Here is a 288,358-nt window from a genome sequence, read left to right on the forward strand (position 1 = left end):
CGAATGTTTGAGCCATCATGGGAAGGGTGCCGCTGGCTGCTCAGGAACAAAGGATATAGCCTAGCCACCTGGCTGATGACTCCCCTCCGCAACCCCACCATCTAAGTGGAGCATCGCTACAATGACTGCCATGTGGCTACCCACAACATAATCGAGCAGACAATAGGGGAGCTGAAGCAACATTTCCAATGCTCTGGAGGCAGCCTTCAAGACTGCCCCCAATAGGTGTTGCTATTTATTGTACTGTGCTTCTTGCTGCACAACGTAGCCATAATGAGGGCCCAGGCACTGCCTGTGGGGATTGTAGCCCCACCTCAGGAGGAGGAGGAGGACGAGGAAGAGGAGCCTGCCAAGGCCCCGAATGGCTAGCCACATGAGGAGGAGGAGCAGCAGCCATGGAAGAGGCACCGTGGCAATGCTGCCGGTGCAAGGGCCACACGTCAGCGGCTCATAATACATCACTTCTCTTGAATGGAAGAAGCTGACAGATGCAGCTGATATTGCCCGGACTATGTGCTATGATAATGTGCTCATAACATCTCGGTGAAATTCCACATTAATACACAACACGGGAACGCAAATGGTCAAATGAATATTTTATTAACTGCATCAAAAGTCTCACCTCAAACAGCACACCAAAAACACCTCACCAGCAATGAATAAAAAATTTAACTAATGCCCCTTGAAACAGCATAACATATAATCAACTTCAGCAATATGTGTACAAATGCCCCTGCCATTTGTAATTTACATCAGCTTCCAGGTGCCATATTTAGCCCAGACCCATACACCAATAGCACGCGTCAAACAACAGCAATGAGATATTTACAATGATATTTAAAGGATGAGGACATCTATCCATGGTGGCCAAAGCCGTTATTGAGACTTACTCAGTGATTTTCCACCCCTTTCCTTAACCCCTTCCCACGACTACTGCTCCTCCTTAATGTGGCCGCAGTGCCTGCAGTAAGGCTGCTTGAAGGCTGCTGTGTCTGTGGGAGCACAGATTGCTGACCTGCTTCAGCACTGTCACTTCCCCGTTGGACTGTGGGGAACACAGAGAGGATGGCAACAGTCAATGTTTGCATGGCATCAATCTAAGACGGACTCACAGCACACTGAATCTGAAACGCAGCAGTTTGAGAGTTGATGACACAACCAGTGACTGCATCACATCACACAGTCCTTGCGTGGCTTCAGCCTGTGATGTGATAGCTGCTGCCACGTCAATCATGGCATGCGCCATCACCTCTGGGACTTTACTGTCACTCATTGAGCCCATCTCCCTCTGGAGCCAATGGGCTGCTGAGAGACGCAGGCAACGCTTGAAGTGGCCTCCCCCAACCTCAGAGCAAGTGCAGCCATGCTCTGCGGGACCCTTTCCAATGCACCCATAAACTCGCAGTTCATTACCATGGACTCTCTTGACATAGCCTCCAAGTCCAGGTCCACATCTGAGTGTCTCTGCCCTTGCGCTGGGCATTGCTTTGGGCCACTGGGACCAGGAGCCTCAGGCTCTTCAAAGCCTAGGAATGGCGTGTCTTCCACCGAGGTGGTGACCCCAATCGGTGCAGCTGATGTAGGGTCCCTCTCTGTCACAAGACCTCCTCTCCGCCGACGTTTGACGTGGATGGCTCACAGGCAGGCTGCTGCGCTTCTGGCTCATCATCTGTAAGCACAAAGCAACAGAACTGTGGTCAGCAGTGGGGAGGGGGCAGGAAGGGAAGAAGGCGGTGGCATTGGATATTTATATGTAAAGTTGGTAAGGGTAAAGGGTCTCACATAAAACGCAAAGGGCATTAACACACCGTCACTGGTCCCAGGGGGCTCGGCTTCGCCGACCGGTACTGCACCAACTGGTGTGCCAATGAGGGCGGACACTCACTCCTCCACCTCCGTGAGGTCCGGGATGTCAGGCTCCCATCCTCCGGTGCGCCTCTGTTCGTGTCAGTTGTGTGCTAGTTTCGACTGCAATCACAAACACAAGAAAGTGTTAGTGAGTGTGCAGCTCATCATGTGCCACATGTGCCTTTCATCGTTGAATAGATGCTACTGTATGGAAGTGTGCAGATCTCCATTTGAATCTGCATGGCTACGTAGAGTGGCTGTGTGAAAGGTGGAATTGGGTGACAACCACCCAAGCTGAAAGATGAGGCTGAAGTGTTGGGAATGCATATCAATTGTGAAACGGTAGTGCGAGGAGGGGTCAAGCTGAGTAGGGAAGAAAAAGGTAAGCGTTGTTGATTGGCCAGGACATGACTGCTGAACTGCACCTGAACTTTTATGGTATCTTCACCAATAAAGACCATGCCTGGTACAGTAGTGAAGGAGCAAGTACCACTGCCCTAAGAGAATTGTGCAACGACTGATTTAGTGCTCCCTTTCCCTCTTGGGACACAGAAACCTAATTTTGCGGCAGGCAGCGCAAACTTTCAAGGGACGCTACAGTTACCGCCTGACAGAATTAATGCCTCAAAATGGACGATACCTTTTGTGTATGGAGAAAGAGTCAGACTAAACACAGTTGCAGTTTTCCAAAATCATTAGCTTGTTGCAATACACACCAGGCGCCATATGACGACGCATCACATGCTAGTACCAAACGCTTACATGGATCATACAACCCAAGCAATTTGTTTGAGCATAACAATTTTCTCGCTTTTACAAAGGCATTTTCTTGGCTTTTGCCGCAAACCCATTAGTCCCCTTTTCGTAGTCAAACATGCAGTTGTTCTAACAGTGTGCTGAGACCCGGTAAGAAGTTACCAAAGTAGTTCAAGAGTCCCAGAAACGACCGCAGCTCCGTCACGTTCTGTGGCCTCGTGGTGTTCTCGATTGCCTATGTCTTCACGTTGGTGGGCCTGATGCCGTCCGCTGCAATCTTCCTTCCCAGGAACTCAACTTCAGGCGCCAGGAAAATGCACTTCGAGCATTTTAACCTGAGCCCCACGCGGTTGAGCTGACTGAGAACCTCCTCCAGGTGCTGCAGATGCTCGACTGTGTTCCGACCTGTGACCAAGATGTCGTCCTAGAAGACCATGTTGTACGGGACTGACTTAAGTAAGCTTTCCATGTTTCTCTGAATTATCGCTGCCGCCGATTGGATTCCAAACGGGCATCTATTATAAACAAAAAGACCTTTGTGCGTGCTGATGCAGGTGAGGGCCTTCGATGATTCCTCTAGTTCCTGCGCATGTAGGCTGAAGTCAGATCCAGCTTCGTGAACATCTTTCCTCCCGCCAGCGTTGCAAAGAGGTCGTCGGTCTTTGGTAGTGGGTATTGGTCCTGCAGGGAGAAACGATTGATAGTTACTTTGTAATCGCCACAGATTCTGACGGTGCCGTCTCCCTTGAAGAATGGGACGATAGGACTGGCCCACTCATTGAACTTGATCGGGGAAATGATGCCCTCTCTTTGCAGCCAGTCTAGCTTGATCTCTACCCTTTCTCTCATCATGTACGGTACTGCTCTCGCCTTGTGATGGATGGGTCACACCCCTGGAATTAGGTGGATCTGCACTTTTGCTCCTTGGAATTTCCCGATGCCTGGTTCAAACAGCGAAGGAAAGTTGTTTAAGACCTGGGCACACGAAGTGTCGTCAGTGGGCGATAGTGCTCGGACGTCGTCCCAGTTCCAGCATATCTTTCCCAGCCAGCTCCTGCCGAGCAGCGTGGGACCATCGCCCAGTACCACCCAGAGTGGTAGCTTGTGCACCGCTCCATCGTAGGAGACCTTTACAGTAGCACTGCCGATTACAGGAATCAGTTCTTTAGTGTAAGTTCTTAGTCGCATGCGAACTGGAGTTAAGACTGGCCTTAAGGCCTTGTTGCACCACAACCTTTCAAAAGTCTTTTTGCCCAGGATGGACTGGCTCGCGCCCGTGTCCAGCTCCATTGACACCGGGAGTCCATTTAGTTCAACATTCAGCATTATTGGGGGACAATTCATGATGAATGTGTGCACCCCATGTACCTCTGCCTCCTCTATCTGAGGCTCTGGTTCGTCGTGATCCTCCGTGGATCTGTCCTCCTCTGCAACGTGATGGTTTGCAGGTTTAACAGGCTTTGCAGCCGGTCTGCACACTGGTTGGAGGTGTCCCATTGTTCCACAGCCCTTGCAAACATACTCTTTGAATCGGCATGAATGGAAACGATGATCACCCCCACCACGCCAACAAGGTGTTAATGGCCCTGCATTCATCACCCTTGCTGGTGGACTCTGAGACATCTGCGGACGTGTAGCTGCAGATATGTGTAACCTGCCATTTGCGTTACGATTCAAAAACAACATCACTTTGTTCACAGTACTTGTAGCAGCACTTGAGTGCTGAGAGATTTGCTTAGTATTGTCACTGGTGGCAATGAACGCCTGGGCTATCACTATGGGCGCACTCAAGGTTGGGGTCTCTACAGTCAAAAGTTTGCAAAGTATGGTTTCGTGGCTAATGCCAAGTACGAAAAAGTCTTTGAGCATGTGCTCCAAATGTCCTTCAAATTCGCAATGTCCTGCAAGGCGTCTTAGCTCGGCAACATAACTCGTCATTTCCTGGCCTTCAGACCGTTTGTAGATGTAGAACCGGTATCTCGCCATCAGAATGCTTTCCTTCTGGTTCAAATGCTCTTGGACCAGTGTGTACAAATCGTTGTACGATTTCTCTGTGGGTTTCGCTGGAGTGAGCAGATTCTTCCTGAGGCCATACGTTGGTGCCCCACAGACGGTGAGGAGGATCGCCCTTCATTTGCCAGTGCTCTCTTCCCCATCTAGCTCGTTGGCCACAAAGTATTGGTCGAGTCACTCCACAAAAGTTTCCCAATTATCTCCCTCCAAGAATTTCTCCAGTCTGCCCACTGTTCTTTACATCTTTGTGTTCGCTATCTGTATCACATCGCCAGGTGTTGTGTATGGAGAAAGAGTCAGACTGAACACTGTGAGCCTAAAGTGAAGTGTGACCATAGTCTTTTATTGCAGGTCTCCAGAGTGCCTCTCCAACCTGTGAAGCCTCCTTAATTACCTGTGCTCCCAAGGGATTATGGGATCTCTTGGCACTCCAGGGGATGAGCCCTCTGGTGGCTGTACAGAGTAAATACAAGTATACATATATAACAATACCGAATTACTAGCCCTTTGTAAGTTATTGCCCTGCCAAATATGCACATTGTTGTTACTTGCAAGATGTTGAGTTTACCTGGTGTTTCTGCTTAGCAGAGCTAATTCCCTTACATCAATTTGTAAAGTAATCAAACACCGAAGTACCATATCCTGCAACTGATATTCTTACGTTACTCTTCACAACAATTATTTACTGCTTTCTACAATAGAGTGCACTCAAGATATCTAACCATGAGATGCGTAAGAGGCAATAATTTAATCACAGGATCCAAATGGCATTTTAGCCTGTTAAGACATACCTCGAGTACTTTATAGACTGTGTCTAGACTGAGAGATTCAATTACCATTTTTATCTTACTCTCAAGCACAGTCATTTGCTGTTATATCTAATAGGTTTGATTGAAAAATGCCACTCTTTGTTACCATTCAATCTAGTCTTGGAAAGCTGTGATATGGAGTGCAGCAGGGGGGAGATTAGTTTCTCACCTGTAGAATTTATATTTGGCACTGTGTAGTTATGACGATAGTAACTGCAGAAGGATACAGCATTAACAGGAGGGCACAACACACCACTTTACAAATGTCGCTTGGAAGCACTGACTCGTGCTGAGGTACACCTCCGTGCAGGAAAGGTGACTTCTGATTCCTCACCTGCTCTGGTCCTTCTTCTTGTCTGAGCCGAGACGGTAAGGTGCAGGAAGGTAATGGGTGGCATCAGAGCTGGGCCTGTCTATAATTTCCTGCTTTTTGTCTGCCTCCTTTTTTAAGTAGGGGCATTACATTTGCATTTTTCCAATCTGCTGGGACCTCCCCAGAATCCAGGGAATTTTGGTAAATTACAACCAATGCAACCATTATCCCAGCCGCTACTTCTCTTAAGACCCTCGGATGCAAGCCATCAGGTCCAGGGGATTTATCTGCCTTTAGTCCCATTATCTTACTGAGTCCCACCTCTTTAGTGATTGTGATTGTGTTAAGTTCCTCCCCCCCTATAGCCCCTTGACTATCTGCTGTTGGGATATTGTTTGTGTCCTCTACCATAAGACTGATACAAAATATTCTGCTATCTCCATGTTCCCCATTACTAATTCCCCGGTCTCATCCTCAAAGGGACCAACATTTACTTTAGCCACTTTTTCCTTTTTATATACCTATAGAATCTCTTGCCATCTGTTTTTATATTTTGTGCTAGTTTACTTTCATAGTCTATCTTCCCTTTCTTACTCATTTAACTTCCACTTGACCAGGCAGTATCAGTTTAATATCTCATCCAAAAGACAGCACCTCCGATAGTGTAGTGTTCCCTCAGTACTGCACTGGGTGTGTCAGCATGGATTATGTATTTAAGTCTTAGAACGGAGCTCGAACATGCTACCTTCCCAACAATAGCATTGTTGTACTCGTACTGCCACACTGACTGAGGTTTGCTAACTTGGCACGGGCTGAGAACTAAAGCTGGAACCTTCTGATCTATATGATTCAATTACACACTACCTTTCCAAATGAGACATTGAAGCAAAAAAAACTAAGGTAACTAGGGCTTGGTGTAAATTATGACTGTATTAAAAGAGATGAAATGTTTCAATCCAAATAGTTTTATGAAAAAGACGTTCTAGGCGAGTTAGATCCTCTCATGGAACAAAAAGGCTATTTGTAGCCGATTGGCTTATAAAATTATTTGCCAGCTTGAGTTCAAATAATGGCCACTTCCTAGAGTGTTAATGAGGTCCCCACAGATTTTATTCATTGCTATGCAAACCTTTCCAACCCTATACATTTTTAATTGCTTTTAGGAATGGTGTAATTTAGATTTTTAAAGGTGGTTTTGACTCCCCCACTGACGAGAGAGACTCTGTTGGCCAAATGCTTTATATAACAAAAAGCTTGTATGAAATCTCATTCCATTTATGGCTTCCAAACAGTTTTAGACAGATTCTATGCATTCTAAAAGGTTACTTATTTAAAGACCTATTGGGTTTTAAGCTAAGTCTTTTAATATTGCAAGGGATGGGGATCTCCTCTTCCCCTTCCCCCTCCGTGCTCCCTGACTTCCTCTCAGACTTGCATCCTGTCAGACAAACAGACAAGGACATGGGAAGTAGAGTTTGCTGTGGACCCTTTCGGTGCCAGGACCATTGCAAGAATAATAGATATCTCAGCGATCTGCAAAGCTTCTTCATTGCACGAAGCCCTTGAATTCCCTCCTGAAATCTCTCTGCCTCTCTACCTCTCCTTTAAGATTCTCCTTAAGCCTACCTCTTTGACCAAGCTTTTGGTCGCTAGTCCTAATATCTCCTTATTTGGCTCGGTGTCAGATTTTGTTTGATAACACTCCTGTTGGGGTGGTTTACTACACTAAAGGCCTGATACTTCCTCCACCCCTTCACCCTTCAAGCTCCTCTAATTCTGGCCCTTTGTGCATCTGCAGAATAACAGGATAGGTGGCAATGGGTGTTGAGGCAGCAGCGGGCAAATGGTGCAGTGGAGGGTTCCTCGTTGTCATGGCAGTGTCAGGATACTGGGCAGGTGACCCACACCCACTGCGATACCACCACAATGAGGAGAATCCAGACCCTAGCCCAAACTGTGAGAGTTCAGTTTTAGGTCCCTCTTTTCCCTCTATTAAGAGCACTAAAGATGGTAGGGCTGAAACAGAGCATGGAGCATTGTTGGCTTTGGTATATATGATAGGACGGTACCTGGCCAGAAAGAAGAAAGTAAGTTTAGTTATGAGAACAGCCTCTATAAAGCAATAACAGAAAATCAGTGTCAGCCATGGCTTAGTGGGTAGCACTCTTGCCTCTAAGTCAGTAGGTTGTGGGTTCATAGTCCCACCCCAGATCCTTAAACCCATAATCCAGGCTGACAATTCCAGAGCAGTACTGAGGGAATGTTACACTGTCAGAGGTGCTGTCTTTCGGATCAGAGAATAAGCCAAGCCTCTATTTGCCCTTATAGATGGATGTAAAACATCTCAGGGCACAAAAGAAAAGCAGGAGACTTCTTCTGGGTGTCCTCGCCAATATTTATCCCTCAACCAACATCATTAAAACAGGTGGTCTGATCATTATTGCATTACTGTTTGTGGGATTTTGCTGCACGCAAATTGGCTATCGTGTTTTATACATTACAACAGTGACTACACTGCAAAAATTCTTTGAGATGGCGTGAGGTTGTGAGAGGTGCTGTATAAATGCAAGTCTATTCTTCCTGATCAAACTGCTCCGCTCCCTCCTGACATCACCGTTACGGTTTTGATTTACACGCAGGAAGCTACGGTAAGTTAATCGAGATCTGGCCTAATGACGCAAGAATTTATTAATACAACCACTTAGGGCTAGATCCTCCACTTTTGTGCTTAGCGCCCAAAAATGGGCGTTATTTCCGGCACGGGCGTAAAAAAGGGTTTTCAGATCGCCGGCTTCTTGCCCATTCTCAAAATACCTAGTTTCCATTTTTGAAAATGGCCGTTACTGCGAGCGACATCAAATGAGCGGTAGGGTTAAATTTTTTTGACCTTCTGTCGTAAATTGTGGCCGTCCTTAGCAACGGCATGGCAACGCTCAATTCCCGCGATTCAGGAGGTCAAGGGTCATCATGACATGGGCAGAAGAGGAGACAGAGAGTGAGCTTAGAGACACGGAAAGCCTGTGTGACTGTGGTGTGTGCTTGTCTGGCTGTTGTGGGAGGCATGACAGAGATTCACCAGTAGCAAAAAGTCTACTCAGCACCAAGAATATAGTTGGCACCGAGGTTTTGTCCAATAAATAAGATATAGCATGGAAGGGATGGAGGAGGCCCTGGAGCTGTTAGCCAGGAACACTGATGGCAGAGGGCTCCCAGTGGTCCCGGAGACCTGGAGAGCCGCACTGCACCCCAAGGTGCCGCACCCCCATTGCCAACCACATGAGAGCCAGCAGCAACATCTTGCTTCTGGCTCGGAGCACAATCCCACCTCAGGACAGTCCTCTCCCGTATCTGTCCAAGCAGCACTTCGACCGTCACCCCCCCCCCCTCCCACCGCCAATGAAGCATCACCTGAGGAGCTCCTCGGCCAGGCGACTTGAAGTCAGGAGGGGAAGCGGAAGGGGTAGAGATGGGGAGGAGAAGCGGGTGTGGGGTCGGGGGGGGGGGGAGGGTTGGTTTGTAAAGAAATACTGATGATTTCAGACTAATGTTCGCTTTAAATGTTTTTTATTTAACAAAACCTTGTCGCACAATGGCTGCACCATTACACTTCGGTAACTCCTTAACATCAAAGGGTATAATCACACTTAACTTCAATCAACTTAAACTTTAACTATCACCAAGATGATGCCCACCATTGATGTATGACCTGCACACCCAGCACTGAGTCAGCTTTGTAAATAACACCAACGTTCTTTCAGGCAAAGCGATCATTGATGAGCTCATGACGTAAGGCTCTTGCAGCTATCATGCCATCATGGGCCCTTTCATGCAGTCTACAGGGGGGCGGGGGCATGGCTTCAGCATCAGCCTGATTGTCTGGGAAGGCCACAGCTGGAATACTGTGTGCAGTTCTGGTCGCCGTATTATAGAAAATACGTGATTGTACTGGAGAAGGTGCAAAAAATTAGGGATGCGTGCAATAAAGGTACAGTGCTAGTTTGGGTAAATATGCTCTTTATGACAAAAAACAGTGGCCGGGCGTTAATATTGAATCTCGGTGCTAATTCCGTGCGGAAAGTAACGCTGGCCGATATTATGACCGTTGAATTCGCCCATTCTGCTGATTCCGCCCCCAAAAAGTGGGCGGGTGGTAATATTTTTTCTCGGCGTTATCACATCGAGAAAGTAACGCTCGGCGATAAGTTTCCGAAAAATGCCTGTCAGTTTCCATTTTGTGCCAAAATGGGCGATATATGAGCGTTATGCATCATTTCAGCTGTAAAATGGGCGTTAAGTGGGCGTTAAGCATGGAAAAAAAGTGGAGGTTCTAGCCCTTAGCTTTTTACTGGAACGCCACAGAGCAGACAAGAAGATTTAGACAGAGTCGGTAGAAAATTACTCAGGTATGCCATCTCTGGTTGGGGATGTTTTGAAGCTGGCATATTGTTGTATATAAGGACCCACAGGGGCTATTCTGCATCCTCGCTTCAGGAAAGTCTAACTGAATGTCGGAATTCCAAATGAAATTTCCTGCATCCTGCACAAACCCCGCTCCCTCTCACCCACCGAGCAGGTACCGGTCGCACTGTAATAAAAAGTGTATGAGCATTACCATCTCCCGAGTGAGCAGGTGAAAGAATGGGGTTCGTCATCATAGCAGAAAATGGAGCACAATCATTTAAGCAGGGATATGATGCTCACTTTGATTTTGGCCCTGTTAGCAAATCAGTTTTGTTTTTCTTTGTTCTATTCGCTCCTCGTTCTTTATTATGTCTTTATTACCTCTAGACTCGACTCGACTATCCCAATGCTCTCCTGGGCAGCCTCATCCAAAATTCTGCTGCCCATATCCCAACTCACACCAAGCCCCGTTCACCCATCAGCACTGTGCTCGCTGAACTACATTGGCTCCCAGTCCAGCAACGTTTTGATTTTAAAATTCTAATCTTTGTTTCCAAATTGCTCCATGACTTTTCCCTTCCCTATCTCTGTAACCTCCTCTGGCTATACCACCCTCAGAGATCTCTGCACTCCTCCAATTCTGGCCTTTTGTGCATCCCCGATTTTAATTGCCCCACCATTGGTGGCTGTGCCTTCAGCTGCCTAGGCCATAAGCTCTGAATTTCCCTCACTAAACCACAGCGCCGGTCTACTTTTCTCTCCTCCTTTAAGACGCTTCTTAAAACCTACTTCTTCGACCAAACTTTTGGCCACCTGTCCTAATATTTCCTTATGTGGTTTGTGTCAATTTTTGCCTTATAACACTGCTGCGACGTGCCTTGGGACGTTTTACTATATTTAAGGTGCTATATAAATGCAAGCTGTTACTGCTATCACTCCAATACCAAGTAAAGTCGAGGCAGGTCTTCTTTAAGTGAGTTGATCATACCGCGGGTAAAGGTTACACAGACAGATAGGGGATGGGTGACCAACAGGAAGAGCAGTGGAAGGAAGGTAGTGCAGGGGTCACCTGCGGCCATCCCCCTCCAAAACAGATACACCATTTTTGGGTACTGTTGGGGGGGCTGACTGATCAGGGGAGTGCAGCAGCAGCCAAATTTATGGCACCATGGGTGGCTCTGCTGCACAGGAGGGCAAGAAAAAGAGTGGGAGAACTATAGTGGTAGGGGATTCTATTGTAAGGAGAATAGATAGACGTTTCTGCGGCCGCAACCGAGACTCCAGGGTGGTATGTTGCCTCCCTGGTGCACGGGTCAAGGATGTCTTGGAGCAGCTGCAGGACATTTTGGAGGGGGAGGGTGAACAGCCAGTTGTCATGGTGCATATAGGAGCAACGATATATGTAAAAAACGGGATGAGGTCCTACGAGACGAATTTAGGGAGCTAGGAGTTAAATTAAAAAGTAGGACCTCAAAGTTAGTAATCTCAGGATTGCTACCAGTGCCACGTGCTAGTCAGAGCAGGAATCGCAGGATAGCTCAGATGAATACGTGTCTTGACGAGTGGTGCAGAAGGGAGGGATTCAAATTCCTGGGACATTGGAACCGATTCTGGGGGAGGTGGAACCAGTACAAACCGGACGGTCTGCACTTGGGCAGGACCGGAACCAATGTCCTAGGGGGAGTGTTTGTGAGTACTGTTGGGGGGGGTGTTAAACTAATATGGCAGGGGGATGGGAACCTATGCCGGGAGACAGAGGGAAGTAGAATGGGGGCAGAAGCAAAAGATAGAAAGAAGAAAAGTAAAAGTGGAGGGCAGAGAAACCCAAGGCAAAAATCAAAAAGGGCCACATTACAGCAAAATTCTAAAGGGGCAAAGTTTGTTAAAAAGACAAGCCTGAAGGCTCTGTGCCTCAATGTGAGGAGTATTCATAATAAGGTGGGAGAATTAACTGTGGAGGCAGCTATTAACGAATATGATACAATTGGGTTTACGGAGACATGGCTCCAGGGTGACCAAGGCTGGGAACTCAACATCCAGGGGTATTCAACATTCAGGAAGGATAGACAGAAAGGAAAAGGAGGTGGGGTAGCATTGTTGGTTAAAGAGGAAATTAATGCAACAGTAAGGAAGGACATTAACTTGGATGATGTGGAATCTGTATGGGTGGAGCTGCGGAATACCAAAGGGCAGGAAATGCTAGTGGGAGTTGTGTACAGACCACCAAACAGTAGTAGTGAGGTTGGGAACAGCATCAAACAAGAAATTAGAGATGCGTGCAATAAAGGTATATGCGACTTTAATCTATATATAGATTGGACTAACCAAACTGGTAGCAATACAGTGGAGGAGGATTTGCTGGCGTATATTAGGGATGGTTTTCTAGATCACTGTGTCGAGAAACTAATTGGAGGGTTTCCATCATAGACTGGTGATGTGTAATGAGAAAGGACTAATTAGCAATCTTGTTGTGCGAGACCCCTTGGGTAAGAGTGACCATAACATGGTAGAATTCTTATTAAGTTGGCGAGTGACACAGTTAATTCAGAGACTAAGGTCCTGAACTTAAGGAAAGGTAACTTCGATGGTATGAGACGTGATTGGCTAGAATAGACTGGCGAATGATACTTAAAGGGTTGACGGTGGATACGCAATGGCAAACATTTAAAAATCACACGGATGAACTTCAACAATTGTACATCCCTGTCTGGGATAAAAATAAAACGGGGAATGTGGCTCAAACGTGGCTAAAAAAGGAAATTAAGGATAGTGTTAAATCCAAGGAAGAGGCAAATAAATTGGCCAGAAAAAGCAGCAAACCTGAGGACTGGGAGAAATTTAGAATTCAGCAGAGGAGAACAAAGGGCTTAATTAGGAGGGGGAAAATAGAGTATGAGAGGAAGCTTGCTGGGAACATAAAAACTCACTGCAAAAGCTTCTATAGAGATGTGAAGAGAAAACGATTAGTGAAGACAAACATAGGTCCCTCGCAGTCAGATTCATATGAATTTATAATGGGGAACAAAGAAATGGCAGACCAGTTGAACAAATACTTTGGTTCTGTCTTCACGAAGGAAGACACAAATAACCTTCCAGAAATACTAGGGGACCGAGGGTCTAGTGAGAAGGAGGAACTGATGGAAATCCTTATTAGTTGTGAAATTGTGTTAGGGATATTGATGGGATTGAAGGCCGATAAATCCCCGGGGCCTGATAGTCTACATCCCAGAGTACTTAAGGAAGTGGCCATAGAAATAGTGGATGCATTGGTGATCATTTTCCAACAGTCTATTGACTCTGGATCAGTTCCTAAGGACTGGAGGGTAGCTAATGTAACACCTCTTTTTAAAAAAGGAAGGAGAGAGAAAATGGAGAATTATGGACTGGTTAGCCTGACATCAGTAGTGGGGAAAATGTTGGAATCAATTATTAAAGATGAAATAGCAGCGCATTTGGAAAACAGTGACAGGATCAGTCCAAGTCAGCATGGATTTATGAAAGAGACATCATGCTTGACAAATCTTCTGGAATTTTTTGAGGATATAACTAGTAGAGTGGACAGGGGAGAACAAGTGGATGTGGTGTATTTGGACTTTCAAAAGGCTTTTGACAAGGTCCCATACAAGAGATTGGTATGCAAAATTAAAGCATATGATATTGGGGGTAATGTACTGATGTGGATAGAGAACTGGTTGGCAGACGGGAAGCAGAGAGTCGGGATAAACGGGTCCTTTTCAGAATGTCCGACAGTGACTAGTGGGATGCCACAGGGCTTAGTGCTGGGACACCACCTCTTTACAATATACATTAATGATTTAGATGAAGGAATTGTGTGTAATATCTTCAAGTTTGTAGATGACACTAAGCTGGGTAGCGGTGTGAGCTGTGAGGAGGATGCTAAGAGGCTGCAGGGTGACTTGGACAGGTTAGGTGAGTGGGCAAACACATGGCAGATGCAGTATAATGTGGATAACTGTGAGAGTATCCACTTTGGTGGCAAAAACATGGAGGCAGAATATTATTTGAATGGCGGCAGATTAGGAAAAGGAGAGGTGCAATGAGACCTGTGTGTCATGGTACATCAGTCATTGAACTTTGGCATGCAGGTACAGCAGGCGGTGAAAAAGGCAAATGGTATGTTGGCCTTCATAGATTGAGGATTTGAGTATAGGAGCAGGGAGGTCTTACTGCAGTTGTACAGGGCCTTGGTGAGGCCTCACCTGGAATATTGTGTTCAGTTTTGTTCTCTTAATCTGAGGAAGGACGTTCTTGCTATTGAGGGAGTGCAGCGAAGGTTCACCAGACTGATTCCAGGGATGGCTGGACTGACATATGAGGAGAGACTGGATCGACTGGGCCTGTATTCACTGGAGTTTAGCAGGATAAGAGGGGATCTCATAGGAACATATAAAATTCTGACGGGACTGGACAGGTTAGATGCAGGAAGAATGTTCTCGATGTTGGGGAAGTCCAGAACCAGAGGACACAGTCTAAGGATAAGGGGTAAGCCATTTAGGACTGAGATGAGGAGAAACTTCTTTACTCAGAGAGTTGTTAACCTGTGGAATTCCCTACCGCAGAGAGATGTTGATGCCAGGTCATTGGATATATTCAAGAGGGAGTTAGACATGGCCCTTATGGCTAAAGGGATCAAGGGATATGGAGCTGGAAAGGGGTACTGAGGTGAATGATCAGCCATGATCTTATTGAATGGTGGTGCAGGCTTGAAGGGCCGAATGGCCTAATCCTGCACCTATTTTCTATGTTTCTATGTTTCTATGTTTCTATGTTTCTATGTTAAGAAGAAAGCCAATCTAGCTTTAGATAGCTAGCCAGGTTCCAGACAACAATTCTGTCCAAGGAAACAGAATGGGCCAGAAATTGCAGCCTTGTTGGGTCCATACGAAGGGCGTATGCACCCGGCGAGACCTCGCAAAAGCCGACTCTTGGTGCGCGATGTGCATGGGCCGAGAACTGGCTTTTCCAATCAGTCGAGATTTCTCCGTACAGATCCTACACATCACCTGGAGAAGGACATCTGCACAGAAGAGATTGGGCTATTTGCCCAACTCTTGCCCAGCGAATGTCCTTCAAACTTTTACGCCTGGCAAAGGCAGATATAGTCTACTTTTACCAGCGTAATACTTTTAAAACATATAAAAATTAAATTTAAACACTAATTTTTATATTAAAAACCCTGTCTATTAAAGTTTATTTTTAACCCTATTGAAACAATTCCAAAATCGATATTTTTTTTCTAAAATATCTAATTGCATTTAATTTCAATTAATTTTAAATACGTGAAGTGTTTTATTTGTTTGTTATGCTGTGTTTTGTTGTTTTTGGAGGTTTTTTCACTGATAGTAATGAGAACTCGTACAAACAGAGTTGTTATCAATGAGAATACTGCATAGTGATTGGTGGCCCAGGCCCACGTGACTCCAGCTTGTACGTACATATGTAAAAGACATCTCCCCGTGCGCTGCACTGCACAGCGAATGAAGCCCATGACCGGAATCTCATGTTCCTTCGGGACCACCAGGTACTTTCGTAGATTTTTGGAGGGTCAGAGGCATTCGTACAAAGGAAGCCGCCGACCGCAATTTCCACCCCAATATTTTATAGCCCAGTTAGAGGGTCAGTGTGGAGTGTTTCTGTTATTTTTCTTGTTGGGGAGCTGAAGTTAATTGAATTAAGGTGAAATGTACTTATAACTGTCATTCTCTTTACCTACTGTCTGTAAAATGAAGCAATATAACAACTAAAATCGAATTCAAAATAACAATTCATTAAAATTGTCATGTATCTTACATTATTATATATAACTGTATCCTAACATGCTATACAGGACTGTAATAAGATATGACCTGTAACCACCAGCATACCTTACCACCAGGGGTGCACTTGCAAGAGACAGGTATATAAGGACAGGTCTCAGACAAGTGCAGTATTCCAGAGCTGTGAAATAAAGGTGCAGGTCCAGAGTGACCTTGACTTCACTACATGCCTCGTGTGAATCTGTACTGAGGGGACAGGACTTTACAGTGGCGACGAGTTACGGGATTACAGAATCCACAGAATGGCGAACAACGGATCAGATGAAAAGTACAATGCGGGAGACAATTGGGAGGACTTTATAGAAAGGCTCCAGCAAAGCTTTGTAACCAAAGATTGGTTAGGCGATGATAAGGTAGACAAGAGAAGAGCCCATCTCTTGACCAGCTGTGACTCGAAAACATACGCTTTAATGAAGGATCTGTTGGCACCCGAGAAACCAGCAAGCAAGTCGTTTGAAGAATTGAGCAAACTGGTAAGAGACCACCTGAAGCCAGCAAGCAGCATACACATGTCCAGACACAGGTTCTACAACTACAGACGCTGTGTGGGCCAGAGCATACCCGACTTTGTGGCGGAACTTCGGAGGTTGGCTAATTTATGTGAGTTCTCCGATGAACTGAGGAGAGAAATGCTGAGAGACTTTTTCATTGAAGGAATAGGCCACGCAGGCATATTCCGAAAGCTCATAGAGACCAAGAACCTGACCTTAGAGGCAGCAGCACTGGTTGCACAGACATTCTTGATAGGGGAAGAAGAAACGAGGTTGATTTACAATGCAGGTATTAAAGAAATATCGGAACAAGAAGTTCACAGCACTAAACAAGCTGCTACCCCCACACATAGACAAAACCGGGAGAACAGGCTCTCGACAGCAGGCAGAAGCCATCAAGGGCCACAGGAACGGCCGTTCACACCTCATCAACCCACAATGTGAGCAATCAAATACAAACTGAGAGAAGCTCAAGAGAGATCAGCCAGACGCAGCTCATTCTTTGGGAACACTTTGAACAATGGAACAGGTCTGTGCTGGAGATGTGGGGGAGGGCACTCGTCAAGAGGATGTCGATTTCAGCAGGCTGTTTGCAGAAATTGTGAATATACAGGGCATTTGGCAGCTCGGCTGGTATACGAATCGGATGGGTCGGAAAGCGGACCAGAAGATGGTGGGGACAGTACCCGGGACACCGATGTACAGCGGGTCAACACGATCAATGGCCACTGCTCCTACAACAGGACGCCTTCTATAATGATGAGGGTCCTTCTCAACGGGATATCTGTCAACATGGAGCTGGATACGGGAGCGAGTCGATCTCTCATGGGCGCTCAACAATTTGAATAACTGTGGCCGCATAAAAGAGACAGACCAAAATTCACAAGGGTCGACACCAAACTAAGGACCTATACCAAAGAAATCGTACCAGTCCTCGGCAGCGCCATGCTCTCTGTCACGCACCAAGGGACAGTGAACTGACTTCCCCTGTGAATTGTCCCCGGAGACTCCCCAGCACTGCTGGGGAGAAGCTGGCTGGCAAAACTAAACTGGAAATGGGATAATGTCCATGCCATGTCATTAGAGGAACGGACCTCCTGCTCAACAGTTATAAAGCGATTTGAACATCTCTTTCAGCCAGGTGTGGGCACTTTCAAAGGGGCCAATGTCAAAATCTACATCACACAGGATGCTAGACCGGTCCATCACAAGGCCAGAGCTGTACCCTATGTGATGGGGGAAAAGATTGAACACGAACTAGACAGGCTTCTGCGGGAAGGCATTATATCACCTGTGGAATTTAGCGACTGGGCAAGTCCCATCGTCCCAGTCATGAAGCCTGATGGATCCGTACGAATCTGTGGGGACTACAAATCTACCATAAACAGAATCTCCCTACAGGACCAGTACCCGCTGCCCAGAGCGGAGGACTTATTTGCCACATTGGCTGGAGGTAAACTTTTCTCAAAATTAGACCTCACATCTGCGTATATGACGCAAGAATCGACCGAGGAATCCAAGCTACTCACCACCATCAACACACATCGAGGACTTTTCATGTACAATCGATGCCCATTCGGCATCAGGTCAGCAGCTACCATATTCCAGCTCAACATGGAGAGTCTGCTCAAGTCCATCCCGGGGATGGTTGTATTTCAAGACGACATACTTATCACGGGCAGGGACATCGACTCCCATCTCCGTAATTTGGAGGAAGTACTAAAGCGGTTGGATCGGGTAGGCCTACGAGTCAAGAAATCCAAGTGCCTGTTTCTCGCACCCGAGATTGAATTTTTGGGCAGAAGGATTGTCACTGATGGAATCCGCCCAACAGAGTCCAAAACAGAAGCAATTTGCCTGGCACCCAGGCCCCAGAATGTCTCAGAACTACGCGCCTTTCTCGGGCTACTCAATTACTTTGGGAACTTTATGCAGAACTTAAGCACGCTGCTGGAGCCTCTCCACATGCTACTCAGGAAGGGGTGTGATTGGTTTTGGGGGGACGCCCAAGAATGCGCCTTCAATAAGGCACGCAACCTTCTGTGTTCCAACAGTGTTTTGACTTTCTTTGACCCAGGTAAAAAGCTAGTTCTCACATGCGATGCGTCAGCGTATGGGGTCGGGTGTGTTTTGCAACATGTCAATAGTGCGGGCAAATTACAACCCATAGCTTATGCCTCCAGGTCACTTTCGCTGGCGGAGCGCGGGTACGGAATGGTCGAGATAGAAGCGCTCGCGTGCGTGTACGGTGTCAAAAAGATGCACCAATACCTTTTCGGGGCCAAGTTCGCGTTAGAAACTGACCACAAGCCCCTCACATCCCTCCTATCCGAGAGCAAGGCAATAAACACCAACGCCTCGGCGCGAATTCAACGGTGGGCACTCATGCTGGCGTCCTACGACTATACCATAAGGCACAGACCAGGCACAGACAACTGTGCCGACGCACTCAGCAGGCTACCCCTGGCGACCACGGAAGGGTGTGACGAACAGGACTGTGAGATAGTCATGGCAATCAATGCCTTTGAGTCCACAGGTTCGCCCATGACGGCTCGCCAAATCAGAGCCTGGACGGCCAGCGACCCCACGTTATCCTTAGTAAAAAGATGTGTCCTAACCGGTGACTGGGCAGAGGCTCGCGATGCCTGCCCCGAGGAATTAAAACCCTTTCACAGGCGCATGTATGAGCTATCACTACAAGCAGACTGCCTGATGTAGGGCAGCCGAGTAGTCATGCCTCTGCGAGGCAGAGAGGCATTTGTCCGGGAGCTCCACCGCGAGCACCCGGGGATCGTTCTCATGAAGGCCATAGCCAGATCCCATGTCTGGTGGCCTGGTATTGAAGCGGACTTGGAGCTCTGCGTCCGAAGGTGCACCATTTGTGCCCAACTCAGCAATGCCCCCAGGGAGGCTCCACTGAGCCCCTGGCCCTGGCCTACCAAACCGTGGTCGCGGGTGCACGTAGACTATGCGGGCCCATTCATGGGCAAAATGTTCCTCGTAGTTGTAGATGCATTTTCAAAGTGGATCGAATGCACCATTTTAAACTCGAGCACAACCTCCACCACTGTGGAGAGCCTCGCAACCATGTTTGCAACGCACGGAATCCCTGACATATTGGTCAGCGACAATGGTCCGTGCTTCACCAGCGCAGAATTCCAAGACTTTATAATTGACCACGGCATAATTCACGTCAAGACGGCACCGTTCAAGCCGGCCTCCAACGGCCAGATGGAGAGAGTAGTGCAAATCATTAAACAAAGCATGCTTAAAATCCAAGGTCCCACGCTGCAGGGTCGCCTGTCGCGACTGCTGTTGGCATAGAGATCTCGTCCGCACTCACTGAGTGGGATCCCCCCCGCGCAACTGTTGATGAAAAGGACTTTAAAAACCAGGCTCTCATTAATCCTCCCAGACATGCACGAAATCGTTGCGGCAAAGCGCCTTAAGCTGACTGGGTACCATGACAGAAATTCGAGGGGGAGATGGAATGAGATCGGGGACAAAGTGTTTGTACTAAACTATGGCAGGGGTCCCAAATGGCTTGCAGGGACAGTAACGGGCAAGGAAGGAAACAGGCTACTGGTAGTACAAATGGACAATGGCAAAACCTGCCGGAGGCATGTAGACCAAGTCAAAAGCAAATTTACCAACAACACTGCGGAACCAGAGGCAGACTACAATGTGGAACTCGCACCACACCTAGTGGACAGACAGAGGGAACAACCTGAGGAAAGGGCAATCCCAATAGACAGCCCAGGCGAGTCAACAACAATCACACCAATCGAAACAGACAGCCCAGGCAAGATACCAGCAACCACACCCAAAGAGAAACAGACACGAAGGCAAACAACTGAACCACAACTCAGACGCTCCACGCGAGAGCGTAGACCACCTGAGAGACTGAACCTATAAAGACAATAAGACCTTGGGGGAAGGTGATGTCATGTATCTTACATTATTATATATAACTGTATCCTAACATGCTATACATGACTGTAATAAGATATGACCTGTAACCACCAGCATACCTTACCACCAGGGGTGCACTTGCAAGAGACAGGTATATAAGGACAGGTCTCAGGCAAGTGCAGCATTCCAGAGCTGTAAAATAAAGGTGCAGGTCCAGAGTGACCTTGACTTCACTACATGCCTCGTGTGAATCTGTACTGAGGGGACAGGACTTTACAAAAATGCTTTCAGTCTGCCTACCAAACGACTAATGAATCGCCTGTGAGAAAACCTGCAGGAGACCCAATATACAGTTCAAATCACAAAGTGGGGCCTACGGTTACACCTCTGGGTTACTCTATCGTATAGCTAGATATTAAGCAGTATGGGCACACTCCTGAACATAAAGGCACAGGGGGCGCTTACGGGAGTGACCAACGATCCTGAACCTAAAATAATATCAAAGGAATGACCCGAAATTTGTAACCGTAGCCCAATAAGGATTGAGGCCCATGTTTGGCATTGTCTGTGATGACAGCTCTCAACACTATGAAAATTTTGAAAGAATAAAGTTCACCTCCTTAGTATTGCCAGGAACTATTGGATGTTTGAGGGCAGTGAATAAAGCCTTAGTTAGTTTTGGACCCCCAGGTTTCAGTGAGAGTTGTTTTGTTTTCCTGATTTTCTCTCCTCCTGCACTTATAGGAACATAAGAACATAAGAAATAGGAGCAGGAGTAGGCCATACGGCCCCTCGAGCCTGCTCCGCCATTTAGTACGATCGTGGCTGATCCGATCATGGACTCAGGGCCACTTCCCTGTCCGCTCCCCATAACCCCTTATTCCCTTATCATTTAAGAAACTGTCTATTTCTGTCTTAAATTTATTCAATTTTCCAGCTTCCACAGCTCTCTGTGGCAGTGAATTCCACAGATTTACAACCCTCTGGGAGAAGAAATTTCTCCTCATCTCAGTTTTAAATGGGCGGCTCCTTATCCGAAGATCATGCCCTCTCGTTCTAGTCTCCCCTATCAGTGGAAACATCCTCTCTGCTTCCACCTTGTCAAGCCCCCTCATAATCTTATATGTTTTGATAAGATTACCTCTCATTCCTCTGAATTCCAATAAACAGAGGCCCAACCTACACAACCTTTCCTCATAAGTTAACCCCTTCATCTTCGGAATCAACCTAGTGAACCTTCTGTGAACTGCCTCCAAAGCAAGTGTATCCTTTTGTAAATATGGAAACCAAAACTGCATGCAGTATTCCAGATGTGGCCTCACCAGTACCCTGTATAACTGTAGCAAGATTTCCCTGCTTTTATACTCCATCCTCTTTGCAATAAAGGCCAAGATTCCATTGGCCTTCCTGATAACTTGCTGTACCTGCATACTATCCTTTTGTCTTTCATGCACAAGTACCCCCAGGTCCCACTGTACTGCAGCACTTTGCAATATTTCTCCATTTAAATAATAGCTTGCTCTTTGATTTTTTTTCTGCCAAAGTGCATGACCTCACACTTTCCAACATTATACTCCATCTGCCAAATTTTTGCCCACTCACTTAGCCTGTCTATGTCCTTTTGCAGATTTTTTGTGTCCTCCTCACACATTGCTTTTCCTCCCATCTTTGTATCATCAGCAAACTTGGCCACGTTACACTCGGTCCCTTCTTCCAAGTCGTTAATATAGATTGTAAATATTTGGGGTCCCAGCACTGATCTCTGCGGCACCCCACTAGTTACTGATTGCCAATCCGAGAATGAACATTTATCGCGATTCTCTGTTTTCTATTAGTTAGCCAATCTTCTATCCATGCTATTTTATTACCTCCAACCCCGAGAACTTTTATCTTGTGCAGTAAACTTTTATGTGGCAACTTGTCAAATGCCTTCTGGAAGTCCAAATACGCCACATCCACTGGTTCCCCTTTATCCATCCTGTTCGTTACATCCTCAAAGAATTCCAACAAATTTGTCAAACATGACTTCCCCTTCATAAATCCATGCTGACTCTGCCTGACCGAATTTTGATTTTCCAAATGTCCTGCTACTGCTTCTTTAATAATGGACTCCAACATTTTCCCAACCACAGATGTTAGGCCAACTGGTCTATAGCTTCCTACTTTTTGTCCGCCTCCTTTTTGAAATAGGGGTGTTACTTTTGCATTTTTCCAATCTGCTGGGACCTCCCAAGAATCCAGGGAATTTTGGTAAATTACAACCAATGCATCCACAATCCCTGCCGCTGCTTCTCTTAAGACCCTAGGATGCAAGCCATCAGGTCCAGGGGATTTATCTGCCTTTAGTCCCATTATCTTACTGAGTACCACCTCTTTAGTGATTGTGATTGTGTTAAGTTCCTCCTCCCCTATAGCCTCTTGACTATCCACTGTTGGGATATTGTTTGTGTCCTCTACCTTAAAGATTGATACAAAATATTTGTTCACAATTTCTGTCATCTCCATGTTCCCCATTACTAATTCCCCGGTATCGTCCTCTAAGAGACCAACATTTACTCTTGTCACTCTTTTCCTTTTATAAACCAAAAGAAACTCTTGCTATCTGTTTTTATATTTGGTGCTGGTTTACTTTCATAGTCTATCTTCTCTTTCTTAATCATATTTTTAGTCATTCTTTGCTGGCTTTTAAAAGCTTTCCAGTCTTCTGTCCTCCCACTAGTTTTGGCTACTTTGTATGCCCTTATTTTTAATTGGATACCATCCTTTATTTCTTTGGTCAGCCACGGATGGCTATCTTTTCTCTTACACTCTTTCATCTTCACTGGAATGTATTTTTCTTGAGAGTTGTGAAATATCTGCTTAAATGTACACCACTGTTCATCAACCATCCTACACTTTAATCTATTTTCCCATATCTAAGGCTATTGGCTCACGCTGAGGTACACTTCAGTAGACTCTGGCAGAGATCATATTCGGTGATTTTGGCAGGGTGTTCAACTATGGGGTATGAGTGCGAGGATCCCCAGCTGAGTTCTGTCCTGCCCTTATCCGCAATCCACAGGAGTTCATCAACAGTGACCAGAAACCCTGGCTTGTTTTAGTCCGTGCGCTGGATCAGGGACACAAGATCATACAACCATCTCTTCAGATCAGGAATGCCCTTCAGTCCATTTGATACTGTTCTGAGAACCACACTTTCGGAAAGATGTCAAGGTCTTAGAGAGTGTGCAAAAGAGATTTACTAGAATGGTACCAGGGATGAGGGACTTCAGTTATGTGGAGATACAGGAGAAGCTGGAATTGTTCTCCTTGGAGTGGAGAAGGCGAAGGTTAAGTTTGGTTCAATTGGCCCAAAGCAGCAACTGATTGAAAATGAAGCAAGATTTTTTACTCCTTCAGACATTCATTCTGGGGTGAAATGGGTTTGAACAATCAGACAGGACATTAAACTGGGACTAAACTGGCTGTGCCACTCATAAAGCTGTGTGAATGGGTGGGAAGCAGAAAGGTCACACTGGCGAGTGCTGTTCTCCTGTGTAGTTGGCATTAAGGCATGTTGGCAGCATAACACCTGACCCAGTTCTAGATGCACTGGCTGGACATGAACAGTACCAGTTCCATTCAGCATTGAACCGCTCCCCTTAATGAGCCCCTCAAATAAAAACACTTCTTGTTCAACTGTTCAACTGTAAATGTTTGAAATGTAGTTTGGTGACCCTCAGACTGGTTCAAATCAAGACAACTTAGTAAGGAGGTGGCATAGGTAATGATCAAGGAGGGGAGGGGCCACCTCCAATCCATCCATTTCCTGATTACCTTTGTCACCAAAGAGTTAATATGTCCTCTGTTAAATTAGCAATGAAGATTTAGCAAGGTTATGAATGAATCATCATCGGCTGCACCATCGACCCGAAGTCAGCAATAAGTAACTGTGTGCTGAAACACTCGTTCATTGTTTGAACTGATCTTTGCTTTTTTTTAAACGCACGCATTGTCTACTTAGATAATAACTAATAAAAGGCCAGATATGTCCTCAGCCGGGGCTTTGTGCCCAGATGTTTGTTTTGGTATGAGGCAGAGCTGATGGGGGTGGGGAGCTGAGCATCGTAAGAACACATATCTTTTGCATTTAGTCGATTGTTGCACTCAAAAGGTGAATGAGGAGCGGAGACTTTTCCATTCCAGTCATCCAATGCCAGTATCAAGACCAGTTGATGCAGCACAGGTTAGATGCAGAGCAAAGCCTCCTCTACTCTACTCCAACAATGTACTTTTGAGCCTATGCCCCAGAATAACACATGTTCCCACACCTGTGTTTTCCCATACCGACCATTCTAATGTGAGATTGCCACCAGGGACATTGTTTTCTTCCATGGGCCCACACTTATTATCCCTTGGTGCTGATTGGTGCCAAAACCATTTTGCATAGACAGTACCTATGCCCACTGGGAATAGGGTTGAGACTCATTTTATTGGCGGTGTCAACCGTAGCTCAGTTGGTAGCACGCTCGTCTTTAAGTAAGAAATCATGGGTTTAAGTCCCACTTCAGGGACTTGAGTATATAATCTAGGCTGATGCTCTCAGTGTCACTGAGGGACTGCTGCATTGTTGGAGATGCCATCTTTAAGAAGAGACCTTAAATCGAGGCCCTGCCTATCCCATGAATCTATTTCAAAAAAGGAAGGGGCGTTCTCTCTGATGTGTACTGGCCAATATATATCACTGAAACAGATTATCTGGTCATTATCACATTGCTCTTTGTGGGATCTTGCTGTGTGCAACTTTAGCTGCTGTGTTTCCTGCATTACAACAGTGACTACACTTCAATAATACTTCTGTATGGTGCTTGTTTTGTTCATTCTACTCTGATTCTTAGACGTCGGAACTTATAGTGGGAAAGGACAACATGTGGCACAAAATTTTATGCTTAAAAGTACTCAACAAAAACAAATAAAACTACAGGACTAGACTGTTGAGAGAAATTTGACTTTAGACATACGATCACCTTTCCTGGCTGTAGCTATTGTAGGATCGTGGTCATTGTTTCCGTGACCGGTTGGTTCTTCTTTTGTCCTCTGCAGTCCTCCACAGTACCTGTTCCTTTCGTATCCTTCTGTCTCTTCCTCTTGCTTCTGTGTCGTTCCTCTGTTGTCTGCTTGCTGTTTCTTCCTGTGTTCTTCCTCCTGCTTCTACTTAACCTGCTTGTGGGCCTGTGTCCGTATATTTATATCCAGGTTTTGAATAAGTCTCCCACTGGGATGAAATTCGATGATCAATCTGATGATTTGTTTAACTGGCTATGGTGATGGGTTTGAATGCCTACTAATTTGCACAAGGAGTCGACAATGCAAAAGATATTTCCTTATTTGCATTCCGTGGGGTCCTTTGTTGTCCGGCCCTTTTACAGACTTGGGGCTAGATTTTCCAATTTTTTTGCATGCATAACGCCCACTTAACGTCCATTTTAACACTGAAATGACGTAAAACGCCCATATATCGCCCATTTAGCCACAAAATGGACACTGACGCCCATTTTTCGGACACTTATCGCTGAGTGTTACTTTCCCCATGTGTGTAACGCGGGAAAAAATAATACCGCCCGCCCACTTTTTTTGGGTGGAATCATCAGAATGGGCAAAACCAACACCCATAATATCGCCCAGCGTTACTTTTGGCATGTAATTAACGCCGAGATTCAATAATATCGACCGCCCACTTTATTTTGTCGTAAAGATCACATTTGCCAAAACTAACACCCAGGAGATCACCCAGCATCACTTTCACCACATCATACACATCTGACCCACAATATCGCTCGCCCAAAAAAACGCCGGGAAAAAGTGGAACTGTTCTGAACGAATCACAGCGGTATGGATGCCATGTTCTAAATCACATGTCGAATCATTTAATAGGCTGCTCTGCTTCAAACTCGGGGGAGTTCCGGTGTACTCTGGAGGTCTTTGGAGTGATGTGAACATCTGAACAAACATCTTTATCATACTGTGAATGATTGGAATTTAATAGTTGTCTTCATCGGGACATTCATTCTTTGTGACCAATCGGTGGAAAATAGATATCTATTGGAATGGGGCCTGTCCTTTCTCACCCTCTCTTGATGACCAATTACATGCTGCAGACTCGAGATGGCAGAAGGTACGCTCCACTGCATTATGTGCCCAATGTAAAACGTGCCAGACTGATGAGGAGGACCAGACGTTACACCCCCCGCAAGCACAGGGAGAAGCAGTCTTACCTCAACTTGGCAGGACTGACATATGAAGAAAGATTGGATTGACTAGGTTTATATTCACTGGAATTTAGAAGAATGAGAGGGGATCTAATAGAAACATATAAAATTCTATCGGGATTGGACAAGTTAGATGCAGGAAGAATGTTGGGGAAGTCCAGAACCAGGGGTCACGGTCTAAGGATAAGGGGTAAGCCATTTAGGACCGAGATGAGGAGAAACTTCTTCACTCAGAGAATTGTGAACCTGTGGAATTCTCTACCACAGAAAGTTGTTGAGGCCAGTTCGTTAGATATATTCAAAAGGGAGTTTGATGTGGCCCTTACGGCTAAAGGGATCAAGAGGTATGGAGAGAAAGCAGGAATGGGGTACTAAAGTTGCATGATCAGCCATGATCTTATTGAATGGTGGTGCAGGCTCGAAAGGCCGAATGGCCTACTCCTGCACCTATTTTCTATGTTTCTATGTTTCTATGTAACTTGCCCGACACCACTTGCCTTCGGAGTCTGCGCTTCCACAAAGAGGTTATCACTGAGGTATGCCAGCTCATAAGGGGAGATCTGCAGCCTGCCAGCGCCATCAGTACTGCATTGTCCATCGAGGTCAAAGTCACCGCACTGTCGTTCTACACGTCAGATTCTTTTCAGGTCTCAGCTGGTGACATTAGCAGTCTGTCTCAGCATGCCACACATTGCTGCATTAGACAGGTCACTGAAGCCCTGTACGCACGCAGAATGGACTTGATCAGCTTCCCTATGACCAGGGAGGCTCAGACTGAGAGGGCTTTAGGATTCTACCGAATTGTTAACTTCCCCAAGGTGCAGGGAGCAATAGACTGTACACACATCGTGATGCGGGCACCTTTTCAGGATGCTGAGGTTTTCAGGAACCTCAAGAGATTTCACTCCCTGAATGTATAACTCGTTGACAACCACCAGCAAATTATTATGGCAGTGAATTCTAAATTTCCAGGCAGCATCCATGATGCTCACATCCTGCGTGAGAGCGCTGTATCTGACTTGTTGAACAATCAGCCACAAGGTCAATGCTGGATGCTTAGTGACAAAGGATATGGCCTCGCCACCTGGCTGATGACCTCCCTGCGTGACACCCACACCGAAGCCGAGAAGCGATACAATGAGAGCCACAGAGCCATTCGCAGTATCGTGGAGAAAACCATTGGAGTACTTAAGCAGCTCTTTAGATGCCTGGACCACTCAGGAGGCGAGCTCCAATACCACCCTGAGCAGGTAGCTCAATTCGTGGTGGTGTGCTCCATGCTACACAACTTGGCTATCAGGAGGGGACAAGAATTGCCAGAGGGGACTGCCGGTCTACCTCAGGAGAAAGAGGAAGAGGAGGACGAGGAGACGGACGCTGACATCGGCCCAGACAATCAGGCTGACGCTGAAATCATTCCACCATCCCCCTGCAGACTGCATGAGAGGACCCCTGGTGGCATGATAGCTGCAAGACTCTTACGTCAGGAGCTCATAAATAAGCGCTTTTCATGAAAGAACGTTGGTGGTATTTACTAGGCTGACACACTGCTGGGTGTGCAGGTCATACATCAATGGTGGGCATTACCTTGTTGACAGTTAAAGTTTAAGTTAATTGAAGTTAAATTAAGGAATTACCAGCGTGTAATGGTGCAGCTATCTGAGCCAATGCGCAACAAGGTTTTGTTAAATAAAAAACATTTAAACCGAACATTTGTCTGAAATCATCAGGATTTATGTAAAAACCAACACTTCCCCCCCCCCCCGCTTGTCCTCCCCAACTCTACCCCTTCTCTTTCCCCTCCTGACTCCAAGTCGCCTGGCCAAGGAGCTCCTCAGGCGATGCTTCATTGGGAAGGGGGGAAGACAGCCGAACCGCTGCTTAGACGGATACGGGAGAGGACGGTCCAAGGTGGGAACGTGCTCTGAGCCAGAAGCAAGATGTTGCTCCTGGCTCTCATGTGTGGTTGGCAATTTGGGTGTGGCACCTTGGGGTGCAGTGCCGTGCTCCGGGACCACTGGCAGCCCTCTGCCACCAGTGTTCCTGGTTACCAGCACCAGGGCCTCCTCCATCCCTTCCATGTCATATATTATTTTTTGGACAAAAACTCGGTGGCAACTATGTTCTTGGTCCTTTGTAGGCTTTTTGCTGCTGGTGAATCTCCCTTGTGCCTCCCAGAACAGCCAAACAAGCACACACCACAGCCACTTTCAGTCCCTCTCAGCTCGCTCTCTCTCTCTGTCTCCTCTTCTGCGCATGTCATGATGACCCTTGACTTCCTGAATCGCGGAAATCGAGTGTTACCATGCCGTTGCTAAGGACGGCGACACTTTACGGCAGAAAGTCAGAGAGATTTAACGCTAACGCCTATTTCATATCGCTCGCGGCAACGCCCAATTTCAAAAATTGAGACTAGGGGCTTTGAGACTGGGTGACAAGCTGGCGATCTAAAAACCCATTTTTACTGCCCACGCTGGAAATAACACCCATTTTTGGGCGATCTGCACAAAAGTGTAAAATCTAGCCCTTGGTGTCTCCAGTAGGTTTGTTTTCCCCACCCTGGTCAATCAAGCTCAGGGCCTCATGTAACAACTCCATTGTTGTTATGCAAGAAGTCAGTTTTGGTTCCTGACCACAGATTGTCCTTAATTGTCAGTTTAATTCCAAAACTTGTATCAATCAATTTTTAGTTCATGGTCTGCGTTTTTCTGAAGATTAGTAACCTTACAATCCCTACTTTTAATGTCTCTTATAATAAATTTAGAGACATTATTCTCGGTGGCATCTTCTTTTTCCATGAATGTTTTTGGTGATTGCAGCCTTCAGTCAAATCTCCCCATTACATTTCTTTTTACACACAAAACCCAATGTTTTACAATACAACAGCGTTTCTTACAACAAAACTGTTATGTCGCAAATAAAGCAATTTGACTGAGTACTGTAGACTTGAGTAAGTGTGACCTTAGTCTCTTTATTCTGACTCCTGACAGCACAGCATGGGAGGCCTGCTTATATGCAGTGCTCCCAAGGGATGCTGGGATCCCTTGGGACTCCAACAGATGCGCCCTCTGGTGGCGGTAGAATGCTGGTTACAAGGAGTTGCATACATAACATCACTCCCTCCAAAGTCAATAGTACACTTATTTACAGGGTGAGACAATCTGGGGCTTTCCGCTCCTTAGTCGATCGTCTCGGTACAAACACAGGTGCAGGTGAGTTGGTTGGGCATTCGCTGGTCTGCTGCGCAGCTGCCCTTTCTGGGCTGCTGGGGATGATGAGTTCAGCTTCGTGATCAACCATAATGTCGGTTGCCACTTGTGTGTGTATCAGACGGTTGAAATTGGTGGTGTCCTCTTCAGGTTGCTCATGGCCGTCTGTGAATCGCAATTTGGTTTGGTCCAAATGCTTTCTGCAAGTTAGTCCATTTGCAAGTTTGACCTCAAACACCCTACTCCCTTCTTTGGCTATGACAGTGCCAGCAAGCCACTTGGGACCATGTCCATAGTTGAGTACAAATACAGGGTCATTGACTTCAATATCGCGTGACAAATTTACGCGATCATGTTACATGCTTTGTGATGCTGCCTGCCCTCAACATGATCATGGATATCAGGGTGGACTAGAGAGAGACTTGTTTTGAGTGCCCATTTCATAAGGAGTTCGGCAGGGGGAACCTCGGTGAGCGAGTGGGGTCTTGTGCGGTAGCTGAGTAGAACTCGGAACATGCGGGTCTGCAGGGAGCCTTCTGACACACATTTCAAGCTTTGCTTGATGGTCTGGACTGCCTGTTCTGCCTGGCCGTTAGATGCGGGCTTGAACGGGGTAGTTGTGACGTGCTTGATCCCATTGCGGGTCATAATTCCTTGAATTCAGCGCTGGTGAAGCACGGTCCATTGTCACTGACAAGGACATCAGGCAGGCCATGAGTGGCAAACATGGCTTGTAGGCATTCGATGGTGGCAGTGGAAGTGCTTACAGACATTATTACACACTCAATTCATTTTGAATAAGCATCCATAACAACCAAAAACATTTTGCCTAGAAACGGGCCAGCGAAGTCAACGTGGATCCTAGACCACAGTTTGGAGGGTCATGACCACAAACTTAGCGGGGCCTCCCTGGGTGCATTGCTCAGTTGAGAGCAAGTGTTGCATTGGCACACTTAAGATTCCAAATCTGTATCGATGCTGGGCCACCAGACATGGGATATGGCTATAGCTTTCATCATTACTATGCCTGGGCGGGTACTGTGTTGGTCGCGTATGAACGTTTCCCTGCCTTTCTTACCCCACAAAAGACAGTCCGCCTGTATGGACTGCTAGAACGGCTTGATCTTTTCATGCACCTCCACAGTTTTTTACAAGGTTCGGCAAAGGATCCTGACTGGTCCAGGTCCTGATCTGACGGGCCGTAACGGGTGACTTTTCGTTTGCAAATGCATCCATCACCGAGAGCAAATCTGCAGGCTTTGCCATTTTCACCCCAGTGATGGGCAATGGTAGCCGACTGAGAGCATCAGCGCAGTTCTCTGTGCCTGGCCTGTGATGAATTATATAGTTATATGCAGACAGCGCGAGCGCCCATCTTTGGATGCGAGCAGAGGCACAGGTATTAATATCTTTGCTCTCTGAGAATAGCGATATGAGTGGCTTATGGTCAGTTTCTAACTCGAACTTAAGCCCAAACAGATATTAGTGCATTTTTTTCACCTCGTAAACGCATGCCAATCATGCTGTAGGCCTTTTCGGCCTTGGACAAACTCCTGGACGCATAAGCGACCGGTTGCAATGTTCCCAATTCGTTTGCTTGTTGTAACATACACCCGACTCTGTATCAAGACGCATCGCAAGCTAGCACTAAACATTTACATGGATCATACAGAACAAGCAGTTTGTTGGAACATAACAGATTTCTGGCTTTCTCAAAAGCTGTTTCTTGTGATTTCCCCCATACCCAGTCATTTCCTTTGCGTAGCAACACATGTAGAGGTTCTAGCAAGGTGCTTAACCCAGATAGGAAATTACCAAAATAATCGAGGAGTCACAGGAACGACCGCAGCTCCATAACATTCTGTAGTCTCGGCGCGTTCTTGATGGCCTCCGTCTTGGCGTCGGTGGGTCTAATGCCGTCTGCCACAATTCTTCTCGCTAAGAACTCGACCTCTGGTGCCAGGAAATCAAACTTTGAATGTTTCAACCTGAGTCCCACACGATCTAGCCGACTTAGAACCTCTTCCAGGTTCCGCTAGTGTTCGATGGTCTCCCGACCTGTGATCAATATGTCGTCCTGGAAAACCACGGTGCGCGGAACAGATTTTAGCAGACTTTCAATGTTCCTTTGCAAAATAGCCGCGGCCGATCGAATCCCAAACGGGCATCTATTGTAGATGAACAGACCTTTGTGCGCGTTGATGCAGGTGAGGCCTTTCGAAGATTCCGCCAGCTCCTGCGTCATGTAGGCCGAGGTCAGGTCCAACTTGGTCAACGTCTTCCCTCCTGCCAGCGTCGCAAATAGGTCGTCTGCCTTGGGTAGCGGGTACTGGTCCTGCAGCGAAAAACGGTTAATCCTTACTTTATAGTCCCACAAATTCTGACCGTGCCATCTCCCTTGAGAACCGGAACAATCGGACTGGCCCACTCGTTGAACTCAACCGGCGCGATGATGCCCTCTCATTGCAGCCTGTCCAGCTCAATCTCCACTTTCTCTCACATCATATATGGCACTGCACGTGCCTTGTGGTGGATGGGTCGCATACCGGGAACCAAGTGGATATGCACCTTCGCCCCAGAGAAATTTCCGATGCCTGGCTCAAACAACGACGGGAACTTGCTCAAAACCTGGGCACATGAGACGTCGTCGACGGAAATTGACGCTTGGATGTCGTCCCAGTTCCAGCGGATTTTTCTCAGCTAGCTTTTGCCAAACAGTGTGGGGCCATCTCTTGGTACAATCCATCGTGGTAGTTCGTGCACCACTCCATCATCAGAGACTTTTACTGCTGCACTGCCAACTACAGGGATCAGCTCTTTAGTGTAAGTTCTCAGCTTGATATGAATAGGGCTGAGCTTGGAACTTTGTGCCTTGTTGCAGCACAGCCTCTCAAAGGCCTTTTTGCTCATGATAGACTGACTCACACCCGTGTCCAATTCCATGGATACTGGAATTCCATTCAGTTCAACTTTTAACATGATTGGTAGACATTTCGTGGTGAAGGTGTGTACCCCGTACACTTCTGCCTCCTCGGTTCAAGTCTCTTGTTCAATTTGATCCACCATGGATCGGTCTTCCTCTGCCGTGATGGTTTGCAGGGTTTGCATCTCATCTGCACATTTGCTGGAGGTGTCCCATTGTTCCACAGCCTTTGCACACATAGTGTTTGAAGCAGCATTGATGGGCTCGATGATCACCTCCGCAGCGCCAACAAGGTGTTAATTGCCTCGCATTCACACTTGATGGTGGACTCTGAGTCATCTGAGGTCATGCAACTGCAGGCGTGTACATTCTACCTGAAAACTATGTTACTTTGTGTACAGTCGTTGCCAATGCATCTTTATGCTGTGAAATCTGTTTGGTGTTATCGCTGGTGGACATAAATGCCTGGGCTATCGTTATGGCTTTGCTCAGGTTCGGTGTTTCAACAGTCAATAGTTTGCGAAGGATAACCTCAATGCCAAGCACAAAAAAGGCTCTTAATATTTGCTCCAGGAATCCATCGAATTCGCAATGTCCTGCAAGGCGCCTTAGTTCGGCAACGTAGCTCGCCACTTCCTGGTCTTCAGACCGTTGACATGTATAAAATCAATACCTTGCCATCAGAATGATCTCCTTCGGATTCAGGTGCTCCCGGACCAGCGTACACAGTTCTTCATACGATTTGGTTGTTGGTTTCACCGCAGCAAGAAGATTCTTCATGAGGCCATAGTTTTTGTCCCGCAGTCGGTGAGGAGAATCGCCCTTCGTTTGGCAGCATTCTCATTCCCTTCCAGCTCGTTGTCCACGAAGTATTGGTCGAGTCGCTCCACAAAGGCTTCCCAATCATCACCTTCTGAGAATTTCTCCAGGATACCAACAGTTCTATGCATTTTCGCATGATGATTTGTTATCATCTCCAGTTGTTATGTCTCAAATAAAGCAATGTGACTAAATATTGTAGACTTGAGTAAGTGTGACCTTAGTCTCATTATTCTGACTCCAGAATGCCGGCACAGCATGGAAGGCCTGCTTATATGCAGTGCTCCCAAGGGATGCTGGGATCTCTTGGGACTCCAACAGATGCACCCTCTGGTGGTGGTAGAATACTGGTTACAAGGTGTTGCATCCATAACAAAAACCATGTTTGGCCTTATTCTGACTTCAGTTTATACCGTTTTTATAAACACTTCGGCCAGGGTTTACTTTAATAAACCTTCCAGATTCCCTTTCCTCGTCGTTTTCTTTAATTTACAGGACAGGACAAGTAGTGGAATTCTACATTAGGATGGAGAATGAAACAGTTAATTCAGAGACCATGGTCCAGAACTTAAAGAAGGGTAACTTTGAAGTATGAGGCGTGAATTGGCTAGGATAGATTGGCGAATGATATTTAAGGGGTTGACAGTGGATGGGCAATGACAGACATTTAGAGGCCGCATGGGTGAACTACAACAATTGTACATCCCTGTCTGGCGTAAAAATAAAAAAGGGAAGATGGCTCAACCGTGGCTATCAAGGGAAATCAGGGACAGTATTAAAGCCAAGGAAGTGGCATACAAATTGGCCAGAAATAGCAGCGAACCCGGGGACTGGGAGAAATTTAGAACTCAGCAGAGGAGGACAAAGGGTTTGATTAGGGCAGGGAAAATAGAGTACGAGAGGAAACTTGCAAGGAACATTAAAATGGACTGCAAAAGCTTCTATAGATATGTAAAGAGAAAAAGGTTAGTAAAGACAAACGTAGGACCCCTGCAGTCAGAATCAGGAGAAGTCATAACTGGGAACAAAGAAATGGCTGACCAATTGAACAAGTACTTTGGTTCGGTATTCACTAAGGAGGACACAAACAACCTTCCGGATATAAAAGGGGTAAGAAGGAGGAACTGAGGGAAATCCTTATTAGTCGGGAAATTGTGTTGGGGAAATTGATGGGATTGAAGGCCGATAAATCCCCAGGGCCTGATGGTCTGCATCCCAGAGTACTTAAGGAGGTGACCTTGGAAATAGCAGATGCATTGACAGTCATTTTCCAACATTCCATAGACTGTGGATCAGTTCTTATGGAGTGGAGGGTAGCCAATGTAACCCCACTTTTTAAAAAAGGAGGGAGAGAGAAAACAGGGAATTATAGACCGGTCAGCCTGACATCGGTAGTGGGTAAAATGATAGAATCAATTATTAAGGATGTCATAGCAGCGCATTTGGAAAGAGGTGACATGATAGATCCAAGTCAGCATGGATTTGTGAAAGGGAAATCATGCTTGACAAATCTTCTGGAATTTTTTGAGGATGTGTCCAGTAGAGTGGACAAGGGAGAACCAGTTGATGTGGTGTATTTGGATTTTAAAAGGCTTTCGACAACGTCCCAAACAAGAGATTATTGTGCAAAGTTAAGGCACATGGGATTGGGGGGTAGTGTACTGATGTGGATTGAGAACTGGTTGGCAGACAGGAAGCAAAGAGTAGGAGTAAATGGGTACTTTTCAGAATGGCAGGCAGTGATTAATGGGGTACCGCAAGGTTTTGTGCTGGGGCCCCAGCTATTTACATTGTACAATAATGATTTAGACGAGGGGATTAAATGTAGTATCTCCAAATTTGCGGATGACACTAAGTGTGAGCTGCGAGGAGGATGCTATGAGGCTGCAGAGTAAGTTGGATAGGTTAGGTGAGTGGTCAAATGCATGCAGATGAAGTATAATGTGGATAAATGTGAGGTTATCCACTTTGGTGGTAAAAACAGAGAGACATACTATTATCTGAATGGTGACAGATTATGAAAAGAGGAGGTGCAACGAGACCTGGGTGTCATGGTACATCAGTCATTGAAGGTTGGCATGCAGGTACAGCAGGCGGTTAAGAAAGCAAATGGCATGTTGGCCTTCAGAGCGAGGGGAATTGAGTACAGGGGCAAGGAGGTGTTACTATAGTTGTACAGAGCCTTGGTGAGGCCACATCTGAGTGTGATATGATTCGAACCCAGGGGGGGATTTCAATATTGAGTCCCAGATCGCATAGTGGAGGAGTCATCATTTCCTCAATGTCTCCCTTTACTTTATCATTCACCTGGTGTAACGTGTAATAAAGTTTGTGGGACAGCTCGATGTTCTTTAATAGTTCAGTCAGATGTTCGGGTAATGGCGGGATATCGTATCCAAAATGAGATATATATTCCTGGAGGTTTGGTAAAGTACCATTGACTGTGATACTTATGTGTTTGTTGTCTGAAATAGGAATTATCCTTTCTTATGCTACTTGTGTCTCTACCTGGAGTTTGAAACATGTGTCCTGGTGTATTCGATACGACTCCCGCTGGTGGTGACACAGTATGTCCCGTTTCCCTTTACACAACCTGTGGCGGGACATGGTCGTGAGCCGTCACTTCCATGTTACAGCTTTTGGCTGCCCGTCCTCGTACGTAAACCCACATACTGGCCGGTCGAAAGGGTTCAGATGATCGGGGCACAATACCAAGTGTATACCCCGTCTCTGGCATCCCTCCAGACTAGCACCGGTTATTGAGTCTCCCAATTTTACCACATACTGCGGGGTTTTATGATGCTTCACATGTACCCCGTTCCAAATTACCCCAATGTTTTCCCCCCCGGTATACCAGTTTGGGTCGTTGTGACTGATGCAACACTGGTATTCGAAGCACTATCCCTATTATGGATTGTTTACTTTGACCACAGTTGACCGGGACTGGATATGCTTCGGAGGCTGACCGTAGCTGGCACGGATTCAGGAGGTTGTTATAGACTCTCAATGTTTTTAGATGCTTGTTGCTGACCCACGACGGTACATGGCCTTGTTTTAAATCCTCTAACTTAATGCGTCCTTTATTTAACAACCAAGCTCCATACATGACATACGTCATTCTGAGCAGCTTGATCTGACGCGTTTCTACCCTCATTGATTAAAGCATTGGTGGTCTGAGCATGTTTTTCCACCTTAGCTACCATCTCTTTCAAATGAATTGTCATTGCCTGGTCCTCCTGTAATTTGTCACTACCCTCCTCCAGTATTTTCTTTACCTGGTCCCTTAAGGTATTCACTTGGACTTGCAACTGCGTGTTGTCCACACTATTTACCAATGATGTCCCAGTATTAAATGCTGTAGCTACATCACTCATTAGCCCCCTTTTCCATCTCGGTTTGTAAGTTTCTCCCTGACTCTCGTCCCTGTAATTCTTTTGATGGAATTGTTTGAACATTTCCTTTAATAATTTTTCATATAACTTTTCCATTTCTGGCGGGCACCACCAGGATAATTGTAACTCTGTTAAATTTAGATTAACCGACGCTACATCATAATATACAGAATGATACAACATTTTCCCTGTTGGGATCAACACCAGTACGTTCTTAGGTCTGGGTTTGAGGACAGGACATGGAATTTCTTGGTTTGGAATCTCCAGCATTTTAGGGAGAGGTTTTAATTTGCTCGCGATCAGCTCGGTTGCATCGACTGTGTTTGGAGGATATGGGACCACACAGACATTGGGACTCAAACCTACTGATGCTGGAACTCGAACCCATGCAGATATTGGGCCTCAAACCCACACAGAGGAGACATTGGGCCTCAAACCCACACAGATGAGACATTGGGCCTTAAACCCACACAGTCGAGACATTGGGCCTCAAACCCACACAGATGAGACATTGGGCCTTAAACCCACACAGACGCTGGGCCTCGAACCCATGTAGACAAACAATGTAAGTGGGGCCTCAAACCCACACAGACAAGACATTGGGCCTCAAACCCACGCAGACAAGACATGGTGGAACTCGAACCCACACACACATGAATCCCTTGTTCCTCCTTCCACCACTTTTCCCAACACAATCTCGTATCTTTGGCTCGATTCGCTCCAATTAAGACAAAAAATTAAAGAAAATTATTTTGCTTTGTCGGGGCCGCCCCCTCAGAGGTCCTTCTTCAGTTATTCACATATGTACATAACACCTTTTTAAGATCATTGCTTTTCTTTTGCTTTGTCTCCTTAAATCAATTTAGTTAAGTCCATTTTAATTTCACAAAACCTTATGTCCAGCCTTTGTGATTTAACCTTACTGGAGTTCACACAGCACTGTCCCATCAAAGTTCAAGTTCGGTAACACCTTGAGGTTATTTCCATATTAAAGGACCTCACTTGGTAATCAGCACTCCTGCTTAAAAGAACATAAAAAGAACATCCATTGTGGCTATTCCTGCCAGCCCAATGGGTGAATTCATCAATAACTGATCCCCTTTTTGTTACTGAGGGAAACATTCACTCCATTTCCAAACTTAAAATTTTCTTTAAAATTTTACAAATGCTCAGAATATTTATTCGATTCTTCACAAGGTGTTGCTTTCTGAAGTATTGTACAGAGTGTTACCTTTTTTCGCATTTTAAAAATTCGACAAACACGCATACCAATGCATTGTACCACGCATACCAATATCTTACCTATTACAATGATTCTCTACTCCACGCAAAACACACCCTTTTCTCCACTGGTCACGCATTCTTGAATTGGTCAGAACATTTTTATTTTTAAAATGCCAAATATATGCGATTGCCTCATGTCCGGAACTAGAGGTTTTTCACACAATTTAAACCAACCAGAATTCCATCTATGGCCGTAATAAAAGTCTGGTTTTCACAGGTTAATTAACCTCAATAACTCCAAATTAATCAAACCAATTTCAAACTAACGAGTGCCAGTTGAAAAAAACTATACAGGCACACACACACACACTTAAAGACAAGTTAAGAACCATCCACATGCTTTTAACTTACATTCACACTGAAACATCAGAGGTTTTAGTCCAGCTTTCCTCCACCTGTGCCCATAACCTGCTGTAATGTGGCCACTAAAATCTGTACTGGGTCATCGGCTGCCTTCCTGTGGCTCTCTTTTGCCTCAGTACCCTCGTAGCCTGGCTTCCCTCCTTTCGGGAGCCTACAATCCCTGTTCCAGTGTCCCAAATTCCCACAGTTATAACATTCTTGGGATTGACCTGCATTACCTTCCTCTTGTCTCCATTCTTTCTTTTGCCTAACCTCTCCTTTAATTTCGTGCACTTTCCTTTTTAGTTTCTCCTCCTTCCCTTGCCTGGACTTAAAAGCTAGAGTTAATCTTCACAACACCCTGCCTCGGTATTCTGGAGATCATCTGGGTCAAACCATGCTTCAACCTTTGCTCTGAGCCGTGGCAAACTGTTAGCCATTACGGTTCTCAGCCAATGGTTTCTGGGTTCCCCTATTCAGTCTGCCCGTACCAGATTTCCTCCAGTGGCCCTTAACTAAGTCGGCTGTAGTCTATCTGCAAACGTATAGAGTGATTCGTTTACTTGCTGCCTAGTTCGTTCTACCTGCCAGAATGGACTACCCTGACTGTACCCTAGCGCTGCCATGATTTCCTCCTTTAAGCCCTGTGGGGTTCCTCCACCTAACTTGGTAGCTGTCGACAAGCTCTGATAAAGCTTCCCCTCCAGTGAGAGCAGTGTTAGCTTCACTTTCTTCTCCTCGCTGCAGTTATTTATACCCCCTATCTGCTCTATATTAGTATCTCCTCCTTGTTTTAACTTTTTTTTTGTGAAATTCGTAGCCAATCGTTCCAATTCTTTGTCAAATCACAAACGCCAGAGGTCACCTTGCACACGCCAAGGATCACTCTGCGCCAATGCTCTTAGCCAAAAGGCCTAGAGCCACTGCACCGTTCCTGGAAGTACTGCAATACCAGGTTCGTGCCATGGAGGTGGATGGGTCAGGTCCCCCACACACCTCCGTGGAGGTGGATGGGTCAAGCCACCCCACCCACCTCCAACTTTACTACACCCGTCAGCATCTCCTGCAGCTGAAGCGGCGTGTATGGGATCATGTAATCGCTCTGTAATTGAGCTGGACCACCATTTGGTGGAGGTGGGCCGAATTTCTGTTGACTCAAAGGACACATTGGTTTCGGGGGTTCCGGTGTCTCGGGAGCCGGCTGATGCTCGCTATACTCGGGCCCATCGTCTGACTCTTTCCCTTCTGGATCCCAACCTTCCCCGCCTGTTCCGGGTGCCATGAGACAAACCATCCCTTTGGCCCCGTCTAACGCTGCCGTTAACTTGCGGATCTTTTCCTTACAAGGTCCGTGATCCGCTCTCTCGTAACCCTGTTTCTGTGCTACCTGGTAGGCTATCTTGATTCTCCTGAGTTGTTCCTCTGCCTCTTTGGCTTTTTCTAAGTGCCTTTCACTTTGCTCAATGTAGGTTTGCTGCTGGATTTTGCACTCGGTCACCTGGCACTCTAAATACCCTAAGTGATTCCGCGCCGTTTCTTCCTTCCTACCCTGGTCCTACCTTTCTTTCTCGAAACTGGCTACCTCGTCTTTTAATCTTTTAGTCGCCTCCTCCAGCTTTTCTACCTTTTGTCTTAACAGACACATGAGCCAAACCACCTTCTCTTTTGACCCTTTGTGGTTACTACTGACTGTCCACTCTGCCGCTTTTTCCTGCGGATCCCCAGAGTGCAGCATTTCCCGTGCCCATGGCTCTAAAATGTCCAATTTGTTGCATATATATATGAAGCTACCTTAGCCTCCATGGACTTCCTGTGACTGCTCTTAGCCACGGGCTCTACCACGTTTTGCTGCGGTGGGTCCATTTCCAGTGCCTCTGACTGAGAAATTCCTCCTGACTACCTTGGTCTCCCCTGAGACCACCTCGCAGTGACCTGCGGTTCCTGTTACTCAGGCTTCTCTCTTTGGCTACCCTAGTCAACCCGAGATGTCTCCAGTCTGTCAGAGACTTTTCTCTCCTGGTCCCCTGGTCGCCTTTGATATCACCCTTGATATCACCTTGAGACACCTGTTCGCAGACTAACCGCGACTACCTTTTGGCTTCTCTCGGTGACTACTCCAGTCAACCGAGATTACTCCAGCCTACCCAAGACTGTTTCCTTCCTCTTTTGGCTGCACTAGCTGCCCCTGATAAGCTAACTTTTCAACTACCTAAGCCGACTTTAGATGTAACCAAGCCTCCCTCGGGGTTCTTGCCCTGGTTTTGAGTCTGTGATCCTTTTCCCAATGCCGAGGTCCTGCCATGGTGGCCAATTTCTGTAGGGTGTTTGTTTTGTTCACTCTACTCTGATTCTAGACCTCGGAACTTATAGTGGGAAAGGACAACATGTGGCACAAAATTTTAGGCTTAACCCTGGGTTCATTTTATTACATAAAAAAAAACGACTAAAACTACAGGACTAGACTGTTGAGAGAAATTTGACTTTAGACATACGATCACCTTTCCTGGCTGTAGCTATTGTAGGATCATGGTCATTGTTTCCATGGTCATTGGTTCTTCTTCTGTCCTCTGCAGTTCTTTGCAGTACCTGTTCCTTTCGTGTCCTTCTGTCTCTTCCTCCTGCTTCTGTGTTGTTCCTCTGTTGCCTGCTTGCTGTTTCTTCCTGTGTTCTTCCTCCTTCTTCTGCTTAACCTGATGTGTGTCTGTGTCCGTATATTTATATCCAGGTTTTGAATAAGTTTGCCGCTGGGATGAAATTTGATGATCAATCTGATGATCTGTTTAACTGGCTGTGGTGATGGGTTTGAATGCCTACTAATTTACACAAGGAGTCGACAGTGCAAAAGATATTTCCTTATTTGCATTCCGTGGGGTACTTTGTTGTCCGGTCCTTTTACAGACTTAGGGCTAGAACCTCGACTTTTTTTTGCATGCTTAACACCCACTTAATGCCCATTTTATCACTGAAATGATGTATAATGCCCATATACGCCCATTTTGGCACAAAATGGAAACTGACTGGCATTTTTAGGAAACTTATCGCTGAGCGTTACTTTCCCCATGTGTGTAACACTGGGAAAAAATATTACCGCCCGGCCTCTTTTTCGGGGCGGCATCAGCAGAATGGGCGAAATTAATGCCCATAATATCGTCCAGCGTTACTTACCGCACGGAATTAATGCCTAGATTCAATATTTACGCCCGCCCACTGTTTTTTGTCGTAAAGAGCATATTTACCCAAACTAGCAGCCATGAGATCTGCCAGCATCAATTTCACCACCTCGCACACATATCGCCCACAATATCGCTCGCCCAAAAAAACGCCCACAAAAAGTGGAACTAACCGGAATGAACGTCAGTGGTGTGGCTGACATTTGTTAAATCCCACTCTTACGCGAGGAGCTGATATCTGAAAGATTTGACTGAGAACGCTGATGTGTGTGTGCAGCTCAGACATCAATGGTGCCCATCATCCTGGTGCCAGTTAAAGTTTACATTGATTGATGTTAAGTTTTATTTAACCCTTTCATGGTAAGGAATCACCAGTGTGTAACAGTCCAGCTATCTGAGACAATGCGCAACAAAGTTATGTTCAATAAAAAAAATGTAATACCAACATTGGTCTGAATTCATAAGTAACACAGCCAATAACACCCAACCCCCGCCCACACCCCACTTTTTCCACCATTGACATAAATCACATGTTCAACATGTCCAACAACACAGAATACAAAGGCAAAGCAGGAGCATGGTCCCCAGCCCCCATACACTGCAACAAATTGCATACACCCAGATGGAGATATAACACAGCCATCATCTGCGGACATGCACCTCACTTTCCTTCCTCCCTCCCCTTATTCTCCCCAACTCTATCCCTTCCCCTCCTCGCTCCACGGTGCCTCATTAGGGGGGATGAAGGCAGATGCAGTCTTTGGATGGGTACGGGAGCGGGGGGTGCCGAGGGGGAAACATTCTCTGATACAGAAGTAGGATCTTGGTCCTTGCTCTCATCTGTCGTTTGCAGTGGTGGTGCGGAACCTCGGGGTGGAGTGCCGCACTTGGGGAGCACTGGGAGGCCTGTGGCAGCAGTGTTCCTGGCTATCGCATCCAGGGATTCCACCATGCGCGGAATGAACTCGGTTATGGTGGCCAGCTTACGGGATATGCCCCCAATGCTTCGATGAGCTGGTCACCAATGTCTACAGTCCTCCTGGACAACTGTACCATCTCTCCGCTCTTATGTCACGGTTGTGCAACAGACCTGTCGCATCCAGGAGGTCTCCGCTGGGTCGGCACCATCCTGGGGACAAATGGGGTGTCTTGTGGCGAGGTGCTTGGGGCCGGTACCTCCAGAGTGGAGGTAGGAATGACCAGAGGACCACTAGATGGCCTTGGGATGGAATGGGTTCTGGAGCGTGGCGATGCAGGTTCTTCGAAGTCCGCGCTCTCATCCGTTGAGAACAGACCCAGCGGATTGACGGGCAACAATTGGAGCTCCTCAGCACCAGATGTAGTAGGATCGTCCACTGACTCCTGCCCCGCGCCCCCACCTTCTGGCCTCTGTGGTCTTGCCTAGGGCCGCTCTGCTGGCTGAGCTGCAAGACACAACTGAGGTTATTGGAGGAGAAGGGGGTGCTAGGGTCACAAGGTGAGTCTAGCACTACACACAGCATATGCACGACAAAAGCACCACCGCTCTCAAAATCATCACAGACACCACATTTCATGATCATCAACATATTGTGCATTGAAATGATTTTTATTAGGCCAGCATTATTTCTATGACAATTTTAGAAATCATCAATCATATATGATTGTTTGGATATGATTGGGTGTGGCATCTGTAGACTTTACATGACGCAATGGTGTAAACTTTACTCACGTGGCATCACTTCGGGGTCTGCAAATGCATCTGTGGCTGTCTGGCGGTGCTTCCCATGAGTGCGAGCACATGCTCCTCATGTCAGTGATGTCGCTGGGGACTGGTGGCCTCCCACCTGTTCGCCTTTGCACGGACTTCATCGTCGATAGCTTCTTCTGTAAAAGGTGACAGGACGACATGGCATGAGATCATTGCGTGATATCATTGCTAGGTACTGTCACAGAGACTGATACAACACATAACCGACAGATGTAATCATGATTATTATGATCATTATCATTCTTTACCTAAAGATATACACCGTGACCGCAGGCTTTGAGTAAAACATTCCCAGTAAAAGTGAAAGACCTCACATCTGCTGATGACTGTTACAAATCAAATTATATAAATACATAAGTACATGTAAATCAATGTAATACTTACTCTTGCGGATTCCACAAGGTCACTCCATCATTTGCAGCATTGGTTGCCCTCGTGCACCTTGTTGGTCGCCGACGAGACCACCTCTGCTATCTCGGTCCATATTTCTGGTAGGCCTTTGGGGTGGGCTTCCCACGCCCTCCCTGTGTCAAATCACCCTAGCGTAACTCGACCTCCTGCAGGAGGGAGGCATTTGCCTCGTCCGAGAACCTCCTGGCTCTTTTGCGCTCTCCAATGTGCTCCTCTCCCAGCTCACTGCTCTCTCCAGCGTCAGTCTCCACAGCGTGCTGTGATGCCTCCACCTCTCTCTCCAAATTTGAGCAAATATGTGGCTGGTAACACCTACTTCTTGCTGTGAAGCTCTAAAGTCTCCCTCCTTCCTCCTTGCTAAGGAAATCCACACTTTATGGCAGAAGGTCAGAAAAACTTAACGCTAACATCCATTTTATATCGCTTGCAGTAACGGCCATTTTCAAAAGTGGAGACTAGGTGGTTTGAGAATGGGTGAGAAGCCAGTGATCTGAAAACCCTTTTTTACCGCCCACGCCGGAAATATCACCCATTTTTGGGCGATAACAACAAAAGTGGAGGTTCTAGCCCTTGATGTCTCCAGTAGGTTTGTTTTCCCCACCCTGGTCAATCAAGTTCAGGGCCTCATGTAACAATTCCATTGTTGTTATGCATGAAGTCAGTTTTGGTTCCTGACCACACGATGTCCTTAATTGTCCAAAGCTTGTATCAATCAATATTTAGTTCATGGTCTGTGTTTTTCTGAAGATTAGTAACCTTACATTTCCTTGGCTGTAAAACACTTTGGGACATCCTGAGATAGTAAAAGGCTTTATATAAATACAAGACTCTTAGGACCCCGCAAAGTGAGCAAGATTTTAGAGCTTTAGTCTCAGCTAGATTTGAATCCAGGTGAGTGTGTTAGTCCACTGCAATACACAGTCCTCTACATGAGTGCCAGCGTGGCTCAGTTGGTAACATTCTCACCTCTGCATCAAATAATTTGTGGGCTCAAGCCCCACTCCAGAACTGACCGTGTCGCCTAGGCTGACACTCAAATGCAGTGTTGAGATGTTAAATCGAGGCCCCGTTTGCCTGCTTCAGTAGCCCACGTAGATAATAAAGGGTCTGTGGCAACATTCAAAGTAGTTGGACTTCTCTTCGATGGCCTTCAGTCCTCCCTCAACCAACATCACCAAAAGCAGATTAACCAATCACTTATTGTGGGATGTTGCAGTGCACAAAATGGCAGCCACAGCATCTACATGACAACACTTTAAAGCAAATCCTTGTAGGAGAAGCCTTTTATGATGTTTCTGAAAAACATGATCAGGCGATATATAAATTCAGGTTTGTTCTTTATTTCCCTGTCCAATGGCCTTGTTTGATATATTTGAGAAGTTTAAGGGGTTTTGATAGAGCGGAAAGGGAGATACTGTTTCCACAGGAGGGTCGGTAATCAGAAGACACAGATTTAAGGTGATGGACAAGAGAACCAGAGGGGCGATGAGGCGAATTAGTTACACGGTGAGTGATGACGATCTGAAATGCACGGCCTGAAAAGGTGATGGCAGCAGATTCCATAGTAATTCCAAAAGGGAATTGGACAAAATGTGCAGGGCTGTGGGGAAAACACAGGCATGTTGGACCAGTTGGTAGACCTTTCAAAGAGCTGGCACAGGCACGATGGGCCGAATAGCCTCCGACTGTGCAGTACAATTCTACAATTACATTTAAGCAAGAGCAGAATGCCTGCAGGCCCTCTCTCAAATCAGGGTCAAACTCTAGAATATCCATCGAACTATCCAATCAAACACTGCCGAAACAAGTGCAGCTTCTGAGCTTCAGTCATTGACCAGCCCCACTCCTACTCCCCACGCTGACCCATACACTCAGCCCCACACCCACACCCCATACCCACCCCCCACAGTCACCCCCCATACTCCACACCCCACCTCACCCCCACACCCATACTCACCCCCCACACTCCACACCCATTCCCCACACTGACTCCCCACACTCAGCTCCACACCCACCCCACCCCCCAACCCCAACCCCACCCCCACACCTCACTCCACACCCCACCGCCACCCCCAACCCCACACCCATCCCCCATACCACCCCCCCACCCCCACCCCCACACCGACCCTACACCCACCCCCACCACTCCCACAACCATCCCCCACACCCAGCCCCCACCCACCCCCACACCCACACCCTAGCCACACACCCACCCCTAACCCACACCCCACCCCCCCCCCACCCCCACACTCACCCCCCCCACACCCAGCCTTCACACCCACCCCCACCCCCACACCGACCCTATACCCATCCCCACACACATCTCCACCCCACACCCACCCCACCCCCACTCCACTCCCAACCCCTACTCCCACACTCACACCCACCCCACACCCCCACACGCACCCCCACCCCTAATCCCACCCCCACAAACACCTCCCACACCCCCAACCATCCTCCCCATTTAGAAGCAACCTTTCTGGTATTGCCAAGGTCAGATGATTGAGGTTTTCTTTTTATATATATGAAAAAGGAACACTGACCTAGATTGAAAACCCTGTGAAATGAATAGGGCCTGCATCCCCCAGTGAGACATGTACAACAAGATTAGATTGAACAAAGGTGCACTTTCCCTCTCATATGTGGCAGCCACTGGAGCTGATATAAATTCAACTACCGCAATGTGATTTTATGCCAAATTTTAATTCATTTCAACTGGTGAGTTGAGACAATGTTAGCCACAGGCTAATTCATCAGCATTAAAAACAAAGGCTGATTAATGTCTGATTTAGAGTGGGATTGCAAGGATTAAAAAATGAATGCAGATGATCAAATACTTCATGGAACATGGTGCTCCCCGTGTTTCTGGGGCTATGGATATGTCATCAGCGATGGCCACGGTTGAATAATGTACATTGCGAGGATATAATCACAGAAAGTATGACACACAAGGATGTTCTTTGCTCCATCGCCAGAGACTTGAGCAGAAAATCTGAAGGAATGCTGCACTGTTGGAGGTGACGTTGAACTGAAGCCCCGTCTTCCCTCTTAGATGACTGTAAAAGATCCCATAGCATAATTTCAAAGTTGAATATGGCAGTTCTCCTTGATGTCCAGGCCAATATTTATCCCTCAACCAACATCACTGAATAACAGATTATCTGGTAATTATCACATGACTTTTTGTGAGAACTTGCTGTGTGCAAAATGGCTGCCGCGTTTCCTATATTACAACAGTGACTATACTTCAAAAAGCACTTAATTGGCTGTAAAGTGTTTTGGGATGTGCTGAGGTCATGAAAGGCATTATAGAAATGCAGGGCTAGATTTTATAATTTTGTGCAGATCGCCCAAAAATGGGCGGTATTTCCGGCGTGGGCAATAAATATGAGTTTTCAGATCGCCGGCTTGTCGCCCACTTTCAAACCCACTAGTTTCCATTTTATAAAATGGGCATTACCACGAGCAATCTGAAATGGGCGTTAGCGTTAAATTTCTCTGACCTGCCTCGCCGTCCTTAGCAACGACATGGCAATGCTCGATTCTCGTGATTCAGGAAGTCAAGGATCATCATGACATGCGCATAAGAGGAGACAGAGAGAGAGGGAGCTGAGAGGGAGTGAAGGCATGTGTGGGTATGGTGTGGCTGCTATGGGAGGTAGGAGGGAGAGTTTCGAGCTTTATAACAAATTGTGCCAAAAAACGTAGCTGTTACCAGCCAGATATTTTTCCGAATTTGGTGTCTATAATGGAGGGAGTGGAGAAGGCGACACAACATGCTGTGGAGACTGACGCTGGAGAGAGCAGTGAGGTGGGAGAGGAGCACATTGGAGGACACAAAAGAGCGAGGAAGTTCTCGGATGAGGCTAATGCCTCCCTCGTGCAGGAGATCGCGTCACGTTGGGGTGTTTTGACACCAGAGGATATGGGCTGAGATAGCAGAGGTGGTCTCATCGGCGACCAATGAGGTGCGTGAGGGTAACCAATGCCACAGGTGATGGAATGACCTTGTCAGATCTGCAAGAGTAAGTATTACATTTATTTACATGTACTTATGTATTTATATAATTGGTTTGTAGGAGTCATGAGTGACTATCATCAGATGTGAAGTCTTTTACTTTTGCCGGGAATGTTTTACTCAAAGCCTGCAGTCAAGGTGCACGTCTTTAGGTAAAGAATGATAATTATCATAATAATTGTTATGTATGTATGTAAACCTCACCAATATGTAAGACTTGCCACTAGGGGGCACACCTGTGGGAGACCTAAGGGTCACCTGTACACCCTGGGGCAAGCAGGTATAAAAGGTGATTCACCATGTTGCTTTCCCACTCTGGAGTCTGAATAAAGAGACCAAGGTTACAACAGTTTTAGCTTACAATACAGTCCTGTGGATTTATTCTGAACACAACAAATTGGCGACGAGTAACGGATCACAAACTTTCACACGGTAATGGCTGCCATTGGTATTCTTGAGAGATTGGTTGATGGTGATGAGTGGGAAGGCTTCATTGAGTGCCTCGACTAGTACTTCGTGGCCAACGAATTGGACAAGGCTGAGACGGCAATCAAGCGCAGAGCGATTCTCCTCACCATATGTGGGTCTTCGATACCTGGCCTCCTCAAAAATCTGCTGGCACCGGTCAAGCCAATGGACAAGACTTACACAGAGCTGTGTACGCTGGTTCGAGAACACCTCAAGCTGAAGGAGAGCATCTTAATGGCCAGATATCGCTTTTACACGCACCATCGCTCCAAGGGCCAGAATGTGTTGAGTTTTGTCGCCGACCTAAGACACCTTGTGGGACAGTGCGAATTTGCAGGATCCTTGGGGGAAATGTTGCAGGACCTTTTTATGCTTAGAATCGGCCACAAGGTCATTCTTCACAAACTGCTGTCTGCCGAATCCCTAGAACTAAGCAAGGCTATCATGATAGCCCAAGCTTTCATATCCACCAGCGATAACATGAAACAGATACCTTCACAGAATCGAAGGTCATCGGCAAATACTGTGCATAAAATAATGTTTTCAGCAGGCAGAACAGTACAGGGCAGGGCCCACACGACTGCAGAGGCCAGACCTAGGCCTAGAGTGACTCAGAGTCCGCCGTGGGGTGTGAATGCATATTCATTAGCACCATGCTGGTGCTGCGGGGGCAGTCATAGAGCTCATCAATGTCGATTCAAGGCCTATGTCTGCAAGGGCTGTGGAACAATGGGGCATCTCCAGCAAACGTGCAAATGTACTGCGACTCATCACGTGACAGAGTCAGGAGAGGACAACCGATCCAGCGAGGATCACGCTGAACGAGCAGGAGAGGCAACTGAACCTGAGGATGAAGAGAAAGTATATAGGATACACACCTTCATCACCAAAAGCCCTCCGATAATGTGAAAAGTTGAACTCAACGGCACTCCAGTCTCCATGGAATTAGACACGGAGGCGAGTCAATCAGTTATGAGCCAGAAGGCATTCGAGAGGCTGTGGAGCGACAAAGCACAGCGACCCAAGCTGATCCCGATTCAGGCAAAGCTGCGCATCTACACCAAGGAACTTGTACCAGTTATTGGTAGTGCGGACATAAGAGTATTCCATGAGGGAGCAGTGCACGATTTACCACTATGGATTGATTCAGGTGATGGGCCAACACTGCTTGGTAGAAGGTGGAATGGGAAGATTCGATGGAACTGGGAAGACCTCTGCATACCTTCTCCGGTGAACGACGTCTCCCCTTCTCAAAGGTTGAGCAAAGCCCCGCCTTCAGCTGAACCAGGCATCAAAGTGCAGATATATTTGCAGATCCCCGAGGCACAGGCTGCTCAACACGACCACGAGGAGGTAAAGTTCAACCGAGCAGCGGTACAGGCGCGGTACCCACCACCCAAAGCCGATGACCTCTTCGGCACGATGGAAGAGGCTCCAGGTCGACCATGCAGAGTGGGACTCCGGCCGAAATGATCTGAATGCGTCTTCCCAACACCAGAGGCAAATCCCTGGGGAGGAAGATCGCGGCAGTCGGCATCACGGAAATGGACGAGAGTGCGTCCAGACCACGGGATGTCGCCGAAATGGAACAGAGGCATGTGTTACCCAACAAGGAAGACGATTGGGTTTGGGACAAAGGTAAAGGGGCAGCCGCTGAGAAGGCCACGAACCCACTACTTTCTAATAATTTGTTTGCACTATGTAACCCATGTAAGCGTTCTTTCGCGGCCAATGATATACATCATATGGGCTCGGGGGTACCTTACAACAAGCCAAAGTAGTGGGCGAACACCAACCGGTCGTATATGTATCTGACAAAGTACTTGTAACAAGTGATGTGTTATCACACGAGGTCAGGTGTGTTGTAAGCAAGCCAAAGTAGCGGGTGAACCCCAACCAGTTGTATATGTATCTAACAAAGTATTCGTAGCAAGTGATGCGTTACCACACGGGGTCGGGCGTGTTGTGCAGCAAGCCAAAGTAGCGGGCGAGCCCCAACCGGTTGTACATGTATCCAATAAGTTACCCAAGCCCGTAGCTTGGGTTCACGGGACAAAAGGGACGTACCAAGCTGCCCTTCCCACAGTTTTGGGAGAGTAGAGGCACCATTATCGATGCGTTGTTTCGAGAATGTCCAACACTGTCTGTGCGCTGTAACATGATCCGCCACGGGCCATGCACTGAGAACGGCGCGAATACCCTCAGTTGGCTACCATTGCCCACCACCGGGGTGGAAACGGCACAGCCTGCAGACATACTCGTTGTCGGGGAAGTGCTAGAGAGCGAGGGGTCAACCGTAACGGCCTCCCAGTTTAGGACCTGGACCAGCCAGAATCCCACGTTACTGCCTGCCAAAGGTGAATTGCTAGATGGGATGTTTCAGCTTATCCATCGCAAAGACGAAAGGCTCATCCCTTCAGATTGTGCCCTATGGGGAAACCCTGCAACGTTGCAAAGAAAAGCAGGGAGGCTACACACAGTCAGTGGTCCGGGACCTCCATACCATGGCCCAGGATCCACGGGGACCACGCGGCCTCCCGCCACTACTGAAAGTCTCAAAGCCATATCGGCCATCCTGGACTTGCCAGACCTTAGAGTCAGCTACAATAGTCCGAAGCAGGCAGCCGAAATCACAAAGCCAAGCACCACACATGTCACGATAGACTCTCTACAGACCCGACTATCCCGGGTGCTTCGCAGTCACCAGATAGAATCACTCAGAACCGAGCCATCCGTATGCTATCAGCAGAGAATGTACCATGATTGCATGGCTCCTCCACGCGACATCAGGATAAATGATGTAGACAATGTTCAGGGCCCCAGATGGGCCGCTAGCACTGTATTAGCCAAAGGGGGGGGAATGGAGTGTGGGTGATGAAAATGGAGTGTTTTGATTATGAAACCATGTACTGGGCAAACGAGTAAAGCATTTGGACCAGACCAAACTGCGAACTACAGATAACCAGGAACCACTGTGAAAGGACCTTGCCCCCAGTGACCCACTAACACAATCGACCTCACTGTCGACCACGAGGATGAACCCACCGCGATCGACCCAGGGGCGCAGGGCGCCAAATTGCCTCAACTTGCAAATAACTTGTACATAAGACTTTTAAGGGGGAGTGATGTTATATATGTATGTAAACCTCACCAATATGTAAGACTTGCCACTAGGGGGCACACCTGTGGGAGACCTAAGGGTCACCTTTGCACCCTGGGGCAAGCAGGTATAAAAGGTGATTCACCATGCTGCTTCCCCACTCTGAAGTCTGAATAAAGAGGGCAAGTTTTAGCTTACAATACAGTTCTGTGTATTTATTCTGAACATAACAATAATCATGATTACATGATTATGTCAGTTATGTGTTGTATCAGTCTCTGTGACAGTACCTAGCAATGATATCATGTAATTATCTCATGCCATGTCGTCCTGTTACCTATTATAGAAGAAGCTATCGAGGAATAGTTCCGGGCAGAGGCAAACGGGTGGTGGGGGGGGTGGGGGGCCACCAGTCATCAGCGGCATCACTGAAATTGAGGAGCGGGTGCTCACATTAGTGGGGAGCAACCCCCGGATGGCCACGCAGGCAGCTGCAGACCCTGAAGTGATGCACATTAGTAAAGTATAAACCATTGCGTGCTGTAAAGTCAGTAGATGAATGGATGCCACATCCACTCATAACCGAACAATGATATACGATGGATGATTTCTAAAAGTGTCCTATAAATAATGCTAGCCTCATGAGAATCATTGCAATGCAGAATGTGTTGATAGTCATGAAATGTGATATCTGTGATGATGTTGATAGCGGTGATGCTTTTGTTGTGCATATGCTGTGTGTAGCGCTGGAATCACCTTGTGACCCTAGCACCCGCTTCTCCTCTAATAACCTAACTTGTGTTTTGCAGCTCAGCCAGCAGCGTGTCCCAAGGCAAGACCACCGGGGCCAGAAGGTGGGGGTGCAGGGCCGGACTCGCTGGACGATCCAACATCTAGTGCTGAGGAGCTCCGATTCTCACCCGTCAATCAGCTGGATCTGTTCTCCATGAGAGCACCGACTTTGAGGTTTCGTGGACACAGCAGGTTTGGTCCACGAACGCCAGATGAGAGTGGAGAGATGGTAAAGTTGTCCAGGAGAACAGTAGACACAGGTGACTGGATCCTCAATATCCTGGCAGCTGGCCAGCATCTCCGACACCATGACTGAGTATGTTCCGCGGATGGCGGAGGCCCTGGAGGCGATAGCCAGGAATACTGCTGGCACAGGCCTCCCAGTGGTCCCGGAGCGTGACACTCCACCCCTAGGTTCACCACCACTACCAATGACAGATGAGAGGCAGGATCAAGATCCTGCTTCTGGATCTGAAAATGTTCCCACCTCGGCACCCCCCGGCTCTCGTACCCGTGCAACCATCAGCTCTGCCTGCATCCCCCGCAATGAGGCACTGCCTCAGAAGCTCCTTGGCCAGGCGGCGTAGAGTGAGAAGGCGAAGGGGTAGAGGTGAGGAGAAGGGGAGGGGGGAAGGAAAGTGAGGTGCATATCCACAGATGATGGCTGTGTTATATCTCCATCTCGGTGTATGCAATTTGTTGTAATGTTTGGGGGGTTTGCATTTGTATTCTGTGTTGCTTGACATGTTGACCATTTGATTGATGTCAATGTTTGACAATGTGGGGTTGGGCGGGGGGGGGTAGTGTGTTTTTGCCTGTGACACTTATGATTTCAGACCAATGGTCGTATTAAATGTTTTTTATTCAACATAACCTTGTTGCGCATTGTCTCAGATAGCTGGACCATTACACACTGGTGATTCCTTATGAAAGGGTATAATTACATTTAACTTGAATCAAATTAAACTTTAACTGACACCAAGGTGTTGCCCACCATTGATGTCTGAGCTGCACACACGGCATAACAGCAACGTTCATTCAGGAAAATCGCTCATTTATGAGCTACTGACCTAAGAGTCTTGCAGCTATGTAGCCACCATGGGCCCTTTCCTGCGGTCTGGAGGCGGGCGAGGGCATGGTTGCATAGTCAGCCTGATTGTCTGGCCCTAGGTCAGCATCCAGCCCCTCATCATCCTCTTCTTCTCTCTCCAGAGGTGGACCATCAGTCCCTTCTGGCAATTCTTGTCCCCTCCTGATAGCCGGGTTGTGCAGCATGGAGCACACTGTTGTGTATTTGTACAGCATGCACACCCATGTTCCGCCACCAGGGAGCGCATCCCCTGAAGTCCCAATGGAACCCAGCATCCCTTGGAGCACTGTATATAAGCCGGCCCCAAGGCCTGTTCCTCACTCTGGAGTGTCTTAATAAAGACTGAGGTCACTGTTACTTTAACCTCCCTGTGTGCAGTCTCATCTGTGTTAGGAACACAATAACTGGCATCGAGTATACGAATGCAATGCAAAGATACAGCAAACTGTGGGCATCCTGGAGAAGTTCTCAGAGGGTGAGGACTGGGAAGCCTATGTCGAATGGCTAGACAAGTACTTTGTAGCCAACGAGCTGGACGGAGAAGGAAAAAGGAGAGCGGTCCTCCTCACGGTCCTCCTCACGGTCTGCGGGGCACCGACCTACAGCCTCATGAAGAATCTTCTGGCTCCGGTGAAACTCACAGATAAGTCATATGAGGAGCTGTGTACACTGGTTTGGGAGCATCTTAACCCGAGCATGCTGGTGGCGAGGTGTCGGTTCTACACGTGCCAGCGATCTGAATGTCAGGAAGTGGAGAGCTACGTCACCGAGCTAAGGCGACTTGCAGGACAATGTGAGTTTGATGGCTACCTGGAGCAGATGCTCAGATACTTTTTTGTACTGGGCATTGGCCACAAGACCATCCTACGAAAACTTTTGACTGTAGAGACACTGACCCTCAGTAAGGCCATTGCAATAACACAAGCATTTATGTCCACCAGTGATAATACCAAACAAATCTCTCAGCACACAAGTGCTAGCAATGTTCATAAAATAACTGGAACTGTGTTGGCGAGCAGAAATGTACAGGGCAGAAACCACGAGTCTGAAACTGCCAGCAGACCTCAGGTGACCCAGATGACTCATAGTCCGTAACAAAGGTTGAATGCAAGGCAATTCACACCTTGTTGGCATTGTGGAGGCTTCCATTCAGCCTATTCATGCCGCTTCAAAGGGTATGTTTGCAAAAGCTGTGGAACAATGGGGCACCTCCAACGAGCTTGCAGATGAACTGCAAGCTCTGCAAAACCTGCTAACCACCACGTGGCAGAGGAAGATTGGTCCATGGTGGATCAAAGCAATTTCGAGCCTCAGAGAGAGGAGGCAGATGCTGAAGTATACGGGGTGCACACATTTTCAATGAAATGTCCACCTATAATGCTAAATATAGAATTGAATGGCTTACCCGTAGCCATGGAACTGGACACTGGCGCTAGCCAATCCATCATGAGTAAAAAGATGTTTGAGAGACTGTGGTGCAACAAGGCACTCAGATCAGCCCTGAGCCCCATCCACACGAAAATGCGTATGTACACCAAAGAGTTTATCACTGTCCTGGGCAGCGCCATGGTCAAGGTCACCTACGAGGGCACGGTGCATGAACTGCCACTCTGGATTGTCCTGGGCGATGGCCCCACACAGCTTGGAAGGAGCTGGCTGGGCAAAATCCGCTGGAACTGGGATGACATTCGAGCGCAATCACATGTCGATGAGGCCTCATGTACCCAGGTTCTTAACAAATTTCCTTCCCTTTTTGAGCCAGATATTGAAAACATTTCCAGGGCGAAGGTACGGATCCACTTGGGTCCCAGAGGCACGACCCATTCACCACAAGGCGCGAGCGGTACCTCACATGATGAGGGAGAGAGTGGAAATCGAGCTGGACAGGCTGCAACGCCAGGGCATCATCTCCCCAGTGGAATTCAGCGAGTGGGCCAGCCCAATTGTTCCAGTACTCAAAAGTGATGGCACGGTCAGGATTTGCGGCGATTATAAAGTACTATTAATCGTTTCTCGCTACAGGACCAATACCCGCTACCTAAGGCAGACGACCTATTTGCGACGCTGGCAGGAGGCAAGACGTTCACCAAGCTCGACCTGACTTTGGCCTACATGATGCAGGAGCTTGAGGAGTCTTCGAAGGGCCTCACCTGCATCAACACGCACAAGGAATTGTTCATCTACAACCGATGCCTATTTGGAATTCAGTTGGCTGCAGCGATCTTCCAGAGAAACATGGAGAGCCTACTCAAGTCGGTACCACGCACGGTGGTTTTTCAGGATGACATATTGGTCACGGGTCAGGACACTGTCGAGCACCTACAAAACCTGGAGGAGGTCCTCCAGCGAATGGATCGCGTAGGGCTGTGGCTGAAGAGGTCGAAATACGTCTTCATGGCAACACAAGTGGAGTTTTTGGGGAGAAAGATCGCGGCGGATGGCATTCAGTCCACAGACGCCAAGACAGAGGCTATCAGGAACGCGCCCAGGCCACAGAATGTCACGGAGCTGCGGTTGTTCCTGGGACTCCTCAACTATTTTGGTAACTTCCTACCGGGGTTAAGCACCCTCTTAGAGCCCCTACATGTGTTATTGCATAAAGGTGAGAACTGGGTATGGGGAAAAAAAACCAAGTAATTGCTTTTGAGAAAACCAGAAACATTTTATGCTCCAACAAGCTGCTTTTATTGTATAACCCGTGTAAAAGACTTGTGCGAGTATGTGATGCGTCGCCGTACGGAGTCGGTTGTGTATTACAACAAGCTAACGTTGCGGGGAAGTTGCAATCTGTCGCCAATGCCTCCAGGAGCTTGTCTAAGGCCGAGAGGGCCTACAGCATGATTGAGAAAGAGGCATTAGCGTGTGTGTCGGGGTAAAGAAAATGCATCAGTACCTGTTCGGCCTCAAATTTGAGCTGGAAACCGATCACAAGCCCCTCATATCAAGGGGATATGAAAACAAGGGGATAAATACTAATGCCTCAGCCCACATACAAAGGTGGGCACTCGCGCTATCAGTGTATAACTATACCATCCGCCACAGACCAGGCACCAGGCACTGTGCAGATGCTCTCAGTCGGCTACCATTGCCCACCACGGGAGTGGAAATGGTGCAGCCTGCAAACTTGTTGATGGTGGCGCAGCCCGCAGACTTGTTGATGGTCATGGAAGTGTTTGAAAATGATAAATCACCTGTCACGGCCCGTCAGATTAGGACTTGGACCAGCCAAGATCCTCTGCTGTCCCTAGGTAAAAAACTGTGTACTGCATGGGAGCTGGGCCAGCATCCCGTTGAAATGAAAGAGCTAATCAAGCCGTTCCAGCGGCGAAAGGATGAGTTGTTCATTCAGGCAGACTGCCTGTTGTGGGGTAACAGCGTAATGCTACCCAAAAAGGGCAGGGAGACGTTCATCTCGGATCTCCACAGCACGCACCCGGGTATAGTAATGATGAAAGCAATAGCCAGATCCCACGTGTGGTGGCCTGGTATCGACTCTGACTTAGAGTCCTGTGTACGGCAATGCAGCATGTGTGCTCAGTTGAGCAATGCGCCCAGAGAGGCACCACTAAGCTTGAGGTCCTGGCCCTCCAGACCATGGTCGAGGATCCATGTCGACTATGCGGGCCCGTTTCTCAGTAAAATGTTCCTGGTGGTGGTGGATGCTTTTTCAAAATGGATTGAATGTGAAATAATGTCGGGAAGCACTGCCACTGCCACCATTGAAAGCCTGAGGGCCATGCTTGCCACCCACAACATGCCTGACACACTGGTCAGTGATAACGGGCCATGTTTCACCAGTGCCAAATTTAAAGAATTCGTGACCCGCAATGGGCTCAAACATGTCACCTCGGCCCCGTTTAAACCAGCCTCCAATGGGCAGGCAGAGCGGGCAGTACAAACAATCAAACAGAGCCTGAAACGAGTCACAGAAGGCTCACTCCAAACCCACCTGTCCCGAGTACTGCTCAGCTACCGCACGAGACCCCACTCGCTCACAGGGGTGCCCCCGGCTGAGCTACTCATGAAAAGGACAATTAAAACCAGACTTTCGCTGGTTCACCCCAACCTGCATGATCAGTTAGAGAGCAGGCGGCAGCAACAAAACGTAAACGATGGTCGCGCCACTGTGTCACGGGAAATTGATCTGAATGACCCTGTGTATGTGCTAAACTATGGACATGGTCCCAAGTGGATCGCGAGCACGGTGATAGCTAAAGAAGGGAGTAGGGTGTTTGTAGTCAAACTAGACAATGGGCAAATTTGCAGAAAGCACCTGGACCAAACGAGGCTGCGGTTCACAGACTGCCCTGAACAACCCACAGCAGACACCGCCTTTTTCGAGCCCACAACACACATCCAAAGAATCAACGACATCACCCCGGACCAGGAAATTGAACCCATCACGCCCAACAGCCCAGCAAGGCCAGGCTCACCCAGCAGCCCTGCAGGGCCAACAACACGCCAGCCCAGCAAGGGCCCAGCCAACACACCAGAACAGACATTTGTACCGAGGCGGTCCACCAGAGAAAGAAAGGCTCCCGACCGCCTCACCTTGTAAATAGTTTTCACTTTGACTTTGCGGGGGGAGTGATGTTGTGTATCTGTAAAGCATGCACTTCCATGTTCCGCTACCAGGGAGCTCATCCCCTGAAGTCCCAAAGGATCCTTGCATCCCTTGGGAACACTGTATATAAGCCGGCCCCTAAGGCCTGTTCCTCACTCTGGAGTATCTTAATAAAGACTGAGGTCACTGTTACTTTAACCTTCCTGTATGCAGTCTCATCTGTGAGGGAACACAATACAGACGACCACAAATTGAGCTACTTCAGGGTTGTATTGTAGCTTCCCTCCTGAGTGCTCCAGGCATCTAAAGCGCTGCTTAAGCACACTAATTGTTTTCTGGACCATATTGCGTGTGGCTCTGTGGCTCTTGTTGTATCGCTTCTCAGTCTCAGTGTGGGTGTCACGCTGTGGGGTCAGCAGCCAGGTTTGTCACCAAGCATCCAGCATTGACCTTGTGGCTGACTGCGCAGGATGTGAGCCTCATCGAAGCTGCCCAGATATTTGGCATTCACTGCCATAATTATCTGGTTGTAGTCAACAACTAGTTGGACCTTCAGGGTCCTGAGAAGGTGCCCGCATGGCAATGTGCGTACAGTGTATTGCGCCCTGCACCTTGGGGAACATAGCAATTCCATAGAATGCTCCAGCCCTGTCAGTCTGAGCCTCTGTGGTCATAGGGAAGCTGATAAAGTCCATCCTATGCGCATACAGGGCCTCTGTGACCTGTCTAATGTAGCATTGTGTGGCATGCTGAGGCATAGGTGAAATATCGACCTTGGAGGCCTGAAAGGAATGTGTGGAATGACAGTGCTGCGATGACATTGACCTCGATGGACAGTGATGTCCTGAAGGTGCTGGTAGGCTGCAGATCTGCCCTGATGAGCTGGCATATTTCACTGATAACCACTTAGTGGAAGCGCAGTCTCCACTTGCAGGTGTTCTTGGGTAAGTCGAGGTAAGACCGCTTCTCCCTGTAAGTGCGGGGGGTGTATGGTCTGGTCCTCCTCATCAGTCTGGCACATCTTAGATTGGGCACATAATGCTGTGGATTAGATGTTGTGCCATTTGCACTCTGCAGCATCTGTGTTGTAATTGATCAGGCTGAGAAATGGCTGGCCCCATTCCAATAAAAATATAATGCCGATTGTTCACAAGCAGTAAATTTCCACACCAGGACACCTACAGTAAAACCCAATCATCCACAGTCTAAAAAGATGTCTGTTCAGATGGTCACATCACCTGAGAAGAACTCCAGAGTCAATACAAACTCCCCCGAAGTTGAAGCAGCCTTTTCAATGAAGCGACCTGCGATTTACAAAATGGCATCCACACCACTGTGATTAGTTCAGAACAGTTCAACTTTTTCAGAGCGGTGTTTTCGGCGAGCGATATTGTGGGTGAGAGGTGTGCGAGGTGCTGAAAGTGACACTGGGCAATATACTGGGCGTTAGTTTCGGCAAAAGTGATCTTTGACAAAAAAAAGTGGGCGGTCAGTATTATTGAATCTCGCCATTAATTACATGCTGAAAGTAACGCTGGACGATATTATGGGTGTTGGGTTCGCCCATTCTGATGATTCTGCCCAAAAAAAGTGGGCGAGTGGTATTATTTTTTCCTGGCATTACGTACATGGCAAAAGTAACGCTCAGTGATAAGTGTCCGAGAAATGGGCGTCAGTTTCCATTTTGTGGCTAAATGGGCGATTATATGGGCGTTACACCTCATTTCAACGTTAAAATGGATGTTAAGTGGGTGTTATGCATGCAAAAATAATGGAAAATTTAGCCCGCAGTCTTTATTTTCTTTTACTCTAAAACACATGCACATCATGACAGCAGGGTAAACACATGTTGGGTTTCTAAAATTGAAACTGGATTATATCGTCTTGTGCTATTCTATATATATATATATACTTTGCATTCCTCCAACTCTTGGCTCTTCTGCATCCCCTACTTCCTTCGCCCCACCGTTGCTTTCAGCGGTCTTTGTCCTAAGCTCTGGAATTCCCTCCTTAAACTTCTCTGCCTCTCTACCTCTCTCTCCTCCTTTAAGATGCTCCTTAAAACCGACTTCTTTGATCAGGCATTTCCTCACCTATCCTAATATATCCCCTTATGTGGCTTGGTGTCAAATTTTATCTGATTGCGCACCTGTGAAGCGCCTTGGGACCTTCAGCAGACACTATATAAATGCAGGTTGTTATTGTTGTTATATGTGCACCTTGGAAGGATTTCCAATTGGTCACAAGCCTGATCAATTATTTTTAAGCATAATTCCCTGTTAAATATGGTTGCCAACTCTGGTCGGACATATTCCTGAAGGTTTCATCACGTGACCACCTGCTCCATCCAACCCACCCAGTCAAACAACCTTATTTCCCGTCTCCAATATCTTCATAATTAATAAAGGAAATAAAGTAAAAAAAATACAAAACATTTTTACTGCGTATAATATTTCTCCTGGGTTGCTTGCTGCAATGTTCAGGAGATTAATCTTTAATGCCTGGAGACTCCAGGCCAATCCAGGAGGGTTGGCAATCCTACTGTTAAGATGGGTTCTCTCCCTATTTACACACACTCATTCACATACTCACACTCACACACACACACACTCACTCACTCACACACACGCACACACACACACACACATTCACTCACTCATTCACACACTCACACTCACACATTCACACTCACACACATTCACTCACTCACTCACACACTCACACTCACACACATTCACTCACTCATTCACACTCTCACACACACACACTCACACACACACACGTACACTTTCTCATGTAGACAGAATAAATGCAAGACTCAGTTTGACTCCACCTGCTAATATGAAAATTGGGCTGCCATTTCCCACAAGAACAGAGGAATATGTTCCACTTGCTGTTTCCTTGGCAACCAGAGCGAGAGCTGCTAATAATTGATCAGAAAGTCCTTGGGAAACCTCTGCTATTTTGAGGCTTATTTAAACTGAAGGGAAATGCAATTATATTAAAAAGTGCAACACCAAGATAAGCAATCAATAAGAATATGATTTTTTTTAAACACAGAAAACCTGTATTAAATTCAATCCTACTCTTAATATTTGGGAAGAATAAAAACACCAGTGTGTAATTATTCAGTAGCTGAGAGACTGATGCGCTGTGACCTATAAGCACTTAGCTTTTGTCTGTGATATTTGTGTGGAGGTGAAGTACATCTGTGCAGCCAAAGGGTGCCACAAATTGTGGATTAAGTACAGCATGTCAGGCCTTGTCCCATCCACTATACGGTTCAGTCAGGTATGATTTAACTCATGAATATTAGGTTCAGAATGGAATTGAGAGGTATAAGGAGAAGTACAGGTAGAAATGGTCCAATGCTGTATGGAACATGATGGTTTCTGAGCACCAGTCAAAGATGAATAAAGATGAAGGGTTCGAAAGAAAGAAAGAAAAACTTGCATTTATTTGACACCTTTCACAACTTCAGGACGTCTCAAGGTGCTTTGCAGCCAATGAAGTGCTTCATCTTACTCTCTTTCTCTTTTGTTATCCAGGGAGCTCTGACTTTAGTGACCCTACCTTTCCCCCTGGTGGGAATGTACCTCGACTGCACCCGAACTATTTCCTCTTTAAAGGTAGCCCATTGTTCCACTACAGTTTTGCCTGCCAATCTTTGATTCCAGTTTACCCGGGCCAGATCCATTCTCATCCCACTGAAATTGGCCTTCTTACAGTTAAGTATTTTTACTTTAGATTGCTCTCTGTCCTTTTCCATAGCTAATCTAAATCTTATGATATGTGATCACTGTTCCCTAAATGTTCCCCTGCTGAAACTTGCTCGGCAGATGGCCTACTCCTGCTCCTATTTCTTATGCTCTTATGTTCTTATGTTCTCCATATCCCTGAATGTGCGACACCCTGGTCCATTCTGCAGTCACCCCCAGCACCCCCTCCCCTTCCCACGGCACCTTTCCGAGCAAGCGCAGGAGATGTAACACCTGCCCTTTTATCTCCTCCCTTCCCACTATTCAGGGCCTCAAATACTCCTTCCAGGTGAAACAGCGATTTACTTGTACTTCTTTCAACTTAGTATACTCTATAGGCTGCTCATGATGTGGTCTCCTCTAGATTGGGGAGACCAAGTGTAGATTGGATGACCCCTTTGCGGAGCACCCCGTTCAGTCCGCAAGTGTAACCCTGAGCTTCTGGTCGCCTGTCACTTTAATTCTCCACTGCATTCCCACTCTGACCTCTCTGTCCTCTGTCTCCTACACTGTTCCAACGAAGCTCAACGCAAGCTTGAGGAACAGCATCTCATCTTTAGTTTAGGCACTTTACAGTCTTCTGGATTCAACATCGAGTTAAAAAATTTCAGAGCATAACCGCTGCCAATCTTTGGCTGCTTCCCCTGCCCCACACCCCCTCAGAGCCTCTTTCTTTCTTTCTTTTTTTCTCCTTGTCTCTAATGCAGTTTGTCATTATCCCGCCATTCACACCCTATCTTGACTAATGTTTTTCTCACTCCTGGAATTACCATTTGAATTTGGGCCATCATCCCTTTTGTCTCTCTAATCTCTCTTGTCTTCCAACCTATCACAGACCTTCCCTTTTGTTCTTTCTTTCCCTTCCCCTTTCAGGGCTTGTTCTGTTCTTTTCGAACACTCTCCAGTTCTGATGAAGGTCATTGACCCGAAACGTTCACTCTGCTTCCTCTCCACAGATGCTGCCTGACCTGCTGAGATTTCCAGCATTTTCTGTTTTTATCCCTGAATATGCTACTTCAGCTCCCTTTTAACCACCTCAATTGGTTCCTCATCTTAGCTTTCTGGTTTAGTTTGCTTCACCTTCTCATAACCCTTTGTGTCAAGACCTTTTTTCCGGGATTCCCTTTTAGCCTGCATAGCTTGAACTCCTAAGATTGTGTCCCCTTGTTCAGGTTTCCCTCAACTGGAGGCAAGAGGCAGTCCCCACTTACCCTATCAACGCCCTTCATTATCTTAATCGTCCCTTAACCTCAATATTAGAGGTGTAATCATATATAATCAATCGGTTTCAATACATATCCTGACATTTGATTAGCATTGTGAGTAGCAACTTCTGATTGATCAGAATCCTTCACTGAGCCACATCCTTTTCCTTCTCCACCTATCGGTAGTGGACACCCGCCCATGGTGTGAAAGGCACACACTTCTGTTTCCCTGTCCCAAAACGGCATTATTTTGTATTTATCCACATTATAATCCAACTGCCATTTCTCGACCCATCTGATTGATTCACCTCAATCTCCTTAAATGCCATTAGTCTCCCATTTGTTACTACATAACTTGGAATCATCAGCAAATTTTGAAAGACTGAACAGGCTGGAGGCTGAGGGATAACCTGAAAGAGATCTTTAAGATAATAAAAGTGTTTGATAGGGTAATGTAGAGAAGATGTTTCTACTTGTGGGGAGAGTCCAAAACAGAGAAGAGAGTCACTAATAAATCCAAAAGGGAATTCGGGAGAAACCTCTTTACCCAGAGTGTGGTTAGAATATAGAACTCGCTACCACATGAAATAATTGAGGCAAATAACATAGAAGCATTTAAAGGTAAGCTAGATGAATACATGAAAGAGAAAGGAAGAGAAGGATATGTTGATGGGGTGAGATGAAGAAGGGTGGGAGGAGCCTCGTGAGGAGTATAAACACCAGCACGGACCTGTTGGGCCAAATGGCCTGTTTTTGTGCTATAGATTCTATGGGGCCAAAGTTCACCGTCCCCAAAGGGACAGCTACCGTGGAGTTTGGGCGGGCGACTGATAAAATCGATCGTCCGCCGAGGTCAGATGATTTTCCCTCCCCGAGCCACATTCAGCTCGGGGGGGATTGAGCGGTGTGCACTTCTGCCGAAAATGGCGCGGTGAAGCCGCTGTAAAGGAGACATTCCAGTGGAGAGCTCTGCAACGTGCAGGCCACTGGAAAACCACCAGGATCAGGATTTTCAGCTGCAAAAGAGTAAGCCTTTTCCCAGCAAGGTATTCGAGTCGGTGCTCGAACGGGACATCGCTGGAGTGTTGCCGCAATCGGGGCCCTTTGGTAGGGAAAGAGCTTTATTAATTTTAGTATTTTTATTTAAGATTACAGCATCTACTGTATTTATCTTTTAGTTGTATTAATTATTAGTGATTTTATTTAACATTACAGCATCCACTGTATTTATCTTTTAATAGTTTTATTAATTGTTTTGGCTCCATTCAGCCTGCTGAGTGCTGCTCAGAGGTTTTCACATACTTTTGTAAAACTTTCAGGTCTGACTCTTTAGTGGAGTTCTGTGGGCTGCAGAGACCTGCCTGGCAGGGTTCACCCTGAGGATAGGAGGAGTGTTGGGAGGGCAACGCCTGGTACACCTGCTCAGAAGCAGGGTGGCACACAGGAGAAGGTGTCGCCATCAGCACCATGCAGACAGGCAGCGGGCAAGGGAGTCAGCAGCCATGATTCGTTCATTTTGCACCAGACTAGTGTGCCCGCCATCTTCACTGGCCTGAATCAGGATTGCGGTTGGCTGCTTGAGGACAAGGGATATCCCCTGTCCACTTGGCTGCTCATTCCACTTGGAACCCCAGGACAGCGCCAGAGCATGCCTACAATGCTGCTCAATGTGCCACCAGGTGCATCATCGAACAGTGCATAGGCATCCTTAAGCAGAGATTCCAGTGCCTGGACCGCTCTGATAGCACCTTGCAGTACTCTTCTCAATGGGTCTCCATCACCTGCTGCATGCTGCACAACCTGGCCATCATGAGGGGACAGCCGCTGGAGGTCAAGACAGCAGTACCACCTGAGGAGGAGGAGGAGCAGGAGGAGGAGGCGCAGGAGGAGGATCCCCGTCGCCCTAGAGCTACGAGGTGTTGACCCATTGCCATCTTGGAAGGGCTGGGTGTAGACTGGCCAGCACCCTCCTGGGAGGGTACGTCCTCACATATATGGAGGTGCCTGACACCTCCCCTGCAATCTCCCACCATGTATTATGTACTGTCTGTCTGCCAGGTCTCCCCACATCAGGAAACAGTATTCTTCTTCTGTCCTCCACACCGCCCATCAGTGTCTCCAGCTCCGTATCAGTGAACCTGTCAGCTCTCCTTGCACCTTGTACACCAGTCATCCTTCCAGACTCTTTCCAAACTCCTTCCCCCATTCAGGGCCTTGTTGCAAACCCTGGCCATTAAGAAGGCCAGGGAAAAGCTGGCTCATTGGAAACCCTTAGCTTAAATTATCACCACTGAAAAATCCACTTTGGAAGGGTTCATTAGGACTGGAAACCATTTGTTCACTTTTGGAGCTGAATATGGGGTGGCCCAGCCACAAAAAAATTTTGGCACTAATGGCCACAAAAGGTGAGGGGAGCACCACCTTTCCAGCGGTACTGAATTTCGGGTCTTATGTATTTCTATGTAAAATTTTGACGAATAATACTACAGGAAGAATAGTGTGGAGTGGGCGGGGATGGGGAAGGGCATGGTTGTGAATAGCACGTTTAGTGAGTTGGTCACACCGCAGGTAAAAGTTACACAGGCAGATAGGGACTGGGTGACCATCAGGAAGAGCAGTGGAAGGAAGATAGTGCAGGAGTCCCCTGTGGGCATTTCCCTCCAAAACAGATACACCGCTTTGGGTACTGTTGGGGGAAATGACTCATCAGGGGAGGGCAGCAGCAGCCAAGTCCATGGCACCAGGGGTGGCTCTGCTGCACAGGAGGGCAGGAAAAAGAGTGGGAGAGTATAGTGATAGGGGATTCTATTGTAAGGGGAATAGGTAGGTGTTTCTGCGGCTGCAAACGAGACTCCAGGATGGTATGTTGCCTCCCTGGTACAAGGGTCAAGGATGTCTCGGAGTGGCGCAGCGCATTCTGGAGGGGGAGGGTGAACAGCCAGCTGTCGTGGTACATACAGGTACCAACGATATAGGTAAGAAACAGAATGAGGTCCTACAAGCTGAGTTTAGAGAGCTAGGAGTTAGATTAAAAAGTAGGACCTCAAAGGTAGTAATCTCAGGATTGCTACCAGTGCCATGTGCTAGTCAGAGTAGGAATGGCAGGATAGCTAAGATGAATACGTGGCTTGACGAGTGGTGCAGGAGGGAGGGATTCAAATTCCTGGGACATTGGAACCGGTTCTGGGGAGGTGGGACCAATACACACCGGATGGTCTGCACCTGGGCGGGACCGGAACCAATGTCCTAGGGGGACTTTTTGCTAGTGCTGTTGGGGAGGAGTTAAACTAATATGGCAGAGGAATGGGAACCTATGCAGGGAGACAGAGCGAAGTAAAATGGGGGCAGAAGCAAAAGATAGAAAGAAGTAAAGTAAAAATGGAGGGCAGAGAAACCCAAGGCAAAAATCAAAAAGGGCCACATTACAGCAAAATTCTAAAGGGACAAAATGTGTTAAAAAGACAAGCCTGAAGGCTCTGTGCCTCAATGCGAGGAGTATTCATAATAAGGTGGATGAATTAACTTCGCAGGCAGCTATTAATGAATATGATATAATTGGGATTACGGATACATGGCTCCAGGGTGACCATGGCTGGGAACTCAACATCCAGGGGTATTCAACATTCAGGAAGGATAGACAGAAAAGAAAAGGAGGTGGGGTAGCGTTTCTGGTTAAAGTGGAAATTAACGCAATAGTAAGGAAGGACATTAGCTTGGATGATGTGGAATCTGTATGGGTAGAGCTGCGGAATACCAAAGGGCACAAACACTAGTGGGAGTTGTGTACAGACCACTAAACAGTAATAATGAGGTTGGGGACAGCATCAAACAATAAATTAGGGATGCGTGCAATGAAGGTATAGCAGTTATCACGGGCAACTTTAATCTACATATAGATTGGGCTATATTGATTGGGCTAACCAAACCGTTAGCAATACGGTGGAGGAAGATTTCCTGGAGTGCATTAGGGATGGTTTTCTAGACCAATATGTCGAGGAGCCAACTAGAGGACTGGCCATCCTAGACTGGGTGATGTGCAATGAGAAAGGACTAATTAGCAATCTTGTTGTGCGAGGCCCCTTGGGGAAGAGTGACCATAATATAGTAGAATTCATTATTATGATGGAGAGTGACACAGTTAATTCAGAGACTAGGGTCCTGAACTTAAGGAAAGATAACTTCGATGGTATGAGATTTGAATTGGCTAGAATAGACTGGCAAATGATACTTAAAGGGTTGATGGTGCATAGGCAATGGCAAACATTTAAAGATCACATGGATGAACTTCAACAATTGTATATCCCTGTCTGGAATAAAAATAAAACAGGGAAGGTGGCTCAACTGTGGCTAACAAGGAAAATTAGCGATAGTGTTAAATCCAAGGAAGAGGCATATAAATTGGCGAGAAAAAGCAGCAAACCTGAGGACTGGAAGAAATTTAGAATCAGCAGAGGAGCACAAAGGGTTTAATTAGGAGGGGGAAAATAAAGTATGAGAGGAAGCTTGCTGGGAACATAAAAACTGACTGCAAAAGCTTCAATAAATATGTGAAGAGAAAAAAATTAATGAAGGCAAACATAGATCCCTTGCAGTCAGACTCAGGTGAATTTATAATAGGGAACAAAGAAATGGCAGACCAATTGAACAAATACTTTGGTTCTGTCTTCACGAAGGAAGACACAAATAATCTTCCAGAAATACTAGGGGACCGAGGGTCGAGCGAGAAGGAGGAACTGAAGGAAATCCCAATTAGTCAGGAAATTGTGTTGGGGAAATTGATGGGATTGAAGGCCGATAAATCCCCAGGGCCTGATAGTCTTCATCCCAGAGTACTTAAGGAAGTGACCCTAAAAATGGTGGATGCATTGGTGATCATTTGCCCACATTTTATAGACTCTGGATCAGTTCCTATGGACTGGACGGTAGCTAATGTAATAGCACTTTTTTAAAAAGGAGGGAGAGAGAAAACGGAGAATTATAGACTGGTTAGCCTGACATCAGTAGTGGGAAAAATGTTGGAATCAATTATTAAAGATGAAATAGCAGCGCATTTGGAAAGCAGTGACAGGATCGGTCCAAATCAGCATGAATTTATGAAAGGGAAATCATGCTTGACAAATCTTCTGGAATTTTTTGATGATGTAACTAGTAGAGTGGACAAGGGAGAACTAGTGGATGTGGTGTATTTGGACTTTCAAAAGGCTTTTGACAAGGTCCTACACAAGAGATTGTTGTGCAAAATTAAAGCACATGGTATTGGGGGTAATGTATTGATGTGGATAGAGAACTGGTTGGCAGACAGGCAGCAGAGAATCAGGATAAACGGGTCCTTCTCAGAATGGCAGGCGGTGACTAGTGGGGTGCTGCAGGGCTCAGTGCTGGGACCCCAGCTATTTACAATATACATCAATGAGTTAGATGAAGGAATTGAGTGTAATATCTCCAAGTTTGCAGATGACATGAAGCTGGGTGGCGGTGTGAGCTGTGAGGAGGATGCTACAAGGCTGCAGGGTGACTTGGACAGGTTTGGTGAGTGGGCAAATGCATGGCAGATGCAGTATAATGTGGATAAATGTGAGGTTATCCACTTTGGTGGCAAAATCATGAAGGCAAAATATTATCTGAATGGTGGCAGATTAGGAAAAGGGGAGGTACAACGAGATCTGGGTGTCATGGTATATCAGTCATTGAAAGTTGGCATGCAGGTATAGCAGGCGGTGAAGAAGGTAAATGGCATGTTGGCCTTCATAGCTAGGGGATTTGAGTATAGGAGCAGGGAGTTCTTACTGCAGTTATTCAGGGCCTTGGTGAGGCCTCACCTGGAATATTGTGTTCAGTTTTGGTCTCCTAACCTGAGGAAGGGCGTTCTTGCTATTGAGCGAGTGCAGCGAAGGTTCACCAGACTGATTCCCGGGATGGCAGGACTGACATATGAGGAGAGACTGGATCGACTGGGCCTGTATTTACTGGAGTTTAGAAGAATGAGAGAGGATCTCATAGAAATGGATAAAATTCTGACGGGACTGGACAGGTTAGATGGAGGAAGAATATTCCCGATGTTGGGGAAGTCCAGAACCAGGGGTCACAGTCTAAGGATAAGGGTTAAGCCATTTTTGACCGAGATGAGGTGAAACTTCTTCACTCAGAGAGTTGTTAACCTGTGGAATTCTCTACCGCAGAGAGTTGTTGATGCCAGTTCATTAAATATATTCAAGAGGGAGTTAGATATAGCCCTTATGGCTAAAGGGATCAAGGGGTATGGAGAGAAAGCCGGAAAGGGGTACTGAGGTGAATGATCAACCATGATTTTATTGAATTGTGGTGCAGGCTCGAAGGGCTGAATGGCCTACTCCTGCACCTATTTTTTATGTTTCTATGTTTCTATGTCCTACAACAGACTTTGCTGAATTCTACTAGCCAATGCTCCCAGAAAGAACTCTTCCCACTTATCTTTGCATCCTAAAGCAATAGCTCAGATGGTTTCTAAAGGTCACGGGAGCACAAGATCAAATGGTACTCTTATACTCATGCCCTCTCAGACACACACTATAGTCTCAGATAATGAAAGCAGTTCTAAAGGTAGTTACATTTCACTGAGATTGTAGTGTCGCTTATAAAAAAAACTATAGATTGAGAGAATGGGTATGGAGCTGTAATTTAATCTTTAAGGTCACACAACCTCAATAAACCACCTGAGCTTCATTCTCAAGGCTTATGATGTCATCTCAAGCCCTAGGGTAATTACAACCTTATTATTCATTCCTACCTTCTTTAATTCTGCAGATAATTTATACACTGGAGTATTGTATTCCAGTAAAACAGAATGTATCATTTGCCAATAAAATCCCTTTCTTCCTGTCAGCTGATGCCATGACAACCCCTGGTCCAAGGTCGCCATCTTGCAATCTTCCTTTTCCTGTTACATGAACACTTCAACTGTGGCTGCGAATGGGTTTCTAATCTATGACTGTATTTACTCACTCAATACTCCTCACTCTGTCCACACGAGCATCAGCCTAGATGCTGTTTCTGTGGATCTCCACTGGGATCCGAGAAGAAGATAAAATGAAAGGAGAGTTCCAGGTTAAAGCATGTTGGCTTTTTTTTTTAAAAGCCGTAAAAGTGTTACTCAGGTTCCAAGCCCGGCTCATTTTTATCATTTAAACTATAAATTTTGTTCAAGCGCTTTACAGGCTTTTTAAGTATATGATTTATTCGGCAACAGTGTAATAGAGTAGAACCTCCATTAGCTACACTCCAATTATTCACTTTCTCAATTGTTCACCAGCATTATCACAGGACAGCAACAATAACTTGCAATTTATATAGCGCCTTTAACTTACAAAAACATCCCAAGGTGCTTCACAGGAGCATTAACAAACAAAATCTGACGCCGAGCCGCATAAGGAGATATTTGGGCAGCTCGGTGAAAGAGGTATGTTTTAAGGAGCATCTTACAGGAGGAGAGAGAGGTGAAGAGGTGGAGAGGTTTAAGGAGGGAATTCCAGAGCTGAGGGCCAAGGCAGTTGCAGGCACGGTTGCCAATGGTGGACGATGAAAATCGAGGACGCGCAAGAGGCCAGATTTGGAAGAGAGTATAGATCTCGGAAGGTTATAGACTGGAGAAGGTTACAGAGATAGCCAGGGGTGGTGCCATAGAGGAACTGGTAAACAAGAATGAGAATTTTAAAATCAAGGCCATGCTAGACTGGAAGGCAATGAAGATCAACGAGGACAGGGGTGATGGGTGAATGGGATTGGTGCGAATTAGGATATGGGCAGCAGAGTTTTGAGTGAGCCATTGAGTGAGACACAAACTCCTCCTGTCTAACATAACACAATTTCACATCCAAATAAAGATTAAATTCCACCTAGTTTGGAACGCATTATATTGCTTTTGCATTCATTCCTGTGGCAGGAGTGTTACCATACTTTAGACGTAACAGCAACATTTTCAGACACTTGACCATCCATTTCCATTGTCCATTTTGGGAAGGGGTGGTCCACTCCAATGTGGTATGTAATGGAGGTTCCTTTGTAGTTTAAAACATAAGAGCAGGAGGCCATTCAGCCCCTTGAGCCTGTTCCACAATTCAATTAGATTATGGCTGATCTGTATCTTAACTCCATCTACCTGTCTTGGTTCCGTATCCCTTAATACCTAACAAAAATGTATTATTCTCAGTTTTGAAATTTTGAACTGACCCCCAGCCTCAGCAGCTTTTTGGGGGAGAGAATTCCAGATTTCCACTACGCTTAGTGTGAAGAAGTGCTTCGTGACATCATCCCTGAATGGCCCCTTGTTCTAGATTCCCCATCAGAGGAAATAGTTTCTCTCCATCTTCCCTATCATCCTTTAATCATCTTAAACACCTCAATTAGGTCAATCCTATCTTCTAGACGCGAGGAAATACAAGCATTTCATTGTATTTTGGGTTTGACCCAAGGAGAGAAACAAATATGGCAACTAATATTTTGTCTGGTTTGCTGAAGTAATAATTTTACACCAGTCACTACCCTGCTGAGACACCAAGGCCTAGAATTTGGGTCACTTACCGCCACGGGTTACTGCCGCTGCTGTGTATGGAGAAAGAGTCGGACTGAACACTGTGAGCTGAAAGTAAAGTGTGACCTTAGTCTTTTATTGCAGGCCTCCAGAGTGCCTCTCCAACTTGTGAAGCCTCCTTAAATACCTGTGCTCCCAAGGGATTATGGGATCCCTTGGTACTCCGGGGAAGAGCTCTCTGGTGGCTGTACAGAGTAAATACAAGTCCACATATATAACAACACTCCCCCGCAAAGTCAATAGTGTAACTATTTACAATGTGAGGGCCCTTCTTGCCCTGGTTGATCGTCTCAGTGTGAAAGCTGGTGGTGTTGAATCATTTGTTGGGCCCTCGCTGGACTGCTGTGCAGCTGGCCTTGCTGGGCTGCCTGGTGTGTTGGGCCCTGCTGGGCTGCTGTGGACGATGGGTTCTGCTTCGTGGTCAACTTGTGTGCTGAGAGATTTGCTTCGTATTGTAACTGGTGGCAATGAACGCCTGGGCTATCGCTATGGCCTTACTCAAGGTTGGGGTCTCTGTAGTCAAAAGTTTACGAAGTGTGGTTTCGTGGCCAATGCCAAGTACGAAAAAGTCTCTGAGCATGTGCTCCAAATATCCTTCAAATTTGCAATGTCCTGCAAGGCATCTTAGCTTGGCAACATAACTCGTCATTTCCTGGACTTCAGACCTTTTGTAGGTGTAGAACTGGTACCTCGCCATCAGAATGCTTTCCTTCTGGTTCAAATGTTCCCAGACCAGTGTGCACAAATCGTCGTACGATTTCTCCGTGGGTTTCGCTGGAGTGAGCAGATTCTTCATGAGGCCATACGTGGTGCCCCACAGACGGTGAGGAGGATCGCCCTTCATTTGGCAGCGTTCTCTTCCCCATCTAGCTCGTTGGCCATGAAGTATTGGTCGAGTCGCTCCACAAAAGTTTTCCAATCATCTCCCTCTGAAAATTTCTCCAGGATGCCCACTGTTCTCTGCATCTTTGGGTTTGCTATCCGTATCTTGTTGCCAGTTGTTGTGTATGGAGAAAGAGTCAGACTGAACACTGTGAGCTGAAAGTAAAATGTGACCTTAAGTCTTTCATTGCAGGTCTCCAGAGTGCCTCTCCAACCTGTGAAGCCTCCTTAAATACCTGTGCTCTGAAGGGATTATGGGATCCCTTGAGACTCTAGGGGAAGAGCCCTCTGGTACACATATATAACAGCCGCGATCTGGTTGGTAAATGACGGCCGCCACTCTAGCGCCCTTCTCTGGCACGGACTCGGCTGCCACCATTTTGGTGAGGGCTTTAGATGTAAATTAAGAGAGGGTGATGCCAGTCGATGTGCAGCACAGACTTAATGCCACATAAATGAGCTTCAACCTTAGCACTGGGTCCTAAGCTCACTCTGCAAATCGAGCGTTAAGCAGACTGTCAGAGACGCTGTCAGCACCTCTTAAATGGACACACACATCTTTCAGGTAAGTCTGCATTTAAGCTTTTGGATTGGACTTTTAAAATTTTAATGAAGCAGTGGCTTGGCTCATTACATGTTAAAAGTTTTTTAAGCATACAGGGAGTGCAGCTGGATGCTTGCAAGTCCTCAGTGGTAAAGGAAGGCCTCTAAGAAGACAAACAATGCTGGAAATACTCAGCAGGTCAGGCAGCACTCGTGGAGAGAGAAACAGAGTTCATGTCTCTGGTCGAAACATCGCTGAGTATTTCCAGCATTTTATGCTTTTATTTGGCAGAAAAAAAATCAAAGAGCAAGTTATTATTTATATGGAGAAAAATTGCAAAGTGCTGCAGTACAATGGGACCTGCGGATACTTGTGCATGAAACACAAAAGATTAGTATGGAGGTACAGCAAGTGATCAGGAAGGCCAATGGAATCTTGGCCTTTATTACAAAGGGGATGGAGTATAAATGCAGGGAAATCTTGCGACAGCTATATAAGGTATTGGTGAGGCCACACCTGGAATACTGCGTGCAGTTTTGGTTTCCATATTTAAGAAAGGATATACTTGCTTTGGAAGCAGTTCAGAGAAGGTTCACTAGGTTGATTCCGGAGATGAGGGGGGTTGACTTAAGAAGAAAGGTTGAGTAGATTGGGCCTCTACTCATTGGAATTCAGAAGAATGAGAGGTAATTTTATCGAAATGTATAAGATTATGAGGGGGCTTGACAAAGTGGATGCAGAGAGGATGTTTCCACTGATAGGGGAGACTAGAACTAGAGGGCATGATCTTAGAATAAGGGGCTGCCCATTTAAAACTGAGATGAGGAGCAATTTCTTCTCTCAGAGGGTTGTAAATCTGTGGAATTCGCTGCCTCAGAGAGCTGTGGAAGCTGGGTCACTGAATAAATTTAAGACAGAGGTAGACAGTTTCTTAACCGATAAGGGGATAAGGGGTTATGGGGAACAGGCAGGAAAGTGGACCTGAGTCCATGATTGGATCAGCCATGATCGTATTAAATGGCGGAGCAGGCTCGAGGGGCCGTATAATCTACTCCTGCTCCTATTTCTTATGTTCTTATGTTCTTATTTCAGATTTACAACATCTGCTCGCAGAGAGAAGAGGAAGACGCAGAAAAGGAAAATGCAAAAGAGGAGGAATCAGAAGATGAGAAATCAGACAGTAGGATGTAACCCAGAAAGCCCCTTTCTCGCCGGGACATCCTGGTTGGAATCATCCACCTGTGGTTCCAGTGACCACAACCTAATTCCCCTTTCAACATTTGTCCTACGCTTTCCCTTTGTTACTAACCATCACTGACCATCACAGTGTTCTTGGCCACAATGCTGAAATAAAAATCACCATAAAGCAAACTTTCCAATCCAACTTTATGTATCTATCCATCCAATGTGACATCAAGAATTTAACTTATTAACTGTATGCATTCCGTTAGTGACAGTCTTGTGTGTGCCTTTGCCTATCCTACTGATGTCACGCAGTGCTACTCCAGTGGCTGCATCATGGCTGCTGGAAGGCTGCTGAGGTTCAGTGGGGTCTCTGCACTTGGTCTTGCAGAAAGATCTCAAGGAGCTGATGTCTGGGAATGTGAAATTGAGTGATGATGTTGTTATTTCTTCTCCTTCTCCTCCTCCTTCTCCATCTTCACCTCTCCCTCTTCTTGGTCACCTACTGGCTGGGCAGGCTGCATTTTTTTGGGTGTGTGACATGAGGAGGACACAAGGGTGGAGTTGTGGTGAGGGGAGAGTGGGAAAGCAAGAGGTGCATGTGAGAAGGAGGATAACGTATGAGGATACCAGCATCTTGTGTCCTTGCAGCCCCGCCGCTGGTCAAGGGCTCAGCCATGGCCCTGCAATGAATGGCCAGCACCGTCTCCTCAAAGGGGCAGAGGTGAAGTTAGGAATGGGAAATATGCCTCGTGTTTGGTACAGATTGTTGGTAGATGAGTGATTGGTGGGAGGGCAGGGAGAATGTCGTGCATTGAGAAGAGTGTGAGGCTAGTGGTCCTGTTGGTAGGAGATGGCTTTTGCAGATGCATTCACTGACCTTGACCAGTGGTCTGGGGTCATGCAGCTTCTTTGGGCACTGGAGCCAGGTCAGGCGGGTGACACTGCTGGCAGTGATGGCCTCAGTGATCTGGTCCCAGATCTTTCTTTCTAGAGGTCCTCCTGGCCTTTGTGGACAGAGGACACTCTCTGGTAGTGTTGACCCCCTGCACAAAGCTGGGGTACTGCATGCGAGACCCTGAGTGCCCCCTCCCTGGCTTGCTGAGCCATTTGTGTTAGTGCTGAACATTTATCACATTTTTTAGTTGTGGAAGGGAATTCAGCTTTAAGAGCTAAAGACTTCCATTTGGGAATTCTTTGTCATCATCATTTTTTTTTCAGAAAGCAATTGAGCTGTAATAAACTGAGAAGGTTTCCTGAAATGACAGCCTCGCTTTCAGAGCAGCTGTTCTTACTGCAATGAGGCTGTGGCCACATTAGATTGGAGCCTCCTGCCGGGACAAACGCCACCAGGACGGGCTTGCACAGTGAGTTTAGCGCTGGGCTAATGCTAATTATTCTCCAGTGCCAATCTTTCGGTCCTGCCAGTGCCAACATTTTTGGTAGCCGTTACTATCGGCCCGTGGTGCCACCAGCAGCTTTTGTAGCGGCTATGAATTTCTAGGCTAAAGCTCCCAATATATTGGGCTCAATTTTCCCCAAGCCCATTTTCTGGCATATTGCCAGAGTTACGCCGGTTTTTCTAGGCTAGAAATGCACCAGAAAAATTTTGCCAAAGTTTCCCCGATGTATAATTCAAATTTGGCACCGCATAGCGTGTCCAGTCGCCTTGGGGGGGTGGGGGTTGGGGGTGGAGGGTTACAGCCTGCTGTCTGAGCCAAAAATACGATGTCTCACCTTCTGTGCGGGAAAAAAAGTTACATTTTTGACGTCGTTCCAATGGACGTGCATGCTCAGTACAGCTTGGATTTAGCAATCGGCCATTTTTAAAGAGCCAGTTGTGTGTGTGAGAAGGAGTGCTGTGTGAGAGCATTGGAAAAATTGCAGTTGGAGCAATACAAGATGCAACACAGTGCAAGGACCAAGTATTTCTTACAGGAAGAAGTGGAGACAGTAGTTACTGTGATTGAGAACAGATGGCAGGAGCTGGACACCAGCAGAGGTCACATAAAAGGTTCCACCTAAAGAAATGAAAAAATGCTGGAGCCAAGTTGCAGAAGATGACATGTTTGACAAATTTGCTGGAATTCTTTGAGGATGTAACAAACAGGGTGGATAAAGGGGAACCAGTGGATGTGGTGTATTTGGACTTCCAGAAGGCATTTGACAAGGTGCCACATAAAAGGTTACTGCACAAGATAAAATATCACAGGGTTGGAGGTAATATATTAGCATGGATAGAGGATTGGCTGACTAACAGAAAAAGGAGAGTCGGGATAAATGGTTCATTCTCGGGGTGGCAATCAGTAAATAGTGAGGTGCCACAGGGATCAGTGCTGGGACCCCAAATATTTACAATCTATATTAACGACTTGGAAGAAGGGACTGAGTGTAACGTAGCCAAGTTTGCTGATGATACAAAGATGGGAGGAAAAGCAATGTGTGAGGAAGACACAAAAAATCTGCAAAAGGACATAGACAGGCTAAGTGAGTGGGCAAAAATTTGGCAGATGGAGTATAATGTTGGAAAATGTGAGGTCATGCACTTTGGCAGAAAAAAAATCAAAGAGCAAGTTATTATTTAAATGGAGAAAGATTGCAAAGTACAATAGGACCTGGGGGTACTTGTGCATGAAACACAAATGGTTAGTATGCAGGTACAGCAGGTGATCAGGAAGGCAAATGGAATCTTGGCCTTTATTGCAAAGGGGATGGAGTATAAAAGTCTTGCTACAGTTATACAGGCTATTGGTGAGGCCACACCTGGAATACTGCGTGCAGTTTTGGTTTCCATATTTACGAAAGGATATGCTTGCTTTGGAGGCAGTTCAGAGAAGGTTAACTAGATTGATTCCGGAGATGAGGGGGTTGACTTATGAGGAAAGGTTGAGTAGGTTGGGCCTCTACTCATTGGAATTCTGAAGAATGAGAGGTGATCTTATCGAAACGAATAAGATTATGAGTGGGCTTGACAAGGTGGATGCAGAAAGGATGTTTCCACTGGGGGGAGACTAGAACTAGAGGGCATAATCTTAGAATAAGGGGCCGTCTATTTAAAACAGAAATGAGGAGAAATTTCTCGTCTCAGAGGGTTGTAAATCTGTGGAATTCGCTGCCTCGGAGAGCTTGGGACATTGAATCAATTTAAGACAGAAATAGACAGTTCCTTAACCGATAAGGGAATAAGGGGTTATGGGGAGCGGGCAGGGAAGTGGACCTGAGTCCATGATCGGATCAGCCATGATCGTATAAAATGGCGGAGCAGGCTCGAGGGGCCGTATGGCCTACTCCTGCTCCTATTTCTTATGTTCTTATAAGATTACTGTACAATGGTGACCACCACAAGATCTGGAGTCCAGTGTAACAAGAAGTGACAGCACCTTGTTCAAGTAGTTAGTGTAAGTAATACTTTCATTTATTTAATGGAATTGTAATTGTAAATGTTACCATCTGTATGTCCCACCCAGCAGAAAGACATCCTCTGTAAAAAGTTGCATTTTCATCTTTGCAGAGGAAGGTGGCAATAATAAAAGGGAAAGAACTCGATCAGGAGGAGGCCCGACAAATCTACACCCACTGACACCCTTGGAAGAGAGGGTCGCTGCTTTGATGGGTCCTGCCTGGAAATAAGCAATCAGTACTCCACAAGCTGGGCCCACACTCGAGGGAGAGGGTAAGTCCTGCAAGTTCATCGTGGTCATTCAAATCAGCCTGCTACCCAGCCTGTGATGTGTGAGCCTACTCATGCCACCCACCCTGCTCCCTCCTCTGCTGCTAACCATTTGACTGATCTGTTATAAGAACATGAGCACATAAGAAATAGGAACAGGAGTAGGCCATACGGCCCCTCGAGCCTGCTCTGCCATTCAATAAGATCATGACTAATCTGATCATGGACTCAGCTCAGTTCCCTGCCCGCTTCCCATAACCCCTTATCCCCTTATCGATTAAGAAACCTCTTTATCCACGCTGTTCATTACATCCTCAAAGAACTCCAGCAAATTTGTCAAATATGACTTCCCCTTCATAAATCCATGCTGACTCTGCCTGACCGAATTTTGCTTTTCCAAATATCCTGCTACTGCTTCTTTAATAATGGACTCCAACATTTTCCTAACCACAGATGTTCGGCTAATTGGTCTATAGTTTCCTGCTTTTTGTCTGCCTCCTTTTTTAAATAGGGGCATTACTTTGCAGTTTTCATATCTACTGGGACTTCCCCAGAATCCAGGGAATTTTGGTAAATTACAACCAATGTATCCACACTCCCTGCCGCTACTTCTCTTAAGATCCTAGGATACAAGCCATCAGGTCCAGGGGGTTTATCTGCCTTTAGTCCCATTATCTTACTAAGTATCACCTCCTTAGTGATTGTGGTTGTGTTAAGTTCCTCCCCCCCATAGCCCCTTGACTATCCACTGTTGGAATATTGTTAGTGTCCTCTACCGTAAAGACTGATACAAAATATTTGTTCAGAGTTTCTGCCATCTCCATGTTCCCCATTACTAATTCCCCGGTCTCATCCTCTAAGGGACCAACATTTACTTTAGCCACCCTTTTCCTTTTTATATATCTATAGAAACTCTTGCTATCTGTTTTTATATTTAGTGCTAGTTTACTTTCATAGTCTATCTTCCCACCCACTTTCATAGTCTATCTTTTGCAGAACTTGAGGCTAACCCTGATGATGCAGAAGATTATTCAGATGCGGACAAGCCTGAAGAGGAGAACATCTTCCAATCCACCCCTCCAGACCAACATGGGGGTGCGAGGATGGAGCTGAATGAAGCTCCCACTGTTGTCCTGACTTTGGAGGAGGTGTCACTCATGGAGGTGGCAGCCCCTTCCGTGACTAGTGATTTGAGTGTTGGTGAAACATTCCATGGTTTCACACCTTCCGCGGTTGCGGGTCCCAGTGGTGGGGTGCAGTGAGGCACTCGCAGGGCCCCACCATCCCAGGCTGCGGGTTGCAGTGATGGGGTGTGAGGCACATCCACGGGGAGGAGGGGAAAGGGAGCTTGACCGCGCTCTCCTGCGGTGCAGGATCTAACAGATGTGATTCAGATGATGTCATTGAGTGTGGAGAGCATTGACCTTACCCGACCACTCCTGGATGCCATCAGTGGGGTGAGTGATCGGTTAGCGGGACTGTCGGGAGAGGTAACAGCAATGACACGAGAAATGGGAATGATATCCGGGACCATCAGTGAGGAAATAGTGGCCATGAGGGAGGGAATGTCAGAGGTAGTGCAAACCACGTCACTGACTATGAGGGAGGGAATGTTGCAGGACGTTGAGACACTGTCAGCGCGCATGAGGGACGGTATGTTGGAGTTAGCTGCTGCAATAAGGGAACACGCCCAGACCATTATTGTTACTGTTGTAACTGTTCTCAAATTAAAAGTTTTTTGTACGTTATGTAAATTTACAAGGTTATAAGTGATCTTAAAGTTTTTAAGTGATCTTAAAGAATGATCTTAAAGTAAGGTTTGATACAAGAATCATTTTATTAAAGTTAAGTTAAGTAGATTGTAAACCTCTGAATAAAATGTATTTTACATTAAAACTGAATCATGTTCCATTAACACAACACAACATTACGGAACAGCTCCAAACAGTAAACATGTCCATGTGGAATAGTTGTCGCTGAGCCCTCAGGTATCAGTAAAGCATTCACGGATGAGCTGCTGACGCAAGGTTCGAGCAATCGTTAAAAGGGCACGATGACCTGCCCTCCTCCGCCGTCGTGCTCCAGCCTCAGGCACTTGCATGGCTTCCTCATCCTCATCCTCATCATCATCATCCTCCTCCTCCTCCTCCTGCTCCTCTTCCTCCTGCTCGTCACCTGTACCTTCCACATCATTATCATCAGCCACTCTCACCACAGGTGGGTCTTCCACTACCAGGTGCTGCTGCCTCATGATGGCTAAGTTATGCAGCATTCAGCACACAACAGTGAACTGACCGACAATCTCAGGGGAGTACAGCAAGTAGCCTCCGTAATGGTCCAGGCATCGGAAACACTGTTTCAAGATGCCAATGGTCCTCTCTATGATGCTGCGCATTGTAATGTGCGACATGTTGTATTGACGGTCAGCTTCCGTCCGGGTTACATGTAGGGGAGTCATGAGCCAGGTGGCCAGCTCTGTCCTTCTGGCTGCTGCTGCTGAAACATGGCAGATATAATGCTGTCGCATAGGATGAATGCATCATGGGTGCTGCCAGGGTATCTTGCATCGACTAACATGATGCGATGCACGTCGTCACATACGAGCTGCACATTAATGGAGTGGCAGCCTTTTCTGTTCCTGTACATCTCGGAATCTTCCAAAGGTGCTCGCAAGGCAATGTGGGTACAATCAATGCAGCCCTGTACCTTTGGGAAGCCAGCAATCCTGGAGAAGCCCATAGCCCTGTCATGGATTGCTTGGGCGGTCATGGGGAACTTTATGAAGTCATTCCTATACGCGTACAGTGCAGCCGTGACCTGGCGAATGGAGACATGTGTTGTATGTTGAGAGATGCCGCACACATCCCCAGTTGTAGCTTGAAACGATCTGGAGGCATAGAATGAAAGTGCAGCTGTAACCTTCACTTCAACTGACAAAGCAGTCCTCCTGATGCTTCTTGGTGCAGGTCTGCTTTGACCAACTCACAGATCTCACTTACAACTTCTTTGCAGAAACTCTGCCTTCTGACACAGTCTGCTTCACTCAGGTGGAGGTATGAACGCCTGTCTCGATATATGCGACATGGGTAAGGCCTCCTGTCCAGCATCCTATGGGCTCTGATGTTCCTGATGTGATGAAGTCGAATCAATTGTCTCCTACGTAGCACCATGGTGCGAAAGGCTCGCACAAGGTATGGCATTGTCAGTATTGCCCCCATACTTAAATGTAACCTTTGAAAGAAGCTCAAAATGGCAGGAAAGCAGGCAGGCAGGACAGGTCCGCAGTTCTCTCTCTCCCCAATGTGAGTGCCTTCTCCGTTTCCCCCCCCCCTTTACTAATTGGAGTCCTGTGACTTCTCCCCCTCTCTCTCTCCTCCCCTCCCCACCCCCCCTACTCATTGTAGTATTCAGTGCAGCAGGCACCTCGCTCCCTGGGCTCGAAGCCTTCCGATCAGCACCTCACTCGCTCTCTCTCCTCCCCCCACCTCTCAGCCCCCGTGGCTTATTTTGTAGCTGTGTCCGGGCGTGGGGCCGATTCTGCTGGCCAAAGCTACGACCCTCAAGCCCTGCTTCAAGACGTTCGGTGTGAGTGAGTAAAAAAATGAGAGAACTTCTGAAATACAACAACTTTACACTTCTACGTTGACAGGTAAAAAAAGTTGAACGTTATTATTGATTTTGACAGTGTTCTGACTCCCTCCAACATCTTTGATTTAAAAACAATGCCGTCTTTCAGCACAGATTTGTGAATGTGCGCTGGTTTTCTTAACTCACCAGAAGGTTTATCGGGAGTGGTCAGATACGCCGACCCTAAGAGAAAAAATGTTGGCCAAACTGCGAACAATTGAAAAAACCGGCGCAGACATGAGTGAGTAAAAAAATTAGAGAACTTATGAAATGCAACAAATTTACACTTCTACGTTGACAGGTTAAAAAAAACTGGCCTAGAAAAATTGTAACTAAGTCAGCTACGCCGGCGCAGATCACAAGGAGAAACTTGGAAAAAAATAAATACGCCAAAAAAAAGGCGCGCGCCAAATAAACAGCGCAAATGACCGGGGAAAATTGAGCCAATAGATTCATCAACCCACATTCTGACCCCGATATTTACTAGGAGTTGGGAAAAGAGAGGGGAGGAGGCAGGTAGTGGGTGAGTCAGGGGTCACGGGGCAGGGGGTGGGGGGCAGGAACAGTAGAAGATCACGGGGTGGATTTCAGTCCTGGAGAAACACACAGGATTCCCGAGGCCTGGGAAACTCGGCTGCCATAGGTTAAAAATAATGGAATCACACAGCCATCTTAAAAGATTTTCCTGATCGACCCGCCTCCTGAGAGCGGATTGGTTGCCCGTCCCTCGACCTGCTTTCAGAGAGCGGATTGGTCGCCCACCCCTTGACCCTCCTCCGTTTAACCCGGAAGTGGATGAGTTGGGGGTCGGGTTTGTTCAATTTAAAATTTTCACCGACCAGCCAGCCCCATCCCATCTGTTCTTGGAGGTTACAATCCCCCTCTGTGTTCTTAATGATTCATTCCCTGAGCTTTTAAATTTAGAACACCGGTGTAATTAGGCTTTTCTGCATAAAATCCTCAAATTTGCCAGCAGCTTATTATGTAGGCTTTTGGGTGGAACTGTTTTGGAAAGTTGTTCCAAAGGTTGAGTCCCCAAGAAACACACAACAACCATGGGAGGTACTTGCCCTACAATCCCACCCGGCTGACAGGGGACTCCAAGGAGTTGCTACATTTTTCTTACTGCAAGAGAGGGAGAGAGACAAATGAAAGCTTGTCTTGATAGAAAGAGAGCAAAACTTAATCTAGAGAGAGAGAAAATGAAGACTAATCTACACAAAATGGATGAATATCTTTCAGGAGAGAGAGCTAAAGTGGATTGTGTTATGTTCAGAATAAATCCACAGGACTATATCGTAGGCTCAAACTGTTGTGACCTTGGTCTCTTTATTCAGACTCCAGAGTGGGGAAGCAGCATGGTGAATCACCTTTTATACCTGCTTGCCCCAGGGTGCACAGGTGACCATTAGGTCTCCCACAGGTGTGCCTCCTAGTGTCAAGTCTTACATTTTGGTGAGGTTTACATACATACATAACATCACTCCCCCTCAAAAGTCTATGTACAAGTTATTTGCAAGTTGAGGCGATCTGGCGCCCTGCGTCCCCGGGTCGATCGCCTGAGTTGAAGTCCTGACATGGTGGGTTCATCCTTGTGGTTGACGGCGAGGTCGATTGTGTTAGTGGGTCGCTGGGGGCCAGGTCCTTTCACAGTGGTTCCTCGTTATCTGTAGTTCGAAGTTTGGTCTGGCCCAAATGCTTCATGAGTTAGCCCGGTACATGGTTTCACAATCAAACGCTCCGTTTTCATCACATACACTCTAGTCCCCCCATTGGCTAATATGGTGCTAGTGGCCCGACTGGGGCCCTGAACATGGTCCACATTGCTTATTCTGATGTCGCGTGGAGGGGCCGTGCAATTATGGTGCATTCTCTCCTGATGGCATACGGAAGGCTCGGTTCTGAGTGATTCTGTCTGGTGACTGCGTAGCACCCGGGATAGCTGGGTCTGTAGGGAGTACAACGTGACTCGCGTGGTGCTAGGTTTAGTGATTTGGGCTTTCTGCTCCGGGCTATTGTCGCTGACCTGAGGTCTGGCAAGCCCAGGATGGCCGCAATGGCCTTGAGATTTTCAGTAGTGGCGGGAGGCCTCGTGGTCCCCATTTACCTTGGGCTGTAGTATGGGGGCCCCGGACCACCAACTGTGTGTAGCCGCCCTGCCTTGCTTTGCAACGTTGGGATGGGTCTTTCGTCTCTGCGACGGGATAGGTTGCCACATCCTGTCTAGCAGTTCACCTTTGGTAGGCGGTAACGTGGGATACTGGCTGGTCCAGGTCTTAAGCTGGGGGGCCGTTACAGTTGACCCCTCGCTTTCTAGCACTTCCACGGCTGCGAGTGGGTCTGCAGGTTGCGCCGTTTCCACCCTGGTGGTGGGCAATGGTAGCCAACTGAGGGCATTAGTGCTGCTCTTCTTGCCTGGCCCATGTTACAGTGCACAGACAGTGTTAGACATTCTCGAAACAATGCATCGACAATGGTGCCTCTGCTCTCCCAAGCTTGTGGGATGAGCAGCTTGTTTGACTCGAGCACATATTGGGACACTCTTTGGTACGTCTCTTTAGTCCCATGAACACAGCCTGCTGCTTTGTTTAACTTATTTGATACATGTTCAATCGTTTGGGGCTCGCCCACTACTTTGGCTTGCTGTACAACATCCCGATTCCATGTGGTAACATCTCACTTGTTACAAGTACTTTGTCAGATACATATACGACCGGTTGGTGTTCGCCCACTACTTTGGCTTGTTGTAAGGTGCCCCCAACCCCATATAATGGTACATCATTGGCCGTGAAAGACCGCGCACAAGGGTTACATAGTGCACACAATTGATTGGAGCATAGTGAGTTCCTGGCCTTCACGGCAGCCACACCTTTACCTTTGCCCCGAACCTAGTCATCTTTCTTGCTGGGCGACACATTCCTGCGTTCCATTATGGCAACCACCCATGGTCTGGACGCACTTTCGTCCCGTGGTCTGGACGCTCTCTCGTCCCGTAGTCTGGACGCTCTCTCGTCCCGTTGTCTGGACGCACCTTCGTTCCATGGTCTGGACGCACCTTCGTCCCATGGTCTGGACGCCTTCTCATCCCATGGTCTGGACACCCTCTCGTCTGTGTCCGTGATGCTGACTGCTGTGATCTTCCTTCCCAGGTATTTTGCCTCTGGCATCGGGAAGACACATTCGGATCATTTCAGCCAGAGTCCCACTATGCATGGTCGACCTGGAGCCGCTTCCATCGTCGCGAAGAGGTCGTCGACTTTGGGTGGTGGGTACCGCGCCTGTACCGCTGCTCGGTTGATCTTCACCTCTTCGTGGTCGTGATGAGCGGCCTGTGCCTCGGGGATCTGCAAATGGATCTGCACTTCGATGCCTGGTTCAGCTGAAGGTGGGGGTTTGCTCAGCCTTTGAGAAGGGGAGACCTTGTTTGCCAGAGAAGGTACATAGAGGTCTTCCCAATCCCATTGAATCTTCCCCACCCACCTCCTGCCAAGCAGTGTTGGCCCATCACCTGAAACAATCCACAGTGGTAAGTTGTGCACTGCTCCCTCATGGAATACTCTTATGTCCGCACTACCAATAACTGTGCTTCATCGCTCCACAGCCTCTCGAATGCCTTCTGGCTCATAACTGATTGACTCGCCCCCATGACTAGTTCCATGGAGACTGGAGTGCCGTTAAGTTTGACTTTTAACATTATCTGAGGGCTTTTGGTGGTGAAGGTGTATATCCCATCTACTTCCTCTTCATCCTCAGGTTCAGTTGCCTCTCCTGCTCGTTTATCGTGATCCTCGCTGGATAAGTCGTCCTCTCCTGACTCTGCCACGTGGTGAGTCAGAGATCGTTTGCACATTCTCTGGAGGTGCCCCATTGTTCAACAGCCCTTGCACACTTAGGGCTTGATTCGACATTGATGAGCTCTATGGCTGCCCCGCAGTGCCAACATGGTGCTAATGGATATGCATTCATGCCCTACGGCGGACTCTGAGTCACTCTAGGCCTAGGTCTGGCCTCTACAATCATGTGGGCCCTGCCCTGTGCCTGCTGAAAACATTATTTTATGCACGGTACTTGCCGGTGAGCTTCGATTCTGTGAAGATATCTGTTTCACGTTATCGCTGGTGGATATGAAAGCTTGCGCTACTGTGATGGCCTTGCTAAGATCTAGGGATTTGGCAGACAGCAGTTTGCGAAGAATGACCTCGTGGCCAATTCCAAGCACGAAAAAGTCCCGCAATATTTCCCCCAAGGATCCTGCAAATTCGCATTGTCCCGCAAGGCGTCTTAGGTCGCGACAAAACTTGCCATGTTCCGGCTCTTGGAGCGACGGTGCATGTAAAAGCAGTACATGGCCATCAGGATGCTCTCCTTTGGCTTGAGGTGTTCCGTAGCCAGCATACACAGCTCTGAGTAAGGTTTGTCCGTTAGTTTGACCGGTGCCAGCAAATTTTTAAGGAGGCCATATACCGATGACACACATACGGTGAGGAGAATCGCCCTGCGCTTGATCTCTGTTTCAGCCTTGTCCAATTCGTTGGCCACAAAGTACTGGTCGAGGCGCTCAATGAAGCCTTCCCAATCATCACCCTCAACAAATCTCTCAAGAATACCAACGGCAGCCATTACCGCATGAAAGTTCGTGATCTATTACTCGTTGCCAATTTGTTATGTTCAGAATAAATCCACAGGACTATATCGCAAGCTGAAACTGTTGTGACCTTGGTCTCTTTATTCAGACTCCAGAGTGAGGAGGCAGCATGGTGGATTACCTTTTATACCTGCTTGCCCAGGGTGCACAGGTGAGCCTTAGGTCTCCCACAGATGTGCCCCCTAGTGGCAAGTCTTACATTTTCGTCAGGTTTACATACATACATAACAGATTGAGGGAGAGGGAGAGATAGCATTAAGATCAAATGAGAAGGAGAGATGAGCTAAATCACAACTTGCATTTATCTAGCACCTTTAACACAATAAAATGTCCCAAGGCATTTCACAGGAGCGTTATCTGTAAACAATTTGATACCAAGCCACCTATTCGGACAGGTGACCAAAGGCTAGGCCGAAGAAGTAAGTTTTAAGGAGCGTCTTAAAGGAGGAGAGAGTGGAGGAAAGGTTTAGGGAGGAAATTCCAGAGCTTAGAGCCCAGGCAGCTAAAAGCATGGCCGCCAATAGCGGAGCTGGAGCACCGGGCCTCTGGAACATTGTGGGATACCTTGACCTGCGAGAGAACACTACCGTAGTTCGGGAGTATAAGAGTTGGAGCGCCGGGCCCCTGGAACATCGTGGAATACCCTGACCTGCGAGAGAACACTACCGCAGTTCGGGAGTATAAGAGTTGGAGCGCCGGGCCCCTGGAACATCATGGAATACCCTGACCTGCGAGAGAACACTACCACAGTTCGGGAGTATAAGAGCTGGAGCGCCGGGCCCCTGGAACATCGTGGAATACCCTGACCTGCGAGAGAACACTACCGCAGTTCGGGAGTATAAGAGCTGGAGCGCCGGGCCCCTGGAACATCATGGTGGTGCAGTTATACTCCCGACCTGCGGTGGCGTTCTCTCACAGTTCGGGTGGTTCGGCGAATGTTTAGTGCGGAGGTGCGGCGAATTTTTATGAAGCGCAGGAGCGGTAAGAGATCGTGGCAGAGGTGCAGCGAATGAGGGTACGGGGCCAAGAAGAGCTGAGGGCCCAGGGGCAGCAGGGGCCTGCCCACACTGCGATATGTGTGTGCACTAGGTCCATGCAGCAGAGCAGGTCTCCAGTCGTCCTGGTTAATCCTTGCCACTGGATAAAGGCCTAGCTCTGTCAAGCCCGTGTGGTGGATGATGTGCAACGGTTACCACACGTTGAAAAAATCCACGCACAGGCACCTTCCACCCCCTCAATTGGAGTTCAGGACTGGAACATCGGGTCCTTCATTGAAACATCTGTGAACTCATGTGGAAGCAAGTCATCCTCGTTCGAAGGACCACCTATGATGATGAATGCTGGAGCAATGAAAATCGGGGGTGCACAAGAGGCCAGAATTGGATAATGGCCTAGATCTCGGAGAGTTGTAGGGCTGGAGGAGGTCACAGAGATAGGGATAGACGCACAAGTCAGAGCAAGACCTGAAGGAGAATAGAGAACGAAAGCTTAGCTCGACAAAGCCAGATTGAGGGCGCAACAGAGCGAGAAGAGAGAGAGCACTAAGTAGATCCAAAAGACATATAGAGCTGAGGCAGATCAAGAGGCCGAGCGAAAGCTCAGAGGGAATGGAGAAAGACTGGAAGCTCAGCTGGACAAGGCAGACTGAGAGAAGTTAGAGAACTGAGCCAGACTGAAAGTGAGAGCGAGTGAGCGAGCAGACAGTTTGGAGGATTGCTAACCTTTAGTATCCCTATTCGTTTCCATGCTCTGAGCCCGAGGGTCTGACTGTTCAGTGCCACTATATCCAGTTGAATTATTTGCCATGAGGTTTCTTAATAGAAGATCAAATGAAAGCCTAATTTGTGGCGGCAAATTATCCAACTTGTCATCTCCACAAGGTACTGTGTTCAGATCTTAATATATAATGGGGAGTGGTTGGATTCAGTGAAAATATAATTTATTTTTGATGCGAATATAACTGCCACCTACAAGTTAGCATTAAAGTAAATTGCAATTTTAAAGGACAAAACAGCGAAGGTTAATCAAGTGTTGGAGAAATAAATCAGTTTAATGAAGGCACAGGGACAGTGACTGAAGTTGGCAGTAATCAATATGGGGTCATAACAGGGTCACAGTCGATCAGAAGAGAGTTGCGTTACATAGAATTCTAACGTGGTACACATATTCGGTTCTCTCAAGGTAACGACCGTATTACAGCACTTGAAATCACTGCAAATCAAATATTGGGACTTCTGGTGTGGGAGAACACATCTCATAGCAAGTCACAGTCCTGCAGTTTCAGGTATTACCTGGAGATATTCTATAAGCAATATTGTAATGTATTGCTTCATGGGTTCTTTGCTTAAGAATTCATAGCAACACATTGCTATTAAGAACTAATTGATTTATTACCAAAGGTTTAACAATCACACTACACAATAGCAGTTCATCCATGAGGCTCACAACTGCATACCTCATCATGGATGACATAGACCCAACTGACTGGGGTTTCTTTGAGCCTTGTGAACATCACGTGACTGGCTAAGCCACTCACAATGCAACAGCTTTACAATTATTTTAACGAACAGATAAAGCTGAGTGCCCCCTTATTAAAGGGACACTAGAACCCACAAATTAACAATAAATCTTTAAAGGACCCTTAACCAATCAAATTAAAATTTGGTTGCAGGAGTGATGATGCACTCCAGTCCCTCCGGTGCCCACCTCTCGAGAAAGGCCGTGAGCATATCGGTGGACACTGCATGCTCCATCTCCAGGGACACCCTGGCTCGGATGTAACCGCAGAAGAGAGGCAGGCAGTCGGGCTGAACGATTGCCTCGACCGCCCACTGCCTGGACCGGTTAATGGCCACCTTGGCCAGGCGCAGGAGTAGTCCTATGAGGAGGCCCTCCGACCTACCTGCTCCCCTCCACACAGGGTGCCCACGGTGTGGGACTGAATGCAGCCAAAAATCAAGGAGCAGCCCCTTCAAATAATGGAAGAGGGTCTGCAACCTCACACATTGAAATTATATGTGGAACACGGTGTCATGTATGTAGTTTTGGGATCACTAGCCACTAGATGGTGTTACTGTTGGAGGCCATTGGGCTGCATGCACGTGTGTGCAGCTCAAGTATAAAAGGCCAGCCATTTTGTATATTAGTCACTTTGGGCCTTAATAAAGCAGGGCCAAGGTCATACCTCTTGGAGTTAAACAGTACTCAGTCGAACAGTTATACACAGCATACACAACACACGGACTCCTCCAGACCGCAGAAAATGCAGGCAGCCTGGGAGTCCGTGAACTGACTTAAAAACTTATTGCACGGGACTGCCCCGTGCAACACCCTCCAAGCCAAATCCCCAATAAATAAAGTGAAGACTCCCGCGTAGAGAGCCCTCCATTAGGGACCCCCGCTTCCTCTGGACTTCAAGATGGTGGGCCATGGCTTGTCTGGACAGCACCAACAGCTCTACAAACCCAGATCAGCCATGATCTTATTGAATGGCGGAGCAGACTCGAGGGGCTAGATGGCCTACTCCTGTTCCTAATTCTTATGTTCTTATGTTCTTATGTGAGCGTACACACAGGTACATACATTACAAATATCTAATTGAGGGGGCTGCGTAAAGGACACAAGAGATCTACGCAATTATCTCAGTGGCTCCGGCCTCTCAAATAGCTCTCCGCTGCAGTCTGTTGAAAGGGTTGATACTTGGCCTGTGAGCGACATCTTCCTTAGCACAAGGAAGCCAACTGATTGGACCCTTTGCTGTGGCAATGATGTTTAATGTCAGAATATCATTATTAAAATATGAGTTGGGATATATATGGAGAAACAGATCTAGCTTAGGATTCCTGCTTTACAAGCATCTCATTTATAGTCTCTCCCAATGTTATCCTCTGTGAAGTCGTAGTCTGGCGGTGAAGAAGGTCTCTCAGCCCCCTTTAACTGTGCCGGCCAGAAGTTATGTCTTGGATAAGGAGTCGGATTAGATACTGCAAGCTCAAAGTAAGTGTGACCCTCGTCCTTTATTACAGACCTCAGAGTGCCTCTCCAGCCTGTGAGGCCTCCTTATTGTGGGATCCCTTGGGACTCCAGGGGACGAGCCCTCTGATGGTTAGACATGGTAATTACAGGTTTACATACATAACAACACTTCCCCCCCCCCCCCCCCAAGTCAATAGTGTAACTATTTACAATGTGAGTCGATCTGGGGCATTCCTTTCCCTGGTTGATCGTCTCGGTGCAAATGTTGGTGTTGGTGAGTCTTTTGTTGGTCCTTCGCTGGGCTGCTGGATTGCTGGGGATGGTGAGTCTTGCTGGGCTGCTGGGTGATGGGTTCTGCTTCGTGGTCAACTGCTGGGTCGGTTGCCACTTGTGTGTGTGTTGGAGGATCGAAAAAGGTAGAGTCTATTGTGTGTTGTTCTGGATAGTCCGTAAATCTGAGTTTGGTTTGGTCCAAATGTTTTCTGCAGGTGAGTCCATTTGTGAGTTTGACCACAAACACCCTACTCCCCTCTTTGGCCAAAACAGTGCCAGCAATCCACTAGGGACCTTGTCCAGAGTTCAAACACAAATACAGGATCATTTACTTCAATTTTGCGTAACACATTTGCATGATCATGATATGTATTCAGTTCAAGCTGCCTGCTCTCTACCAGTTCGTGTAGATCAGGGTGGACTAACAAGAGCCTTGTCTTAAGTGCCCTTTTCATGAGCAGTTCAGCGGGAAGAACCCGGGTGAGCGAGTGGGGTCTTGTGCGGTAACTAAGCAGGACTTGGGATAAGCGAGTCTGCAGTGAGCATTCAGTTACCCCGTTCAAGCTCTGCTTGATTGTTTGAACTGCTCATTCTGCCTGAACATTGGACACTGGCTTAAACGGGGCAGACGTAATATGTTTGACCCCATTGCGGGTCATGAACTCTTTGAATTCAGCACTGGTAAAGCACGGCCCATTGTCACTTACAAGGACATCAGGCAGGCCTTGTGTGGCAAACATGGCCTGTAGGCCTTCAATGGTGGCAGCGGACGTGCTTGCCGACATTATCACACAATTAAATCCACTTGTAGTACGCATCTACAACCACTAAAAATATTTTTGCCGAGAATGGGCCTGCATAGTCGACATGAACCCTAGACCACGGCTTGGAGGGCCAAGACCATAAACTTAGTGGCGCCTCCCTGGGTGCATTGCTTAACTGGGAACATGTATTACATTTATGCACACAGGACTCTAAGCCTGCATGGGATCTGGCTATCGCTTTCATCATTACAATGCTTGGTTGGGTGCTGTGGAGATCACTAATGAAAGTGTCCATGCCCTTTTATGGCACAACTACCTGATTACATCAGAGGAGACAGTCTGCCTGTACAGACATTTCATCTTTGTGCCACTGGTATGGCTTTATTTCTTCCTGCATCTCTAATGGGACACTAGGCAACTCCTGTGGAGTACACAGTTTTTTTTACTAAGGACAGTAAGGGGTCCTGGCTCGTCCAGGTTCTAATCTGTCAGGCGGTAACAGGTGATTGCTCACTCTCAAATGCTTCCATTACAAAAACTAAATCTGTGGGCTGTGCCAACTCCACCCCGGTGGTGGGCAATTGTAGCCTACTGAGAGCATCGGCACAGTTTTCTGTGCCTGGACTGTGGCGGATGGCGTAGTTGCATGCGGACAACGTGAGCGCCTATCTCTGGATGCGGGCCGATGCATTCATATTTATCTCCTTATTTTCAGCAAAGAGGGATATAAGTGGCTTATGGTCGGTTTCCAATTCAAATTTGAGCCCAAACAGATATTGATGCATTTTCTTTACCCCATAAACACACGCTAACGCTTCTTTTTCAATCATACTGTAGGCCCTCTTGGCCTTAGACAGACTCCTGGATGCACAAGCAATTGGTTGCAATTTCCCAAATTCATTAGTTAGTTGCAATGGGAGGTGCAACGAGACCTGGGTGTCATGGTACATCAGTCATTGAAAGTTGACGTGCAGCTACAGCAGGCGGTGAAGAAGGCAAATGGCATGTTGGCCTTCATAGCTAGAGGATTTGAGTATAGGAGCAGGGAGTTCTTAATGCAGTTGTACAGGGCCTTGGTGAGGCCTCACCTGGAATATTGTGTTCAGTTTTGGTCTGAGGAAGGACGTTCTTGCTATTGAGGGAGTGCAGCGAAGGTTCATCAGACTGATTCCAGAGATGGCTGGACTGTCATATGAGGAGAGACTGGATCAACTGGGCCTTTATTCACTGGAGTTTAGAAGGATGAGAGGGGATCTCATAGAAACGTATAAGATTCTGATGGGACTAGAGAGGTTAGATGGAGGAAGAATGTTCCCGATGTTGGGGAAGTCCAGAACCAGGGGTCACAGTCTAAGGATAAGGGGTAAGCCATTTAGGACCAAGATGAGGAGAAACTTCTTCACTCAGAGAGTTGTTAACCTGTAGAATTCTCTACCGCAGAGAGTTGTTGATGCCAGTTCCTTAGATATATTCAAGAGGGAGTTAGATATGGCCCTGACTGCTAAATGGATCAAGGGGTATGGAGAGAAAGCAGGAAAGGTAGTACTGAGGTGAATGATCAGCCTTGATCTTATTGAATGGTGGTGCAGGCTCGAAGGGCCGAATGGCCTACTCCTGCACCTATTTTCTATGTTTCTATGTTTCTATACATACCTGGCCCCGTACATGGAAACATAGAAACATAGAAAATAGGTGCGGGAATAGGCCATTCGGCCCTTCGAGCCTGCACCACCATTCAATAAGATCATGGCTGATCATTCCCTCAATACCTCTTTCCTGCTTTCTCTCCATACCCCTTGATCCCTTTAGCCATAAGGGCCATATCTAACTCCTTCTTGAATATATCCAATGAACTGGCATCAACAACTCTCTGCAGTAGGGAATTCCACAGGTTAACAACTCTCTGAATGAAGAAGTTTCTCCTCATCTCAGTCCTAAATGGCCTACCCCTTATCCTAAGACTGTGTCCCCTGGTTCTGGACTTTCCCAACATCGGGAACATTCTACCTGCATCTAACCTGTCCCGTCCTGTCAGAATCTTGTATGTTTCTATGAGATCCCCTCTCATCCTTCTAAACTCCAACGTATAAAGGCCCAGGTGATCCAGTCTCTCCTCTTATGTCAGTCCAGCCATCCCGGGAATCACTCTGGTGAACCTTTACTGCACTCCGTCAATTGCAGGAACGTCCTTCCTCAGATTAGGAGACCAAAACTGAACACAATATTCCAGGTGAGGCCTCACCAAGGCCTTGTACAACTGCAGTAAGACCTCCCTGCTCCTATACTCAAATCCTCTAGCTATGAAGGCCAACATACCATTTGCCTTCTTCACCGCCTGCTGTACCTGCATGCCAACTTTCAATAACTGATGAACCATGACATCCAGGTCTCATTGCACCTCCTCTTTTCCTAATCTGCCGCCATTCAGATAATATTCTGTCTTCACTTTTTGCCCCCAAAGTGGATAACCTCACATTTATCCACATTATACTGCATCTGCCATGCATTTGCCCACTCACCTAACCTATCGAAGTCACCCTGCAGCCTCTTAGCGTCCCCCTCACAGCTCACACCGCCAACTAGTTTAGTATCATCTGCAAACTTGGAGATATTACACTTAATTCCTTCATCTAAATCACTGATGTATATTGTAAAGAGATGGGGTCCCAGCACTGAGCACTGCGGCACCCCACTAGTCACTGCCTACCATTCTGAAAAGGACCCGTTTATCCCTACTCTCTGCTTTCTGTCTGCCAACCAGTTCTCTATCCACGTCAGTACATTCCCCCCAATACCATGTACTTTGATTTTGCACACCAATCTCTTGTGTGGGACCTTGTCAAAAGCCTTTTGAAAGAATGGAGATGGGTGTGTGGAGGGGGAGAGGTGTGTGTCGAGGGGATGGGGGTGTGGGGAGGGGGAGTGGAGTGAGCGATGTAATTTTCTGTTAATGGAAACTAGATTCTTCTATTATTCTCTGTTTCCACTGGCAGGAGGGTTGATAACCAGAGGACACAGATTTAAGATAATTGGTAAAATAACCAGAGGAGAGAGGAGAATTTCTTTGCGCAGCGAGGTGTTGTGATCTGGAATGCACTGCCTGAAAGGGTGGTGGAAGTAGGTTTAACATTAATTTTCAAAAGGGAATTGGATATTTATGTGAAAGTGAAGAATCTGCAGGACTATGAATGAAAGAATAAAAGAAAGACTTAAGTTTATAATTGGCTCTTTCATGGGCAGAATAGGCCAAAAGGCCTCCTTCTGTGTTGTATGATTCTATGATTTTCCATGTGATGACGGGCATGTGATCTGTTCGCAGACCTCCTTTTCCTGCAGGCATCAGAACTGCTCCCTAAACCTATGTGCTTACTGAAGCTCAGACAGTGAAATGGGTGCTCCCTGTAAGTTAAGCCATTACTGAAATCTTAGGCATGACTGGGAGACTGAAAGATTTATTAGGTTATATTTCGAAGGTATATCTTTGGGTGTTGTACCTGTAGGGTATGCTCTGCCTTCCTCCGATTATGGCCTCTTGTGCATCTCCTGTTTTCTTTACTCATCCATTGGCAGCTGGGCCTTTTGTTGCCTAGGCCCCAAGCTCTGGAAGTCCTTCCTTAAACCTCTCCATTTCTCTACCTCTCTCTCCTCCTTTAAGACGCTCCTCAAAACCTACCTCTTTGACCAAGCTTTTGGTCACCTGTCCTAATATCTCATGTGGCTGGTTTTCAAATTCTGTTTTATAACACACCTGCGAAGCACCTTGGGATGTTTTAATAGGTTAAAAGCTCTATACAAATACAAGTTAAGTTTTTGGTTGCCAACTCTGGTTGGACATATTCCTGAGGCGCTGGGTGGGGGGACGGTCATCACATGATCTCCCGTCACCAATAGCTCCGTCTGCAGGCTCCTGCCATTTGGTTGCTCAGCATGGCAAACCTGGCGGTGTTCCCCCTTCCCAGCCAATGGGAAAGCGAACAGGCTCTTTGTTATCCGATTGAATGACTCTTGGCTTTTAGTCAGCCATCTTTCCCCCATCTCCGATTTTCTTTTTATCGCCGCTGTGATTTTTTTGCGGCTGTATCTGGGAGATTAATTTCTGCAGAGTCCCGGACAATCAGGGAGAGTTGGAAACCTTACTTAGCTGACCTGGGAGAGGTAGATCCTGGCACGGAGCACCTAAAATGGGACCGTGTTCCATCCCCATCACTAATGTCTCTTACTTTAACCAACACATTAAAAAAATGGAGTTTAAAAAAAATGAAAAACAATTGATTGAAAACACGCCATCATCTCTCAGTGCAGTTGTCAGTCATGACTCTTGCTGCTGATCTCTCCCATACAGTGTAATAGAAGCTAAGGAGTTAATCGGGTCTACCTCAGCAGACTTCTCATTATACAAATTATAACCAGCCAACTATTAGAATACAGAAGCAATAGGAGAATGTGGGATTATACACACCCTTTCTTTCTCACTATCAATGTGCAGGTCACTGATCACAGGTGTGGAGAAACCCCTGGTCTATCTCGTGGCTCAAGTGAAAGGGTAAAAGGCCGACCAAATCAATTATTTCTGCTTCTTCCCAGAGGACGCGTCTATAGATTGCTGATCAAACCACCAAAAAGATGCTTCCCTTCCATAGTTACCATGGCGATGGGAAGTAGGAATAAGCAGCCCATCTTGTTGTCAAGAACAGTAAGTCTCTCTTTCTCCACTCGCAGCTAATTGGGCCATTAAACTCATCAGCACTCTCTCCAGGGAAGCCATTACTTCTCCTTTCCCTGAGTAAACCCGAACATTTCACTATCATTCTGAAATAAGCTGCCTCTTAAAATATTAAAATTTACCTTTGATTCCCATGTTAATACACAGATAAATCTCCCACTCCTCTGCACTAGCAGCTCGACCTAACTGAACTCGCCACTGCAGCCAATGATATTTCAGTTTCCCGTGCCACCTATTTTTGGCAATTTTACTGCCCATTACAGCCCAGCGGAACACACTGTGCTGTGCACTCTTGCCCAAACCCACCATTGCTGTTTCCCTGTTTCATCCCTGACCTATACCTTCTTCCCTGCCATACTCATATCTCACCCCCGCTGTAACCCTATCCTACCCCTGCTCTGTCCTTACCCCATCCTTCCCTCTGCTCTGTCCTTACCCCCCCACCTTACCCCATCCCTCCCTCTGCTCTGTCCTTACCCCCCCCCCACCTTACTCCATCCCTCCCTCTGCTCTGTCCTTACCCCCCCCCCACCTTACCCCATCCCTCCCTCTGCTCTATCCTTACCCCCCCCCACCTTATCCCATCCCTCCCTCTGCTCTGTCCTTACCCCCCCCACCTTACCCCATCCCTCCCTCTGCTCTATCCTTACCACCCCCACCTTATCCCATCCCTCCCTCTGCTCTGTCCTTACCCCCCCCCACCCCCGCCACCTTGCCACCATCCCTCCCTCTGCTCTACATCTCAAAACTGTACAATTCCTCACCTCTGTCAGAATTTCCTTCTTCAATGGTCTCTGTTGGGCCTTAAAATTCACTGAATCGACCTGCCTGATTCTTCATCTTCGCTCCTACTTTTATTAAGCTCGCTTGTGTCCTGCATTAACAGCCTTCATCCTTCACCCAGGCTGCTCAGTAATAAAAGAAAAGCACCTGGGATCTGAGAGTTAACCCAGCCCAGACCGATCAGATGAAAGTTCTCCCTCTCTCTCTGCCTCTCTCTCACACTGTCCCTCTCTCTGTCTCTTTCTCTCTCTCTCTCTCTCGCTGTTTCTTTTGCTCTCACTCTTTCTCTGTTTATCTTTCTCTGTCTCCCCTTTTCTGCCTCTCTCTTGGTCTCTGTATCTCTCTCTCTGTCTCCCACTCATTCTCTGACTCTTTTTCAATCCCTCTGTCTTTCTCTCTGTCTCTGTCTCGCTCTCTCTCTATCTTTGTCTCTCTCTTTCTGCTTGCCAAAAGGGTCATCATACATGAAAGTATTCTGGCCTATCTTAATCCAGTTTCTTGAGGGTAGGAGCCCACAGTTTTAATGTGTCTCTAATAATTATTGGGGGACCATTGGCGGGGTGGAGGGTGTTGGGGGGGCTGTGTATGAGGAATGCAAATGCCACACTAGTGCAATGGGGAAAGCCTTCCTGAGCTTGGGACTAAGGAACACATAGAATTACATAATATAGAAATTACAGCCCGTAAACAAGCTGTTCGGCCCACCCATTCCATGCTGGTGTTTATCTTTCACACGGACAGTAGTCCTAATCTCATGTGCCCATTCTGTTTCCCCTATCTATTTATTCCCCTTTCCTTCAGCCACCTATCTAACCTATTTTTAAATATTGACCTGGTCTCTGCTTCAATCACTAACTCCAATAATGCATTCCACAGTCTCATCATCTACTATAAAACAATGTTCCTCCTTCTCTCCGTCCTAAATCTCTTACTCATCAAGCTATATCTATGTCCCCTTGATCTGCACCCCTCAGCCTCGTGGCCTTGCTACTCCTGACTGTATTGGATGCAGACAGTGAAACATTTCTTGTTGTCATGAAAAGAAGGAAAACCGAAGGACATAAAGGATGAAAGCTTTTGGTTTGCTCGCACTCCTCTGGGGAATCAGGCAGTAGGTTGCATTCATTGGAGACTTCAGGGATTGAAACAGAAAAACACGGCAAATTGGGATTAAAATTCGCTACTTTATACCAGTGACAGGTTAGCAGTAGCAGCTCAAATGTCCATATAGTGAACAGAGTGAGTAATCCAAAAACTGGCATAGGTAGGAAATACCTTTAAGAAAAGGCGGCCAATCCCAATCTGTGCTGAATCAGTTGATCTTGGCTCAGTGAGCAATGGGTCTTTAGTCTCAGTATCACTGGGTGAGGGAGGGACAAAATCAGCCGTGATTCTTACTCTCGGTTGCTCTCCAGTGACTCCTATTGGAAAATGTGTGTATGTGTATGAGTGTATGTGTGTGCGTATGTGCGAGCGTGTGTGTGAGTGGGTAAGTGTATGTGAGTATGTGTGTCTGTGTGTGAGCGTGTATGTGTATGAGTGTATATGTGAGTATGTGTGAGCGTGTGTGAAATTGTGTGTGAAGTTGTGTGTGTGTGTATGAGCATGTGTTGTGAGTTTGTGTGTGTATCTGAGTAGGTGCGAGTGTGCGTGACTGTTTGTGTGAATGTGTGAGTGTTTGAGTGTGTGTGAGTGTGTGTGAGTGTGTGTGAGTATGTGTGTGTATGTGAATGAGTGTGAGTGTCTGTTTGAGTGTGAGCATGAGTGTCTGTGTGTGTGTGAGTGTGTATGTGTGTGAGTGTATGTGCATGTATGAGTGTGTGTATGTGTGTGAGAGTGTGTTTGTGTGTTAGTGTATGTGTATCTGTATGTGTGAGCAAATGTGAAGTTGTATGTGTGTGAATGTGTGTATGTATGTGTGAGTGTGAGAGTGTGAGTAAGTATGAGAGTGTAAGAGTGAGTGCGTGTTTGTGTTGGGCACGTGAAGATGTGTTGGGTAAGTGTGTGTGAGTGAGTATTGGGTATGTGTGTGAGTATGTGTTGAGTAAGTGTGTGTTAGTGTGCTGCATAAGTAAGGGTTGGGTAAGTGAGTGTGTGTGTGAATGTTGTGTAAGGGTGTGCTGGGTAAGTGTGCTAGGTACGTGTGTGTGTCAGGTAATTGTGTGTGTTGGGTTAGTGTGTGTGTTGAATAAGTGTGTATTGGGTAAATCTGTTTGTGTGAATGTTCGTTGGGTATGTATGTGAATGTTTGTGTGTCACGTAAGTGTGTGATGGGTAAGTGTGTGCTGAGTATGTGTGTGTGTGTTGCATAAGTGTGTGTTGGGTAAGTGTGTGTTGCACAAGTGTGTGTGCGAGTGTCTGTCATTTGGGAAAATGTGTCTGTGAGTGTGTGTTGGTTAAATGTGAGTGTGTGAGTTTGTGTTGGGTAAGTGTGTGTTGGGTATGTGTGCATTGGGTTAATATGTGTGTGCATGATTTTGTGTATTGTAGGTGTGTGAAAGTGTGTGTGTCAGGTAAGTGTGTATTGGGAGAGTGTGTGAGAGTCTTGTGTCTGTTGGGTTAGTGTATGTTGCATAAGTGTGTGTGTGAGTGTGAGTGTGTGTTGGGTAAGCGTGTGTGTGTGAGTGTGAGTGTGTGTTGGGTAAGTGTGTGTGTGAGTGTGAGTGTGTGTTGGGTAAGTGTGTGTGTGAGTGTGTGTTGGGTAAGCGTGTGCTGGGTAAATTGTGTTGGGTAAATGTGTGTTGGGTAAGTGTGTGTGTGTGAGTGTGTGTTGGGTAAGTGTGTGTGTGTGTGAATGTGTGTTGGGTAAGTGTGTGTTGGGTAAGTGTGTGATGTGTAGGTGTGTGTGTGTGTGAGTGAGTGTTGGGTAAGGGTGTGTTGGGTAAGTGTGTGTTGGATAAATGTGTGATGTGTGTGTGTGTGTGAGTGTGTGTTGGGTAAGTGTGTGATGTATAAGTGTGTGTGTGAGTGTGTGTTGTGTAAGTGTGTGTTGGTTATGTATGTGTGTGTTGGATATGTGTGTGTGTGTTTGTGTGTGTGAGCATGTGTCTGGTAAGTTTGCATTGGGTAAGTGTGTGTGTGTTGGATATGTGTGCATTGGGTTAGTGTATGTGTGTGATTGTGTGTTGGACCAGTGTGTGTTGGGTAAGTGTGTGTTGGGTAAGTGTGTGATGTATAAGTGTGTGTGTGTGAGTGTGTGTTGGGTAAGGGTGTGTTGGGTAAGTTGTGTTGGATAAATGTGTGATGTGTAAGTGTGTGTGCGAGTGTGTGTTGGGTGTGTGCGTTAGTTAGGTGTGTATGTGAGTGTGTGTTGTGTAAGTGTGTGTTGGGTATGTATGTGTGTGTTGGATATGTGTGTGAGTGTGTGTTGTGTGTGTGTGTGAGCATGTGTCCGGTAAGTTTGCATTGGGTAAGTGTGTGTGTGTTGGATATGTGTGCATTGGGTTAGTGTATGTGTGTGATTGTGTGTTGGACCAGTGTGTGTTGGGTAAGTGTGTGTTGGGTAAGTGTGTGCGTATGTTGGGTAAGTGTGTGTGTGAGAGTGTGTGCTTGTGTGTGTTGGGTTAGTGTATGTGTGTGTGAGTGTGTGTCAGGTAAGTTTGTGAAAGTGTGTGTGAGCGTGTGTCCGGTAAGTTCGCATTGGGTAAGTGTGTGTGTGTGAGTGTGATTGTATTGGCTATGTGTGCGTTGGGTTAGTGTATGTGTGTGATTGTGTGTTGGATGTGTGTGTGTTGGGGAAGTGTGTTTGAGTGTGTGTCAGGTAAGTGTGGGTTGGATAAGTGTGTGTGAGAGTTGTGTGTGTTGGGTAAGTGTGTTTTGGATATGTGTGTGTGTGTGTTTGAGTGTGTGTTAGGGAAATAAGTGTTGGGTAAGTATGTGTTTGTGAGTGTGTGTGAGTGTGTTTTGGGTACGTGTTTGTTGGGAATATGTGAGTGTGAGTGTGCTCGTAAGTGTATTTGAGTGCATGTTGGGGAATTGTGAATTTGGTATGTCTGCGTTGAGTATGTGTGTATGTAAGTCTGCTTGAGTGTGTGCGTGCGTGCGTGTGTGCCTGAGTATGAATGTGTGCGTGATTATGTGTGTGTGAGCATGTGTGTGTGAGTGAGTGTGAGAGTGTGAGTGTGGGTGTGAGTTGGGTAAGTGTCTATGTGGGTTTGTAATGGATATGTGTGAGTTGGGTAAATGTGGGTTGGCTAAGTGTGTGATTTTGTGTGTGAGTGTGTGCAGAATAAGTATGTGTTGGGTAAGTGCCTATGTGGGTGTGTATTGGGTGTATGTGAGTTGGGTAAGTGTGTCTTGGGTAAGTGTGAGTTGGGTATGTGTGAGTTGGGTAAGTATGTGCTGGGTAAGTGTGTGTGTGTGTTGCGTAAGTGTGTTGCGTAAGTGTGTGTTGCGTAAGTGTGCGTTGGGTAAATACATTTTCCCCCTTCCCCATCTCCAGCTTTATTCTGATTGATAGTTTGCCTCTTGATCCTCAATCTTCGTTTGCACAATCCCACCTTCCCAACACAATAAAGTTCTAACCCCTCAAGGTTCCTACACATGACCTCCCACCATCCAACTGTACCTCCTTCTGTGTCCGTCCCTGTAAAATACTCTCTCCTGACTCTCTTACAATTGCACTTATCAACTCCCAATTTTCCAGCCTTTGGCCTTACATTCACCATGACATTTCTGCAGTTACCGATCTGCTCAATCACACCCTCACCACCACTTTTGATGCCCTAGTCCCTGTTAAAACACCCTGGCCGTACCCCCTGGTACAGCTTTAATCTTCACTCCCTTATGTCCAAGGGGTGCAGACTTGAACAGATATGGCGGGCAGTGGTTTAGCCATTCACTGCCAGATCTAGCTGGACCACATAAAGCACTATCGGGTTCTGTTCTCGGCTGCCAAAATCACTCATTATTCCGGAATCATTCTGGAATGTAAAGATAAATCCCACTGCAAACCGTGTTTTTAAACCCCTCGACCCAGTCTCCACCCTCACCTCCAACAATAAGTGTGAAAAGCTCAGGACTTCTTTGTCTCTAAGATTGAGACCATCCGTTTGGCCACCTCTGACTCTTTCCTTCCTTTCCCTAGCCCACCGGGCCAAACTGCCTCTAAGGATCCCCGCTGCACTTGCCCTGACCTCACATCTTTCTCCAGTTTCTCTCCGATCTCCCCTCATGACCTTTCCGAGCTCATCCTGTCTATGAGACCCACTTCCTGCTCCCTTAACTCTATTCCCACCAAACTGCAGACTACCCAACTTCTTTTTCTGGCTCCCATATTAGCTGACATTGTTAACAGTTTGCTCTCCTCAGGTACTGTCCCCTCTCCCTCTCCCTCAAATCTGCTGTCATCGCCTCTCTCCTCAAAAAATCAACCCTCGACCCTTCCATCCTTGCAAACAACCTCCCTTTCCTCTCAAAAGTCCTTGAACGTGTTGTCGCCTCCCAAATCCGTGCCCATCTTTCCCACAATTCCACATTTGAATCCCTCCAATCCGGTTTCCATGCCTGCCACAGTACCGAAACGGCTCTCATCAAAATCACAAATGACATCCTTTGTGACTGTGACAAAGGCAAACTATGCCTCCTCATCTTTCTTGACATGTCTGCAGCCTTTGATATGGTTGACGACTCTATCCTTCTCCAACGCCTCTCCACCGTCGTCCAGCTGGGTGGGACTGCACTTGCCGGGTTCCATTCTTAACTATCTAATCGTAGTCAGAGAATCACCTGCAACGGCTTCTCTTCCCATCCCCGCATCATTACCTCTGGTGTCCCCCAAGAATCTATCCTTGGCCCCCTCCTATATCTAATCTACATGTTGCCCCTTGGCGATATCATCCAGAACCACAGCGTCAGTTTCCACATGTACGATTATGACACCCAGCTCTACCTCACTACCACTTCGCTCGACCCCCCCATGGTTTCTAAATTGTTAGACTTTGTCCGACATCCAGTTCTGGATGAGCAGAAATTTTCTCCAATTGAATATTGGGAAGACCGAAGCTATTGCTTTCGGTCACTGCCACAAACTGCGTTCCCTAGACACAGACTCCATCCCTCTCCCCAACTCCTGTCTGAGGCTGAACCGGACTGTTCCCAATCTTCGTATCATATTTGACCCTGAAATGAGCTTTCGAGCACATATCCGCAGCATAACTAAGACCGCCTATTTCTACCTCCGTAACATCACCCGTCTCCACCCTTGCCTCAGCTCATCTGCTGCTGAAGCCCTCATCCATGGCTTTGTTACCTCTAGACTTGACTATTCCAATGCACGCCTGGCTGGCCTCCCACATTCTACCCTACATAAACTAGTGATGATCTAAAACTCGGCTGCCCATGACCTAACTCGCACCAAGTCCCGTTCACCCATCACCCTTGTGCTCGATGACCTACATTGGCTTCCAGTTAAGCAACGCCTCGATTTCAAAATTATCATCTATATTTTCAAATCCTTCCATGGCCTCGTACCTCCCTATCTCTGTAATCACCTTCAGTCACAACCACCTAGATGTCTGCGCTCTTCTAATTCTGCCCTAAACCTCTCCGCCCCTCTACCTCTCTTTCCTCCTTCAAGATGCTCCTTAAAACATACCTCTTTGACCAAGCATTTGGACACCTGCGCTAATTCCTACTTATGCATCTCGGTGTAAAATGTTTTAAATCTCATAATACTCCTGTGAAGTGCCTTAGGACATTTCACTATGTTAAAGGCGCTATATAAATACAAGTTATTGTTGTTGTGTGAGTGTCTGTTGGGTAAGTGTGTGTGTATGTTGCATAAGTGTGTGTGTTGGGTGTGTGTGTGTGTTGCATATGTGTGTGTGTGTCTTGGGTATGTGTATGGTGGGTAAATGTGTGTGTGAGAGTGTGTGGGTGTGTTTGGTATGTGTGTGTTGGGTAAATATGTGTGTATTGGCTATGTGTGTGTGTTGAGTATGTGAGGGATGGGTAAGTGTGTGTGTGTTGGGTATGTGTGTGTTGGATATGTGTCTGTGAGAGAGTGTGTGTTGGGTATGTGTGTGTGAGAGATGGGTAAGTGTGTGTGTGTTGGGTATGTGTGTGTTAGGTAAATGTATGTGTGTGTTGGGTAAGTGTGTGTGTGTGTTGAGTATGTGTGTGTTTGATATATGTATGTGAGAGAGTGTGTGTTGGGTAAGTATGTGTGTGTGTGTGTGTGTGTGTGTTAGGAATGTGTGTGTGAGAGAGTTTGAGTTCGGTGTGTGTGTGTTTATTGTGGACAGGATCAGGCTCGGGTGTGATGCCTTCTATAGTCAAATATCCTGCTCTCACTAGCAAGGCTGACAATCTAAGGAATGCATATGTTGATGGAGGGGCCAGAAGGTGCTAAAAAAAAGGCACCCCAGGGAGGCTAAACATTCGGCTGAAGCATAGAGAAAACTGTTGAGAAAATAGAAATCCTGCGAATCACACACTGGAAATAGACAAAGAAAAGGACGGTGGTCTTTCTGTTGTAAGTATGAAGCTTGATGCCAATCTGTTTGAAGGTTGATGATGGCTGCCACCTGCTTGTCACTGGGAGCATTACAAATAGCTCTGGCCTGCCAAGTCTTCAAATTGTGGAAAAATGCAGACTGTTCCGAACTCCCAACTAAAGCTGATGATTTCCTTGTATGTTTAAAGAGGGACTGACCACATCTACATTATTTCTTACTCCTGACCTTCTCACGTTAGAAAAAAAATGAATATTAAGCTTTAGAAACATAGAAACATAGAAATTTACAGCGGAGAAGGAGGTTATTTCGGCCCTCGGTCAGCCACCCTGAAGGTTCCATATAAACCTATGAACAATAAACAATGGCAGAAAGGCAAAGAGCATCAGCCCAACCAGTTTGCCTCACACAATTGCGACACCCCTTATACTGAAACCTTCTACACTCCACCCCAACCGGAGCCATGTGATCTCCTGGGAGAGGCAAGAACCAGATAAAAACCCAGGTCAATTTAGGGAGAAAGAAAATCTGGGAACATTCCTCTCCGGCCCATCCAGGTGATCGAAACGAGTCCAGTTTTGTTCATCCTTTTGTTCAAATCCTTCTATAAATTTTAATATGTTTACTTAAACAATGATTGCCAATGCCATTAGGAGGGATAGCAATGGGGATTTAAAAAAAATTATTCTGGGGATGTGGGCATCGCTGGTAAGGCCAACATTTATTGCGCATCACTATTGGTTTGAACTGGTGCAGTCCATCTGGTGAAGGTACTCCCACAGTGCTGTTAAGGAGGGAGTTCCAGGATTAGGACCCAGCGACGATGAAGAAACGGCAATATATTTCTAAGTCAGGATGGAGCGTAACTTGGATGGGAATTTGCAGGTGATGGTGTTCCCATGTGCGTGCTACCCTTGTCCTTCTAGGTGTTAGAGTTTGTGGGTTTGGGAGGTGCTGTTAAAGAAGCCTTGGTGAGTTGCTGCAGTGCATCTTGTAGTTGTTATACACTGCAGCCACGGTGCGCCGGTGTTGGAGGGAGTGAATATTTAAGTGATGGCTGGGCTGCCAATCAAGAGGGCTGCTTTGTCCTGGATGGTGTCGAGCTTCTTGAGTGTTGTTGGAGCTGCACTCATCTAAGCAAGTGGAGATTATTCCATATGGAGAATGGGGAAGAGTTGCTGTGCCTGATACAGTGAGGGAACTGGATTGATGTACCCAGCTCATTAGTACTGACGTTCTTCCAAGTCTTTCACATTGCTGACCTCAGTAACCTCTCCCAGAATGACTGGGAGGAGTGAAGAAGTTGCCTTTTCCTTGAAAACAAAAATAAAAACTAGTTTATCGATATATAATACATTAAAAGTCTTGTGTCTGTCACTCACTCTCTGTTCAACATTAACCTTGCTTCTTGTGTCATGGTTTACAATGGAAAAGCCCTATGCCAACATTTCAGAATCTCAGGTGGGCAGCAGATAGAGTTGGTCTCAGTGTCCCCTCGGCTGATGAAAGGTGAACATCAGGCCATGGATTCCCGCTCCTGATCACTATCAAATGACCTCCTCAGGAAAATATGTGCATGGACGACAGGGTCAAGCTGGGGTGCAATGTGCCCACTGTGGTTAAATTGCCGGTCAATGACCCCTGCCCAGCATCAGGCGTGAAGAATGACCACCTAAGTGAGCAGTGAGCAGGGCTGTTAAAACCATATTCCAATGAGAGAGAGAAGGATTCGGGAGAAGTTGTTCACGTGAATTTATTCTCGCAATAGAGAAGCAGAAGAGAGGGAAACGTGAAGTTGTCATGGAGACGGGTTGAGACCATATCGTCGAGCTGGCGAATGGATTCGGACTCGGCACATGGCCGACATTTGATGGTCCGAGTCCTGAATCTCAGTTTCGGCGAGAAGCCCCTCCAAAATCTGTCCCCATCAGTCTCCTTTAGTCGGGCCAAAGGATCTCAGAATGTGTGATGTCATGGCAACCAGGCCAGCTGCCACCGTGCCTCAGAGCCGGGGCGCGAAGGCCTCCAATCAGGTCCAACTCCCACAGTCGCATTGGTTGGCACAGTGACTGTCATGTATTCAACTATCATTGTAACCCATGTATAAGCTGACCTAAGTTGTACACCTTGAGAACATTGACCACAAAGGGGTGAACTTGTGGGAGACACTCCTAACCTGGACTTTCAGGTATAAAAGGGCAGCTCCACCCACCTTCATCACTTGAGGTCTTGGTAATAAAGATAATTGATCACAGAGTGACCTTCTCTCAAGTATGGGCCTCATGTGCATTTATACTGTATAGTAAGGACATATCATTGGCGACAGGAAACTGGGATTTAAACCACGCGAGCATGGCCACTAGCAGCACAGAAGAGAGGTACTGTGTTGGTGATGATTGAGACGACTTTATTGAGAGACTACAGCAAAGTTCTGTCACTAAGGAATGATTGGGACAGGATTCGGCTGACAAACGCAGGGCTCATCTCCTGACGGTTTGTGGATCCAGAACGTACTTCCTGATGAAGGACCTCCTAGCACCAGAGAAGCCAGCAGACAAGACGTTCGAAGAGCTCAGTAAGTTGATCGGGGAACACCTTAAACCGGCGAGCAGCATGCACATGGCGAGACACCGGTTTTACACGCACCGGCGGCGAGAAGGGCAAAGTGTTCCAGACTTCGTGGCAGATCTCCGGCGACTGGTGAGCCTATGTAAGTTCCCAGATACATGCAGAGCGGAGATACTGCAAGACATTTTTATTGAGGGCATCGGGCATGCTGGGGTTTTCAGGAAACTGATTGTGACCAAAGACTTGACCTTGGAAGCGGCGGCTCTGATAGCCCAGACATTTATCTCAGGGGAGGAAGAGACTAGAAAGATGTGCGACAAAAATCTTGGCTCAAATGCGGCAAACGACCAGGGAGTCAACATTGTTAACGCGGCACACAGTTCTCTAGGCAGGCAAGGGCAATGGGACATGCCCCAGCATGTAGTCGAACCCAAAGGGAGCATTCAACAGAGACAATGGCTAGCTGAACGGCGATTCATGCCATCGCAATGGACAATGCGGCCAGTAATGGGGCCATCAACACCTATTAATGGTGCGCTTAAGGACAGTTACAGAGACAGTCAGAGACGAGCGACTGGTAATGGACCTTTTGTTTCCAACAACGGGGCCTCCAGCTCATGTTGGAGGTATGGGGGCAAACACCGAGCCAGAGCTTGCAGGTATCAGCAACATACCTGCAGAAACTGTAACGTCAGCGGTCACTTGGTGCGTATGTGCAGGAAGCCTGTAGCCAGGTTGATGTACGAGGAGGACGGGCCCGATGTAAGCCCTACGAGACCAAATGAATACTGGGGGAAAATCGCTGGAAGCTGAAGTTCAGCGAGTTCATGTGGAGCACATATACTGTTCATATACCAGGACGCCACCGATAATGTTGACAGTGCAACACAATAGCATCCCAGTATTAATGGAGCTCGACACGGGGGCCAGCCAGTCCCTGATGAGTATCAAACAGTTCGAAAGGTTGTGGGTGTCCAAGGCCAGGAGGTCAAAATTATTGCCGATTGACGCACAGCTACGGACATATACAAAGGAAATCATTCCGGTGCTAGGCAGTGCCATGGTAGTCATGACCCACAAAGACTCGGAGAACAGGTTGCCACTCTGGATTGTCCTGGAGGACAGTCCCGCACTACTGGGGAGGAGTTGGCTTGCTGTCATGAACTGGAAATGGGGCGATGTCAATGCAATTTCTTCTGTGGAGCGAGTATCATGCTCACAGGTCCTGGACAAATTTGACTCATTATTTCAACCCGGCATCAGCACTTTCATGGGGGCCAAGGTAGTGATTCACATAAACCCGGACGCCAGGCCAGTACACCACAAGGCCAGAACGGTGCCGTACATGATGCGGGAAAAGATAGAATGTGAATTGGACCGCCTGTTGAGGGAAGGCATCATCTCATCAGTCGAATTCAGTGACTGGGCGAGCCCAGTGCTCAAGGCGGATGGATCGGTCAGGATATGTGGTGATTACAAGGCCACCATCAATCGGGTGTCATTCCAAGACCAATACCCGCAACCGAGAGCAGAGGACCTCTTTGCGACGCTATCCGGTGGCAAACTTTTTTCAAAATTGGACCTGACCTCAGCTTACATGACCCAGGAGCTGGCGAGTGAATTGAAGAAGCTGACCACCATCATGACACACAAGGGGTTGTTTGAGTATAACAGATGTCCGTTCGGGATTCGTTCGGCTGCCGCGATCTTTCAGCGAAATATGGAAAGCCTCCTCAAGTCGATTCCAAGGACGGTGGTTTTTCAAGACGACATCCTCATCACGGGTCACGATACTGAAGAACACCTCCACAACTGGGTAGGGCTGTGACTGAAAAAGGCGAAGTGCGTCTTCTTAGCTCCAGAGGTAGAATTCCTGGGGAGGAGGGTAGCAGCAGACGGGATCAGACCTACTGTGTCCAAAAGGGAAGCGATCCAGAGAGCACCCAGACCCATTAACATGACGGAGTTCATTCCTGGGGCTCCTGAACTATTTTGGTAACTTTCTTCCCAAATTGAGCACACTGTTAGAGCCGCTACACGTGCTCCTATGCAAAGGTCGCGATTGGGTCTGTGGGGACAGCCAGGAAAGGTCTTTTGTTAGAGCACGCAATTTGTTATGCTCCAACAAACTGTTAACGTTATATAACCCGTGTAAGAAACTTGTTTTAACGTGCGATGCGTCGTCCTATGGGGTCGGGTGTGTGTTGCAGCATGTGAATGCCAATGGTCAGTTACAGCCGGTAGCTTATGCCTCCAGAAGTCTGTCCCAGGCAGAAAGGGGCTACGGGATAGTAGAAAAGGAAGTGTTAGCATGTGTATATGCAGTAAAAAACATGCACCAGTACCTGTTTGGCAGGAAATTTGAGCTGGAGACAGATCACAAACCCCTAACGTCCCTTTTGGCTGACAACAAGGCCATAAATGCGAATGCATCGGCCCACATACAGAGGTGGGCACTCACGTTAGCTGCCTATGACTACACAATTCGGCACAGACCGGGCACTGAAAACTGCACCGATGCACTCAGCAGGCTCCCACTAGCCACCACTGAGGGGTCAACTGAGCATGATGCTGACATGGTCATGGCTGTTGAAGCTTTCGAAAGTGGAGGCACACCTGTGACAGCCCGTCAGATTAAAGTTTGGACAAATAAAGACCCGCTACTGTCTTTAGTTAAGAAATGTCTCCTGAATTGGGACTGGGCAGCTACATACGGGGCATGCCCTGAGGAATTTAAACCGTTTCATAGGCGCAAGGATGAACTCTCCATTCAGACTGATTGCCTACTGTGGGGAAACCGAGTAGTCATGCCCCAGATGGGCAGAGAGGTGTTTATCAGAGAACTTCACAATGAGCACCCGGGCATTGTCACGATGAAGGCAATTGCCAGGTCACACGTTTGGTGACCAGGGATAGATGCAGACCTGGAATTTTGTGTTCGCAGGTGCAATATGTGTGCCCAGCTGGGCAATGCGCTCAGGGAAACCCCCCTTTAGCCCCTGGCCCGCCAAGCCATGGTCACGCATCCATGTGGACTATGCAGGTCCTTTCATGGGAAAAATGTTTTTGGTTGTAGTAGACCCCTACTCCAAATGGATTGAGTGTGCCATTTTAAATTCAAGCACATCCTCTGCCACGGTAGAAAGTCTACGGGCAATGTTCGCCGCCCATGGTCTACCGGATGTCTTGGTCAGCGACAATGGCCCGTGCTTCACAAACACCGAATTCCAGGACTTCATGGCAGGCAATGGAATCAACCATGTCAGAACAGCACCATTCAAGCCGGCCTCAAACGGCCAGGCAGAACGAGCAGTGCAGATAATCAAACAGGGGATGCTCAGAATCCAAGGGGGTTCCCTACAAAGCCGCTTATCACGCCTCCTGTTGGCCAATAGATCCCGACCACACTCACTCACAGGGGTTCCACCCGCAGAGCTGCTAATGAAAAGGACGCTCAAAACCAGGTTATCCCTTTTACACCCTACTATGAAAGAAATTGTTGAGAGCAGGCGTCAGTCACAATGTGACTACCATGACAGGAATGCGAGGGCGCGATGTATTGATGTCAATGACCCTGTTTTTGTCCTTAATTACGCTGCAGGGCCCAAATGGCTTGCAGGCACTGTGGTTGCCAATGAGGGGAATGGGGTTTTGGTAGTTAAACTTACCAATGGACAAATCTGCCGCAAAGACATGGATCAAACTAAAAGGAGGTTCAGCAACCCCATAGAAGAAGCAGAGGAAGAACACAATGTAGAGTTTACTCCACCACAGGTGACCGAATACCGGAACCAAGTGGAGGAGAGCCCAGTCACTGTGGGCAGTCCGGACAGGCCTGAGGCACCGCAAACAGCAGACACTCAGGCCAGCGCCCAACAACCGGAGCCCCAACTCAGGCGCTCTACAAGGGAGCGTAAACCACTGGAGGGAGTTAACCTGTGATCTCAATAAGACTTTGGGGCGAGGTGATGTCATGTAACTATCATTGTAATCCACATATAAGCTGACCTAAGTTGTACACCTTGAGAACATTGACCACAAGGGGGTGAACATGTGGGAGACACTCCTAACCTGGACTTTCAGGTATAAAAGGGGAAGCTCCACCCAACTTCGTCACTTGAGGTCTTGGTAATAAAGGTAACTGATCAGAGTGACTTTCTCTCTATTATGGGCCTTGTGTGCATTTATACTGTATAGTAAGGACATATCAGTGATGATGACCAAGCTGTCTTTTATTGCCGATTAACATTTGTCATCGAGCGTGTCGGGTTAATTAGCATAGCACTAAGACAACGCAAAAATATAATTAACACATTAACTCTACTCACCAGCGGTTTCAGTTATGGCAATAAACATTGTAGCTGCTACACAGGAGGCCTACAGTGCAGGCTGGAGATGATTTAATATAAACATTAATTAAGAGCTGATCTTACTAATGATCTTTTTATGTTCACCAGGCTCAAGGATGTTGGTGCTGGGGAATGGAATTCTTTCCAGTCCAAGCTCCTAGGGGTAAAAATCCTCTGGGTCGATCGATACTGGGGCTTGGGCCTCATTTTAATCAGTCCAGACAGTGGGACTTATGTAGGTCCTGTGTGAGTGTGGGGGAGCAGTCGGCAATCAAGAGGGGTCCACTGTATAACTGCAAAAACTAGGCAGAAAGGGCCTCTACCAACTCGCATTAGGTTCTTTATTGCATACTCAAGGGGCCCACACCTGTTTTCGGCTGAGCCCCCAAACCAATACGGCGCCGTCACAGATCCCTTGGCTCCAGCGCATGTGGAACTGGTTGCTTTGTGCACGGCCCAGGCTAACAAGTACTTCATTGGCAGTAAAGTGCTGGGGGAACTGAAAGGCGCTGTAGAAATGCAAGTTCTTTCTGTCCAATGGATTTCCTGCTGTGGGCTACTGCTGTTATGGTGAAAATCCTGTCTATTGTCGTCAAAAGCAACAGGTTAAAAGCTGGGATGTATTTGAATTCACTAGGTAGTCCTGGGATCAGGTCAGAGTGATTACTCCACAATGTATTGTTTACATTACAGAAATCATCATGCAATTTTAATCTACATCAAGACTGGAACGTGGATTAGAAGACAGAGAATTAGCTGTGCAGGTACTTTGTTAATAACCAAAGACAGTTTTTAGGAAGGATGACTAATCCATTATATACTTTGCTATATTATACTTAAATGTTTAATATTTGTAAGTGATCATATCTGTGCTCCTTGCGCATCTACGATTTTCATCGCCACACGACTGGCGTCTGTGCCTTCAACTGCTTAGGCCCCAAGCTCTGAAATTACTTCCTTAAAGCTCTCTGCCTCACTCCTCCTTTAAGACATTCCTTAAAACCTACCTCTTTGACCAAGCTTTTGGTCACGAGTGCTAACATCTCCTTGAGTGGCATAGTGTCAATTCTTCTCTGATAGTGCTCCTGTCAAGCACTTTAGCATGTTTTATTATGTTAAAGGGGCCAAATAAATGCAAGTTATTGATGTATTTGCTAAATTCTTTAGTGCTTCATGATTCTAATGAATATTTTAATTGCATTCACCTGTACACTCTGGCCTCTGTATAACATCTGCCAATGTAAGGGGAGCGAGTAGCGTAGAACAAGATTATGTTTCATTCAGTAAACAGATTAGCGCAAGCAGGGTAAATGTTATTCCGTGGGTCACGTGACTGATAATTTATCCTTTGGGCAATGAAAATGTAACTTCCAGATTGTGGGGGACAAGGTTCACCGTGGGGGACCTTGAGAGTAGATGATTCTATTGGAACCCCTTATTTGTAACAACCCCAACAATGCCATCAGCTCTCCCTCTAACATTCATTCAGTTATGCGTGAATTTGTAGTTAATACTTTGAACTCCCACATGGCTTGGTGAGCTTATTCAGTGAGTAGCTCTGGGAACCATGAATGTCCCACATTTGACTCTTTGACCTCGACCAGGATATCAACAGAGCTGCTACAATTGGCCTCAGTACCAGTTAGGAAAAGGTGAAAATTGGCTACGGTTCGGGTTCTCAATTACTATCCGGTGACTCCAGCTGCAAGACTTTGTGTGGATGTTGGGATGAGGACAGGATTGGGCTTGGCTCTGATTCCCCCCGCCGCCCCCCATGGGTGAGCAGCATGGCAATTCTCACTGCCAAAAGTGCTCTTGTGAAGAAGAGGCAGTTGGGTTGCTGCGGGCATGAACAGCAGCCAAGGAACTGTATCTCAGTGAGGAGCTAACGCCTTCAAACAAGAGATATTTAGTGGAGAAAATCGGGAGATAATGGTTAACATTTGGAGCTTTCTAAATAAACAATGATAGTGATGCCTCGTTTTGGCTAAACCACAATTTCACAGCGAGTGCACATTTGAGCGATCGGAACAGGCAGAATTTAATAGGATGAAGGGGGAAAATCAATTATTCACAACAGCCTCTTATTGTAGCCTTGTAATAATTCATGGTTATATTAATCAGAACCTCTCTGACTACATTAGGATTTGAATATAACTGCAAGGCAAATGAAGCTGTAATTAAGTCAAGTGTTTATTGGATGGGAGTAATTAATTTTACACATGTATGTGACATTATTATCATTTGGTAGAGGCCATGATACTATTGTCAAGGATCATTACAGGTTTACCTTAACCCATTTCAACCTACAACCAAACGTCCTTATGCTACTGCATATTGACTCACTCCCTTGTTTTTTTGATGACTGGCCCTGGACAACGTGGACCATTTCCCATACCTCGGGAGCCTTTTATCAACAAAAGAAGACATTGATGAGGAGATTCACCACCGCCTCCAGTGCGCCAGTGCAGCCTTCAGCAGTTGAGGAAAAGAGTGTTCGAAGATGAGGCCCTCAAATAACCATCAAGCTCATGGTCTACAGGGATGTAGTAATACCCACCCTCCTGTATGGCTCAGAGACATGGACCATGTACAGTAGACACCTCAAGTCGCTGGAGAAATAAAACCAACGATGCCTTCGCAAGATTCTACAAATCCCCTGGCAGAACAAATGCACTAACATTAGCGTCCTCGACCAGGCCAACATTCCCAGCATTGAAGCACTGACCAAACTTGATCAGCTCTGCTGGGCGGGCCACGTCGTCCGCATGCCAGATACGAGGCTCCCGAAACAAGCGCTCTACTTGGAACTCCTTTATGGCAAACGAGCCAAAGGAAATGTTACAAGGACACCCTCAAAGTCTCCCTGGTAAAGTGCAGCATCTCCACCAACACCTGGGAGTCCCTGGCCAAAAACCGCCCTGGGTGGAGGAGGCAGATCCGAGAGGGCGCTTGTCTTCCACATGCACTCGTCGGCGAGTGCATGCGGAAGATAAGCGCAGGCTGTGGAAGGAACATGTAGCAAACCTGTCCCACCCTCTCTTACCCTCAACGACTGTCTGTCCCACCTGTGGCTCTCGCATTGGACTGTTCAGCCACTTAGAATGAGTCCTTAAGAGTGGAAGCAAGTCTTCTTCGATTCCGAGGGACTGCCTATGATGATGTTTTTTTATATATTGCTATGTAGTGACCATTGACCATGTATGGTTCCCTGGGGCACTAGCCTTCACCACATTAAGATCTCATACAGGCACTGACATTAGAAACATTCTGGTTTGATAAAAATTTAAACAGTACGAGATATAAAAGGACAATGGTGGGTGCATTGCGTAACATCACCCGTCTCCACTCCTGCCTAAGCCCATGTGCTGCTGAAACCCTCAACCATGTTTTTGTTATCTCCAAACTCAACTATTCCAGTGCTCTCCTGGCTGGCCTCCCATCTTCCGCTCTCCGTAAACTTCAGCTCATCCAAAACTCTACTGCCCAACTCGCACCAAGTCCCCTTTAATCATCAGCCCTGTGCTCGCTGACTGGCATTGGCTCCTGGAACTCAATTTTAAAATTCTTGTCCTCATGCTCAAATTCCTCATTGGACTTACCCCTCCCTATCTCTAACCTCCTCGAGCCCTACAAACCCTTCAAAAGCTTGGTGTTCCTCCATTTCTGGCCTCTTGTGCATCCCCCAGTCCCTTGGCTTGCCATTGGCGGCTGTGCCTTCAGCTGTCTAGGCCCCAACTCTGCAATTCCCTCCCTAAACTTCTCCATCTATCTCTCCCCTCCTTAAAACCATTTAATTATCCCTCCCGATAGCTCCTTCTTTAGCTCGGTGTCAGTTTTTGTTTGATAATGCTCCTGCGAAGCACCTTGGGATATTTTATGATGTTAAAGGCGCCATATAAATAGAAGTTGTTGTATTCTTTTTGGTACCTTTCTCTCTTGGGAAGCCACATTTCCCCCATCCAAAATTAAAATGTTATCCTGTGTTGCAAGATTTGTGACACAGGACAATAATCTGGAAGCCACTCTGCTGTTTGCTACATGAGCATATCCCTCAAAGGCATGGGATGTCTTTGTAACCAATCCTCTTTTTTTGGAGGGGTGAAGGGCCAGGGAAGAAAGGGGGGATTTTAAAATGAAACCCAATAATCAAGAGGCTGACACTCATTTAATCACAAGACAGAATATAATCTATCCAGGTCACAATCCATTGTCAGTACATGATAGACAGTTTTATATGCACAGAGCCTAAAGATACACTGCAGTAGTTACACAGATTAAACGTACTGGCCGTTAATGACTTACTCTTGGTGTTAAAAAGCCACATTTACCACTTTCTTGAACCATAGTTTGAAATTTTAAATATATATATATTGGCAGGGAGATCTTTTCAAAACGTGTCTGCAGGTGCTACACAGCCAGATGTGAAGTAAAGCTCACTTACTCTAGCCTCATGCTCAATTTCAGGACGCCCTCCACTGCACCATTTTGGCACTCCCACACCAATCATCCTATGTCACATGTGCACCTTAGCTTCGTGCCCATTAGCAGCAGGATCAACTTTACCAACTAGCAAAGGACTCATTGCCTCAACCTGGGTTGAATAGACAGCGTACTAACCCGCTGTGCCACAGTCTTGATTGTATCGTCAGAGTTCATGTTGCTCCCCTTGTGACCTCACAAGGGTCTTCTTGACCAGTTCACTGGAATGGTCACATGATCAGAGAATACTGTAATAATATTTAAAGGGCACTGTCATCCTTAAATAAGTGATGGGCAAACTTTTATTCACACGGAAACAAATACATGAAGCAATGCAATAAATATTATCGGGGAGTGAGAGAAATAATTCATGGCTCTGTCCTCTGTAAGTAGATTGCCAACACTTTTTGAAGTTAGAGCTCCTTTAAGATTAGGATTTGTATTTAAAAAAAAACTCTCAATATTAAAAGAACCTCAAATAACCATATGCTATTAATTCCAGAATCAATCCTTAACCTTCCAGAGAAGGGAATCACTTAGAATTATCTAAATCCCAGGCCTTCATTGCAGTCAAGAGAAGCCAAAATGAATATTGGTTAATTTCTACGGCAAATTATCACAGAACGCACACGATATCAATGGTGTTCTCAACAGGCAGTATTTCAGGAGCTAATCTAACCATTAAAATAGAGTTAAGTGCAGCCAGAAGGGTTAGGTGATCAAAGGCGGGGTCACAGAATGCACAGCATACGGGTTACCTTTGGCGCGATGCTTCTCTGCCTTTAGACACAGGGAGGTCGCTATCTCAGTGCCACCCCTGAATTCCCTACGTGTCACTGGAGCGGTTGGTGAGGGGCCGCTACCCAGGTGCTCATGGTTTCGATTCAGGTAAAGGGTATCAAGTGCAGCGTCCGTGGACTGAGCCCCCTCGCACCTCCTCCCACCAATTCTCAGCCACGTCTTTCATGTGTTTGTGTCCAGGGTCACTGTGTGAGGTAGAAGACCCTCCAATCCCACTGAAAGAATACTGTTGGCCCTTCCTCCCCCTCTGTGCCCTCATTGTTTGAACTGCTTCGGGTCCATTTGAGCTACTGCGCCAAGTGGAAGGGTTGGGGTTTGGACTGGTTAGGAGTTACACACTTCACTGTGGTTTATACACCATAGATAAGTCAACTAAACAAAAACAAAATGGTCTGGTATGGTACCAAGGGGCTGTGACGCCCTAAATTGTGGCATCGAATAGTGCAGGATGCCAGGGTTATCCTTGTAATAAGCTCCTATAGTTTCAGTAGCACCATGGGAGGGGCGGAGACATGGAAGCTAGCTTGGAGTCACCACAAGCTGGTCTCATGCGTCAGATATTGGCCACTTGGAGTGAGTGGCACAAGGTAGAGGACTCAGAGGTTGGGGAGCATGGGTGTGTTGGAGGGGATTGAAGATATAACCGTGCTGACAGGCATGAAACCATTCTTCTAGTGGATTAGATCTGACCCATGACCCTTTTGCGCTGAGAATGTGGCCACCTGGGATGTAAAGCTCCTTCTGTCTAACTACGCTCTTGTGAAGCACCTTGGGATGTTTTCCTACATTACAAGTGTGATACAAATGCATGCTGTTGTACGCTAATTCAGGGTTGACTTATGCTAACGAGTTTAAAACGGAGACCCAAATGTTTGCGAGCGGCCACTTCCCTCAGAAGCCCGACTCGACACTCAAACTCCGCCGGTTGACGTGCTCGATCTTCCCGGTGATGTAGTTATCAAAGCGGGTCTGGTACTTGGCCAGCATCTTCAGCAAGGGCCGCAGCCTTAGCCACCACTGCTCCTTCGGCATCCGGTGCCTGTCAGACACAAGTGGAATTAAGCGGTTAATCCTCGGGACCAATATCACAAAGAGACACTCCAGCCCCAACCCTTCAAAAAAAGTATTGGAGAGATTCACATTCTGATCTCCAGCAATACCTACAATCCCCACTGACCTCCCTGCAAACTCTGTCCGTAATCCCAATCTCCACCTGCACCAATCAGCCTCTTTGTGCAATAAATAGCCCTTTATCCTCGATAGGGTAGAGAGAGGCAGAGAGAAACTATTTCCTCTGGTTGGAGTCCAGAACAAGGTGGTATAACCTTAAAATTAGAGCTAGGCCGTTCAGGGGTGATGTCAGGAAGCAATTCTTCACACAAAGGGTGGTGGAAATCTGGAAAACTCTCCCTCAAAAAGCTGTTGAGGCTCAGGATCAAATGAAAAATATCAAAACTGAGATTGATAGATTTTTGCTGGGTAAGGGTATGAAGGGGTATGGGACCAAAGCGGGTAGATGGAGTTATCATCATCATAAGTAGTCCCTCGAAATCGAGGACAACTTGCTTCCACTTGAGTTCTCAGGTGACTGTACAGTCCAATTCCGGAATGACAGTCTCTGTCACAGGTGGGGGAGATAGTGGTTGAGGGAAAGGGTGGGTGGGGAGTCTGGTTTGCCGCATGCTCCTTCCGCTGCCTGCGCTTGATTTCTGCATGCTCTCGGTGACGAGACTCGAGGTGCTCAGCATCCTCCCGGGTGCTCTTCCTCCACTTAGGGCGGTCTTTGGCCAGGGACTCCCAGGTGTTGGTGAGGATGTTGCATTTTATCAAGGAAGCTTTGAGGGTGTCCTTGAAAAGTTTCCACCTGGGGCTTGCTTGCCATGTAGGAGTTCAGAGTAGAGCCATTGCTTTGGGAGTCTTGTGTCGGGCATACAAACAATGTGGCCTGCCCAATGGAGCTGGTCGAGTGTGGTAAGTGCTGGAGATGTTGGCCTGATCGGGAACACTGACGTCGGTGCGTCTGACCTCCCAGGGGATTTGCAGAGTCTTGCGGAGGCATCGTTGGAGGTATGTCTCCAGCGATTTGAGGTGTCTACTGTAAATGGTCCACTTCTCTGAGCCGTACAGGAGGGCGTACGAAAGCATGGGCCTTACACTAAACATCCGTAAGACAAAGGTCCTCTTCCAACCTGACCCCGCCACACAGCACTGCCCCCCAATCATCAAGATCCATTTCGTGGCCCTGGACAATGTGGACCACTTCCCATACCTTGGGAGCCTATCAGCAAGGGCAGACATCGACAACAAAGTTCAACACCGCCACCAGTGCACCAGCGCAGCCTTTGGCCGCCTGAGGAAGAGAGTGTTCGAAGATCAGGCCCTCAAATCTGGCACAAAGCTTATGGTCTACAGGGCTGTAGTGATACCCGGCCTCCTGTAAGGCTCAGATGGAGTTAACATACAGATCAGCTATGATCTAATTGAATGGTGGAACAGCCTCTCGAGGAGCTGAATGGCCTCCTCCTGTTCCTATGTTCATCTTCTATTCAATGCCTTCATCAATGATGTGTTAGATGGCAATTTAAGGTTCAGACATGGAGCGTCTGGTGCAATCGTGTCTGAAAGTACTGTAAGCACTTCTCGTCACTGATGATATCGATGTTGTTGGAGAATTCACCTGTGGATCCGAGCGACGATTCCAAGCTGCAGTGCTCCCAGTGGTGGGAGCATGGGTCAGAGAGTGTGGGTAATGTTGAACAAGTGGGTGCTATTCTGGCCTGTTGCCCATGGCCGATTTTCATTGCTCTACCTTTGGCAGCCGTGTCTTCAGCGGTCTTGGCCCAGATTTCTGAAATTCCCTTTCCGCCTCCCTCTCCTCCTTTAAGGCGCACCTTAAAACCTGTTTGACCAAGCTTTTGGTCACCTGTCCTGATATCGCCTTGTGTGGCTCGGGTCAAATTTTTCCTGATTACGCTCCTGCGAAGTACCAAGGGACGTTAAAGGTGCTATATAAATGCAAGTTGCTGTATTATTAATATCCTACAAAAGATGTCGGGTTATGGATTACTCTGAAAATGGAATCATCCTCCTTTCTTCACGGACAGTTTTTGACCCCCACCGCCCACCCCCTCCATCACAAGCCGTGCTGCAGTTCCGGAGATGAAGGTCCCTTGATGTTGCTGCAGTGTGACACCCCTACTTACTCAAAGTCTGTGGCTGCCTTCAGCTCGGTCACTGGTCGGAAAACCAGAGCCTTCCTGTTCATTCCCAGGACACAGGCCGTCTCAGGAGAGTTAGCGAAGACTTGCCCTATCCAAGAAAAGTTACAGAAAGGGCGATTACAGTAGACACCCTTTCGAAAGCCCCCCAATCACACCATCCCCAACTGCTGACATAACAAATGCTGCTGATAATTCCCTCCACCCACTGCCCAAGTCTTGGTTTCTTTATTGGGGCTGGGACTTTCTCTTGGTCAGGTACCCTGAAGGGAACACTTTCCATTTTCAGTCAGCTGGAACAAACTGAAGCTACTCCCAGCTCCAAACATAACATCAGGGGATTCTCGCAACTTCAGAGGGCTTTCCTTGGTGCACCTCCCTCTCAATCCTTCTGTAATCTCTCTGGATCACCTCCCCCGCTGTTTGGGAGGAAAGGCTTCCAAGTTTCCCATGACCCCATTGCTTCATCGATTCCGACTCCACTCTTGGATGGTGCTAGGTTTTGATCCAGCGGGGCCTGGGACAGTTCTACCCTCACCCCGCTCTGCTGACAAGCTCATTGAATTACTGCCCTGCCCTCTCAGCACTGCGAGCTTCCACACCCCACCTTTCCTGTAGGTTTCCTGGATTTTCTCAGTCAGCCACTGCACGGACTTCACGCCCAGCTTCGTCCCGAAGTTCCTATCGAATGGAGTTGGTGCACCACCCTGGCGACAGAGAGAGAGAAGAAAATAAATGAAAGAGGTTCGCGTACAAATGAGGAGGTTCAAATGGGATGGACAGCCCTGATGAGAGATAATGACCCGATTTTAAACCCACCCTGCAGGAAAGGGTAAGGGGTTAAAATCCAAAAATAAAAATAACGCAATCCCGCCTCTAACCCGTGGCATTTCCAACCACCGTAATATTAATGGCGGCAATTCAGGCCCTGGAAGTCGCTCTTGCTAAAAGTAGGCTGGAGCAAAGGTCGCAGCCCGATGCAATTGGCACCGTGAAGTAATCTTATCACGTGATGCCAGGGGTGTCCCGCACTGACTGGAGCTCAGCAGGAGGAGCAGATGGGCCACAAGAGGCCCAGGTAAGTTAATCAATTTCTTCTGTCAGAACTCCTCGTGGGCCAGCAGAAGCAGGATTGCCAGAACCGCCCCCCGCCCCATCCCATCACTCCCAGGCCCCGCAAGGAGTCCATGGGCTTCCCCAGCCCACGTCACGCTGGAACAAACCCCCATCCCCTTCAGTCCCCTCCTCCCACAGGTCTCCAGTGGCTCCCTGCCATCAAATTCCCACTCCTGACGGCCAGGTGATGAATCTGGCCAGGATTCCAGAAGATTTACTGGACTCCATCAAATGCCCAAATTCTCTGGCTGCACCACTCACTTGCCAGCAGATTCACGCGCACACTCCCCACAGGTACAAATCAAAGCCAATGTGTCAACAGGCAAAACAAGGAGAGAGCAGAATCTGGGAGTCGGAATGATCAGGAGCTGAGTCTGGGAGCCGGAATTATCAGGAACGGACTTCGGGATCGGGAATGATCAGGAGTGGAGTCCGGGATCGGGAATGATCAGGAGCGGAGTCCGGGATCGGGAATGATCAGGAGCGGAGTCTGGGAGCGGGAATGAACGTGCCTTCGTGTTTCCTCACTCCCTCGTTGAACTGTTGCTGAAGCTCCATAGACTCAGGTATTCCTTACCTGCTGCATGTGGCCCAGCACATTGGTTCGACAGTCGAACACCCCCTTGCCCTCGGCAGAGTACAGGTTGTACAAGAACTCCGTGGTGTAGTATTGGTGGCATTTCTCGTTTCTTGAGGGAAATGGAAGAAAGAAATTTCACCTCAAATGTTTATAGAAACATGAGACACATCAGTTTTCCCACCTCCGATAATCCTCATACACTAGTCCGGTGGTGAGGGGACTTGGTCCGTCCTGTCCTTCCTTCCCCTCTGGGGCCAGTTATTCCTCACTTCCTCACCCCGAAGGCTGAGATTGGGAACTCAGACGATTCACAGGCCCAGGTTCAGGCTCTCTTAAATGGAGGAGGTCCAGGCTCCTCCCGCTGATGAATGGGCCAGACTCACCAGACTGCCCCACCTTGGTTAGCACCAATTATGTTGTGGAGGGTGGGGTTGGAAGTGCGTGTAATGGAAGTGAGCAGAAGGTTGGGTTTTTTATATATAGGAACAGGAGTAGACCATTCAGCCCCTCCAACCTGTTCCGCCATGCAATTAGATCATGGCTGATCTGTATGCTAACTCCATTTTTCCGCTATGGTTTTGTAACCCTCAATACCCTCGCCTAACAAAAATCTGTTAAGCTCGGTTTTAAAATTTCAACTGACCCCCAACATTCACAGCCTCTGCTTGAGGCATTCCCACCTGTGGAGAGGTCAGTAACATCTGGAACCACTGCTCAGTGTTACTTTCTCAGGGCTGAGGTGATAGTACTTTAATGGTAGGCATAGCATGTGTGGCAAGACTGGGCCTTTGCCAGCCTCACAGTGAGAATGGTGAAATGTTCAAGTCCCACTCCACACAGCCCTGGCAAGTGGGGACAAGAATACAGTCTGTAAATACTGTGGTGACATCCAGCAGGGTCCTAGAGTCAGGATGGAGACCACTGGCTATAGGGTATTGTTCCCACCTCCGAATAAGAGTTGGTATCCAACCCCACTCCAGACAGATCCCGAGACTGAATGCTGGCTCCGAATAAAAGAAAGACTTGGATTTATATAGCACCTTTCACAATCACCGGATGTCTCAAAGTGCTTTACAGCCAATGAAGTACTTCTGGAGTGTAGTCACTGTTGTAATGTAGGAATACTGGGTTGACATCCAACATGAAGGGTAGGTGGGCCTCTTTAGCCTTGGTTGCAGCCCACCTAGGAGAAGATAAAAACCTTGAGGAAGGCAATGGGAAACGACCTTAGCTACCAGTAAGTGGCTCAAGAATCCAGTGTGTGAGACTCGAGTTGGGGACTGCTCTAGGCCAGAACACGATGGTGGAATGCTGGACCAAGGAGACCAGAGGTGCCAGGTGGAATTCTTGGTCTGTGCTGAGCCAGTTGATCGCAACCAGGGGTTATAGCAGTAGAGACACGAAAATTGGCCTCAGCACTCGTGGGGGCGGGAGGGCTAACTACCTCGGGACTCCTGCTGCAAAATGCACTCGTGTAGATGTTAGGTGAGGCCAGATTTGGGCTCCGCTGTGATGCCTTTGGTGGTCAAATAGTGCGATGGCACTCACCCATAAAAAATGGAACGGCCACTCAGGCGAGGGTGGCCGTGTCCCAGTTAAGAGGAAACTCCTTCAGGAGAGAAGGAAATGTAGGAAGGGAAAGGATCCCACTTCAGTCAGCAGAGCAGGCGTTGAGGAGTGTGACTGCTTGCCAATGAAGAAAGGGGTGGAGTCGGGAGGGAGAGGCCGGTCTGGCGGTGGGAATCAGCTTCAGGACAGACCGGTGACAGTGGCAAGTCCATGCCACACATCAAAGTGCAATAGTCCCAATGTTTGTACCAGTGCCGAGAGGAGTCCTCTCTCAGTAACTCTGCTATCCTTTCACCTCAGGGCCAAGAACAGAAAGGGTATATAACGAGACAAAAGAGACAAATGTGACACAAGTCTATTGGAAGATAAAAGCACGTAGAACTCCCCAGTGGTGAGTTACTCATGAGGTGGAACAGATACAAAGGCTTCACTAACCAGAGGGGAGCTCCCCACACCTCGACAGCTCGCAGGCACCCTCTAGTGGCCAGCGGGACAATAGCACCACTGGAGCCGAGTGCAGCTATGCTGTTGCTATGAGTGCGGTATTCAGGTTGCCGCCCAGGGAGTGGGGGGTGTGGTTGGAGCTCAGCTTTCAGTTAGAAGCAGCAGTCTGGCTATTGGAGTCACAGTGGCTTGTTCTCAGTGGCCCTGTTTAACGCTGGTTAAACTGGCACGGTCGAGAAGTACGAGAATCAGGTGGCACACTGCCAATGTTCCCTGTCCTTTTTTGGGGGATGCGCAGCCCATAGGCAGATTTTTCATTTTAAAAGTGGGCTCACTGGCTGCGCGGGGCCCTTGGAGTGCTGCACGGTCATGCAGCTTAAAGGAATATTGTCACTGCCCTCCCAGCAAAGATGGGCAGAGAGGGAACTTATTTGGAATGCACAGTATTTCCTTGACTTTCATTTATATAGTACCTTTCACAACCTCAGATCATCCCAAGGTGCTTTACAGCCAATGAAGTACTGTTGAAATGTAGTCATTGTTGTAATGTGGGAAACGCATCAGCCAATTTGCACACAGCAAGGTCCCACAGACAGCAATGTAATAAACTGTTTTTTTAATGATGTGGATTGAGGGATAAATATTGGCCAGGACACAGGGGAGAACTCCCCTGCTCTTCTTTGAAATAGTGCCATAGGATCTTTTACGTCCACCTGAGAGAGCAGACGGGGGCCTCAGTTTAACGTCTCCTCCAAAAGGCGGCACCTCCGACAGTGCAGCACTCCCTCAGCACGGCACTGGGACTGTCAACCTAGATTTTGTGCTCAAAGCTCTGGAGCGGGACTCTGGACTTTGACTCAGGGGCGAGAGTGCTAGCCGCTGAACCACGGCTGACACCTATGAAAGGACAGCAGGGCTAGTAGCGAACCATGTGCGTTAGTTGGCTTTAGCACCACACCTGTATCCTTCCCCATGGTGTTACGGTGGGAGCCTACCTCAGTACAAGCCCTCGCTGGATTGTCGTCTTCATCTTCCCCGTTAGATGTTCCACATTGGCCTGCAAGTACAAAGCAAAGGGTCAGAAGGTGAGGAGAAAGGAAACTGACCCCATCCAACCAGATCCGCTCCCTAAAGGGGCACCTCAGAAATGAAACTGACAGAAGTTTGACAGGTTTTTGATAGAGTAACGCAGGAGAAACTGTCTGCACTGTTAGGAGGGTCGGTAACCAGAGGACACAGATTTATAATAATTGGCAAAAGAACCAGAAGCGAGATGAGGAGAATTTTTTTTACACAGCGAGTTGTTACGATCTGGCATGCACGGCCTGAAAGGCTGGTGGAGGCATATTCAATAGTGACTTTCAATGAGGAATTGGATAAATACTTGTAAAGGAAACAATTTGCAGGACTATGGGGAAGAGCAGGGGAGGGGGATTAATTGGGTAGCTCTTTCGAAGAGCCGGCACAGGCCCGATGGGCCGAATGGCCTCCTGCTGTGCTGTGTGATTCTGAAATTGGGTGTGGGGCGGGGAACTACAATTGTTCTTTCCACCACTGGACTAGAAAGGAGAAAAAATCCATCATGCAGGCTTTCATCTGAATTGCAATCGACTGCCCCACCCTCCCCCCCCCAGCCGGGAATGTGCAATTGCCGATGGCACATGGTATGTGATTCCCCACGCAGTCGAATAGTCTCCCATTGAAGGATGTACATTTGGTCAGGGTAGTGGATAGCTGATTGTAGCCCAGGACCAGTGGGTGCCCTCAGGAGGAGGGAGAGTAACTACAGCGGCAAAACTAAAGGCCCCAGCATTGCCCCAGCATTCGCGGGTTAGATTTTGCTTGGCGTCTCAGGAACGCACCGTCAAGTCGTGAATGCCAATCAGGTCTTCATAGATGTAGGCGGCATCAGCCCCGACAGCCAGAGCTGTTGCAGAGGCCAGGTAGCCGCAGTAACCTCCCATGGTCTCCACGATGAAGACTCGCCTCTTGGTTCCTGACGCAGACTGCTTGATGCGGTCGCAGGTCTGCAGAGGGGAAAAAAACACGCAGAGAGGTCAAGCATACTAGCCCAGGGATCCTGCACCCCGGAGGTCCAGATGTCTAGAGCTGTGGCAGCTCCTTCAGAGATCAATCCAAAAATAATCCCACTGCCCTGCACTCTCGCCCCATAGCCCTCCGTACTAAATGTTTATCTAGTCTTCCCTTAAAATATGCAATGGGATTACATTTGGACGAGGAGGAAGCAGCAACTCAATCCTCTCCGAGGGCGTTATTGGGGAGACCGATGAACTCATCCTACACCGCGTGTAGCGTATAATTGTGTTAGCACCAACCTATCCGCTACATGCACTGGGACCTTATGCACTTTCTCCATCTCATTAATCTTTAGAAAGCCGATGAATACCAGGCCTCATTCCTCATCTGTTTATACATAACAACATAAGAAATAGGAGGTAGGCCATTTGGCCCCTCGAGCCTGCTCCGCCATTCAATAAGATCATAGCTGACCTGATCTTGGCCTCAACTCCACTTCCCTGCCCTCTCCCCAGAGAATTCCAAAGATTCACGACCCTCTGAGAAAATAAATTCCTCCTCATCTCCGCTTTAAATGGGCGACCCCTTATTCTGAAACTATGCCCCCGAGTTCTAGATTCCCCACAAGGGAAACATCCTCTCTGTCAAGTCCCCGCAGAATCTTATATGTTCCAATAAGATCTCATCTCATTCTTCTAAACTCCAATGAGTATAGGCCCAACCTTTCTTCATAAGTCAACTTCTTCATCTCAGGAATCAACCTAGTGAACCTTCTCTGAACTGCCTCCAATGCAAGTATATCTCTACTTAAATAAGGAGACCAAAACTGTACGCTGTACTCCAGGTGTGGTCACCAATACCCTGTACAGATGTGGCAAGACTTCTCTGCTTTTATACTCTATCCCCCTTGCAATAAAGGCCAACATTCCATTTGCCTTCCTGATTACTTGCTGTACCTACATACTAACTTTTTGTGTTTCATGTACAAGGATCCCCAGATCCCTCTGTACTGCAGCATTTTGTAATCTCTCTCCATTTAAATGATAATTTGCTTTTTTATTCTTCCTACCAATGTGAAAACCTCACATTTTCCCACATTGTACTCTATCTGCCATTTTTTTCCCACTCACTTAACCTATCTATATCCCTTTGCTTATTCTTTGTGTCTTCTTCACAACTTGCTTTCCCACCTATCTTTAAATCATCAGCAAATTTGGCTACATTACACTCAAAGACTGAGCCTCCACAGCCCTCTGGAGGTAGAGAATTCCAGAGATTCACCACCCTCTGAGTGAAGAGGTTTCTCCTCATCTCAGTCCTAAATGGCCGACCCCTTATTCTGAGACAGTGACCCCTGGTTCTGGACTCCTCAGCCAGAGGAAACATCATCCTGCATCTACCCTGTCAAGCCCTGTAAGAATTTTGTATGTTTCAATGAGATCATCTCTCATTCTTCTAGCCTCTCGAGTAATATAGGCCTAGTCTACTCAATATCTCCTCATAGGGCAATCCCCGCATCCCAGGAATCAGTCTGGTGAATCTTCGTTGCACTCCCTCAATGACAAGTATATCCTTTCTTCGGTAAAGAGACCAAAATTGTACCCAATACTCCAGGTGTGGTCTCAACAGGGCCCTGTATAATTTCAGTAAGGCGTGTTTACTCTTATACTCAAATCCTCTTGTAATAAAGCCCAACATACCAGTTGCTTTCTTAATTGCTTGCTGTATCTGCATGTTAACTTTCAGTGATTCATGTAAAAGGACAACCAGGTCCCTCTGAACACCAACATTTCCCAATCACTCACCATTTAAAAAATACACTGCTTTTCTATTTTTCCTACCAAAGTTGATAACTTCACATTTCTCCACATTATATTCCATTTGCCATGTTCTTGCCACCTCACTTAGCCTGTCTATATCCCCTTGAAGTCTCTTTGCATCCTCCTCACAATTTACAATTCCACCTAGCTTTGTATCATCAGAAAACTTGGATATATTATATTTGTGCCCTCATCCAAATCATTGATATAGATTGTGAATAGCTGAGGCCCAAGCACCAATCCTTGCGGCACCCCACTAGTTACAGCCTGAAACTGACCCATTTATTCCTAATCTGGTTTCTGTCCATTAACCAATCTTCAATCCATATATTAACCCCAATCCCATGAGCCCTAATTTTGTTCAATAACTTCTTGTGTGGCACCTTATCGAAAGCCTTCTGAAAATTCAAATTCCTAAGTCCACTGGTCCCCCCCTATCTATTCTGCTAGTTACCACCTCAAAAAACAGATTTGTCGAACAGGATTTCCCTTTCATAAATCTGTGCTGAATCTGCTCAATCCTATTATTAGGTTCGAGGGCCTGAATGACCTCCTCCTGTTCCTATTCCACTGGTTTGAGGGGCTGAATGGTCTCCTGTTCCTACTGTAAGAAGCTCTAGGGGCTGAATGGCCTCCTCCTGTTCCTATGTAACAGCTCAAGGGGCTGAATGATCGCTTCCTGTTCCTAATGCAACAGGCTCAAGAGGCTGAATGACCTCCTCCTGTTCCGATGCAACAGGTTCGAGGGACTGAATGGTCTCCTCCTGTTCCTAATGTAGCAGGCTCAAGGGGCAGAATGGCCTCCTCCTGTTCCTGATGTAACGAGCTCTAGTGGCTGAATGGCCTCCTCCTTTTCCTATGTAACAGGCTCAAGAGGCTGAATGACCTCCTCCTGTTCCTATGCAATGGGTTTGAGGGGCTGAATGGTCTCCTCTTCCTATGCAACAGGCTCGTGGGGCTGAATGGTCTCCTCCTGTTCCTAATGTAACAAGCTCTAGGGGCTGAATGGTCTCCTCCTGTTCCTAATGTAACAAGCTCTAGGGGCTGAATGGTCTCCTCCTGTTCCTAATGTAACAAGCTCTAGGGGCTGAATGGTCTCCTCCAGTTCCGATGTTCCATTCCCCCTCCCGGTCCCCTTACCTCCATTGCGGCGTTGACAGCAGTGTCACAGCCAAGGCTGAAGTCAGTGCCCGGCACGTTGTTGCTGATGGTCGCCGGGATGACGCACATGGGGATGCAGAGCTCCTCGTAGTGTTCGCGCCCCTCCGTCAGCTGCAGAGCCGCAACGAAGGCCTGCCGTGGAAAGAGAAGCACGTGCTCATTAATGCGCCTGCCCACGTTGCCCGCTCCATTTTTACCTCAAACGACGGCGCGGGGCTCCTCGTGAAGAAGAATCAAGATGGTAGGTCTTGGGCTTGTGCTGGAGGAGGAGGCCACCCAGGTTGGGAAACAGGAGAGAAGAGAAGGGAGTAGATCGGGAGGTGACGCCTGCAGATTGTAGGCGGAAGGGAAGACTGAGGGAGGTGACGTAGATCAGCAGAGCAAGGAATGCAGAGATGTAGGAGAGGCATTAAAAGGACAATAAAGATCCCTAAAATCTGTGAGCTGTAGAGGGGAGGGGGTGGGTTACACCTGGATCACGCCAGCTAATGCCCTCAGTGCCAGCCTAGCTTATGTGATCAGGCCCCTAGAGTGGGGGCTTCAACCCACATCCGCTGATGTTACAACTGACACTGCCAGTATCAGCCCTGTAAGGATCAGCACCAGGCTCAGCTGCGAGTGTCTCTCCCATGGTTGAACAGCTAGGCTAATGCGGTCTGCTGCGTGGGCTGCCAGTATTGTACCACAGCAAAAATTACCACATTCAGGAGAGGAGGGGAGAAAAGTCAGGGAGGAGGATTTATAAAGGGACTTTTAGAAATAGGGAGGGAACCAGCCATACCTCATGCTTCCATTGTTTTCTGGAATTGCTACCAAAAGAATATTAACTCGCCGACATGCTCATACAATCATGGCTGCAGTACCGCTGTAATCAGCTGGTGGCAATGCTGAGCACTGTTCATTGTGAGCTCAATATCCCCCTGTCAGCAGCCTACTGGTACTGCATGGGCAAGCAAAATGGGACAATGAGCACGGTGGCAGGAGTCGACAAGAGCTGCAGGAAAGGGTGGCAGGAGGTTTTGCAACTGAACAAAAATGAGCACATCTTACCTCAAACCCACCAATGATCAGAAGAGCGTGAATACCAAGCTTGCGGATCTGATGCACAAGCTTTTCCATGCACTTTTCGGGAAGTGTTCTGCAAACAAAAGATGAGACAGCAGCACGTAAATTTACACAAAGTAGGTAAAAATTGAGTAGATACAAGAATGTCAGAGAGTAGTTGGCACCGATGCTAGAATGGTATCTTTACTAGAATGGTACCAGGGATGAGTTACCTGGAGACACTGGAGAAGCTGGGGTTGTTCTCCTTAGACAAGAGAAGTTTAAGGGGAGATTTAACGGAGGTGTTCAAAATCATGAATAGTTTTGAGAAGAGTAGATAGGGAGAAACTGTTTCCATTGGTAGGAGTGTCGGTAACCAGAGGACACCGATTTAAGGTGATTGACAAAGGAACTAGAGGCGGGATGAAGAAAAAAAAAGAGAATATACCCAGCCCTCATGCAGTCTGCTCAGGGGTGAAAGGTCATCAGGATGCTGATGTGATCCTTACCGTTTTGTGCCCAGCAGTGACCCGCCTTGTCCAGTCCAGCCTCCAACATCACGCCAACTCACTTCCTTAATCTGCAGGGAAAAGGCAAGGGGTACATGAACCTAAAATCTTAAAATTCTGCTGTGTAGCACACACTGCCTGCAGATGTCACATTTATATCCTATAACACTTCCCTGTCACACTATGTTGATAACATCTCTATTTGTTATTAAACAGTGTCTCCTCCGATTCACTGTGAGCAATGCCACAGGATATCCACCAACATCTCATCATCATCATAGGCAGTCCCTCGAAATCGAGGAAGACTTCCTTCCACTCTAAAAGTGAGTTCTCATTTCACTCTAAAATCAACTCTGGGTCAGTTCCTATGGACTGGAGGGTAGCTAATGCAACAGCACTTTTTTAAAAAGGAGGGAGAGAGAAAATGGGGAATTATACACTGGTTAGCCTGACATTAGTGGGGAAAATGTTGGAATCAATTGTTAAAGATGAAATAGCAGCGCATTTGGAAAGCAGTGATAGGATCAGTCCAAGTCAGAATGGATTTATGAAAGGGAAATCATGCTTGACAAATCTTCTAGAATTTTTTGAGGATGTAACTCGTAGACTGGACAAGGGAGAACCAGTGGATGTGGTGTATTTGGACTTTCAAAAGGCTTTTGACAAGGTCCCACGCAAGAGATTGGTGTGCAAAATTAAAGCACATGGTATTGGAGATAATGTATTGACGTGGATAGAGAACTGGTTGGCAGACAGGAAGCAAAGAGTCGGGATAAACGGGTCCTTTTTAGAATGGCAGGCAGTGACTAGTGGAGTGCCGCAGGGCTCAGTGCTGGGACCCCAGCTATTTACAATATACATCAATGATTTAGATGAAGGAATTGAATGTAATATCTCCAAGTTTGCAGATGACACTAGGCTGGGTGGCAGTGTGAGCTGTGAGGAGGATGCTCAGAGGCTGCAGGGCGACTTGGACAGGTTTGGTGAGTGGGCAAATGCATGGCAGATGCAGTATAATGTGGATAAATGTGAGGTTATCCACTTTGGTGGCAAAAACATGAAGGCAGAATATTTTCTGAATGGCAGCAGATTAGGAAAAGGGGAGGTGCAACGAGACCTGGGTGTCATGGCACATCAATCATTGAAGGTTGGCATGCAGGTACAGCAGGCGATGAAGGCAGCAAATGGCATGTTGGCCTTCATAGCTTAGGGGATTTGAGTATAGGAGCAGGGAGGTCTTACTGCAGTTGTACAGGGTCTTGGAGAGACCTCACCTGGAATATTGTGTTAGTTTTGGTCTCCTAATCTAAGGAAGGACGTTCTTCCTATTGAGGGAGTGCAGCGAAGGTTCACCAGACTGATTCCCGGGATGGCAGGACTGACATATGAAGAAAGACTGGATCGACTGGATTTCTGGAGTTTAGAAGAATGAGAAGGGATCTCATAGAGGCATATAAAATTCTGACGGGACTGGACAGGTTAGATGCAGGAAGAATGTTCCTGATGTTGGGGGAGTCCAGAACCAGGGGTCACAGTCTAAGGATAAGGGGTAAGCCATTTAGGACCGAGATGAGGAGAAATGTCTTCATTCAGAGAGTTGTTAACCTGTGGAAATCTCCACTGCAGAGAGCTGTTGATGCCAGTTCGTTAGATATATTTAAAAGGGAGTTAGATATGGCCCTTACAGCTAAAGGGATCAAGAGGTATGGAGAGAAAGCAAGAAAGGGGTATTGAGGTGAATGATCAGCCATGATCTTATTGAATGGTGGTGCAGGCTCGAAGGGGCGAATGGCCTACTCCTGCACCTATTTTCTATGTTTCTGTGTTTCTCAAGTAGATGTACATTCCAATGCGGGAATTACAGTCTCTGTCACAGATGGGGCAGACAATGGTCGAAGGAAAGGGTGGGTGGGGAGCCTAATTTGATGCACGCTCCTTCCGCTGCCTGCGCTTGTTTTCTACATGCTCTCGGCGACAAGATCGAGGTGCTCAGCGCCCTCTCGGATGCTCTTCCTCCATTTTGGGCGGTCTTGGGCCAGGGATTCCCAGGTGCCGACGGGGATACTGCACTTTATCAGGGAGGCTTTGAGGGTGTCCTTGAAACGTTTCCTCTGCCCACCTGGGGCTCGCTTGCCGTGTTGAAGCTCTGAGTAGAGAACTTGCTTAGGGAGTCTCGTGTCAGGCATGCAGACGATGTGGCCCGCCCAATGGAGTTGGTCGAGTGTGGTCAGTGCTTCAATGCTGGGGATGGTCGCCTTGGGGGAGAACACGGACGTTGGTGCGACTGTCCTCCTCGTGGATTTTGCAGGATCTTGTGGAGGCAGCGCTTGTGGTACTTATCCAGCGCTTTGAGATGTCTGCTGTATATGGTCCATGTCTCTGAGCCATGTAGGAGGGCGGGTATCACTACTGCCCTGTAGACCATATGCTTGGTGCCAGATTTGAGGTCCTGGTCTTCAAACACTCTCTTCCTCAGGTGACCGAAGTCTACGCTGGCACACTGGAGGCGGTGTTGGACCTTGTCATCGATGTCTGCCCTTGCTGATAGTAGGCTCCCGAGATATGGAAAATGGTCCACATTGTCCAAGGTCGTGCCGTGGATTTCGATGATCGGTGCAGTGCTGTGTAGCGGGGAGAGGTTGGTGGAGGACCTTTGTCTTACGGGTGTTTAGTGTAAGACCCATGCTTTTGTACTCCTCAGTGAATGTGTTGACGATAGCTTGGAGTTCAGCCTCTGAGTATGTGCAGACGCAAGTGTCATCCGCATACTGTAGTTCGATGACAGAGGATGGGGTGACCTTGGCTCTAGCCTGGAGGCGGCGAAGGTTGAACAGGTTCCCATTGGTTCTGTAGTTTAGTTCCACTCCAGCTTGTTGAGAGTGAGATGTAGCATTGTAGCAAGGAAGAGAGAGAAGAGCATTGGTGCAATGACGCAGCCCTGTTTGACCCCGGTCCGGACGTGGATTCTATCTGTATGCACACACTGCATCTCCTCTGACTGTGAGCAATGCCACAGGAGACCTGCTAACATCTATCTCTATAGAAACAGACCAGCGTCTTCTTCATCAGTGAGCAATGTCAGAGGAGACCTGCAACATATGTGCAGACAGAACAATGTCTCCATCACTGTGAGCAATGCCAGAGATCATCTGTTAACCACTATCTTCATGTAAACACACCGCATCTCCACCGACTGTGAGCAATGCCAGAGGAGATCTGCTAACATCTATTTCTATACAAACAGACCAGCGTCTCCTTCATCACAGTGAGCAATGCCCCAGGAGATCTACTAACATCCACCTAGAGTTAAACCTCTGCCACTACCTAATCGATGCTGATTCCTCCCAACATTCACATGAATGAGCCTGTATTGCCCCGTCTACCTTGAACAACGGAACCATTTACCTGCCCAGCGGCAAATCCTTCCAACCCGTCACTGACCGCGTAGACCGTGTGACCTGATGATAGCCCGACTCGGACCGCAGAACGCACAGCGGCGTTCATCCCTGCAGCTGGCGCTCCGATATTCACGATGGCTAGCTTGAAATTACTCTGTGGGATCAGCAAAGAGCAGAGAGACATCAACTAGGGCAGCGTACAGCATCGTCTAGGACACTCGCTCACTAACTCTGAGGGAACCCTGTGACGCTGAGTGATGGAATGGGATGGTGCCTGTTTTTGATTCCCCACACTGATCTCAGACGTTACTGTGGGTCATTCTCAATTAGAGGAAGAGGGTGCTGGGGGTGGGGTGGGGAGGATCTATCAGACCAATGTAACAGGGCTCTTCCATATGGTGTATAGAAGCTGGGATAACCACAATAGCATTCCCTTGCCTTCTTTGGCTGGATAACAAGAAGGGGGCAGCACAAATTAGTCTAGAGACAGTGCAGGAAGAATGGCTGGGGTGGGGTGTGGGGGGGCAGAAAGAGAAACAAAACAGCAAAAAAGAGAGAGAAAAAAAAATAGCAGAGGTTATGGTCTAAAATTGTTGAACTCGATGTTGAGTCCAGAAGGCTGTAAAGTGCCTAAATGAAAGATGAAGTGCTGTTCCTCGAGCTTGTGTTGAGCTTCATTGGAACAGTGGAGGAGGCCGAGGACGGAGAGATCAGAGTGGGAGTGGAGCGGAGAATTAAAGTGACAGACGACCGGAAGCTCAACATCATGTTACGGACTGAACGGAGGTGTTCTGCAAAGCAGTCATCCAATCTGTGTTTGGTCTCCCCAATGTAGAGGAGACCACATCGTGAGCAGCGGATACAGTATACTAAATTGAGAGAAGTACAAGTAAGTCACTGTTTCATCTGGAAGGAGTGCTTGGGGCCCTGGACAGTGGGAAGGGAGGAGGTAAAAGGGCAGGTGTTGCATCAACCTGGCTACGTAGCCTGTTGATGCTCTGTACTGGCCACGTCCACGAATGAACAACACCCATTTAGTGGATGGGATACTGGGGGGGGAAACCTGTGCCGATAGTGATGGGTTTCAGAAGGAGGTCAACACCTGAAGGGTACCAAAGGAGAAGATCAGAAATAAGGAGGCAGCGATTTGGATGCACTAAGGAGGGGTGCGTTCTCATCTCCAGTTAGTGTAGGGGACATAGGAACAGGAGGTCATTCAGCCTCCCCGAACTTGTACAGCGAAGGGAACACAAGCCTAGTCTATGTAACCAGTCCACATAATTGAACCCTTTTAGCCCCAGTATCATTCTGGTGAATCTGCACTTCACCCCTTCCAAAGCGGTGCCTAGAACAAAATGCAGTGCTCCAGGGGGGTCACAAGCTCGTCGCCTCCTTATTTCTGATCTTCTCCCCTGCTCCCCTTCAGTTGTTGACCTCCTTCCGAAACCCATCACTACTGGCACACGCTTCTATCTCCATATGTGGCCGTGGCCTTTAGAGTGAGCATCAGCAGGTTAGGTACAGCCAGGTCTGATCTGGTTCTTGCAGCACGTCCCCACACACACACACACACACACACACACACACACACACAGTGCTATATAACTGCAAAATAACTTCCACTCCTTTGTGAATCTCACAGAAAGACCAATACACAGTTCGGTAACCTGTGCCACCTATATAGGATAATATATAGTCACTCGCTGAGGTGCACTTTAGCAACACAAGAAGGGCTGTTCTTTATCCGCCCTCCCGTACCCAGCACATTACTCCCTCTGTGTGCCTGCCATCCCAGCTCACACTGGTCAAATCCACCCTGTAGGATGCGAGTTTACAACTGAGTCTAGGGGTTTACTGTGGTTCCCTCAGTCGAGTGCTGGGTGCATCAATGTGACAGGCCCCATGTGGCAAGAGTCTTAATGCTTTGAGGTCGCGGGTTACCTTGAGCACAGCAGGTTTCTGGTGAGCCAACAGCTTGTAGATATTCCAGTTATTCTCGAAACTCCTGTAGTGGCGGGAACAAGAGAGTCCTGTATTAGATTGTGCTTCATAACCTCGGGATGTGACAGGTGAGGCCGTCTTGCCGCATTTTTTAGCTCACCGGGCAAAGTTGAGGAACAGTAAAGGAAAGCTCCTTATACACTGTCTCAGCAAGCACACCCAGAGCAGGAGCTGTAAAGGAAAGCTCCTGATACATCCCTTTTCATAGAATCATAGAAATTTACAGCACGGAAGGAGGCCACTTCGGTCCATTGTGTCCGCGCCTAATCTCACTTTCCAGCTCTTGGTTTGTAACCCTGTAGGTTACAATACTTCAAGTGCACATCCAAGTACTATTTAAATGTGGTGAGGGTTTCTGCCTCTACAACCCTTTCAGGCAGTGAGTTGCAGACCCTCACCACTCTGGGTGAAGAAATTTCCCCTCATATCTCCTCTAAACCTCCTACCAATTACTTTAAATCTATGCCCTCTGGTTGTTGATCCCTCTGCTAAGGAAAATAGATCCTTCCTATCCCACTCTATCTAGGCCCCTCATAATCTATACATCTCAATAAGGTCTCCCCTTAGTCTCCTCTGTTCCAAAGAAAACAAACCCAGCCTATTCAATCTTTTCTCATAGCTAAAATTCTCCAGTCCAGGCAACATCCTCGGAAATCTCCTCTGTACCCTCTCTAGTGCAATCACATCTGCCCTGTAATGTGGTGACCAGAACTGCATGCAGTACTCTAGCTGTGGCCGAATTAGTGCTTTATACAATTCAAACATAACCTTCCTGCTCTTGTATTCCGTGCCTCAGCTAATAAAGGGAAATATTCTATATGCCTTCTTAACCACCTTATCTACCTGGTCTGCTACCTTCAAGGATCTGTGGACATGCACTCCAAGGTCCCTTTGTTCCTCTACTACGTTTCCTACCATTTAATGTGTATTCCATTTTCTTGTTTGCAATACCTCACACTTCTCTGGGTTGAATGCCATTTGCCACTGCTCTGCCCACCTGACCAGTTCATTGATATCTTCCTGCAAGTCTGCAGCTTTCTTCTTCATTATCAACTATACAGCCAATTTTTGTAATCTCGGCAAACTTCTAAATCATACCCCTTACATTCAAGTCTAAATCATTGATATATACCACAAAAAGCAAGGGACCTAGTACTGAGCCCTGCAGAACCCCACTGGAAACAGCCTACCAGTCACAAAAACACCCATCAAACATTACCCTTTGCTTCCTGGCCGCTGAGCCAATTTTGGATCCAATTGGTCACTTTGCCCTGGATCCCATGGGTTTTTCCTTTAGTGACCAGTCTGCCATGTGGGACCATATCAAAAGCCTTGCTAAAATCCACATACACTACATCAAGTGCACTACCCTCACTGACCCTCCTTGTTATCTCCTCAAAAAATTCAATCAAGTTAGTCAAACTTGACCTTCCCTTAACAAATTCATTCTGACTGCCCTTGATTAATCCGTGTCTTTCTAAATGAATTTATCCTGTCCCTCAGAATTTTTTCCAATAATTTTCCCACCACCGAGGTTAAGCTGACTGGCCTCTAATTACTCGGTCTATTCCTTTCTCCCTTTTTAAACAAAGGTGCAATATTAGCAGTCCTCCTGTCCTCTGGCAACACACCTGTAGCCATGGAGGATTGGAAAATGATGGCCAGAGCCTCTGCTATTTCCTCTTTTGCTTCTCTTAACAGCCTGGGATACATTTCATCCAGGCCTGGGGAATTATCCATTTTCAAACCTTATAAGCCCCTTAATATTGCCTCTCTCATTATGTTTATTTCATCTAATTTTCACACACCTCCTCACTGATTGCAATGTCTGCATCGCCCCTCTCTTTTGTGCAAAGTATTCATTAAGAACCATGGCTACGTCTTGCGCCTCCACACAGATTACCTTTATGGTCTCTAATAAGAAGAACATAAGAAATTGGAGCAGGAGTAGGCCATACGGCCCCTTGAGCCTGCTCCGCCTTTTAATAAGATCATGGCTGATCCGATCATGGACTCGGATCCACTTCCCTGCCCGCTCCCCATAACCCCTTATTCCCTTATCGTTTAAGAAACTGTCTATTTCTGTCTTAAATTTATTCAATGTCCCAGCTTCCACAGCTCTGAGGCAGCGAATTCCACAGATTTACAACCCTCTGAGAAGAAAACATTTCTCCTCATCTCAGTTTTAAATGGGCGGCCCCTTATTCTAAGATTATGCCCTCTAGTTCTAGTCTCCCCTATCAGTGGAAACATCCTCTCTGCATCCACCTTGTCAAGCCCCTTCATAATCTTATTTGTTTCGATAAGATCACCTCTCATTCTTCTGAATTCCAATGAGTAGAGGCCCAACCTACTCAACCTTTCCTCATAAGTCAACTCCCTCATCTCTGGAATCAACCTAGTGCATGACCTCACACTTTCCAACATTATACTCCATCTGCCAATTTTTGCCCACTCACTTAGCCTGTCTATGTCCTTTTGCAGATTTTTTGTGTCCTCCTCACACATTGCTTTTCCTCCTATCTTTGTATTGTCAGCAAACTTGGATATATTACACTCGGTCCCTTCTTCCAAGTCGTTAACATAGATTATAAATAGTTGGGGTCCCAGCACTGATCCCTGCAGCACTCCACTAGTTACTGATTGCCAACCCGAGAATGAACCATTTATCCCGACTCTCTGTTTTCTATTTGTTAGCCAATCCTCTATCCATGCTAATTTATTACCCCCAACCCCGTGAACTTTTATCTTGTGCAGTAACCTTTTATGTGGCACCTTGTCAAATGCCTTCTGGAAGTCCAAAAACACCACATCCACTGGTTCCCCTTTATCCACCCTCTTCATTACATCCTCAAAGAACTCCAGCAAATTTGTAAAACATGACTTCCCCTTCATAAATCTATGCTGACTCTGCCTGACCGAATTTTGCTTTTCCAAATGTCCTGCTACTGCTTCTTTAATAATGGACTCCAACATTTCCCTAATAGGCCCTACTCTTTCTTTAATTATCCTCTTGCACTTAATATATTTATAAAACATCTTTGGCTTTTCCTTGATTTTACTTGTCAATTTTTTTTCATTCTCTCTCTTTGCTTTCCTAATATCCTTTTTAATTGCACCCCTGCACTTTTTATACTCCTCTAGAGTTTCTGCAATATTGAGCTCTCAGTATCTGTCATAAGCCTCCTTTCTTTTTTTTTATCCTACCCCGAGTGTCCCTTGACATCCAGGGGCTCTACATAGGTTAGTCCCACCCTCTTTTTTTTTAAGGGAACATATTTGCTTTGAACCCTCAGGATTGCCTCCTCGAATGCCTCTCACTGCTCTGACACAGATTTACCTTCAAGTAGCCTTTTCCAGTACATTTTGGCTAAATCCCATCTCAGCTGAGCAATTTCCCCCATTGATAACTTTTATTCCTGGTCTATCTTTGTCCTTTTCCATAACTATCCTAAATCTAACTCAATTATGATCACTAGCACCAAAATGCTCTCCCACTGATATCCCTTCCACCTGCCCAGCTTCATTCCCTAAAACTAAGCCAGAACCGACCCCTCCATTGTTGGGCTTGCTACATACTGGCTAAAAAAGTTCTCCAGAATGCATTTTAGGAATTCTATACTCTATACCTCGCACAATAATTTTATCCCAGTTAATATTAGGGTATTTGAAATCCCCTACTATTACTGCCCTATAGTTTTTGTACTTCTCAAAAATGTGCCTACATATTTGCTCTTCTATCTCCCTCTAACTGTTTGGGGGTCTAGAGTACACTCCCAGCAGTGTGATTACCCCTTTTTTGTTCTTCAATTTGACCCATATGGCCTCATTTGATGGTCCTTCTAATATATCATCCCTCCTCACCGCTGTAATTGCTTCTTTAATCAATACTGCGAAATCCCCCCCACCCTCCCTCCTTATCTCTTCTGAAAACCCTGTAACCAGGAATATTGAGCTGCCATACCTGCCCTTCTTTCAGCCATGTCTCAGTAATAGCTGTAATATCGTACTCCCAAGTGTCTATCTGTGCTCTCAGCGCATCTGCCTTATTCTCTATACTCCTTGTATTGAAGTATATACCATTAAGCACTGTCAAACTCCCTTGTTGTCTATTTTCTAGCCCTCATTTTCCCTGTCTTCCAAATTCACTTTCTACTTTATTGCTTTCCCATTTCAGCTTTGCTTCTCTCCCTTCTGAATCTATTTTCAGGTTCCCATCCCCCTCCGGTTTGTACAGGTCTGACCTCCCCCAGAAACGGTCCCAATGCCTCAGGAATCTAAAGCCCTCCCACCTGCACCATCTCTCCAGCTACGCATTCATCTGCTTTATCCTCCTATTTCTGTACTCACAAGCTCGTGGCACCGGGAGTAATCTGGAGATTATTACCTTTGAGATCTTGTTTTTTAATCTCTCTCCTAGCTCCCTAAACTCTACCTGCAGGACTTCATCCCTCTTTCTACCGATATCACTGGTACCGATATGGACCACAACCTCTGGCTGTTCACCCTCTCCCCCCAGAATGCCCTGCAGCTGCTCGGTGACATCCTTGACCCTGGCACAGGGAGGCAACTACCATCCTGGATAACTATCGAATCCCCCCACTATTGTTCTTCCACTCTTCTTCCTCCCTCCCCATGCAGCTGAGCCACCCATGGTCCCATGGACTTGGCTCTGGCTGCACTCCCCAGAGGAACTATCGCCCCCACCAGTGCTCAGAACAGAATACTGGTTGGAGAGAGAGATGCACTCCGTGGACTCTTGCACTACCTGCCCGGTCCTCCTCTTCTGTCTGGCAGTCACCCATTCCCTCTCTGCGGGGTGGCCACCTCTAGAAATGTATTATCCACGAAGTTCTCAGCCTCGCGGATGCACCACAGGTGACTCCAGCTGCCGCACAAGCTCCAAAACACGGATCTCGAGCTGCTGTAGCTGGCGACATTTCCTGCACATGTGGATGTGTGGATGTCCAGGCCATGGGAAGCATCCAGGACTTCCCACATGGCAAGGGATGTGCATTCCATGGGACTGAGCTGTCTTGCCATGCCTCTATTTAATATACTAAGTGTAGTATATGCAAGCACTCTAATAATGACTCCACGAGGGAAGGGTATTGTACTTGAACTGTAGTGACCTTAGTCCGTTTGTGTCCTCACTCAAGGAGCTGCAATAATGAGGTGAGCTCCCTTTTATACTTGGTTACCTGCAGTAGCACCCTCTGGTGGCCAGGTATGGTGTATACAGTGTGAAGATACATTCAGTAGTCTAGTGTTACAGTACATACATTATACATACACAACGACACTCCCCCCTTAGTCTTGTGTCACAGGCTTTTGCACTGTGTGCTCTGGCCCTCGAATTGAGTGTCCAAAGCCCTTGCACTTTGTCTTTGCTTGGGAATGGCTCTCTCCCTGTGGACCCCCCAAGTCCTCATTGCCACGACATTGGGAAGTGGTTGGAAGTGGACTGCTGGAGGTTGTAATGAGGGTTTTGTGGGTTCTGGGTGTGATCCATATGTCCATGGCTACAAATATCCATTTCCCCCCCCGCCCCCCCCCACCCACCATACATAGACCATGTGTGTGGCTCAACACCTGCATTGGCATACATGTACAGAGAATAAAGAATCGGATTGGTTATGTCACTGTTTTGGAATTCAGCAGTGGTGGAGCAAGTACATATTACGGGTAAGGTACATACGTGGTATTGCGGTCTGACCCTTGGGTCTGGGTGTAGGTGGGTGAGGACGTTTAGTGGTGGGCAGAGCCACAGGAGTGTGTGGCCTCTCTGTCCTCCTTTGAGGGCTGCAGGGTCTCCCTGCTGCCCTTCAGCGGTAGTTGAAGTCTGGTCATCCCAGGTCCCGCCGGGAGGGCTGGAGGGTGCTGGCCTCTTGCTCCTGGTGCTGGCCAGGGGGGTAGGGTCGGTCTGGGGCAGGGTGCCAGTGGTGGTGCCTGTGCTGTCCATTGATCGCTGGCCCTACTGTGGGTATGCGCCCAGTGTGTGTGTGGCCACCCTCCCTGGGGCATCACATTAATCCCGGGAGGCACAGGCTACATGATTGGGTAGCCCACTGGACCTGGGTGCTTCCCACTGGAGGTTACCTGTGGCTTTGTCGGCGTGCGTGTAGAACCCGGCATCATATCTCATTTCATCATTAGCATTCATGATACATTGGCTCCAACCGCAATCAGCCAACTCGACATTGTTATTTGTCTTTACACTTTCGCATTTGTCAATTACATCACTTTCCTGTGTACTATCAGCATCTCTGTGCAAGGTTACATTTAGATACCTGCATTTGTTAGTTACATTTTTTCCATTAGTATTTCCAGTTTCACTGTTCAACAGTACATCTATATACTTGCATTCGTTAATTACATCTTTATCATTAGTGACATCGCTGTACAAAGAGTGGAACTGTCCCTTTAATTGTGCTGGTTTGCCGGTCTCCTTTAAAAGGGCCTTGCAGTCTTTACCCCAATCCAGTTCGCTGCTCGGCAACAAGTGTTGCTCCCTCAACACTGCCCCTCGTGGTCTGGTCGCAGCCATCTTGATTCCAGGTTCTTCACTTCATGGTGTGGGCTCCATCTTCTTTCTCTCCACGAGGTAGGCTGCGGTGATCCTTTTCTCCCCAGGTTCTGCCACAGAAGCCAGGAATCTACCTTCTGCGCCGATCTTCTTCCCTCGGAGTCCTGCCACTGGAGCCCAGAAGGTGAAGTCTGGTCGTTCAGGTTGGATCATCCCACTGTTGAGTTGTGCAGTCTGTGTCGTTGCCACGCAGTCGCGTTGATGGTAGGATTTCCAAGTGCTGTGATGGATCCAAGTTTGGGGCCGCGTCAGACATCGATCGTCGGGGCCTGGAGGCTTTCCCAGCTCCAACAGATTTGGATTTGTTTCATCCATCTTCTTCCCAGCAGCGTTGGACCATCACCGGCAACAATCCACAAAGGAAGCTTGTGCATTGCACCTGGACATGCACTCTGCCAACGACTGGGATGGTGTCTTTTGTGTAAGTGAGCAGCTTTGCCTGGATTAGGAGCATTTTGGCTCGTTTGGCGGGATTGTCCCAGAGTTTCTCGAAGGCCACCTGATACATCAGCGATTGGCTTGCCCCTGTGTCGACCTCCATCGAGACTGGAACATCGTTGATTTCTACTTCCATTTTCCACGGGGAACTCTCGGTGGAGCAGGTATACACCCCATACACCTCTTCCAGGGGCTGAGCCACACCATAGACTCTTCATCAGCGCTGGAGCCCGGGTGATCGGCCAACTCTTCAGGGACTCGGTGAGTAAAATTTCTTCTACACATTCGCTGCAGATGACCTTTAGTGTTGCAGTCTTTGCAAGTATAGTGTTTGTATCGGCACTGGTGGGCCCTGTGATTTCCTCCACAGCGCCAGCACAGGGCTGGCCGTTTGGCCCCATGTAGCGGACTCAGGGTTGCGGGACTTGGGACAGCAGCCTTGCCTCTGAAAGGTGCCATTCGGTTCACTGTATTCGTCGGGTTAGAGTCCCGGGGGTGAGTCATCATCCTCTTGGAATCGCAGACCAAAATAATGAATGCCTGGCTCACTTTAATTGCCTTCTGCAGGGTGACCGTAGTGTCCGCAGAGAGCAGTTTATGGAGGAGGCCCTCGTGGCCGATTCCAATAACAAAGATGTCCCTTAGTGCTTCAGTAAGGTGGTCACCAAAATCACACGGTGCAGCCAATCGTCTCAGGTCTGCAGAATATTTTGCAATTTTTTGGCCTTCAGGCTGCCGGTGGGTGTAGAACCACTGTCTGACTGTGAGGATGCCCTCTTTAAGCTTGAGCTGTTCCTGTATTATTGTTACGAGGTCCGCGTAAGTTTTAGTTGTCGTCTTTTCTGGGGCTGGCAGGTCCCTGACCAGGCCATGGACAGTGGACCCACAACTGCCGAGCAGGATAGCTCTGCACTTATCAGCCAGTGAGGTCGGGTCGTTTCCTGCTAGGTCATTTGCAATGAAGAAGTGTTCGAACCTTTCCACAAAGGCATCCCAATCTTCCCCATCAGCGAATTGTTGAAAGTTGCTTAGGTTAGACATGTTCCGCGTGGAAATTCGTAATCTCGTCGTCAGTTGTAGTATATGCAAGCACTCTAATAATGACTCCACGAGGTAAGGGTATTGTACTTGAACTGTAGTGACCTTAGTCCGTTTATTGCAGCTCCTTGAGTGAGGACACAATGAGGTGAGCTCCCTTTTATACTTGGTTACCTGCAGTGTGCAGATGACCCTTAGATCTCCACCAGTAGCACCCTCTGGTGGTAGAGGTATGGTGTATACAGTGTGAGGATACATTCAGTGGTCTAGTGTTACAGTACATACATTATACATACACAACACAAAGAACTAACTTCGCAGAAATAAACTTAAAACTTAAAGAAAACACTCACCAGGTACTCACCAATTAGTTCCTTCCCTTGTGTCACTTTTTTTACTGACATCACTTTTTCAAATTCTGCCTCTGTTGAGTTGTTGCCGCTTGGGTCTGTTCTGTGCTCCGCCAATTCTTCCGCCGCTGTTCAAATCTCCTCTGGCTTGTGTGTATTGGATTTGGCTATTAGTGTGTATGGAGCGGGGGTCTGGCTTTTGATGTATATGGACGATCTCATTTCATTTTTGTTGATGGGCTGTTACCATATTTGGGTGTGGATGTTTGATTTTCTGTGTAACCATCAGGCTCACTTGCATATGTATCTGGTCCTCAGCTCCAGACGGCTCAGCATCCCCAGATATAGGATACCACTCCCTCTGAATTGCTGCATCAAGTACACCACAGATCAGACACAGTCACTGTTGTAATGTAGAAAATACAGCAGCCAATTTGCACACAAGAAACCACAAACAACAATGTAATAATGACCAGAGAATCTGTTTTAGTGGATGAGCGTTGTTTGTGGTTTCTTGTGTGCAAATTGGCTGCTGTATTTTCTACATTACAACAGTGACTGTCTGATCTGTGGTGTACTTGATGCAGCAATTCAGAGGGAGTGGTATCCTGTATCTGGGGATGCTGAACAGTCTGGAGCTGAGGACCAGATACATATGCAAGTGAGCCTGATGGTTACACAGAAAATCAAAAGGTTGGCCAGGACACTGGGAGCACGCTCCTGCTCTTCTTCAAAATAGTGCCACGGGATCTTTTACGACCACCTATGAGGGAAGATGGTGCCTCGGTTTCCAGTTAAGATTCTAATCAATGGTGACTCTCACCTCACCTCTGGAATTCAGCTCTTATGTCCATGATGAGATGAAGCCCAACACCTGGACAAAGGAGCACTGGAACTTGTGAAAGGCACATTTAGAACTGATGTGAGGAAGTTCTTCACACAGTGAGTGATCAACAAATGTTAGCTGTGGCTCAGTGGATATCAGTCTTGCCTCCGAGTCAGAAGGTTGTGGGTCCCATTCCAGAGACTGGAGTACAAAATCTAGGCTGACACTTCTCGTGCAGTACTGAGGGAGTGCTGTACTGTCGGAGGTTTTGTCTTTCGAATGAGACATTAAGCCAAGGCCCCGTCTACCCTCAGTTGCACGTAAAATATCTCACAACACTATTTTGAAGAAGAGCAGGGTAGTTCTCCCCGGGGACATGGCCAACATTTATCCGTCAACCAACATCATTAAAACAGATTATCTGGTCATTGTCACATTGCTGTTTGTGGGATCTTACTGTGCGCAAATTGGTTGCCACGACTTCTATATTACAATCGTGAATACACTTCAAAAGTATTTAATTGGACGTAAAGTGCTTTGGGATATCCTGAGGTCGTGAAAGGGGCTATATAAATGCCTTGCATTTCTTCTCTATGTTTGAGATATAGAAAACGAATAGTACTGCAGCTCTTACCTGCCACGTAGCGTGATGGCTTCATCAAACCTCTTCTCGTCCATCGCCTTTTGAACATCCTTGGTCTTCAAATGAAGCAAAATGAAGAAATTAAGAAATGGATGCCTTTAGCCAAAGCGTTAAAATTAAAACTGCCCGTTGAGTTAAAAATAGCTTTCACCTCATATCTTCCCTAGCCCCACCTCCTCCTCCTCTCCTGAATGCACCGACTCTTGTTGGTGTACAGTTTCATGGACTCCAGTAGTCCTTCAATACCTATGCAAGAGAAATGAGCCATGGAGGGCGCCACAGTCATGCCAGATCATGCTCACAAACTGGATGAACAGGGGAGGGCGGGGGCGACAATTCCTCGGTGAACTAGATAGAACCAAATCCAAATAACATTTATAATGAACAGATTTTTGATTTTGCTACATGGTGGATATCCTGGTCCCCGTTGTCCACACAGCAGAGGTCAGTGATGTGCGATCAGGAACAGGACCACCCACCCCATGACTGATCTTCCCTTCACTAGCTTTGGGGACGTCAAGGTCAGTAGAGATCAGCCAATTCAACATAGAGCAGGAGTCTAGCCTGGGACCTCGGATTGTGGCTTATACTACGTCATGAAGTGCTTTAATCACCTCGATTTTGATTTTAAATTTCTCATCCTCATGTTCAAATCCCTCCACAGCCTCACCCCTCCCTATCTCTGTAACCTCCTCCAGCCCTACAACCATCCGAGATCTCTGCGCTCTTCCAATTCTGACCTCTTATGTATCCCTGATTTTATTCGCCCCACCATTGGTGGCTGTGCCTTCAGCTGACTAGGCACCAAGCTCTGGAATTCTCTTTCTAATCCTTTCTGTCTCTACACTTCTCTTTTCCTTTAGGACACTCCTTAAAACTTACCTGTTTGACTAAGCTTTTGGTCACTTGTCCTAATATCTCCTTTTGTGGCTCAGTGTCAAATTTTGTCTGATTACACTCCTCTGAAGCGCCTTGATAAGATTATTTTACTATGTTAAAGGCACTATATAAATGCAAGCTGTTGTTGGTAATTGACAGGATACATTAAATATTCATAACTATCACCTCAAAAGAACTTTTTTAAAATAGCAATTTGATCACGTAGCACCACTTGTGGGATGAGGATGAGATTACAGGATTAAGTCCCTCTCACTCAAATCTCGCTAAAATTTGACCTGGCATGTGAGTTTCAGTTGCCTTCCTTCAAGACACACATTATTGTTATATATGTAAATTTGTATTTACTCTGTACAGCCAACAGAGGGCTTATCCCCTGGAGTCCCAACGGAAGGAGGTTAGAGAGGCACTCTGGAGACCTACAATAAAAGACTACGGTCACAGTTTACTTTGAGCTCTCAGTGTTCAGTCTGACTCTTTTTCCATACACAACAACTGGTGACGAGGATGGGATCTGGCTATCGCTTTCATCATTATGATGCCTGGGTGGGTACTGTGGAGGTCATTGATAAAGGTGTCTCTGCCCTTCTTGGGGACCACTACAGAAGGCAGTCTGCCTGTACAGACATTTCATCTTTGCGACGCTGGAACCGGCTGCAAAGAGAGGGCATCATTTCCCCGATCGAGTTCAACGAGTGGGCCAGTCCCATTCTCCCAGTCCTCAAGGGAGACGGCACCGTCAGAATCAGTGGCGATTACAAAGTAACTATCAATCGTTTCTCCCTGCAGGATCAATACCCACTACCAAAGACCGACAACCTCTTTGCAACGCTGACAGGAGGAAAGAGGTTCATGAAGCTGGATCTAACTTCAGCCTACATGACGCAGGAATTGGAGGAATCATCGAAGGCCCTCACCTACATCAACACGCAAAAAGGTCTTTTTGTTTATAACAGATGCCCATTTGGAATCCGATCGGTGGTGGCGATATTCCAGAGAAACATGGAAAGCTTACTGAAGTCGGTCCCGCAAACCGTGGTCTTCCAGGAAGACATCTTGGTTACAGGTCGGAACAGTCGAGCATCTGCAGAACCTGGAGGAGGTTCTTAGTCGACTCAACCGCATGGGGCTCAGGTTAAAATGCTCGAATTATCCCCTGGCGCCTGAAGTGGAGTTCCTGGGAAGGAGGATTGCAGCAGATGTCATCAGGCCCACCAACGCAAAGGCAGAGGCAATCGAGAATGCACCGAGGTCACAGAACATGACAGAGCTGCAGTCATTTCTGGGACTCCTGAACTACTTTGGTAACTTCTTACCGGGTCTCAGCACACTGTGTGAACCACTACATGTCTTACTACGAAAAGGGGACGAATGGGTTTGGGGCAAAAGCCAAGAAAATGCCTTTGTAAAAGCGCGAAAATTGTTATGCTCAAACAAATTGCTTGTGTTGTATGATCCATGTAAGCGTTTGGTACGACCATGTGATGCGTCGTCATATGGCGTCGGGTGTGTATTGCAACAAACTAATGATTTCGGGAAACTGCAACCGGTTGCTTATGCATCCAGGAGTCTGTCTAAGGCTGAGAGAGCCTACAGCATGATTGAAAAAGAAGCGTTAGCGTGTATTAATGGGGTAAAGAAAATGCATCAATACCTGTTTGGGTTAAAATTCCAATTGGAAACTGACCATAAGCCACTTATATCCCTGTTCTCAGAGAGTAAAGGGATAAATACCAATGCATCGGCCCGCATCTAGAGATGGGCGCTCACGTTGTCCGCATACAACTGCGCCATCTGCCACAGGCCAGGCACAGAAAACTGCGCCGATGCTCTCAGTAGGCTGCCATTGCCCACCACGGGGGTGGAAATAGCGCAGCCCGCAGATCTAGCCATGGTTATGGAAGCATTTGAGAGTGAGCAATCACCCGTCATGCCTGGCAGATCAAACCTGGACAAGCCAGGACCTCTTATTATCTCTAGTCAAAAGCTGTGTGCTTCACGGGAGCTGGTCCAGTGTCCCAGTGGAAATGCAGGAAGAGATAAAGCTGTTCCAGCCAGCTCCTGCCGAGCAGCATGGGACCATCGCCCGGTACCAACCAGAGTGGTAGCTTGTGCACAGCTCCATTGTAGGAAACCTTTATAGTAGCACTGCCGATTACAGGTATCAGTTCTTTTGAGTAAGTTCTTAGTTTCGTGAGCAGGGTGTTTTGGGTCAAACTTTCAAATGGATTCATTCACAGGAAACACTTGGACCAAATCAAACTCAGATTCACGGACTATCCTGAGCAACCCACCTTGGACCTTACCTTTTTTGACCCCCCAACATACACACCAGTGACCGGCACCACGGTTGACCACGAAGCAGACTATCATCCACAGCAGCCCAGCGAGGGCCCAACAAATGATTCAATAACACCAGCTTTCACACCGAGACGATCGACCAGGGCAAGAAGGGCCCCAAATCGACTCACATTGTAAATAGTTACACTATTGACTTTGGGGGGGCGGAGGTGGGAGAAGTGTTATATATGTAAACTTGCATTTACTCAGTACAACCACCAGAGGGCTTATTCCCTGGAGTCCCAAGGGATCTCTAGATCCCTTGGGAGCACAGGTATTTAAGGAGGCTTCACAGATTAGAGAGACACTCTGGAGACCTGCAATAAAAAACTACGGTCACACTTTACTTGGAGCTCACGTGTTCAGTCTGACTCTTTCTCCATACACAACAATTATCATGTTATGTGAATCTGCAAAAAGAGTTTATAAAGGTAGCATTATAAACCCCAGTGCCTGCCATCTATGAGGAGAACATATGGCGAACACAGAAACAGAAGGAGGCCATTCAGCTCCTCAAGCTTGTTCCGCCATTCAATTAGATCATGACTAACCTGCATCTTAACTCCATTTACCCGCCTTGATTCCATAACCCTTAATACCCTTACCCCACAAAAATCTATCGATCTCAGTTTTGAAATTTTCTAAATGACCCCCAGCCTCAGCAGCTTTTTGTGGGAGAGAGCTCCAGGTTTCCACTACCCTTTGTGTGAAGAATTACTTCCTGTCATCAACAACAACAACTTATATTTATATAGCTTCTTTAACATAATAAAACATCCCAAGGCACTTTCACAGGAGTGTTATAAAACAAAATTTTGACCTCAATTAGATCAACCCTTAATATTCTATACTTATAAGAACATAAGAACTAGGAGCAGGAGTAGGCCATTTGGCCCCTTGAGCCTGCTCTATCATTTAATAAGATCATGGCTGATCTGATCATGGACTCCCTGCCCGCTGCCCATAACCCTTTATTCCCTTATCGCTCAAAAATCTGTCAATCTCCATCTTAAATATATTCAATGACCCAGCCTCCACAGCTCTCTGGGGCAGAGAATTCCACAGATTTACAACCCTCTGAGAGAAGAAATTCCTCCTCATCTCAGTTTTAAATGGGCAGCTCCTTATTCTGAGACTATGTCTCCTAGTTTTAGTTTCCCCTGAGTGTAAATATACTCTCTGCATCCACCTTGTCGAGCCCGCTCATTATCTTATATGTTTTGACAAGATCACCTCATTCTTCTGAATTCCAATGAGTATAGGCCCAACCTACTCAACCTATCTTCATAAGTTAACCCCCCCATCTCCGGAATCAACCTAGTGAACCTTCTCTGAACAGCCTCCAATGCAAGTATATCCTTCCTTAAATACAGAGACCAAAACTGTACGCAGTACTCTAGGTGTGGCCTCACCAATACCCTGTACAGTTGTAGCAGGACTTCTCCACTTTTATACTCCATCTCCTTTGCAATAAAGGCCAACATTCCATTTACCTTCCTGATTACTTGCTGAACCTGCATACTAACTTTTTGTGTTTCATGCACAAGGACCCCCAGATCTCTCTGTACTCAAGGAAATACAAGCCTAGTCTTTGCGACCTGTCCTGATAATTGAACCCTTTCAGTCCTAGTATTATTCTGGTGAATCTGCATGGCACCCCCTGCAAGGCCAATATATCCTTCCTGAGGTGCAGTGCCCAGAACTGACTCCAGAGTCAGTCTAACAAGAGCTCTGTACAGCTGTAACATCACTTCCACTTGTTTGTATTCCAGACCCCTTGAGATAAAGACCAACATTTAATTAGCCTTTATAATACCTGCCCACTAGCTAGTCGTGATCTCTGCACATGGACCCCTAAATCTCTCTGCTCCTGCACAGTTCCTAGTTTGTCGGCATTCAGAAGATACTCTGATCTATTTTTCCTAGGTCCAAACATTGGTAAGTTGGGATCAGGTGACCTGGATCGCAATTTATCAAGGAGATGAGCAGAGGGAGCAGGAGCCACCTCGAAATAAAGTCTGCAGCGGGAGATGGGGATTGTGTGCCCGCTCTCAGCAAGAAATCTCAACAGGGAAAGCGTCAAATACCCACCAACAGCACGCACTCCATCAGCGGCAGCCGCAGGGCCTGGTTACCAGAAAGGCTGACGACACAAGATGAAGTTTCTGGCGAGGCATCCAAGAGAGTGAGCACGGCTTCCATGCCCATCTTGCTGCTCTGAGGGTGGAGAAAAGAAAGGAGAACATCATCAGGCAGGAAGAGGAAATAAGCCAAGAGAAAGTAAATGAGGAAGAAATAGAAGTAGATATTGATGGATGAAGTAAGGCGGGAGGAGGCTTGTGTGGAGCATGAATGCCAGGACAGACTAGTTGAACAAACGGCCTGTTTCTATGCTGTAAATTCTATGTAAAGGTGTTGGAATAGAAACATAGAAAATAGGTGCAGGAGTAGGCCATTCGGCCCTTCGAGCCTGCACCACCATTCAATATGATCATGGCTGATCATGCAACTTCAGTACTCCATTCCTGCTTTCTCTCCATACCCCTTGATCCCTTTAGCCGTAAGGGCCACATCTAACTCCCTTTTTAATATATCCAACGAACTGGCCTCAACAACTTTCTGTGGTAGAGAATTCCACAGGTTCACAATTCTCTGAGTGAAAAAGTTTCTCCTCATCTCGGTCCTATATGGCTTACCCCTTATCCTTAGACTGCGACCCCTGGTTCTGGACTTCACAACATCGGGAACATTCTTCCTGCATCTAACCTGTCCAATCCCGTCAGAATTTTATGTTTCTATGAGATCCCCTCTCATTCTTCTAAATTCCAGTGAATATAAGCCCAGTCCATCCAGTCTTTCTTCATATGTCAGTCCTGCCATCCTGGAAATCAGTCTGGTGAAGCTTTATGGTAAGAGCTTTTACACTCTGGAATGTGGATAGGCTCTGAAACAAAGTGCATAAAATGAAGTATATCTGAAAAGCTTTGGTAATGACTACAGCTATGCTAATAAAAAAAACTAGACACACTGCATGCAATAATTGCAACATGCTGCCCATGGCATATTCTGCAACATTACATTTTCACGTTAAATGTTTCATATTTCAGTTTGATTTTTAAAATATTTGTGCTTGACGATACTATGGGAGGGGGGAGGGAGGTGCTGTTTAAACATGCCTCGAACTTCCAAGGGAGTTCTCCCAATCTTCTTCCACACCTTAGGCAGAAAGCCCAGAGAAAATGCGTAAGTGGCTTTTTCCGACTAAGAAATAGCAGAAAAAACCCCTGCCTCCCGAGGAATTCTATCCTAGACACTTTCCTAAACATTCGAAAAGTCTTTTACTGTTCACATCGCTTAACAGTATTTGTGATTGTGGAAACTTATATTACACTGGAATTTACATTAGATCCCTTTTATACTGTATTTTAGTGCTGTTCAAAATAAAAAGGGATTTTTCCTAAATTTACCCTAGTTTATTGGGCTTTGATTTTCCTCTTTTGATTTCCTTGCAGCTTTTGATGAAAAACGTGTCATCAATAAAAGTATAAGTCTTGCTTACCCATATCCCACTTAAGTGACTTGCCTTGTATTTTAGTTTCTTTTCTCCTCCTGTCAGAATGTATTAGCTGTGGCTCAGTATGTAGTTCTTTTGCCTCCAAGTCAGAAGGTTGTGGGTTCAAGTCCAACTTCAGGGTGCAATTTTGAAGAAGAGCTTGGGAGTTCTGGACAATATTTATCCCTCAACCAACATCACTAAAACAGATTACCTGGTCATTATCACATTGCTGTTTATGGGAGCTTACTGTGCGCAAATTGGCTGCCACATTTCCTACATTACAACAGTGACTGCACTTCAAAAAAGTACTTAATTGGCTGTAAAGCGCTTTGGGACATCCTGAGGTTGTGCAAGGCACGATATAAATGCCTTTCTTTCTATCTCGTTACTTCAATGATCAAAGAAACATTTATATTGAGCCTGTTGCACCTCAGGTCGCCTAATGCATGTTACAGTCAATGGAATTTCACATGCAATCACTGTTGCTATGTTGGCAAATACGGCAGACAATTTACAGTAGCAAGATCCCACAAACAGCAGAAGGATGAATAATATGTTTTGGGGACTTTGGCCAAGGGATGAATATTGGCCAGGATGTCGAGAGAACTCGCCTGCTCTTCTTTCAAAACGGTACCACAGGATCTTTTACCTGAGAGGGCAGACGGGGTTTAATATCTTATCCAGAGAACAGCACCTCCGACAGCGCAGCACCCACGCCCACAATAGTGTATTGCAGTGTTGGCCTAAATTAGGTGATGGAGTGGCTTTGACCTATGACCTTCTGTCTCGAGACACAGGAGTGCTACGGATTGAGTCCAGCTGACAATGTGTTGAAAATGCAGTTAGATAGACTGTAGTGCGGTCTCCAGCTGTGTCATAAGTATCCAGATGTGCCATACCATTGTGACCATGACAAATATCATGCAGCAGTGCCATTCTTTTTCCCACTTTCACCAGTTTTCTCCCTCCCCCCTGAAAATATTGAGTACATGTTCTGGTGCAGCTCCATGGATGATTCTTACCTTTGACTGTATGAGCTTTGACTGCAAGCATTAGCAAGCTATTCAACCATAGGGAACAGCGCAGCCAAGTCCAATCCCGCCCTCAGCTACCACCTGCACTTTCCAACAGCAGTTAGCCATCGTGATCAGGGATCCCGGCTGTTCTCTCCCCTCCCTAACCAATGGTTCCCAAGGCCAATCGTGGCACCTCCTACTACTGCTGCCCTGCCCGGCATGATCGAACTCTGCAGAGGCTGAGAATGAAGCTTGGAAGTTCCTGATCTGTATGGCCTGGCTACTCAGTGAGCCATTTGGGGAGGTCTACGGTGGAGGTGCCGATGGGCCATTTATAGAGGCTCAGAGTGCTTACCAGAATTCGATCAAATGCAGAGGGTGTTCCCCCTCGCTGTACGTGCCCCAAGACTGTGACACGTGTGTCAAATCCAAGGCGCTTAGAAACAAGCTGGGGGGAAAAAATAAAACAGAGAACACAAATCAGTCAGGAAGGGAGGGAAAGAACCATAGGTATAAAAATCATGGAAAAAGAGAAAGGCGTTTAGTAAACCATGCAACTCAGACTCACCGAAATGCAGTTAACACAAGGAGGCAAAGGAAGAGGAAGAGATTTCCTGTGTGTGTCATGTCTTGAACAGGTTTATCATTTTCCTACACACAATAAATGGGGAAACCTGTTCCCACTGAAGGCACTTTCAGTATGAAATTTGTGGTGTTTTGAATGGGTAAGAAAAAAAATTCACCAGCAGCTCTCTTCCTGAACAAGGATTAAAAAGGCAACAGTTCCCCTGTACTTCAGAGTGGGTTAGTTGCATGCGCTCTTGTGAATTTGATTGCGTAATCAGGTTAAAGTGCAAAGTGTAACTCTCAGATCCGATGTGTTACCGGGATGGGACTCTGTAAATCGGGCCCCGTTGTTAAGTTCAAGATCAGGAATTATTTATATAAATTTCAGCATTGCGATGCGTCAGAGGTAAATAATGAGCCAGAAATCGCGCTCCCTGTGAGCGCGTACTAAGTGCCCCCGCAAGTTCCGGTTTAATTATGTGACGTGCATGCGCCTAAACCCGGCAATGGACAGATCACACGCATGTGAAGGGAACGAGCCTCTGCGGACGGAGAGTTGGGCTATTTGCCCAACTCCTGTCCAGTAAATGTCCTTCAAATTCTTAGTTGGTAAAAGCAGGCATATAAAATGTTTAATTAAATTGCATTTTAATTAATTTTATATATGTAATGAGTTTTTAAAACTTATTTTCAGTGTTTGTATATTTTTGGGGGTATTTCCATTCATACTTATAGCAGCTCCATACATACAGAACTCATAAGTATTAATGGGGATCCCCCTACTCTGAGAGGTTGGACTGACCCACGTGATCCCAGAGATCCGTTCGAACCGCTCAAGTCCCTGGGCCCCTATGCTGGCCTTCGTGTAGAGCCCCAGGACCGCAAGTCTCCGAACCTCCGGGACCACCAGGTACTTTCGTAGAAATTATTGCGGTCGGAGGCATCTGCCCGCGGGAAGCCTGAGCACAATTTCTGGGCCAACGTGTAGCAGTGACCAGCTGCAATGCTCCAAGTTAAGCTCCTGAGTCCACAGTGCTAGGGATCAACCCTTGCATTTTTAACATGAAAGGATCATGAGACACAGTATCTTGCTACATTGTATTTTAAGTAATGCAATGGAGGTGTCAGGTGAGCTTCGTTCAGTTAAGCAATCCAATGGGTTGATAGGGCGAGATGAAGTAGGGTAGCAGGAGGCTCGTGTGGAGCATAAACACCGGCACAGATCTGTTGGGCCGAATGGCCTGTTTCTGTGTTGTAAATACTTTGCATTAGATCGTAACACATTGTGATGTCTGCTTAAAATTCAACTATCGTATCGGTGTGGACAATTTTGTTGACTGTTCATATTAAATGAGCTTGGGGTCCCTTTACTTGCTGGGCTCCAAAGGATGTTCAGAGTAACCGTTTGGCTTACGTATTCCACACGGAACTCACTACCCAAGGGACACGTACATCTTTGTCACGATTCTGGCCTTCTCCTCACACTTTTAAGTTGTGTTCACAGCAAAAAGGGCAGTTTCTATACATAGACCATGTCTTCTCTGAACTGACAGCTGCACCTGTATGGTTGTAGTGAGTGAGGCAGATACATACTGGGATTACCACTTAACTGTGGTACATAACACCATAAATAATATGGGCTGCCTAGCACACTTACTTGTCTAATCTCAATGGTTGCAAAAAGCTCTCAGTTCAGCTGCTAAATTCAGGCTGAAACAAATTGTCAAATTTATCTACAAGATAATTTATACAGAAGTGGAAAGACACAGCTAAGAAACTAATAGTACAATGCTCGACTTTCTTTTCAGCAGCTTCTGTGAAACCTGATGGAAATCACCTCACGTGCTATTGACAGTCTAAAGCAGAGCTTTCCCGGTAATCTGATGGTCCGTTTGCTTTTGACACTAGACAGCTATCAAGATTACATCTTGCCCAATTCTTGCACTAATGTCACTGCTTTTGAATAATGTACAATTGACTTAAGTTTGAACAAAGCTCCCTCGATGGTTCAGCGATTTAGGATGAATTTGTCTGTAAATTTGCATGCATTCCAACAATTAAAAATAATCCTCGAATTGATTGCCATGAATCTGAATATAAAATAGCCATGAACTGGAACCTAAATAGCCAGAGGCTGGGTCTACACTGTCCTTCAAGAATCTCCATTAGCACCTAGAGCCAGAGTTCTTCATTTTGTCTGACTTATAGAAGAAATCTGGTCTCCATTTTGAGATCTAGTAATTAAAATGACACATGCACACAGAAACGCATCCTATTTCCTTACACCATGACAGTGCTGTTGATACTCTCATACTTACATCTTTTACATAGTTGGAGCTGATAGCATTCCCATGTCGGTCAATTGCTCCCTCCGCAAGGATGATGATGTTCAGCCTGGAGCCTCTGCTGCGACTCTGGAGAAAGGACACATTAGGTCAATTAGTTGGCTTTGGATATTAGCAGGTGTCAGCCATAGTTCAGTGAGTTGCGCGCTCGTCTCCAAGTCACAAGGTCGTGAATTCTGAGTCCCGCTCTAGAGACTTGAGCACAAAATCTATGCTTACATTCCAGTGCAGTACTAAGGGAGTGCTGCACTGTCAGAGGTGATGCCTTTTGACACTGTCTGCTCGCTCAGATGAACATAACAGGTGAGAAATTGCCTGGTTTGCGCCTCCAGTTAACACCTCTGGGGGGGGGTAATGGGGTGCTAATAGCTTACCTACCGACTGAGCGTAGCGAAATCACCGACACTCGCGAATTTCCCCGGCTTCCCTTGCTCCCCATAGATCATGATGTCACCCGGTGCACAGTGTCCCGTTACCGCTCTGGATGTAATATTCGCTTCTGCCCCCCCGCAGTATTGTCGGCCGTCAACAACGACAGCTGCAGGAGGCGTTGTCACCTCGGCTGGCCGCTTGGGGAGTGCTAATTAAAGGTAGTGGTGGTCAAATAGGGCAAATTTTATTATGTTCCCATTCTAGTGTTTCCTGCTTTCTTTTGCCCCTGCGATTGCTCAGCCCTGCACACTCTTAAGAGTGCTTGGGGGCTGCTATGCTCGGAGCGCAGGTGCCGTCGCCCAGCAGACACAGCCTGAGGATTCAATCAACACAGCATTGGCCCTTCCCTTTAAGGGAGGGAAGGAGTCTGTAAAACCGGCAGTGCTGCCCTGAACAATGTTCAGTGCTCTGCCGATACTGCCCCTCTCACTCCCTTTAGCGCTCTAAGGGAAGTGGTAGTGCTTGATTTAGTGCTCCTCTTCCCTCTTGGAGCGCTAAAGTGGGGCGCTACACAATTCATGCCCAAAAGTTCCCATGGCACTTTGTTGAAGAACAGCATGGGGAGTTCTCCCCAGTGTCCTGGCTAATATTTAAGCCTCATCCAACATCATTAAAAACAGATGATCTGGTCATTATCACATTGATGTTTGTGAGACCTTGCAGTGTGCAAATTGTCTGCTGTGCTTCCTACATTACAACAGCGACTACACTTCAAAAAAAGTACTTCCATCGGCTGTAAAGCATTTCGGGATGTCCTGAGGTGATGGAAGGTGCTATATAAATGCAAGTTTTTCTTTGTTGTTGTATTGGACCCATCCGCAGGACTGCTGCCGAGCACAGTTATATCCTTTGTAACAGTGTCAGTACAAGGCGCAAGAAGCAGCATCTAATGGATTACCTAATGTTTCTTAAAGTTGACCAATGTTGCAGGACAACATAATCCCTGCCCACTGAGTGGCTGAGCACGAGTCAGTTAAAAGGAAATCTCTTCTGCTGGAGCCACTTTTCAATGACACGAAGAACATAAATCAGCACTGTTCCCCCACCAAGCTACTGATGGCTACTCCTATCGCTCTACTAGTGTAAATGCTGGCAGCAGATTCAATAGTAACTTTCAAAAGGGAATGGATATATAGTTGAAAGGAAACATTTGCAGGGCTAAGGGGAAAAGAGCAGGGGAGTGGGAGTAATTGAATAGCTCTTTCAAAGTGTTGGGACGGGCACAAAGGACTGAATGGCTACCTTCTATGTTGTATGATTCCATGAAATGGTTGCCAAGAAACCTTTAAGTCCTCAATAATGGCACTACAGTTGAATAACAGGAAGTATGAGATTATCATGGCATCACAGTGGGGTGGAACTTTGTCCATTATAAACTTATGGGGGCACACCTGTGACTAACAGCTGGGCTGGACGCTGAAGGGTCTTTCCACTTGTATTGCACTCCACGATGCTGATGCAATATCAAATGTCTCACGGTTCAATTCTTGGTTTATTCTTTTGGGTTTGGGGTTTAAGTGGGCTCTGAAATTTTTCAAATGATAGGTAAAGACCGACACGACATGCAAGATGGGCAGTTCCTCCATGCCTCTGTAACCTCTTCCAGCCCTACATCTCAGGAAACACCTTCTGCTTGTCTACCTCTTGTTTATCATGGATCTCCCTCCCCCGCACACCATTAGTGGTGAGCCTTCTCTCTATTTCCTTTCCTAACAACAACTTGCATTTATAGCACCTTTAACATAGTAAAACATCCCAAGGTATATCACAGGAGCATTACACAAAGAGAGATTAGGACAGGTCATCAAAATATTGATCAAAGAGGTAGGTTTTAAGAAGCATCTTAAAGGAAAAAGAAGTTTAGGAAGAGATTTCAGAGCTTGGGACCTAGACAGCTGAAGGCACGGCACCCAATGGTGGGGCAAATGGTGGTCTCCCACAAAGCAACACTTAGTTTGAGCATCAGGAAGAGGAAACAACTAGAAACTTGCTACTTTCTCAAAGTCAGACAGAAAATTTTAAAAAGACTTGCATTTACGTAGCCAGTAATCTGGGGAGAACTTCCTAGCATTTCGAGTAGTTTCAAGGGATCTTCTACGTTCATTTTAGAGGGCAGAAGGAGCCTTGGTTCAACCTCTAATCTGAATTATGGCACCTCTGATAGCGCAGCACTCCTTCAGTACTGTACTGGAGTGTCAGCCTAGAATTTTTGCTAGAGCAAGTCATCCTGTCTCCTGGTAACAGAGACCAGGAACAAGGTCTTATTGGTGATCTCAAAAAGAAAATAGAGCAATGTCACAGGGTACAGAGGGGATGGGAGAAAAAAATTGAACTTAAAAGAAAATAGGGTATATAGGCCTAGTGGTTATGGTGCTGGACTAGTGATCCAGAGGAGTGAACAAATAATCCAGAAACAACAAGTTCAAATTAAAATATCTGGAAATAAAAGCGTTGGTATGAAGAAATCGGACTGTCATAAACACCCAATTGGTTCACTGACGTCCTTTAGGGTGGGAAACCTGTTGTCCTCACCCACTCTGGCCTATATGTGCCTCCAGTCCCACACCAAAGTGGTTGGCTCTTAACCTCCCTCTGAAGTGGCCTAGCGAGTGGCAACTAGGGATGGATAACAATGCCAGCCTTGCCAGTGACATCCATATCCCGAGAATGGTTAATAGAACTAATCGATATATAAATTATTGTGGAGCTATTTTGTGCAGACTGTAAACTGATTGGGATGTATTGTTGGCTCTCTTATCTGGCCGGAGCTAGGAACTGCAGAAATCGCCAGTCACATTCAGAAACTTCCCAGTGTCAAAGTGGCCCTGCAATCCTTACCTCTCCAAGTCTCTTGCACATGAAATCCTCCCAGCCGTCCTCTGGAGGGGCCTCTGGGATGAAGAGCCAGTCTGCACCAGAAGCCAATGCAGACACCAGAGCCAGGTACCTGAACAAACAAGATGAGCAGATTGGTTACCAAGCCAACCAGTAACAGGAAACCACTGCTGATGATGGAACTATCTGTGGTTATAGAGAATGTACAGCATAAGAACAGGCCATTCGGCCCAGCTTGTCTATGCTGTGTTTATGCTCCACACAAGCCTCCTCCCAGCCCTCTTCATCTCACCCGATTGGCATATCCTTCTATTCCTTTCTTCCTCATGTGCTTACCTAGCTTCCCTTTTAATGCATATATGCCATTCACCTCAGCTAATCCATGTGGTAGTGAGTTCCACATTCTAACCACCGTCTGGGTAAAGACATTTTTCCCGAGTTCCTTATTGGATTTATTAGTGATATTTATGGCCTCTTGTTTTGAACTCCACACAAGTGGAAACATTTTATCTGCATTGTTGTAATCTTAAAGGCCTCTATCAGGTCATCAATCAGCCATTTTTTGTTCTAGGAAAAAAAAAACCCAGCCGGGCAAGTTTACACGGAATGTTTGTTTGCAGTTGTAAAAAGACTTGCATTGATAAGCACAACACAAGCTTTTTAACTTTTAAAGTGCCATTTCTGTTTGATTCTTTATTTTGTTGGAAAAGCAGCAATTGTCCTCCCAACCTGCTCAGCCTTGTGGAGTTACCCTCCTCGCCAGGCCTCAGCGGTGACGGTGGGGGGGCTACTTGTCCAAGATACCTGCATGTTTTAACCAATGAGGGAATTAAGGGTTACGGGGAGCGGGCGGGTAAGTGGAGCTGAGTCCACGGCCAGATCAGCCATGATCTTATTGAATGGCGGAGCAGGCTCGAGGGGCTAGATGGCCTACTCCTGTTCCTAATTCTTATGTTCTTATGTTTTGACAACTGTTGCTCAGCACCAGCAACAAGTTTAACATTCAGTAAGTAAAACAAAAATATACATGTTTAACTGCGTAACTAATTTTTATTACACAAAAATACTTGTGTTATGTTACAGGGGCTCTGTGGAATTTTTATAACATGAAGAAATGTGAAGTTATCTACTTTGGGAGGAATAATAGAAAAGCAGAGTATTTTTTAAATGGTGAGAGATAGGGAAATGTTGGTGTTCAGAGGGACCTGAATGTCCTTGTACACCAATCACTGAAAGTTAACGTGCAGGTACAGCAAGCAATTAAGAAAGCAAATGGTATGTTGACCTTTATTACAAGAGGATTTGAGTACAAGAGTAAAATTGTCTTACTGTAATTTTAAAGGGTCCTACCTAGTGAGACCACACCTGGAGTATTGTGTACAGTTTTGGTCTCCTTACCTAAGGAAGGATATCCTTGCCATAGAGGGAGTGCAACGAAGGTCCACCAGACTGATTCCTGAGATGGGATGGGGGATTACCCTATGAGGAGAGATTGAGTAGACTAGGCCTATATTCTCTAGAGTTTAGAAGAATGATAGGTGATCTCATTGAAACATACAAAATTCTAACAGGGCTTGATAGGGTAGATTTAGGGAGGATGTTTTCCCTGGCTGAGATGTCTAGAACCAGGGATCACAGTTTCAGAATAAGGGGTCGACCATTTAGGACTGAGATGAGGAGAAATTTCTTCACTCAGAGGGTGATGAATCTTTGGAATTCTCTACCCCAGACTGCTGTAGAGACTCCGTCATTGAGCATTGAGTATATTCAAGTCAGAGATGGCTAGATTTCTGGATATTAAGGGAATCAAGGAATATGGGGATAGTGCAGGAAAATAGAGTTGAGGTCGAAAATCAGCCATGATCTTATTGAATGTCGGAGCAAGCTCGAGGGACTGAATGGCCTATTCCTGCTCCTAATTCTTATGTTCTTGTAACATGGGGGGGGGGGGGAGCGCTCAGAAGCAAAATGGTTGAGAACCCGTGGTCTAACCAATGTTCCGTGCAAGTTTAACATAACTTCTCTGATTTTCTATTCTATCCCTCTAGAAATAAACCCCATGCTTCAACAAGTAGCAAGGTGAATACGGATAGAGCAGAATCTACATGGTTTGTGAAAATGGCCTTTCCTCTCCTGAACTTTCTTATCTTAAGGACCAGGAGTATTGCTACCAGCTTCATTGGCACATGGATGTGCTGCCATTCTGGACTTCGAGAGACTGCTGCAGTGGCATGGTGTCCACACTACAAATTCCAAATATATATTTGTATCTCGCAAATCCTTTCCTTTCCTTCTGAAGTGGGACGAGTGGGGCTAACATCATAATAGTAATGCTTGAATTGCTAGTAAAGTGCATATCTTTGAAATAAACGCTGTAGATAGCATTGGACGACATGCCAATGGTAGCAGCTCCTAGTTAAGGCATGATTGGATACCTGACCACGGGTATCTCTAGAGACGGCTAGCTCAGCATGTAAAAGTTCTTGTAAACACATTACTAATTGATAAGCAGAACAAGGAGAAAAGGGAGGATTGAAAGCCAGACATATTGTCGAGCTACCATGGGAACTCGGCGCCCAAAGCTAAAGGGTTGAGATAACAGGAGACATCTGCTGGGCCTGAATAACTCAATTGACTAATTGGGTTGTGAAACTTGTCATGTGATATAAGTGCTGGAATAGTGTGGGTAATGATTTCTGACTGTCGTGAAACTTGTGTACTATAAATATTTGCTGCAAATTTTGTATCAGAGAGTGAGGTACCTCAGGCAATTGAGACTTGCTCCCTTGCATGTGCTCGAATAAAATCTTTACTTGCTTGGGCCTAGCAGACTTGAGAGTGATTATTTCACCACAACAATCCTAAAAACATTACATAACAAACTTTAATATTTTTAAATTATTAGCTTTACAAGATAAAGAGCTTGCATGTCACAAGAATCAGCAACTTACCCACAATGCCTGCCCATAACTTCAAGCACAAAGGTTCGCTGGTGACTGCAGAGTGAAAAGAGGCAGATTACTATGAGGTGAAAGGTTAATTTACCAGCTGAGACCTTGGCATGAATCCAGCCCAAGCCGACAAAAACGTCTTCTCAGGTGCAAGAGTCCAGAGTGAAATGGTTTGTAGAGTCTCAACTGAGTTGCTGGGTGTGAATCATCAGGCCAATTCTGGCCATAACTCAGTAGATAATTAATTGGCAATGCTTTCACACCCAGGCCAACCACACAGGTGGTTGGGGTGGGAATGATGCATCACACTGGGTACAGTGGTGTAGTGCTTATTCTATGGAACCAGTAATCCAGAGGCTGACATTAATAATCCAGAGAATGACATTAATAATCCAGAGAACACAAGTTCAAATCCCACCACGGCAACTTGTGAAAAAGCGGCCATCATCAAAAGTGACCGTGGGGCTGGCTGTGGGATTGTTGTAAAAACTCAACCCTTAGGGAAGGCGATCTTCCGTCCTTACCCAGACTGGTCTATTCGTGACTCCAGTCCCACAGCAATGTGGTTGACTCAACTGCCCTCAGAAGTGGCCCAGCAAGCCAATCAAGCAAGGCAACGTAAGGGATTGGCAAAAAATGCAGGCCATTACCGAGAATTTATTTTAAAAAAAACACTGGCAAAGTAGGGGTGCTGTTTTGAGGCTGGGGGAATTAAGGCAGACGTTGGCACAGCCAGCATCTCTGCATCTGTGCCAGATCTGGAAGTGTCCAATGTTGCAACATAGAAGCTTTATCCAGGCCTCGACTGGTTGGATCACAAGATGAATACAAATCATGAACATCCAGGGCAAGCCTGCAGTCCCCTGATCACAGTATCGACCTGGTTCGCAAATGATTCCAGTATTTGGTTTCCACTGCCCTACTCAGAACTAATGGAGTTCTGGATTTACGTTTTCTGTTCGGAAAACAGTCAAAGTGCACGCATCACTGTCTGGATGCAGAGAGGATACCCACGGGCAGACAGTGATCATTAGCATGTCCAACCATTCACTCAGGCACAGGCAAATGCAAACATGATGTTACAGCAAAACAATAAATTGGATTAGGATTCAACATCAGAGCAAAGGAATATTTGTTTTTCTATTACATCCCAAAAGAAAGTCAAAGCTCCACATTCCTGCTTCTCACCCCTGCTCTGTCTGCCGACCCTGTGTTTTCTTTACACAGACATATTGAAAACATGCACGAGATTGTGATTGGCGAAGCTTTCATGTTGCACTGATACCAGTCTGCCTAAGTTTAAAGGCCATTTTCATGAAAAAGATTTTGGCAAACTTCTTTTTATAAACAAATTTCAGGAAGAAGAGCAAGGTGCTGGCGAGGCAAGTGGCCTGAAATCCATCTACTTAAACGGCTGAGGCGGCAGCTCACCCACTCTGGGCCCCGAGGCTCACTATTGGGCCGGGCTTGGGCCTCCCAGTTTAGGCGGATGCTGACTGCACGCCATTGGTTATGTGCTTTGGGAGTCTCGTGTCTAGCACGCTAACAATGTGGCCTGTCCAGCGGAGCTGATCAAGTGTGGTCAGTGCTTCAATGCTGGGGATGTTGGCCTGGTCAAGGACGCTAATATTGGTGCGTCTGTCTTCCCAGGGGATTTGTAGGATCTTGCGGAGACATCGTTGGTGGTATTGTTCGAATGCCAAACACGAGACTCCCAAAGCAAGCGCTCTACTCAGAACTCCTTCACGTCAAGCGAGCCAAAGGTGGGCAGAGGAAATGTTACAAGGACACTCTCAAACATTCCCTGATAAAGTGCAACAACATTCCCACTGACACCTGGGAGTCCCTGGCCAAAGACCGCCCTAAGTGGAGGAAGTGCATTCGGGAGGGTGCTGAGCACCTCGAGTCTCAACGCCGAGAGGATGCAGAATCATTTGCAGGCAGCGGAAAGAGCATACGGCAAACCAGTCCCACCCAGCCCTTCCCTCAACGACTATCTGTCCCACCTGTGACAGACTGTGGTTCTCGTATTGGATTGTTCAGCCACCTAAGGACTCATTTTAAGAGGAAGTCTTCCTCGATTCCGAGGGACTGCCTATGATGATGATGATGGTTATGTGCTAGGAAATGAGCCAGAACCAATTTTTTAACCCCTATACCTCTTTCACTGTCATCCCAACCCAATCTGAACCTTGGAATTTCTCTCTCCCGCTCAATCTTTTTTCCGCACCCTTCTGGATCCTCAGCTCTTAATGTTACAGCACAAAAACTGACCATTCTATCAAGTCTGAGGCAAAAAAATTTTCTTCATACGTCACCTAGTCTAATCCCACTCTGCAGCTCGCTCCTCATGCCCTTTAATATCTCTCTTCATCAAGCTCACTATAAATTTTCAGGGGGTTGCAGACTTGGATTTCAGGAAAATGCCTCATTTCTGTAACCTCTAGGCCTTAGTTGATTCAATCTGTCCTGTGATTATTTCACCTTTTAAAACATAATTAAAAGCCTCATACTCGCTTATACAGAAAAAAATACTTGTCATGTTGCAGGGGGTCTGTGCGACTTTAATAACTTTTATAACAGAGGCAGAAAAGTCGAGAACCCCTGCTCTATGATAACAAACTAGATGGAACACTTCATGAGACAATAAAAAGTTAGATCTAACAAATTACCTAAAAAGACAATCAGCAATGTTGCTATGGAAACCAGCTACATATACACAGTTGAACTAACAAGGGTGTAACTTGGGTGTAAAGGTTGGATAAACACCAAGGGTCACAGTGCCCTTCAAACCCACAGAGACTGTTCACTCAGTCACCACCTACGGCATTTAACCAGCTTTCATTTCAACACAGCACATTCTTTCCAACACCCTGTATCGTTTTTTTTTAAAAAAGGAACACAGTTTATTATCTCTGATAATGGCTAGCTGGGCTCGGCTTCCTTATCCTACGAGACAGAAATATTACAAAGTATGTGATAAAACAATGCATAGGAATATTGTAAATAAGCTGTTGGATAAGGTTTATTTTTATTACCATTGTAGGGTGTATTCTGTTAAGGGTATAATAAATTGGATTACTTTTTTTTGATGTGAGCAGTTTTGCAGCACATACACAATGTGCAACCCAAAAGGTGCAGGGTCCAATACCAATAATCAAGTTCGAGAGTTCATATACAAAAGCCCCAATCTAATAAGAAACTGAAAATGGTGACTGGGTGGGGAGAGATCTCAAAGAAAGCACCACTGACTGATAAGTGTACCCCTGCAAGGGTCACGTTCTCACACTGTCTGTTTGTGACCACAGCTCTTGGGACCCATAATAACAACAATTTGCATTGATATTGCACCTTTAACGAAGTAAATCGTCCCAAGGTGCTTCACAGGAAAGTTAGCAGAAAATAATTGACTCTGAGCCACATATGGAGATATTAGGACAGGTGATCAAAGCTTGGTCAAATCAGTGGGTTTTAAGAAGCATCTAAAGGAAGAGAGAGAGAGTGAGGCAGAGAGGTTTAGGGAGGGATTTCCATAGCTTATGGCCAGACAGCTGAAGGCACGGCCACCAATGAGGAGGTGAAGGAAATTGGTGATGCGCAAGAGGCCAGATTTGGAGGAGCGCAGAGATCTCAGAGGGTTGTAGGGATGAAGGAGGTTAGAAAGATGGGGAGGGGCGAGGGATCTGAATATAAGGATGGGAATTTTAAATTGGCGACGTTGCGCGAGGACACACAATTCATCCTATACACAGGTAGTTGCCAGCAGGAGAGGGAGAACCACGGACATTGCAGCTGGAAGGTAAGAGTCACCGATAAAAGAATCAGAAGCAGGATGTGACTGGAGTCATTATATTTCATTTCTAACAGAACTTGAGACAAGGAGTCGAGCCGTTTGTGGGACAGGCCCTGGTCGTCCCTCCGGCTCCCTTTTTTGTGATTACCGTCTTTCGGATGAGATATTAAACCGAGGCGCCGTCTCTCCTCACAGGTGGACGTAAAAGATCCCTTGGCACTATTTGAAGAAGAGCAGGGGAGTTACCCCCGGTGTCCTGGCAAATATTTATCCCTCAATCAACATAACAAAAACAGATTATCTGGTCATTATCACATTGCTGTTTGTGGGAGCTTGCTGTGCGCAAATGGGCTGCCACGTTTCCTACATTACAACAGTGGTTACACTTCAAAAAGTATTTCATTGGCTGTAAAGCGCTTTAAGACGTCTGGTGGTCGTGAAAGGCGCTTTATAAATGTAAGTTTTTCTTTATTCCCGGGGATTTGGGTTTTCCCATTGGTGCATTTCTTTAGTGGAGTCTTTTTCCCCGAAGGATCTGAAGCGTGGGATACTGTGCTTTACAGCAGCTGATTCAGGGCCATCATTCAACTTACTCTAAGTGCTGGTGTTTTGACGTAGCTATCAGTTCAATGCCTTCCGACTCATTAAACATGGGCCCAGATCCAACGTGCACTGTCTACTAGACTCTCTTAACGGGCCCGAGAACTAACAGAACTAACTTAATAGGGGGCCAGGTCATCTGGTTATGTGATCAGTCAACCCTCCTTAAAGAGGCATGGCTGCCGTTAACAACAGCCTCAGAGCAAATTGCTTTACTGCCCTCTCATCTTTTTGGTGATTCGGTCAATCACTTGAAATAAAGGCATTCTGTCTCGCTAGTGACGTTCAACAAAAAAAAAACCCTGCAAACCCAATGGCTTAGTAGGTAAGGGCAGTGGCCAGGCTAGGACTGAGTCGTACAAGCCAGAAAAACCTTGGTTTGATTCCTGATCCGTGCCGAGTTAGCTGATCCGAGATGAGCAGGTAGTAGTTGTGCTTAAAGGCTGCATACAAGGGGATCAGCAGTAAGGAAGAAAACCATTGCACATATGCACAGCTTGGCTCAAATTGGTAGCATTCTCACTCCTGGACTTAAATGTTTGGGCTGACACTTCAGTGCAGTACTGAGGAAGTGCTGCCTTATCAGATCAGATGTTAAACGCTGTTTAGATGTAAGTTTAAGACCCCACAGCACAATCTGAGGAGGAGCAGGGAGCTCTCTCAGTCTTGGCCAACATTCCTCCCTCAACCAACATGCTACCTGGTCATTCATTTGCTGCTTGTGGGCTTTACTCTGTGCAATATGCTAAAATTTTTACTAAGTAATAGTGACTGCATTTCAGAGGTACTCCATTGGAAATAAAGCCCATGGGGATGGAGGGGCAGAGGACATGATAAGGAGCTATATAAATGCAAGTTTTTTCTTTCACACTGCTGGGAGATCTTTGTGGTCTTTCCAGGTTATTTGGACTCCTGGTAGATAGATATGCTCACACATACGCACTCAGTTGAGCTGCAATAAAATGAGTTGCACATGCACATACACATACCTCTGCGCTGTGGTTGTTATGGCATCAATCACCTCCATGATCCTGTGCAGAGCGGAGTCTGTACCAATAGTCATATCTGTCCCACAGAAGTCATTGTCAATCGATCCTACCATTCCAACGATGTTCAGGTGGGAGAACTGCTGGGAAACATCTTCGGTGATTTTACCTGAAGGACAAACAGGAAATTTGAGAGTATAATCTTTTAAAATGTTTTTCCAATGGGGTATAGTCGCCTAATCATTTGGGGTTGCTGTTTATTCAGCAGGGCAAGGGTTACTCAGTGTAACTGTGTGGAGTTCCTGGGGTTCCTGGTAATTCAGCACAGTGCAGATTATTTACTGTCGGTATAAAGAATCAGTGCAAGTTCAACACATTTCTGTGAAAATGGAAGGGTGGATAACATCCTTCCTGCTATCCTGCTATCCTTGCTGAAAAGTACGTGTGTGGAAGCTGGGACAGAATTGAGCTCGGTTCTGATGCCTCCTGTGCCCAAATAGTCTGCCAAGACTCATTTGTCACTTGAAGGAGGTACGCGAGGGCTGATCGTACCCCAGCAAGGAGTTGATGCCTTCAGAGATGGGAGGGAATTGATGGAAAAATAAAACAATAGTGGGAGGGGACCTATTGGCATAAGGTAGTGGGAGGTATTAACTGGACTTGAAAGGCACATGTTCCTCCCCATCAAAACATTTTATTTAATGCCTTGGAACGAATTGTTTCTCCCAGTACTTCCACTGCCACTCCTTTCAGGCCTCTTTATCACATGCAGCCATTCACAGACAGCTGTCCTTTGACCCTGTTCTTCCAGAACAATGCTGGATACCCTGGATTTCGGTTTCCCCACTGCTGCTGGCAGCAGGCAACACTCAAGGCATTTCATCTCATGCTGGCACAACCCAGAAAGATACGGGGAGGGAGGGGGAATGTGCAAGTGGTCATTCATCGTGTGTGAGCCTAAATAGTGAGCGCCAGTAGGCTATTTGACTTTGGAGACCATCGGCCAACACGTGATATTCCTCACCGACGTGTGATATTCTCGGACACAAACCGTGATTGAAGCAAGAGTCTTTGAATTATTATAAAACACAATTAAAATACTAGCTTGAGAAAGATGAATATTATAGAGTATGAGGAGCGAGCAGGAGAGTGGGGGATTAGCTTAGGTTGCTCATGTGGAGTAAACCTCCAGCACACAGAGTTGATGAGCCAAATGGCCTGTTTCTGTGCTGTAACCTTTCAACAAGGGCGCTGGATTGTGATCAGGAGCAGGAATCCTAGCCCCAAGGCCTTGAAACTATCTGTAGTATCTCAGCTGTTACCCTGGCTCCGATCAGTTAACTCAGCACAGATTAGAAACAGACCCTGTGACGCTGTTACAAGGTTCAGTGCTCAGTATTTTCACCGACTAACTAGAGCCAAGAAGAGTATGTTGGCAGGACATCTCAGATGTACTTTGAAATATCTGTTTTAATATCTTTTAATCAGACAGTGATTAGAATGTGGATTTTGCTACCACAGGGAAAGTTGTGGCGAATAGCATAGATGGATTTTAGGGGAAGCTAAAAAGGTACATGAAGGAGAAAGGAATAAAAGGATATGCAGATAGGGTGAGAGGAGGCTCGTGTGGAGCATAAACACCTGCACAGACCTGTTGGGCCGAATGGTCTGTTTCTGTACTGTACATTCTATGTAATACAAATTTATATACATCATAAGTTCAAATTTCGCCAATAGTGGTACACTGGATGGTGTCATTATTGATTAAGCCTTGCTGCAGATAATTTGACTCCCTAAAAATTACAGAATATTATTAATAATAAAATATTAAATGTGTAATCAATGTTCCCTCTAATTTTTGGGGGCGGTGTATGCCCCCTTTAACGGGCTGTGCGGCCCATTCAAATTGACGTACATGCACGGTTTTTGCATTTAAAAGTCGCTGAGCGGCCTGAACGGGACCACCAGACTGCTGTGCGACCCCGCAGCTTAACGGGAACAATGTGTGTAACTGTTTTTATTGCATTTTTATTCCGATATATATTTTGCAGGTGCTTGTGGGAGGAGTAGGTCGATACGTTAAGGCACATACCCTGTTCAACAAGACCAGCCAGCAGGTCACTCCATTCTGTCCGGAAGATGTTGGCCCCCGTTAGACTGCCATCTCCCCCGATCACGCACAGGTTGTTGATACCATGCTGCACTAGGTTGTAAGCTGCTGCCAGGCGACCCTCACGGGTGCAGAAAGTTTTGCACCGGGCACTACCAATGATCGTTCCACCCTGTCCACCAGACGAAAGAAAGATTCTGTTGAAAATAGTGACGAACACCTGTCTGTATTAAAGCCCTGAACATGGACATTAATTTGCAGAAGGTTCAGCGCAAGCTGATCAGATTCATGCAAAAGAAAAATAAGAGATGCAACAAGCTGCTCTCGCTTCAGAGTGTGGTGAGCCTATCTCTCTATTACCTTACAGGTTGCAGAGAACCATCCCAGACCCTCCCTGGTGCCAGGGTCAAGGATGTCACTGAGCGGCTGCAGGGCATTCTGGAGGTAGAGGGCGAACAGCCAGAGGTCGTGGTCCACATCGGTACCAATGGGATAGATAGATGAGGTCCTGCAGGTAGAGTTTAGGGAGCTAGGAGAGAGATTAAAAAGCAAGACCTCAAAGATAGTAATCTCCGAGTGCTACACTCCCAGTGCCACGAGCTCGTGAGTACAGAAATAGGAAGATAGAGCAGATGAATACGTGGCTGGAGTGATAGTGCAGGCGGGAGGACTTTAGATTCCCGAGACATTGGGACCACTTCTGGGGGAGATGGGACCTGTACAAGCCGGACGGGTTGCACCTCAACGGAGCAGGGACCAATATCCTCGCGGGGGGGGTTTGCTAGTGCTGTTGGGGAGGGTTTAAACTAGCTTGGCAGGTGGATGGAAACCTGAGAGTTGATTCAGTAGAGAGGGGAGAAAAGCAGAAATTAGAAAGCAAAAATAAAGAAAGTGAGTTTGAAGGAGAGAGGAAACGAACAGGAAAAAAGGATAAAATAATATAAAGGCACTTTGCCTAAATGCACGTAGCATTTGTAACAAAAGAGATGAGTTGATGGCATAAATTGATACAAATGGGTATGATAGCCATTACAGAGATGTGGTTGCAAGGTGACCAGGACTGGGAATTAAATATTCAGGGGTATTTGACAATCCGGAAGGACAGACAGAAAGGAAAAGGAGGTGGGGTAGCTCTATTGATAAAGGATGGAATCACTGCAATAGTGAGAAACGATATATGCTCAAAGGATCTGGAGGTTGAAACAGTTTGGGTGGAGATAAGGAATAATAAGGGGAAAAAAAAATCACTGGTGGGCGTGGTATATAGGCCCCTTAACAATAGCAACTCTGTTGATCAGAGCATAAACCAGGAAATAGTGGGGGCTTGTAAAAAGGGAACAGCAATAATCATGGGTGATTTTAACCTCCATATTGATTGGACAAATCAAGTTGGTCAGGGTAGCCTTGAGGAAGAGTTCATAGAGTGCATAAGGGACGGGTTCCTTGAGCAGTATGTAACGGAACCAACCAGGGGGCAGACTATCTTAGATCTGGTCCTGTGTAATGAGACAGGATTAATAAACAATCTCTTAGTAAAGGATCCCCTTGGGATGAGTGATCATAGCATGATTGAGTTTCAAATTCAGATGGAGGGTGAGAAAGTTGGATCTCTAACCAGGGTACTAACCTTAAATAATGGAGACTATGAAGGTATGAGGGCAGAGTTGGGTAAAGTGGACTGGGAAAACAAATTGAAGTGTGGGATGGTTGATGAACAGTGGTGTACATTTAAAGAGATATTTCAAACTTTCAAGAAAAATTTATTCCAGTAAGGAGGAAAGGATACAAGAGAAAAGAAAGCCATCTGTGGCTAACTAAAGAAATAAAGGACGGTATCCGATTAAAAACAAGGGCATACAAAGTGGCTAAAACCAGTGGGGGGACAGAAGATTGGGGAGTTTTTAAAAGCCAGCAAAGAATGACTAAAAAAATGATTAAGAAAGAGAAGATAGACTATGAAAGTAAACTAGAAGAAAATATAAAAACAGATAGTAAGAGTTTCTATAGGTATAGAAAAAGAATAAGAGTAGCTAAAGTAAATGTTGGTCCCTTAGAGGACAAGACCAGGGAATTAGTAATGGAGAATATGGAGATGGCAGAAACGCTAAACAAGTATCTTGTATCAGTTTTTACAGTAGAGGACACTAACAATATTCCAACAGTTGATAGTCAAGGGGGTGTAGGGGGGGGAGGAACTTAACATAATCACAATCACTAAGGAGGTGGTATTCAGTAAGATAATGGGACTACAGGCAGATAAATCCCCTGGACCCGATGGCTTGCATCCTACAGTCTTAAGAGAAGTAGCGGCAAGGATTGTGGATGCATTGGTTGTAATTTACCAAAATTCCCTGGATTCTGGGGAGGTCCCAGCAGTTTGGAAAACTGCAAATGTAACACCCCTATTCAAAAAAAGAGGCAGACAAAAAGCAGGAAACTATAGACCAATTTGCCTAACATCTGTGGTTGGGAAAATGTTGGAGTTCATTATTGAAGAAGCAGTAGCAGGACATTTGGAAAAGCAAAATTTGGTCAGGCAGAGTCAGCATGGATTTATGAAGGGGAAGTCATGTTTGACAAATTTGCTGGAATTCTTTGAGGATGTAATGAACAGGGTGGATAAAGGGGAACCAGTGGATGTGGTGTATTTGGACTTCCAGAAGGCATTTGACAAGGCGCCACACAAAAGGTTATTGCACAAGATAAAAGTTCACGGGATTGGGGGTAATATCTTGGCATGGATAGAAGATTGGCTGATATACAGAAAACAGAGATTCAGGATAAATGGTTCATTCTCTAGTGGTCAATCAGTAACGAGTGGGATGCCGCAGGGATCAGTGCTGGGACCCCAACTACTTACAATCTATATGAACGACCTGGAAGAGGGGACGGAGTGTAATGTAGCCAAGTTTGCTGACGATATAAAGATGGGAGGAAGGGTAATGTGTGAGGAGGTCATAAAGAGACTGCAGGAGGACATAGACAGGCTAAGTGAGTGGGCAAGAATTTGGCAGTATAATGTTGGAAAATGTGAGGTCATGCACTTTGGCAGAAAAAAAATCAAAGAGCAAGTTATTATTTAAATGGAGAAAGATTGCAAAGTTCTGCAGTACAGCGGGACCTGGGGGTACTTGTGCATGAAACACAAAAGAATAGTATGCAGGTACAGCAAGTGATCAGGAAGGCCAATGGAATCTTGGCCTTTATTGCAAAGGGGATGGAGTATAAAAACAGGGAAGTCTTGTTACAGTTGTACAGGGTATTGGTGAGACCACACCTGGAATACTGCATGCAGTTTTGGTTTCCATATTTACAAAAGGATATACTTGCTATGGAGGCAGTTCAGAGAAGGTTCACTAGGTTGATCCTGGGGATGAGTGTGTTGACTTATGAGGAAAGGTTGAGTAGGTTGGGCCTTTACTCATTGAAATTCAGAAGAATGAGTGGTGATCTTATTGAAAACATAGAAACATAGAAAATAGGTGCAGGAGTAGGCCATTCGGCCCTTCGAACCTGCACCACCATTCAATATGATCATGGCTATAAGATTATGAGGGGGCTTGACAAGGAGGATGCAGAGAAGATGTTTCCACTGATGGGGGAGACTAGAACTAGGGGGCATGATCTTAGAATAAGGGGCCGCCCATTTAAAACTGAGATGAAGAGAAATTTCTTCTCTCAGAGGGTTGTAAATCTGTGGAATTCGCTGCCTCAGGGAGCTGTGGAAGCTGGGACATTAAATAAATTTAAGACAGAAATAGACAGTTTTTTAAACGATAAGGGGATAAGGGGTTATGGGGAGTGGGCAGGGAAGTGGAGCTGAGTCCATGATCAGATCAGCCATGATCTTATTGAATGGTGAAGCAGGCTCGAGGGGCCTTATGGCCTACTCCTGTTCCTATTTCTATGTTCTTATCATCCGTGCCTGCAAATTCAGGAGCCTAAACAGCTGATGTAGGATCTGGATTGACTGGAAAGGCCAGTTCCGACTAAAGGACATTGACCTGAAATGTTAATTGTTTCTCTCGCCACAGATGCTGCCTGGCCTGCTGTGTTTCCAGAATTTCTGTTCGGTATCCTCTCTGACTTCCAATTTTCTCAATCCATATTAAGGCATGTCTCTCTGTATCTACTTGCTCTTTCTTATTCAACCTTTTCCTCTTTAATGAACATAAATCTTTAATGTAAAAAATTATATATATATATTTAAGAATGTCTAATATAGATCAATTATGATCTCTCATTTCATTTTCTAAATTCCTTGGTCCCTTTTCTTCTCTTCATCTCTATCCACCACTTCTCCTAGCAGGATTTCTTCCCCCTTTAATTTTCTGTGTCTGCTCTGTTTCTCTTGCTCTGTTTACCCTCTCTCTCTGGGTGTCTCTTGTCTGCACTGTCTTTCCCCCCCTCTCTCCCACTCTACCCCCTCTCTCTCCTCCTCCACCCCTGCTTTGGTTGTTGATTGTAGAAGCTTTGAGTCAGGTCAATAATAGCTGCACTCCCACTGCACGCCTCCCTCCACTATTCCAATATTTAACAAAAGGGCTCACTTTATTTTCACAAACCGTCACATTATCACAATATTTTAACCTCTCTTAAATGAAAGTGAATTGTGAAGTCAGCTTTTCAGTTAACATGCAGCCCATTTGTGACAGATAGCAGCAGATTTTATTCGCCATTCTTGAAGTTCCATATTTTGTAGTTTACAGAATCATAGAAATTTACAGCACAGAGAAGGCCATCGTGTCTGTGCAAGCAGGTGAGCTCCATGACTCCTCCACATTGTTGCCAGGCACCTTATGGTCCATCTGGAAATTGACGATAGATGTCCTGCTATCCATGCGCCCCTTTAAATGGATGACACCATCGACTTGAAGCCTTTTCAGATATGCTACTGCGAAGCAACATTCTCATGGATGCAGCTCACCAGATCGCATCGGGAGTGGGGTTCTGATGTCGATCCACACTCCATTTCAATCACATACACATCGTCAACCTGATCCTCAAGATGCCCGCAGACAGAGTTTTCAGCTATTCAATCTCAAATGCATTGCAACAAAAGCAATCAGTCCAACACCCCCTCACACAGTGGGTTCCTCCAGCTGACCACTGAATTACACTGTGTGGCAATGACTCTTTAATCAAATGGAGGTCACCAGCGTCACCATGGCGATGCAAATTGTCTCAATTGGTTTAGGTTCTAATGAAGGATATTAGACGTCATTCTACAATGAATAGAGTTTCCAAATTATGAAAAGAAGAGCCATTCTCACCCAGTTAACGGAAGCATGCAATCAAAAACTCAGCCTCAACCCACCAGCTCTTCTACCAAAGAGAGGCTGCTGCTGTGAGGTGCAGCCACATTAAGACATGTCATACAAGCAGCACAACTCCCGCCCCAACCAACCCTGCAATTGCACAAAGCATCCAATGCCAGAAACAGGACAACCTTACCACAGATGGGACTCTCTCACTATAAGGCAGAATGACACAATCTCATTATGAAGGCAACCTGAGGTAGAGATAGATTACAAGATGTACAGAAAGAGGGAGATATATACAAGAGGGCAAGAAGAACACATAAACATGAACGAGTGCACTCAAAAGGAGAGCCAGTTGTTCAAAAAGCTGACCAGCTAACTCCTGACCTGAGGTCTAGGCTCAACCCTCGATCAGCCCTTTCTCCGACTTCCTTCACCATTTAGTTGGGCAAGATTCACCAACTGTTAAATCAGATAGACCATATTAATTGTGACTACTCCAGATCTAGCTGGAGGTGGATTGTCCCACTATGTCCATCACAGATCATTCACCCAACGGCCAGTGTGCCCATCACAGGTCATTCACCCGATGTCCACTGTGCCCACCACAGATTGTGCCACGTGATGACAGATTATGCAGACGGATGGATTAGTTTACTAGAGAACAGTATACAGATTGTCCTTTCTAATGACAGACTTGAAAGTGATACCAACACAGGTCTGGATTCATATTTCACCAATAAAGGTTGACCAGAGTCCTTGGACGTTCGGTTGTAGCAAGACTGGTACACTTGCTTAGTGGTAAAATGTCCCTCGATTTTGAATCTGGGTTTCTCAGTCATGGGCCCAATGTTGCAGATATGAGGCTGCTCTCTGCTATATTTTAAACACGCTTCCTATTGCAGAGGTTTAACAGTGATCAATGAATATACAAAGCAATTAAAAAATGCTCACTCACAGAAACTATATTAAACTTCTTTTTCTAAATCAGGGCGTTTGTGTGCAAGGTCTAAAGAGAAATAGAACAAAGAGAAACCTACAGCTTACCAGTTGGATGATATTCGAAACGCTGTCCCAGTCTGCTAACTTTAAGTATTCCGCACCGCCAACCAGCCCTTCGTAACCCTGCAGAAAGAAAGGTGTGCCCGTTACAACATTGAACGTCCCCGATTTTCTTCATCCCTCCATTAGTGACCGTGCCTTCTGCTGACTGGGCCCCAAGCTCTGGAATTCCCTCCCTAAACATCTTCACCCCTCTCTATTTTAAGAAGCTTTTTATCTGTCCTAACATCCTCTTATGTGGCAGGGTATCAAATTCTGTTTGATAACGCTCCTGTGAAGTTCCTTGGGAGATTTTGCTATGTTAAAGGTGCTATATAAATGCAAATGGTTGCTGTCATTCCCAATGAGCAAGTGCCGGTTCATATAATCGTAGAAATATATAGTTCAGAAGTGGGCCATTCGGTCCATCATGCCTGCGCTGGGTCTTTGAAAGAACAGCCATGCTTAGTCCCACATCCCTGTTTTTATTCTGTAACCCTGCAAGTTCCTCATTCTTAAGTACCTATCCAACTCCCTTTAAAAATTATTTATAGAATCAGCTTCCGCCAGGCAGAGCATTCCAGATCCTGACCACCAAATATTTTCCTGATCACTCCTCTAAATCTTTTTCCAATGATTTTGAATCTGTGACCTCTAGTTATTGACACACTCACCAGGAGAGAAGATTTTTTCCCCATTTACTCAATCAAAAACCCCTCATCTTCTTAAAAACCTCTATTAGGTCACCTCTTAACCATCTCTGTTCCAAGGAGAACAGTCCTAACTTTTCCAACCTCTCTTTATAACTGAAGTCTCTCATCTCTGGTAACATCCTGGTAAACCTCCTCCGTACACTATCTAATGCTTTTACGGGCCGTAATTTATGGCCCCTACGGGCGCGTATGATGCGCCTGCGCTAAAACCCGGAACTTGCGATGTCAAACATTCTCGACAGATCCTCCTCATCCCCGGGAAATGGGCCTCCGCGGGCAGAGTTATTTGTCCAACTTCTGCCCAGTGAAATTCTTACACCTGGTAAATGCAGGCACAAGGTCTGCTTTTACCAGAATAAGTGTTTTAAAAAACACAAAAAGAAAATGTTATTCTTTTAAACATTAAACACATGTACAGTAAGGTAAGGTTATTTTTAGCCCTATTAAAACATTTAAATTTATTTTTCAAAAAATAAATTTTTTGTTTTAAATGTTTAATTATATTGTATTTTAATTCATTTGAAGTATGGGCCCATAATTCCACATTGCCTTTGTTTGGCGCTATTTAAGATTAACAGCCGATTTTTTAAGCTGAAGTAGCATCAAAAAAACCCCGAAGTTTTGCCATTTTTGTGTTTGAATTTGGTGCCGTGCAGGAAGACTTTAGCTTCTGTGGGTGGAGCTAATTGATAGCGCCAAAAAACGGAGGCCTGTTCTGCACATGCCCAAGCATTTAGGTTTCCAGGATAACATGTAATTGTACAGCTTTACTCTGTAGCTAACCTGTGCTGATTTTTCCCGTATCGACCTGCTGAGATTTTTAGCATTTTCTGTTTTTATTCCAGAATCCAGTATTTTGCTTTTGTATCCATGCTGTACCTGCCTTGGGAGTGTTTTGATGCTGAAACTCCCCATCGCAGCTGACGGCTCACAAATGGCCTGGCATAGCCACCTCTATCCCTGGCCGAAAGGACTGCCCATTGCCACCACTAACTCTGGCTGAATGGCCCCTCGTTGCCGCCCCTATACCTGGCCGAAAGGCCCCCTGTTGCCACCCTTATCACTGGCCGAAAGGCCCCATGTTGGCGCCCCTATCCCTGGCTGAAAGGCTCCCCCCTGCTGCCCTTTCCCGGCTTGGCTTCCACCTCCTCCCAGGGTTTCTTTGGAGTGCCAAGCTCCTGTGTCCGGCTGAGGGAGCAATCCTGCCAGCCGGCATTCTGACCCTGTGTGCCTCGAGCCCGGTGAGCAGTGGTTCGATGGTGGAACTTCAACTCGCAATTTACTGCAATAAAGTTTCCCTTTTCCCTCCGCACAAACAAGCATTTTTAACATAAGTCTTGTACCCTCCCTCCAAAACCTATAAATCTCCGATAAGCAAGATGGCGTCTGTACCACCGATTTCTATCTGACTCTGATTTGGTAAGGTAAGGTTTTTCAAAATGGTCCCCAGCGCTGTTTTTGAAAAAATCCTTATTGGCGAAACTTGCAAAAATAGCATTACGGGTGGGTTTGAACCCGAGTGACATTATAAAAATGTTAACTAAAAAAATCGGCCGTTACCTGTTAAGGACGGAGTTATACCCTTGGCGAAACTTGCAAAATTAAGTTAGCTCCAAAAAACAGTGATACCTCCAAGAATGTGGCGCTAAATGGTGGTGAATTTTGGGCCCTAAATATGTAGGCCTGGAAATCCCGGTCGGCTGCTTCCCGCAGGCGATCGGCTAAAAAAGGGAAAAATATGCATACTTAGCAGAACCTGCCACGAGCGATCCCAGTCCGGAGGCCTCCAGTGACTGCGCGTCGGAGCGCATGCATGTCAGGACATCCGCAGAGCTGGAGCTGCAGTCACATGGCTCTGAGCAGCCGATCCAAGTAAAGTATTTTCTCATTCATAATAATGGGAACTCCGTAAGTTGGAGTTCCCATTATTACGATTGAGAAAGCCCCACAAACACCCAAAACACTAATAAAAAATAGAAAAAATACACCACATATTTAACATTAATTTAAGTTAAAATTATTTATGTCATAAAAAATTTTTTTTCCCGATTTTTAAAAAAGTTTTTTTTAAAATTAGGGTTTAAAATAAACATATCATAGTGGGGAGGGTTTTTAAACAATAAAATGTGTTTTAAAATTTTATTTTATTATGTTTTTGTATGTTTTAAAACTCTTACGCATTTAAAAATAGGCTATGCGTCTGCTTTTATCAGGCACAAGAGTTTTCAGGACATTTGTGGGCAAGATATGGGTAAATACCGCAATCTTGCCCATACAAATGTCCTCGTTCCCGAGTTGCGGAGGATCTGTCAAGCCAGAAACTTGACAGATCAGAAAAGCCTTTTGCGATGCCTTCCCAGGCCGGGATTTCTGGGCCATAATTTTTTAAAATGTATTTGTTATGTTAAATGTATTTTTTACATGATCCCCATTCATGCTAATGGGGGTTCTGTACATACGGAATCCCCATAAGCATGAATGGGGATCTACTTTTTTCATTGGGTGGGCTGGCCCATGTGATCCCGGGACGTTTGCAAACTGCATGCACCCTTGGGATATGTGGGTCACTACACAGGCCTATGCATAGAGTCCCAGGAGTGCAAGTCGTGGATCCCGAGGCAGAAGGCAAGCGTGTAGATTTTTTGCTGGTCATAGGCATCCGCCCGCAGGAAGCGTCAGACTGCAAATTTAGCTCCAACATCTTTCCTAAAGTGTGGTGCCCAGAATTGCCCACAATACTCCAGCTGAGACCTAACGAGTGAGTTATAAAGTTATAGCATGATCTCTTGGCTTTTATATTTCATTCGTCTATTTATAAACCCTAGTAACCCATATACTATACAACCACCTTATCAACCTGCCTTACATTTTTAAGGATGTATGTATCTGGACACCAAGGTCTCTCTGCTCAGCGACACTTTTCAAAAATGTGCCATTTATAGTACACTGTCTTTCCATATTAGTCCTCCCAAAGTGTATCACTTCTTTGCCTTGAGCTCCATCTGACATGCTTCTGCCCATTTCACCGTCCTGTCTATGCTATTCTGAAATCTATAACTACCCTCATCATAATCTACTACTTTGAAGATGTAACGAACAGGATGGATAAAGGAGAACCAGTGGATGTGGTGTATTTGGACTTCCAGAAGGCATTTGACAAGGTGCCACATAAAAGGTTACTGCACAAGATAAAAGTTCACGGGGTTGGGGGTAATATATTAGCATGGATAGAGGATTGGTTATCTAACAGAAATAGAGAGTCGGGATAAATGGTTCATTCTCTGGTTGGCAACCAGGAACTAGTGGGGTGCCACAAGGATCAGTGCTGGGACCCCAACTGTTTACAATCTATATTAACGACTTGGAAGAAGGGACAGAGTGTAACGTAGCCAAGTTTTCTGATACAAGACGATACAAAGATGGGAGGAAAAGCAATGTGTGAGGAGGACACAAAAAATCTGCAAAAGGACATAGACAGGCTAAGTGAGTGGGCAAAAATTTGGCAGATGGAGTATAATGTTGGAGAGTGTGAGATCATGCACTTTGGCAGAAAAAAAATGAAAAGCAAGTTATTATTTAAATAGAGAAAGATTGAAAAGTGCTGCAGTACAACGGGACCTGGGGGTACTTGTGCATGAAACACAAGAGGATAGTATGCAGGTACAGCAAGTGATCAGGAAGGCCGATGGAATCTTGGCCTTTACTGCAAAGGGGATGGAGTATAAAAGCAGGGAAGTCTTGCTACAGTTGTACAGGGTATTGGTGAGACCACACCTGGAATACTGTGTGCAGTTTTGGTTTCCATATTTACGAAAGGATATACTTGCTATGGAGGCAGTTCAGAGAAGGTTCGCTAGGTTGATTCCGGAGATGAGGGGGTTGACATATGAGGAAAGGTTGAGTAGGTTGGGTCTCTAATCATTGGAGTTCAGGAGAGGTGATCTTATCGAAACATATAAGATTATGAGGGAGCTTGACAAGGTGGATGCGGGGAGGATGTTTCCACTGATAGGGGAGACTAGAACTAGAGGCCGTCCATTTTAAAATGAGATGAGAAATTTCTTCTCTCAGAGAGTTGTAAATCTGTGGAATTCGCTGCCTATGAGACCTGTGGAAGCTGGGACATTGAAGAAATTTAAGACAGAAATAGACAGTTTCTTAAACGATAAGGGATTATGGGGAGCGGGCGGGGAAGTGGAGCTGAGTCTATGATCAGATCAGCCATAATCTTATTGAATGACGGAGCAGGCTCGAGAGGCTGTATGGCCTACTCCTGTTCCTATTTCTTATGTTCTTATGTTTGCCAAGTTTTGGATCATCTGCAAACTTTATAATGCTGTTCCTACACCCAAGTTCAAATCATTAATAAACATTGAAAAGAGTAATGGACCCAAAACTGACCCTTGTGGAACACCACTGCAAACCACCTCCCAGTCCGAAAAGTATCCATCCACCACTACCATTTGCTTCCTGTCACTGAGCCAATTTTGTATCCATATCTCTACTTTCCCCTTAATTAAATGGGCTTCCATCTTCTTAATATGTCTCCTATGTAGCATTTTGTCGAATGCCTTCCGAAAGTCCATATATACATCTACTGCAGTACCTTGATCAACCTGCTCTGTTACTTCATCAAATAATTCAATCAAGTCAATCAGACACGATTTACCTTTAACAAATCCATGCTGGCTCTCCTTGATTAACCTAAACCTTTCCAAATAACAGTTTATTTTGTCCCTGATAATAGTTTCCAATAACATCCTGACCACTGATGTTAGACTGACTGGCCTGGTTTATCCCTCTTCCCTTTCTTGAATAGTGTTCTCTTCTTAGGCAGTCCCCCAGAGTCAAGGATGCCTTGCTTCCAGACTAAAATGAGTTCTAAGGTGACTGATGAGACCAATACAGTCTCTGTCACAGGTGGGGCAGACAGTGGTTGAAGGGACGGGTGGGTGGGGTGCTTAATTTGTCATACGCTCTTTGTACTTGGCTTCCGCATACTCCCGGCGAAGAGACTCAAAGTGTTGTGCGCCTTCTCGGATGCTTCTCCTCCACTTTGAGCGGCCTTGGGCCAGGTATTCCCAAGAGTCGGTACGGATGTTACATTTTTTCAAGGAGACTTTGAGGATGTCCTTGAAGCGTTTTCTCTGCCCTCCTCGGGCTTGCTTGCCGTGATGTAGCTCGGAGTAGAGTGCTTGTTTCGGGAGTCTAGCATCGGACATACGAACAATGTGGCCCGTTCATCGGAGCTGATTGAGCATGGTCAATGACTCGATGCTGGAGAGATTTCCAGTCACACATGATTTTAAATTGTCATCAATCGTAACAATTTCATTCTCATCACTCATTCCACTGATTCAATTTGCTTTCAGTCCCTGAATATGTCATTTAATTTTTCAGTCTGTGATTTAGGGTGTATTTTGCTGTTGCTTTTTGCTTAAATAAAGGAGACTACAAAGGTATGAAGGCAGAGTTGGCTAAAGTGGACTGGGAAAATAGATTAAAGTGTGGGACAGTTGATGAGCAGTGGCAAACATTTAAGGAGATATTTCATAACTCTCAACAAAAGTATATCCCAATGAGAAGGAAAGACTGTAAGAGAAGGGATAACCATCCATGGCTAACTAAGGAAATAAGGGATGGTATCAAATTGAAAACAAGGGCTTACAAAGTGGCCAAGACTAGTGGTAGGCCAGAGGATTGGGAAACTTTTCAAAGGTGGGGTAGCATTGCTGGTTAAGGAGCAAATTAAGGCAATAGTTCGGAAGGACGTTAGCTTGGATGATGTGGAATCTATATGGGTAGAGCTGCAGAATACCAAAGAGCAAAAAACGTTAGTGGGAGTTGTGTACAGACCTCCAAACAGTAGTAGTGATGTTGGGGAGGGCATCAAACATGAAATTAGGGGTGCGTGCAATAAAGGTGCAGCAGTTATAATGGGTGACTTTAATATGCACATAGATTGGGTGAACCAAACTGGAAGCAATATGGTGGAGGAGGATTTCCTGGAGTGCATAAGGGATGGTTTTTTAGACCAATATGTCGAGGAACCAACTAGGGGGGAGGCCATCTTAGACTGGGTGTTGTGTAATGAGAGAGGATTAATTAGCAATCTCGTTGTGCGAGGCCCCTTGGGGAAGAGTGACCATAATATGGTGGAATTCTGCATTAGGATGGAGAATGAAACAGCTAATTCAGAGACCATGGTCCAGAACTTAAAGAAGGGTAACTTTGAAGGTATGAGGCGTGAATTGGCTAGGATAGATTGGCGAATGATACTGAAGGGGTTGACTGTGGATGGGCAATGGCAGACATTTAGAGACCGCATGGATGAACTACAACAATTGTACATTCCTGTCTGGCGTAAAAATAAAAAAGGGAAGGTGGCTCAACTGTGGCTATCAAGGGAAATCAGGGATAGCATTAAAGCTAAGGAAGTGGCATACAAATTGGCCAGAAACAGCAGCGAACCCGGGGACTGGGAGAAATTTAGAACTCAGCAGAGGAGGACAAAGGGTTTGATTAGGGCAGGGAAAATGGAGTACGAGAAGAAGCTTGCAGGGAACATTAAGACGGATTGCAAAAGTTTCTATAGATATGTAAAGAGAAAAAGGTTAGTAAAGACAAACGTAGGTCCCCTGCAGTCAGAATCAGGGGAAGTCATAACGGGGAACAAAGAAATGGCGGACCAATTGAACAAGTACTTTGGTTCGGTATTCACTGAGGAGGACACAAACAACCTTCCGGATATAAAAGGGGTCGGAGGGTCTAGTAAGGAGGAGGAACTGAGGGAAATCGTTATTAGTCGGGAAATTGTGTTGGGGAAATTGATGGGATTGAAGGCCGATAAATCCCCAGGGCCTGATGGACTGCATCCCAGAGTACTTAAGGAGGTGGCCTTGGAAATAGTGGATGCATTGACAGTCATTTTCCAACATTCCATTGACTCTGGATCAGTTCCTATGGAGTGGAGGGTAGCCAATGTAACCACACTTTTTAAAAAAGGAGGGAGAGAGAAAACAGGGAATTATAGACCGGTCAGCCTGACATCGGTAGTGGGTAAAATGATGGAATCAATTATTAAGGATGTCATAGCAGCGCATTTGGAAAGAGGTAATATGATAGGTCCAAGTCAGCATGGATTTGTGAAAGGGAAATCATGCTTGACAAATTTTCTAGAATTTTTTGAGGATGTTTCCAGTAGAGTGGACAAGGGAGAACCAGTTGATGTGGTATATTTGGACTTTCAGAAGGCTTTCGACAAGGTCCCACACAAGAGATTAATGTGCAAAGTTAAAGCACATGGGATTGGGGGTAGTGTGCTGACATGGATTGAGAACTGGTTGTCAGACAGGAAGCAAAGAGTAGGAGAAAATGGGGACTTTTCAGAATGGCAGGCAGTGACTAGTGGGGTACCACAAGGTTCTGTGCTGGGGCCCCAGCTGTTTACACTGTATATTAATGATTTAGACGAGGGGATTAAATGTAGTATCTCCAAATTTGTGGATGACACTAAGTTGGGTGGCAGTGTGAGCTGCGAGGAGGATGCTATGAGGCTGCAGAGTGACTTGGATAGGTTAGGTGAGTGTGCAAATGCATGGCAGATGAAGTATAATGTGGATAAATGTGAGGTTATCCACTTTGGTGGTAAAAACAGAGAGACAGACTATTATCTGAATGGTGACAGATTAGGAAAAGGGGAGGTGCAAAGAGACCTGGGTGTCATGGTACATCAGTCATTGAAGGTTGGCATGCAGGTACAGCAGGCGGTTAAGAAAGCAAATGGCATGTTGGCATTCATAGCGAGAGGATTTGAGTACAGGGGCAGGGAGGTGTTGCTACAATTGTACAGGGCCTTGCTGAGGCCACACTTGGAGTATTGTGTACAGTTTTGGTCTCCTAACCTGAGGAAGGACATTCTTGCTATTGAGGGAGTGCAGCGAAGGTTCACCAGACTGATTCCCGGGATGGCGGAACTGACCTATCAAGAAAGACTGGATCAACTGGGCTTGTATTCACTGGAGTTCAGAAGAATGAGAGGGGACCTCATAGAAACGTTTAAAATTCTGACGGGGTTAGACAGGTTAGATGCAGGAAGAATGTTCCCAATGTTGGGGAAGTCCAGAACCAGGGGACACAGTCTAAGGATAAGGGGGAAGCCATTTAGGACCGAGATGAGGAGGAATTTCTTCACCCAGAGAGTGGTGAACCTGTGGAATTCTCTACCACAGAAAGTTGTTGAGGCCAATTCACTAAATATATTCAAAAAGGAGTTAGATGAAGTCCTTACTACTAGGGGAATCAAGGGGTATGGTGATAAAGCAGGAATGGGGTACTGAAGTTGCATGTTCAGCCATGAACTCATTGAATGGCGGTGCAGGCTAGAAGGGCCGAATGGCCTACTCCTGCACCTATTTTCTATGTTTCTATGTAAAGCCAGCAAAGAATGACTAAGAAAATAATAAAGAGAGGGATGATAGATTATGAAAGTAAACTGGCACAAAATATAAAAACAGATAGTAAGAGTTTCTACAGATACATAAAAAAGAAAAGAGTAGCTAAAGTAAATGTTGGTCCTTTAGAGGATGAGACTGGGGAATTAACAATGGAGAACAGGGAAATGGCAGAGACATTGAACAAATATTTTGTATCGGTCTTCAAGGTAGAAGACATTATAAACATCCCAATAGTGGATAATCAAGGGGCTATAGGGAGGGAGGAACGTAATACAATCACTATCACTAATGAAGTACCACTCGGTAAAATAATGGGACTAAAGGCAGACAAGTCCCCTGGATCTGATGGCTTGCATCCTAGGGTCTTAAAAGAAGTGGCTGCAGAGATAGTGGATGCATTGGTTGTAATCTACCAAAATTCCCTGGATTCTGGGGAGGTCCCAGCGGATTGGAAAACCACAAATGTAACGCCTCTTTTAAAAAAAAAAGAGGCAGACAGAAAGCAGGAATCTATAGACCAGTTAGCCTAACATCTATTGTTGGAAAAATGCTGGAGTCCATTATTAAGGAAACAGTAGCAGGACATTTGGAAAAGCATAATTCAATCAAGCAGAGTCATGGTTTTATGAAAGGGAAATCATGTTTGACAAATTTGCTGGAGTTCTTTGAGGATGTAACGAGCAGGTTGGATAAGGAGAAAACCAGTGGCTATCATATATTTGGATTTCCAGAAGGCATTCAATAAGGTGCCACATAAAAGGTTACTGCACAAGATAAAAGTTTGCGGAGTTGGGGGTAGTATATTAGCATGGATAGAGGATTGGCTAACAGAAAACAAGAGAATCGGGATAAATGGGTCATTTTCTGGTAAACAGTGACTAGCGTGGTGCCACAGGGATTGGTGCTGGGGCCTCAACTATTTACAATCTATATTAATGATTTGGATGAAGGGACCGATTGCAATGTAACCAAGTTTGTTGATGATACAAAGTTGGGTGGGAAAGCAAATTGTCAGGAGGACACAAAAAGAAAACTGCAAAGGGATAAAGACACAAAAAGAAAACTGCAAAGGGATAAAGACAGGCTAAGTGAGTAGACAAAAATTTAGAGCAGATAGAGTATAACGTGGGAAAATGTGAGGTTATCCATTTTGGCAGAAAAAAATAGAAAAGCAAATTATAATTTAAATGGAAAAAAATTGCAAAGTGCTACAGTACAGAGGGACCTGGGGGTCCTTGTGCATGAAACACAAAATGTTAGTATGCAGGTACAGCAAGTAATCAGGAAGGCAAATGGAATGTTGGCCTTTATTGCAAGGGGGATAGAGTATAAAAACAGAGAAGTCCTGCTACAACTTTACAGGGTAATGGTGAGGCCACACCTAGAGTACTGCGTACAGTTTTGGTTTCCATATTTAAGGAAGGATATACTTGCGTAGGAGGTTGTTCAGAGAAGATTCGCTAGGTTCATTCCAGAAATGAGGGGGTTGAGTTATGAAGATAGGTTGAGTAGGTTGGGCCTCTACTCACTAGAGATCAGAAGAATGAGAGTTAATCTTATCAAAACATATAAGATAATGAGGGGGCTTGACAAGGTGGATGCAGAGAGGATATTTCCACTCATAGGGGAAACTAAAATTAGGGAACATAGTCTCAGAATAAGGGGCCGCCCATTTAAAACTGAGATGAAGAGAAATTTCTTCTCTCAGAGGGTTGTAAATCTGTGGAATTCTCTGCCCCAGAGAGCTATTGGGGCTGGGTCATTGAATATATTTAAGGTGGAGATAGACAGATTTTTGAGCGATAAGGGAATAAAGGGTTATGGGGAGTGGGCAGGGAAGTGGAGCTGAGTCCATGATCAGATCAGCCATGATCTTCTTATTAAATGGCGGAGCAGGCTCGAGGGGCCAAATGGCCTACTCCTGCTCCTATTTCTTATGTGAATTTCTGCGGAGGTTCTTTCACTAGTCCGTTGTTAACGTCAATGGAAGAGCTGCAGAAATCCCAGAAACACATCGTAAGGACCACTTGCACTGGTATTCTGCAGCTCTTCCGCTGAACTTGCACAAGATTGTAAATTTACCCCTTTACAATTACATTTAAAATCTGCTTAATTTTGAACATTACCTATACACACACATATCTTTTATTTGTACCAGTTACAGATACACATCTGTAGATTTGTGACAAAGCATCAATAACCTCACAATTAATAGATTTTTAAAATTATGTTCTTGATTGTGTTTGTAGATGGCATCATATTACTTAATGACAATATTATTTAAATATTTCTTTGTCACCCATATATAACTTTTATTACATTATTGTAGAGTGAAGATTCAATACCCACTATGCTAGATTAAAATTAAAATTTAACGTGGCCATGGTCCCATTAAGGATCTCGACTGAAAGCGCGTTATGAATGACGTCACCAGACCTGCTCCATTGTAACAGTTAATAGGCCCTATTAAGGCAAGTTCATTTTCTGCAGCATGGTAGAGCTCAGCAAGGTAAAGAAAATTTCGGCCTATATGTTTATAAAATATTTAGGGTTCAATTGAATGTTGCCTGCTAATCATTTCTCGTAACCTCTCTTAACTTTTTCAATTCCCTTCTATACTTTCCATAATCTTCCTGGTTATTAACTGAATCTTATGCCTGGCATTTGTCATAAGCCATCTTTTTCTGTTACCTTTTATTTCCTTGTCATCCAGGGCGCATTAGCTTTGATGCTCCAAATTTTCCCTTGAAAGGAATATGCCTAGTTTTTACCTGAACTATCTCTTCCCCGAATGCTTTCCATTGCTCTGTTACAGCATTACCCTGAAATCGCCTTGCCAATCTACCTGTGCTTGGTCCTTTCTTAAATCACTGAAATGAGCTCTTCCCCAGTTCAGCATTTTTACCTTCGATATTTTCTGGTCTCTTTCCATAATTACTTTAAACCGAATTATGTAGTGGTCACTGTTTTTACCAGTCCATATTTGGGTAATTACTGTCTAATATTACTACTCTATTTTTGTTACATGCCTTTGAAATTTGCTCATTTATCTCCTTCTCAATGTTTGAAGTTCTATAAAAAAAACTCCCAACAATGTAACAACTCAACTCAACTCAACTCAAGCCAAATAGAACATCCTCGAACATCTAGTAAATCATTTCTATTTAGAACTGTAACATCATCCTTAATCAATACTGCCACGTCCTCTCCACTTTTTTCTTCTCTATCATTCCTGAATACTTGGTAACCAGGAATATTAATTCCTGGCCTTGCTTGAACCATGTCTCTGTTACTGCAACCACGTCATAACCCCATGTAGCAATTTGTGCCTTCAGTTCATCAACCATATTAGTTACACTATACAGACATTGACGTACATACAATTTAATACTTCCTTTGTCATTTTTGCTATTTTCCGCAATCTGGTCCCTGCAATTTTTGGGATATTTCTAATTTTATTGCTGCTTATATCTGTCTGTCCTCAGATCTAATTTCTGTTCCTCTCTGCTATTTTCTGATTCTCTTCCCCCTGCCAAATTAGTTTACATAGGATTACATTACATAAGAACATAAGAAATAGGAGCAGAAGTAGGCCATCTGACCCCTCGAGCCTGCTCCACCATTCAATAAGATCATGGCTGATCTGATCTTGGCCTCAACTCTACTTCTCTGCTCTCTCCCCATAACCCTTGATTCCCTTAATCTTTCAAAAAACTGTCTATCTCCACCTTAAATATATTCAATGACCCAGCCTCCACAGCTCTCTGGAGTAGAGAATTTCAAAGATTCACAACCCTCAGACAATAAATTCCTCCTCATTTCCATTTTAAATGGGCGACCCCTTATTCTGAAACTATGCCCCCTAGTTCTAAGAAACATCCTCTCTGCATCTACCCTGTCAAGCCCCCTCAGAATCTTATATGCTTCAAGATCATCTCTTAATCTTCTAAACTCCAATGAGTATAGGCCCAACCTGTCTTCATATGCCAACACTTTCATCTCAGGAATCAACCTAGTGAACCTTCTCTGAACTGCCTCCAATGCAAATATAGCCCTCCTTAAATAAGGAGACCAATACTGTACACAGTACTCCAGGTGTGGTCTCACCAATACCCTGTACAGGTGTAGCAGGACTTCTCTGCTTTTATACTCCATCCCACTTGCAATAAAGGCCAACATTCAATTTTCTTTCCTAATTACTTGCTGTACCTGCATGCTAACTTTTTGAGTTTCATGTACAAGGACCCCCAGATCCCTCTGTACTGCAGCATTTTGTAATCTCTCCCAAATTAAATAATAATTTTCTTTTTTATTTTTCCTACCAAAATGGATAACCTCACATTTTCCCACATTATAGTCCATCTGCCAAATTTTTGCCCACTCACTTAGCCTGTCTGCATAGGATATACAGCACAGAAATAGGCTATTCAGCCCAACAAGTCCATGCTGGCGTTTATGTTCCACTTGAGCCTTCTCCCGTCTTTCCTCATCTAACTCAATCAGCATAACCCTCTATTCCCTTCTCCCTCATATGCTTATCTAGCCTCCCCTTAAATGCATCTATACTATTTGCTTTAACTGTAGTACCGAGTTCCACATTCTCACCACTCTCTGGGTAAAGAAGTTCCTTCTGCATTCCCCATTTGATTTCTTGGTGACTAGATTATATTGATGGCCTCTAGTTTTGCTCTTCCTCACAAGTTGAACACTCTCTCTGTATCTATATTAAATCCTTTCATAATTTTAAAGACCTCTATTAGGTCACCCCTCAACTTTCTTTTTTCAAGAGAAATGAGATACAGCCTTATCATCCTTTCCTGATAGGTATACCCTCGCATTTCTGGTATCATCCTTGTAAATCTTTCTGGTATCCTCTCCAGTGCCTCTAGTTCCTGCATTCAACCCATGAGCCAGGCAACAGCTTCATGGCAACTGAACAATTTCACAGGATTCTGAGATTTCTATGCACACTGTGAGGATTGTGATTGTGTCTGTTGGTCGATGAAATTGGAGAACCAGCTCTTGATTGTAACCCGAACAATCTGCACCACGGTTTTCTGTGCAGAGCAGCACAAGTAGAGACTGCAAATAAGATAGATTGTGGAGAGGGGTGTGGAGGAACGAAGTAAAACACAGCCAGACTACAGACCTATACGAGATTAGAAACAATACGGCCCTACTGTGTGAATTTCCTCACAGTAAGAGTTTAGTTAAATGTCATTTTTTATGGCATCATTTTATAAGTAATAAAAGACAGTCCAAATAATGAGCAATAGTGCCACCAGATTCAGAATTTGAGTCTTTCAGCAAACCGGACCAATTAATGCATAATATTGGGCTGGATTTTGCTGGAACGAGGCATCTCACAGTGTACGGTATTAGTGAGACTTTTTTCTTCACCCTTCAGCTCGTAATTATTTTGGCACGGTAAATAGTTGGAAGTGCGAGCTGATTAACGACGTGGCGAGGGCAACTGTGCCATCTAGGACCTCTGTGAATGTCAGAACTAACAGTCTATCTCGTTAACCAATGAGGTTTAAGGATTGGGAAAGAAACAGGAATGACGGAGAAGGAAATATGGAAGGGAATAGGAAATAGAATTAGTGTCAAATCAGATGCAGAAAGAGGGAAAGAAAGATTGGATTAAAAGAGAGAGAAAAAAAAGAGACAGAATGGAAAAATTTTATTTTAAATTTGACATTTTAAAAAAGAATCTCTAACAACAATTTTCTACGTGCAGAAATGAGATTGAAGTGTTTAAATTATTCCCTTTATGGGCCAGAGAGGTTGATTGGCATTGCATTAGCAATTATCATGTTGTTTAATAGTTACTTACGCTGTTAATTTCCAGCCCTAACTTTCTGCCATGAGTTTAATGGTCAATTAATGTGCAAATGCAGCAAGTTCTTAAAAGTAATGGGGAGACTAGGGGCGAGATGCTGTTTGTACGAAGCAAACAGTGGAGTGACGCAATTCAACCAGAAAGTTCTGGAAATTTGTAACTCATGGCGTATCGCTTAATTCCCTGAACTTGATGGCTGAATAGTGCTTTAATAACTGCATGCGTCTTTAACATATTGTTAGTTTCTAGCAATTGTCGGCCCTAGATAATTAGTTATGGGAGTAACGAATCAAAAGTGGGAGAATATGTCGATTTATCACATACATACTCTCTCAGGAAGAGTGTTATAATGGATAACTGTTTAAAACCATCAATCCAAGCTGCAAGTTAAAAACAAACGGAAATAAGGGAATGTGTTGCAATAGTAGAGGGACAGAGTGCAAATCCAAAGAGCTTGTATTGTTGCTATTTTAGGCATTGGTCAGACCCATGTGGAATGTCAGTGACCTCATCATTAGGAAGGGCGAAATTGTGCTCCAGAGGGGACAAAGGCAAAAAAGCCAAGATGATTCCAGGGATCAGGAATTTGTTGCAAGGGAGGTGTCAAGGTGACCTAATTGAAGTTTTCAAACTTATGAAGGGATTGAGAATATTGATCCAGGTAAATTGTTCACTAGTGTGAAAGCTTAAACACCAGGGAATGCAAGTTAAAAAAACTAGTCAATTAGAAAGCAAGAACTTATCTAGCACCTTTCAGGACCCCCTAAAGCACTTAAGTCAGTTAATGAATTACATTAATTGTAGTTCCTGTTCTACATGTAAACGTGAGATGCTGTTCCTGATCGTTTTCTCAGCTCCTCTGCCGGAAGAACGTGTGTGACTTTGCACCAGGACAGGATCAGGCTTAGCCGTTATGCCCTCCACTGGGAATAATTTGTTAGCACTCGCTTTCTAGGCTCATCTATGAAGAATGGTAATTTGGTCTAGCTGCTGGTGGGGGTGACTTGCACCCAGGAAACCGCACCCTCAGGAGAGAGGGCGGCAGAAGGGAAAGGGACTGAAATATCTGATAAGAAGTTCTGCTACAACTAAACTGTTTACTGTGTATTTAACCTTGGTTTAGACGGTTCCTGAAGCACCTCTCCTCTCCAGTTTAAACTTTCTTTTACCTTATATAGACAAAATACCACAACAGACCAGGGAGATAGAGACCAAGGCCAGGCCATCCGTTTTCATTGCAAACAAAGACAGTCAAATAAAATGAGAGTTAATAACAGGACTTCGTCCTGCCCGATGGTCATTCAAACCTCAGTATTAGACAATTAGCACAAAAAGGGCACTAACCTCATACACAAAATAAACATCAGCTCCCACATAGATCCCCATCCGTACCACTGCTCGCACCGCAGCATTCATACCTGTAAGTACAAGAAGTACAATTAGTTACAGCAGAGAAGATTAAGGGAAGAATTAATAGAGGTGTTTAAAATTCTGAAGGGTTTTGATAGAGTAAATATAAAGGAACTGCTTCCACTGGCAGGAGGGCAGGTAACCAAAGGACACAGATTTAAGGTAATTGGCAAAAGTACCAGAGGGGAGATGGGAATTTTTTTTACTCAGTGAATTGTTATGATCTGGAAGGCACTGCCTGAAAGGGTGGTGGAAGCAGATTCAATGATAACTTTCAAATGGACAAATACTTGAAAAGGAAACACTTGCAGGGGTATGGGGAAAGAGCTGGGGAAATGGGACTAATTGAAAAGCTCTTCCAAAGAGCCGGCACAGGCACGATGAGCCGAATGGCAACCTTCTGTTCTATATAATTAAATAAAAGTGAACTATTATGTTCATTGTTATTACTAGGCTTGTATTGGTACCAATAAGATAGGAAACCCCCATTTGTCAATATATTTTAATGTGCTTCCTACACGGTGCTTTTAATTCATGGTCTCAAATGGCATCCAGCAGCAGTAGCAGATCTGCCTCTGTTAGTACTTCACCTGATGTTATAAGCTCAAAGTGCTCTCTCCAGACAGATTCTACACTGGGAAGGTTAAATCTATCATTGTACTGTTGGCATCTATAAAAACATTTATACTGTGCTTTAACACACCTGTTAGAAGCGTTCTAATATACAAAGAATTACTTTCAAGTAAAATGGCTATTTTTATGTAGACAAACACTGCCAAGTTGTGCACAGCAAGATCCTACAAACCACAAAAAAATGAATGGCTACCTACTCTGTCTTGGTATTGTTGGCAGAGGGAGGAACGTTGGTCAGGTCACCGGGGCAACTCCCTGCTCGTCTTCAAATAGGGTCATGGGGCTAGATTTTACACTTTTGTGCATATCGCCCAAAAATGGACCTTATTTCCAGCGCGGGCAGTAAAAATGGGTTTTCAGATCGCCGGCTTCTCGCCCATTCTCAAAGCACTTAGTCTCCATTTTTGAAATTGCCGTAAAGTGTAACCGTCCTTAGCAATGGCATGGCAATTCTCGATTCCCACGATTCAGGAGGTCAAGGGTCATCATGACATGCACAGAAGAGGAGAGAGAGAGAGAGAGGGAGCTGAGAGGGACTGAAGGTGTGTGTGGGTGTGGTGTGGCTGCTTTTGGAGGAATGAGGGAGAGTTTAGAGCTTATAACAAATAGGAAACAAAAATTAGCTGTTACCAGCTACATATTTGCCCGAATTTGGTCTATAATGGAGGGAGAGGAGGAGGCATCACAGCACGCTGTGGAGACGGACACTGGAGAGAGCAATAAGGTGGGAGAGGAGCACATTGGAGGGCGCAAAAGAGCCAGGAGGTTCTCGGACGAGGCAAATGCCTCCCTCCTGTAGGAGGTCGAGTCACACTGGGGTGATTTGACACAGGGAGGGCGTGGGAAGCCCACCATAAAGGCCTGCCAGAAGATATGGACCGAGATAGCAGAGGTGGCCTTGACGGCGACCAATGAGGTGCGTGAGGGCAACCAATGCCGCAAACGACGGTACGACCTTGTGGGATCCGCAAGAGTAAGTATTACATTTAATCTATTTATATAATTTGATTTGTAACAGTCATGAGTGACTATCAGCAGATGTGAGGTTTTTCACTTTTAACGGGAATGTTTTACTCAAAGCCTGCGGTCACGTTATAAGTCTTTAGGTAAAGAATGATAATTATCATAATAATCATGATTACATCTGTCAGTTATGTGTTGTATCAGTCTCTGTGACAGTATCTAGCAATGATATCACACAATGATCTCATGCCATGTCGTCCTGTCACCTTTTACAGAAGAAGCTATCGACGATAAGGTCCGTGCAGAGACGAATGGGTTGGGGGGGAGGGCACCAGTCCTCAGCAACATCACTGACATGGAGGAGCGGGTGCTTGCAGTCGTGGGGAGGCACCCCCGGACAGATACGGAAGCATGTGCAGACCCTGAAGTGATGCCACGTGAGTAAAGTTTACACCACTGTGTGATGTAAAGTCAATAGATGCCACACCCACTCATATCCGAACAATCATATATGGTAGATGATTTCTAAATTTTTCCTGGAAATAATGCTGGCCTAATGAAAATCATTGCAATGCAAATGTGTTGATGGTCATGAAATGTGATGTCTGTGATGATTTTGATAGCGATGGTGCTTTTGTCGTGCATATACTGTGTGTAGCGCTGGACTCACCTTGTGACCCTAGCACCCTCTTCTCTTCTAATAACCTCATTTGTGTTTTGCAGCTCAGCCAGCAGCACGGCCCCCAGAGGCCAGAAGTGGGGTACGGGGCCCGACTCTCCGGACGATCCTTCACCTGTTGTTGAGGAGCTCCGATTCTCGCCCGTCAATCCGATGGGTCTGTTCTCTATGGAAGAGAGCGCGGACTTTGAGGAACCTGCATCGCCACGCTCCAGAAGCCATTCCGCCCCAAGGCCATCTGGTGGTCCTCCGGTCATTCATACCTCCGCTCTGGAGGTAGCGACCCCAAACACCTCGTCACAAGGCATCCCATTTGTCCCCAGGACAGCGCCGACCCTGCGGAGACTTCGTTGACGCAGCAGGTCTGGTCCACGAGCGCTACATGAGAGCGGAGAGATGGTACAGTTGTCTCGGAGGACTGTAGACATTGGTGAGCAGCTCATCGAAGCATTGAGGGACATATCCTGACAGCTGGCCACCATGACAGAGTACGTTCCACGGATGGCGGAGGCCCTGGATGCGAAAACCAGGAATAGTGCTGGCACAGAGAGTGGCACTCCACTCCTAGGTTCTGCGAACGACAGATGAGAGCAAGGACCAAGATCCTGCTTCTGCATCAGAGAATGTTCTCACCTCGGCACCCCGCCGCCCGTACATGTGGAAACTCCGCCTCTGCCTTCATACCCCCCCCAATGAGGCACCGCTTGAGGAGCTCCTTGGCCAGGCGCCGTGGAGCGAGGAGGGGAATGGGTAGAGGTGGAGAGAAGAAGTGGGGGGGGGGGGAAAGAAAGTGAGGTGCATGTCTGTAGGTGATGGCTGTGTTATATCTCCATCTGGGAGTATACAATTTGTTGTACAGTATGGGGGGAGGGGACCATGCTCCTGCTTTGCATTTGTCTTCTGTGTTGCTGGACATGTTGAACATTTGATTGATGTCAATGGTGGAAAAGTGGGGTATGGCGGGGGTTGGGTGTTATTGCCCGTGATACTTATGATTTCAGACCAATGTTGGTATAAAATGTTTTTTATTGAACATAACCTTGTTGCGCATTGTCTCAGATAGCTGGACCATTACACACTGGTGATTCCTTAACATGAAAGGGTTAAATAAAACTTAACTTCAATCTACGTAAACTTTAACTGGCACCAAGGTGATGGCCACCATTGATGTCTGAGCTGCACACACACAGCAGTGTGTCATCGTTGTCACTCACAGCAATGTTCTTTCAGGCAAATCGTTCAGATATCAGCTCCTCACGTAAGAATGTTGCAGCTATGTAGCCATCACGGGCCCTTTCCTGTGTCTGGAGGAGGTCGTGGGCATGGTTGCATAGCCAGTCTGATTGTCTGGCCCTAGGTCAGCGTCCAGCCCTTCGTCGTCCTCTTCCTCTCTCTCCTGAGGTGGAGCATCAGTCTCTTCTGGCAATTCTTGGCCCCTCCTGATAGCCAGGTTGTGCAGCATGGAACACACGACCATGAATTTAGCTACTTGCTCAGGATTGTCTTGTAGCTCCTCTCCTGAGTGGTCCAGACATCTGAAGTGCTGCTTAAGCACAATTATTGTTTTGTGGACCACACTGCGTGTGTCTCTGTGGCTCTGGTTGTATCGCTTCTCAGCCTCGGTGTGGGTGTAACGCGGGGGGGGGCGGGGGGGGGGTCATCAGCCAGGTGGCTAGGCCATATCACCAAGCATCCAGCATTGTCCTGTGGCTGACTCTTAAAGATGTCAGAGACAGCACTCTCATGCAGGATGTGAGCCTCATCAAAGCTGCCCAGACATTTGGCATTCACTGCCAGTATGATCTGGTTGTGGTTGACAACTAGTTGGACCTTCAGGGACTGAAATGCTTTTCTGTTACGAAAAAGCTCTGGGTCCGGAGAAGGTGGCCGTATGGCGATGTGAGTGCACTGTATTGCTCTCTGCACCCTGGGAAACTTAGCAATGTGGTACAATGCTCCAGCCCTGTCAGTCTGAGCCTCCACGGTCATGGGGAAGCTGATAAAGTCCATCCTTCGAGTGTACAGGGCCTCCTTGACCTGTCTGATGCAGCGATGGGTGGCATGGTGAGACAGAGGGAAAATCTCGACTACAGGGGCCTGAAAGGAACCAGATGGTGTCGCGGTGACCTTGACCTCGACCGACAGTGCTATCCTGATGGTAGGCTGCATATCTGGCCTGATGAGCTCACATATTTCATTGATCACCACCTTGTGGAAGCGCAGTCTCCGAAGGCAGGTGTGGTCGGACATGTCGAGGTAAGACCTCTTTTCCCTGTACGTGCAGGGTGTGTATGGTCTGGCCCTCCTCCTCATTCTGGCACGTCTTAAATTGGGCACATAATGAAGTGCATCACACATTGAGCCATCTGCACTCTGCAGCATCTGCATATTAATCGATGCAGGCTGAGAAATGGCTGGCTCCATTGCATTGAAAGTATAATAGCGATTGATCAGAAGCAATAATTTTCTCACTAAAATACACCTAGAATGAATCTCCAATAGTCCAGAGTCTGAAAATATGTCTGTTGAGATGGTCACTTCACCTGAGAAGAACTCCAGAGTCAATCCAAAGGCCCCCGAAGTTGAAGCAGCTTTTTGAATGAAGCGACCTGTGATTTTAAAAATGGCAGCCCCACCAGAACAGTTCCACTTTTTCCGGACAGTTTTTTGGGCGAGCGATATTGTGGGTGATATGTGTGCGAGGTGGTGAAAGTGACGATGGGCGATCTTCTGGGCATTAGTTTCGCCAAATGTGCTCTTTACGACAAAAAAAAAAGTAGGCGGGCGGTATTATTGAATCTCGGCGTTAATTTCGTGCGGAAAGTGACGCTGGGCGTTGACTTCGCCCATTCTGATAATTCTGCCCCCAAAGTGAGCGTGCGGTATTATTTTTTCCCGGCATTACACACATGTGGAAAGCAACGCTTGCCGATAAGTTTCCAAAAAATGCACGTCAGTTTCCATTTGTGCCTAAATGGACGATATATGGGCGTTATACATCATTTCAGCGGTAAAATGGACGTTAAGTGGAAGTTAGGCATGCAAAAAACGTGGAAAATCTAACCCATGGAATCTTTACTATCCACCTGAACCACCACCAGCCAGTAAACAAGGCATCAGTTTAATATCGCATCCGAAGGACAGCACCTGCGACATCGCAATACTCCAAAATGGAGTGTCAGCCCAGATTATGTGCGGTTAAATAAAACACAGGGTAATAGATAATGTGCAGCAAATGCCCGATCATGATCTGTGGAGACTAATAGAACAGCAACTGAACTAATTATAGCGTGTCTGACATTTGGATTCACGGGTCAAAAGGACATCGTACAAAAATTTGACATCCCACCACTCCAATGAAATCCTAGTGACAACACCATATCTGATTTATTCTGTTAGTGAGTTTTCTGAAAAAAATTCAGTGTAACCATTCCACCCTCGCCCAGTCCGAGTCCAATGCTGTCTACTCTCTGCGCCAGCCACTCAGTTTGTGGCCTCGGTATATTGTAAGTGGGAACTCCCGTTCCCGTGAGAGTTCCTGCATATAGTAAACAGGGACGACAACCGTTAGGGCTGGGAGTGGCAGAGGGAAGACCAGTTTCAGTGTATTAGCCACCGCACTTGGATAGAAGGGGGTGAAAGGGAAGACTGGACGGCAGTGAAAGGTGGGGTGGATGGTAGTGAAAGGAGGGAAATGAAGAGCAATGAAGGGGAGGGAAATGGATGGCAGCAGAGGGAAAGAGATTGGTTGGTAATGAAGAATAAGGGAAGAGGGTAGAAGCTGGCACCAATGCCTTGTCCTTCTCTTTTGTTCTCCTCCCCACCCCCCCTTTCCCTGCCTCTGCATTTGCTTAAAATCTGTTACATCTCTAATTTTTTTCCAGTTCTGATGAAAGTTTGTCGACCGGAAATGTTAACTCTGTTTCTCTCTCCAAAAATGTTGCCTGACCTGCTGAGTATTTCCAGCATTTTCTATTTTTATTTCAGATATCCAGCGTCTGCAGCATTTCGGTTTTGGAGAAGAGTATCATGTTGAATTGACAAAAGAGAGCAAGAGGATTATCAGTATGACCTGGGAGGACAGGAGAAGAGAGGGACTCTGTGAAAGGATGTAGTGTTGGATAGGGTGTAACATCTCTGTGAACTAGGTCAAGAGTTGGTACTGTTTTTGTGAACTGGGGTGATGGGAAGGTTGGATATGAGAGTGGGCCTGTCGAGGTAATGTTTGGGTAAGTGATGGCCTGGGTGGTCTGTTGACAATCCAAATGTTGCATAGGATATACAGCACAGAAACAGGCCTTATTTATGCTCCACTCGAACCTCCTCCCGTCTTTCCTCAGCTAACTCTTTCAGCATAACCCTCTATTCTGTTCTCCCTCACATGCTTATCTAACTGCCCTTTAAATGCATTCATACTATTCGCTTCAACCACTCCCCGTGGTAGCAAGTTCACCACTCTCTGGGTAAAGAAGTTTCTTCATATTCTCTATTGGATTTCTTGCAGACTATCTTATATTGATGGCCTCTAGTTATGCCTTTCCCCATAAGTGGAAACATTCTCTCTGTATCCACTCTATCAAAACCTTTCATTATTTTAAAGACCTCTATTAGGTCACCCCTCAGCCTTCTCTTTTCAGACTGTTCATCCTTTCCTGATATGTATACCCTCGCATTTCTAGTATCATCCTTGTAAATCTTCTCTGCACCCTCTCCAGTGCCTCAATATCCTTTTTATAATATGGAGACCAGAACTGCACACAGTACTCCAAATGTGGTCTTACCAAGGTAGATACAAGTTCAGCATAACCTCACTACTTTTCAATTCTATTCCTCTCGAAATAAACCCGGGTGCTTGGTTTGCTTTTTTATGGCCTTGTTAACCTGTGTCAATATTTTTAGTGGTTTGTATTTCTGTACTCCTAGATCCCTTTGCTTCTCTACATCATTTAGATTCTTATTTTCCAAGTAATATGTGACCTCCCCATTTTTCTTATCAAAATGTAATACTGCACATTTATCAGTGTTGAATTTCATTTGCCAATTATATGCCCATTCTGAAAGTTTATTAATGTCTTCTTGTAATTTGTTGCAGTTCTCCTCAGTATTGGCTATCCTCCCAATTTGGTGTCATCCACAAATTTAGAAATTGTGTTTTTGATTCAAAGTTTAAATCGTTAATATAAATTGTGAGCAACATTGGTCCCAACCCTGATCCTTGTGGAACACCCTTGCACACCTTCTACCACTCTGAATAACTACCCTTTACCCTTACACTCTGCTTTCAGTCTTGAAGCCAGCTATCCATTCTGCTGCTTGTCCTGACTCTGCATTCCCTGACCTTATTCATTAGTTTATTATGTGGTACCTTGTCGAAGGCCTTTTGAAACTCTAGATAAATTACATCTACTGCATTACCTTGTTTACTCTCTCTGTTACCTCTTCAAAGTATTCAATGAGGTTGGTCAAGCAAGACTTTCCATTTTGAAATCCATGCTGACTACCTGGAGCAGCTGGCGGGAGTTTCATAAAAAGCAGCTCCCCGACAACGGAGGCAGCACGAGCCTGGAGCAGCTGGAGGGAGTTTCAAAAGAAAGCTGCTCCCTGACAACTGAGGCAGTGCGAGCCTGGAGCCTCAACGGACCTCTCAAGGGGACAAAATGAGAAAGAAAAAGTAATTACATCATAAGGATGGAGGACGGTGATTGATTCAATTAATATGGAAGAACCAATGGACAGGGAATGAATTTTAAAGAAAGCTAAAAACCTATTAATTTGCTTTAATTCCAGATTTTCTAATTTTAAAACTTAATTTATAATTATTGTATATATTATTTAATTTTGTTTAATTATAATTAATCTTTATTATACTGATTTTACTATTGTATACTCCTTATTGCAACATTGACAATGTAATCTGAATTTAGTTTTTTCGCTTGTGTCTATCTGCGTGTACATTTTGGCTGCCACTTCAGACCTGAGCCTTTTACCTCTTTTACACTTCCCTCTTCTGCTTTTTCTCTCTTTCCCTCCCTTGTCAATATCTAACATGTTGTAACACTGTTGTGAAGTGCCTTGGGATGTTTTACTACGTTAAAGGCCCTATATAAATAAAAGTTATTATTTATTATATTTTTTGTTTCTAAATCTTCTTATATTCTCTCCTTTAGTAGGGATTCCATTATTTTTCCTACCACAGATGTTAATCTGACTGACCTATGTTCTATCTCCCTTCTTAAATATAGGTATTACGTTAGTTACCCGCCAGTCCTCTGACACGACATATTTTTCTAAAGAATTACTAAATATGTGTAGTAAAGACTCTGCTGTTTCTTCCCTAGATTCTTTTAAAATGTGCGGATGTAATCCGTCTGGACCAGCGGTTTTATCCTCTTTGAGTTTCATTAGTTAATTTAGTAGATCTCCTCGTTTTATTTTAAATGCAGTTAACTCATTACTAATCTTTCTCCACCTGTTCTATCTCCCTGGTAAATACTGAAGCAAAGTAATTATTTAATATTTCTGCCATCTATCGCTGTCTGTGGTATTATCCTCTCCATTCGCCCTATTCCCATCCTGACCTTCCTTTTTTTTAATTTATGTGGCTGTAAAATATTTTACTATTTTGTTTTATGTTCCTTGATAAATTTAATTTCATAGTTCCTCTTTGCCTTCCTAATTGCTTTTTTTGGCTTCTCTCCTAATCCTTTCATATTCTCCCTTATCATGTTTTCCGCTGCTGCCCATGAACTTAAGTTGTATAGATGGGAACAAGAAGTTACAAAGGGATATAGACACTAAGGCCGCGATTTTGCCTACTGAGGCAGACCCAGTGTGGACAAGGTAGGTGGCAGGTTGTTCCTCGTTCCCGCCTCCAGCCCGCTTTGTGAAAAGAATTTTACATTGATGGGGCTTGTTTAAGCACGCCCTGCGAGGTTTACAGCCAATTAAAAGGAAGCGGGTCTGACGATGCATCATCAGCCGATTTCCTTAAAGGGACCATGTCCAAATTGATTTTGACAGTTGTGCCGCCAGTGTTCTGCAGTACTGAGGTGCTGCAAACACTCACAATGACTACACAAAGGTGCACGGCTGCACCCATGCTCTCCCATGACTCCCTGTAGAGTCGCAGCACGCAGGCAGATTCTCTTCCCTTCCAATGGGCGGAAGAGACCTCCCCAGGAGACCAAAGCAGCCTGGTTGGTCATTGCACAGGAGGGCACAAGCCGGATTGTCATCAGGAGGATCTGGCTGTAATGGGGCAATCCTTTCAATGATCTCAGTAGAAAGCCACACTCAACCTGATGTGCCACTCATCACATCCCCATCACTCTGTCTTCCCTACTCTACTCCTGTACATCCTTACTCACTCCAACTTACCTTGCACCACCACATATCCCTTTCTCTCTATCTACATTCTCACATCCCCATCTCACTAGCCACCCCTCACACTCACCCTTGTCCAATCATACCAACTAACAACACACAAGGGTAGCCACTTGGGTCTTTTAGCCAATGTTCATGTAAGGTTTCTGCTGATGTGTTGCTAAACATTGAAATCTTTATTTTCGACACTTTGCCTTCTTGGACAGATTTGTGGGCACCTTTGAAAGCAGCTTAGTGAGTTGTAGTGAATGGTGAGACATAACAGTACCCTCCGCAATGGTGATAAGTGTGAAAGGAATGGCTTGGGCATTACAGGGATGTTTTATGCTACTGGTGTAGGGTGGTACCAACCTGGCGCATCATGTGGCAGCCAGGGTGTATAGCATCAAGTGAAGTACATCTGGCCATGGTGAGGCCGTCCCCGGCAACAATGTGTTCAGGTGCTGAACCCCTGTGTCCTGTGTAACATCAGGTGATTGCGGAGAAGGTTGGGTGGTGTTGGTGGTGATGCTGGTGCGCCTGGTGATGCTGGTGTTGGGGCTGATCATGGTGGGATTCTCAGGACTAAGGTGAGATTTTTTCAAGAGCACCGATGTTGCTGGAATAGATGGCAGCTGAAGCTGAGATGAGAGATAGCGATCTGTCAATGGTGAGAGAGGTTGCTCCAAAAAGGTGACAGTGAATACAGAGTTCACTGCAAATACTTTCAACCTGCATAAATATAGAAATAGAAAATAGATGGAGTAGGCCATTCGGCCCTTTGAGCCTGCACCACCATTCAATAAGATCATAGCTGATCATTCACCTCAGTACCCCCTTCCTGCTTTCTCTCCATATCCCTTTAGCATATCTAACTCACTCTTGAATATATCTAATGAACTGGCATAGACAACTCTCTGTGGTAGAGAATTCCACAGGTTAACAACTCTCTGAGTGAAGAAGTTTCTCCTCATCTCAGTCCTAAATGGCTTACCCCTTATCCTTAGACTGTGACCCCTGGTTCTGGACTTCCCCAACATCGGGAACATTCTTCTTGCATCTAACCTGTCTAGTCCCGTCAGGATTTTATATGTCTCTATGAGAACATTCTTCTCACATTCTTCTAAACTCCAGTGAATACAGGCCCAGTCAATCCAGTCTCTCCTCATATGTCAGTCCTGCCATCTCGGGAATCAGTCTGGTGAACCTTCGCTGCTCTCCCTCAAAAGCAAGAACATCCTTCCTCAGATTAGAAGACCAAAACTGAACACAATATTTGAGGTGAGGCCTCACCAAGGCCCAGTACAACTGCATGAAGACCTCCCTGCTCCTATACTCAAATCCCCTAGCTATGAAGGCCAACATGCCATTTGCCTTCTTCACCGCCTGCTGGGTACCTGCATGCCAACTTTCAATGACCGATGTACCATGACACCCAGGTCTTGTTGCACCTCCACTTTTCCTAATCTGCCGCCATTCAGATAATATTCTGCCTTCATGTTTTTACCACCAAAGTAGATAACCTCACATTTATCCACATTATACTGTATCTGCCATGCTTTTGCCCACTCACCTAACCTGTCCAATTCACCCTGCAGCCTCTTAGCATCCTCCTCACAGCTCACACCGCCACCCAGCTTAGTTTCATCTGCAAATTTAGAGATATTACACTCAATTCCTTCATCTAAATCATTGATGTATATTGTAAATAGCTGGGGTCTCAGCACGGAGCCCTGCGGCACCCCACTAGTCACTGCCTGCCATTCTGAGAAGGACCCGTTTATCCCTATTTTCTGCTTCCTGTCTGTCAACCAGTTCTCTATCCACGTCAATACATTACCCCCAATACCATGTGCTTTAATTTTGCACACCAATTTCTTGTGTGGGACCGAGTCAAAATACTTTGAAAGTCCAAATATACCACATCTACTGGTTCTCCCTTGTCCACTCTACTAGTTACATCCTCAAAAAATTCTAGAAGATTTGTCAAGCATGAGTTCCCTTTCATAAATCCATGCTGACTTTGACTGATCCTGTCACTGCTTTCCAAATGCACTGCTATTTTATCTTTAATAATTGATTCCAGCATTTTTCCCACTACTGATGTCAGGCTAACCAGTCTATAATTCCCCGTTTTCTCTCTCCTTCCTTTCTTAAAAAGTGGTGTTACATTAGCTACCCTCCAGTCCATAGCAACTGATCAAGAGTCGATAGACTGTTGGAAAATGATCAACAATGCATCCACTATTTCTAGGGCCACTTCCTGAAGTACTCTGGGGTGCAGACTATCAGGCCCTGGGGATTTATCGGCCTTCAATCCTATCAATTTCCCTCACACAATTTCCTGACTAATAAGGATTGCCTTTAGTTCCTTCTTCTCGCTAGACCCTCGGTCCACTAGTATTTCCGGAAGGTTATATGTATCTTCCTTCGTGAAGACAGAACCAAAGTATTTGTTCAATTGGTCTGCCATTTCTTTGTTCCCCATTATAAATTCACGTGATTCTGACTGCAAGGGACCTATGTTTGTCTTCACTAATCTTTTTCTTTTCACGTATCCATAAAAGCTTTTGCAGTCAGTTTTTATGTTCCCTGCAAGCTTCCTCTCATACTCTATTTTCCCCCTCCTAAATTAAATCCTTTGTCCTCCTCTGCTGAATTTTAAATTTCTCCCAGTCCTCAGGTTTGCTGCTTTTTCTGGCCAATTCATATGCTTCTTCCTTGGATTTAACACTATCCCTAATTTCCCTTGTTAGCCACGGTTGAGCCACCTTCCACAGTTTTATTTTTACTTCAGACAGGGATGTACAATTGTTGAAGTTCATCCATGTGATCTTTAAATGTTTGCCATTGCCTATCCACCGTCAACCCTTTAAGTATCATTTGCCAATCTATTTTAGCCAATTCATGTCTCAAACCATCAAAAAGTTACCTTTCCTTAAGTTCAGGCCCCTAGTCTCTGAATTAACTGTGTCACTCTCTATCTTAATAAAGAATTCGACCATATTATGGTCACTCTTCCCCAAAGGGCCTCACACAACAACATTGCTAATTAGTCTTTTCTCATTACACATCACACAGTCATACAGCTCAAATGTATATTCCAAATCCTGAAGGCTCCAGCTTCTAACATTGGAAAGTGAACAGCTGTGCAATAGTAGCTTTTATACTACTTTTGCAGCAATCAACTAGTCAGAGGAATGTAGATTTATTCATGGTGCCAAGCCCCGAAACCTCCCTCGGGAGCCGATGCCTCACAATTTGAGCCTCCTCCTGGAAATCCCCTCCGTGCCTTTCAGTTCTGCGTGGAAGGGATTCCCGTATGGTCTGCTCTTGCACACTCTCCACGTTGCCATCCTCATCTGCTATCCAGACACGCCATGGCGCACCATCTGGCCGTCCGGAGGAGTGCTCTCTATGCGGGAGTCCTCCCCTTATTTATTGGAGACTTGGCCTGGAGGGTGTTGCACGAAGCAGTCCTGTGCAATAAGTTTTTAAGTCGTTACATGGGCTCACAGGCCGTCTGCAATTTCTGCAGTCTGGACGAGTCCGTATTCCATGTTTATGTAGAGTGTGCGAAGTTGCAGCCCCTCTTCCAATATTTGAAGGGGCTGCTCCTCAAATTCTGGTTGCACTTCAGTCCCACACTCCTGATCTTTGGGCACCCTGTGCGGTCGGGAGTGGGCAGGTTGGAAGGCCTCCTCGTAGGATTGCTCCTGGGCATGGCCAAGGGGGCCATCAGCCGGCCCAGGCAGCGGGCGGTCGTTCAGCCCAACTGCCTACCTCTCTTCCGCGGTTACATCCGAGCCAGGGTTTCCCTCGAGATGGAGCACGCAGTGTCCACCGGTACGCTCGCGGCCTTCCACAAGAAGCGGGCGCCGGAGGGATGGAGTACATCATCACCCCCGGCAACCAAATTTTAATTTAAGTCTTAAATAAAGAGTCAGACCAGCTACTTCAAGCTCAAAGTAAGGTGTGACCGTAGTCCTTTATTACAGATCTGAGTGCCTCTCCAGCCTGTGAGGCCTCCTTATATACAGGTACTCCCAAGGGATTGTGGGATCCCTTGGGACTCCAGGGGATAAGCCCTCTGGTGGCTAGACATGGTATTTACAGGTTTACATACATAACACATAATTTGTCTATGTTTGTTGGTTTTAGTGCCCCCCACTCCCCTTTTTAAACCAGGGGGCACCTGTATAATTTGTTTTTAGTGCCCTCAAAAAAAAAGGGGGGCACTTGTCTGAAAGTGTTTGGAGTGTGCCCACACTCTAACCAAAGGGCACTTGATTAAAGTGCACTGCTAAAATAGTTGTAGTCATTGAAAACCCGACCTAATGATCCCTGGCCTCATGATCCCCGAGCTCCGGGAACCTTGTGAAAAAGCTGGAAAAATGGCAAGTACATGGTAAAATGCTGTTTAAGTACCTTTTAACAAGCTCTTAACTATGTCAATTGGCACCCCCACCGCTTGGTGTCGAGTCTGTAAAGCGCAGGCAGACCCGACACTTAGGAGACTGACTTGGAGGCGGGTTGACAACGGGCTGTCGACCCGCCTCTGAGCGCCAGCAAAATTCTGGCCTAAGTATGTGGACAAAACTGTGACTTGGAGTTCAATGTGTCAGCACTTAAGGAAGTGGCCCTAGAAATAATGGATGCATTGGTGATCATTTTCCAACAGTCTATCGACTCTGGATCAGTTCCTATGGACTGGAGAGTAGCTAATGTAACACCACTTTTTAAGAAAGGAGGGAGATAGAAAACAGGGAATTATAGACCGGTTAGCCTGACATCAGTAGTGGGGAAAATGTTGGAATCAATTTTTAAAGATGAAATAGCAGCGCATTTGGAAAGCAGTGACAGGATCAGTCAAAGTCAGCATGGATTTATGAAAGGGAAATCATGCTTGACAAATCTAGAATTTTTTGAGGATGTAATTAGTAGAGTGGACAAGGGAGAACCAGTGGATGTGGTGTATTTGGACTTTCAAAAGGCTTTTGACTCGGTCTCACACAAGAGATTGGTATGCAAAATTAAAGCACATGGTATTGGGGATAATGTACTGACGTGGATAGAGAACTGGTTGGCAGACAGAAAGCAGAGAGTTGGGATAAACGGGTCCTTTTCAGAATGGCAGGCAGTGACTAGTGGGGTGCCGCAGGGCTCAGTGCTGGGATCCCAGCAATTTACAATATACATCAATGATTTGGATGAAGGAATTGAGTGTAATATCTCCAAGTTTGCAGATGACACTAAGCTGGGTGGCGGTGTGAGCTGTGAGGAGGACGCTAAGAGGCTGCAGGGTGACTTGGACAGGTTAGGTGAGTGGACAAACACATGGCAGATGCAGCATAATGTGCATAAGTGTGAGGTTATCTACTTTGGTGGCAAAAGCACGAAGGCAGAATATTATCTGAATGGTGACAGATTAGGAAAAGGGGAGGTGCAACGAGACCTGGGTGTCATGGTACATCAGTCATTGAAAGTTGGCATAGAGGTACCCAGCAGCGGTGAAGGCGGCAAATAGTATGTTGGCCTTCATAGCTAGGGGATGAGTATAGGAGCAGGCAGGTCTTATTGCAGTTGTACAGGGTCTTAGTGAGGTCTCACCTGGAATATTGTGTTCAGTTTTGGTCTCCTAATCTGAGGAAGGACGTTTTTGTTATTGAGGGAGTGCAGCGAAGGTTCATCAGTCTGATTCCCGGGATATCAGGATTGACATATGTGGAGAGACTGGATCGACTGGGCCTGTATTCACTGGAGTTTAGAAGGATGAGAGGGGATCTCATAGAAACATAAAATTCTGACGGGACTGGACAGGTTAGATGCAGGAAGAATGTTCCCTAAGTTGGGAAGTCCAGAACCAGGGGACACAGTCTAAGGTTAAGGGGCAAGCCATTTAGGACTGAGATGAGGAGAAACTTCTTCACTCAGAGAGCTGTTAACCTGTGGAATTCTCGACCGCAGACAGTTGTTGATGCCAGTTCATTGGATATATTCAAGAGGGAGTTAGATATGGTCCTTACGGCTAAAGAGATCAAGGGGTATGGAGAGAAAGCAGGAAAGGGATACGGAGGTGATTAGCCATGATCTTATTGAAAGGTGTTGCAGGCTCGAAGGGCCAAATGGCCTACTCCTGCACCTATTTTCTATGTTTCTATGTCATCAACTTTGGCTGTAAGAAAGACAAATCAGAATATTTTCTTTATGGGGAGGGAGACACAGGGAGTTGTGTTGGAGCAAAGAAATTTAGGGGTCCATGTACACAAATCACTAAAAGCTGGTGCACAAATAAAAGAAGAAATGTAAAAGGCTAATGGGATGTTGGCCTTTAACTGAAGGGTGATGGAATACAAAAGGGGAGGAAGGTATGCTTCAGTTGTACAGAGCCTTGGTCAGGGTACTTTGTTCAGCTCTGGGCACTGCACCTCAGGAAGAATAAACTGGCCTTGGAGCGGATGCAGCGCAGATCCACCAGAATGTTACCAGTGCTTAAAATGGGTTACAATGGGCTCAATTTTGGCCCACCCCTTTTTTTCGGCGCACTTACCGGAGATGCGGCGCTTTTCTCCATTCAGAAGTGTGGTGAAAAAATTCTTCCCCACTTTGGCCGCTGTCCGGCATCTCCCCGGTCGTTGCGCAGCGTGGCCAGTCGAGACGGGGGTGGAACCAGCGTCCTGCACTGAAAACAGTGCCGGGACGTCTGCGCATGCGCATTGGAGTCTGGTCGCGTTGTCCGCGCATGCGCAGTGGCGCCGAAATTTGGCAATCGCCCATGTTTGAAAGGAATCGTAACTGCTTGTGTTTTGATGTCCGGTGAGTTTGCTTCTTGCAGCCTGCGTGTGCTCCGATATCGGCAGTTCCCGCCCCTATCCCTGGCCGAGTAGCCTCCCGCACCGGCCGCCCGCTGTTGAAGTAGCTGCTTGTGTTTTGCCCTTGCTGCAGCCTGTCCGGTGAGTTTGCTTCCCGCAGCCTGTGTGTGCTCTGATTCGGCAGTTCCTGCCCCTATCCCTGGCCAAGTGGTCTCCCGGTCGCCCCGGCCCTATCCCAGGCCGAGTGGTCACCCGGTTGTCCTGCACCTATCCCAGGCCGAGTGGCCTCCTGCACCAATCAGCTCGCTGCCTTGCCGGGCCAAGTTTTCAGATGAAGGTAGGACTTACTTCTTTTTTTTTTAATTGTTATTGAATGCTTATTACTTTTTGTGCTTTGTTTAGTGCTTTGTAAGACTTGGTGCTTTAGATGCAGGCCGAATGGCCTCGATGTACCTAACTGCGCTGATTTTTTAACTCTCCGCAAGGGTTTTCTGAAGTGGCCACATACGCTGGCCTAAGTAGATTTGGAGTAACTCTTAGCTGGCCAAAGTGGCCTAAATGGCCAAAACTGGCGTAGGTGGCTGGTAATGCCCCCTTTTGAGAAAAACTAAACTAAACTCAACTAAAAAAATCATTCACTTACACTGACGCAAATTGAATATGCAAAATGGGGATTTTTAAGATACGCCACAAAAATCAAGTTACTCCAAAAAAAACGGACCAACTCCTGGCCAAAATGCCCCCAAAAGGCTATGGTTGTCAGGACAATTGAAATTTTCAAGATTGAGATTGATCGAATTTTCGTTAAGTAAAGGGATCAAGGAATATGGAGAAAAAGTGTGTAAATGAAATTGAGGTGGAAATCTTACATTAAAGATGCTATAAAATGCAAATTATTGTTGCTGAAGAGTTCATTCTATTTCTTAATAACAACGCAGGGTGCTGATGGCAAGTCTCTCTTTAAAGATCTCTGAAATTGCTGGCTATGGAGCGTCAGCCTGCAAAACCTTCTGAAACAAACATCAACACGGTTGAGAAATGGCATTAAAAACTTGTTTTGTTAAAGTACATAGCTCCTGTATATAAAACAATCACATTAAAGGGAAGTGACAAGAGCTGTCATATGCACAAAGTAAATGCACTGACTTGCCAAAAGGATACCCATTAATAGGAAAGCTGAGAGCAGAAATGACACTCCAATCATGTCTCTTTTTATAGAACTGATCCTCAGGTTCGCCACCTAATCCCAAGCCCAAAATCGAATACAGAACAGGGAAAGGGCAATGCATAATTCAGTGGGTAGCACTTTTGCCTGAGTCAAAGTTCTGGATTCGATTCCCACTCCAGAAATTGGAGCACAAAATCTAGGCCGTCTTTCAGAAGTGAAGTTAAACCGAGGTCCCATCTGCTTTCTCAGGTGGATGTAAAAGATTCCATGGCACCCCAAGATAAGCAGGAGAATCCTCCCCAGTGACCCGGCCAATATTTATCTCTCAACCAACATCATTCATTTCGGCTAGCCAGCTCCTCCCCAAAAGCGCGGAACCATTTTCCGGGACAATCCAGAGTAGCAGCCGGTTCTCTGACCCATTATGTGTGATCACCAACATTGCACTGCCTAGCACTGGGATGATGTATTTGGTGTACGTCCGTAATTGCGTGTCAATGTGTTCTAGTTTGGGTCTGCTAGCTCTGAGTGGCCATAGTTTCTCGAATTGTTGGACACTCATAAGTGACTGGCTGGCCCTTGTGTCCAGCTCCATGCGTACCGGGATGCCATTTAATAGGACTTTCATCATCATAGGTGGCGTTTTTGTATATGAGCTGTGGATGTTTACCACATGAACCCGCTGAACTTCCGCGTCCATTGCTTTGTCCCAAGCATCAACCTGCCTTGCAGACCCCTCTTGTGGTTCATCTGCCTCGTAAATTAGCCTCGCGGCGGGCTTCCTGCACATTCTGGCTAAATGTCCACTGAAGTTACAATTTCTACAGATAAATTGTTGAAACCTACAGGTTTTTGCAGCATGTCTGCCCCCGCACCTCCAGCATAAGCTGAGATCGTTGTGAACAAAAGGGCTGTTACCAGGCATTCCTCTCTGATTGTCTCTTTGATTACTCTTGAGCACTCTGTTAATGGGTGTCAATGGCCCCATCCCGGGACGCATTGTCCACCATGATGGCGTACATGTCCATTCAACCTGCCATTGTCTCTGTTGAGGACCCACTCTAGAGTCTGTTGCTGCCTGGATGGTGTCGAATTGCCCTTGCCTGCCTGTGGGGTTCTAAGTCGCGTTTACAATGTTAACTCCCTGATCCATCGCAAAGTTGCAAGCAGAGTTGCGCGCATATATTATCTTGGTTTCCTTCTCGGATGCGAGCAGGTCTTTCATCAGCGCGTACGTCTTAGGTCCACAGCTGGTGAGTAGATGCGTCCTTCGTGACAAAGCTCTTCTGGAGCCTCTCAAAGAAATCGTCCCAGATCTCACCAACACAGTACCGTTCCTCTGTGCTACCGGTGGCCACTCGTGAGTCGTTGATTCCCGTTTCTCGTCGCCAAATGTAGTGTCCTTACACACTACAGTAAATTCACACGAGGCACATTCTGCAGACAAGGTCACTCTGTGACCTGAACCTTTATTCACAGGACCAAGAAGTGATTACCATGCGTTGGACCTCCCTTTATATGCCTGGATGACCAGGTGAGGAGTGTCTACCACAAGTTCACCCCCTATGGTCAAGGTGTACATTTCTTAGATGTATACAGTATGCAGTGTTGTTATGAAGGTTACAGTAACATGAAGGTTACATACATGACTTGCTATGGAAAACAAATGCCAGACGGTCATGGACCTCATCTCGAGGAGGGATATAAATATAGACTGATGTGCAGCAAGGTGCTCTCCAGCTCCTTGCCAGCAGGGAAATGCGGGTGGTCCTTGAGAGGGATGATGTTGAGAGGGTACATGGAAGTGGGAGCTCTTCTCAAAGCACTTCCACTTCTCCCCCGTTGCCTCCCCCTCAGTCAGAGCCCCCCACATGCTGCCTTTGATCCCAATGGCTGAGTCTGCCCCTGCACTGTTGCAGGAGGACCAGTCTTTGGTGGGGCTCTCACAGATGCCAAAACCCAGCGGACATGTGCCAAAAGTGTCAAAGCAGTCGCAACAGTGAAGTGAGCAGCCTGCCTCTAGCCCTGGTGAAGCCACAGGGGTTGCACCTCGTAGAAGCACGCGGAAAAGATGCACATGGGTGTATGACAAAATGATAGTGGTAAGTTTCAGTTATATTTATGACACATGTAAATGTAGTTCTTTGCAACACTTTCTGGTCTTCTCCATTTTTGTCTGCCAGCTGAGAAGTGGACTCGTCACTTAGAGTGAATAGTGAGACATTAGTTAATCTCAAGCATCTGAAGCGCATCTTCAGCTTGCCTATTGCTTGCTCTATGACACATCTGGTGGACATGTGGCTGTCATAACACACTTCGGCCACCTCAAGGGTGTCATCAGCCACGTCCTCAGTGGATAGCCCTTGTCTCCAAGCATCCAGCCGGAAAGTCTGTTTCGAGGTGCGAAGAGCTGAGGGAGGGTGGATTGGTGCAGCACGAAAGAGTGATGATAGCTGCCAGGAAATCTGGCGCAAACATGCATGATGACCTTTTTGTTATGTTGCCTCCCTGGTGCAAGGGTCAAGGATGTCTCGGAGCGGGTGCAGGACATTCTGAAAAGGGAGGGTGAACAGCCAGTTGTCATTGTGCACATAGGTTCCAACGATATAGGTAAAACACGGGATGAGGTCCTACGAGACGAATTTAGGGAGCTAGGAGCTAAATTAAAAAGTAGGACCTCAAAAGTAGTAACCTCAGGATTGCTACCAGTGCCATGTACTAGTCAGAGTAGGAATCGCAGGATAGCTCAGATGAATACGTAGCTTGAGAAGTGGCGCAAAAGGGAGGGATTCAAATTCCTGGGACATTGGAACCGGTTCTGGGGGAGGTGGGACCAGTACAAACCGGACAGTCTGCACCTGGGCAGGACCGGAACCAATGTCCTCGGGGGAGTGTTTGCTAGTGCTGTTGGGGAGGAGTTAAACTAACATGGCAGGGGGATGGGAACCTATGCAGAGAGACAGAGGGAAATAAAATGGAGGCAGAAGCAAAATATAGAAAGGAGAATAGTAAAAGTGGAGGGCAGAGAAACCCAAGGCAAAAAACAAAAAGGGCCACATTACAGCAAAATTCTAAAGGGGCAAAGTGTGATAAAAAGACAAGCCTAAAGGCTCTGTGCCTCAGTGAGAGGCGTATTCGTAATAAGGTGGACGAATTAACTGCGCAGATAGCAGTTAACGGATATGATGTAATTGGCATCATGGAGACATGGCTCCAGGGTGACCAAGGCTGAGAACTCAACATCCAGGGATATTCAACATTTAGGAAGGACAAGCAGAGAGGAAAAGGAGGCGGGGTGGCATTGCTGGTTAAGGAGGAAATTAATGCAGTAGTAAGGAGGGACATTAACCTGGATGATGTGGAATCGGTATGGGTGGAGCTGCAGAATACAAAGGACAGAAAACGCTAGTGGGAGTTGTGCACAGTCCAAACAGTAGTAGTGAGGTTGGGGACAGCATCAAACAAGAAACGAGGGATGTGTGCAATAAAGGTACAGCAGTTATCATGGGTGACTTTAATCTACATATTGATTGGGCTAACCAAACTGGTAGCAATGCGGTGGAGGAGGATTTCCTGGAGTGTATTGGGGATGGTTTTCTTGACCAATATGTCGAGGAACCAACTAGAGAGCTGGCCATCCTAGACTGGGTGACGTGTAATGAGAAGGGACTAATTAGCGATCTTGTTGTGCGAGGCGCCTTGGGGAAGAGTGACCATAATATGGCAAAATTGTTTATTAAGATGGAGAGTGACACAGTTAATTCGGAAACTCGGGTCCTGAACTTAAGGAAAGGTAACTTCGACAGTATGAGGCGTGAATTGGCTAGAATGGACTGGCAAAGGATACTTAAAGGGTTGACGATGGATAAGCAATGGCAAATATTTAAAGATCACATGGATGAACTTCAGCAATTGTACATCCTGTTTGGAATAAAAATAAAACGGGGAAGGTGGCTCAACCGTGGCTAACAAGGGAAATTAAGGATAGTGTTAAAACCAAGGAAGAAGCATATAAATTGGCTAGAAAAAGTAACAAACCTGAGGACTGGGAGAAATTTAGAATTCAACAGAGGAGGACTAAGGGTTTAATTAAGAGGGGGAAAATAGAGTACGAGAGGAAGCTTGCAGTGAACCTAAAAACTGACTGCAAAAGCTTCTATAGATATGTGAAGAGAAAAAGATTAGTGAAGACAAATGTAGGTCCGTTGCAGTCGGATTCAGGTGAATTTATAATGGAGAACAAACAAATGGCAGACCAGTTGAACAAATACTTCGGTTCTGTCTTCATGAAGGAAGACACAAATAACCTTCCGAATGTACTAGGGGACAGTGGGTCCAATGAGAAGGAGGAACTGAAGGATATCCTTATTAGGCGGGAAATTGTGTTCGGGAAATTGATGGGATTGAAGGCCGATAAATCCGCGGGGCCTGATAGTCTGCATCCTAGATTACTTAAAGAAATGGCCCTCGAAATAGTGGATGTATTCGTGATCATTTTCCAACAGTCTTATCGACTCTGGATCAGTTCCTATGAACTGGAGGGTAGCTAATGTAACACCACTTTTTAAAAAAGGGGGAGAGAAAACGGGTAATTATAGACCGGTTAGCCTGACATCAGTAGTGGGGAAAATGTTGGACTCAATCATTAAGGATGAAATAGCAGCGCATTTGGAAAGCAGTGACAGGATCGGTCCAAGTCAGCATGGATTTATGAAAGGGAAATCATGTTTGACGAATCTTCTGGAATTTTTTGAGGATGTAACTAGCAGATTGGACAAGTGAGAACCAGTGGATGTGGTGTATTTGGACTTTCAAAAGGCTTTTGACAAGGTCCCGCACAAGAGATTGGTGTGCAAAATCAAAGCGCATAGTATTGGGGGTAATGTGCTGACGTGGATAGAGAACTGGTTGGCAGACAGGAAGCAGAGAGTCGGGATAAACAGGTCCTTTCAGAATGGCACGCAATGACTAGTGGAGTGCTGCAGGGCTCAGTGCTGGGACCCCAGCTCTTTACAATATACATTAACGATTTAGATGAAGGAATTGAGTGTAATATCTCCAAGTTTGCAGATGATACTAAATTGGGTGGAGGTGTGAGCTGTGAGGGGGACGCTAAGAGGCTGCAGGGTGACTTGGACAGGTTAGGTGAGTGGGAAAATGCATGGCAGATGCAGTATAATGTGGATAAATGTGAGATTATCCATTTTGGGGGCAAAAACATGAAGGCAGAATATTATCTGAATGGCGGCAGGTTAGGAAAAGGGGAGGTGCAATGAGGCCTGGGTGTCATGGTTCATCAGTCATTGAAGGTTGGCATGCAGGTACAGCAGGCGGTGAAGAAGGCAAATGGTATGTTGGCCTTCATAGCTTGGGAATTTGAGTATAGGAGCAGGGAGGTCTTACTGCAGTTGTACAGAGTCTTAGTGAGGCCTCACCTGGAATATTGTGTTCAGTTTTGGTCTCCTAATCTGAGGAAAGACGTTCTTGCTATTGAGGGAGTGCAGCGAAGGTTCACCAGACTGATTCCAGGGATGGCTGGGCTGACATATGAGGAGAGACTGGATCAACTGGGCCTTTATTCACTGGAGTTTAGAAGGATGAGAGGGGTTCTCATAGAAACGTATAATATTTTGACGGAACTGGACAGGTTAGATGCGGAAAGAATGTTCCCGATGTTGGGGAAGTCCAGATCCGGGGACATAGACTTAGGATAAGGGGTAGGCCCTTTAGGACTTAGATGAGGAGAAACTTCTTCACTCAGAGAGTTGTTAACCTGTGAAATTCCCTGCCGCAGAGAGTTGTTGATGCCAGTTCATTGGATATATTCAAGAGGGAGTTAGCTATAGCCCTTACGGCTCAGGGGATCAAGGGGTATGGAGAGAAAGCAGGAAAGGCATACTGAGTGAATGATCAGCCATGATCTTATTGAATGGCGGTGCAGGCTCGATGGGCCGAATGGCCTACTCCTGCACCTATTTTCTATGTTTCTATTAAAACAGATTATCTTGTCATTATCACGTTGCTGTTTGTGGGAGCTTGCTGTATGCAAATTGGCTCCAGCATTTCCTACATTATAACAGTGACTACACTTCAACAAGTACTTAATTGGCTGTAAAGTGCTTTGGGACATCCTGAGGTCATGAAAGGCATTACAGAAGTACAAGTTCTATCATTTTTACCCACAGTAAGTGTAAAACATTGAAAGAATTACTGTGGCCAATTACTGTGGCCAATCAATGCCTGATGCAACAGAACGTTCGCTTTGTATTTTCAAAGTTTCTGGATAGCTGGACAGGTGGGACCCAAGGTTAAGCTTGGAATTTATACCACAGTATTCATCACTTGCCAAAGTTAACTCATTCAACAGCAGTGAGATGTGTTGGGGAAAGTCAAAAAGATATGTTGGAAATGCAACAGATTGAATGGAGCTCAGTGGGCGTGAGGAATTACTGTTAGTGTTGCCTCTGGTTTGCCATTAGAGTGGTCAACCTAAAAGAAATGTTAGGAATGAGGTGGACCTCTAAATGAGCTGCGTCTGTGCTTTATGCTGGCACATGGTTGTATGAAAATATGAGTTTGTATTTCTTTTTTCAATACACTTTTTGATATCGAGTACACCATTTTAGAAATTTTCAGACACACCACTCAAAAAACAGAGACAGCTGTCCACAGTCGGGGAATGACAGGAAATGAAACACATAACAATGCAAATTGGAATCGCATTTAAACAGATCAAACTTGAGACTGAAATAGAAACATAGAAAATAGGTGCAGGAGTAGGCCATTCAGCCCTTCTAGCCTGCACCGCCATTCAATGAGTTCATGGCTGAACATGCAACTTCAGTACCCCATTCCTGCTTTCTCACCATACCCCTTGATCCCCCGAGTAGCAAGGACTTCATTTAACTCCTTCTTGAATATATTTAGTGAATTGGCCTCAACAACTTTCTGTGGTAGAGAATTCCACAGGTTCACCACTCTCTGGGTGAAGAAGTTTCTCCTCATCTCGGTCCGAAATGGCTTACCCCTTATCCTTAGACTGTGACCCCTGGTTCTGGACTTCCCCAACATTGGGAACATTCTTCCTGCATCTAACCTGTCTGAACCCATCAGAATGTTAAACGTTTCTATGAGGTCCCCTCTCATTCTTCTGAACTCCAGTGAATACAAGCCCAGTTGATCCAGTCTTTCTTGATAGGTCAGTCCCGCCATCCCGGGAATCAGTCTGGTGAACCTTTGCTGCACTCCCTCAATAGCAAGAATGTCCTTCCTCAAGTTAGGAGACCAAAATTGTACACAATACTCCAGGTGTGGCCTCACCAAGGCCCTGTACAACTGTAGCAACACCTCCCTGCCCCTGTACTCAAATCCCCTCGCTATGAAGGCCAACATGCCATTTGCTTTCTTAACCGCCTGCTGTACCTGCATGCCAACCTTCAATGACTGATGTACCATGACGCCCAGGTCTCGTTGCACCTCCCCTTTTCCTAATCTGTCACCATTCAGATAATAGTCTGTCTCTCTGTTTTTACCACCAAATTGGATAACTTCACATTTATCCACATTATACTTCATCTGCCATGCATTTGCACACTCACCTAACCTATCCAAGTCACTCTGCAGCCTCATAGCATCCTCCTCGCAGCTCACACTGCCACCCAACTTAGTGTCATCCGCAAATTTGGAGATACTCCATTTAATCCCCTCATCTAAATCATTAATGTACAGTGTAAACAGCTGGGGCCCCAGCACAGAACCTTGCGGTACCCCACTAGTCACTGCCTGCCATTCTGAAAAGTACCCATTTGCTTCCTGTCTGACAACCAGTTCTCAATCCATGTCAGCACGCTACCCCCAATCCCATGTGCTTTAACTTTGCACATTAATCTCTTGTGTAGGACCTTGTCGCAAGCCTTCTGAAAGTCCAAATATACCACATAAACTGGTTCCCCCTTGTCCACTCTACTGGAAACATCCTCAAAAAATTCCAGAAGATTTGTCAAGCATGATTTCCCTTTCACAAATCCATGCTGACTTGGACCGATCATGTCACCTCTTTCCAAATGCGCTGCTATGACATCCTTAATAATTGATTCCATCATTTTACCCACTACTGAGGTCAGGCTGACCGGTCTATAATTCCCTGATTTCTCTCTCCCTCCTTTTTTAAAAAGTGGGGTTACATTGGCTATCCTCCACTCGATAGGAACTGATCCAGATTCAATGGAATGTTGGAAAATGACTGTCAATGTATCCGCTATTTCCAAGGCCACCTCCTTAAGTACTCTAGGATGCAGTCCATCAGGCCCTGGGGATTTATCAGCCTTCAATCCCATCAATTTCCCCAACACAATTTCCTGACTAATAAGGATTTCACTCAGTTCCTCCTCCTTACTAGACCCTCAGACCCCTTTTATATCCGGAAGGTTGTTTGTGTCCTCCTTAGTGAATACCGAACCAAAGTACTTGTTCAATTGGTCTGCCATTTCTTTGTTCCCCGTTATGACTTCCCCTGATTCTGACTGCAGGGGACCTATGTTTGTCTTTACTAACCTTTTTCTCTTTACATATCTATAGAAACTTTTGCAATCCGTCTTAATGTTTCCTGCAAGCTTCTTCTCGTACTCCATTTTCCCTGCCCTAATCAAACCCTTTGTCCTCCTCTGCTGAGTTCTAAATTTCTCCCAGTCCCCGGGTTCGCTGCTATTTCTGGCCAACTTGTATGCCACTTCCTTGGCTTTAATACTATCCCTTATTTCCCTTGATAGCCTCGGTTGAGCCACCTTCCCTTTTTTATTTTTACGCCAGACAGGAATGTACAATTGTTGTAGTTCATCCATGCGGTCTCTAAATGTCTGCCATTGCCCATCCACAGTCAACCCCTTAAGTATCATTCGCCAATCTATCCGAGCCAATTCACGCCTCATACCTTCAAAGTTACCCTTCTTTAAGTTCTGGACATGGTCTCTGAATTAACTGTTTCATTCTCCATTCTAATGTAGAATTCCACCATATTATGGTCACTCTTCCCCAAGGGGCCTCGCACAACGAGATTGCTAATTAATCCTCTCTCATTACACAACACCCAGTCTAAGATGGCCTCCCCCCTAGTTGGTTCCTCGACAGTGGTCTAGAAAACCATCCCTTATGCACTCCAGGAAATCCTCCTCCACCGTATTGCTTCCAGATTGGTTAGCCCAATCTATGTGCATATTAAAGTCACCCATTATAACTGCTGCATCTTTAATATGCTATAACAAGTAAAAAAAAATTTTTAAACATGGTAGCAACCTTGCATAAAATCTTTAAGAGAGTGCAGTAGTTTGGGGGGGGATTATTGATTTCTGTCTGTCTCCCCCGATCCCGAGCAGTGAGAATGAGAATGTCTGAGAGACTGCCGCCCATTCCTCTGGACTCGGGGACAACCTGCCAGGCAGCACGTCCGCACCACCTGACCGCCGCCATCATTCAGACTGGCACAACGGAAATCTATAAACGACATTTTCAAGACTACAGGATCCATTAAAAACACTAACTGTATTGTTTATGTATGTTTTTTTCCCCTCAAAAATAAGCCGCTTTTTAGGTTATGATTCTTAAAAAAGATGTAACCCCCACTGCCACACACACGTTATGCCCATATCAATGATGGCGACGAGTGACAGTGGGATTTGGTGGTTGGGCTCGAGAAATGTCCGTTAGAGAAAGAACCCAGAGTCCAGGTCAGTCCGACATGACACATTATTCACAGTCTTTAAATAGGAGATTAACATTAAATAACATTCGCATGCAAAGAGAAAAAGGGCACCAAGGGAAAGGAAAGACGTGTCTGAGGGAAAAGCTCCATGTGCCATTCTTTAATAAATATTTCGATCAAATATTCCGCACAGAACAATAAAACCACGCCTGCCTGTGGAAAAACTAACTTTCACTGAAAGGATTCAACGCTTTAGAGATGGCCACCTTATTTTCCTCACCCTCTATTTCGATTATTTAAACATTTTCCACCCGGTTAATCTCTCCTGGAGTCGTAATCCAGGTGCTTTTTTATCAAGGAGTTGAATCCGCTCATGTTTCTGTCTCGTTTATTAATGGGGTGGGGAAAGAGGTTGAAATGCTGCAAATATTGCTTTTTATGTCCGGAGATGGCAGCTCTGGTGATCTTTCTCGCTGTGTTTTTTTCTTAAATTGTTATTTGAATGGTGGAAAGGGAATTGGAAAATGTTACCTTGTGCATCTCCCCCGCTGGTCAGCACCGCTATGGATTTCCCAGCACCTCTGCTCCTCAGCTGCTCCATGTCTACTTGAGCCATGATGTCTACTCCTCTCCTTCCTTGCAAGCTTTCTGTTTTAGGTCGGGTTCCCTGGCCCAAAGGTCAGATCACTCGTGTCTGTCTACACGAACAAAGCCCCTTCCTACAACTGATTGCAAATGACTCTAGCTAAGGCATGCCCACATCAAATGTGTGTTTCATATCTCCGCCCTCATGTCTTTTTTTAGACATGCCTTTTACGAAAGGTACACATTATGCAGCTTTAAGCAAGAATTATGTCACAATTTGTATTTCCTTGGTGAAAATGCAGATTTATTTTAAAGTCGATTTCTTTCTTTTGGTGTAGTACTTTTGCCCCCCTCCTTGCAAAACTAGAAACTATTCTGATGCTAAACACTGATTCGAAGTGTAAGAATCTGAAAAACAGCATAAATTTTGTAATGCATAACCCTGCCTTCAGTTTAGGATTGGCATGACCGGTTCTATATTTGCCCTTGACAGATTGAGTCCATAATGCTCTGATTTTATTTCAGGGATAAGAATTAAGGATTATGCTAAATTTTCAAATAAATGACAATTCACCGCTTAATATATATTAAGAAACAAATTGTATTTATATAGTGCCAACATTACAAATAAATTACTTTGAAGCATAATAAATGCTGTTATGTGGGTGAACAGCCGTTTTGCACACAGCACAATCTCACAAACAGCACTGAGATGAATGGCCAGTTAATCTTTTTTGGTGGTGTTGGTTGAGTAAGGAATTTTGGTTGAGGGAACATAAGAGAAGCAAATGGTATGTGAAGTGGGCCAATAAGTCACTCTAGACAAAACAGACATGGAATAAAGGGTTAAAGTGTGTATGTGCAGAAAGCAGAAGCATCCTTTGAATTAGATGCAAGTAAGAAACGAGAATGTAAAATCTGCGCTATGTCGCAAGGTCTCATCAGCTCCCTCATGTCCTAACAAGAGATAACACGAGAATGCTATGTCTCAGACCGACACTTCAGCAAGAGCGGTACCCAAAATGAACAGAGGTCAAATAACATGAGAATTGGAGCCAGGCACAGGAGAGATAAATAACATTCCAAAGCTGCATACACAACCCAGAAATGCATTGGGGGGAAAGGTCCCAGGGGTAGGCGGGATACGAACCAGCTTCACCTGAATGACAAGGGGCTGTGTTCAGTCAAATCAATGTCTGTCTCATGTATTGAATGTCCGGCCATTATAGGCCGAGTAACTGTATAAAAACCCTGTGTGTTCTTTGTTCGGAGAGAAACGGGTACGGAGAGTTCAGTAGGGACTGACTTGCGGCCTGCTTTCTCCCTTGCAGGTAAAATAAACTTAAATGGGTTTGATTCCTAACAGACTGTGTCGAGGTTAATTATTTAATCCACCCTTCAGTATGGCTCTCAGGAAAAAAATATACTAAGGAGGGGGGAAGTGAGGAGGAAGGGTAGGGGAATGAGAGGGGAGATGAGGGGAGAGGAAGTAAGGAGGGAAAGAGAGGAGCAGTGGGGTAGAAGAGGTGGGGGGGTGAATTTATATACATGTGGTGGCCATCCGGGCCATTTAAACACAAGGCAGCCGTTGAAAAATCTTGGCATTTCCACTTTTCCCAATCGGACTTTTGGGTTTTCATTCAAATTATATAGAATTCATGCCACTTTTTTGATTGCTTGGAGGGGGCAGGAAGGGCACAGCAGTCCATTACATCGTAGGAGGAGCCTCACTTAAGTTAATGAGTCACATAATGAGTGACTTTTACAGGGCTACTTATAGGCACAATGCCATTAGAACTTTGTGGCCACTCTGTTTCTAATACATACTAAGTAAGTCATTACTAATACCTTTTATATATACTGCTTTTATCCGACATCCACTTGTTGAGGAATAATTTTTTTCACAATATGTTGTAATTTCACTTTTTTTGTTGTTGGATAATGGTGCAGAATCTTAGAATATTAACTCAGCGATACTAACTGATAATGTACAACCTCACCAAATACTGGATTCCTCCTTGTTGGCAAATTATTTGCTTATTTGCAGTGTAGTCTGGTATCTGATTTGGAATGCGACACTGCATACAAGTTTTTTATGTTTTCCATTTTTGTGGCATTTTCCTATTCCACGAAGCCTTTGTTTCTTCAATGTATTTTTGTTTTATTTCTTCAGTACATCTTTCTATTACGTGACTGAGATGATCTGTTACTTCACCCAGCAATCCATCCACTGATACTTCTTCCCTGTGTTTGTTTGTCTGCTTGCTATTTTTCCCTCCTGTCCCCTTTTTCGGATACTATTAAGATATTTTATCCATCTCTTATTATTCAATGCTGAGGAAGGGAATGCATCAGAAACACCAACTCCCTCTGCTCCACAGATCGTGACTGACTTGCAATGTGTTCCAGATTTTTCTGTTCCTGTTTCAGATTTCCAGCTTTTTATTTACGAAATCTTGTGCTTACTTGGAAATTATGAGCGGGATAGATTGTCGGAAACAATTTTTGCCTATTTCTCATCATTCATCTCCTGAAGGCTTTGAGTCTTGCTGGGCTGTTTCATGATTGTCAGCTGTGCTCCAGTGGTCATTCTTTGTGTAATCCTGGGCAATGAGTGCATCTCGGTACTAGTTAGGTTTGGGGGTGGGGTGGGGTGGTGGGCAGTGGGTAGACAGGACGATGCTCAAAGTGGATGTACAGTCAAAACAAAACATAGATATCTTATTTGTAGTCAAACTAGCCCAAGTTAGATTGTTGCCAGTAGTGACATTTTGTGAGAGAAACAATGAAGCAAAATGCAAAAAAAACATAGAAAGTAATAGAAGTTTTTTTTAAAATTGTGAAACAAATAGGTTACATCTTATTTTTTGTATCAATGAGACCGTGCCAGATCTAAGAAAGTGGGGAGTGTTTTGCCCCTGGTGGTTTCAAATCACCCCTCTTACAATAGTTCTAGACCCCGGAATTATAGTTGTGAACAGTAATATACAGTCATAGACAGATCTTTTCGGTCTCCACCGCTGCAATACTTTTACTCAAGTTAAAACACACCTGCACCCAATAAAAACATGCCCTGTGTAAAATCCTGACCCTCCAGTACAGACTTACACGAGGCACATGCTGAAGTCAAGGTCACTCTGGATCTACACCTTTATTTCACAGCTCTCGAGTGCCGCACTTGCCTGAGACCTGCCTTTATATACCTGTGTGGAACAGGTATGCAGTGCCTCCTGCAAGTGCACCCCTGGTGGTAAAGTATGCTTGTGGTTACAGGTCATATCTAGTTACAGTCATGTATAGCATGGTAAGATACAGTTATATACAGTAGTGTGAGATACATGACATCACCCTCCCCCAAGGTCTTATTGTCTTTATAGATTCAGTCTCTCAGGTGGTCTACGCACTCGCGTGGAGCGTCTTAGTTGTGGTTCAGTTGTTTGCCTTGGTGTCTGTTTTTAGAAACATAGAAACATAGAAAATAGGTGCAGGAGTAGGCCATTCGGCCCTTCTAGCCTGCACCGCCATTCAATGAGTTCATGGCTGAACATGCAACTTCAGTACCCCATTCCTGCTTTCTCACCATACCCCTTGATTCCCCTAGTAGTAAGGACTTCATCTAACTCCTTTTTGAATATATTTAGTGAATTGGCCTCAACAACTTTCTGTGGTAGAGAATTCCACAGGTTCACCACTCTCTGGGTGAAGAAATTCCTCCTCATCTCGGTCCTAAATGGCTTCCCCCTTATCCTTAGACTGTGTCCCCTGGTTCTGGACTTCCCACATTGGGAACATTCTTCCTGCATCTAACCTGTCTAACCCCGTCAGAATTTTAAACGTTTCTATGAGGTCCCCTCTCATTCTTCTGAACTCCAGTGAATACAAGCCCAGTTGATCCAGTCTTTCTTGATAGGTCAGTCCCGCCATCCCGGGAATCAGTCTGGTGAACCTTCGCTGCACTCCCTCAATAGCAAGAATGTCCTTCCTCAGGTTAGGAGACCAAAACTGTACACAATACTCCAGGTGTGGCCTCACCAAGGCCCTGTACAATTGTAGCAACACCTCCCTGCCTCTGTACTCAAATCCCCTCGCTATGAAGGCCAACATGCCATTTGCTTTCTTAACCGCCTGCTGTACCTGCATGCCAACCTTCAATGACTGATGTACCATGACACCCAGGTCTCTTTGCACCTCCCCTTTTCCTAATCTGTCACCATTCAGATAATAGTCTGTCTCTCTGTTTTTACCACCAAAGTGGATAACCTCACATTTATCCACATTATACTTCATCTGCCATGCATTTGCCCACTCACCTAACCTATCCAAGTCGCTCTGCAGCCTCATAGCATCCTCCTTGCAGCTCACACTGCCACCCAACTTAGTGTCATCCACAAATTTGGAGATACTACATTTAATCCCCTCGTCTAAATCATTAATGTACAGTGTAAACAGCTGGGGCCCCAGCACAGAACCTTGCGGTACCCCACTAGTCACTGCCTGCCATTCTGAAAAGTCCCCATTTACTCCTACTCTTTGCTTCCTGTCTGACAACCAGTTCTCAATCCATGTCAGCACACTACCCCCAATCCCATGTGCTTTAACTTTGCACATTAATCTCTTGTGTGGGACCTTGTCGAAAGCCTTCTGAAAGTCCAAATATACCACATCAACTGGTTCTCCCTTGTCCACTCTACTGGAAACATCCTCAAAAAATTCCAGAAGATTTGTCAAGCATGATTTCCCTTTCACAAATCCATGCTGACTTGGACCTATCATATCACCTCTTTCCAAATGCGCTGCTATGACATCCTTAATAATTGATTCCATCATTTTACCCACTACCGATGTCAGGCTGACCGGTCTATAATTCCCTGTTTTCTCTCTCCCTCCTTTTTTAAAAAGTGGGGTTACATTGGCTACCCTCCACTCCATAGGAACTGATCCAGAGTCAATGGAATGTTGGAAAATGACTGTCAATGCATCCACTATTTCCAAGGCCACCTCCTTAAGTACTCTGGGATGCAGTCCATCAGGCCCTGGTGATTTATCAGCCTTCAATCCCATCAATTTCCCCAACACAATTTCCCGACTAATAAGGATTTCCCTCAGTTCCTCTTTCGGTGTGATTGCTGGTATCTCACCTGGGCTGTCTGTTTCGTTCAGTATGATTGCTGGGATCTCGCCTGGGCTGTCTGTTGAGACTGCCCTTTCCTCAGGTTGTTCCCTCTGTCTGTCCACCAGGTGTTGTGTGAGTTCCACATTGTAGTCTGCCTCTGGTTCTGCAGTGTTGTTGGTGAATCTACTTTTTACTTGGTCTACATGCCTCCGGCAGGTTTGGCCATTGTCCATTTCTACAACCAGTAGTAGCCTGTTTCCTTCCTTGCCTGTTACTGTCCCTGCAAGCCATTTGGGACCCCTACCATAGTTTAGCACAAACACTTTGCCCCCTATCTCATTCCACCTCCCCCTCGAATTTCGGTCATGGTACTCAGTTAGCTTCCGGCGCTTTGCCTCAACAATTTCATGCATGTCTGGCAGGATTAACAAGAGCCTAGTCTTTAAGGTCCGTTTCATCAATAGTTGCGCGGGGGGAACCCCAATCAACGAATGCGGACGAGATCTGTATGCCAGCAGCAGTCGCGACAGGCGGCTCTGAAGCATAGGATCTTGGATCTTTAGCATGGCTTGTTTAACGATTTGCACTGCTCTCTCCGCCTGGCCATTGGAGGCCGGCTTGAACGGTGCCGTCTTAACGTGATTTATGCCGTGGTCAACTATAAAACCTTGAAATTCTGCGCTGGTGAAGCACGGACCATTATCACTGACCAATATGTCAGGAATTCCGTGTGTTGCAAACATGGTTCTAAGGCTCTCCACAGTGGTAGAGGTGGTGCTCGAGTTTAAAATGGTGCACTCGATCCATTTTGAAAATGCATCGACGACTACGAGGAACATCTTGCCCATGAATGGGCCCGCATAGTCTACATGCACCCGCGACCACGGTTTGGTGGGCCAGGGCCAGGGGCTTAGGGGGGCCTCCCTGGGGGCATTACTGAGTTGGACACAAATGGTGCACCGCCGGACGCAGGGCTCCAAGTCCGTGTCAATGCCACGCCGCCAGACGTGGGATCTGGCTATGGCCTTCATAAGGACGATCCCTGGGTGCTCGCGGTGGAGCTCCCGGACAAATGCCTCTCTGCCTCGCAAGGGCATAACTATTCGGTTGCCCCACATCAGGCAGTCTGCCTGTAGTGATAGTTCATGCATGCGCCTATGGAAAGGTTTGATCTCCTCGGGGCAGGCATCGCGAGCCTCTGCCCAGTCACCTGTTAAAACACATCTTTTGACTAAGGATAACGTGGGGTCACTGGTCGTCCAGGCTCTGATTTGGCGAGCTGTCATGGGCGAACCTGTGGATTCAAAGGCATTGATTGCCATGACCATCTCACAGTCCTGTTCGTCGGACCCTTCCGTGGTCGCCAGGGGTAGCCTGCTAAGCGCATCGGCACAGTTGTCTGTGCCTTATTGTGTAGTCGTAAGACGCCAGCATGAGTGCCCACCGCTGAATGCGCGCTGAGGCGTTGGCGTTTATTGCCTTGCACTCGGATAGCAGAGACGTGAGGGGTTTGTGGTCAGTTTCTAACGCAAACTTGGCTCCGAAAAGGTATTGGTGCATCTTTTTGACACCGTACACGCACGCGAGCGCCTCCTTCTCAACCATGCCGTACCCGCGCGCCGCCCGCGAAAGTGACCTGGAGGCATAAGCAATGGGTTGTAATTTACCCGCATCATTGACATGCTGTAAAACGCACCCGACCCCGTACGCTGACGCATCACATGTAAGAACTAGCTTTTTACCTGGGTCAAAAAAGGCTAAACCACTGTTGGAACATAGAAGGTTGCGTGCCGCATTGAAGGCGCGTTCTTGGGCGTCCCCCCAAAACCAATCGCACCCCTTTCTGAGTAGCACGTGGAGAGGCTCCAGCAGCGTGCTCAAGTTCTGCATAAAGTTCCCAAAGTAATTGAGTAGCCCAAGAAAGGCGCGCAGTTCCGAGACATTCTGGGGCCTGGTTGCCAGACGAATTGCTTCAGTTTTGGATTCTGTTGGGCGGATTCCATCAGTGGCAATCCTTCTGCCCAAAAATTCAACCTTGGGCACGAGAAACAGACACTTGGATTTCTTAACTCTTAGGCCTACCCGATCCAATCGACTTAGTACTTCCTCCAAATTGCGAAGATGAGAGTCGGTTTCTCTGCACGTGATGAGTATATCATCTTGAAACACAACCGTCCCCGGGATGGACTTGAGTAGACTCTCCATGTTGCGCTGGAATATAGCAGCTGCCAACCTGATGCCAAATGGGCATCGATTGTACATAAAAAAGCCTCGATGTGTGTTGATGGTGGTGAGTAGCTTAGACTCTTCGGTCAGTTCTTGCGTCATAAACGCAGATGTGAGATCTAGTTTCGAGAAAAGTTTTCCTCCAGCCAATGTGGCAAATAGGTCCTCCGCTCTGGGCAGCGGGTATTGGTCCTGTAGGGAGACTCTGTTTATGGTAGACTTGTAATCCCCACAGATTCGTACGGATCCATCAGACTTCCATGACGGGGACGATGGGACTTGCCCAGTCGCTAAATTCCACTGGTGAGATAATGCCTTCCCGCAGAAGCCGTTCCAGTTCGTGTTCAATTTTTTCCCTCATCACATAAGGCACAGTTCTAGCCTTGTGATGGACCGGCCTGGCATCCTGTGTGATGTAGATTTTAATTTTGGCCCCTTTGAAGGTGCCCACACCTGGCTGAAAGAGATGTTCAAAACGACTTAGAACTGTTGAGCAGGAGGTCCGTTCCTCTGACGACATGGCGTGAACATCATCCCATTTCTAATTTAGTTTTGCCAGCCAGCTTCTCCCCAACAGTGCTGGAAGATCTCCGGGGACAATCCACAGGGGAAGTCGGTTCATCGTCCCTTTGTGAGTGACTGAGAGCATGGCGCTGCCAAGGACTGGGACGATTTCTTTGGTATAGGTCCTTCGTTTGGTGTTGATCCTTGTGAGTTTTGGTCTGTTGCTTTTGTGCAGCCACAACTGTTCAAATTGTTGGACGCTCATGAGAGATTGACTAGCTCCCATGTCCTGTTCCATGTTGACGGGTATCCCGTTGAGTAGGACCCTCATCATTATTGGAGGCGTCTTGTTGTAAGGACAGTGGACATTGATCGTGTTGACCTGCTGTACCTTGGCGTCCCGGGCACTGTCCCCACTGTCTTCTGGTCCGCTTTCCAACCCTTCCGATTCGTATACCAGCCAAGCTGCTGTTTTTCTGCACATGCGAGCCAGATGCCCTGTATAGTTGCAGTTTCTGCAAACAGCATGCTGAAATCGACACCCCCTTGTTGAGTGCCTTCCCCCACATCTCCAGCACAGACCGCTTCCATTGTTTCCGAAAGATGACCTGCGTCTGGCTGATCTCTCTTGAGCTTCTCTCAGTCTGTAGTTGATTGCTCGCATTGTGGGTTGATGAGATGTGAACGGCCGTTCATGTGGCCCTTGATGGTTTCTGGTGCCATTGCCTGCTGTTGAAGGCCTGCTCTCCTGCCTTTGTCTGTGTGCAGGGGTAGCGGCTTGTATCACGCTGTGAGCCCCTTGTTCCGATGTTTCGTTAGTTGTCAAACCCGCAGTATAGATCAACCTCGTTTCTTCTTCTCCTGCCAAGAATATCTGTGCGACCAGTGCTGCTGCCTCTCGGGTCAAGTTCTTGGTCTCTATAAGCTTTCGGAATATGCCTGCATGGCCTATTCCTTCAATAAAAAAGTCTCTCAGTACTTCTCTCCTTAGTTCATCGGAGAACTCACATAAACTAGCCAGCCTCCAAAGTTCCGCCACGAAGTCGGTTATGCTCTGGCCCACACAGCGTCTGTAGTTGTAGAACCTGTGTCTGGCCATGTGTAGGCTGCTCGCTGGTTTCATGTGGTCTCTCACCAGTGTGCTCAACTCCTTAAACGACTTGCTTGATGGTTTCTCTGGTGCCAGCAGATCCTTCATTAAGGCGTATGTTTTCGAGCCACAGCCGGTCAAGAGATGGGCTCTTCTCTTGTCTGCCTTATCGTCACCTAACCAGTCTTTGGTTACAAAGCTTTGCTGGAGCCTTTCTATAAAGTCCTCCCAATTGTCTCCAGCATTGTATTTCTCATCTGAGCCGTTGGTAGCCATTCTGTGGATTCTGCGATCCCGTAACTCGTCACCACTGTAAAGTCCTGACCCTGCAGTACAGACTTACACGAGGCACATGCTGAAGTCAAGGTCACTCTGGACCTACACCTTTATTTCACAGCTCTCGAGTGCTGCACTTGCCTGAGACCTGCCTTTATATACCTGTGTGGAACAGATATGCAGTGTCTCCTGCAAGTGCACCCCTGGTGGTAAAGTATGCTTGTGGTTACAGGTCATATCTAGTTACAGTCATGTATAGCATGGTAAGATACAGTTAGTTACAGTAGTGTGAGATACATGACACCTTGGTAGTGTAATACAAACAAACATAGAACAACACACAGTCTGGCTCCCTAACGTGAAGTACCCACGTCTAAAACACCCCTGCTCGGATTTAAAATTGCACCACTGGATCTGTCCCACAGAATGTGCATACGCTTATGATCCTTGCAAAAACCTCCACACTAAATCCCCCTAAGGCTTGGTCGGGACACATGACACCCTTTCACACTATGCAGTGGTCTTAAAGGTGCGTGAGCTGGGATAAATGCTCACCAATTATTCCTCTGGCTTACTCGCTGCTTCTTCCAGTCCAGTCTCAAGGTCAGCTTCCCAGTCGAAGTAGCAAGGCTCTCTGGTGTTTCTTCTCTCCATCCCAGACGGAGTGCTCAGTCCTTGTGCGTTGCAAACAGGTGTAGAAGAGGGGAGAGAGAGTGAGATGGCAACTAAAACTGCCGCTCTTATACTTGCAAAAATGCTTCTTTCTCGCGCCAAAAGTCCAGCTGTACTTCCCCTGAGGCTGTCCAACTGAAAAGCAAACTCAAGTCTGTGCCTGTTCCTTTGTCAACTGGGCTGTACCTCGATGTGTGGCACCGATGAGTCCGTGGTCAAATAGCTTCCCTTTGTCTTTCAATGGCCTGAAACCCCGGCCACTTTACTTAATGTCTCACTGATGGGTTCCCATTCCATGACAAAAGATGCCCATCAACCATGATGTTCATGCTTTCAGCCATTCTCATTCCCGCCCAGCTGATGTGTATTCAAGTTATACATGTTTGGACCTGCCCCAGGTTAGTGCTGGCTTCAGGTCAAGCATGGGCAAGGAAACCTCTTGCTGATGACCACTCCCACGATCATTGAACTCCTCCCGCTCTGCCCCTGATCTATCTCCGATCTGTGCAATTTCCCCCCACTCCCAAACCACTGTGTACCCACCCATCTCCCCCACGATTTCTAAAGAGCAGGAAACTTACCTGCTCCTGGGCTGCGCCCTCTGCTGCAGCTTTCCTCGCCCGACTGTGAACCAAGCCTGTCAATCAGGCTGGCTTCCAGGTGGGGAACCTACTAAAATAAACCTCCAAAGGGTTCGGGTCGATCAGAACTCATTGCCATGATTGGAAATCCCGTCTGCCTTCTCAAGTAGATGTAAAAGATCTCATGGCACTATTTTGAAGTAGAGCAGGGAAGTTCTCCCCTGTGTCCTGGTGAATATTTATCCCTCAACAAACATCACTAAAACAGATTATCTGGTGATTGTCACATTGCTGTTTGTGGGACCTTGCTGTGCGCAAATTATTTGCCGCGATTCCTACATTATAACAGTAACTACACTTCAAAAGTACTTCATTGGCTGTAAAGCACTTTGGAACATCCTGAGGTGGTAAAAGGCACTATAGAAAAGCAAGCCTTTTTTTTTATTAGATAATGACCCTGAAATTCTGGAATACGTACGGACCCGGCGAGGCCTCGCATAAGCCGTTTTTTGTACGCAATGCACATGCGGCGAAAACCAGCTTTTCTGATCTGTCGAGATATCCGCATCCCCGCAGCAAGGACATTCGTGCGGGTGAGATTGGGCTATTTGCTCATCTCATGCCCAGCGAATGTCCTTGAAACTTTTAGGCCTGGTAAAAGCAGGCGCATAGCCTACCTTTACCAGCGTAAAAGTTTTAAAACATATAAAAATAAAATTTAAATACACATTTTTATTGTAAAAACCCTGTCCGCCAAGGTAAGTTTATTTTAAACCCTATTAAAACACATTTAAAAAATCCCCCAAATATATATTTTTTCTAAAATATTTAATTAACTTTAATTTCAATTAATTTTTAATGCGTTTTTAAAAATTTATTATGTTGTGGGGGGTTTGAGGGGGTTATTCTCATTAATAGTAATGGGAACTCGTAAAATCAGAGTTCCCATTGCTATCAATGAGAATACTGCAGAGTGATTGGTGGTCCAGGCCCACATGACTCCAGCTTCTCCGTCCATATCTAGAAGACGAGGATGTGCTGCGAAGCATGTGGAAAGAAGGTCTCCAACCGGAATTGAGTTTTTGCCGAATCTTACAGCCTGTATGATATTTCAAGAATCCTTCTGGAATATCAAACGTCAGCTGGTGAAAACACGTTGTGGTCCAACCAACCCTCTACACTTTACTTTTGACACCCCGAATACATCCTTTAAAATAAAACACGAAACACATTGTTTTTCTCTGTAAATATTTTGTACCTTTCAGGTTCAACCTTTAACCGAGGCCTCCCACTGACTTCGCAGCGCCTTGCTTCGCTATTTGCAAGACAGCCGCAACAAATAAATGACAATGAGAAACTGAACAATTACAAGAGTGTGCGAGCAAATCGGACCTAAGGAGGGACTTCTACATTCAAACCAATGTCCCACCGGGGCGGGGAATTTATCCCTTTAATTTCCTCCCCTGTGTTCCGGTTTGTCTGTTCCAATGTAAAATAATGGCCTCAAGTTTCGGACCCCTGCTAGAACGGCGTACATCAAAGAGGCCCGCCTAATTCATAGAATAGAAATTGCGTCGAATACTTACCTCGCGATTCTCTGAGAGCTGTAGGCCCGTTTCCAGCTCGGCGCGGCACAGCAGGAGCTGCTGGGGGCGGAGGTACAGCCCTGCGCCAAAAACAGTACCTGCAGCTGCGCGTGTGTGCAGTGGAGGCTGCGCGCATGCGCAGTAGCTCCTGGCCCTCCCAGCGCGTCCTGTCTCCGGGCGATGACCCTATCCCTGGCCGAAGGAACATCGCCCTATCCCGGGCCGAGTGGCCTGACAGCCCTTACCTCGCTAGCGGCTGGGCCCGCCCGCCCAGCATGTCGCTGAGAGCGGGGTCCCACCCGAACTCCTCGGCGGCGGCCCGACTTCTTCTGGGTGGGCCCCGCCCGAAGTCCTTGGCGGCGCCGATCATCTGCTGGGTGCGGGCCCCGCCCCCCCCCGAAGTGGCGTCGGCGACGGGGCCAGCCCGAAGTCCTGAGCGGCGGTGGGGCTCGCCTGACCGGCATCTCCTGGGGGGCCCCGTCCCAGCACGCTGTTGGAGGGCTCTCGGTGCTGCAGTAGGTGAGTAGAAACTTAATTTTTTTATTGTTTTTATTTTTTATTTTTTTATTTTATTTATTGGTTTATTGGTTGATTTATTAATTTATTTATTATTCTTGATGGCTCTTTCTTTGTAAAAGTGAAGTGTTTAATGCTTGTAAACTCCCCCCACCCCCCCGCTATCTCTCGTTCCCTATGTCTAATTTATAAAGTGTAGCAAGGTTTTTCTGAGCGTACAAAAATCTACATTTACTCCATTCTAAGTTAGTTTGGAGTAAGTTTTCGCTGCCTAAACTTGCAAAACCGGCGTAAGTGGCTGAACACGCCCCCTTTTGAAAAAAAAAGCTGTTCTAAAATGAAACTATTTTAACTCACTAGAAATGGAGCAAACTAAATGTCGAGAATTGCAATTTCTAAGATGCTCCATGCAAAACTAGTTGCTCCAAAAAAATAGGAGCAACTCAGGCCGAAACTTGAGCCCAGTGTTTCTGCGAGAGCACAACGGCTTTTATTAACGTTGTGAGGTGTTCGGGCAGAAAAGGAACCTGATACCCGAACTGTGTGATTTACTGCTGCAGATTATGGATTGTGTTGTTCACCATGATGTGTACCATGGATGGCTCTGGGATTGGAAGGATGCGCTCTTGGGCCACTTGAACTTCAGTGTGGGGTTTGAAGCAGAAAGTCGTGTCGGTGACCAGACACCAAGTGTCACGGTGTACCGGTACTGGTCCGCGCTCGTCGTGACGCAGTACATCCCGTTGTCCGCATATGCTGCCTGAGGTGGAACGTGACTCTGGGCCACCACCTCCATGGTGCAATTAATAGGCTCTGCACTCTATGATTTAAACCCGCACTCTGGCTAATCGAACGCGTTCAAGCGCTGGGGACACAATATGACGTGTGTGCCCCTGCTCTGGCATCCCTTGAGATCAGTGCCGGTCATGGCATGCTCCCACTTTATCGCAAACAGTGGGGCCCCATGGTACCGCACGTGCACCCCCTCCCGTAAGACGCCAATGTTTTCCACTCGGTATACCGCCGCTGGCTGTGGTGTCCCGCCCATCACCGGCATACGCAACACAATACCTATCACCGAGTGGTTGGACCGACCGCAATCCACTGGGACTGAGTAGGCTTCGGCAGCTAAACGGAGTTGACACGGACTCATCGAATTGTGATACGGGCTGAGTGCAGCGAGGTGCCGGATGCTGACCCACGATGGGATGCGACCATGCCGGAGGTCCTCCAAATTATTGCGTCCCTCGCCTAGTAACCAGGCACCGTATAACACGCACACTTCATTTATGGCTGCCTGTGCCGAGGCATTCCTATCCTCCCGTATCAATTCATTAACCGTTTTAGCATGTGTCTCCAGCTCCGCGATGAACTCCTTTAACAACTCCTGTGCTGAATGGTAGATATTTTAATACAAGGAGTATAGCAAATAAGGCGGTTGAGGCAAGAGCACAGGTAGACACTTGGGTGTATGACATAGCCATTACAGAAACATGGCTGAAAGAGGGGTAGGTTTGGCAGATCAATATTCCTGGCTGCAGGATTTTTAGACAAGATAGAGAGGGGGGTAAAAAGGACGGGGGGGTGGGGGGGAAACGCAGTATTGATAAAATAAACTATTACAGGGATGATATGTGAGAGGGATCATCAAATGAGGCCATATGGGTCGAATTGAAAAATAAAAAAGGGGTGATCACACTGCTGAGTGTGTATTATAGACCCCTAAACAATGGGAGGGAGATAGAGGAGCAAATATGTAGGCAAATTGCTGTGAAGTCCAAAAACCACAGGGTAGTAATAGTAGGGGATTTTAACTATCCAAATATTGATTGGGCCAAATTTAGTGTGAAGGGTATAGAGTGTGCGGAATTCTTGAAATGCATTCAAGAGAACTTTTTTAGTCAGTATGTAGCAAGCCCAACACGAGAGGGGGCAGTCTTTGATTTAATTTTGGGGAATGAAGCTGGGCAGGTTGAAGGGGTATTAGTGGGAGGGCACTTGGATGCCAGTGACCATAATTCAGTCAGATTCAAGTTGGTTATGGATAAGGCCAAGGATAGGCCTGGAATAAAAGTTCCGAATTAGGGAAAAGCTAATTTTGCTAAGTTAAGGAGTTATTGGGCCATAGTGGACTGGAAACAACTACTTCTGGGTAAATCAGTGTCGGAACAGTGGGAGGCATTTAAGGAGGAGATCTGGAAGGCTCAGGTGAAACATGTGCCCTTAAAGAAAAAGGCTGGGAAAAATAATTCCAAGGGCCTCTGGATGTCTAGGGACTTACAGGGGAGGATTAAGAAAAAAAGAGACACTTATGTCATATACCAACGGCTAAATGCTATAGAATTTTTCGAGGAATATAGAAAGTTAAGAGGCAAAATTAAAAAGGATATTAGGAATGCTAATAGAGAGCACAAGAAATTATTGGCCAGTAAAATTAAGGAAAACCCTAAGATGTTCTATAAATATATTAAGAGTAAGAGGGTAACTAAAGAAAGCGTAGGGCCTATTAGAGACCATGAGGGTAATCTTTGTGTGGAGGCGGAAGATGTTGGTAAGATTCTTAACGAAGACTTTGCATCTGTTTTAACAAAGGAAAGGGGCAATGCAGATACTGCTGTCGAGGAGGAGTGTGATATTCTGGATGAAATAAATATAGTGAAAGAGGAAGTATTAAGGGGCTTAGCAGCTTTGAAAGTAGATAAGTCCCCAGGCCCAGATGAAATGCATCCCAGGCTGTGGAGTGAAGTAAAAGAGGAAATAGCAGAGGTCTTGACCGTCATTTTCCAGTCCTCTTTGGATCTGGGCATGATGTCGGAGGATTGGAGGGCTGTTAATGTAGTACCCTTGTTTAAGAAAACAGAAAGGGATAGGCTGAGTAATTACAGGCCTGTCAACGTAACCTCAGTGGTGGGAAAATGATGGAAAAAATCCTGAAAGACAGGATAAATCTACATTTGGAAAGGCAAGGATTAATTAGAGACAGTCAGCATGGATTTGTTAAGGGAGGATCATGTTTGCCTCTTCAAAAAATTCAATGAGAGTAGTGCATACGATGTAGTGTATCTGGACTTTAGCAAGGCTATTGATAAGGTCCCACATGGTAGACTGGTCATGAAGGTTAAAGCCCATGGGATTCAGGGCAAAGTGGCATTGGATCCAAAATTGGCTTAGAGGTAGGAAGCAAAGGGTAATGATTGATGGATGTTTTTGTGACTGGAAGGATGTTTCCAGTGGGGTTCTGCAAGGCTCAGTACTCAGTACTGAAGTTTGCAGACAACACTAAAATTGGCTGTGTGGTTGATAATGAAGAGGAAAGTCATGGGCTGCAGGAGGATATCAATCTACTGGTCAGGTGGGCAGAGCAGTGGCAAATGGAATTTAATTCAGAGAAGTGTGAGGTGATGCACTTTGGGAGGGCTAATAAGGAAAGGGTATACACATTAAGCGGTAGGCCACTTAATAGTGTAGATGAACAAAGGGACCTTGGAGTGCTTGTCCACAGATCCCTGAAAGTAGCAGCCAGGTGGATAAGGTGGTTAAGAAGACATTCGGAATGCTTGCCTTTATTGACCGAGGCATAGAATATAAGAGCAGGGAGGTTATCTTTAAATTGTATAATACTTTGGTTAGGCCACAGCTGGAGTACTGCATGCAGTTCTGGTCGCTGTATTATAGGAAGGATGTGATTGCACTAGAGAGGGTGCAGAGGAGATTTACTAGGATGCTGACTGAAATGGAGAATCTTAGTTATGAGGACAGATTGGATAGGCTGGGTTTGTTCTCATTGGAACAGAGGAGGGAGAGGAGACCTCATTGAGGTATACAAAATATTGAGGGGCCTGGACATAGTGGATAGTAAGGGCCTATTTCCATTGGTGGAAGGGTCTATTACGAGGGGGCATAGTTTTAAGGTGGTTGGTGGAAGGTTTAGAGGGGATTTGAGGGGGGGGGGGGGCTTCTTTACGCAGAAGGTTGTGGGGATCTGGAACTTGCTGCCTGGAAGAGTGGTAGATGCAGAAACCCTCACCACTTTTAACAGATGGTTGGATGGGCACTTAAAGTGCCGCAACCTGCAGGGTTACAGATCCAGAGCTGGTAATTGGGATTAGACTAGATGACCTTTTGTTGGACAGCGCAGATATAATGGTAAGTACTGCAGGGAATAGAATACAGCCAGGGGGATCTCCTGGACTAGTTTTGATCGCCTGGATGGGTCGGAGAGGAATTTTCCCAGATTTTTTTCTCCCAAAATTTGACTGGGTTTTTATCTGGTTTTTGCCTCTCCCAAGAGATCACATGGCTCCGGTTGGGGTGGAGTGTAGAATGTTTCAATATAAGGGGTGTCGCAGTTGTGTGAGGCGGACTAGTTGGGCTGGGTGCTCTTTGCCTTTCCGTCATTGTTCATCTGTTTATATGTAACCTTTAGGGCTGATGACCAAGGGCCTTACGGCTCTTTGTTGGCCAGCGTGGCCACGATGGGCCGAAATGGCCTCCTTCTGCACTGTAAATTGCTATGTTTCTATGTTTAAGTGAATAGTCATTGCCTGGTCCTCCTTTAGCTTCACCCTACCACTTCGTTCCCTTCCCCCAGGATCTTCCGCAGCTGGTCAGTAACCTGCATCTGCAGCTGCATGTCGTCCATACTATTGACGAGGGATGTACCCGCGCTAAACGCCGTAGCGACATCATTGAGCACCCCTCGCCTCTGCTTCCCCGGACTCCCATGTACACTCCCATGTCGTACAACTTTTCCCGACTCACATTCCCGTAACTGAGTTGAAAGAACTGGCGGAACATTTCTTTAATGAGCGCCTCATACAGCTGCTCAGTTTCTTTTGGACACCACTCGGGCAGATGTACCCAACATGACTGCGTAATGCACCCCCTGGAATAAAACCTTCCCAGTCGGGACTAAAACAAAACCATTCCCTGGGCCTGGTGTGGTGGCGGGACACCTGACTTCTGCCATCTGTACCGGTGGGTCTGTGGGCCGGGGCTTCCTCTCGTGTGCAACAGCTCCATGGAATTTATTGTGTTGGGAGGGTCTGGGATCATGCAGGAGTCTATAACTCCAATCCCATCTGATCCCAGCCCCGGCGTCCTGCCATTGCCACGAAAAGGCAATCGACACACCCGCTGGGCAGATCCATTCCGACCCCCACATACATAAATTCCCTGTTCCTCCTTCCACCATTTGTCCCAGCACACTTCCACCCCCCCCCCCCCCGCCCCCAGTGTCCCCGTAATCTGTCAGTATGTATCGTTCCCTAGTCTCTCCCAGTCCACTGTCTGATTCCCCGTGTCATGACTCAATTTCCTGAGCCACCACCAGCATCCCAGGGGAATGTGTCCCTTGCACTTCAAGCTTACGTGCTTGCCCTCGGTTACCCCAACACTTGTGGCTGTGACCTTCAGTCTGGGACACGGTATGGAAGTCTCCCCGTATATGAACCCGGCGTGGCTGGAGTATTTCGTCGAATTCGACCCCAGCCACCCTGGCCACCTTCCCTCGTGGAAGTAGGCTATCATCCTGTCTGTGTCCCCTGTCCTACCCCCCATGTCATAGTGGGTCCATTCCCCCCAGTACATCCGTAGAGGAAGGACAGCTCAGTGTCTCCTCTGCTGCTGTGCCCCGTTCCGGCCAGCATCCAAATCAGGCTCAGTCTCAGGGCTGTTCCATTCCGCCCTCGGCTTCCTGCAAAACAAAACTAACAAGCACCTTGCTGTGAGAGGGTCTACCTCCCTCCACAGGTCTGCTTCACTACAACTAACCAAAACACTTGAAAAGAAAACTATGTACAATACCACCCATGCCGCCAGGTGGCCCCGCTATGGCGCCTCTTGCCTGGGCGTTTTATGGTTCCTGGTCGGCGTGTAAGGAGGAGTCCACGGCGCCCTTGGTCGTGGGATCCTACTGCTCCTTCTTACAACCCCCACTACGGGATCCTCGCTGTCCCAAACTATGGGAGGAAGACCCGTGTCCACCATGCTGTTTACAGCGCCTTGGTGTTTCTTTCCTTTCCTTTCCCTTTCCTCCGGGTTATACAACTTACACTGGTTCATGTGGAACCACTTTGTGTGCCTTGGAAATTTAACTGCGTAAACCATGGAGCTTGCCTTATCCACTATACTGTAAGATTCCTATACAGTGGCTCAAACGTCCCTACATGAGCATAGTTTTGGACCATTACCTGGTTTCCTACCTTCCACTCGTGGATTCTCTGGGATTACTCTGGTGCTGCTTCCCCATGTTACTGGCTGCCTGCCAATGAATCTGTTTCAACCTCTCATACAGATTCTTGACAAACTTATCCCGGTTTACTTCTCTCACTTAACCTTCGGTGAGAACTGGCACCAGAACATGGGTGGGTGTGCACATGACCCTACTGGTCATGAGCTCATGCGGGGAATAACCTGTGCTTCTGGGGAGGCTGGCTCAGACCCCCATCAAAACTAACAGCAGGATCTCATCCCATCTTTTTGGGGGATGGCCCTGTTTCCTTCTGCAGCCTTTCTTTGATAGTCCGATTAAGTCGCTCCACAACCCCCGATGACTGTGGGTTGTGAGTCACATGCCATTTACCCTCTATCCCCAGAACCTTCAAGGTGGCCTGCATGACTTATCCCGTGAAGTGGCTCCCTTAGTCAGACTCTGTGGCAGTCTCCACCTGGAGAACACTTCCCTTACCAAAATCCTTGCTGTCGCCAACGCTATGGCTGATCGGCAAGGGAAGGCTTCCACCCACTTGGAGAACACGTCTACTAGGACCAAACAGTACTTGTAACCCTCCTTTGTGGTGGGCAATAACCCGATGTAATCGACCTGTACCGACTGCCGTGATCCCTCTGACCTTCTCATGTGCCCCAAGGGAACTTTCCTACGTTGCGGATCGGGGTTGTTCGTTGTGTACACCAGACAGTCTGCGTAAAAATTGCGGACGTTCTCCCTCAGTTGTGGCCACCACCCGGCCTGTTCTACCCTTTGCCGGTTGTCTCCGGCCCTGGGTGTCCTGCCCCTGGGTCCCCATGGGCCAACTGGAGGAATTCCCTCTGGTGCACCTCGGGAACTATCCACTGATCCCTCTTAAAGAGCATCTCCTCCTTTACGGTGATGCCTGCTACCCCGAACAGACCTTTTACCTTCTCGTCCTTAGCCAGCTGCTCCAGGACGACCTTGAGGATGGGATCCTTTGCCTGGACTTGCCTTAAGTCCGGGGCCAATGCTACCCCTGCACTCCCTGGTGTCCTCTCTTTGTCCCAGATTGCTGCTACTGGGCTGGACACGTATGGATCCTAAAAAACTCCTTCCCTGGCTCCCTCCTTTGCTAACTCGGTTGCCCTTTGGTTGCCTTCCCCTCTGTGCTCTGTCTTAGACTGAGCCTTTACTTTGTGGATATAATGACATCCCCGTGGCCTCTAAGACTTTTCTCAGCAACGGTGCTTTTGCTAAGGGCTTCCCGACTGCGGCTGTGAAACCGCGACTAGCCCAGATGGCCAAGTATTTGGTACACGAATTGCACGTAAACATGGAATCCGAGCGGATGGTCTATGGGGCCGGGAACTCATCGGCGTGGGTAACGACGTACATCATTGCCGACAGTTGGCGTGCTGGGTGCTCGGGAGTTTAATGGCCCTTGCTATCCCAGCGTAGGATCATAAATCCCGCACCCGGTGAAACGCTCCCCGTTCACTACTGAACTAGACCCGTCGACGTTGGGTGTAACCCGGCCCGGAATCCTACGTCCACGTCCCATACCCCTTCCACCATACACTTGTGGTCCATCCCTGGGTAGATCATGTTGGCGGCCAACTTGGGCTCACTCAGGCCTTGCACTCTCAGATGCATTTGTGAGAGCAATAAAGTCCAGTGGGCAATGCGAGCACTTCTCACCGTGCCATCCTTTATTCTCCCATCTAATAACACCTCAGTGGGGTATGGTGGGTTAGTAGAATGATCAGGGATGATCCCATAAAGAGCTGTGAGCACTTTACGGCCCAATGTGTGGCTAGGAGACGCCTCTCGCAATTGGAATATCCCCGTTCTACATCCGTGAGGAATCTTGACGAGTACACCACGGGTCTTAGTTTGCCATGCCACTCCTGGAGCAGCACTGTGCTCAAACTGTACATGCTGGCTGCTACTTCCAAAAAGAAGTCCTCCCCGCCAATAATCGCCCCTAATGCGGGTGCCATCTGCAGGTCTCCTTTGAGGTGATTAAACGCTTCTCATCCCACTCCCATCTGACTCCCTTGTGGAGGAGCCGAAGCAGAGGGGCTGCCATGACGGCGTAATCCTCAATAAAATCCCTGCAGTACCCTGTGAGCCCCAGGAAGAATCTCACCCTCGTCACAGTCGTTGGGGCTGGTAAGTCAGTTCCGCCTTCCGTTTGGCCTTGTCTACAACCCTTTCCCCAGCCCTCATGGTCAGCCCGAGGAATTTTACTTCCCTCTGACCTATCTGAGCTTTCTTAGGATTGACCTTGAACCCTATCTCTCTCAGCAGCTCCGCCAGCAGCGGACCATGCTCCTCCCCCTCATCGGAGAACAAAAGTAAATCGTCCACATACTGCACCAACTGCTGGGGTCTGCTGAATCCTTTTAAGGCGTCTGCCATACACTGATGGAATATGGAGGGGATGTTATGAAATCCCTGGGGAAGGCATGTTCATGTGTACTGCTGTCCTTTAACGTGAAGGTAAACTTGTACTGGTCTTCCCGTTTCAGGGGAATCGACCAAAACCCGTTTGAAATGTCCAGAACCGTAAATGTGGTTGCGGTTGCTGGAATACTCCCTATCAGATCAGCTACAGCCACGACTGTGGGCATGCAGGTTGGAATGTTTTTGTTGAGTACCCAATAGTCCACCGTGGCTCTCCACGACTGGTCCGGTTTCCCAACTGGCCAAAGTGGCGAGTTCACATGTGTGGCTGTGGGCCTCAACACTTCCTGTGCTACCAGGGATCCTAGTGCCATCTCCAAATTGGCCTTTGCCTCTCTGGAGAAATTGTACTGCTTCTGTGGCCATGACATGGGGTCCCCCTGTACTTGGACTTCCACCCCTTTCACCCTACCACCGTTGTGCTTGTGTGTGGCGAACAATGCGAGGTTGTCCCGCACGTATGACTGGTATTCGGCCGGGGTAGTATTGACCAATTGCTCTAGGTTGTAGCTTCCCTTCGGCTTCATGGTACACATGTTGCCTTTTCCTTCACCTTTCCTTGGGATCACTACAACTTCTTTCTCCTTATCGGAACCCACTGCTCCCCAAAGGCGGTGATTCCTCAAATCCATTACAATCCTGTGGGCTAACATAAAGTCGGCCCCTAGGACTCCTGACTCTGGCTGTTCCTACTTTATTAGGATGCATTCCCACCTGTTGTGGAGGGATCCTAAATCTATGGCTAATGGCCTGGACATCGCCCCCCCCCCCCCGCTCGTTCCCGGTGAACCCCATGAGACTGAATGGAACCTTGCTGGACCAGGGCGAATCGCATGGATCACCGTGCTCAAAGCCCCGGTATCTACCAAGTACTTCTCCTCTACCCTCTCCACTCCCATCATCACGTATGGCCTACTCCACTCATCGTACATGAGTGAACACAGGTACTCAGGCTGGATGTGTGCTAGTCAGGGTGGTGGGATTACCGGAGCGATCGGCATTTCTCTGCTCACCGCAGCGCCTACCCTTCCCTGCTCTGGCACAAAAACTGTCCGAAGGGCGGCCACCAGAACATCAAATTGTTCCGCTGTCGGTCCCGTCACCTCGACAGGTTTCATCTTAGGCACTGGAGGATCCCCTTAGCCTTGCCCCCTCCTCGGGACCAGGCAGTCTTTCCTCCAGCGTCCCACTTTCCCACACCCGAAACACATCCTAGCCTTCCCTGCGCTAACCTCTTACTGATGCCATTCCTTTTTACTAGCCTTATTGGCCTTTATTTCATGTACCTTGCCCTTACTTGATTTGACCTCCTCCTCTGAGCCGGTTTTAAAGGCCAGGCTCATGTGACGGAGCATTCCTGCCTCCGTATTCGTGAGGTCCTCGGGGTCAAACCAGGCCTTTGCTTTTACCCTTATTTGTGGAAAACTGTTTGCCATGAGGGTCCTGAGCCAATGGTTTCTCGGCCCCCTCCCCGCAACTGTGTTCGATCGAGCACCCCACCCTTGGCCTTATCGTCCGCGAATGCCTGAGGTGCTTCTCCTGCCAGTTGCAGTATCCTCTCTACCCAAGAGAATGGACTACCCTGGGTGTGACCCATGTCTCTCAGGATTTCCTCCTTTAAGCCGGCCTTGGTCCCCTGTCCCCATTTGGTCTCGGTGGACAGGGCCTGATACAGTTTCCCATCCAGGGAAAACAGCAACAGCTTGTAAGCTTCGGCCTCACTACACCTGTTAATCCCCCCAACCTGGTCCACCTTGGTGAAGTGAACTGAGGGGTCCCCTTCTTTCTTTAACTTGGGCACCCCCGAGATCATATTCTGCAGCTGCGCGGTGATAAACGGAACCACAAAATCGCTTTGCAGCATGCCCTGACCTGTGCCGTCAAAGGGCGGGCCGAACTCCTGCTGCCGTATGGGCCACATCGGTCCCTTTGGCACTTCAAGCGGTGGTCGGACATCCCTACCCTGCCCTCAATCCTCGCTATCTTCTCCTTCCTCTTCCCAGTCCACCCGAGCTTGCCCCGGGGCCATCAAGCAAACCATGCCTTTGGCTTTGGCAAGAGCTTGAGTCAAGCTTTGGATTTTTCCTTGGCAGGGCCCGTGATTCCCACTCTCAAACCCCTTCCTGCTAGCTACCCTGTAAGCTGTCTTAATATCGCTCAGTTGCCCCTCCAGCCCGTCAACTTTACCATTAAGCGGGCATTCTCCTCCCGTATAGCCTGCTCATTGAGCTTGGCCTCGGTGACCTGGCATTACAAGTACTCTCCTGTGTTACAGGAGGTTTCCTCCTGAGTACACCTTTCCTGCCTCTCATCCACTAATCTGTTCCCCACTGTGGCTCTTGCAGCTGACTGCTGCTCTGACTCTTGGAGCTCTGCCTTAAGCTTACCAACCTGCTCCCTGAGCAGCTGGACTTGCTGCTGCAAACACAGGAGCCAAATGGCCTTTCCTTTTGCCTTTTTGTGTTCCTTACTCCCTGTCCACTCTGCAGCTTTGTCCTCTGGACTCTCGGCTCGCAACAGGTCGAACACCCACTGCTGTGTTACATTAACTTTTCTGAATTCATACGAGGAAATCCTATCCCCCATTGCCAATCTCTTCACCTTGAGATCTTCTATGATTGTCTGTTCACTCATACCGCGGTCACCAAATTCTGTAAGTGGTTTTGCCCCTGGTAGTTTCGAATCACCCTTCTTACAATAGTTCTAGACACCGGAATTGTAGCCGTGAACAGCAATATACAGTCATAGACAGATCTTTTCGGTCTCCACCAACACAATGCATTTATTCAAGCTAAAACGCACCTGCACCTCGTAAAAACACACCCTGATAATACAAACAAACACAGCACAACACACAGTCTGGCCTGTCTAAACAGACCCCTAACGTGAAGTACCCACATCTAAAACACCTCTGCTCGAATTCAAAATTGCACCACTGGATCTGTCCCACAGAATGTGCATACGCTTATGATCCTTGCAAAAACCTCCCCACTAAAACCCCTAAAGCTTGGTTGGGAAACTCGACATCCTTTCACACTATGCGGTGGTCTTAAAGATGCGTGGGCTGGGATAAGTGCTCACTAATTACCCCTCTGGCTTACTCGCTGCTTCTCCCGATGAGGCGTATCTTCTGGGTCTCCCAGTCCAGTCGAAGTAGCAAGGCTCTCTGGTGTTTCTTCTCTCCGTCCCAGACGGAGTGCTCAGTCCTTGTGCGTTGCAAACAGGTGTAGAAGAGGGGAGAGTGAGCGAGATGGCAGCTAAAACTGCGCTCTTATACTTGAAAAAATGCTTCTTTCTCACGCCAAAAGTCCAGCTGCACTTCCCCTGAGGCTGTCCAACTGAAAAGCAAACTCAAGTCTGTGCCTGTTCCTTTGTCAACTGGGCTGTACCTCAATGTGTGGCTCCGATGAGTCCGTAGTCAAATAGCTTCCCTTTCAATGGCCTGAAACCCCGGCCACTTTACTTAATGTCTCACTGATGGGTTCCGATTCCATGACAAAAGATGCCCATCAACCATGATGTTCATGCTTTCAGCCATTCACATTCCCGCCCAGCTGATGTGTATTCAAGTTAAACATGTTTGGACCTGCCCCAAGTCAATGCTGGCTTCAGGTCAAGCATGGGCAAGGAAACCTCTTGCTGATGACCACTCCCACGATCATTGAACTCCTCTCCCTCTGCCCCCGATCTATCTCCGATCTGTGCAATTCCCTCCCACTCCCAAACCACTGTGTACCCACCCATCTCCCCCACGATTTCTAAAGAGCAGGAACCTTACCTACTCCTGGGCTGCACGCTCTGCTGCAGCTTTCCTCGCCCAACTGTGAGCCAAACCTGTCAATCAGGATGGCTTCCAGGTGGGGAACCTACTAAAATAAACCTCCAAAGGGTTCGGGTCGATCAGAACTCATTGCCATGATTGGAAATCCCGTCTGCCTTCTCAAGTAGATGTAAAAGATCTCATGGCACTATTTTGAAGTAGAGCAGGGAAGTTCTCCCCTGTGTCCTGGTGAATATTTATCCCTCAACAAACATCACTAAAACAGATTATCTGGTGATTGTCACATTGCTGTTTGTGGGACCTTGTGTGCGCAAATTGTTTGCCTCGATTCCTACATTATAACAGTAACTACACTTCAAAAGTACTTCATTGGCTGTAAAGCACTTTGGAACATCCTGAGGTGGTAAAAGGCGCTATAGAAAAGCAAGCCTTTCTTTTTTTTTATTAGATAATGACCCTGAAATTCTGGAATACGTACGGACCCGGCGAGGCCTCGCAAAAGCCGTTTTTTGGTACGCAACGCACATGCGGCGAAAACCAGCTTTTCTGATCTGTCGAGATATCCGCATCCCCGCAGCAAGGACATTCGTGCGGGTGCGATTGGGCTATTTGCTCATCTCTTGCCCAGCGAATGTCCTTGAAACTTTTACGCCTGGTAAAAGCAGGCGCATAGCCTACTTTTACCAGCATAAAAGTTTTAAGACATATAAAAATAAAATTTAAATACACATTTTTATAGTAAAAACCCTGTCCGCTAAGGTAAGTTTATTTTAAACCCTATTAAAACACATTAAAAAAATCCCCCAAATATATATTTTTTCTAAAACATTTAATTAACTTTTATTTCAATTAATTTTAAATATGTGTGTTTTTATTTTATTATGTTGTCTTTGGGTGTTTGAGGGGGTTATTCTCATTGATAGTAATGGGAACTTGTAAAATCGGGCCAATATAGTTTAGGAGAAAAATAACCAAGGGATAAAAAAACATGTGGATGAACAGAGGGTCCTTGAAGTTCAAATACACAATTACTTAAAAGTACAGGGAGATTAATCCCAATAAATGCTCAATAATATTTTGGGTTTTATAGATAGGGACTTGCAGTACAACGGTACAGAAATGATAAATTTGTACAAAACACTAGTTATGCTACAATAGCCTACTGAGTGCAGTTTTGAGTGCACCATTTAATATCCCATAAAGGATATTAAAGCTGCAGAGTGTGTTAAAGGTAGAGGACCCCGATTAGGTTTGTTAGCAGCAGGATCTTATTTGATGGTGTTTCCAATATGTTAGAGTCTACAGTTGTCCAGCTACATTGCTCATTTCCTAAGAGCCCCCTCCTCAATCTTCCTATGTACTTTTTAAAATATGAACAAATAATTAATAACAATTAAATAACATTTAAACATTTTTTTAAACTATTACATTTGTAAAATAAAAAAACCTGAAAGAAAAAAAGCCTGCGGTACAAGCAGTTTTTGCTTTTTTTCCAATCCTTTTGTTACAATGTCCAGTCAGTCTGATTAGATGTTGCAGAATATCATCAAAAGATATTGACATAAGTGTTTCTTACTGATGGATGCAGTGTGCAAGTTGATTACCTTTCCTCCTCTCCTGCCACCCAGTCTGTGCTAGATGCTCAGGGAGGACTTGCAGCCAGGGAAGGTTTGTGATAGGGTGAAAGGTAGGAGAGATTAAAAGACAAAAGGGATGATGGTGCAAGGCAAAAGAAGATGGTAATGGGACAAGTAAAGAAACAAAAGAGGTCGAGAAGAGGTGTAAATGGGAATAGCAGAATCATCAACAGCTGCCACATGAAAAAATAGAGGCAGAGGTTACGATCCGAAATTATTGAAATCAGTGAAAACTCCAGAAAGCTGTAATGTGCCTAATTGAAAGATGAGGTGCTGTAGGAGTATAGCAAAAGTGGAGGGCAGAGAAACCCAAGGCAAAAAGCAAAAAGGGCCACATTATAGCAAGATTCAAAAGGGGCAAAGTGTGTTTAAAAGTCAAGCCTGAAGGCTCTGTGCCTCAATGCGAGGAGTATTCGGAATAAGGTGGATGAATTAACTGCGCAGATAGCAGTTAACGGACACAATGTGATTGGCATCACGGAGACATGGCGCCAGGGTGACCAAGGCTGGGAACTCAACATCCAAGGGATTTCAACATTTAGGAAGGATAGACAGAAAGGAAAAGGAGGCGGGGTGGCGTTGCTGGTTAAAGAGGAAATCAATGCAATTGTAAGGAAGGACATTAGCCTGGATGACGTGGAATCGGTATGGGTGGAGCTGCAGAATTCCAAAGGGCAGAAAACGCTAGTGGGAGTTGTGTATAGACCACCAAATAGTAGTAGTGAGGCTGGGGACAGCATCAAACAAGAAATAAGGAATGTGTGCAATAAAGGTAAAACAGTAATCATGGACGACTTTAATCTACATATAGATTGGGCTATGGTAGCAATGTGGTGGAGGAGAATTTCCTGGAGTGTATTAGGGATGGTTTTCTAGACCAATATGTCGAGGAACCAACCAGGGAGCTGGCCATCCAAGACTGGGTGATGTGTAATGAGAAGGGACCAATTAGCAATCTTATTGTGTGAGGCCCTTTGGAGAAAAGTGACCATAATATGGTAGAATTCCTTATTAAGATGGAGAGTGACAAAGTTAATTCGGAAACTAGGGTCCTGAACTTAAGGAAAGGTAACTTTGACGGTATGAGATGTGAATTGGCTAGAATAGACTGGCAGAGGATAAATTGGCTAGAGAAAGCAACAAACCTGAGGACTGGGAGAAATTTAGAATTCAACAGAGGACTGAGGGTTTAATTAAGAAGGGGAAAATAGAGTACGAGAGGAAGCTTGCAGGGAACATAAAAACTGACTGCAAAAGCTTCTATAACTATGTGAAGAGAAAAAGATTAGTAAAGACAAACGTAGGTCCCTTGCAGTCGGATTCAGGTGTATTTATAATGGGAAACAAAGAAATGGCAGACCAATTGAACGAATACTTCGGTTCTGTCTTCACAAAGGAAGATACAAATAACCTTCCGAATGTACTAGGGGACAGTGGGTCGAGTGAGAATGAGGAACTGAAAGATATCCTTTTTAGGCGGGAAATTGTGTTAGGGAAATTGATGGGATTAAAGGCCAATAAATCCCCGGGTCCTGATAGTCTGCATCCTAGAGTACTTAAGGAAGTGGCCCTAGAAATAGTGGATGAATTGGTGACCATTTTCCAACAATCTATCGACTCTGGATCAGATCCTATGGACTACAGGGTAGCTAATGTAACGCCACTTTTTAAAAAAGGAGGGAGAGAGAAAGCGGGTAATTATAGACCAGTTAGCCTGACATCAGTAGTGGGGAAAATGTTGGAATCAATCATTAAGGATGAAATAGCAGCCCATTTGGAAAGCAGTGACAGGATCGGTCCAAGTCAGCAAGGATTTATTAAAGGGAAATCATGCTTGACGAATCCTCTGGAATTTTTTGAGGATGTAACTAGTAGAGTGGACAAGGGAGCACCAGTGGATGTGGTGTATTTGGACTTTCAAAAGGCTTTTGACAAGGCCCCGCACAAGAGATTGATGTACAAAATCAAAGCGCATGGTATTAGTGATAATGTACTGACATGGATGGAGAACTGGTTGGCAGACAGGAAACAGAGAGTCGGGATAAACGGGTCCTTTTCAGAATGGCAGGCAGTTACTAGTGGGGTGCCGCTGGGCTCAGTGCTGGGACCCCAGCTCTTTACAATATACATTAACGATTTGGATGAAGAAATAGAGTATAATATCTCCAAGTTTGCGGATGACACTAAACTGGGTGGCGGTGTGAGCTGTGAGGAGGACGCTAAGAGGCTGCAGGGTGACTTGGACAGATTAGGTGAGTGGGCAAATACATGGCAGATGCAGTATAATGTGGATAAATGTGAGGTTATCCATTTTGGGGGCAAAAACACGAAGGCAGAATATTATCTGAATGGCGGCAGACTAGAAAAAGGGGAGGTGCAATGAGATCTGGGTGTCATGGTTCAGCAGTCACTGAAAGTGGGCACGCAGGTACAGCAGTGGTGAAGGTGGCAAATAGTATGTTGGCCTTCATAGCTAGGGGATTTGAATATAGGAGCAGGGAGGTCTTACTGCAGTTGTACAGCGCCTTAGTGAGGCCTCACCTGGAATATTGTGTTCAGTTTTGGTCTCCTAATCTGAGGAAGGACGTTCTTGCTATTGAGGGAGTGCAGCGAAGGTTCACCAGACTGATTCCAGGGATGGCTGGGCTGTCATATGAGGAGAGACTGGATCAACTGGGCCTTTATTCACTGGCGTTTAGAAGGATGAGAGGGGATCTCATAAAAACATATAAGATTCTGACGGGACTGGACAGGTTAGATGCGGGAAGAATGTTCTCGATGTTAGGGAAGTCTAGAACCAGGGTCATAGTCTTAGGATAAGGGGTAGGCCATTTAGGACTGAGATGAGGAGAAACTTTTTCACTCAGAGAGTTGACCTGTGGAATTCCCTGCCGTAGAGAGATGTTGATGCCAGTTCGTTGGATATATCCAAGAGGGAGTTAGATATGGCCCTTGCGGCTAAATGGGTCAAGGGGTATGGAGAGAAAGCAGGAAAGGGGTACTGAGGTGAATGATCAGCCTTAATCTTATTGAATGGTGTGCAGGCTCGAAGGGCCGAATGGCCTCCTCCTGCACCTATTTTCTATGTTTCTATGAGACGCAGAATGCCCACAGCGCTTGGTCTGCCCTCCAGGTCTCCATAACCAGTGCCTGTAAAGAGATGCTCAGTCACTCAAACAGGAAACACCAGGACTGGTTTGATGAGAATGATCAGGAGATAATCATACTATTACTAATATGGCTTGTAAGTAAATACATGGCTATATCAATGAGGAGAAAAAAAGTGGAAACATATGCGTCTGTGGCACAAGCACAAGGAATAATCCCTTACATTTTTAATTGTCTCTAAGTACTGATTATTTAATTCTTGTGCTATATTGATCATTTTTGTATCTGTTGTAAAGTCTCAGCAATTTTGAGGCCCGGGCCTCATTTGCATGCAGCCAGCTTAGGGTTGCCAATCCTTCAGAATCACGCTGGACTCTCCATGAACTGAGGATTGATCTCTTGGCCACTGCCACAAGCACCCTGGAAGAATAGTCATAGGGTCATTAAACAAAACGGTGTTTTTAAAACATTTTCTTTGAGCACTTATTAATTTATTAATTTTAAAATATTGAGTCTGTTCACTTGCCAATTGGTCGTGGGAAGGAGGGGGCGCCACAAGGATGGACGTGTTGGGTGACCAAAGGCAGTTGGAGCACGAGGTCATATGATGAAACCTCCAGAAATCTGTTCAACCAGAGTTGGCAACCCTACTCCAGCTCTAAAACGCCGCTCCGAGGTCGCTCGCCGGTTGGAGAGGGCCTGAAATGTTCCAGCCGACTCTCGGAGCCGGAGAGTCCACACCTGATATGTTAACTTGTCTGTTCTTTCCGCAGACGCTGACTGACCTGCTTGAGTGTTTACAGTGTCTGTGGTAATTTGCTTTTCTTTTTTTTATTTAATCACTGTTATTACACTGTTATTAGTGTTATTATATATAGTTCTTTATTTTCTTATTACTGTGCTGCATCAGTATTGAATCCCGATTGTAATCCTTCCAATATTTTGTCATGCATTTCTGTTATCTATGAATAAATATCAAAGCAATACGCTACAGTATTACACAGCAACTAGAATTCCATAGCCCAATCTATATGTAGATTAAAATGTTGCATGATAACTGCTGTACCTTTATTGCATGCATCCCTAATTTCTTGTTTGATGCTGTCCCCAACCTCACTATTACTGTTTGGTGGTCTGTACACAACTCCCACTTGTGTTTTCTGCCCTTTGGTATTCCGTAGCTCCACCCATGCAGATTCCACATCATCCAAGCTGATGTCCTTCCTTACTATTGCATTAATTTCCTCTTTAACCAGCAACGCTACCCCACCTTCTTTTCCTTTCTGTCTATCCTTCCTGAATGTTGAAAACCCCTGGATGTTGAGTTCCTAGCCTTGGTCACCCTGGAGCCATGTCTCCGCAATGCCAATTATATCATATTCATTAATAGCTGCCTGCGCAATTAATTTGTCCACCTTACGAATACTCCTCGCATTGAGGCACAGAGCCTTCAAGTTTGTCTTTTTAATACACTTTGTCCCTTTGGAACTTTGCTGTAATGTGGCCCTTTTTGCTTTTTGCCTTGGGTTTTTCTGCTCTCCAGTTTTACATTTCATCTTTCTATCTTTTGCTTCTGCCCCCATTCTACTTCCCTCTGTCTCCCTGCATAGGTTCCCATCCCCCTGCCATATTAGTTTAACCCCTCCCTAACAGCACTAGCAAACACTCCCCTAGGACATTGGTTCCGGTCCTGCCCAGGTGCAGATCGTCCAGTTTGTACTGGTCCCACCTCCCTCAGAACCGGTTCCAATGTCCCAAGAATTTGAATCCCTCCCTCACTCTTCAAGCCACGTATTCATCTTAGCTATCCTGCAATTCCTACTCTGACTGGCACATGGCAGCAATCTTGAGATTATTACCTTTGAGGTTCTACCTTTTAATTTAATTCCTAGCTCCCTAAATTCAGCTTGTCGGACCTCATCCCGTTTTTTACCTAGATCGTTGTTGCCTATATGCACCACAACAACTGGCTGTTCACCCTCCCCCTCCAAAATGTCCTGCATCCACTCCGAGACATCCTTGACTCTTGCACCAGGGAGGCAACATACCATCCTGGAGTCTCGATTGCGGTCGCAGAAATGTCTATCTATTCCTCTTACAATAGAATCCCTAACCACTATAGCTCTCCCATTCTTTTTCCTGCCCTCCTGTGCATCAGAGCCACCCACGATGCTATGAACTTGGCTGCTGCTGCCCTCCCCTGGTGAGTCATCCCACCAACAGTAGCCAAGATGGTGTATCTTGTTTTGGAGGGGGATGAATGCAGGGGACCCCTGCACTACCTTCCTTCCACTGCTCTTCCTGATGGTCACCCATTCCTTATCTACCTGAGTAACCTTTACCTGCGGTGTGATAAACTCATGAAATGTGCTATTCACGACATCCTCAGAATCGCAGATGTTTCAGAGTGAATCCATGCGGTCTGTCAGGAGCTGCAGCTGGATACACTTCCTGCACAAGCACATAAGAATTAGGAACTGGAGTAGGCCATTTAACCCCTCGAGCCTGCTCCGCCACTCAACATGATCATGGCTGATCTGGCCGTGGACTCAGCTCCACTTACCCACCCGCTCCCCATAACTCTTAATTCCCTTATTGGTTAAAAATCTATCTATCTGTGATTTGAATACATTCAATGAGCTAGCCTCAACTGCTTCCACAGATTCACAACCCTCTGGGAGAAGAAATTCCTTCTCAACTCGGTTTTAAATTGGCTCACCCATATTTTGAGGCTGTGCCCCCTAGTTCCCCGACCAGTGGAAACAACCTCTCTGCCTCTATCTTGTCTATCCCTTTCATTATTTTAAATGTTTCTATAAGATCACCCCTCATCCTTCTGAACTCTAACGAGTAAAGACCCAGTCGATTCAATCTATCATCATAAGGTAACCCCCTCATCTCCGGAATCAGCCTAGTGAATCGTCTCTGTACCCCCTCCAAAGCTAGTATATCCTTCCTTAAGTAAGGTGACCAAAACTGCACGCAGTACTCCAGATGCGGCCTCACCAATAACCTGTACGGTTGCAGCAGGACCTCCCTGCTTTTGTACTCCATCCCTCTCGCAATGAAGGCCAACATTCCATTCGCCTTCCTGATTACCTGCTGCACCTGCAAACTAACTTTTGGGGATTCATGCACAAGGACCCCCAGGTCCCTCTGCACCGCAGCATGTTGTAATTTCTCCCCATTCAAATAATATTCACTTTTACTGGGTTTTTTTCCAATGTGGATGACCTCACATTTTCCAACATTGTATTCCATCTGCCCATTCGCTTAACCTATCTAAATCTCTTTGCAGCCTCTCTGTGTCCTCTACACAACCCACTTTCCCACTAATCTTTGTGTCATCTGCAAATTTTGTTACACTACACTCTGTCCTCTCTTCCAGGTCATCTATGTATATTGTAAACAGTTGTGGTCCCAGCACCGATCCCTGTGGTACACCACTAACCACCGATTTCCAACCCGAAAAGGACCCATTTATCCCGACTCTCTGCCAGCCAATTCTCTATCCATGCTAATACATTTCCTCTGACTCCGCGTACCTTTATCTTCTGCAGTAACCTTTTGTGTGGCACCTTATCGAATGCCTTTTGGAAATCTAAATACACCATATCCATCAGTACACCTCTATCCACCATGCTCGTTATATCCTCAAAGAATTCCACTAAATTAGTTAAACATGATTTCCCCTTCATGAATCCATGTTGCGTCTGCTTGATTGCACTATTCCTATCTAGATGTCCCGCTATTTCTTCCTTAATGATAGCTTCAAGCATTTTCCCCACTACAGATGTTAAACTAACCGGCCTGTAGTTACCTGCCTTTTGTCTGACTTCTTTTTTAAACAGAGGCGTTACATTAGCTGCTTTCCAATCCGATGGTACCTCCCCAGAGTCCAGAGAATTTTGGTAGATTATAACGGATGCATCTGCTATAACTTCAGCCATCTCTTTTAATACCCTGGGATGCATTTCATCAGGACCAGGGGACTTGTCTACCTTGAGATCCATTAGCCTGTCCAGCACTACCCCTCTAGTGATAGCGATTGTCTGAAGGTCCTCCCTTCCCACATTCCTGTGACCAGCAATTTTTGGCATGGTTTTTGTGTCTTCCACTGTGAAGACCGAAGCAAAATAATTGTTTAAGGTCTCAGCCATTTCCACATTTCCCATTATTAAATCCCCCTTCTCATCTTCTAAGGGACCAACATTTACTTTAGTTACTCTTTTCCGTTTTATATATCGGTAAAAGCTTTTACCATCTGTTTTTATGTTTTGCGCAAGTTTACTTTCGTAATCTATCTTTCCTTTCTTTATTGTTTTCTTAGTCATTCTTTGCTGTTGTTTAAAATTTTCCCAATCTTCTAGTTTCCCACTAACCTTGGCCACCTTATACGCATTGGTTTTTAATTTGATACTCTCCTTTATTTCCTTGGTTATCCATGGCTGGTTATCCCTTCTCTTACCACCCATGTAGTTGTCAGGGACACTAGAAGTGTCCCTGGCTTCCCACATAGCACAGGAGGAGCCTGAATTAATTAAATTTGGCAACAATGTCAAAAGTTTCTTACTGATAAAAGAAAAGAAAAAGAAGAAAAACTACTCACCAATCACTTATCCCCTTGGCTGTGACGTCACCCTTTGATTTCTTTTTACTTCTTTTTTGCCTTCTCTCCCTGCTGCAGCTGCACCAGCTGGCTCCTCGACGACGTTGGGCCTTTGATAAGCCTCCCCTGGACTCCCGCTGCTCGGACTCCCCTACCACCCTTTCAGGCAGTGAGTTGCAGATCCCCACCACCACTCATCTCCCCTCTAATCCTTCTACCAACAACTTTAAATCTATGCTTCCTGGTTATTCACCCCTCTGCTAAGGGAAATAGGTCCTTCCTATCCACTTTATCTAGGCTCCTCATAATTTTATACACCTTAATTAAATCTCTCCTCAGCCTCCTCTGCTCCAAGGAAAACAGCCCCAGCCTATCCAATCTTTCCTCATAGCTGAAGTTTTCTAGTCCTGGCAACATCCTTGTAAAATCTCCTCTGCACCCTCTCTAGTGCAATCACATCCTTCCTGTAATCATCATCATCATCATAGGCTCCTACTTGGTTCCACTCTAAAAGTGAGTTCTCAGGTGACTGAGGAGTCCAATGCGGGACCTATGGTCTCTGCCACAGGTGGGGCAGACAGCGGTTGAAGGAACGGGTGGCTGGGTTGACGCATGCTCCTTCCGCTGTTTACGCTTGTTTTCTGCTTGTTCTCGGTGATGGGACTCGAGGTGCTCAGCGCCCTACCGGATGCTCTTCCTCCACTTTGGGCGGTCTTGGGCCAGGGATTCCCAGGAGTGGGTGGGGATGTTGCACTTTGTCAAGGAGGCTTTGAGGATGTTCTTGAAGTGTTTTCTCTGACCACCTGGGGCTCGCTTGCTGTGTCGAAGCTCCGCGTAGAGTGCTTGCTTTGAGAGTCTCGTGTCAGGCCTGCAGACGATGTGGCCCGCCCAATGAAGCTGATCGAGCAAGATCAATGCTTCGATGCTGGGGATGTTGGCCTGAGCGAGAACACTGACATTGGTGCGTCTGCACTGCCAATGGATTTGCAGGATCTTGCGGAGGCAGCGCTGGTGGTACTTCAGAGGTTTGAGGTTGTCATGTATGTAACCAGCATACTACTGTAACCCTTATACAATTGTAACCCTCATGTAACCACTACATACTGTACATACTTACTAGAAATGCACACCTTGACCACAGGGGGTATACTTGTGGGAGACACTCCTTACCTGGAGATTCAGGTATAGAAGGGGAGGTCCCTCGCAGGGCCAGCACTCCTTGGTCCAGGCAATAAAGGTGAAGGTAATAGAGTGACTGTGCCTCGTATGATTATGTTTAAGAGTTAAGGACTCAACACCTGGCGATGGGAAATGGGAATCACTGAAACCAGAGGATGGCCACCGGTAGTTCAGAGGAACGTTACTGTGTGGGTGAAGACTGGGATGATTTTGTGGAGCGACTCCAACAGACCTTTGTCACAAAGGACTGGCTGGGAGAGGATGCGGCTGACAAGCGGAGGGCGCATCTACTAACAAGCTGCGGGACAAAAACATATGCGCTGATGAAGGACCTGCTCGCACCCCACAAACCGGCTGACAAGTCTTTTGAAGAGCTCAGCCAGCTGATCAGCGAACACTTAAAACCGACGAGTGGCATACACATGGCCCGGCACCGGTTCTACACACACCGATGTCGGGAAGGGTAAAACATCTCGGACTTCGTGGCAGACTTGCGGCGCTTGGCCAGCCTCTGTAAGTTCTCAGACGCCTGCAGGGGGGAGTTGTTAAGGGATTTTTTCATTGAGGGCATTAGCCATGCCGGGATCTTCAGGAAGCTCATGGAGACCAAGGAGTTAACTCTAGAAGGGGCAGCATTGATGGCTCAAACTTTCATAGCCGGGGAAGAAGAGACCAAGCTAATTTATGCGAGTAGTCCTGGGTCCAATGTGGCGACGGACCAAGGAATTAACGTGATAAACGCGGCTCAAGATCTCGCAGTCAGGCAAAGGCATTTTGAAACTGCAGCATTCAGACAAAGGCATTTTGTAACTGCCCAATCTGAAACCGACTCTAAGGTGGGCCCCCGACAGGGACAATGGAGAGGGGAGCGGCAATTCACGCCATCAAGGGAACCATTAACACCCACCATCAGAGTGTTTAGAAACAACCAAGGGAACAATCAGAGAGGAATGCCTACTAACAGTCCTTTTGTGAACAACAATCTCAGCCAATGCTGGAGATACGGGGGCAGACATTATGCGAAACGCTGCAAATTTCAGCAGTTCGTCTGTAGAAATTGTAATGCCAGAGGACATTTGGCTAGGGTTTGCAAACAGCCGGTAGCGAGGCTAATCTATGAGACAGAGGAATCAGGCGAGGGGCTTGCAGTGCAGGACAATGCCTGAGGTAAAGCCATGGATGCTGAAGTTCAGCGGGTTCATGTGGCTGACGTCCACAGCTCCACCCATGATGATGAAAGTTTTATTGTATGGCATCCCGGTGCACATGGAGCTGGACACGGGAGCTAGCCAGTCCCTCATGAGTGCACAACAATTTGAGAAACTATGGCCACACACAGCTAGCAGGCCCAAACTGGAACGAATTAATACGCAGCTACAGATGTACACCCAAGAGATCATTCCAGTGCTAGGCAGTGCAAACGTGATGGTAACACACAATGGGTCACAGAACCGGCTGCCACTCTGGATTGTTCCAGGAAATAGCCCCGTGCTTTTGGGAAGGAGCTGGCTAGCCGAGATGAACTGGAAATGGAGGGATGTGCATGCCATTTCAACTGTGGAGCGAAGCTCATGCTCACAGGTACTACAAAAATTCGGGTCACTGTTTCAACCCAGTGTCGAAACGTTCAAGGGCACAAAAGTAGTTATACGCATCACCCCGGACACCAGACCAGTGCACCACAAAGCCAGAGCGGTGCCGTACATGATGCATGAGAACATTGAGAGTGAACTGGACAGGCTGCTCAGAGAGGGCATAATTTTGCCCGTTGAATTCAGTGACTGGGCAAGTCCCATTGTTCCTGTCCTTAAAGCGGACAGCTCGGTTAGGATCTGCGGTGACTACAAAGCCACCATCAACCGGGTGTCCCTGCAGGACCAATACCCGCTCCCAAGGGTGGAGGACCTTTTTGCCACGTTGGCAGGTGGCAAGCTGTTCACTAAATTGGACCTCACTTCGGCCTACATGACTCAGGAACTGGCTGAAGAATCCAAGTTTCTGACCACCATCACAATGCACAAAGGTTTATTCATCTACAACAGGTGTCCTTTTGGCATCCGTTCGGCGGCCGCCATCTTTTAGAGAAACATGGAAAGCTTGCTAAAATCCATTCCCGGCACAATCGTATTCCAGGACGACATCCTGATAATGGGTCGAGACACCGAGGAACACTTCCACAACCTGGAGGAGGTGCTACGCCGACTGGACCGGGTAGGCCTGTGGCTGAAGAAGGCCAAGTGTGTGTTTTTGGCCCCAGAGGTCAAGTTTTTGGGCAGGAGGGTTGCCGCAGACGGGATCCGGCCTACCGAATCCAAAATGGAGGCGATCCGTCGTGCGCCCCGGCCCGGCAACACATCGGAGTTGCGATCGTTCCTGGGACTTTTGAATTATTTCGGGAACTTCCTGCCGAACTTAAGCACATTGTTGGAGCCGTTACACGTGCTCCTGCGTAAGGGTTGCGAATGGTTTTGGGGGGACTGTCAAGAACGCGCTATCAACAGGGCGCGGAACCTGCTTTGTTCTAACAAACTGTTAACGTTGTATGACCCCTGTATAAAACTAGTTTTAACATGCGATGCATCATCATACGGAGTTGGGTGTGTGTTGCAGCAGGGTAATGGAGACGGACAACTCCAACCGGTGGCTTATGCCTCCAGGTCGCTCTCCCAGGCAGAGCATGGGTACGGCATGGTCGAAAAGGAAGCACTCGCTTGTGTTTATGGTGTGAAAAAAATGCCCCAATACCTTTTCGGCAGACCATTCGAGTTAGAAACGGACCACAAGTCGTTAACTTCTCTGTTGTCCGACAGCAAGGCGGTCAATGCAAATGCGTCAGCTCGCATACAGCGATGGGCCCTCACGCTGGCTGCATATGACTACACCATACGGCACCGGCCAGGCACCGAAAACTGCGCTGACGCACTCAGCAGGCTTCCCCTGGCCAGCACCGAGGGGGCGGCGGAGCAAAGCGCTGAGATGGTCATGGCCGTTGAGGCTTTTGACACTACAGGCTCCCCCATCACAGCCCGCCAGATCAAACTCTGGACCAACAGGGACCCCCTCCTATCCATGATAAAGAAATGTGTCCTGACGGGGGATTGGGTGCCCACGCACGGGGCGTGCCCCGAGGAGGTCAGACCGTTTCAGAGACGGATGGATGAGCTCTCCATCCAAGCCGACTGCCTGCTATGGGGCAGCCGAGTAGTCATGCCCCAGAAGCGGAGGGAAGCATTCATCAGGGAACTCCACAGCGAGCACCGTGGAATTGTGCTAATGAAGGCAATTGCCCGGTCATATGTATGGTGGCCGGGGTTTGACTCAGATCTGGAATACTGGGTTCGCAGGTGCACGACGTGTGCCCAGCTGGGCAATGCCCCCAGGGAGGCCCCGCTCAGCCCGTGGCCCTGGCCCACCAAGCCTTGGTCATGCATTCACGTGGACTATGCGGGCCCGTTCATGAGAAAAATGTTCTTGATAATTGTCGATGCATACTCGAAATGGATCGAGTGCATCATATTAAACTCGTGCACGACATCCATCACCATGGAGAGCCTGCGCACGGTTTTCGTGACCCACGGCTTACCGGACATTCTGGTCAGCGACAATGGCCCGTGTTTCACCAGCCATGAATTCCAGGAGTTTATGTTGGGTAATGGCATCAAACATGTCCGGACGGCGCCGTTCAAGCCGGCTTCCAATAGCCAGGCGGAACGTGCGGTCCAAGTCATAAAACAAGGCATGCTTCGCATCCAAGGACCGTCTCTGCAGTACCGCCTATTGCGCCTCCTGTTCCCAGCCGCACTCGCTCACGGGAGTTCCGGAACTCCTCATGAAACGTATGCTCAAAACGCGGCTGTCCCTCATCTACCCAACCCTGGCAGACATTGTTGAGGGCAAGCGCCAGTCCCAAACCGAGTGCCACGATCGTAACTCAAGGGAGAGGTGTATAGAAATGGATGATCCGGTATTTGTACTTAACCATGCATTGGGATCCAAGTGGCTAGAGGGCACCGTAATTGGTAAAGAGGGAAACAGGGTCATAGTGGTCAGACTCAATAATGGGCAGATATGCCGCAAACACTTGGACCAAGTAAAGAAAAGGTTCAGCATAGACACCAATGAACATGAAGAAGAGCATGAGATGTCAACCACACCACTGCCAGTGGACGAGCAACAAGGACAATCACCAGCATGCACAGTCCCTGCGGCCAGCCCGGATAGGCCAGAATCACCTCAGGTGACAGAAACGTATGCCAAGGCTCAGCCACCAGAGCCTCAACTGCGGTGCTCCGCGAGAGAGCGTCGACCACCTGATTGAGTTAATCTTTGAGTTAAAATGACGTGAGGGGGGAGGTGATGTCATGTATGTAACCAGCATACTACTGTAACCCTTATACAATTGTAACCCTCATGTAACCACTACATACTGTACATACTTAATAGAAATGCACAACTTGACCACAGGGGGTGTACTTGTGGGAGACACTCCATACCTGGAGATTCAGGTATATAAGGTGAGGTCCCTTGCAGGGCTAGCACTTCTTGGTCCAGGCAATAAAGGTGAAGGTCACAGAGTGACTGTGTCTGCAGTATGTGCCTCGTGTGATTATGTTTAAGAGTTAAGGACTCAACAGAGGTGTCTGCTATATATAGGTGTCTGAGCCATATCCGAGGGCGGGTATCACTACTGCCCTGAAGATCATAAGCTTGATGCCGGTAATGTGGTGACCAGAGCTGCACGCAGTACTCAAGCTGTGGCTTAACTAGTGTTGTATATAGTTCCAGCATAACTTCCCTGCTCTTGTATTCTATGCCTCGGCTGATAAAGGAAAGCATTCCGTATGACTTTTTAACTACCTTATCGACCTGCCCTGCTACCTTTAAGCATCTGCGGACATATCCCTCTGTTCCTCTACAGCTCTCGGTATCCTCTCATTTATTGTGTATTCCCTTGCCTTGTTGCCGCTCTCCAAATGCATTACCTCACACTTCCGGATTGAATTCCATTTGCCACTTTTCTACCCAACTAACCAGCTCATCGATATCTTTCTGCAGTCTAGAGCTTTCCTCCTCATTGTCAACCACACGGCCAATTTTTGTACCATCTGCAAATTTCTTTATCATGCCCCTTACATTTAAGTCTAAATCATTAATACTGTATATACTACAAAAAATACTGAACCCTATAGAGCCCCACTAGAAACAGCCTTCCAGTCGCAAAAACTCCTCCCAACCATTACCCTTTATTTCCTGCCACTGAGCCAATTTTGGATCCAATTTGCCTCTCTCCCTTGGATCCCATGGGATTTTACTTTTTTGATTAGCCTGCCATGTGGGACCTTGTCAAAAGCCTTGCTAAAATCCATGTAAACTAGATCAAAGGCACTACCCTCATCGACCCTCCTTGTTACCTCCTCAAAGAACTCAATCAAGTTAGTCAGACACAACCTTCCTGTATCAAATCAATGCTGACTGTCCTTGATTAATCTGTGTCTTTCTAAATGAAGGTTTATACTGTCCCTCAGAATTGATTCTAGCAATTTGCCCACCACTGAAGTTAAACTAACTCGGTTTATCCATTCCTCCCTTTTTAAACAATGGTACAACGTTAGCAGTTCTCCAATCCTCTGGCACCACTCCTGTAACCAGGGAGGATTGGAAAATGATGGTCAGAGTCTCCGCAATTTCCTCCCTTCTTTTAATAGCCTTGGATACATTTCACCCGGTTCTGGCGATGTATCTACTTTCAAGGATGCTAAACCGCTTAATACTTCCTCTCTTACTATGTTTATCCCATCCAATATTTCACTCTCTTCCTCCTGAACTTCAACGTCGGCATCATCCCCTCTTTTGTGAAGACAGCTGCATAGTATTCATTTAGTACCTTACCCACATCCTCCGCCTCCGCACATAGATCACCATTTTGGTCCCTAATAGGCCCTACTCTTTCCTTAGTTATCCTCTTGCTCTTTATGTAATTGTAAAACATCTTTGAGCTGGATTTTCGGTTTTGCCGTTTTCGGGGCAAAAACTAAGGCGGAGCGGGAAAATTACAGGCTGGGAATAGATAGCGCTCTCGTGAGAAATTTTCACCATCTGGGCCCTGCACCAGCGCAAAGGGAGGCGTTGTACAACTTTAGCAGCGCAAAAATGGGAACCTCGCCAACTAAATTGCAGGGCCAGGAGCGATCCAAGAGAGGCCTTGGGGGGAGGAAAAAAAACTAAAAAAACCCACAAAAACTTTCCTGAAACATTGCCCACGCTAAATCGCTAAAAAAAAAGAATAAACACTCGCACGTACCTTTTCTGCACTTTACCTACCTCACTGCCGCTGACATGACTGGACCGCTCTGGTTTATCTTCGGGATGTATGGGTCGGGTGCGAGTCAAAACTCTCACCTGGTGTCGCAACGAGGCGTTGCACACCCAACGTGGCTCTTCCTGGAGGTGCTGCTAAGCTCCGCCACAAAACCCGACCCGAAGCTCCCAACGGGGCTCAGGAGACTTCACCGCCCTGTTTCACACTGCTCCGGGGCGAGACCCGCAGCGCAAAGGTCCCGAAAATCCATTCCATTGGGTTTTCTTTGCCCTCTTTTTGCTTTCCTAATTTCCTTCTTAATTTTACACCTGCACTTTCTATACTCTTCCAGGCTTTCTGGAGTATTGAGCTCACGATATCTGATAAAGGCTTCCTTTTTTGCCTTATCTTACCCTGTATGCACCTTGTCATTCAGGGAGCTCTAAATTTGGCAGTACTACCCTTTTTCTTTGTGGGAACATGTTTATCCTGAACTCCATGTACTATTGACTGCCTCCCACTGATTTACCTTCAAGTAACTATTTCCAGTCCACTTTTGCTAAATTACTTTTCAGCCTAGTAAAATTGACCTTCCCCCAATTTGGAATCCTTACTCCTGTTTTTTGCTTTGTCCTTATCCATAATTATGTTAAAACTAGCTTAATTATGATCACTACTACAAATAAGTTTCACCTTGATTCGGTTAAATAAGTCAAATTTGGTCCAGGGTCAGAGACGGGGGTGTGACTACGAGTGAGGCAAGCATGGAGATCCAGAAGGTAGCATTGGAGGAGCCTCAGCCCTTGCAATTGTCCAACAGGTACGAGGTTCTTGCTCTCTGTGTGGATGATAGCAGGGACTGCAGGGAGGATGAGCAAACTGACCACAGCACCATGGTACAGGGGGCCATTCAAGTTGGGGGAGTTAAAAAAAAATTTAGTAGTGGTAGGGGACATTATAGTTTGGGGGATAGATACTGTTCTCTGCAGCCGAGAATGTGAGTCCTGAAGGCTGTGTTACCTGCCCAGTGCTAGGGTTAAGGACATCTCCTCTGGGCTGGAGAGGAACTTGAATTGGGAGGGGAACGATCCAGTTGTCGTGGTCCACGTGGGTACCAATGACATAGGTAGGCAAAATATTATCTGAATGGCGGCAGATTAGGAAAAGGGGAGGTGCAACAAGACCTGGGTGTCATGGTACATCAGTCATTGAAAGTTGGCATGCAGATACAGCAGGCGGTGAAGAAGGCAAATGGTATGTTGGCCTTCAAAGCTAGGGGATTTGAGTATAGGAGCAAGGAGGTCTTACTGCAGTTGTATAGGGCCTTGGTGAGGCCTCACCTGGAATATTGTGTTCAATTTTGGTCTCCTAATCTGAGGAAGGATGTTCTTGCTATTGAGGGAGTGCAGCGAAGGTTCACCAGACTGATTCCCGGGATGGCAGGACAGACATATGAGGAGAGACTGGATCGACTGGACCTGTATTCACTGGAGTTTAGAAGGATGAGAGGGGATCTCATAGAAACAGATAAAATTCTGACAGGACTGGACAGGTTAGATGCAGGAAGAATGTTCCCAATGTTGGGGAAGTCCAGAACCAAGGGACACAGTCTAAGGATAAGGGGTAAGCCATTTAGGACTGAGATGAGGAGAAACTTCTTCACTCAGAGAGTTGTTAAGCTGTGGAATCCTCTACCGCAGAGAGTTGTTGATGCCAGCTCATTGGATATATTCAAGAGGGAGTGAGATATGGCCCTTACGGGTAAAGGGATCAAGGGGTATGGAGAGAAAGCAGGAAAGGGGTACTGAGATGAATGATCAGCCATGATCTTATTGAATGGTGGTGCAGGCTTGAAGGGCCGAATGGCCTACTCCTGCACCTATTTTCTATGTTTTTCATGTAAATAAAGAAGCTCTGCTGAGGGAGTATGAGCAGGTGGGGGCTAAATTAAAAAGCAGAACCACAAAGGTAATAATCTCTGGATTGCTACTTGAGCCACGCAAATTTGAAGAGGATAAATAAGATCAGAGAGGTGAACGTGTAGCTCAAAGATTGGTGTGGGAGAAATGGGTTTCAATTTATGAGGCACTGGCACCAGTATTAGCTTAAGAGCGAGCTATTCCATTGGGATGGGCTTCACTTGAACCAGGCTGGGACAAATGTCCTTGTGAATCGAATAACTAGGGCTGTAGATAGGGCTTTAAAATAAATAGTGGGGGGGAGGGTTCAGGTGAATGGAAATTTTAAAAGTCAAAGGGAAAGGAGAAGGCAATAGTGGTAATAGAGGTAATGATAACCAGAGTGTGACAGGAAGGGACAGAGCGTATAAACATAAGAGTGCATCAGAAAATAGGGTCAGAGTAGGAAAAAATGGTAAAAAGAGAAAATTAAAAACTCTTTATCTGAATGCACACAGGATTCATAACAAGATAGATGAGTTGACGGCATAGTCAATGGGTATGATCTGATAGATAGGCGTTTCTGCTGCCGCAACCGAGACTCCAGGATGGTATGTTGCCTCCCTGGTGCAAGGATCAAGGATGTCTCGGAGCGGGTGCAGGACATTCTGAAGAGGGAGGGTGAACAGCCAGTTGTCGTGGTGCACATTGGTAGTAACGATATAGGTAAAAAACGGGATGAGGTCCTACGAGACGAATTTAAGGAGCTAGGAGCTAAATTAAAAAGTAGGACCTTAAAAGTAGTAATCTCGGGATTGCTACCAGTGCCACGTGCTAGTCAGAGTAGGAATCGCAGGATAGCTCAGATGAATACGTGGCTTGAGCAGTGGTGCAGCAGGGAGGGATTCAAATTCCTGGGGCATTGGAACCGGTTCTGGGGGAGGTGGGACCAGTACAAACCGGACGGTCTGCACCTCGGCAGGACTGGAACCAATGTCTTAGGAGGAGTGTTTGCTAGTGCTGTTGGAGAGGAGTTAAAATAATATGGCAGGGGGATGGGAACAAATGCAGGGAGACAGAGGGAAACAAAATGGAGACAGAAGCAAAAGTCAGAAAGGAGATGAGTAAAAATGGAGGGCAGAGAAACCCAAGGCAAAAAACAAAACGGGCCAATTTGCAGCAAAATTCTAAAGGGTCTAAGTGTGTTAAAAAGGCAAGCCTGAAGGCTCTGTGCCTCAATGCAAGGAGTATTCGGAATAAGGTGGACGAATTAACTGTGCAGATATCAGTTAATGGATACGATGTGGTTGGCATCACGGAGACATGACTCCAGGGTGACCAAGGCTGGGAACTCAACATCTAAGGGTATTCAACATTTAGGAAGGATAGACAGAAAGGAAAAGGAGGCGGGGTGGTGTTGCTGGATAAAGAGGAAATTAATGCAATTGTAAGGAAAGACATTAGCTTGGATGATGTGGAATCGGTATGGGTGGAGCTACGGAATACCAAGGGGCAGAAAACGCTAGTGGGAGTTGTGTACAGACCTCCAAACAGTAGTGGTGATGTTGGGGAGGGCATCAAACACGAAATTAGGGTTGCAAGCAATAAAGGTGCAGCAGTTATCATAGGTGACTTTAATATGCATATAGATTGAGCTAACCAAACTGGAAACAATACGGTGGAGGAGGATTTCCTGGAGTGCATAAGGGATGGTTTTCTAGACCAATATGTCAAGGAACCAAATAGGGGGGAGACCATCTTAGACTGGGTGTTGTGTAATGAGAGAGGATTAATTAGCAATCTCGTTGTGCGAGGTCCCTTGGGGAAGAGTGACCATAATATGGTGGAATTCTACATTAGGATGGAGAATGAAACAGTTAATTCAGAGACCACGGTCCAGAACTTAAAGAAGGGTAACTTTGAAGGTATGAGGCGTGAATTGGCTAGGATAGATTGGCGAATGATACTTAAGGGGTTGACTGTGGACGGGCAATGGCAGACATTTAGAGACCGCATGGATGAACTACAACAATTGTACATTCCTGTCTGGCGTAAAAATAAAAAAGGGAAGGTGGCTCAACCGTGGCTATCAAGGGAAATCAGGGATAGTATTAAAGCCAAGGAAGTGGCATACAAATTGGCCAGAAATAGCAGCAAACCCGGGGACTGGGAGAAATTTAGAACTCAGCAGAGGAGGACAAAGGGTTTGATTAGGGCAGGGAAAATGGAGTACGAGAAGAAGCTTGCAGGGAACATTAAGACGGATTGCAAAAGTTTCTATAGATATGTAAAGAGAAAAAGGTTAGTAAAGACAAACGTAGGTCCCCTGCAGTCAGAATCAGGGGAAGTCATAACTGGGAACAAAGAAATGGCAGACCAATTGAACAAGTACTTTGGTTCGGTATTCACTAAGGAGGACACAAACAACTTTCCGGATATAAAAGGGGTCAGAGGGTCTAGTAAGAAAGAGGAACTGAGGGAAATCCTGATTAGTCGGGAAATTGTGTTGGGGAAATTGATGGGACTGAAGGCCGATAAATCCCCAGGGCCTGATGGTCTGCATCCCAGAGTACTTAAGGAGGTGGCCTTGGAAATAGCGGATGCATTGACAGTCATTTTCCAACATTCCATAGACTCTGGATCAGTTCCTATGGAGTGGAGGGTAGCCAATGTAACCCCACTTTTTAAAAAAGGAGAGAGAGAGAAAACAGGGAATTATAGACCGGTCAGCCTGACGTCAGTAGTGGGTAAATTGATGGAATCAATTATTAAGGATGTCATAGCAGCGCATTTGGAAAGAGGTGACATGATAGGTCCAAGTCAGCAAGTCAGATTTGTGAAAGAGAAATCATGCTTGACAAATCTGGAATTTTTTGAGGATGTTTCCAGTAGAGTGGACAAGGGAGAACCAGTTGATGTGGTGTATTTGGATTTTCAGAAGGCTTTTGACAAAGTCCCACACAAGAGATTAGTGTGCAAAGTTAAAGCACATGGGATTGGGGGTAGTGTGCTGGCATGGATTGAAAACTGGTTGGCAGACAGGAAGCAAAGTGTAGGAGTAAATGGGTACTTTTCAGAATGGCAGGCAGTGACGAGTGGGGTACCGCAAGGTTCTGTGCTGGGGCCCCAGCTGTTTACACTGTACATTAATGATTTAGACAAGGGGATTAAATGTAGTATCTCCAAATTTGCGAATGACACTAAGTTGGGTGGCAGTGTGAACTGCGAGGAGGATGCTATGAGGCTGCAGAGTGACTTGGATAGATTAGGTGAGTGTGCAAATGCATGGCAGATGAAGTATAATGTGGATAAATGTGAGGTTATCCACTTTGATGGTAAAAACAGAGAGACAGACTATTATCTGAATGGTGACAGATTAGGATAAGGGGAGGTGCAACGAGACCCGGGTGTCATGGTACATCAGTCATTGAAGGTTGGCATGCAGGTGCAGCAGGCCGTTAAGAAAACAAATGGGATGTAGGCCTTCATAGCGAGGGGATTTGAGTACAGGGGCAGGGAGGTGTTACTACAGTTGTACAGGGCCTTGGTGAGGCCACACCTGGAGTATTGTGTACAGTTTTAGTCTCCTAACTTATGGAAGGACATTCTTGCTATTGAGGGAGTGCAGCGAAGGTTCACCAGACTGATTCCCGGGATGGCAGGACTGACATATCAAGAAAGACTGGATCAACTGGGCTTGTATTCACTGGAGTTCAGAAGAATGAGAGGGGATCTCATAGAAACGGTTAAAATTCTGAGTCTAAGGATAAGGGATAAGCCATTTAGGACCGAGATGAGGAGAAACTTCTTCACCCAGAGAGTGGAGAACCTGTGGAATTCTCTACCACAGAAAGTTGTTGAGGCCAATTCACTAATTATATTCAAAAAGGAGTTAGATGAAGTCCTTACTACTTGGGGGATCAAGGGGTATGGCAAGAAAGCAGGAATGGGATACTGAAGTTGCATGTTCAGCCATGAACTCATTGAATGGCGGTGCAGGCTCGAAGGGCCGAATGGCCTACACCTGCACCTATTTTCTATGTTTCTATGATAGCCATTATGGAGACATGGTTCAAAGGGTGACCAAGGCTGAGAATTGAATATTCAGGGGTATTTGAGATTTCGGAAGGATAGGCAGAAAGGAAAAGGAGGTGGGGTAGCACTGTTATTAAAGGATGAGATCAGTGCAGTAGTGAGAAATGTTATTGGTTCAAGATGTAGAATCAGTTTGGGTGGAGATAAGAAATAATAAGGGAAATAAGTCACCGGTGGGCTTAGTCTATAGGCCCCATAACAATAGCTGCACTGTAGGACAGAGTATAAATCAAGAAATAATGGAGGCTTGAAGGATGGCACAGCAATAATCATGGGCGCTTTTAATCTTCATATTGATTGGACAAATCAAATTGGCAAAGGCAGCCTCAGGGAAGAGTTCAAACAGTAAATTCGGGATGGTTTCTTATAGCAATACATTGTGGAACAACCAAGGAGCAGGCTCTTTTAGATCTGGTAATGTGTAATGAGACAGGATTAATTTATCTCATAATAAAGGATCCTCTAAGGAAGAGTGATTATAGCATGGTAGAATTTCAAATTCAGTTTGAGGGTGAGAAAGTTGGGTCTCAAACTCATGTCCTGGACTTAAATAAAGGCAATTACAAAGGTATGAAGGCAGAGTTGGCTAAAGTGGACTGGCAAAATAGATTAAAGGGTAAGACGCTAGATAAGCAGTGGCAGACATTTAAGGAGATATTTCGTAACTCTCAGCAAAGATATATTGCAGTGAGAAAGAAAGACTCTTAAGAGAAGGATGAACCATCCGTGGCTAACTAAGGAAGTAAAGGATGGTATCAAATTGAAAACAAAGGCATACAATGGTACATACATTAGTGGTAGGCCAGAGGCATGGGAATTTTTTAGAAACCAGCAAAGGAAGATTATAAAATAATAACGAGAGAGAAGATAGTTTAAGAGACTAAACTAGCAAGAAATATAAAAAGAGACAGTAAGAGCTTCTACAGGTATATAAAAAGGAAGAGAGTAGCAAAAGTAAACATTTGGTCCTTCAGAGGATGAGATTGGGGAATTAATAATGGGAAATACGGAGATGGCAGAGACTTTGAACAAATATTTTGTATCGGTCTTCACGGTAGAAGATACTAAAAGCATCCCAATAATAGATAATCAAGGAGCTATAGGGAGGGGGAAGATAAAACTATCACTATCACTAGAGAAAAAATACTAGGAAAACTAATGGGACCTGATGGCCTGCATCCTAGGGCCTTAAAAGAAGTGGCTGTAGAGATAGTGGATGCATTGGTTGTAATCTACCAACATTTCCTAGATTCTGGAGAGGTCCCCGTGCATTGGAAAACCATAAATGTAACGCCCCTATTTAAGAAAGGAGGCAGACAGAAAGCAAGAAACTATAGACCAGTTAACCTAACATCTGTCATTGGGAAAATGCTGGAGTCCATTAATAAGGAAATAGTATCAGGACTTTTAGAAAATCATAATACAGTCAAACAGAGTCAGCATGGTTTTATGAAAGGGAAATCATGTTTGACAAATTTGCTAGAGTTCTTTGAGGATGTAATGAGCAGGATGGATAAAGGGGAACCAGTGGATGTGGTGTATTTGGATTTCCAGAAGGCATTCGATAAGGTGCCACATAAAAGATTACTGCACAAGATAAGAGCTCACGGGTTGGGGGTAATATATTAGCATGGATAAAGGATTGGCTAACTAACAGAAAACAGAGTTAGGATAAATGGGTCATTTTCAGGTTAGCAAACTGGTGGGGTGCCACAGGGATCAGTGCTAGGGCCTCAACTATGTACAATCTGGGGTCGAAATTCATCAACTTGCCGCCCACTGCCGCTGACATTCCTTTGGAAGATCCACCCAGTGCCACTTTCGAGGTGGCCTGGAGCGGGCGGGAGGGGAGAGCCACCAGGAACTGGCCACTGATGTCAGCAGATGGCCGAGTGGCGCAACTGATCTCCCGTCCGCCGAGCTCCCATATTGATGCGGGCGGGAGTCGGCACCAGAACGGAGGTGGACTGCTGCAAGGAGGCTGGACTATCCCTGATGGTAAGTATGAAGAACCTGAAAAAAAGGTTAGTGAACATTTTATCTTTTTTTCCACAGCGATTTACCTGGATGGAATCCCCTGATTTCTGATAGTTTTTGTATTTTTTACTGATCATTTTTTTTTCAGCTGTTCAACCTTCCGTGGGCCTGCCTCCATCCTCGGTGACGCTTGAGCGGCAAGCGACTCTGCCGCCGAGAATGAGACCTCCCGCCTGCTGCCGCACAGATTGGCGGTGTACGTCGTCGATTTGCTGCCCGCTGACCTTCGAGGGACCTCGGCGATAAATATCCCACCCAAAGTACCGCCTGGTACCTCGGCGGCCATCGACTGCACTTTGGGCGGCACTTGGGCAGGTGGAGGCCTTGATCAACATCGGCCCCTCTATATTAATGACTTGAATGAAGGGACAGGGTGTAATGTAGCCACATTTGCTGATGATACAAAGATAGGTGGGAAAGCAAATTGTGAGGAGGACGCAAAGAATCTGCAAAGGGATATAGATAGGCTAAGTAAGTGGACGAAAATTTGGCAGATGGGGTATAATGTGGGATAATGTGAGATTATCCACTTTGGTAGGAAAAATAAAAAAAGTAAATTATTATTTAAATGGAGAGAGATTACAAAATGCTGTGGTACAGAGGAAACTGGGGTCCTTGTACATGAAACACAAAAAGTTAGCATGCAGGTACAGCAAGTAATTAGGAAGGCAAATAGAATGTTGGCCTTTATTGCAAGGGAAATGGAGTATAAAAGTAGGGAAGTCCTGCTCCAACCGTAGGCCGTTTGGTAAGTCCGCACCTGGAGTATTGCGTACAGTTTTGGTCTCCTTATTTAAGGAGGGATATACTTGAATTGAAGGCAGTTCAGAGAAAGTTCACTAGGTTGATTCCTGAGATGAAGAAAGGTTGAGCAGGTTGGGACTATACTCATTGGAGTGTAGAAGAATGAGAGGTGATCTTATTGAAATGTATAAGATTATGAGGGGGGTTGATAGGGTAGATGCAGAGAGGATGTTACCCCTCGTGGGGGAATCTAGAACTAGGGGACATAGTTTCAGAATAAGTGGTCGCCCATTTAAAACGGAGATGAGGAGGAATTTCTTCTCTGAGGATCGTGAATCTTTGGAATTCTCTACGTGAGGGAGCTGTGGAGGCTGGGCCATTGAATGTATTTAAGGTGGGGATAGACAGATTTTTGAAAGATAAGAGAGTCAAGGGTTATCGGGAGCTGACGGGGAAGTGGGGTTGAGGCCAGGACCTTATTGAATGGCGGAGCAGGCTCGAAGAGCCAAATGGTCTACTCCTGCTCCTATTTCTTATGCTCTGATGTTTGATCATTGCAACACTCACTCTCCCATCACCAGTTTCTCTACCTGTCCATTAGTTCCTCCCTCTCTTTTGTTATTTGTTGTGTTTTAAGAAAGAAGGAACTTGAATTTATATAGTAGATCGCTGGCCCTTGAGATGCTCTAAAGTGCTTTGCAGCTTTTAAATTATTTTTGAAGTACGGCCTATTCTGCAAGCCTGTTTATGTCACCTTGTATTTTGGTGCAGTCCTCCCCATTATCAGTCCTCCCCTAATTTGGTCTCGTCTGCATATTTCGACACCATAGCTCCAATTTATGAGTCCAAATTATTTATATATATATTCGTGGTCCTAGCACAAATCCCTGCTGGACTCCACTTCTAACTTTCTGCCAGTCCAAGAAATGTTTTTATTATATGCTCCATCTTTGCACAGTTCTGATCTCCATGTTTTAAAAGGATATAGAGGCACTAGAGAAGGGTCAATAAAAGATTTACAAGGAGGTTATAACTATCAGGAACGGTCTCTTTTCTCTAGAAAAGAGAAGCTAAGGGGTGGCCTGATAGGGGTCTTTAAAATTATGAAGGGGTTTGATAGAGTAGACGTAGAGAAGATGTTTCCACTTGTGGGGGAGACCAAAACATTCCAGAGAAACTTCAGGATGTGGCTTATCATCCAAGGGGACCAATCAGTGAAACAGCTACTATTCAGTTAGCACCAAAAAATGCATCCAATTAAAAATAATACAAGAAAGTCATTATTAAATACCATAGGGAATTCAGGAGAAACGTCTTTACCCAGTGAGTGGTTAGAATGTGGAACCTGCTACCACGGGGAACAGTTGGAGTGAATAGCATAGAGGCATTTAAAGGGAAGCGAGATAAATACATGAGGGAGAAAGGAATAGAAGGATATACTGATAGGTTAAATGAAGTAGGGTGCTAGGAGGCTCGTATGGAGTATAAACACCTGCACAGACCTGTTGGGCCGACTGGCCTGTTTCCACGCTGCAACCATTCTGTGATTCTATGCAGTACTATCAGAGATTCTGTCTTTCGGGTGAGACATTGAATCAAGGCCCCGTCTGCCCTCTCAGGTACATATAAAAGATCCCACAGCACTATTTTGAAGAAGAGCAGAAGAGTTCTCCTGGTGCCCTGGACAATATTTATCCCTCAACCAGCATCACTAAGACAGATTACCTGGTCCTGTGTCTCATCGCTCTTTGTAGGAGCTTGCTGTGCGCAAATCAACTGCTGCGTTTTTCTACATTACAACAGTGACGACACTTCAAAAAGTACTTTGTTGGCTGAAAGACGCTATAGAAATGCAAGTTCTTTTGTTCCTCAGTAAAACTGTTTCCATTGGCATAAGGGTAGGTAACCAGAGGATACAGATTTAAAATAATTGTCAAAAGAACCAGAGGGGAGATGAGATTGTTTTTTACGCAACGATTTGTTATGATCTGGAATGCACTGCCTTAAAGGATGGTGGAAGCAGCTTCAATAGTAACTTTCAAAAGCGAATTGGGTATCTACTTAAAAAGGAAAAAGTTGTAGGGCTTATGGGGAAAGAGCAGGAGAGTGGGACTAATTTGAAAGCTTGTTCAAAGAGCTGGAACAGGCATGTTGGGCCGAATGCCCTCTTTCTGCTATACAATTCTATGAAAACTGAGGCAAATATCTATTAATATCCCTGACATTTCAGTATCATCTCCTGTGAGTTTATCTTGTTCACCCCTGTCTCAATTCTCCTTTTGTTACTTACCTATAGAAAACATTGAAACACCTGTGAACACATCCCTTTTCGGTGTGGAAGCAAGGTGTCGATACGAGGGACCGCCTAAGAAGAAGATAGAAAACTATTTATTTTCATATTCTTTAATATTCATTCTCCAGGCTCACAGCTCAAGAATGGTACTGGAAGACTGCTGGTGTAGCCATATCCCAACAAGAGCCCATGCTTTTACAGAAGGAGAAAAGATGAGGAAGAAAGCAGACTTCAACGGAACTACTAACAATTTATCCTGCTAATATGTGCAAATACATAAAAACTCTGCATAAGGCTGACTAGTGCACCACCTTGTGGTTTAACTGGTGTTGCAGCAGAGTTTATTGCACATTATTTTCAAGAGTTTCCATTCAGATATTTATATTGTGAATCATTGTACTGTTTGTCTATGTGACGCTTGCAGAAGGAGTACATTGATGCATTGAGGTTTCTTGGTTGTGCTTGAGCTCGGGTTGGGAAGGGCAGAAGATTTAAACAGTTTAAACAATTTGTTGTTTTGATTTTGCTTGAGAACAAGGGGATCGTGTCCCATTAGTTTGGGATGACTTTCTCCTCCTAAGACTCTGCTACCTGACCTCTAAGAATGAGCACCAGGCAGTGTGGTGTTGGTTCAGCAGCTGAGCATTGGGAAGTGTTAGATAGGTGCCCCACTGTGCTACAACTCTTAACAACAAAAGCTTTTCTAGCCTGCATGCTGTAGGGAGCTTGCCCTCTGGTTTCTAAGCCCATCAGGCACTGGATGAAGTCCTCTGGAAATACAGGGTCAATCACAGACCTGTGGTCCTCCACACTGCTGTCCAAAATGGCTAACTGCTGGAACACGAGCAATTAAACTGACGCTAGTAAGTTATTATTCGACATCTGAAAAGCATTCTGTATGATAGTTTGTGATCGGTATGAATAATACTTGTAGCTATCTTAGAACTCAAGTCACCATAATTGTATCACGCAGTCTTTAAACCATCTAAAAGACTTTCTATGATCCATGCTTCTGCCCAAGACAAGTAGGTCATTTAGATCATGATCCATTTCAGTATTTCTTGATGTAACTTTAGAACTACAGGACAGGAAACACAGAACTCACAACTCAAAATTCCTCCTCTTAAGCTACGAGTGATCACATCAGCTACCTCTACATCATCCTTTTGTTTACAATCGTGACGTGGAAGAGGCAATTTGGATAGACATTCAGAATCAACATTCTAAAGGATGAGAAGCTAGGAACTGGAGGAGCAAATAAATTTAGTGGTGTAAATACAGAAAGCACTAAAAGCTAGTGGACAGGTACAATAACTAATGAAACAGAATAATGGAATATTAGCCTTTCTCTCAAGGGGATTGGAATACAAAGAGTTAGAGGTTATGTTACAGTTATATAAAGCTCTAGTTAGACCCGACTTAGAGTACTGCATACAATTCTGAGCACTATACCTCAGGAAGGATATATAGGCCTTGGACGGCATGTAGCACAGATTCACCAGAATTGAAAGGGTTAGATTATGAGGATAGGTTGCATAGACTAGGCTTGTATTCCATTGAGTAATGAGTGATCTAATTGAGGTGTTTAAGATAATTAAATTAGTTAATAGGGGAGATGGAAACTATTTCCTTTGGGGAATCTAGAACAAGAGGGTGTAACCTTAAAATTAAAGCTAGGCCACTCAGGGGTGATGTCAGGAAGCACTTTTTCACACAAAGAGTAGAACAAATCTGGAACTCTCCCGAAAAACTGAAATTGATAGATTTTGTAAAGTATTAATGGATATGGAACCAAGGAGGGTAGATGAAGTTCAGATACAAATCAGCCATGATCTAACTGAATGGTGGAGCAGACTAGAGGGGCTGAATCGCCTGCTCCTGTTTCTTCTATGCTCGATATTGAAAATTCCACGATATTTGACCACTGTGTCAAGGCTTTTAATGACCAGAATTTAAGGTGATTTCTTTGCCTAATTGCTGCACCCACAGTTTTATAATTCATACATGGAATATTTCCTTTCCGTAGCAGTTCTCCTAAGCTGTAAATGTACTATCCCATATATCCATCTCATCCTCACTCTGTTGAATTTAAACCTCATCATACAGTCTCCTATTTTAACTCGTACGTCTTCACAACTCAATATCCGAGGAACTTAGTAATTCCTTCAGGTTTTCCTTCTTCTGACTGTCTGAAGGTTTTTAAAATTCAAGCTTGGTGTCATCTGATCACAACTTCCTGATTTACCTCATCTTTTATTTCTTTCAATCTTGACGGTGTTCTGCTTTCGGGTCCTTAGTCTTCGCTTAAGCCTTCCAATTATATTTTTTTACATTAATACACAGGAATCAAAAGCAACTGTATGTTCAGATCCAAACTTCTGACTCGAATTACAGCATCAAAGTCTATAGCCAGAAGCATCTATGGACATACTAGTAGTAATGATGCATCAAAACTATTATGCATCAAAACTATTAAATCCAAACTATCGGTGATCAAATTATTCAGATCAGATTGGAAAGAATCCCACCACCCATTGGCATCTCGTAGCGAACTGACATCAATGGAAAAAATTATCGGGCAGAGTGTAAAATGAGCTGGTAATTGGCTGTTGTCTGCTTTGCACTACCGCCCAAAATGAATTCACCCCATCTAGTCCTACACTCTGGCTGGTTAATCCCCAACTCTCCTGGAATACATGCAGGCCAGCCTGGTTCAGGTACTGACTCTGCCACAGAGGATTGATTTAGTACGAATCTTCCAAATGCCATATTGGAGCAAACTCAGTCCCAGTTTCCTTGCTGAAGAATGTAAGGGAGAGAAATTTGAGGTGCTAACCGGGCACAAACAACTTTTCGCCTGGATGCGGCGCCGCTACCGACTCCTGCGAAATTCTGCGGGACTTTAGCGGCGGCAGTAACCAGTAGCACCCCGCTCCTATCGGTAGTGGCCCACTTCGCTGCACTGGCAATGACAACGGCAACGACCCATTTTCAGCCCAGAGCGAAATTTCAGTATCGACCCCGAAGCTGCCGCGGGCATTGCCGCTGTAATCCGTTCATGGGTCGATAATTAAAGGGGAGGTTGCGAATTAAAAAACAAAAATGGGAAACTTACTGGTCACGGCCTTAGTCATCAATCACGGGGTCTGTGCCGTGACACCTTGCAGCCCAGCACTTCACCTGTGTGCTGGACTGCTGCCATGGCACCCCAATCCCTGGTGATCCAGGGATGGCCCCGTTTCCTGCCTGCAGAATCGGCAGCTTGGCCCTCTCCTGTAATGAAGGGGAGGGCCCTATATTCACAGCAGCGCTGTGAACATCGTGGAGGCTTTGCACCCCGCTCCCACCCCACTGAGCAAGTGAAGCGCGATATTTTATGCTCCACCTCCTCTCTGGGGCGGTAAGCCAAATATAGGAACTTGCGCACCTGCACTGGAACTCCCGCCTCGCGGCTGTTACTGCCTCCAAATGGGGCGGTACGCAATTTTGCGGCCTAAATATTTTTTGGGGATAACTTCCCACATTGCTTTGGTTGGTAAGTTTTCTGTCTGGTGAAGAACTGAGTCATATAGATCAGGAAGATTTGAGGATCTATGGTTGGTTTGAACTGAATTAGTTGATCCAAACTAAAATGCACTTTGCAGCAGGCCCATCGAAGGACACAGCTGTTATAAGTTGATGGCCACTTCAGTCCCAATAGACCACATTCACAGTCAGCCACCTCTTCTGACTCTGGCCTTAGAAGGAGCACCAGATTAGGCAATCGAGAGTCATGTATGAATGCCCCGAGGAAGTTTGGCTTTTGCAAATGGTAGACACAGAAAATGTCTGACAAGTGTCATCATGGAATATTACATGAAAACATATCTGGTTTGTGAAGAAGGCCTTTGTCCTTGAGTTATGGGATGAAGGTAGGATGAAGGTAGGAGGTGCGTGGAGCGGCCTATAAAAGGCACAGCAGGGAGTCCGGGGCCCAGAGTCGGCGGCAGTCGGGAGCAGCGTCGAGGAGGTGCGTGGAGCGGCCTATAAAAGGCACAGCAGGGAGTCCGGGGCTAGCGTCGGCGGCAGTCGGGAGCAGCGTCGAGGAGGTGCGTGGAGAGGCCTATAAAAGGCACAGCAGGGAGTCCGGGGCCCAGCGTCGGCGGCAGTCGGGAGCAGCGTCGAGGAGGTGCGTGGAGAGGCCTATAAAAGGCACAGCAGGGAGTCCGGGGCCCAGCGTCGGTGGCAGTCGGGAGCAGCGTCGAGGAGGTGCGTGGAGAGGCCTATAAAAGGCACAGCAGGGAGTCCGGGGCCCAGCGTCGGTGGCAGTTGGGAGCAGCGTCGAGGAGGTGCGTGGAGAGGCCTATAAAAGGTGTGACTTGTGCAGCTACAGGGAGAAGGCAAAAAAGAAGTAGAAAGAAATCAAAAGGTGACATCACAGCCAAGAGGGTAAGTGATTGGCTGGTGATTGGTGAGTAGTTTTTCTTTTTTCTCTTCTATATCAGTCAGTAACTTTTAACATTGTTGTTGCCAATTTAAGTGTATATAAGGGTTAAGTCATGGCAGGAGAGCTCGGTCGGGTGTTATGCTCCTCCTGTACCATGTGGGAACTCAGGGACACTTCCGGTGTCCCTGACGATTACGTGTGCGGGAAGTGTATCCGCCTCCAGCTCCTGACGGTCCGCGTTGCGGAGTTGGAGCTGAGGGTGGATTCACTCTGGAGCATCCACGATGCTGAGAATGACGTGAGTATCACGTGTAGCGAGTTGGTCGTACCACAGGGAAAGGGTCCACAGCCAGATAGGGAATGGAAGACCAACAGGAAGAGCAGTGCAAGGAAGGTAGTGCAGGAGTCCCCTGTGGTCATCCCCCTGCAAAACAGATACACTGCTTTGGGTACTGTTGAGGGGGATGACTCATCAGGGGAGGGCAGCAGCAGCCAAGTTCATGGCACCGTGGCTGGCTCTGCTGCACAGGAGGGCAGGAAAAAGAGTGGGAGAGCAATAGTGATTGGGGATTCAATGGTGAGGGGAATAGATAGGCGTTTCTGTGGCCGCAACCGAGACTCCAGGATGGTATGTTGCCTCCCTGGTGCAAGGGTCAAGGATGTCTCGGAGCGGGTGCAGGACATTCTAAAAAGGAAGGGAGAACAGCCAGTTGTTGTGGTGCACATTGGTACCAACGACATAGGTAAAAAGAGGGATGAGGTCCTACGAAACGAATTTAAGGAGCTAGGAGCTAAATTAAAAAGTAGGACCTCAAAAGTAGTAATCTCGGGATTGCTACCAGTGCCACGTGATAGTCAGAGTAGGAATCGCAGGATAGCGCAGATGAATACGTGGCTTGAGCAGTGGTGCAACAGGGAGGGATTCAAATTCCTGGGGCATTGGAACCGGTTCTGGGGGAGGTGGGACCAGTACAAACCGGACGGTCTGCACCTGGGCAGGACCGGAACCAATGTCCTAGGGGGAGTGTTTGCTAGTGTTGTTGGGGAGGATTTAAACTGATATGGCAGGGGGATGGGAACCAATGCAGGGAGACAGAGGGAAACAAAAAGGAGGCAAAAGCAAAAGACAGAAAGGAGATGAGGAAAAGTGGAGGGCAGAGAAACCCAAGGCAAAGAACAAAAAGGGCCACTGTACAGCAAAATTCTAAAAGGACAAAGGGTGTTAAAAGAACAAGCCTGAAGGCTTTGTGTCTTAATGCAAGGAGTATCCGCAATAAAGTGGATGAATTAACTGTGCAAATAGATGTTAACAAATATGATGTGATTGGGATTACGGAGACGTGGCTCCAGGATGATCAGGGCTGGGAACTCAACATCCAGGGATATTCAACATTCAGGAAAGATAGAATAAAAGGAAAAGGAGGTGGGGTAGCATTGCTGGTTAAGGAGCAAATTAAGGCAATAGTTCGGAAGGACATTAGCTTGGATGATGTGGAATCTATATGGGTAGAGCTGCAGAATACCAAAGGACAAAAAACGTTAGTGGGAGTTGTGTACAGACCTCCAAACAGTAGTAGTGATGTTGGGGAGGGCATCAAACATGAAATTAGGGGTGCGTGCAATAAAGGTGCAGCAGTTATAATGGGTGACTTTAATATGCACATAGATTGGGTTAACCAAACTGGAAGCAATATGGTAGAGGAGGATTTCCTGGAGTGCATAAGGGATGGTTTTTTAGACCAATATGTCGAGGAACCAACTAGGGGGGAGGCCATCTTAGACTGGGTGTTGTGTAATGAGAGAGGATTAATTAGCAATCTCGTTGTGCGAGGCCCCTTGGGGAATAGTGACCATAATATGGTGGAATTCTGCATTAGGATGGAGAATGAAACAGTTAATTCAGAGACCATGGTCCAGAACTTAAAGAAGGGTAACTTTGAAGGTATGAGGCGTGAATTGGCTAGGATAGATTGGCGAATGATACTGAAGGGGTTGACTGTGGATGGGCAATGGCAGACATTTAGAGACCGCATGGATGAACTACAACAATTGTACATTCCTGTCTGTCGTAAAAATAAAAAAGGGAAGGTGGCTCAACCGTGGCTATCAAGGGAAATCAGGGATAGCATTAAAGCCAAGGAAGTGGCATACAAATTGGCCAGAAATAGCAGAGAACCCGGGGACTGGGAGAAATTTAGAACTCAGCAGAGGAGGACAAAGGGTTTGATTAGGGCAGGGAAAATGGAGTACGAGAAGAAGCTTGCAGGGAACATTAAGACGGATTGCAAAAGTTTCTATAGATATGTAAAGAGAAAAAGGTTAGTAAAGACAAACGTGGGTCCCCTGCAGTCAGAATCAGGGGAAGTCATAACGGGGAACAAAGAAATGGCGGACCAATTGAACAAGTACTTTGGTTCGGTATTCACTGAGGAGGACACAAACAACCTTCCGGATATAAAAGGGGTCGGAGGGTCTAGTAAGGAGGAGGAACTGAGGGAAATCCTTATTAGTCGGGAAATTGTGTTGGGGAAATTGATGGGATTGAAGACCGATAAATCCCCAGGGCCTGATGGACTGCATCCCAGAGTACTTAAGGAGGTGGCCTTGGAAATAGTGGATGCATTGACAGTCATTTTCCAACATTCCATTGACTGTGGATCAGTTCCTATGGAGTGGAGGGTAGCCAATGTAACCCCACTTTTTAAAAAAGGAGGGAGAGAGAAAACAGGGAATTACAGACCGGTCAGCCTGACATCGGTAGTGGGTAAAATGATGGAATCAATTATTAAGGATGTCATCGCAGTGCATTTGGAAAGAGGTAATATGATAGGTCCAAGTCAGCATGGATTTGTGAAAGGGAAATCATGCTTGACAAATCTTCTGGAATTTTTTGAGGATGTTTCCAGTAGAGTGGACAAGGGAGAACCAGTTGATGTGGTATATTTGGACTTTCAGAAGGCTTTCGACAAAGTCCCACACAAGAGATTAATGTGCAAAGTTAAAGCACATGGGATTGGGGGTAGTGTGCTGACATGGATTGAGAACTGGTTGTCAGACAGGAAGCAAAGAGTAGGAGTAAATGGGGACTTTTCAGAATGGCGGGCAGTGACTAGTGGGGTGCCGCAGGGTTCTGTGCTGGGGCCCCAGCTGTTTACACTGTACATTAATGAATTAGACGAGGGGATTAAATGTAGTATCTCCAAATTTGCGGATGACACTAAGTTGGGTGGCTGTGTGAGCTGCAAGGAGGATTCTATGAGGCTGCAGAGCGATTTGGATAGGTTAGGTGAGTGGGCAAATGCATGGCAGATGAAGTATAATGTGGATAAATGTGAGGTTATCCACTTTGGTGGTAAAAACAGAGAGACAGACTATTATCTGAATGGTGACAGATTAGGAAAAGGGCAGGTGCAAAAAGACCTGGGTGTCATGGTACATCAGTCATTGAAGGTTGGCATGCAGGTACAGCAGGCGGTTAAGAAAGCAAATGGCATGTTGGCCTTCATAGCGAGGGGATTTGAGTACAAGGGCAGGGAGGTGTTGCTACAATTGTACAGGGCCTTGGTGAGGCCACATCTGGAGTATTGTGTACAGTTTTGGTCTCCTAACCTGAGGAAGGACATTCTTGCTATTGAGGGAGTGCAGCGAAGGTTCACCAGACTGATTCCCGGGATGGCGGGACTGACCTATCAAGAAAGACTGGATCAACTGGGCTTGTATTCACTGGAGTTCAGAAGAATGAGAGGCGACCTCATAGAAACGTTTAAAATTCTGACGGGGTTAGACAGGTTAGATGCAGGAAGAATGTTCCCAATGTTGGGGAAGTCCAGAACCAGGGGACACAGTCTAAGGATAAGCGGGAAGCCATTTAGGACCGAGATGAGGAGGAATTTCTTCACCCAGAGAGTGGTGAACCTGTGGAATTCTCTACCACAGAAAGTTGTTGAGGCCAATTCATTAAATATATTCAAAAAGGAGTTAGATGAAGTCCTTACTACTAGGGGAATCAAGGGGTATGGTGAGAAAGCAGGAATGGGGTACTGAAGTTGCATGTTCAGCCATGAACTCATTGAATGGCGGTGCAGGCTAGAAGGGCCGAATGGCCTACTCCTGCACCTATTTTCTATGTTTCTATGTTTCTATGAAGTGACTTCTCTGATTTAGGAGGACAGACTTGTTATCACAAGTTGCTCCCTGAGCTTTGATGGTTGGGACAGTTTCTAGATAATAAACGGAATGGTACAGTGGGAATGGTTGGCAGTAGACTGACATTATTGCCTGTAGAAGGCTCTTATTGTCTTATCTATGAATATTGGTTGCCACCGAGACTTCAGGTTCTTTGGATTCCTTTTTGTGCTGGTGGTCTTAACATAGAAAATAGGCCCTTCGAGTCTGCACCACCATTCAATATGATCATGGCTGATCCTCTATCTCAACACCATATTCCCGCTTTTTCCCCATACCCCTTGATGCCCTTTGTTTCTAGAAATCTATCTATCTCCCTCTTAAATATATTCAGTGACTTGGCCTCCACAGCCTTCTGTGGTAGAGAATTCCACAGGTCATCACGGTCCTAAATTTCCTACCCCATATCCTGAAACTGACACCTTGTTCTAGATTTCCCAGCCAGGGGAAACATCCTCCCTGCATTCAATCTATCCAACCCAGTCAGAATTTTATACATTTCAATGAGATCCCCTCTTATTCTTCTAAACTATAGTGAATACAGGCCTAGTCGACCCAATCTCTCCTCATACGACAGTCCTGCCATCCCGGGAATCATTCTGGTGAACCTTCGCTGCACTCCCTCTATGGCAAGTATATCCTTTCTTAGGTAAGGAGACCAACATTGCAAACACTACTCCAGGTGCGGTCTCACCAAGGCCCTGTATAACTGTAGTAAGACATTCTTGCTCCTGTACTCAAATCCTCTTGCAATGAAGGCCAACATTCCATTTGCCTTCCTGACTGCTTGCTGCACCTGCATGTTTGCTTTCAATGACTGGTGTACAAGGACACCCAAGTTCTTCTGTACATCGACACTTCCCAAGCCATCACCATTTAAATAATACTTTGTCCTTATGTTTTTCCTCCCAAAGTGGATAAATTCACATTTATGGTCTTCACGAATAATATTCCTCCTCAGACTGATCTGATCAGGCCTTGTTTGAGGGCAAAGTCGTGGAGCGCACAGCAAGCCACTACAGTATGTAATACCCTACTTGGAACATACTGTAGTGCTCTGACCACCCGACCCAAAGATTGGAGCACCTGAAATTATGCTTTCACACCTCAGTCGCCCTTTCTATTGCCACTTGCAGTCTTCTGAGGTGAGCAATTGAAGAGATGTAATTAGCCATGACAGCAAAGGATGTGCCTTGTTGCCGAGAAGGACACCTGCATCTCCATGGCAACAGTAAGTGCTACACTGCAGTGCCACAATATGAATGTATCCTGACAGCTGCCAGCAATCAAAGCATTCGTGTGCATTATTCTTTGCTGCGAATCACATACCAGTTGAACAATAATGGACTGGAATTGCTTCCTGTTGAGGTAATTCAAGGGGTCTTTGGATATGGCTCATATGGAGAAGTGGGTCCCCCAACTGCACACCCCTTGTACCTTGGTGAAGTGTGGCATACCAAAAAAGTCCACTGTTTTCTCCTGCTGGGGCTGTGGATCATGTTGAAATTTATGAAGTGTGCTGTTCTAGTGAACAGAGCATCTGTGACCTGGCAGGTTATATAGAATTTACAGCACAGCAACAGGCCAGTCGAGCCAAATGGTCGATGTCAATGTTTATGCTCCACACGAGTCTCCTCTCACCGTACTTCATCTCACCCTATCAGCATATCCTATTCCTTTCTCCCTCATGCACATATCTAGCTTCTCACTAAAGGCATTTATGCTATTTGCCCCAACCACTCCATGTGGTAGCGGGTTTTACATTCTAACCACTCTCTGGATAAGGATCTTCTAAATTCTTTATTAGTGACTATCTTATATTTATAGCCCCTAGTTTTGGTCTCCCCCACAAGTGGAAGCATCTCTACGTCTATCCTATCAAGCCCCTTCAACATTTTAAAGACCTCTGTTAGGTCACCTCTTAGTTTAGAGAAAAGAAACACAGCCTGGTGCAGAATGGTACTGTACCTAGGGAAATTAATGGGATTGAAGGCTGATAAATCCCCTGGTCCTGATAGCCTGCATCCCAGAGTACTTAAGGATGTGGCTCTAGAAATAGTGGATGCATTGGTGGTCATTTTCCAACATTCTACCGACTTTGGATCAGTTCCAATGGATTGGAGGGTAGCTAATGTAACCTCACTTTTTAAAAAAGGAGGGAAAGAGAAAACGGAATTGTAGACCAGTTAGCCTGACATCGGTAGTGGGGAAAATGTTGGAATCAATTATTAAAGACGTGAAAGCAGTGACAGGATCGGTCCAAGTCAGCATGGATTTATGAAAGGGGAATCATGCTTGACTCTAGAATTTTTTGAGGATGTAACTAGTAGAGTGGACAAGGGAGAACCAGTGGATGTGGTGTATTTGAACTTTAAAAAAGGCTTTTGACAAGGTCCCACACAAGAGATTAGTGTGCAAAATTAAAGCACATGGTATTGGGGGTAATGTATTGATGTGGATAGAGAATTGGTTGGCAGACAGGAAACAAAGAGTAGGAATAAACTGGTCCTTTTCAGAATGGCAGGCAGTGACTAGTGGGGTACTGCAAGGTTCAGTGCTAGGACCCCAGCTATTTACAATATACATTAATGATTTAGACAAAGGAATTGAATGTAATATCTCCAAGTTTGCAGATGACACTAAGCTGGGTGGCAGTGTGAGCTGTGAGGAGGATGCTGAGAGGCTGCAAGGTGACTTGGACAGGTTAGGTGAGTGGGCAAATGCATGGCAGATGCAGTATAATGTAGATAAATGTGAGGTTATCCACTTTGGTGGTAAAAACAGGAAGGCAGAATATTATTTGAATGGTGACAGATTAGGAAACGGGGCAGTGCAACGAGACCAGGGTGTCATGGTACATCAGTCATTGAATGTTGGCATGCAGGTACAGCAGATGGTGAAGAAGGCAAATGGCATGTTGCCTTCATAGCGAGAGGATTTACGTATAGGAGCAGGGAAGTCTTACTGCAGTTGTACAGAGCCTTGGTGAGGCCACACCTTGAATATTGTGTTCAGTTTTGGTCTCCTAATCTGAGGAAGGGCATTCTTGCTATTGAGAGAGTGCAGCGAAGGTTCACCAGATTGATTCCCGGGATGGCAGGACTGACATATGAAGAAAGACTGGATCGAATAGGCATATATTCACTGGAATTTAGAAGAATGAGAGTGGTTCTCATAGAAACATGTAAAATTCTGACGGGATTGGACAGGTTAGATGCAGGAAGAATGTTCCCATTGTTGGGGAAGTCTAGAACCAGGGGACACAGTCTAAGGATAAGGGGTAAGACATTTAGGACCGAGATAAGGAGAAACTTCTTCACTTAGAGAATTGTGAAGCTGTGGAATTCTCTACCACAGAAAGTTGTTGAAGCCAGTTCATTAGATATATTCAAAAGGGAGTTAGATGTGACCCTTACGGCTAATGGGATCAAGAGGTATGGAGAAAAAGCAGGAATGGGGTACTGAAGTTGCATGATCAGCCATGATCATATTAAATGGTGGTGTAGGCTCGAATGGCCTACTCTTGCACCTATTTTCTATGTTTCTCGTGTTCCTGAGCAGCGGAGTAGCATCAGGAAGATTCTCAACCTCCTGTGATAAGAACATAAATAATAAGAGCAGAAGTAGATTATACAGCCCCTTGAAACTGCTCTGAGATTCAATAAGATCATGGCTGAACTTTTCCACTAACTCCATTTTCCCGCCGTATCCCCATTTCCCTTGATTCCCTTATTCCTAAAAAAAATTATCAGTCTCAGTCTTGAATATACTCAACCACTGAGCATCCTCTGAGTGAAGAAATTTCTCCTCATCTCGGTCCTAAATGGCCGATCCCTTATCCTGAGACTGTGACCCTGGTACTCAACTCCAGCCAGGTGAAACAGCTGCTCAGCATCTACCCTGTCAAGCTCTCTTTAAGAATGCTATTTGTTTCAATGAGATCACCTCTTATTCCTCTAAACTCCAGAGAAAATAGGCCCATTCTATTCAGACTCTCCTCATAGGACAGCCCTCATCCCAGGAATCAATCTAGTGAGCATTCATTGCACCCCCCTCTAAGGCAAGTATATCCTTCCTTAGATACAACACTATGATTACTGTTAGGGGGCCTATAAACTACAGTGTTTTCTGCCTATTTTTATTTCGCAGCTCCACCCATACTGATTCTACATCCTGATTTTCTGGCGAAGATCCTTTCTCACTACTGCCTTTATCTCATCCTTTATTATCAGGGCTACCCCATTTCCTTTTCCATTTGCCTATTTTTCTAAAAGTTAAGTACCCTGGACTATTTAGTTCCTAACTTTGGTCACCCGGCAACCATATCTCAGTACTGGCTACTAAATCGAACCCATTTATTATTTATCTCCATTCATGCCATTAATTCATCTATCTTGTTACGAATGTTTTGTGCATTCATATGCACCATCTTTAATTTTAACTTTTGACTATTTTTCCCTGATGTGGCTTTAGCTGCTAATGTCCTATTACCATTGTTAAACTCTGCCCTCGAAATTCAAGTGTGACACGAAAGCTGCCAATGCCACTGCGACTGCAGGTTAACGGCCGCTGAAAATGCAGATAGTGGTAGTAGTGGAAAATTGGCACTGAGGACTACTGCTTAGTAGCTCAGCACTAATCTCACAGTATAATGCCCTCCTGGTGTCGTTATTTCCGGCATTAGTCCCAAATGTGACGTCCTGAAGCAGCGTTTCATCTTCCAACAGCCTGTGGAAGAGAAGCTATGAGTTCAGTAGGCATTGTGGGATATTAAAAGAACAATTACAGAGTAATAGTAGCAAGGTGACCAAGGCTGGGAACTGAATATTCAGGGGTATTTGTCATTACTGAAGGATAGGCAGAAAGGAAAAGGAGGTGGGGTTGCTCTTATTAAAGGATGAGATCAGTGCAGTACTTAGAAATGATATTGGCTCAGAAGATCAAGATGTAGAATCAGTTTGGGTGGAGATAAAAAATAATAAAGGAAAGAAGTCACTGATGGGAATACTCTATAGGCCCCCTAACAGTGGCTACACTATAGGACAGAGTATAAATCAAGAAATAATGGAGGCTTGTAAGAAAGGTACTGCAATAATCATGGGCGATTTTAATCTTCACATAGGTGGACAAATCAAATTGGCAAAGGTAGCCTTGAGGAAGAGTTCATAGTATTGGTTTCTTAGAACACTACATTGTGGAACCAACCAGGGAGCAGGCTATTTTAGATCTGGTAATGTGTAATAAGCTAGGATTAATTAATGATTTCATAGTAAAGGATCCCATAGGGAAGAGTGATCATAGCATGTTAGAATTTCAAATCCAGTTTAAGGGTGAGAAACTTGGGTCTCAAACTAGTGTCCTGAACTTAAATAAAGGCAATTACAAAGGTATGAAAGCAGAGTTGGCTAAAGTGGATGGGAAAATAGATAAAAGGGTAAGACGGTAGAAAAACAATGCCAGACATTTAAGGAGATATTTCATAGCTCTCAGCAAAGATATATTGCAGTGAGAAAGAGAAGAATGAACCATCTGTGGCTAACTAAGGAAGGTAAGGATGGTATCAAATTGAAAACAAAGGCATACAGTGTTGCGAAGATTAGAGATAGGCCAGAGGATTGGGACATTTGTAGAAACCAGCTGAGGATGACAAAAAAATAATAAAGAGAAGATAGATTATGAGAGTAAACTAGCAGGAAGTATAATAACAGACAAAAAGAGCTTCTACAGCTATTAAAAAGGAAGAGAGTAGCTAAAGTAAACATTGGTCCCTTAGAGGATGAGACTGGGTAATTAATAATGGGAAATACGGAAATGGCAGAGACTTTGAACAAATATTTTGTATCTGTCTTCACGGTAGAAGATACTAAAAGCATCCCAATAATTGATAATCAAGGGGCTATTGGGAGAGGGGAACTTAAAATAATCGCTATCACTCGAGAAAAAGTACTAGGCAAATAAATAGGACTAAAGGTGGACAAGTTCCCTGGACCTGATGGCCTGCATCCAAGGGTCTTAAAAGAAGTGGCTGCAGAGATAGAAACATAGAAACATAGAAAATAGGTGCAGGAGCAGGCCATTCAGCCCTTCTAGCCTGCACCGCCATTCAATGAGTTCATGGCTGAACATGAAACTTCAGTACCCCCTTCCTGCTTTCTCGCCATAACCCTTGATCCCCCGAGTAGTAAGGACTTCATCTAACTCCCTTTTGAATATATTTAGTGAATTGGCCTCAACTACTTTCTGTGGTAGAGAATTCCACAGGTTCACCACTCTCTGGGTGAAGAAGTTTCTCCTCATCTCGGTCCTAAATGGCTTACCCCTTATCCTCAGACTGTGACCCCTGGTTCTGGACTTCCCCAACATTGGGAACATTCTTTCTGCATCTAACCTGTCTAAACCCGTCAGAATTTTAAACGTTTCTATGAGTGAATGCATTGGTTATAATCTATCAAAATTCCCTGGATTCTGGAGAGGTCCCAGCAGATTGGAAAACCACAAATGTAACTCCTCTATTCAAGAAAGGAGGGAGACAGAAAACAGAAAACTATAGACGAGTTAGCCTAACATCTGTCATTGGGAAAATGCTGGAGTGCATTATTAAGCAGGGCATTTAGAAAATCATAATACAATCAAGCAGAGTCAGCAGGGTTTTATGAAAGGGAAATCATGCTTGACAAATTTGCTAGAGTTCTTTGAGGTTGTAACGCACAGAGTGGATACAGGGGAACCAGTAGCTGTAGTGTACTTGGATTTCCAGAAGGCATTTGATCAGGTGCCACATAAAAGTTTATTGCACAACTTAAGAG

The 288,358-nt window shown here is 46.2% G+C and overlaps 1 protein-coding gene across 2 annotated transcripts; it reads right to left on the reverse strand.

The window, feature by feature from the left end:
* Positions 1 to 115,095: 115,095 nt before the first annotated feature.
* LOC139260075 (ATP-dependent 6-phosphofructokinase, liver type-like) lies at positions 115,096 to 220,189 on the reverse strand. Of its 2 annotated transcripts, XM_070876204.1 has the most exons (22): positions 219,986 to 220,189; positions 192,075 to 192,148; positions 175,726 to 175,803; positions 169,400 to 169,589; positions 167,311 to 167,476; positions 161,929 to 161,973; positions 158,981 to 159,089; positions 155,684 to 155,779; positions 153,154 to 153,246; positions 150,318 to 150,443; positions 144,981 to 145,045; positions 135,049 to 135,112; positions 133,115 to 133,261; positions 129,710 to 129,780; positions 129,207 to 129,294; positions 128,136 to 128,288; positions 125,001 to 125,165; positions 124,134 to 124,195; positions 121,123 to 121,234; positions 120,037 to 120,136; positions 119,415 to 119,520; positions 115,096 to 117,250 (listed from the first exon to the last, which is right to left on the reverse strand). In XM_070876204.1, the coding sequence occupies exons 1-22, from the start codon at positions 220,068 to 220,070 to the stop codon at positions 117,103 to 117,105; spliced, it is 2,343 nt and encodes a 780-aa protein (XP_070732305.1). In that variant the 5' UTR covers positions 220,071 to 220,189; the 3' UTR covers positions 115,096 to 117,102. The 2 variants fall into 2 exon arrangements, with proteins under 2 accessions (XP_070732305.1, XP_070732307.1); XM_070876206.1 differs by lacking the exons at positions 115,096 to 117,250; positions 121,123 to 121,234 and having other exon boundaries at positions 119,439 to 119,520.
* Positions 220,190 to 288,358: the final 68,169 nt, after the last annotated feature.

The sequence above is a fragment of the Pristiophorus japonicus genome, chromosome 3 (genome assembly GCF_044704955.1).
Source record: "Pristiophorus japonicus isolate sPriJap1 chromosome 3, sPriJap1.hap1, whole genome shotgun sequence".
Classification (NCBI taxonomy): Eukaryota; Metazoa; Chordata; class Chondrichthyes; family Pristiophoridae; genus Pristiophorus; species Pristiophorus japonicus.

Excerpts from the sequence above, each read along its gene's own strand:
- LOC139260075 (XM_070876204.1), bottom strand. The coding sequence starts at position 220,070 with ATGGCTCAAGTAGACATGGAGCAGCTGAGGAGCAGAGGTGCTGGGAAA. Across the intron at positions 128,289-129,206 it reads TGATCATTGGTGGGTTTGAG|GCCTTCGTTGCGGCTCTGCA; the intron begins GTAAGATGTGCT and ends TTTCCACGGCAG. Across the intron at positions 117,251-119,414 it reads AAGGCAGCCACAGACTTTGA|GCACCGGATGCCGAAGGAGC; the intron begins GTAAGTAGGGGT and ends TGTGTCTGACAG.